This window comes from Bos javanicus, chromosome 1 (genome assembly GCF_032452875.1).
Source record: "Bos javanicus breed banteng chromosome 1, ARS-OSU_banteng_1.0, whole genome shotgun sequence".
Taxonomy (NCBI): domain Eukaryota; kingdom Metazoa; phylum Chordata; class Mammalia; order Artiodactyla; family Bovidae; genus Bos; species Bos javanicus.
Window position 1 is genome coordinate 81,924,161 of NC_083868.1, and position 242,779 is coordinate 82,166,939.

Below are 242,779 nucleotides of genomic sequence, written 5' to 3' on the forward strand. Positions count from 1 at the left end.
GAGTTTCATGTGATAGTGATCAGGTGAAATGAAGGCAGTGACAGGCGTGACCACTCTCAGAATCTTTCTTCCCAAGCCCCTGGAACTCTGTCTCCAGTTATCCTTGCCTCTCTTCCTTCTCTTTGTCAGTGTATTCATCTGAATCCCCAGAAAAGATGCAGTTAAACTGTAGCCTACCCTGTCCCCTCTTCTATTCACCTGTGTCTCCTCCTACTTAGCATCCTGACCTTCACTGGATGGTTATTTCCTCAGGGGAGTGTCCCCGGCCCTCATTTTTCCATAGAGTGTGCTGGACCCCCCCCTTCTATAGCCATTTATATATATATATATATTTAAACACGTATGTGTATGATTATTTGATTAATGTCTGTCTTCTCCACTAAACTGATCTGCCAGGCACAGGCTGTGTGCCTAGTGTGATGCCTACAATGTAGTCTGCGCTCAGGAAATATTAAATGAACACTGTCCATTATCTTGTAAGCCCTACGGAGTCATGCTCAGTTGTGAGGAAGGAGCAGCCCTCCACCCCCAGCTGCAGCCCATTTCCCTGGGGGCGCCCACCCTTCTCTGCCTTGGACCTCTCTCCCAGGCACCTTTCTTACTCTTATCTCCTTCGTCTCTGTTGGTCCACTGCCCACTTCGCGGGCTTCCTGGGCGAGAGAGTTTGGCTCTTGTTTTCACCCCTCATCACAACTTTCAGGTGGTCCTGATACCATCCTGCAGCAAGCTCACCTATCCTGAAGACAAGGAGATTTTGCCCTCGCCCACTCCCCTGTTTCTGCACCTCAGCTAAAGCCCTCCAGGATCCTCAGGCACTTCTAGGGGACTCTGAGCCACGCTTGCTCTTCCACGGCTCTCTTCTCCCACCCACTCTGCCACCAACATTGTATGTGCTTCTGGCGCTGCTGGTATTCAGCCATATTGTAATATATTTCCATGTTGGCATCTCTTCCAAGGCTGTGAGCACCACGGGAGCAGTTGCTGCTTATTTGTCTTTGCTACCCCAGCACCCACCACAATGCCAGGCATAAAGCAGGAGCCCGACCGATGTCTGTTGAGCAAAATGGAGTGGATTTGTCCTCAGGGACTTGAGGGAGCCACCTCCATTCTGGTTTAGACATCAAGATGCTGCTGCTGCTGCTGCTGCTAAGTCACTTCAGTCGTGTCTGACTCTGTGCGACCCCATAGACGACAGCCCACCAGGCTCCCCCGTCCCTGGGATTCTCCAAGCAAGAACACTGGAGTGGGTTGCCATTTCCTTCTCCAATGCATGAAAGTGAAAAGTGGAAGTGAAGTCGCTCAGTCGTGTCTGACTCTTAGCGACCCCATGGACTGCAGCCCACCAGACTCCTCCATCCATGGGATTTTCCAGGCAAGAGTACTGGAGTGGGGTGCCATCGCCTTCTCTGAGACATCAAGATACTTATTTCCAAAACTTCCCACCCTCTCCTGTGTTCTCCTTCCTGACCTGGGATGCTAGCAGCAGAAATCCACTCATATTAGCCTGGATTTTATTAGAGAGAGGACTTGTGGAACCCGAGAGAGAGCTGAACCATCAGACATCAGGAAGATCAGGGATGGTGGCCACCCTGGAGCCTTCAGCAACAAGAGTCCATGGGACTTTATTAACCCTGTGCTCTGCCATGTCTCTCTCTGCATCAGCTCCACCCACTCCACAGGGCAGCTGTGGGTCACTGGGGTCCTTGGGATCATTGGGACCACTCACTAGGTGGTCCAATTCCAAAGTCCAGGGAGAGGACTTGGCCCTTGGGTCTTCCTCTTGGGGCAGGTGTCCATCCTGTTCTTGGAGCAGGAATGCGGATGCAAAGCCATGTGGTCTGATCAGAGCTAAGCCAGAAGAGGAGGGTGAGCCCTAAGACAAAGAGCCACAGGGAGTGACGGGCTAATTCATTCTCACTGGAGCCTCTTGGCTTTTCTTCCTTCCCACCCCTGAACCATTACCCCGACCTGCTTCCCAGTCCAACATGTGTCCCTGGTGGTGGGTTGCTGCTGTGCTTTACAGGCTGCCTGGCGTGTGCTGTAACTGAGTGGCCTCACTGGAAGCTGTGCAGGCTGCAGCTGGCTCTGCAGATGCTTGGCTGGGGGCCAGAAGGGAGACCATGATCATTTTGGAGGTGGGCTAGTAGTGGGGAACAGAGTCCAGGGTTTCTTCCCCAAAGCAGATGGGTTGAGCAGGATAAATCAGGAAAGGAGGCAAGGGGGATAGGTCAGGGGCAACAAGCAGGGGCTTGGGCAGTGAGCCTATAGGAAATTAGGTTTGTGTCTTCCAAATGAGCTGTCAAAAGTCCCTTTCCACCTGGTGGTGGCTGAGTCCCACAGTCCTTCAGGTCTCCCTGCTGGGTTTTTCCATGGACTCTGACACAGCACTGGTTCCTTTCTAACAGTCTTTCTGGGGCCCTTAGTACACTCTTCCCCACCACCCTCTCTCTCATCCAACATCCCTGAATGAGCTATCTTGTTCTCTTTCACTGCCTCTACTGTTTCCTTAGCAGGCTTCTGATCTCAGTCTTTTCTGCAAAAGGCAATATAGGGTAAGCAGGTAGACTCTGTTGTCTGCTGGGATGTGACCTCCGTCTACTGAATTCTCTTTGCCTAAGTTTTCCTTCTCTGGACTGTAAAGTGGGGGATTTTAAGAGCCCCTGCCTCATGATATGATAAATAAATACATTCATGTGTGTAAAAGGTTTCCTGTGGGGTCAGCTGTGCCTAGACTCAATGAATGTCAGCTGTTATTACTTTCCCTCTTATGGTCTCCCTAAGAGACCTCCCCCTGTCCCGTTTCAACAGTCTCCTCTAGACAGAACGTATGAATGTTTAGCCCAAGCTCTGGATTTTCACCTGTGCGTTGAGAGGTGGTGTCAGTGCCAGGCGGAGCAAGGAGCATGGGCTTGTAAGGGACCGATGTTTAATGCAATCCTGCTCGACACTCACAGCTCTGGACTTCATCAACCCTTAAAGTGACTCCATGTGAACACCTGCTCAGCCATCATCTATAAAAGGGATGATGATACTTGCTTTTCTGGAAGCTTGGCCACATCATTTCCTCTGTAGCAATATCATGCTCTGTAACTCTCCATACTCTCCCCCAACCAAAGGCAAAGCGAAGCCCTTGAGAACAGGAGCTTTTCTTCCTGTTCTCTGCTGTGCACATTGCTGGCACAGGCTCAGTGTCATTATTCATTCAGTTTCTCTCCTCCTATATTCCTTTGACTTCTCAAAATCAACATGGTCCAAACCAAACAACCAGTCATTTCCTCCCTAGGCTTGTCCGTTGATTTAACCAACTATTAGTAAGTGTGTAATGTTTAGCACTCTGGACTTTGAATCCAGCGATCTGAGTTCAAATCTCGGTAGGACCTTCTTTAGTTTGGGCTTCCGTGGTGGCTCAGACGGTAAAGAGCATGCCTGCAGTGCAGAAGACCTGGGTTCGATTCCTGGGTAGAGAAGATTCCCTGGAGAAGGAAATGGCAACCCATTCCAGTATTCTTGCCTGGAAAATCCCATTGACAGTGGAGCCTGGCAGGCTACCGTCCATGGGGTCACAAAGAGTCAGACATGACTGAGAGACTTCACTTTCTTTCTTTCTATTAAGTGCCAATGAAAAGCCAGGCACAGGGTTAAGGGCTGGGACAGACACAGGATGGTGAGACCTTGTCTCATTTACAGAAGTGTTCACTGTCTCCTGGAGAGATGGGTGATGACACTGGAGCACAGTATATGCAACCGCAGGAATCAAGACACTTCACAGGCGGCCCTAAGCACAGAGAAGGAACAGCCTTTTGGACTGCAGGAGCTGGAGAAGGCTTCTCAGAAGAGGTGACAATTGCCCTGTGTATTGATGAAAGAGTAGGAGTTTTCAGGCAGAAAAGTTTGCCAGTGAAGAGTGTAGTCACAGGCACAAACTAACACCATGTGTATTCAGCTGGAATGTGAAGGGAGGAAAAGAATGGAGGGCTGAGAACAGTCCCACACATGTTTTAAAATGGAAAACTTTGCACATTCATAGAAACAGGGAAAATGGTAAAATCCACCTCCCTGCACTCATCACCCAGCTTCAGTAATTATCAACTCAATGGCCAATACTGTTTTGTTTATATCCTTACTAGCCATTATTTTCAGATTCAGGTCAAGAAGGTGAAGTTTAAAATCTGTATTGTCTTCAACAACTTCAGCAAGATAAAGATGCTAATAAAGCCTTCTTCTGAAAGAAGTGGAGTTAAAAAGTCATTGTTTCTCCCTTCTTCCCATTATTTTGATGCAAATCCCAGACATTGAGTCATTTCATTTCCTTCATGCAAATCCCAGAATTTTGAAAATATAAAATATATCTTTTTTCTTCTTCCTACAAATGAATCATAATATAGTCTAACACTGCAACTTGTTTGATTTTTATCCTACCCATCTCTCTGGCTACTGTACTGTATCTGGATACACAGAGCTGCTTCCCTTTTTCAATAAGCTGCTTAGTATTTGTTCCATTTGTGAATATACCATAATTAACCTCGATAGTCCCCAAATGATAGGCATTTGGGTTGTTCCCAATACCCTCATATCAAAACAAAGCCGACAGAATACCCTTGAACATAACATCTTTGTCTGCCTAAGGGCCTATCTATGGGTTAAATTGCCGGACGTGGGCTTGTTAGGACCTTGTACACTTTGAATTCTGACAGGTGCTCTTTATGTAGCCCAAGAGGAGCTTTGAATGATATGACAAGGATGTTTCTGTTGTCCAGGCTTGTGACATTTTGGAGTCATCTCTGTCATTCTCCATTTAATTAGCCATGTCCTACCAACTCAACTCTTCCCAGTCTGTCCATCTTCCTCCCCACTACTGTGGTCCTGGCTCAGGCCTGCATCCTTTCTCATCAGCTACCAACTCAGAATGCAGTCTAATCATCTGCCAGGGAAAACACTCTAAAGTGGGAACTAAATCATTCTCTTGCTTCAACACCTCTGTTGGTGTCTCCTCATGTACAATATTAAAAAAAAAAAAATCCAACTACTTAGCTGCTCTTCCATGCTTTCCAGTTTGTTTCCACCTTCTCATTTCTCACCCCTTTAGGCTTCACAGAAACTAGATGCTGGCCCCTTACTGGGGCCCTCAGTTCACCTTCTCTTTCGTGTCTCTGTTGTGGAAATCTTGCTCATCCTTTACGGTAAACTCAAACCCCACCTCTTCCATGAATCCACGCGGTACCGAACCAGTAGTTTTGGACCTAGGGTGAGTTGGATTCTAATTGTGGCTCTCTTGGGGGATGCCATTTAATCTGAGACTCGGATTTTTCATCTGTTAAATAAAGACAAAAAACCAATCTTGCAGAACTGTTGTGAGGATTAGGGATAATGGGCACATAGTAGGAGTTCAATAAAAGGAAATTTCGCTTTGATTATCCCACCGCACTGGACTGGAGCCTCTGGTTCAGCTGGTGGTCAACAAGTCTTATCTTGACCACTAGACTGCAAGCTTGCTGTGGTCAGGGTTCCTGATTCACCCCGGACGTACTAACGCCTGGCAGGGACCCAGCAAATAAGTGGAGAAAGAGACAAACTATAAAAAATATATACAGATGGAACGAGGACAAAAGCAAGAGTAGAAGGAAGGTTTCTGCCGGATTCTAGACTCAGGGGCCCGCGGAGTCCTGGCCGGGGGTGGGGCCTGGTAATGGAGGCGGGGCCTGGAGCAGACCCCGCCCTTGTCCGTCTGCTAACTCGCTCCCCTGGCGCAGCCGGCAGGCAGCGAGGTTCCTGGCGCTACTTCCAGGACGCTCCTTGGCCCCGCGAGTCCGAGTGCGGGGGCCGCGATGCACTCCCTACTCGGCCTCCTCCTGGTCTTCGCCGGCAGCACCTTCGCCCTGTACTTGCTGTCCACGCGACTGCCTCGCGCGTCGACACTGGTCTCAGCCGAGGAGTCTGGAGATAGGTGCGTGGCGGCGGTGACTGGGTCCTAGGTTCGGGTCAGAGAAAGGTAGCCAGGTCCGAGGATGAGGTCTGGGAACCGGAGATTCGGGTTCCCGGATCGGCGGCGTCGGAGGCCGGGATTTGGGGTTCAGTCCTGGGACTGGAGATCGGGCCGCGTCTACACGGTCTTGGGCAGGCCGGTTGAACTGGAACCGGGCCCTGGCCCTGGCTGGGATCTGCATGCTGCCGGCCGCGCGGGAGTGCTGTTTGGTGCCTTCTGGTTTTTTTTTTTTTTTTTTTTTAGTTGCGGAGGGAAACGCGGCGCCTTACTTTGGGCTGATCCTGCTGGAGCACCTCTGCTCCCCCCATTGGATCGCCATTGGGCGATGTTCCCGTCGCCTTCCCAGGCCCAGGCCTGACCCCTATTTGCATCCCACCTTCGCCCCGATGTGGACCCCGCAGCCGGTTCGTAAAGACTGCTCTCAGCCTCCCTCCTTCATCCTCCCCAATTCACTTCTGGTCAGATCTGCCCTTGGGACTTGAAGGCCTATCGGGCTTGAGGAAAAACGTTGATGGACAACTTTAAATTATTCACTAGTTATCGACGATCTCTTCTTGGTTGTCTCAGCTTTTCCTTTTACTTACCCACAGTGTTAGGCAGGAGGTGGTACAAATACCTGGAGAAGGCAATGGCACCCCACTCCAGTACTCTTGCCTGCAGAATCCCATGGGCGGAGGAGCCTGGTGGGCTGCAGTCCATGGGGTCCATAGGAGTCAGACACGACTGAGCGACTTCACTTTCACTTTTCACTTTCATGCATTGGAGAAGGAAATGGCAACCCACTCCAGTGTTCTTACGTCTATGGGGTCGCACAGAGTCGGACACGACTGAAGTGACTTAGCAGCAGCAGCAGCAGGTACAAATACCTACCGGGCCGGTTTGTCGGGAAACTATTTGTAAAGATAATGAAGATGTATGTTACTTATGTTTGAATATTAGGACGGCTGTTTTCAGTGACTGTTGTTTTGCTCTAGCTGGGAAGGCTGTGCTGTGGGTGTCAGAGTAAGAGAAACATTCTAATGAGAACCAGGAGGGTTTGCATGTAATTGATCATTGATGGATTCCGGAGTTGTTCAGATGGCAGAGGCAAGGTAGCCTTTGTACAGGGTAACCCTTGTAGAGGAATCAGAGTACACTGAGGACCATATAGACAGCAGGGTGAAAAGCAGGCTGGTTGAAAGGGTTGGTTTCAAGCCTGACATATTATCAAGAAGATTATGTTTATGCTGTGGGACAAATACACTTTCCTAGGGAACCTTTAATTGGCTTCTTTGTGATTGATAAAGCAGTTGTTTTACCTAGTAACTTAGAAGTGTGAAGTTTGAATTGTCCTTGGCCTAAAGCTTAGGGGGGAGGATTTACCCCTGGAAAGGAAGGCAATTCAGGGCGTTCAGTACTTGACTAGAAATTAATCCATTTGCCTCTTAGGAATAGTTCATAAGGACCACAACTTCTTTATCTATTTATCTGTCAATGGACTTCTAGGCTGCTTCCATATCCTAGCAAATGTAGATAGTGCTGCAATGAACATTGAGGGTACATGTGTCTTTTTCAGTTATGGTTTCCTCAGGGTATATTCGTAGTAGTGAGATTGCTGGGTCATATGGTAGTTTTATTTCTAGCTTTTTAAGGAATCTCCGTACTGTTCTTTATAGTGGCTGTATCAATTTACATTCCGACCAACAGTGTCAGAGGGTTTCTTTTTCTCCACATTCTCTCCAGCATTTATTGTTTGTAGATAAAGAAGCTGTGGATTCTGTAATAATACAGAATATTCTGTAATAATTACAGCTGTGGAAGCTGTAATAATACAATGGAATATTACTCAGCCATAAAAAGGAACACAATTGAGTCAGTTCTAGTGAGGTGGGTGAACCGGGAGCCTGTTATACTGAATGAAGGAAGTCAGAAAGAGTAAAACAACTATCATGTATTAATGCATATATATGGAATCTAGGAAAATGGTACAGATGAACCTATTTGCAGAGCAGGAATAGAGACGCAGACATAGAGAACAGATTTGTGGACACAGCGAGGGAAGGAGAGGGTAGACAAATTGAGAGAGTAGCATTGAAACATATACATTACTAGAAGGCCTGGCGTGCTGCGATTCATGGGGTCGCAAAGAGTCGGACACGACTGAGCAACTGATCTAATCTGATCTGATATGTAAAATAGATTGCTAATGGGAAGTTGTTGTATAACACAGGGAGTTCAACCCCGTACTCTGTGACAGCCTAGACAGGTGGGATAGGGTGGGGAGTGGGAGGGAAGTCCAAGGGGGGTGCATATGTATACTTATGGCTGATTCAAGTTGTTGTATGGCAGAAACCAACAGAATATTGTAAAGCAATTAGCCTCCAATTAAAAATTTTAAAAAAGACTAGTCCATAAAATCTGAGAGCTAAGAGGGAACTTAGTGATTATCCACCATTAACCTCTCATTTTTCCAATAAGGAAACTAAGGCTCAAGGACTAGCCTGAGATCATACCATTGGATAGTAGCAGAGTTCAGATGCTATGCCAGGTCCCTTGCTTCCAAACCGAGGCTCTTGCTTCCGCTGTGTTATAAATATTAGGTCATCCATCATCCTAGCCTCCCACATCTCTGCTGGTTTCCAGCAGACCAGATGATGGGCACATTTAAAAATCTGTTTTGGAAAGAAGACACAGCAAGTAACTTTATTAGGTATGAGGCTGTTTTCAACTCTTGTTTCCATCTGCTTTTCTAAATCTCCAGGTCACTATGGTTTCCCTCGGACCTGGCTGAGCTGCGGGAACTCTCCGAGGTCCTTCGAGAATACCGAAAGGAACACCAGGTCTACGTGTTCCTGCTCTTCTGTAGTGCCTACCTGTACAAACAGAGCTTTGCCATCCCTGGGTCCAGCTTCCTGGTCAGTATCCTGCCCCCATCCTGTGCCTGCCTCCCAGGAAGCCACGTTCTTCTTTGCAGAGGGGCCATTAGGCTGCAGAGCCTACAGTCCAGAGGACAGGCCAAAGTGGCTGTTGTTTGTTGACAGCTTTCCCTGTGTCAGGCACTGTCCTAGTGGCTCTACCCGCTCGACCTTATTTAATTCTCCCAAGAGCCAGTAACGGGCATTTTACAGACGAGGAAATGAATGGTGAGAAGTTAAGTAACTGTCCCTGATGATGAGGGCTGGGGTCTGAACCCTCGCCCCACCCCCACCCCCAGCTCCAGAGCCTGCCTTTCCTCTCAAGTTTGCTGCTTTTGTTTCTAAGGATTTGACAGCTGTGGAGCACTGTCCTTGAGACCTCTCCCCTTCCACATGTTGGTTTTCTTTTAAAATCTGTTTTTTCCACTAGTTTGTGAGTTCCTTGAGGGCTGGGCCTGTTCCTTGTTCACAGCCTGTGTGTTTGCCTGGCACAGGGAAGTGCCTTTGTAAGTGTCTGATGAACAGATGCAGGTTGTTCCTGCTGCTGTTAGGCTGGAGAGGGTCGGGGAACCTCCCTGGTGTGGTGGGGATGAGTCACTCTGGTTTTCCAGGCGGCCCCCTGTCTCTCGGGAGCTGCAGTGTTAGATCCAGGCTTGCGCATGGGCTCTTAGATGCTTCTAACCAGCTTCCACCTCAGGTGATACAGGAGAATTTGTGCTGTCCTCCCAGCAGCATTGTAAGCTGGTTGGTATAAATGTATATGTATATTATGGCTTTGGGTAGGTTAGATCCCAGCTGTGTAACAGTGAGCCAACCATTTAACCTTTCCAACCCTGCCTCCTCATCTGTAGAACAGAGACTCTCCTACATAACCCCCTGGGATTGTTACGTGGGAGGATTAAATGACCTAGTGGGTGCAGAAGGGCTGACACAGTGATGGTGCGCCTGGCACACAGCGGCTTCGGCAATGATCAGGCAGCCTTGAAAGCTTCCTTCTGTCCTGCTTCTCCCTCCTGCCCCAACATTCAACTCAGGCCGGATCTGCCTCAGCAGTGTCTTTGTTAGCAACTGGAAGAAAAGCAAACATAGCCACGCCAAGAGAGATGGGAACATGTGTGGTGCCGGAGGTCAGAGGCCATCTGTCTCCTGGGGTTGCCCCCATATCTCTTTCTCTCTTGAGCTGATCCCTCTGCAGTGCAAAGAGCCAGCTGCTCCCTGGGGGTGCATCTTATCTCTTCTTCATGTGGCCTTGGGCACCATACTTAACCTCGCACTGGTAGAATAGGGTGAGGCTGGCATACCGCACAGGGTCATGTTGGGGATTAAATTGGATGTGTTGTCAAGTCCTTAACACACTGGAGGTGCTGAGGAGATCCCTGCCTTCTTGCTTCCAGGTCCTCCTTTTATTTTCTCTCTTGGATTCCATGTTTGGCAGGATGATGTCTACCAGCCAGACTGCATTTAGGAAGTATTGGTTCACCTTTCCCTTTTGGTTCATTGTAGGCTTTGTTGAGTGTCAGCTGGAAATCTGGTCAACACAAAACTGCCATGGTTAGCATACCACAGAGATGTAATTCCTGCAGAAAGGAAAGAAACAAGACATCTGTAAAGCTCATGTGGTCTAACTAAGGGGAAATCCATGGTTTGTGTCCATTTAGAATAGCAAAAAATAACTTGTGAGCTTTCTTTCTGCCTCCCTAGAGCCTCAGGGTCTGCAGGACCTATCACAGCACATGTGGAAGGCTGGGTGTTAGACATAGATTTTCCCATTCAATTCTGTCTTGTCCTCTGAGGTTTTAATCCTCTTCCCAGTTTTAAGGGTGAGAAGACTGAAGCCAGGGTTGTAGTTCCCAGCTCTTTCATCACCTTTCATTCATCTCTTTACAATGGGAATAGGGTTTTTGTCCAGGAAAATCACTGAAGGAAGAGGGAACCTAGGCCTCCCAGGCTCCAAGACGAGATGGCTGGCAGTTGGCGGATGTCCTCATGCAGAGCGTTTGTTTCCTTTGCAGAACGTTTTAGCCGGCGCTTTGTTTGGGCCCTGGCTGGGGCTTCTGCTGTGCTGCGTGCTGACCTCAGTGGGTGCCACAGGCTGCTACCTGCTCTCCAGTGTTTTTGGCAAACAGCTGGTGGTCTTCTACTTTCCTGACAAAGTGGCCCTGCTGCAGAAGAAGGTAAGGCTAGAGGGTACCTCTGAGTGCTGGGTCCTTAGAAAGTCATGGCATGGCCCTGAGGGGAGTGTGGTGCAGGGGTTTCCCACGGTGCTCCCCTGCCCTGCTGCAGGAGGCTCCAGAGGGTCTATTGATGTCTCCTAGAGATGAAGACCTGAGCTCAGCCTCCAGCTCCATCACTGCTAGCTCTGCGTCTTAAGGCAGGTTCCTGACTTCTGAGCCTCAGGCACCTCCATTCTGGGGGAGGTGGGGGCTCCACTAGGTCTTCGTTGTGGTCCCTGGGCTCTCTAGTTGTGCAACTCTGGCTTAGTTGTTCCTCAGCACGTGAGATCTTAGTTCACCAGCCAGGGATCAAACCTGCATCCCCTGCATTGGAAAGGAGATTCTTAACCATTGGACCACCAGGGAAGTCCCAGGCACTTCCATTTTAAAAATGAGGAAAACAGTCTCTGCCCTGGAATTTACAGAATATGAGAAGTATCTAGAACAGTGCCTGGCACCAACAGATTTTTCACCAGCTGGAGACTCTTCTGCTTCTTAATGGCCTTGTCTTCTCTGGCTTCAGGTGGAGGAGAACAGAAACAGCCTGTTTTTCTTCTTACTGTTTCTGAGACTTTTCCCTATGACGCCAAACTGGTTCTTGAACCTCTCGGCCCCGATTCTGAACATCCCCATCGTGCAGTTCTTCTTCTCTGTTCTTATCGGTAAGACGCGGCGTGTAAGTCTGAGTCTCATAGTTGTCACCGGCACGTGCCTGCCTCTGTGAGCCAGGCTTACGGAGAGCATCATCCAGCCTTGTCTAATGTAATTGTTCCTGATAGCAGGTCTACTTGGGCTTGAACATGAGAACCCATAAAAATACTTCAGGAAAAAATAGGGATTGTTCATTCTATACCTGTATTTAATGCCTATTGTGTGTTTGCACTGTAGCTAGACCCTGGGATTGGAAGAGTAATCTGTGTAACACACGACTTGGCCCATAGTAAGGGCTCAGTGAAAGCAGAGTTCAGGTTTGAGGGTGGAATAGAAGGTGGAGGCAGGGGAAGGTCAGAGCAAGGGCTTCCTGTTTGATTTTGGCCCCTATTTCCATTAAAATCTGCCTTAGGAAGAGCTAGTTCCTTCTTGCTGTTTGACAATTGTATGACCTTCAGCAAGCTCGCTACCCTCAAAGAGCCACTTGGCCAAATGTGAGGCTAGGATGACAGCAGTGTTTCTCGAAGTATGAGCTTTGGACCACTTTCATCAGAATGGGAAAATGGCTAACATCCTGTGAAATCAGTGACTATTGTTTTCTCCACACTGGAAGTAAACCACCCCACCCTCTCCAAGCCTAAGGCAAGGATTGTCTCTCTTAAACCTTCTTTAGAAATGGAGGGAAAGACTACTCAGGGCTCTGGGTCAAATATGACAGATCTGTGGTTGAGCAGTTGCTATTAATAGGGAATTCCTGAGAGAAGCTGAGATCTTAAATCGAAGCGGAATCAACCACAGCTAATTCTGTCAGACCGGCTTTTAGATGAGAGTGCCTCCGTATCTCTATTAGCAGCCTGTAATTAACCAGGTGCACGGGGCTTGGAAGGACTCCAGAAACCAGGGTTCTAGTTCCGTCTCTGACAGGTTGTATGACCTTGATGAGTCTCATCTTGAGGCATCATCCACTAGAGAAGAGGAGTGGATCATCAGGGGGCCCCAAACCAATCAGAGTCTTGGGAGTGGGAGTCGGGAGAGGCTGTTAGAATGCAGGTTCCTGGGCTCTACCCCCAGACCCAGGGGACCAGAGTCCCTGGGGCACAGCCCGAGGGTGTGTTTTTAACAGCTTCACGGGGGATTGTGATACAGTCAGCCTCTTGGGCCACCAGTCACTTTTGGGATCCAGTGGATTCGATGACCTCTTACAGACAGTACAGAGTATGAAATAGTACTACTACTTCTAAGAAACTTGTTTTTATCTTGGGCATACTGCACAACTCATAATGCTGATGCTTCTCTTTGCTTGGGCTGTTGGGTACTCGGAACCAAATCTGGGGACACTCCTAGCAAATGAGTGAACTTTATGCATTTTTGCCTTAATTTTGTTTATTCTTCATTTTGTTTTATTGTTTTGTTTCCCCCTATTTAAAAAAAAATGTTTAAATCTTATGTGTGCTTGTGTGTGTGTGTGTGTATGTGTGTGTGTGAGTGTATATATATAGCAAACCATCTCAAGTCCTTTTGTTTAATGAGGCAAATGTATGTGGGAATCAAGGAAAGGAGAGGAAGGAGTGGAAGAGAAGAAGGGAAAGAGGAAATATGTTTAGGGGTCAGAACTGCGCAAAAGTCACGCATGAAACTGGAGTCACTGTTGTGATTTACTGGTGACCTTTCTGAAGCACTACTGGTCTTCGTTGTCCTGTCCCAGGGTAACAGGATTTCCCTTTTCTTCCTCCAGGTTTGATCCCATATAATTTCATCTGTGTGCAGACGGGCTCCATCCTGTCCACCCTCACCTCTCTGGATGCTCTTTTCTCCTGGGAAACTGCCTTTAAACTGCTGGCCATTGCCCTGGTGGCCTTAGTTCCTGGAACCCTCATTAAAAAATTTAGTCAGAAAGACCTACGTTTGAAAGAAACAAGCAACACTCACTCTCTGAATAGTAGGAAGGTCACGTGATCTGGGTCTCTTGGGTGCTATTTCCCTGGACTCTCTTGCTTAAGTATGTAATGGATGTGGTCCTCTGAAGCCCCTCATTGTTTTTAAATTATTCTCAATAGGTGATCTGGACACTGTTCTTCTGTGTGCTCTGTCCTGTCACGAAGGACACTGCTCTGGAAGGTGAATCCTATCAGATTCTCAAACCAACCAAGATTTAGCAAGACACTGCAAAATGGATGGCCTCTCAGGAAATCCTGTTTGTGTTTTATTGAATAACAAGGAACTCAGGGTAGTGTGTCAGACTTGCCTCTTGCCAAGCCCATCCCTCAGGAGAGGATGCTAACGGCCCTTGTTGGGCGTGCCTCTTCCATGCAGGGATCAGTTGTCGTGACAGGTTTTATCCTTTTAGGTCCCTTGTGGACATGCTAAGTGTAGATTAATGACGTGAACCTACATCACTGACACAGTTTCTGTTAGTCTCCTGAAGAGTGTTTCTTCAGTACTTGTTTTGTTTTGTTTTGTTTTGCTGATGACCTACCTCTTGCATTAATCAAGGGAAACAAGCTGACAAACTCCATATAATTTCCATGTATAGCTCAAAAGCACAGTGATTGCTGCGAAGCTCTTTGTGTTCAGACGCACTGATGTTACCACATATGTCACATCTCCTCTTGGTTGCATGTCCAGACAATTCAGCTGATTGCAATCAGGCTATTAAATATCAGCAGAGCTCACTCTATGTTATGAATATGTTCTGGAGAAGTGCTTACCTATCTGTGCAGAGCCCTCGACTCACCTGAACCAAATGACCATCAGTACCTTTTTTCTAGCCTGTCCTTTCTGTGTGAGAATGCCTCCTCTGTCTTGCTGGGAGAATGGACTCAGCACACAGTACCAGCTGGTATGCAGGTACCAGCCTGTATACCCTCCAAATGCTTTTTTTCATTTCCTGAGAATAACTGAGGGATAATTCTGTTTTATCTTTCAATTCAGGGGAATTCAAGGAGAAAACTTGGCTTTGGATTACTTTGTTGTGTTTTAACGAATCTGTAGCTGTCTGCTTTCTATAGCTGTAGTGTTGTAACTGGCACAGATCAATTCAGTTCCAAGGACAAAAGGACCTTGGCACCTAAAATGACCAGCTGTGGGATCCTGTGCCCCACAGGAGTAACTCATCATTTCTTATCAGAACTCTTGCCCTTGGGCACCATCTGCTGGCTTTTGATTTGACTTGGCCAAGAATCTTGCCAAGGCTTAATGCAGATCAGTTGTTCTACACGAATTCTTGGGAATACTTGTTCCCTATAAAGAATGAATTCCCAAGCAGTGTTTTTTGGACACAGTATAATCCAAAAAAATATAACAAGGACTTCATTTTTAAGCATGTGTTGCTTTAAAAGAAGCTTGAGAACAAGAATGGGCATGAGGACACCAGCTGGACTTGGAAATCCATGGCTCTTTGTGAAGCTCTGTGGTAGAAGGGAGGGGAGACACTGGAAGCTCTCCGCACTGCTGGAAGCCTGTACCCTTTGCCCTTTACCTGGATCCTTGGGTTTGTCTCTCTCCTTCCTCCCCCTTGACTTCGCAACAATGTGCCTTAGCAGTTGTGACTTTACAGGCAAAGCAGTTTCCCAAATAAATGATATATGTATTCTGTGTGCTGTGTGTGCGTGTTGCTAACTTTGCCAGTGGGATTCGGGATTGGCTGAAATCAGACAGTCCAATGTGTTGTCTTAGCTTTCTACTCTTAGATTTCTCACTAGTCGTATGCATTGGAAGATTTTCATTTTTGCCTTTTCCCTCTTAATCACATTTGAGAGTCGGGTTCTCATACCAGAGAAGTAGCTGCAAGGTGGGCAGCAGGAAAGCTGAGGGGAAGGAGCAGAGCGCCTGTCTCAGATGTGACAGAATAATCATGAAGAGACAATCACACAATGATGGTCGTCTCTTCTTTCTGTGGATGTGTCTGATGAAAACGCCACAGAAACCAGCTTTTCTCACCACCTATTTTTCTGGACTGCAGGAAACCCAGTCATGTAAAGTTTTCCTTTCCCAGACAAATTCTAAAACTTGTGAAGGTAGCTCTCAGGACACAAGCAGTCCCTAAGGAAAAGACAGGACAGAAAACAGTGAAGTACACTTTTTGTTTAATTCCATGCATTTGTTTGCTTTGATAGTCGCTCTTGTTCCCATCACTGTACAGTTGGTCGATAGAAAAGGAGAGCCGGCATGAGAACCTGCACAAGGAGCAGGAGAACTAAGACCACAGAGGACGCAGATAAGGGAGTTCATTTTGAGACTTGACTACAAAAAAGGAAGTTAATCTGCTTCAAATTGAACTCACATTTTATTGCAATCAAGAATCCAAGTGGGTTGTCACACTCCAGAGTCTGAGAATTGGGCACTGGAGGGAGCGAGCTCCTCAGGTGACACGGTCAATAAAGGGCACCTTCCTATTAGCCTGCACCTTTTGGTGGGGGTTCCCTCTGACCTGCAACCCCTGGAGGACCCCATCCGCCTGGTCCCAGGCAACAGCCTAGGGCCAGGAGCCAGCATTCCCCTGAGTGCTGTGAAGTGGCTCTGGAGAGCAGGCCTGGGACTTGGCTGAAGTCTTACAGTACCTTTTCTGGTGGCTCAGATGGTAAAGAATTTGCCTGCAATGCAGGAGACTTGGGTTCAATCCCTGGGTCGGGAAGATCCCCTGGAGAAGGAGATGACAACCCCCTCCAGTACTCTTGCCTGGAGAATTTCACGGACAGTCCATGAGGTCACACAGAGTCGGGCATGACTGAACGACCAGTACTAGCACTTCCCTTGCAGTGGCCTTGCTGTCTGCCAGGGGACCTGGCTCTGTGTGAAATTCCACCAGTGTGCTCTAGTCACGTGACAGGGAAGCCACCACCCAACTCCTTTTGGGTAACCCGATTTCTCAGAACAGTGAGCTCCCCTCTTCTGCCACCTGTCCCTAAGAAGTGTTCCAGTTTCTACAAAGGTCCTCCACTTGGCAGTCTAGTCCGTTTCAGTTTGAACAGGTGCTGCAGTATTGGCTGTAACGTGCAAACAGGCAGACCAATGTGATTTCTTCTGTGCTAGTCTGTGTATGTTGGTAACACTGGTGGTGCGAGTATATTAGGGCATTTTTTCTATGAAATCAGCAATGAAGAAGATTCTTGCTGCCTAGAAAGGTACTAAATTCATACTGACAGTACAAGTCAAAAGTCTTAAAAAGGATGTCACATCATTTTGGTACCTCAGTCTCACAGAATCTAAGGAAGAAGCAAGTAACTGGGACTTCTTAATTAACCCTCTGTTTATAGAAGGTGGTGAGGAACAGGTTCATTTAACACAATGAAATGATGTAATGAAGAGACATGTTGGAATTCAATTGCAATCATACACCAAAGGGGCAGTGGGTGGAGGCACGGAGCCTTTTTCCTGCCTTTCATGCTGCCCCTTGGCCACAGGGTGGGACCTGGAAGCAGCATACTGGTACATCCCATCATTCTCCCATGTGGGCTAACTCAAGATCTCAGACCACCTTAGGAAATTATGAGGTTAAGGTTGGGACAGCAGATAGATCTCCCCTTGCACACCAATTCCAATCAAGTGGTAATTATTGCTCCAAGTGCTGTATTGTGAGAGGTTCGGAGGGTGTGTCCAGGCTCAGCAGGAAAGGATATGGTGATTAATAAATAACACAGTTTGGGATAGCGTGAAGACGGTAGATGGTGGTATGTGGTGGTATTCTGGTTTCTGGCTTGGTAGAAAAATGAAACACAATAGAGCAAACTCTACTAGGAGCAGAGCAGGGCAGGAATTCCTTGGAATTTATAGAATTCAGTTGCAGGAAGTTCAAGTAGAAACATTTTAAGAAAAGGGGTGGAGAGAGAGACATAAGGGCATGGAAGAAAAAGGTAAATCTTTTGATCAATAAGGATACATTCACATTGAAAAAAACATCAGTGCTCCACAGTGGGAGAGGGCTTTTAAAATTAGGTTGTACCAAGAAAACCCCAAACCATCAAGTCTATTATTACTTGGATAAGAGGCAAATTCAGTACAATGAGGCCCTGAAATGGAACTCCAGTGTACTAATTAAATACAACTAAAAATATCTTCAATTCTAGAAGGATAGATTTGTTGATACCAACGTTTTTAAATATCTGAACTTCAAGTAGGTCATACCAAACCATCTGACAGCACAGCTAGCTCTTCACCTCCCTGGGAAGGTGCTCCCCACAATCTAGCCAACAGGTCTAAACTTTAGCAGTGGTAAAGTCTATTTTAACTTCAAAGGAGATGCAGGCTTTAGCAGTAGTAAGGTCTATTATAACTTCAAAGGGGATGCAGGCTTCTGAGTCCCTCTGCTAAGCAATTTTAAGAGGAATTGTTGTTCAGAGGACAGGATCTAGAAATAGATGCGAATCAGAATCAAATGCTCATCTGCAACACAAATTAAAACTCATTATCTTCCAGTCAGTTAAAACCAGATGCTAAAGGAATGTGGAATTCATCCCAAGGGGATTAAACTTTTGATCGACAACGAAGCTTGAAATCATAGTCCTGGGAGTTTCCTTAAAGTGCTGTCGCCCAGTTGTCAGACTGAAGAATTAGCTCTTGAATTCCCTGAGCTCTTCATTCCACACTCTTCAGATGACTGTGGAGTTGTTCTCAAAGAAACACACACCAATTCAAAATTGTCCTGGTTACTTCAAAGCAGGCAGTGAAGGGTAGCCTGGGATAGAGAAGGCATTTCTCTAAAGACACTGTTCTTCTCTGAAGCCTCTAGTCACTTCTACTAAAGAAAATAAGCAAATGTTCAATGTAGAACTTTATTCAGCTCTTGACCATATAGTGAATGACTTGAAGATTCAACACTGTCTGCGGCCCTAACATGCTCTTAACAGTCAATCCAGTTAGATATATGGCATTATCATGACAGTCCAGATGGGAATTCAAAAGGTATCAAAATGATGAGGTATTGGAGTGGATTTTCCAGAAAGATCATCACTGAAAGGGATAAGACACGTTCACCTTCATGTTTCTCTTTGGCCACTATAGGTGGGCAAGGCCTGGATAAGCTAAAGGGTCAGTGTTTTATGTTGGACAGAAAGAGGATACAGAATTATAGCCTCTCTGTTCTCAGAAGTAATGAGCCAGAGAGATTCATAGTACAGTGTGGTCTGAAGTCAGAGGATAAAACATGGGCTTTAAAAGGTGCTTTTCCAGCTCTGTGACTGACAGATTAGGCCTCAGGCTAGAACTTTCCTAATCATCACCACAGCTAGGCATTTTTTTTTTTTTTTTGTCATGCCATCTATTTCCTCTTTTTAGTCTCCTAATTAGGAGGAAAGAAGGTTGGTTTTAAGGGATTTAGCAGGAAGGAGCTTACAAACCATGTTGCCAGTTCTTGAAACTATCCCACAGGCCCCAGGTAGGTTCCCTGTAGGCCTGTTTCTCTCTGGGCATTAAATAATTCTCTTGTGCTTCTAATGGATCGCATGATTTTATTTCTTAAGAAACTTGAGAAAGTGTACAGCTTTGGAACTTTGTCCACCACTCAGTCATCTGCCCACCTAGGAGCTTTTGTGATCAAGTCAAAATCACAGCGTTAACCACTGGGCCTCAGGGCAGTACCCGCATCCTCAGATGATTGTTGTTGTACACAGAAAATGAGGGAATACAGCTAAGACGAATACCAGGGAGCTCCCACATGGCAGTTCCATTTTCATTCCTTCATAAAAATCCATAATAACTCATGGTTAGCAATCAACACAATCACTGTGCTACACCATAAACCACACATTCTGATCGACAGAAAATAAGAAGGATAATAATTATTATAAAATAAAATAACAATGATAATAATGCCATAACTTAAGATCTTTCATGTAGTCCAGCTACAGAATTCATACAAAATGGAATAATTTAATGAAACAATACTGCTCTCTGTATAAGTTAAACATTTTCCTTCATCCTACCTAAGAGCTATAAATTATAGACACTAAATTTTAAATCAATGTCTCAACATAAAGTGTAAACAAATGGAGGGATCAAGCAAGCAAAAGGAACTGCTCTAAATTCCCTCCTGCTTTTGCTTTTTGGCTGATGCAATCAGTGACACTTGGAGGAGGGCGATGCTTTCACCTCTATTGGAAATGGTTTAATACCTGGTGTATAAGTCTTGCCTGATGTCCAATCTGATGCAGCGTCAAAGAGTTCAAACCATCCTCTCTAGGTCTTGAGCCCAGAAAGGGTGTTTGGCAGTGACTAATCCTGGAGACAGAAACTAGGCCAACATCTGTTTTTATATCAAATTCTAGATTAAAATTTCCTTAAAGCTGAGGCACCATGAGATACCTTGGTTTGTTTCTCAGAGCCCATGATCCTGGAGACAGAAAGGACTCAGGTCTTGGACAATATAAAATCTTTCCAATCTCTGCTTGGCATCAGTTGTTCTTTCTATGAATTTCCAAATCCAATTATTCAAATTTGCATGGAGCCAAATACATTTTACAAGTAGCATTTAACAGAAAAGCTATTATGGTGGGGGAGGGGCTGCCTTTTGCAAATTGCCTGTTTTGCCTTTTTTCTGACCGTGGCAGCCACTCACGAAAGCTTCTGGGGTTAGAATGAGTTAATACAAACATAGGGTATGGTCTGACATAGGGTATGGTCTGGGACTGGACATTGGGCAGACTCATACACCTCCTAGCTGCCTTCAAAGACTGTTCCATTTAAGTCAATAAAACTCTAGAAGACAAACAACCTGGTCCCAGGGAGCGGTGCTTCCCATCTTCTCCACGTAGTTAAACTGAGACATTCTGTGAATGTCCTTTCACAAATTGCACATTTGCTTTTCCAACACTGTTGTCTTATCCTCCTCTCTTCCTCAGGCTCTCCCTCCCCTGCCCCGTTTTTCTCTAAAAGACATAGTCAACAGGTGGGAAGGAAGTAGGATACAGGGAAATGACACTCAAGTCTGAAAAATCAACACACTGGTCAAGGTAACACACTTGCCAAGGTCATGACACTGACAGCATTAAAAAGTGGAATATTTGTCAAGGACAAGGTTGGACACTACCTGTAAGTCTCACTACCAAATGCTGTTTAAAACTTTAAAAATGACATCAGCTTCCACAAACACAGTTTTGAATACATGCCCTCAAAGACCTTGGATACAAGTAGCTGGTCACCAAACTTTTCTAGGTCTTTGCATCACCCATCTGGACAAGCTGGCTGAATTTAGTGTGGTCTGTTTACAAGTTACCTGGAATTGCTTTTCTTCTGCTGCTCTTTGTTTTCTAAAATGCTCAGTATGTCTTGCTTTGGCTCTTCTTCAGTCACTTACAGCCAAAAGAACTGGTCCCCTGTTCAAGTAGCAATAATACTTCCTGGTCCCACAAACTCCCAAGGATGTTGCTCCCAAATTTCACTTTTTTCCTTTCCTCCTTTTGCTGTCTTTTTTTTTTTGCAAGAAATTATTGTCTTTTTCTCTATCATATATAATTCACTCTTTACAGTACAAAGTGTTAAAATGTCAAACAAAAATAAATATCAATGTTACAGTAGCTAGAATATTCAATAAAATAGATCCCTGCCATTCTTGATTGAAATGTTCAGTGAGACTTAATTTCATTTGGATATTTTTCTCCAGAGATTTGCGAAGTCTCATGTTCCTGTTATTGCAGCTCATTTCTAGGGGTAAGAAAGATGGGGCAGCTCTCCTCCCAGACACAAAAGCAGGAGGAGAGTGGGAAGAGTCTGGGGGTGGTGAATTTGAAATGCCAGTATAGTCATGAGATCTTCAGGGTGGGTGTTCTTTCATTACCAGGTAGCAGAGCTGTAGTGTTTATTGGTCCTGACTGTGGCATCAGAACACTCCCCATCTGAAGAGTCACAGTCCGATTCTTCAAACTGCATAGGATTCTGCAAAGTCAAGACAACATAAGACCTTAATTCCTTTCTCCAATTACTCAGTAAATGTATTTTGAACACCTCAGTAAATGTATTTTGAACAGGTCCTGTGCTGGGTTACTGGCTAACATAGATGAGACCAGACCCTGTCCTTGTGGGACTTATGGAGAAAGAAGACTTAGAAAGATGATGATGACAATGAAGAAGACGACAGTGAAAATAGTGTCCCACAGTCCCACATATATTGTTCACTATGTTCCAGACACTGCTGTGACTGCTTTAACATCTATTAATCCATTTCATCCTCTGTGAAATAGAGGCTGTTATCATGCCTGTATATGGGATACGGGAGCTGACCTACAGAGAGGTTAAGTGGCTCGCCCCCTATCACACAGTGAGTGAGTGGAAAGGCTAAGGTCGACATCTGGGCAGTCAGACTCCAGGGTCTACGCTTCCAATCATGATGTGACCCATCCTCTGAGAAGGCAGTACTGTATGTTAACTGAAGTGGTACATGTGCTCTGACAGCACGTAGGGGCTGGTGTGGACCTGGGGGAGGGAGGCAGATACCCTCAACTAGGTTGGGAGACAGGGTCAGAAGTGATGCTTGAGTTGAATCTCGGGGTGAAGGGTTCCTGAGCAGTTTTATGCTTGTGCTTCATTTGGGAGAACTACCCCATTTCGGGAAGCTCTATTATCTCTGTAGTAAGTCTCCTACATACGAATGAGTTCTGTTCTCAGAGCACATTTGTAAGTCCAATTTGTTCATTAAGCCCAACTAAAACAATCAGCTATACAGTACTGTACTGTAATAGGTTTATAATACTTTTCACACAGATAATATATAAAAAACACACAAGTAAACCTTTTTAATCTTATAGTACCGTACCCTGCAAAATACAGTAATACCAGCTACATCACTGCTGTTTTTATGCTTGCTTCCAGATATCCTGGGCTTGACATATCGATACTGTCCTACTGTACACTATATAGTGCTGTACAGTAAAATTACACAAAAGCACAACCACGAGGAGAAGGATGCACACACGTGACAATGTACACCAGACACACGAGGTAACTTGAGTGATGGACATGCAAACGTGAAAGCTGGCAACTTAAAGGTCCGTATATAGGAGACTTATTATACTTCTACTTCCTTCATAGAGGAAGTTATTCTATCCTATATGTGTGTGTGTTAGTCACTCAGTTGTGTCTGACTCTTTGCGACCCCATGGACTGTAGCCTGCCAGGCTCCTCTGTCCATGGGATTCTCCAGGCAAGAATACTGGAGTGGGTTGCCATGCCCTTTTGCATAATTGTAAAGGCCCTAGGGACTTGAGCATGTTCTAACACAAAGACCTCCAGGAAAGGGGACAGTGATGAGAGGAGAAGAGAGGAGAAGACCCCACCTCATAGCCACGTTCCTCCGCACATAGCTTGCCCAGAGACATCTGTGTTTTCACGCGACGCACAGCACACTCCTTGTCAGAGAGCCCGTCCGAATGTGAGGATATCTCAATGGGGATCTCCGGCGTCTGGGACAGCAGGTCATCAAGCTTCTCTGCCAGGCGATCTTCGAGTTTATCTGCTAACTCATCAGGGCTGTTTGAGTGGTCACTGGTATTTCCTTCCTCGCCATCAGACACAGAGAAATTCTCAGAGCTAAAGGTGGAATATGACTGGCAGCTGCTGATACAGCGATGGGGCCTAGAACCACAAAGAACCAGAGGAACTTAGTCCTGGGAACGGCTGTTTTTCTTGTCTGTTGGTCGCAGTCTTGGTGGGAGGTGATCTAGTTTTCTGCTTGCCCCGGAGGGAGAGCCAAATCCAGAAAGGAAGAAACTATTTAAAGCAACAGAAAGGGAAATCTGCGTTCCCCCTTTCGTTTGGTTTTCTATGCTTATGTGGCTCTACACAACGCTGCAAAGCTGATGGCTACCGCTGGTCTTTGGCAGGGACTGCACTTCTCACTGGGTACGGGGGCCTCGGAAGGCTGAGTGCTGTTAGGATCGACCCCTAACAGAAAGGAGCTTGGCAGGAACGTTGACTCTGTAGCTGTGGGCACTGTCCAGCAGTAGGTGCTCACTCCAGGTAAAGTCGGGGTTTAGCTCTCATGAGACAAAGCTTCTGGGGAGCAGGGAGGGGATTTATAAACCTTCCTCATTTCTCTCCCATTGTTTACAAAGGAGCCTAGTAAATAAGAATGCTGTTAACTTACACTGTCTTCAAATAACAAAACAAATAATAAAAATGAGGACTGCCTCTCCCTCTGTCATTGCCTGACCTTCCTGTATTTCTTAGTACAAAGCGATTCCGATGGCCTGTGATCTGAGGTTGGCTAATGACCAGGCCAGGTGATGGGCTGGAGTGATGGCATCAAGAGTCCAGATGCAGGAAGCCCAGGTTGGAAAGGGAAGTTAAGGTAGGACTCACACAACTTCTCAAGGCTGGTAACCCAGAAGGGAGACAAGGGGAAGAATGTTATAATAGAAAAAGTAAAATCATGAGGTTTAAAACAAAATTTGTATCATAGCAAGAAAGAAAGGTGGGGAGCCATCAGGTGGGCTGAGTTAATGGTGACCATAGGAACCAATGCTGGAAGTAATTGTGATGCCCATAAAATGGGGTCAGAGGATGAAAAGACAGTTATCCAGGGTCAATCTCACTGCAGAGGAGAAAACATAGTGCCCAAGGAAACAAGGTAGCAATGGCAGTGTGGTAGAATAACTCAGGGGTGAGAACAGACTTCAATTTTGTGCATGGCATATGGGCCCAGAATACAATCTGCCAAAGTATGGGGAGTCCCTTGGTCTCAGGAAATTCCTGGCTCTGGGCAGGTACACAAACCTTCTTGGGGTATTCTTACAGTCTTCCTCTTCAGGAACAGAATGCCTATCAGCAGAAAAGGCCTCCTGGGAGGAAAACTCCTTTCAATACTTCTACATGAGAGCAGCTGTTAATTCTAGGGGTAGGGTTGTATGGTCCTTCTTTGGTCCTACAAGCAAAGTTCTTATTGCTGGCTAGGCAGGAAGCTGTTTCTAAGGATGGGCTGAAGGAGGATCAACTTATTTAACTATACTTAACCTGCTGCTGCTAAGTCACTTCAGTCATGTGTGACTCTGTGCAACCCCATAGACGGCAGCCCACCCAGGCTCTGCCATCCCTGGGATTCTCCAGGCAAGAGTACTGGAGTGGGGTGCCATTGCCTTCTCCAATGCATGAAAGTGAAAGTGAAGTTGCTCAGTTGTGTCTGACTCTTGGCGACCCCATGGACTGCAGCCCCCCAGGCTCCTCCGTCCATGGGTTTTCCAGGCAAGAGTACTGGAGTGGGGTGCCATTGCCTTCTCCATACTTAACCTGGTAAGGTATAAAATCCAACGCATGGGAAGTGCTTTGGATTGAATTCTATCCTCTCCAAATTTATATGTTGAAGCCTTATCTACAGTGTGACTGAATTTGGAGATGGGGTCTTTAGGAGGTGTGTGTATGTGCTCAGTCACTTCATTAAGGTTAAATGAGGTCATATAGGTGGGGCCCTAATCTGATAGGACTGTGGCCTTATAAGAAGATGAAGATCTCTTATGCTCTTTCTCTCTCCCCTACCGTGTGAGGACATAGCAGGAAGGCTGCTGTCTGCAAGCCAGGAAGAGAGTTTTCACCAGGAATCTTGGACTTCCCGGCTCCAGAACTGGGAGAAATAAATTTCTTCTGTTTAAGCCACCTAGTCTGTGGTATTTTGTTACAGCAGCCTGAGCAGACTAATACAAGGAGGTACACTAGAAACCAATAAAATTACCCATAAAACAGCACAGCCATCTCTCATAAACTGCCCACTATATTCTCCATTATAACCTTGAGTCATATTTATTTTCCCCATCTTTCAGTTATTGTTTAGTGAATTTGGATAAACTAGGATCTGCAGTGCATAGCCAGCTACCAAAATGGCCAACAGGAAAGCATGAACACAGTGGGTCCAAACTTCCCTATAAGGGGCTGTTAGAAAGTGGCCTGCGATGGAACTGAAGGTGTGGCAAACTCGGGGTTCTCCCTGCTTACACTGAAAGCAATCACATAGGTTTATTGGTTTTACCTCTGTCTTCGTGGAAATTCAACTTCACTATCTACTTCCCCTTCTTCCTCTTCAGAGGAGTCATCTCCACTCTGAGAAGAACAAGGAGAAAAGAGTCTCATTTCTCTTTCTTACATTCACACACACACACATGCACACACACATATGTACACAGAGACCCTGTAAAAGATTTAATTATCATCAGAGGCACTGAGAGGTAGCTTGCTGAGTGTAATTTTGAAAAGCATACCTCTTCACTCATTCATATAGCAACTTTCCCTGGGTGTCCATCCAGGCCTGCACGATGCTGGAGGATGCATAGAACTGGGTAAGGCTGGGTTATCTTTGCCCTCAGGGAGGTGAAGCTTCCATGAGAATGTCCACAGGTGAGTACTCAGGAGGGGAAACCAGAGACGAGGCCTTAGATTTGGGGGTGGTCTCTTGTAACCACTGTCACCAGTGGTTCTAGGCTCTGACACACAGACTTCAACAAGAGGTGGTCTTTCGGTTCTTCAAAGCCCAACAACTACTTCCCCTCTTTATGTACCAATCACTTTTTCTCTAGTATTACAGCTGTTATGCTTACATCATCTCTACTGCTAAGACATCCATCATTTAAGGTCAGATCCCATCTTGTTCTGTTTTATTCCTCCTCCACCATTAACACAACACTGCATACAATGTAGATGCTTAACATACGACTGAGTCAGCACGTAGGCATGGGTAAGAGAGTTCTGGCTGGGACATCTGAGGCCCCGTCACTGCTTGGGCTCTGTGGTTGATCTGGAAGGGTGTGTAAGTGTCTCATCTGAGAACACAATCTTCCCTTGAGGGAAGATTCCATTTCCCTTCAAGGGCACAGGAACAGCCCCACTTATGATTAACCATCATTAACCACAGCACCATGATGCACAGGATTACAACAATCCCTTGGGAGGTGAGTAAAGTGGGTCCAAATAACTGTACCAAAAATTGAGCATAATTTGCTACACAATTGCTTCTGTTGTTTATGTTTCGGTTTTTTGGCCACGAGGCATGTGGGATCATAACTCCCTGACCAGAGATAAAACCTGCACCGCCTGTGCTGGAAGGCTGAGTTTTAACCACTGGAATGTCAGGGAAGTTGGAAGGATAATTTATTTTTAAAGTCAGTTCTAATAATCTATCGCTTTTACCCATTTGTCTTCTGATACGCGTTTTGAATAGGAAAGACAGGGATGGAGCTATTCTGCCTGTGGAGACAAGCACGTCCCCCTAAAGCACTCCTGGGAGTGGATCTCAGTAGAGAGATGTTGAGCCGCCCTGTGGGAGCGTAGTTCTAGGGAGGCCAAGTGTGTGAGGAGTGTGTTGCGTGGCCTGCAGACCCACAGATGCCTCAAAATGGCACCAGGATAGTTCAAAGATACATGTTACTTGGGAGTGGACTGGGGAGTGGGCTGATGGGTTTCTTCTGGGGGTGATGAAAAGATTCTAAAATCAGTTGTGCTGATAGCTGCACAACTCTGAATAGAAAAAACTGCGTTGTACACTTTAAACGAGAGAACTGTATGGTAAGTGAATTATATCTCAATAAAGATGCGACCAAAATATCTGACCCCATGGGGGTCAGAGCCGCAGAGAATGAACTAGCCCAAATCCACTGCACTACCAGAAACACGATGTATCCCCGGGAATGCTCAGTAAGTAGCAGCACTGTATGTGGGGGAGCAAGCACAGCTCTGAGACAGCGGCCCTCAGCTTCAGCTTCTTTCCTAGGAAATGTCTAGTTGACCAAAACATGCTCGTTTGCATTTCAGACACTTTCCTTTCTTCAGTGGAACTCCCGATGAACTAAGATGACGTGAAACGATGGTTAGAACTGAGTGGGTGTTTTCTGTGTGCTAAACACTTTTCATATATAGTGTTATTTTTCATTAGCAAGATGAGCTCATATTTTTGGAATGTTGCTGTATGCCAGGTTCTATTCTAAATTCTTTACATATTAACTCATTTAATCTTCACATCAATCAGTGAGGCAGGGTCCACTATTAGCCCCATTTTATAGATTAGAAACCGATGCTCACAAAGGTACTAAGTGGAAGAGCCTGGTTTTGAACTCAGGTCTGTCTGACTACCAAGCTTGTGCTCTGACATAAGGTAGGAGACTTAGCCGGACTTCCAGCTAATAAACCACAGGCAGCCAGTGGGTGAGGAGGAGAGGAATAGGTTTTGGTGACTGAGAACTGGCTGGGTCTTGATGGTTAATGGTGGTGTTTTTCTAAAATATACTGGGAAGAAAGTGAGTTCCATGGGGGATTAATAAGTGTTATTTTTAAAAGGCAGTATGTCAAATAGGTGAGGCAAAAGATGGCTTAAAGGAGGTTACTGCATGCTTTCTCAAAGCCTGCTACTGCTGCTGCTAAGTCACTTCAGTCGTGTCCAACTCTGTGCGACCCATAGACGACAGCCCACCAGGCTTCCCCATTCCTGGGATTCTCCAGGCAAGAACACTGCAAAGCCTAGGATTTGTTAAATGTGTACTTAGGAATCTCCGAGAGGGAATGTTTCCAAAATCTGTTTTATAATGGGATTCTTCCTTCTTGTAACATCCTTAGGACCAGGCTAGGATAGTGGATTCCAACCTATTTTGATAACATAGCCCTAAGATACAGCTGTTTTTCTACTTATAAATTATATATACTTGAATCAGTGCCCTGATTCAGGAGTTGTATTCTTTAGTCTATCACCTAAGCAGTGTGGAAAGTATTAAAAGCAAAAATACTGCTATTTGTGCTTTTGTTATCTCATCCTTCTACAAAATGCATATTTCTATATATATTCTATAATGCATAGCATATGATAGGCTTCGACATTCCTCAAAGGCAGTGACGCACTGCTGTTGTCGTTACACCTTACCTTCTGAAGTGGCCTTGTTTTGCGAGGTAGCACTGGGGGAGTGATGTGATGAGAGGCGCCAAGGGATGATGCAGACCGATAACCGCTGAATTCATTTTCTTCCATTTTCTCAGAACCCTGGGCATTTTCCAAGAGGGGATTGTGTGCTGGTGGCTTGAAAAGGCTGGGGCTCCTCCCTACCGGCTTGGCCGAGGGGACGTCTAGGGACCCATGCTGTTCTGGCCTGCACTGGAGGCAGGGGTCATAGGGGTCAGCCTGACAACAGCCCCAGGGGCCAGCCTGGCCCTTGTCAGGCTCAGAACTTCTCCAACAATCTGCCGCCATGGCCGTGGAGATGAGGTCAGGGCTAGAGCCAGGCATCTGTCTTTGAGAGTGGTTGCTGAGTGGGCTCCGCAGGGCTGCTGCAGGACCAAAGTACCTCAGGTTGTTGGCGCAGGTGGCAATGTCCTGTCCGTGCATATTGAGTCTGGGATGGTGACTCTGCGACATGGCAGGTGGGGGTTGCTGGTATTGCTGCTGCAGAAGATTATGGTGCTGGGGAGATGGGTACTGGGGCTCAGCTTGGTGGAGGGAAGTGGGATGGGGCGAATCCTCCTGGGCTGGCTGGTTTTTCAAGATGGCCGCAAAGTCACCGTGGCTGCCTCGGCTGTTCCCGCGTCGGTGGCGTGGTTTGCTCCGATATCGGCTCTTGCTGCTGGAGGAGGACAGTTTGGGACTTCCGGATAAAGGGGATGCTGTGGGAGCCACTTCCACACTGGGGATACCTTCAGATCTCAACAGATCTGGCCTGCAAGGAAAGAACAGGTTTGGTTTTAAACATATGAAAACTCTTTCAAGTTTGAGGAAAACTTGGTCTGGTGGTTGCCAGAGGTGGGGTGATGGGACTAGGGGTGGGTGATATGGGTGAAGGGGATCAAAAAGTACCAACTTCCAATTATGATACAAGTAAGTCATGGGATTAACGGCGTTGTAACTGGGGTTGACAATACTCTATTATGTATTTGAAAGTTGCTAGGAGAGTAAATGGGGCTTCCCAGGTGGTGCTGGTGGTAAAGAACCTGCCTGCCATGCAGGAGATGTGGGTTTGATTCCTGGGTAGGGAAAATGCCCTGGAGGAAGGCATGGCAACCCACTGCAGTATTCTTGCCTGAAGAATCCCATGGACAGAGGATCTCCTGGCGGGCTACAGTCCACAGGGTCACAAAGAGTTGGATACAACTGAAGCAATTTAGCATGCATGCATGCATGCACAGGAGAGTAAATCTTAAAAGTTCTCATCACAAGAAAAAAAATTGTAACTATGTATGGTGATGGATGTTAACTTATTGTGGGGATCATTTTGCAGTATACACATATGTTGAATCATTATACCATACACCTGAAATTAATAAAATGGTATATGTCAATTTCCATTATTTAACCCAAATTTCAAATTTGGGTTAAAAAACCCAAACCCAGAACAGCTGAAGAGAGGTAGGAAAGCAGAAGCCCCTGCCACCCCCAACAAGGCTCTGGCTCCTCATCCTCTCTCCCCTCATAGTGGTCTCAAAGACACCTCTATTCAGGCCCCAGGGGGTTTCAGACCTTGCAGGGAAACTGCAGGTGCAGTCCTGCCTTCATCCTATGTGATAAGGAACCCAAAACCCCAACCATATTGGCTTCTGGTCTCACAGCTCATTACTGGTAGAATCTAGATGAACAGTCTCTCCTAATTGCCAGTCTGGCTTGTTGGACAGTCAGAGTACAGCCTGAAGGTATGTACAGATCACCTGGGAGCTTGTTAAAATGACTGCATAGGTGTGGGATGGGACCTCAGAGCCTGCCTTTCTAACATGCTTTCAGATGATCTCAACTGAGGACCACATTCTGAAAAGCCAGGCCTCACAGCAAATCAGTAGGCATCAGGCAGCAGGAGATGGTTTTTTTCTTCTCTTCCAGGAGAATTTCAGTTAAAGACTTGTCTTAGTACAGAAGTTCCAGCTATCACCAGTATATGATGAGGTGGATAGGGTACTGTGGGATTATCAGCATCTTCCTGTCTCAGATTCACAGCACTGTGGTCAGTTGGCCAACCTGTGCCACAGACAGCATCTGGGGAGGTCCTGGGGCTCTCTACTGAGGAAAGAGAGCCCTCCAAGGCCCAGTGAGGGCATCTATCAATATTTACGCAGTAACTGGCTATGGCAGGATCTAAAAGAGAACTTAGGTGAAAGTGTCCTAAGATAGGTGAAGGCTGCTCAACCTGGCAGTGCCAAATCATAGAATAACACTGATACAGCACACCCAAGTTTACACAGCACTTCACAATACACAAAATACCACCTTCCTACTATTACAATACCCATTTTACAGATGAGAGCACTGAGGGATCAGAGAGGTTAGTTGGCTTGTGTCCATCACAAAGCTAGGAAATGGCAGAACTCACAGCTTGAAGCCAAGTCTTTGGACACCAAGGAACAGTTCTCCCCATTCCAAGCTTCTCCATGTTATAAGGCATTTAAACTATCTTATTAGACTATACTCAATTTGTGATGGGCTTGGTGGATCCATCATGGTTCATCTTTTTCTGTCCCTAACTAAACACAAACTGAGGCTAAAAGATAGTGGATGGTTTCTCCTCTCTGATCACCTGAGGCCACTGGCCTGCTGACTTGATAATCACTGGACTGTCCAAATAATCTGAAACATAAATCCTTCAAAAGGCGATCAACAGAACTCTCTGCAGCTCTAGTACCCACTCTGAGTTGCCTTTCTAGACAAGTTCAGCTCATCGACTAAGCATCTACTGGTGCTATCAAACTTTCAAACACGTTTCTCACAGCTGAAATAAAAGTAAACACGAGCTCATACTGTGAACAATGAAACAGTACTATTTTCTCCCAAAGTGCTTGGTGTTTTAGCTGTTGGCAGACTGCAGAGAGGAGCCAGCAGGTGAAAGCTGTGCCCAGTTCACATACCAAAAGAAGGGAGTGGTGGGATTCCTGGAAGGGTTTGCCAGGTGCCAACTAAAAACAATTTCTCTAGAGCTTGACCAGAAGATGGTGAGGCGTGGTAAGTAAAAGCAAACCTGGGATTAATCCATGTAGTTATCCCTCAGTGGTTTAGATTTACATTAGTCAGGCTGTGCTGGGATGGTCACTGTTCTGAAAGTCTTAAAATACATGCTTGGTTTGCATTTTCTCACTACCTTTATTCTTACTGCATTTAAGGCACAGTCTTTCTTTTGCATTAATTTAGGATTGGGTCAACACTCCATTGATTGGGAGGAATTCCTCTAGCAGAGAGTTTGATTTAAAAAAACTGACTGGAAGAGCATTCTAACATTAAACTAGCAAGGGAAATGTGTTGTAATTAGGGGAAAGGGCATCTTTAAAAATTTTTTTTAACTTTTTTTTTTTTTTGAGCAACTGTGATTTCCTAGGTGATTTCACATGCCGTCTTATTTAAACCTCACAAAAGTTCCACACAGGAGTGGGATGAGGGGAACCAGATGATTAGATATAGGTAATTATCAAAGTGCCTGCTTTTGTTTTGGTGGTGGATTTACAGGCACTTATTACATTATTAAAAAGAACTAAATGAATAAATAAAAGTGAGACATACATAGACCCATGATGCATATTATACAGAACTCAATTCTGTTCACTAGGGGGTCAAGAAAAGAAAAAGAAAGTACACCATTTTACCGATGGCATTGAGAGAGATCAACCGACATATTCCAAATCACACAGCTTCTAATAGGATTTGAATCCAGGCCTGTCCGGCCCCCACTTCATTTCTCTTCACTGTTCCATGCTAAGATAATAAATATTGATGCCTTAGACAGTGATAACTGTATTCCCAGAGTCCAGGACACACTCTCTCCCACTTCCCTACTCTGTATCCAGAAGCAGTACCATGTGGCCACACTCACCATCATCTGATAATGTATTTTAGGGGCATATTTCCCCACTTATCTGGATAGTGTCAGTATAGATGCTCACCGCTTGGCCTGCATCCCAGGTCTGTGTGGCATGCCTTTCCTCTTCATGAGCTTCTCCATGGCATTGGGGTGGATTATTGGACGGACAGGATGTCGTTTGTAGGTCCCAGGATACTTCTTCTCCACGGCCTGCTCACGCCTGAAGAATGAAAGAAAAGGCCATGTGTCAGTCTTGCCTGGAGAATCCTATGGACAGAGAAGCCTGGCAGGCTACAGTCCATGGGGTCACAAGAGTTGGACACGACTTGGTGACTAAACCACCAGTCACCCCAGAGAGAAAAGGTGGGCAGAATGTTTTCACAGGTTTACTCCACCCACAGAGTCTGGCCACACTTAACAGATATAGGCTATCTGAATAACAAGGCTACTCTTCAGGTTAAAAAGGAAGAAAAAACAAAACTAAATTCAAACTAACCTGACTTCATTTTTTTTTTTTCTTCAGCTTGCAGATGGGACTCGGAGGCCAACCTTCCCTTCCCCTGACACGACTCATGAGATACCAAGCAAAGGTTGAAGTCCTACTTATTTTCAGGAGCTGCTATTAGTCAGGACCCCAGAGTTTCTTGCCATTCTCAGGAGAACACTGAACCGCTTGCAGCAGTTGCTTTTCTTCCCTAGGGGGCGGTAAGCTCCCACTCATCCACACCAAGCTCCTCCTGAAATGAAGACCCCCCCCCCCCTTCCCTGAGCCACTAGGCAGGTTGAAACTGCAAAGTGCACGGTCCCCTAGAACCAGCTCTGTGGCGAGTCCACTCAAATGTGAGCCCCACCGGGGCAGGGACCTGTGCCTGGAACATCTCCCAAGCAGTGTTGGGTGGATGAGTAAAACAGCCACCAGTTTTGAGTCGCAGTAACCTGGACGAGTGTTACATCTTGGCCAACTGACAGACCCAAATCAATCAGGACAAACAGTGGTCTGGGCACGTACTTGATGAGCTCCTTCTCCCGCATCTCTAGCTGCAGCATGATGGCACTCAGTTCCATGTACAAATTATTAGCCCGCTCAAGTTTCCGCTCATAGTGCTCACGAATATCCAAAGCATGCCTATCAAAGAAAACACAGGAGCAGCGAAGCTGATGAATGTGGGGGAGAGCCAGGGGTCAGCTCTAATGAAGTAAGAACAGGATGGTTTATCTCAAAAGCACTTGCCCAAGGGCCCTCTAAATTTAAGGCTCGCTTGTCTGATGTAGTGACTCAGACAAGGTGGAGTGGGAGATGAGAAGTCCAAGTTTTCCACTTATTTGATTGTTAAGGGCCATATCCACTCATACAGAATAGGTAAAATCTGAGTGCAATTTATGTATAATTTGTAGCCTTTGTCCGTACACTATTTGGCAATATCTTAATAAGAATATGCTACCTGTTAAGGGAAATATGCAGTTAAAGCTAACACGATAATCCCTCATTTATACTTATCCATAGTATGGATCTTGTTTGGGCTCCAAAATCACTGCAGATGATGACTGCAGCCATGAAATTAAAAGACGCTTACTCCTTGGAAGGAAAGTTATGACCAACCTAGATAGCATATTCAAAAGCAGAGACATTACTTTGCCAACAAAGGTCCGTCTAGTCAAGGCTATGGTTTTTCCAGTGGTCATGTATGGATGTGAAAGTTGGACTGTGAAGAAAGCTGAGTGCCAAAGAATTGATGCTTTTGAAATGTGGTGTTGGAGAAGACTCTTGAGAGTCCCTTGGACTGCAAGGAGATCCAACCAGTCCATCCTAAAGGAGATCAGTCCTGGGTGTTCATTGGAAAGAATGATGCTGAAGCTGAAACTCCAGTACTTTGGCCACCTCATATGAAGAGTTGACTCATTGGAAAAGACCCTGATGCTGGGAGGGATTGGGGGCAGGAGGAGAAGGGGACGACAGAGGATGAGATGGCTGGATGGTATCACCGACTCGATGGACATGAGTTTGAGTGAACTCCAGGTGTTGGTGATGGACAGGGAGGCCTGGCGTGCTGCGATTCATGGGGTTGCAAAGAGTCAGACACGACTGAGCAACTGAACTGAACTGAGTCTAGTGGTTATCTGTGTTCTACCCCTTAATAGATTATAAGCATCTTGGGGTCATGGACTACCTCTTATAAATTTCTGATCTTTCATGTTACCTAGGGCAGCAACTGAATAAACAAATAGCATTGCTCCAGGGATCTTTGTTGCAGAGATACGATAAAGGAAGATAACAAAGGTGCAGGGAGACAGTAAGAAAGTGATACAAAGGAGGACCGACTTTCAGGGCAACTTTTAAAGAAAATAACAATAACCAGCAGAGGTGACAGGTGTGTAGAAGATGAAATGATTCACAGAAAGGGTTCCTATTAAATATCTGAAGACTTGGGAATAAGAAGGGAAGTAGGAGAGGTCGGCTGACCTGAGCTCTTCTCTGCGCCTTCGAATAAGTTCTTCATCTAATCGGTGGATACAGGTTCCTTCACTCTTGATCTTCTCAAAGTGCTTTTTCACTTCTTCTCTCCATTCAGCCTAGGTGAGGACAAATTAAGTTTTGTTAACTCCAGGAGTTTTAATCCTTGATATAACCATAGGACCCTGTACGAGACTTCCCCCCACCCACCCCATATGATTATACTGAAGAGCCTTATAGAATAGATGTTCAATAGTAAAATATCTCACATTAACGTATCTGCACGCCCTACCCAACTCTTCACCCCATTTTCTGTGTTTAGTCTAATACTCGATGCTGTCTTGGCCCCAAGAAACATTATAGCTGGCATGCTAGCCATCATCTCTGGAATAAAGCAGTTCAGTTTTAAGTCAAGATTGTGGTGGAGAGAGCCTGGCTAGAAAGAACAGCTCTGATAACCATATGGTACAAGCATGTGTCAGTCAGAATATGACCATTTTTACATTCGACCAGAATCTCTCCTGGGCTTTGTTTACAAAAATATCTCGAGAAAATATTTAGTATAGAAGATCCAAGAGGCATGAACAACAGGAGAAGGGGATAAAAATACAGGAACTTATACAGGAATCTGTGGGCTTCTCAGGTGGCGCTAGTGGTAAAGAACCCGCCTGCTAATGTAGGAGGTGTTAAGAGATGTGGGTTTGATCCCTGGGTTGGGAAAATCTCCTGGAGGAGGGCATTGCAACTCACTCCAGTATTCTTGCCTGGAGAATCCCACAGACAGAAGAGTCCATGGGGCTGCAAAGAATTGGACATGACTTAAGTGACTGAGCATGCATGCATGCATGCATATAGAAATTTGGGAGTGAGAAAGAAAAGAGGGAAGGAGAAGGAGGAGAAAGAGCATGGTCAAAGAATTTAGTTGTCTGGAAAAAAATTTAGGAGAGGGATGGGTATCTAATATGTGATTTAAGTTTTTCAAAACGTAAGCCTCTTCCAATTTCCTAAGTCTTTAGTAAAGCCCCTGACATTCACCTTGACTTTGGATGAGTGTATTTATTTGGTTTTGCTTTTTTTTTTAAAAAAAAAAATAAAGACAGGTACTGAACTGCATCTTTGGGTCAATGACAGGACAAAGATAAAGGAACAACCAAAAGACGGCAGGGATGGGGGTCTAAAAAGCAGAGCCAAAGTGTCCATGTAATTCTAAATCTCCTGGAAGTTCACAAAAGTATTAAAAAGGACACTGGACTTTTCCATAAGGCGTGGTGTTTCAGACTAATTTCATCTAAATTTCAGGAGGCAGGAAAATCTCTGCAGGAATATAGTCTATAGACCATTTCTAGAAAAACAGCTAAAGGAGAACCTTCCTCAAATTATGTATGCACTAGTATCCCAAGAAGCTAATGAGATAATCTAAAATAATTTCCAGTGAAGGCTAAATATGTAACTAAATGTTTCTAACTGTATTGTCTTCCACAGCTCTTCTATCCTTTTAAGATTCATAAAAATGATCTCTCTAGACCCTGGAAGTTATAGTTAAGTAATTGTGAAATTAGAGAAGCTTTCTCCCCAGATTTGCTGTTTCTCATTTATTTTTATAGAAGAAATTATATTACAATTATTTAGAAAGTGTTCATTCTGCCTATCTGTTTATAATATGTTAGATCTTCATATATATATATATATATATATATATATATACACATGTTGACTGACCATTGGGAAGAGATTTCTGTCAGTTGATTTTCTGGCATCAAATCTGCCAAGCAATGTCATCAAAAAGCCAAGATCTAGAATGTGAAGCCCATTGTTTGGCAACAGTGTTTGACAATGGTGATGGCGGTGGTTTGGTTGCTAAGTCGTGGTGGCATCTAAGCAGTGAACACAGGTTTGGTTGAGCCCAGGTAATTCTGTTCTCTTAGCCACCAGATTAAAGTCACAGTAAGAGTATTTGAGTTTTAAGACTGACAATCAGGGTGGTTGGACCTAAAACGGATAAGGGAGGGGGCCAAGGGTGGGTCTTAAAGCATCCTCTATTCTGAAAATCATGTCAGTGGATCCTGACACTTTAACAGGGAACAAGAATATCTCCCTCTAGTGGTGAGGGATCAGATATTGCAGATCCGATTTTTTAAATTCTACAGGAAATAAACCTCCTGACACCTGGCTCATGGAATGTGAAACTTAAAAAACAACCCTCTCAAGATTGAAACTTATTAAAGTAGATTTCCTCAAAAGAAATTCCCTTTGTGTGAAAACACCAAGTACTGATTAATAATAATGTGTTTTCCTCAAAGGTACTACTGTGTTACAGGTAGATGTTAATTTTGGAGTTCCATCACATATACTTAGAATCTTTATGTAATAGGAGTTCCAATTTGCACTTAATCTGCAATTTAGAGATGTCTGGGCATATCTAAGAAATGGAGGTGGGCAGGCTGAAGTCAGTTTGTACAGAGATTAAGGACTCTCTGAGAGAAAACACAAGGGAGAGAGGAGTCCTGGTGATTCTGACCTATAACAGTCATTAACATAGGAGTGGAGAGGCACTTCCTACTGTTCCACTAAAATACCAAGAAAACCTTGGGCCATAACTAGCACTATTATGTGATCTGTAACAAAATGTAACTTAACAGGGAAAGGACCATTTCATTGCATAAGCACAAGAATGTGCAAATTTGGAATCTGGAGAAGCCCACAGCTTTAGTTACTGCAAAAAAATAGCAGATCTTGGAGGGCGATGGCAGTTCCTTAAGGATAAGGCGGCATCCCATAGATGCCAGCTGGGGACTACAGTCTCTCAGCAGAAAACAGTACTAACCAATAAAGTAACACTCAGCAGATGCTAGGTGGAAGATTGCTGTTCTAGCCAGAGTCAGAGGAAAGGACGTGTGTGTTAGTTGCTCAGTCATGTCTGACTCTTTGTGATCCCATGGACTGTAGCCCACCAGGCTCCTTTGTCGATGGGATTCTCCAGGTAAGAACACTGGAGTGGGTTTCCATTTCCTCCTCCAGAGAATCTTCCCGACCCAGGGGTTGAACCCAGGTCTCCTGCATAGCAGGCGGATTCTTTACAGTCTGAGCCTCCAGGAAAGCCACAAGGAAAGGAGGGCAGACATTAATACGAGGTTATCTGAGATCCCTACTCTTTACTGGGGATTTCCCCAAATCACATGTAGAGTGGAGGAAAGGAGTAGGGAGTGTTTCACAAGGTACCTAAGTCCAGTAAGCAGGTAAGGGAAAAATACAGTGAAATCTGGGTTATTATTGTGAATGGAATCCTCTTCATAGCACAGGTAAGGCCTGGGAAAGGCTGTAACATTTAGCACGTTTTTGTCTTCTGAGATATGTAACTAGTTTACTGAAGCTCTTGCACCCATACCTTGCTCCTCCTATCTCTCATAACAGAGGTGTCAAAATGAAGCTGAATTAATATATGAATGGATGAATAAGACAGATGATATTCATACAATAGAATACTATTCAGTCATAAAAGGAATGAATTTGTGACATGCTACATCATTAAAGCTCAACATTCAGAAAACGAAGATCATGGCATCTGGTCCCATCATTTCATGGGAAATAGATGGGGAAACAGTGTCAGACTTTATTTTCTGGGCTCCAAAATCACTGCAGATGGTGATTCCAGCCATGAAATTAAAAGACGCTTACTCCTTGGAAGGAAAGTTATGACCAACCTAGATAGCATATTCAAAAGCAGAGACATTACTTGGCCAACAAAGGTCTGTCTAGTTAAGGCTATGGTTTTCCCAGTGGTCATGTATGGATGTGAGAGTTGGACTGTGAAGAAGGCTGAGAGCCGAAGAATTGATGCTTTTGAACTGTGGTGTTGGAGAAGACTCTTGAGAGTCCCTTGGACTGCAAGGAGATCCAACCAGTCCATCCTAAAGGAGACCATTCCTGGGTGTTCATTGGAAGGACTGATGCTGAGGCTGAAACTCCAATACTTTGGCCGCCTCATGTGAAGAGTTGACTCATTGGAAAAGACTCTGATGCTGGGAGGGATTGGGGGCAGGAGGAGAAGGGGACGACAGAGGATGAGATGGCTGGATGGCATCACTGACTCAATGGACGTGAGTCTGGCTGAACTCTGGAGTTGGTGATGGACAGGGAGGCCTGGCATGTTGCAATTCACGGGGTCGCAAAGAGTCGGACACTGACTGAGTGACTGAACTGAACTGAACAACATAGATGAGCCTTGAAGACACGCTAAATGAAACAAACCAGACAAAGAAAGACAACTATTGTATGATTCTACTTCAGTGAAATATCTAGAGTAGGCAAATTCATAGAGATAGAAAGCAGAACAGAGTTTTCTGTGGGGAATAGAGAATGAGAAGTTAGTGCTTAATGAAGTAATGAGAAATTTTGAAAATTGATAATGGTGATAGTTTTATAACACTGGAATGTGATTTCTGCCACTGAATTGTACATTTAAAAATTTTTAAATAGCAAATTTTATAATATCTTTTACCATGATTTTTATAAAGTAAAGAAAAAAAGAAGCTTAGCTATGAGAAATGAAGAAGCAGGATGTTGAGGGGCTATGCTGCTGCTGCTACTAAGTCGCTTCAGTCGTGTCCGACTCTGTGCGACCCCATAGACGGCAGCCCACCAGGCTCCCCCATCCCTGGGATTCTCCAGGCAAGAACACTGGAGTGGATTGCCATTTCCTTCTCCAATGCATGAAAGTGAAAAGTGAAAGTGAAGTTGCTCAGTCGTGTCCGACTCTTGGCGACCCCATGGACTGCAGTCCACCAGGCTCCTCTGTCCATGGGATCTTCCAGGCAAGAGTACTGGAGTGGGGTGCCATTGCCTTCTCCGTTGAGGGGCTATAAGTAGTAGGAAATCTTAGATTCTGAGTCAGAAAGGTCTTAACTCTTGATTAGTGCATGAGTCCTCCTTACTGCCTCCCCCAGTGAGCACCAGCCTGTTTCTAGGACCTACTTGCTCATGATTAAATTACTCTTAAGGCAAAACAGTCTATCCCTCTAATGAGCTATCTGTCTCTGCAACTCCCAGCCCCGGAGTTTCTGGGTGGTCACAGTGGCACTGGGTAGTCAAGAAATTACACTTGCTCCTTGGAAGAAAAACTATGACAAACCTAGGCAGCGTATTAAAAAGCAGAGACATCACTTTGGCAACAAAGGTCCATATAGTCAAAGCTATGGTTTCTTCAGTAGTCATGTATGGATGTGAGAGTTAGATCATAAAGGAGGCTGAGTGCTGAAGAACTGATGCCTTCGAATTGTGGAGCTGGGAAGACTCTTGAGAGTCCCTTGGGTAGCAAGGAGATCAAACCACTCAAGCCTAAAGAAAATCAACCCTGAATATTCATTGGAAGGACTGATGTTGAAGCTCCAATACTCTGGCCACCTGATGTGAAAAGTCAACCTATTAGAAAAGACCCTGCTGGGAAAGAAGGCAAAGAAGGTGGCAGAGGATGAAATGGTTAGATAGCATCACTGGACATAAATTTGAGCAAACTCTGGGAGACAGTGAAGGACAGAGAAGCCTGGTGCGCTGCAGTCTATAGGGTCACAAAGAGTCGGACACGACTTAGTGACTGAACAACGACAACGGTGGCACTCAAAATGGTGCGAAGACGAGGGTTGTAGAAGAGCTCAGAAGCAGGGCACAAGAGGCACCTAGCAGCTGGGACCTGGGGCCAGGCTAAAATGTTTCTAAAGACTTCTATCAAATGTAATTGAACACCAGGAGCAATAATTGTCTACTTGGAGAGATGGTTTATTGTCCAGGAATGAAGCAATAGCTTTGGCAGAATCTAATATTGTCCTGAAATTGGTTGCTTTGTTCATCTGTTCTATATATGCTGCTTCTTTATACAAGTGCTGTTGATGAGAAACAGATGAAGCATGTTCTCTCAGGAAGACATCAGCTGGGTTCTTGGCAGCACCCTTGACTGACAGTTTGGGGGGAAGGTGGTGACCGGCAGCTAAACAACTACTGGTTGATGACTGATGCGGGGAGAATTCTGGCAGCAGGCAGGAGGCAAGGCCTCAGGTACAAGAGGGCTATCAGTAAGCAAAACTATGTGCTAAAAAACTAGTTCTTGCCCATCATGGGAGGATAATTTGTCAAAACACAATTAATAAGAGCTCCCTAGCTGCCATTCTTATCCATCTCAGGAGTTCATCAGAAAAAGCACCCAGAACATACAACCTCAAAGAAGGCTTAATCTTTATAGCTTTGTGGGAGATGAATAATAACATCTTGCAATCAAACAGCTCTCTACAGTTTCCAGGGCACTTGCATGTTTATTATCTTATCTGATCCTCATCAAAACTCCACAAGGAAGGGAAAACATGGTTATCTTCAGTGTTTAGATGAGTTAGCTGAGGTTTATGGAAGTGTAATGATAATCCAAGGTCACAGGACAGGGATTTATGCTCAAAATCTGTTACTTTTCTCAGTACCTCCCTCATTAGTTCACAAATACTTCATTATCATTAGCCAGAGATGGTCTGAATTTCAGACCCAAACAAATCAGCTTGTAAATAACTGAAGAATTCTAGAAACTAGCAAGGGTATTTTGGACTATTTAAGGAGAGGTAAAATTTTACACTGGGAGAAAAAGGTGGTAGAATTTATGAATATTAACACATGTCCTATGCACTGTTTTTCCTTTCCATTCCTTCTCCCCTTCCTCTCTCTTCAAATTCTTGCTCTAACAGAACCTTCTCTAAGTTCAATTTTATGCTGCATAGGTTAATAAAAGTGAGTTTATACAAGTAAGGATACTGACTGTAGGTACTAAGTATTATACATACGTTGGGCACTCAGAGTGTGGCCCTGGCTTCAGAAGTGATATTCTGGGAGCACACAAGTAAAGTTTGTTTAGAATTTGATGTTTTCCCAGTATGTACAGTCATACTGTCAATGACTTGTGAGTTAGTACTCTCATGAAAATTGCTTTTCAAAATTATGGTGCATAGAGTTTTTTTGTAAAGGAAGCAAAGCTATGATTGATACTGTATCCTAAAGTCTGAAAAATTTTCTAGAGACTACTCATTATTATGGGCTTCCCTGGTGGCTCAGATGGTAAAGAATCATTCTGCCATGTGGGAGACCTGGGTTCAATCCCTGGGTTGGGAAGATACCCTGGAGAAGGGAATGGCTACCCACTCCAGTATTCTTGCTTGGAGAATTCGATGGACAGAGGAGCCTGGTGGGCTACAGTCCACGGGGTCACAAAGAGTCAGACACAACTGAGCGACTAACATAACTCACACTCATTATTACTCTCTTTCATTTCACAAAGGGCTTAAATCTTTTTCTTAATGTAAGGAAATATTTGAACGATATCTAATCCAGTAACCAATACATACATGTATTTGTATAGGTAGGTAATGGTTTTAATAGTTCTAAGGGAATTTACCTGAATGAGCATCAAAGAACATAGGAAATGTCATGAAGTTATCCTCTCATTTTCTGTAAAATCAAATACTTTACTTACATAATAATTCCTCAGAAACACTAAAAAACTATAGGGACAAGCCAGACTATTCAAAGACATGGTGTGGGGAGAGCTAAGTTTGTGGTCACAGAGAATATGTTAGAACTTTGGGAAACAGAGGAAAAGTCTCTGATTTATTATTCCTTAGAAAACCTTGAGCCTTAAGTAAGATATTCCCAATATCTGATGGGTGAACTATCTCTCTGCTTCTCAGACACCAGAGAAGCACATGCCCCAAGCCTCTGGTTAAGCCAGTTAATAAAGCATATTTGGGGCCTTTTTTAACCTCCAGTGATGATGCCCCTCCCAGTCCAGTTTGCTTTCAAAGCACACTTTCCTGGTAGGTAAATGCATCACCCAGTGGAGTTGGGGGCTATCAGGAGTAGACAGAGACACTAATTGGTAACAAAATGTCTTCCCTGAGAATGAATCTTTTGAAATGATACTGGAAGTCAATGTAGAAATGGAATTCATTTAGCAAAAATTCATTTTAGAAAGTGAGACAAAGCTATTTGAGAAAAAATTGGACAATACTATAGTTAAATTCTATAAGCATAAAGCTATAATTTAAGATCATCACATTTATTTCAGAAGCCATAGTTTCCTCCTGTTTTCATCCTATTTTACTCCTATTGCCATAGCCTGGGTCTGGGAGGGGTAAGTAAGGACCTCACATTTAAAGATGCCCCCACAACTCCCTATCCAAATGGATAGTGGTAGACCACTGGCCCTTATGCCATTTATAGTATTTTTATTTAATGGTCACACACTTATCACTAATACAACTATCAGGAGGCGAAGTCTATTTCTCAATCTGGGTTAGCCTGTGATTTGCATTGGCCAATGAGACCCTGGCAACTACAATGCACCCAGGCTAGAAAATCACCTGTGCACTGGGGCTTGCTCTCCTGCTGCATTTTTTACCTTGAGAAGACCATGTGAACAAGCCCAAGTTTGCCTGTTGAAGGATGAAGGGCCACGTGGAGGAAAACTGAGGTGCTTGAGCTAACAGCCAGCCAAGGTGGGACTAGTGAATGAGGCCATTTGGAACCAGCCAGCCTCCCAGCAGACCTGGCAACTGACGGTAGACACGTGAGTGAGCCTAGGCAAGGCCATGTGAGGGACCACCCAGCACAAACAACCAACCCATGGAACCATGAGCTCAACAACAGTGTACTGTGTTAAGCCATATGTTTTATAGTAAAGGCTAACAGATACATTAAATTACATTTTATTTTGTGCTGCTGCTGCTACTGCTAAGTTGCTTCAGTCATGTCCGACTCTGTGCGACCCCAGAGACAGCAGCCCACCAGGCTCCCCTGTCCCTGGGACTCTCCAGGCAAGAACACTGGAGCGGGTTGCCATTTCCTTCTCCAATGCATGAAAGTGAAAAGTGAAAGTGAAGTCGCTCAGTTGTGTCCGACTCTTAGCGACCCCATGGACTGCAGCCCACCAGGCTCCTCAGTCCATGGGATTCTCCACGCAAGAGTACTGGAGTGGGGTGCCATTGCCTTCTCTGTATTTGGTGCTACTAGGTGAAAAGGTTAGAGATAAGGTTCTCCTGGGCCTAATTCTGTCACAGGCTCTCTCTGGCCTTTAACTTTCCTCCACTTTACTTCAGCTTTTCTAAGTTTAAGGAAAGCAATACTATCATGAAGGTTAGCAATAATTTTAATTCAAATGTATGTACACTACAGTTTTCATATCTTCTTTTCCTCTTTTTTCTCCAACAATTTTACCAGAACCCACTATGAAGATGATATTTTACTACAAGGTATTTTCAAATAAGATAATTCATATATGTTAAGTGCTTAAAAAACCCTCCAAAACTCCAAAGTGTTCAAAAAAAATGCCAAAGTTGTACGTGTGGCATTTATAATAATCATCATTATTGTTTCACAATGAGTCGAGTTATGTAATTGTTCTAAGAATCAGAATGCCCTCTTCTAGGAGCTGCTACTCCTCCTCATTGAGAGTTCCCTGTCTGTTTAGCAGGACCTGGAAGAGTTTCCAGACTTACCTGAGACTTGAAATAGGTTTCTTGTGGGGTGGCAAGTACATCTGCAGATGCAATGTCCAAATGCATGAGCGTCTGCCGAAAAGAAGGTCGGTTTCGAGGTTTACTCTGCCTAAAAGTTAAAAAAAAAAAAAATAGCTTGTGCATTTCAGAAGTTGTATCTAGGAGGATAAAGATTCTATTCTACTTAACCAAAAAAAACAAAAATCAAAAAACAACATTTCTGACTCCATGTGTGGCTGTATCTCAGGTAGTTTTGATGTATTGAAGAACAAAAGGAAAATGCAACTATGAGATGCCTCTGATGATGAACTAGAAATCTCTAGAATCTGCTTGATAATATTGATCCCTGAGAACTGGCAAAGTGGTGATAGCTATCATTTACTAAGGCCTACTGCTTCAAGATATCAGACCAAATTCTTTATTTATAATTTTTAATTTATCATACTATCCCCATTTCACAAATGAGAAAACTGCTACTTAGATGACATGCTCCAAATTACACAGATAGAAAAGGGTAGAACTAGTATGTGAATCCAAAGTTCTCAAATTCCAAGGCTCCTAGACTTTACACAAAGTAAGGTTATTCATTCCAAATACACGTTAGAGACGTCCCTCCTGTTTTAAATATGGTTTAGAGAAGTTTTAAATATGGGGTTTTTTTTTTTTTTTGGCTTTATTTATTTATTTATTTATTTTTACTTAAATATGGTTTTGAGGAAGAAGGTAGAAGAGAATATTGGGAGAAACAAATTTCTTACCATGTCTGCTTCATAAGGATTTTGAATCCATCAGGGCAAGTGGAAGGAACTGGAAGGTGTAGGCTATTGCTTCCAACCCCCCAAATAATGGCTGAAGAGTCCACATCTTTGTATGGAATCTCCCCTGTGAGCAGCTCCCAAAGCACCACTCCAAAAGACCTATAGTAGCCCCAGGAACAAGCACAGAAGATATTTCAGAAAGACTGATTTGTATTTTAGTCATTTAGTAATTTTCAGTCAAACACATAAAACTCTAATATTTCTATAGAAAAAATAGAAACAGCCAGGAAAACTCTGAAAAAGAAAATTAATGAGGGGTAACAAATATTATCAGATATTAAAATATACTACAAAGCTTCAGAAATTAACAGTGGTGATGAATAATCAGCTAGGCTAATGGAAAGGAACAGAAATCTAGAAATAGACCAAATACATATAGGAATTGAGTATATGATGGAAGTTACATCTTAAACCAGTACGGAAAAATTGGTTATTCAATAAATACTGTTGGGACAACTGGGGAAAAAATTAAATCTATACTTTATCTTACACTAAGATAAATTCCAAATGCATCAAAGATTTAAATGTGAGAAATGAAATCCTCAAGATTCTCAAAGAACATACGGAAAAAAAAAAATCTTAAGAGTAGTGAAAGCTTTTCTAATTAAGAAATCCATAAGTCATAACAGGATAGACTGACCAACTGCTTAAAAGAAAATCTTGACATGGAAAAACCCTCTAACATAAGCAAAACAACAAAAGTGAAAAGTATCTGTAATTCATATACACAGAAGGATAATTTCCTTAATATATAAAATACTCTTATAAGTTGATAAGAATAAAATATCAGAAAACTTAGTAAAGGATTAGCGTGTAAATAAGAAATTACAAATGGGTGTGTAAATATATGAAAAAAGTACAACCTTATTTATGAGAAGAGATATGCAAATTAAAACTGCACCTAAGACACCATTTTTTTTAACCTATATGGTTGGCAGAAGATCCCAAAGTGGAACACATTTTGTTGGTGAGCCTGTAAAAACTATTATACATTTATGTTGGGAACATAAATTGATGTAATCCCTAATGAGGACACTTTGGTAATAATTACCCAAATTACAAATGAGCTCAAATTTCTACTTTATCTTATTTACTTTAAAATTATAGCCAGTTTTAATATAGGCTATTATTTTGGTTTAAGTCTAAAAGTTACTAGTTGCCAATTTTAAGAATGGAAGAAAAGCAACTACAGGAAAATATACTGTTAATAGCAGAGATTTGGAACCTCAGAAGAAAAGAAAAGAAAGATGAACACCTCTCCCTGCCCCCCCCAAAAAGCATAGTCTATCAGGACTGTTTAACAAAAGGGCAAATAGCCCTGTATACATCAAAGCATATAACTGTATCACAGCAAAGTACATCACTAATACACCTGATGATGGTCTGAGAATAAGTAAACTTCGTTTACCATGTTTTATTCAAGAAGGAAAGAATTATGTAATATATTCCAGAAAGACTTTTATACTAAATGGCTATTGGAAGTAAACTTTTAGTTTTCCAGAAAGTTCAGCATATTCTTTTGATGGACCCCCAAAACTGATGATTTACTGAGTGGATACTCACCCCAATTCCTCCTCTCCCAATCCTTCTTACCAAGTGTCATCACACTGGGTAGTACCTCGGGTTACATGAGACTGAAATCAACTAAAACTGAGTAATACTAAAGAGTATTTTGGGTGAGTAGAAGTGTTGAAATAGGAAGCGCTAATAGGGTGAAAGTGGGATCAGGCTTTTTGGTCGGGACAGATGGCACCACTCACCATATATCAACTTTTTCAGAGACAGGTTCATTCCGTATCACTTCTGGTGCCATCCAGGCGACGGTGCCAGCGAAGGACATCTTGGTACTCTTATCACTGAGTTCCTTAGATGTACCAAAATCTGAAATTTTTACTGCATCTGTGTGAGTCACTAAAACACTTTAAAAAGAAATAAAGAAAGCATTCAGATTGTTAGTACTAATGAAAATCATGACTAACTGGCAACTGAAGATTTTGTTTGCTGACTCCTACGTTGCAGAACTCAGCTCTCTAGTTCCAGTACTACTGGGGCCTTAGCTACCCACCAGGAGCAGCCTTATTTATACTTGTGAGCAGCACAGCATACTGGGCTTGCTACACCTGGTTTTATCCTGCCTCCACCACTTGCTAACTGTGTGACCTTTGCCAATTACTTAATTCTTCTAAGCCAGTTTTCTCATCTGTAAGATGGAGACAATTCAGGTTACAGTATCTTATTCACAATTCAAACATCTCTGAAAATGGTTTATAAATATTTTCTCATATGTATAAAACAAACTCAATTTACTTATCCCACTTTGTGCGACTATCAAAGGCTTTGCCATGGATTTATGAATGTGTATGATTATAGGGTGTTGCCCTAGACTTTGCTGGGGGTGTAATGTAATGCCCTATGCTACCTTCTGAAATCATCTGACTTCAGGAGTTTTGGATAAGGCATTATGAGTCTGTAATTAATGGTCTCATAAAATTTTCACTTGAATTAAATGAGAGAAGCTATGTAAAGCACCCATCTCCATAAACATTGATTCTCATCCTTGCCAGTCTCAGGCAATCCAATGGGAAAATCACTTCTTTTAAAGCACTGTTTAAATAATGGCCAATTAAAATCATGCATGGAACCATGACACACAGGATTCATTAATATAAAAGGCAAGTAAGTATGCTGGGACTCTGTTAATGTTGCTAAGGAAAAGCAGGAATAAATTTAAGAATTTAAGCTCAGATTCTACATAAGTCATGTGTAAAATATTTTACTTGTTATAATTTGTTATTTATATAATTTGTTACATATTTTACTTGTTATAATAGTGATCTGGGATGTGACCTGGGGCAAGCTGCTTTTGCTAGCCTCAGAGTATAACCTAGTACCAGGCAAATCCAGAGTCCTAGCACCCTCACACACTGCCTGAATTCACTTGAAATAACCTGTTTAGAACATTAGAATGTTAAGGAGTTAGGGGTTCAGAGGCTTAATGATATAGAGAAATAATTTGAACAGTAAGTCTTTTTTTGGGAGGTGGGCAGCAATCCACACAGCTTGAACCTGGGCCACAGCAGTGAAAGTGCTGAGTCCTAACCACTGAAGAGCCAGAGAATTCCCTAAAATAATTCTTAAGGAGAACAAGCTGATTATGAAAGAGGTCTTCGGCAAGGTATCTTGTGTGCTTTATATGTATGCAGTGGATGACAGAAACAACAGATTGTGTTAAAAATGTGAACAGAAGGAATGAACACTATAATAAAATTTTTGTGTAAGGAAAGCAAAGAGAAGGTTTTTAGTGAGCTAAGGACGGTAATAAACATTGTTGAGAATAACAGTGATAAATTAGAGCTGCTTTGCAGTTGATAATCAAGGACAGATTTGTATCTCTCACGGAAGAGGGGCAGGACTCACTGTGGATCCCTCATCTTATCAGGACGAGGAAGGATCTCAGTTCTGCGTTCAAGCACTACCTCCATGACTTTGGGCTCTGAGCTCTAGATTATCTTACATAAAATAAGAATAATGATACTTATTACATCTCTTCCACACATTTTTTTTTTTGCCAAAATTAAAGCAGATATGATTAAGTATTTTTAAATGTTGTAAATCATGAAAGCACTATGCAAAAATGTTTGGGGAAAAGATTCTTTTCTGCTTATCTAAACAAAAATGTGATGGACAATAATGAAAATAATGTATAAAAATAGGAGCCACATTGAAATGTACTTAATCAGTTTCTTTCTTCATGCACTTTGGGAAACTTGAATAAGCATTCCTCTTAAAGTGGGTTATTGGGAACCAAAGAATCATTCTGAAAACAAAGGTTACTAGAAACAGCTCTGCTTCTCTTAAATAACAAATTTATGTTGTTTAATGGACACTGTGTAACTTTACCTGTTTACTTCTTTGCTTAGATTCTAGGAAGCTCAAAGCCAAATTCGTAGTCCACTTGTAGTGACAGTACAGAAACTTACGGCATACATTTTGTGGACAAGCTTTAGTTAATGTTTTCACTTTCTCTTTGCCTCTGGTTTATTTTTTAATCCATTTTTATTCTCTTGTATATATTTCTGAAACTCAGTTTTGGAAAATTGGTTTTCTAGGGGAAGCACACTAGGAAAACAAGTCTTCCAGTGGGAAAGTCTGGCATTCATTATCTGAGATGATGGAAAGTGAATTCTTCGGTTAATAATGTATTTTGTTTCATAGTTGTACAATTACAAAGCAACAAAAAGGGAAAACCATGCAGGTGCCTGGACATATCCGCCATATAGGTAAGTAAGGAGGTTAATAACTATCTCCAAAATATGCAAATAGAGATATCCACTCTGCTTATTTAAACTGAACTGCAAATAGTCTAAAAGCTTCATTATGATTGACAAAATTCCATATTTCAAAACAATAAAATAAAATGACTGAAAAGTTAGCTCTAGAACTCACTTAGGTGATTTGAGATCCCGATGAATAATTTTATGAAGGTGCAAATAATTCATTCCACTTGCAATTCCCGTGGACCAGTCTACTAGCAATCGAGGTGTGATTTTCCTGCCAGCTCGCAAAACCTCATAGAGTTGTCCATGGGCACAGTATTCCATGATGATACAGTAACATGGGGCCTGAGTACAAACACCCCTTTCAAGAAAACACAGACATATACATGAACACACAGATCACATAAACGTACATGTATACATATTCATACTTTAAAAATATTTAATAGATTTAATAAAGACAGGTTTTCTATCCAAATTATTTATAAAATGCATATATATCCCGATTCTTAAATTACCATTTAAGTCCCCGTTGTCTACATGTTTCTTTGTTAGCACATAGATAATTTTAGTTTGTTTTGTTCACTTCAGATATCTATTGTTGTTTAGTTGCTAAGTTGTGTCCAACTCTTTTGCAACCCCATGGGCTGAAGCCTGCCAGGCTCCTCTGTCCATGGGATTTCCCAGGCAAGGACACTGGAGTGGGTTGCCATTTCCTTCTCCAGGGGATATTCCCAATTCAGGGACTGAACCTGTGTCTCCTGCTTTACAGGTGGATTCTTTACTGCCGTGCCACCTGGGAAGCCCTCAGGTATCTATATGCTATGCTGTATCGGTGCTTTTTCTGTGGGACCTTGTCATTCTAAAACAAAGAGCATCTTTCTCTGAGCCTTGTGTAGCCTGGACGCTGTTCTTTTAGATTAAGAATAATTTAAGTATCTTCTCTTAAAAATCAAATGGAAGTTTTATATACAATGTACAGAGAGAATTCAAGTAAAATATTTCTATTTTTACCATTAAATTTGTTGAATTTTAAATTACTCAAATTTAAGATAATTAGACTGAATATCAAAAGAATCAATTTTCTGTATTATAAATATCTGAAAAACATTTCTGTTTAGAATAAAAATAATGTCACACATTCTATTATACACCTATGCAGCCTCTATTTTCATTAATTCCTACATCTTCTATGAAGACTTCCCTGATTATTCCAGTCTAAAAAAATCTTTCTCTTCTCTAATTTCCTATGCTGCAATTATTTTTTTATATACTATTTTTCTCTCCCTCTACAGATTATCAGCTCCTCGAAGGAAAAAGTCTTCAAGTTCTTTTCTTCCTATCGCATGGCTTAGAAGTTCACAGCAAGTTCTTGACAAAAATTTCTTAACTTCACCTGAACGTTCTTTGCTGATAAAGCCTTTGCACAAACAGATGCAGAAGCAAGGGGTAGGAGGAGGCATAACAACACAAAAGAACACCTTCTATGAGTCAGGTATGCCTACGTGTTAGTTAACTGCCTTATTTAATCTGCCCCAAATCACTGTACGATAGATACTATCTTTTCCACTTCTACAGGCTAAGGCTTAGAGAGGAAAACCGACTAGATCATACAGCTAAACACGACAGAGCTCGGGTTTGAATCCAGGCTGTCTAACTTCAAAGGCCATGTGCTTTCCACGCACTACACTACACGGCCTCCTTTCTTAAAGTTTGTTAAAATCTGTATAGACAAGCATACTGGGGATTCTTGTATTAATACTGTTATCTTATAAAAGTGGGAAAATCATATTAACTTTACTTCACAGTTTTGCTCTGAAAATAAGAAAATATAAAAAAAATTACCATGAGCAATTCTCTGTTGTCTTATCTCTTAATGATACGTATGCCCTCCTCCAAAAGAATATCATTATTCTACCTACAAGACTCCCAGCTAAAGTCCTCAACCAGCTACCAATTCATGTCCTATCTCTTAGGCTGCCATAAGTGGTAAAAGAATTTAGAAGCAGTGGCTTGTGAAAGTCTTAAAACAATGGCAGGTTATGAAGAAGTATAATTAGTTTTCATTTTCCCTGCCTTGATGTGCCTGTCAAATGCCACAAAGCTATTTCTATTACTTTCCTATCATTTTCTAAGCGCCCCCAGAATTCTTATCTTGATTAAAAAAATTATTTTTTTTGGCTGCACTGGATCTTCGTTGCTGCATTTGGGCTTTCTCTAGCTGCTGTGAGCGGGCGCGTCCTTGCAGTGCGGCTTCTCATTGCAGAGAGCGCAGGCGCAGTAGTTGTGGTGCACAGGCTTAGCTGCCCCATGACATGTGGGATCTTCCCTGACCAGAGACTGAACCCGTGTTCCCTGCATTGGCAGTCGGATTCTTAACCACTGGCCCACCAAAGAAGACGTTCATCTTGATTTTTGAAGAAAAAATTTTTTTCAAGTTTCTGTTACTTGACTTTCAGGAAACCTCAGTGGAGCACAAGTATACAGCAACTACCAATAGACAATTGAGTTTTTACTACAGAGAAATGATGAGTAAGGGCAGACGTAATGTAATGCACTTAAGAACAACAAAGCAAATATTTGTTTGAGACTACTCAGCATCCTATTCAACTATGTTTAGCTTGTCAGACAAACATTGTCTAACAGTGGTATTCTATATACTTTTCATCTCTCTTGACTGACAAATGAGAAATAATCATTCCATCAGCCCTGTACTATGACAAGGCTTCTTAGTAGCTATAAATAACAGCTTTATAATCACTTCTAATTGCTACCTTTTCTTCCCTTTGGCACCCAATTCCATTAGGAACAGGCAGGTTGGGTTTTCTTAAAAGATTCCTTAAAAAATTAGAAGAAAAAGAGAATATCGTATTCTTTTCTTGCACTTCCCTTCTGTGCATGGTTTCTACTAACTTCAAAAGAAGCTGAAAGTACAGAAATCAGTATCCAGAGAGATGTACTAACATCTAATCATGCTTTAATATCTTCCAGACGCTCCTGAGTGATTCACTGGCCAGGCAACACAAGGGCACAGATGGCTGCAAACACAACACTGCACCATGCCTCAGGAGCCTGGTGTAATGGGCCAGGGACACAGTCTCACTATTGTTTCCCATGTAGAGGTAAAGACCTTTCAAGCATCTTCAGCCTAAAGAGTTGGACACCAATAAAGCAATCCTTATCCACAATGCTGAAAACTCTACATGCAGGTAGGAGGGTCAGAGGGTAAGGTGGGGAAAAGACTCTGAGTAAAAAGGAAGAAACAAAAGAAAAGAGGAAAAAATCTGGCTTCTCACACTCGCCTTCTGAGGACACATTTCTACCTTCAGTTATCCACGACATCCTGCTAGAAAGCCCTCAGGCCTGAGATTCACAGCCTAGTTTACTTCGGGAGGCCAAAAAGCCATGCTCATCCATAGAATATTCTATGTCTCAAACCCAGTGATTTAAGCTTAAAATTTAGTTAAGTAAAAGGCTCTTCCTTCCACTTATGAGGGTATATCATGCTATAATGACGATCCTCTCAGTGAAGTAAAATGAAGGAAAGGAGGGAGTTTCTCCACCCATTGTCTTGTCAAACTTATCATCTCGGGAAGGATTATGATTGGTCTCTATAGTATTTTGTTTTAGTCTCACATCCTCCTGGCCCTCCTAGGGCAACCAATAATAGAATCACTACAGCAACTGAAGTCTCTCCATGTCCTCTGCAGGGATGTTCCTTCTATAAGGAAATGAATCCAAAGACTCCATTTAGTATCCCAGTAGATAAAGCTTCTTTTCTTTTCACACTTCTTTCCCTTTCCATAAGGGGTGTTGTTTGGGAATCAAAATTCAACCTTCAGTTCAGTTCAGTTCAGTCGCTCAGTCATGTCCGACTCCTTGCGACCCCATGAATCGCAGCACGCCAGGCCTCCCTGTCCATCACCAACTCCTGGAGTTCACCCAGACTCACGTCCATCAAGTCAGTGATGCCATCCAGCCATCTCATCCTCTGTCGTCCCCTTCTCCTCCTGCCCCTAATCCCTCCCAGCATCAGAGTCTTTTCCAATGAGTCAACTCTTTGCATGAGGTGGCCAGAGTACTGGAGTTTCAGCTTTAGCATCATTCCTTCCAAAGAAATCCCAGGGCTGATCTCCTTCAGAATGGACTGGTTGGATCTCCTTGCAGTCCAAGGGACTCTCAAGAGTCTTCTCCAACACCACAGTTCAAAAGTATCAATTCTTCGGCACTCAGCCTTCTTCACAGTCCAACTCTCACATCCATACATGACCACAGGAAAAACCATAGCCTTGACTAGACGAACCTTTGTTGGCAAAGTAATATCTCTGCTTTTGAATATGCTATCTAGGTTGGTCATAACAACCTGTACCCAAGATTTTTATTCCTTGCTTTGGGGATACGATTCCAATTAGAAATTGTTGCATGACATGTTTAACTTTATAAGGAGAGTTTTCTTAAGGAAAGGATCCTTCTGGGGGGCTGGAAGAAGTCCCTCCTAGGTTAGGGAAGGGGAATTTGTAAATTAGTCCGCTTTTTAGCTATAGCCTCATTGGTCATATTATTTTCCTATATATGAACTCAATATATATTATATAAAAATATACCAAGAGGCTCCAATTTCTAATCTTTCATCCTTCCTAAAGATTTTCTTTCCCGTTCTTCACCTTTCTTCCTCTTAAGCCACACATCATTCATTTGTTCAAGCCTAGGACAAAATTTTCAACGCTGGTAAGAGAAGGAGCTCAAAGGAAAGGTACAGGCAGAAGAGAGTACACATATCCTCTTGAAAGGGAAGGGAAGTGAAGTGAAAGTCGCTCAAGCGTGTCCGACTCTTTGCGACCCCAAGGATTATACAGTCCATGGAATTCTTCAGGCCAGAATATGGAGTGGGTAGCCTTTCCCTTCTCCAGGGGATCTTCCCAACCCAGGGATCGAACCCAGGTCTCCTGCATTGCAGGCGAATTCTTTATCAGCTGAGCCACAGGGGAAGCCGATAAAGCACATATTCTTTTGGCACTACCAAATCTGGTGCCTTCCAGAAATTTACCTCTGAGGATCCCTGTCAACATTACGAAAATGAGGGTCTAAACTAGAAAGATATGTTCACACTCTCTTTGAAAACAACCACTTTGTGAAATAAATGTATCATTTGACTTACTATAATCACGAATTCTATTATTAGACTTAGAAAGCCAGTTTTGGACTTCCTTGAAAAGGATCTGGCAAAACCTGAGGCAGGGAGAAATATTCTGAAGGTGCCTGTTACTACAAGCTAATATTTCAGAAGAGACACTTATAGAAACTAATAAGAAAATACACCTCTATTTACAAGGAACTAATTGTTCTCTGATCACTTCAGATGCTAGCTTTGTTTTCTTAATTGAACTTGAAGGTGTTCAGGTTATCTTGAAGAGGCCTCTGTTATGCTATTGATAAATTACATTGATTCAGCAGATCTGACTGCATGGAAGGAGTTCACCTTCTCCCTCTCTGTCCCATGTATTTCCCTCCCTTCCAAGCACTGTGTGCTCTGGCAAAAAGAGCTATTAGATTATCAAATTCTCAAAAACGTGATTCTAATATAATAGTTCCTTGGTATCCTCCCAAAGCACCTAGCACATTGCTAAGTCTGTAGAGTATTCTTAACATGTCTTATAAGTCAGGAACTTACATGTATGTACTGAGGGAAAGAAAATCTATTTCTTAAAAAAAAAAAAAAAAAAGCCTTGACCTACTTGAAAGCGATGATGTTAGGGTGCTTCAACTTCCTCAAATGCTTGATATCCGTCTCATTCTGTTCTCTCACTTTCTTGATGGCCACCTCCTCCGCTCGGAACTTGCCCAAGAAGACAGCTCCCTGGGCTCCACTACCCAGCCACTGCAGCTCTGAGATCTCCTCAAATGGCACTTCCCAAGTATCTAGGCACACAAGTGAGAAACAAGCATAAAGAGAGCCTGGAATCTGCTCAGGGGCCATTCTACAAGGCCACTCTGCAGGGACCAATTTCACCATCACCCAGAATGACCTCAACTTTTGTCTCTCACCTGGTAACTTGCTAAAAGATGGAACTTTTCTATGGGTCTTGATATCATAGAGATATTCACATGTATTAGTTTGTATAGATTTTAACCGGTGAAATCCTGCAGATGGGAAATCTCCAATATAATCGCCTCCAAACAAAACATATCCTGACACTCCCACAGCCCCACCTCCTCACTTGAAGCTTGCATGTTCAGTCAGTTCACCTATCTGTCTCTACGTCATTATCCCTACCTTATCACCCATTACAAGTGTTGCTTTATTCCTTTCTGAATTTCTAGTGCAGGTGCTCAATTAATCCTTGTTGAATGCATTTTCAGTGATACTCTCCTGAGGACCTAATGATGTATAACAATTAAATTAGTATTTACCTTTTATTTAGTACTTACTATATGCCAGACACTAGCAGAGTGTTTTAGGTCTGTCGTATGTTTAATTCTTAGAACAATCATACAAGTCTGGCCATATTATGGTTACTTAAATATGAGAAAACTAAGGCAAAGGGTAACCAGGCCTTAAACAACTGAAAGTCAAAATTGGTAAGTGGAAGAACAGGGCCAAGGACCTTGGAACTGGCTTGAGTCCAGGGACAGTGTTTTTTTTTGCTATACCACGTTCCTTCCCATGAAGTAATTGAAAGAGAGGGTCATTTATTAGTCTTGATAAATTTACACATATAGATGCACTACTTGCCAGTTTCTCTTAAAGTTTAATTTCTGTTTGCACCAAAAATGTAACAGGGGTCATTTCTAAGTGGTGGCACTATTGATTCATGTTATGTCATTTATCCTTTTCTGTATTAAAAAATTTAAACTATAAGCCTATATTACTTTTATTTTATCGAAGTATAGTGGATTTACAATACTGTAACTTTCAGCATATATTACTTTTATAGTGAATAAAATACTATTTAAAATAGATCAAAAATTCAATCAATATGTGCTTTAATTTCATGAAACTTGAAGAGAAGACTATAATCCATTGATTATCCTTTCTGCCAGTGCATTATCGCTGCACTGGACAGAAATGAACATCAAAGAGCTAGGAGCCCCGTGAAGTGAGGAGAAGATGATGACAATGCTAAAGGTTATGAGAGATTCTTGTCAGATCACCAATCACTTAAAGGCTACAGTTTGCAGAACACTGAATTAAGTAGTGTTGAATCAGCTTTGAAGATATTCTGGTCTTGAAAGCAAATCAACTCACTACCTATGTTGATGAAGCAAAAGCAGAAAGAATGGAAGGGAACTACATTTCTCTCTTTTCTAGTTTTCTCTACTTCGAGAGAAAAGAGATTCCATAGATTCTTAATAAAATGTGTTTTCTTGTTACAATGGTTAAAACATGACCTCCCAAATATAATAATACATAGTGCATAAAAAACTACAGTGAGGGAGATTAATAGCATGGGCATTTGTCCCATTCTTCTGGTATGACCAGCATTAAAGGTTTCTGCTCTACTGAAACTGAATAGATGCTCTACAAAAACAAACCTCTCTAAAACACAAATAGCTCACAAATATGAAATCACCAAAGGAACAAACAATACCAAGTAAAATTTGGGTGGGAACAGTAAGTTACAGTCTTGACTGCTTTGAGTTACCTCTATGGCATCTAAGAGTTTTCATCCTCAGGCTTACTTGTGTGGCACACATGGGACCCAGGTATACTGAAAAGAGCTACTCATTAGTGGTCCAGCGAAGAACTGAACACAGAGCCATTCTGACCATCCTGGGGGCTCAGTACTAGCACTGGATTTTGAGCAAGAGCATAACTGGGCAATATTTTTCCAAATAACTCCATACAAATTCAGGTTACTCTAATTTTTAATACATAATTACTAAAATTAGACAATCTTTAGCTGTTTTTCTCTATTTACTCAATCTTTATTTACTGTTGAGTACTAGAAAACATTAGAAAATTCTAGAAAGAAACAGAAAAGCATATATTTTATCTGAAATTCCAACCCATATTCTGTTTTCATCTTATTTTAGTCTTTGTTTATATGCATATTAGAGAAGGAAATGGCAACCCACTCCAGTACTCTTGCCTGGAAAATCCAATGGACAGAGGAGCCCTGTAGGCTACAGTCCATGGGGTCGCAGAGAGTCAGACACGTCTGAGTGACTTCCATTCCGTTCTGTATATGCATATAGCTATGAAAGAGTGTATGTGATGTACAGTTTTTTCTGTTTTTTCATGTATTATGTATTCCCCATATATTTACAGTTTTTATTTATAAGATTAACAGCTGTTTACTGTATCCTCTTATCTTTGATACTACTTAAGTATCTCTATTTTTTTGTTTGCTAATTTAAATTTGATACTTCTCTTTATTATTATTCCTCAAATTCAATCCTTAAAGAGTGTAATTTCCTGGTTCTTGGTGTACATTCCAAATTGCTATCCAAAAGGTTTTTGCTGACATTAGTAAAGCATGAGTCTCTTTTACTACAACTTTGCCAGCAATGACTGTTGCCAATTATTTTTTGGTGCTAATTTAATTAGGTATAAAATAGTGTTTTATAAGTGTGCATTATTTTAATTGCCAGTGAGTAGAATGTTTTTTCCACATTTAATACATCTTCTTTGTATGAATTATCAAATTTACCCCTTGCCCATTTATTTACTTGGGTTTGCAGTTCTCATAAACTTGAAGGAGCTTTCTATTTGATACATATGAAGAGACTTCTTACAAAAGCATTTTTCTTTTAATTTCATGTTTTAAACAAAATACTTTTATAGTTGTCTGTAATTTGCTTTGTGATTTCTTCCACTGTCTAATCTATCTTCTAAGAGTGATCTATAGTTGATTTTTTAAGCTTAACCTTTGCATCTGAAGCTTAATTTGTTGCAGGATGTGAGAACTAATGCAAACTAATTTTTTAATATTGTTATTTAGTGATTTAAAAAATTTGTTAAATAATCCTTTCTTTTCACATCATTTTATAATGTTTATATTGTAACTTACTATATATTTTTATAAATAATTCCTATTATTTGATATTTTTATAAAATAAGAAATAAATGAATTATTAAAATACAAATGATAAGAGGGAGGAGCAGGATATGGGTAGGGGATTAAGTGGCACAAACTACTATGTATAAAGTAAATAAGCTACAAGGATATATTGTACAGCACAAGGAATATAGCCAATATTTTATAACAACTTTAAATAGAATAAATATATAAAAATATTGAATCACTATGTTGTACACCTGAAACTAATATAATATTGTAAACTAACTATACTTCAATTATAAAATAAAAGAAATATAAATGATAAAAATACCTGGCACTCAAATATCAAAGGTTGAATTTATAATAAATACTAAAAATTTTCTTGACCAACAGTAGCTCATACCTGTGTTAATTCATCTATGCTCAACCAAATCTTAATTATCCATGGAAAAATAAAGGGGACAGCACTGGTAATTCAGGAACACAGAGTGTAAAGTAATACTTCAACCACCTTTCTGTCAGTTGTTTCTACTAGAGCTGACTCCCAGAAGGAAAACTGATTCATGGCATTTTGTTCTCTCTGTCCAATTCCAATGTCCTGATCAATACCTAGTAGGGAGCCAAGGAATAGGAAAATGGCGGCAAAAAGAATGTCAGCAACAAGATTGTACAAACTGGGGGTCTGCATCACCAAGAAGCAAGATAGCTAACCTCGTTATGCTGGAAACTGGCTGGGCTCCCTCCAGGGCCAGTCCCAGACTTTCCACTGCTTTTATATCTGTCCCATTGGTACTCTTCCCCAGCTTTTATCTTCTCTCTGATTCATCACTATGACTACAATCTTAATTCCAATACCCATCATGATCCCTAGGGCTGAGAAAAAGCCACGAGCCCACTCACTTTAACATATAAGTTCTCCTTTGTTTATCTAGACAAGTCTATAACAATACTTGTTCTGAGACTGGGAACTATTTGGCATTAAAAGATTTCAATTCTACATACTACCTTACTTGCACTTAACCACCAATCTACTAAATGGGAGACGAAGATATCATTAAAACTTTTTTAATCGAGTGAAATTTCCTCATAATACCAAATGCAGGGACACATCTGTTATATGTACTACTAGCCTTTGGTTGACTGTAATCCAGGATTAAAGATTAGCTCCCTGATCCTGGAGCTGATAAGAAAAAAAATACACTTAGGCTGGTGAATCTTTGTACAACCCACAGCAACACCTGCTCACAGTAGGATATCCTGTCATCTGCTGAAGAACTGGGCAGCTGCTGCAACCTTATAAGTTTAAACTGACCAAGCATGTTTCTTATTTGTTCCTGAAATAAGCCTTTCTGAAGGTCACACAATCAATTAGAAGAAAAATTAAATACTAGGTTATATGCTGCTGCTGCTGCTAAGTCGCTTCAGTCATGTCCGAGTCTGTGCAACCCCATAGACGGCAGCCGACCAGGCTCCTCCGTCCCTGGGATTCTCCAGGCAAGAACACTGGAGTGGGTTGCCATTTCCTTCTCCAATGCATGACGTGTTGGAATTCTTTGTGACCCCATGGACTGTAGCTTACCAGGCTCCTCCATCTATGGGATTTTCCAGGAAAGAACACTGGAGTGGGTTGCCATTTCCTTCTCCCTACAAGGTTATATAACAATAAAAAAATTTTAAAGGCTTCTTTAAAAGACATAGGATGTGTCTGTTAGCCTTCTTTATGAGTCTGAACTTCAATGTTGCGTTTGGATCCTGAGATCTCCACATTTCCACCAAAATAATTATTAGACTGGACAAATTATGACCTTAAAAATCAAATGAGTTTATCATATAAGCAGATATCAGTAGGTTTTGTGTCTAAGCAGAGAAGAAGGAACTTCTGAAAAATAATAAATTAAGGGTGGTTATGTCTGGGCTGTGGGATGATAAGTGACTTTTATTTTCCTCTTTGGGTTTGTCTTTATTCCCAATTTTGGCAACACACTCCAGTATTCTTGCCTGGAGAATTCCATGGATAGAAGAGCCTGGTGGGCTACTGTCCATAGGGTCACAGAGAGTCGGATACAACTGAGCAACTAATACTTGTATGTATTTGTATTATTCCCAATTTTTAAAACAATAATACTGTTTTACATAGGAATCCCCAATCTCCATGTGACAAGGAATAGCTTTCTAATTTCCTTGAAACCTTAAGATCATAGAGGTAACAAGAGGGTAGAATGCATAAGGCAAGGAGCATGTATGAAAGACAGAGAAAGACAGACACCATCTATGGACTGAGAAAGAATGCTATGGTTGACAAATCCTGGAATGCATATCAGGAATTGACAGATTTACAGGTAAACCCCAATCTACCTATGGAGAAGGGGTATAGATGAGGAGGCTGGTATCAATTTAAGAGAAAGCATTTCAGAGTCAATTTTTTAAAAATGTAGAGTTGATTTATAATGTTAATTCCTGCTGTATAGCAAAATGATTCAGTTTTATATGTGTGTGTGTGTATATATATATGGGACCCTAACCCTATATATATATACACACAATCTTTTTCATATTCTTTCCCATTATAGTTTATCCCAGGAAATTGAATACAGTTCCCTGTGCTATACAGTAGAACCTTGTTGCCATCCATTCTATTAATATATGTCATAGTTTACATCTACTAACCCCACATTTCCAGTTCATCCCTTCCTACAACCCCCTCCTTGGCAACCACAGTCTGTTCTCTGTGTCTGTGAGTCAGTTTCTGTTTTGCAGATACGTTCATTTATGCCATATTTTAGATTCCACATAAAGGTGATATCGTATGGTATTTGTCTTTCTCTTTCTGACTTACTTCACTTAGCATGATAATCTCTACTTGCATCCATGCTGCTGCAAATGGCGTTTTGTTCTTTTTTATGACTGAGGAATACTGCATTGGCATTATTTCATTTTTGTAATGAGTGAGTAGTATTCCACGGTATATATGTGCCACAGCTTTACCCATTATTCTGTTGATGGACACTTAGGTTGTTTCCGTGTCTTGGCTATTGTGAAAAGTGCTGCTATGAACACAGGGGTGCATGTATGTTTTTGAATTATAGTTTTGCCCAGGAGTAGAACTGCTGGGTTATACGGTAATTCTGTTTTTAGTTTCTTGAGGAATCTCCATACTGTTTTCCATAGTGGCTGTACCAATTTATATTCCCACCAACTGTGTAGGAGAGTTCCCTTTTCTCCACACCCTCTCTAGCATTTGTTATTTGTAGACTTAATTTTTTTTTCATTTTTAATTGGAGGATAATTGCTTTATAATACTGTGTTGGTTTCTGCCATATATCAGCATGAATCAGCCACAAGTATACATATGTCCCCTCCCTCTTGGATCTCCCTCCCATCTCCCACCTCCCACCTCATCTCACCCATTTACGTTGTCACAGAGCACCAGATTTGAACTCCCTGTATCATACAGTAAATTTCAACTGGTTATCTAATTTTACATATGGTGATGTTTATGTTTCAATGCTATATTCATTGCAGCCTGGCTTATAACCACTGAAAATAGTAAACAAACTGTCAAATGAGAAGATTGCAGTGGAATTTACCAATGAATTTGGAAAAGTTTCAGGATACAAAATTAATATACAGAAATATGTTACATTTCTATACACTAACAATCAACAATCAGAGAAGGAAATAAAGAAAACAATTTGATGCAATTACAACTGCATCAAAACAAATAAAATATTAAGAATACATCTGAGGAGGTAAAAGACGTGTACTCTGAAAACAATAAGACATTGATGAAAGAAATTGAAGACAACACACACAGAGGGAAAGATATACCATGCTCACGAATTGGAAGAATTAATAATGTTAAAATGACCATACTACCCAAGGAAGTCTAGAGATTCAGTGCAATTCCTGTCAAAATATCCATGGATTCTTCATAGAACTAGAACAAATAATCCTAAAATTTGTAAGGAAACACAAAATATACCCAATATCCAAAACAATTTTGAGAAAGAAGAGCAAAGCTGGAGGTATCATGCTCCCTGATTTCTAACTGTAAGACAAAGCTATAGTAATCAAAGCAGTATAGTACTGGCACAGATATCAATGGGACAGCACAGAGAGCCCAGAAATGAAACGATACTTGTATGAGCAATTAGTCTACAAGAAAGGAGGCAAGAATATACAATGGAGGAAGAGACAGCCTCTTCAATAAACGGTGTTGGGAAAATTGGACAGCTACATGGATGAAAGACCTAAATGTAAGATCTATGAAACCATAAAAGTTCTGGAAGAAAACATTGGCAGTACATTCTTTCACATCAATCTTAGCAATATTTTTTTGAATATGTCTTCTCAGGCAAGAGCAACAAAAGCAAAAATAAGCAAATGGGACTGTATCAGACTAAAAAGCTTTTACACAGTGAAGGAAACAATAAAATGAAATGGCAGCCTGCTGAATGGGAGATCATATTTGTAAACACTATTCTGATAAGGGGTTAATATCCAAAATGTATAAAGAACTCAAAACAACATAAAAAAGAAAACCTGATTAAAAAATGGACAGAGGATAAATAGATAGCTGAATAGATATTTATCCAAAGAAGACATATAAATGGCCAACAGGCACATGAAAAGATGCTCAACATCACTAATCATCAAGGGTTGGCCAGGAGTAGAGAAAAGGGAGCCTTTGTGTACTGTCGATGGGAATGCAAATTGGTGTAGCCATTATGGAAAACAGTATGGAGATACCTCAAAAAACTAAAAATAGAACTATATATAGAATTACCATATGACCCAACAACTCTACTCCTGGATATTTATCTAAAGAAAACAAAAACACTCTTTAGAGACCTAAATGTAAGGCCAGAGACTATAAAATTCCTAGAGGAATGCAATCCCACGCAGAACACTCTTTGGCATAAACTGCAGCAATATTTTTTTTTTGGACCCTAAAGGAAATAAAAGCAAAAATAAACAAGTGGGACCTAATTAAACCTACAAGCTTTCACAGAGCAAAGCCAAACCATTGACAAAACAAAAAGACAACCTACTGAATGGGAGAAAATATTTGCAAATATGCCTGTTAAAGGATTAACATCCATCATATACAAATAGTCCATACAACTTGACATATATATACATACGCACACACACATACATATACGACACAATGGAATACTACTCAGCCATAAAAAGAACAGAATTATGCCATATGCAGCAACATGGATGGACATGGAGGATGTTATGCTAAAGTGAAATATGTCAGATAGAGTAAGACAAATACTATATGACACACATATATTTTGGATTTTAAAAAATACAAAAAACAAATGAATATAACTAAAAAGAGGCAGACTCACAGATACAGTGAACAAACCAGGGGCTACCGATGGAGAGAGAGGGAGGGGCGCTATAGGGGTGCAAGAGTAGGAGGTACGAACTTCTGGGTGTGAGACAGGCTCAAGGGTGTAATGTACAATATGGTGAATATGACCAACATTCTGTAATAACTGTAAATGGAAAGCATCCTTTAAAAATTGTATAAAAAATTAAAAAACAAACCCCTCAAATACCCCACTCTTTAGAAAAGATACATGCACCCTTACATTAACTGCAACATTATTTACAATATCCAAGATTTGGAAGCAATCAAAGTGTCCATGAGTAGATGAACTGATGAAAAAAGATGCGGTGTATATATATAAACACACACACACACACACACAACAGAATATTACTCAGCCATAAAAAAGAATGAAATCTTGCCATCTGTGACAACATTGATAGACCTAGAAGGCCCCATGCCAAGTGAAATAAGTCAGATGGAGAAAGACAAATACTCTATGATTTCACTTAAATGTGTGATCTAAAAAGCGAAACAAATGAACAAACACAGCAAAATAGAAACAGAGCCATGGATACAGAGAACAAACAGGTGGTTGTCACAGGGAAGGAAGAAGGGGGAGGGGAGTAATAGGTGAGGGAGATTAAGAGCTACGAACTTTTAGGGCAAAATAAATGAGTCATAGGCGTGAAATGTACAGTGTGGGGAATACAGTCAACAATCATGCAATCTCTCTGTGTGGTGACAGACAGTAGCTAGACCTGTCACGGTGATCATTCTGAAACACACGGTGCACGTGTGCTCAGCTATGTCTGACTCTTCGAGCCTGACTCTTCGACTCTGGACTGTAGCCAGCCAGATGCCTCTGTACATGGAATTTTCCAGGCAAGAACACTGAAGTGGGTTGCCATGTGTCAAATCACTATGATGTGTAGCAGGAACTAATATAGTGCTCTAGGTCAGTTATACTTCAAAAAGAAACAAACTCACAGAAAGAGAGATCAGTTCTGTGGTTACCAGAGGTGGAGAGTGGGAGAGGGGGAATTGGATGAAGGCAGTCAAAAGGTTCAAACTTCCAGTTATAAGATCAAGGGGATGTAATGTACAACTTGATAAATATAATTAACAATGCTTATGTTACATTTGAACGTTGTTAAAAGAGTAAACCCTGAGTTCTCATCCAAAGGGAAAAACACAGAGGATAACTTAATTACAAGTACTAAATTGTACATGTTCACACAATTTAATATTAGGCAGACATTAAAAATGATGCTGAAAAGTATATTTCATGGTATGGGAAGGATTCACAATATGAAATAAAAAGGAGTTACAGAACAGTATGACTTTTTAAAAGCATACTTACACACAGATATATAGGCTAACATAATATATGTGCCAAAACACTTAGATTGGTTACTTCAGATTGGGGAATCATCGATTATTTTAACTTTTTTGGGTGAACTTACTTGCAGGTTCAAAATTTTCTATATATATCTTACTTTTATTCTCAGGAAAAACTGTTTCAAGAATATAAATAAAGTTACAAGAATATAAATAAAGAACACTAGGGCCATGTGTTCTCTTTACTTCAAAAAGAGTAAGGCTTGAATTGGAATATATGAATATACATGTTATACAATGATGGGAGTTAAAATTTTACTTTTTAAAAAGCTGTGGGACCTAGAAATAATAATGTTTCTCAAGGATGGTTAGATATTTTGTTCTTTTCTCAAAACGTGAGTTTTCTGAGCTTGACTATAAAATTTAAAATATTCATTTTTGCTATTAAGTAAGGCAGTCCTGCAATCTTTGGAGGCAATACCATGCCATTTCTGTCTGGTTTTGAATTAGTCCAGTGACCATCAAATTTTTGACTGTAAAAAACTGTTAATAAAAAATTTGGAATATGTGCCTACTATGTGATTTATTTACAAATTATATATCTGTGCAACTTTATTAAAATACTAAATATACATGTGAAAACATACATGAGAATAGAAATTTAAAATGCTGAGTTAAAAGGAACAGGAGCTCTAACATTTTCTTCCTCACAATGTCATGGATTGTCTTATATGTACTCTACTCCGGACATCACTGGATAACCACAAAAGATGGGCTTCAACCAAAAAAGACCAACTGTATGTCACTCTACTCCATTCAGAAGGTCTACAGGAGACTGACCTAGTGTATTCTTCTGGCTCTAGGTCTTTAGTTTATCAAAGTTACTCAGTTAATGGTGGTGGGGTGTTTACACAGGAAGTATCTTTCTTACCTTGCTGCTGCAATTTGTAATCAGTGGAATATGCCTTTCCAATGATATTCCATACAGGCCTTAAGCATCCAAATAGTCCTTCAAGAAACCCACCACTGCCGCTGCCCGACCTGCTGAACTGAATCTTGATGTCTTCAGTTCCACTTGTGCCCTCTCCATCCACAGTGTTGCTGTTCCCATGAGACATGGCCATCTCTGATTCATCTTGTTCCCTTAGCTGAAGAACGCTGTTCTCAAACTGGTCCCTGGAATCCTCACTTATGCTTGTCAACACTGTTGTGGTGATGGGGCTGTTCGTGCCTTCAGCTAGCTCAGTTTGCACCATGCCCTTTTCCTGCTGGTCCTTAAGAAGCTTGGGGGAAGCGTGGCTCCCCATAGGTGCGAGGTCATCTTGTAGTCCACTGAAGGTTTTGTGTTCACTCAAAGGCAAACGTGGAGAAGAGGAGCAGCTCAGGTGCTCCTGAGGGTTGGCCATCGTGCCATGAGTGTGCCCGAGGTCCTGAGATGACACTCAGAGGATCATTACAGTAGAGTTCTGATGTAAGAGGGGGCTTCAGAACCTGGGGAGAACAGGAGGAGGACGTGAGATCACCCTGTCTTTAGTCAGTCACACTACTACACTTCTGATTATAACAGTAAAAACGCTGAAGCAAAGGGGATTGGTTAAATAGTGGTGTTGATCCACGTAATGGAATACTGTGCAGCAGTTAAAAATCATGTTGTAGAAGAGTACTTACTAACATGAGAAAATGTTCATGACATAGTAATATAAAAAATAGGTTAGAACAATATATACAACATAAGCCATTTAAAATTTTTATTATTTAAAAAGATACACAAACACATGTATAAGAAAAAAAGACTGGAAGGATACATCCAAAGAATTAATAGCTGTTAATTCTAGGTGGTTAGATTTGGGAGGGATTTATGTTGTGTTTTTCAAGATATTCTAAGCATTCTGTATCAATACACTTCTATAGGGTGAATGTCTTCCCCTCACTCCACTTACATGGTAAAACTCATTTGTGATGCTGCTTGGCTGGGGGGCCTTTGGGAGGTGATTAGGTCCTGACAGTGGAGCCTTTGTGAATGGGGTTACTGCCCTGTGAAAAAGACCCTAGAGAACTCCCTTGCTTCTGCTGCCACGAGAGAACATAGTGAGAAGACGGCCGTTTATGAAGCAGGAAGTGGGCCCTCACCAGACTATGGAACATGCAAGTGCCTCAGTCTTGGTTGTCTCAGCCCCCAAAACTGTCAGAAGTAAATGTCTGTTGTCTGAGCCATCTACTCTCCAGAATAAAAAACCAGTAATCCGATAAGTAGTATTTGCTAATTTCCCTGGTATAAATACTCCCACCAAGTCAGGTTTCAGGCTCGTAACAATAGCTTAACAACCTGCCTGCAGTTACTAAATATTTGACAACTGGCTCTTACAAACTGGTATACAAGCCAGCACCAGCAACATTATCTTTGTGATGGTGTCATTTTCATTTTAGAGAAGTAAGAAACTTCTAAGGCTACATACTAAGTAAGTGGTAGAGCAAGAATTACAATCTAAGAATTCAGATTCTCAGATTTCCTTCAATTCTTTATAACAAGGCACCTGTTATGATAACCCTTCATTCTGTTAGAGTACTTTACAGGTTAAAAAATGCTATTTCCTGTGACCTTGACCTAAACATCTGATTGCCTGTGTAAGGAAGCCAGAGCATGGAATCGTTACTCCTGTCTTTCCCAGAAGAACACTGAGGCTTAGAGAGAGGTATATGCTAAAGGTCAAAGAGCCAGGACCTAATCCCAAACTCTCTACTGTACCATGTGGTCTCTGTAAGACATAGTTTCTTTCTTTCAAAGCTTATACACTACTTAAATTCAAAAGTTCAAAGTGTTAGTCACTCAGTCATGTCTGACTCTTTGTGACCCCATGGACTGTAGCCCGCCAGGCTCTTCTGTCCAGGCAAGAATACTGAAGTGCGTTGCCATTCCCTTTTCCAGGGGATCTTCCCAACCCAAGGATTGAATCTGGGTGTCCTGCATTGCAGGCAAATATTTTACCATCTGAACCACCAGGGAAGCCCCAACACAGTTAACTTAAATCCTACTGAGTCATGCATGTGTGCTAAGTTGCTTCAGTTGTATCTGACTCTTTGCGAACCCATGGACTGTAGACTCCAAGGGTCCTCAGTCCATGGGAGTCTCCAGGCAAGAACACTGGAGTGGGTTGCCATGCTCTCCTCCAAGGGATCTTCTGACCCAGGGATCAAACCCACATCTCTTAAGCCCCCTGCATTGGCAGGCAGGTTCTTTACCACTAGCACCACCTGGTAAGATGGCTTTCCTGGTGGCTCAGATGGTAAAGAATCTGCTTGCAATGCAGGAGACCTGGGTTTGATCCCTGTGTTGGGAAGATCCCCTGGAGAAGGGAATGGCTACCGACTCTAGTATTCTTGCCTGGAGAATTCCACGGATAGAGGAGCCTGGTGGGCTGTATATAGCTCATGGAATAACAAAGAGTTGGACTCAGCTAAGCGACTAATGCTACTTAAGGAGTTAATAATTACACCGAGGGAATTACCTCCTGCCCACTCTCACCCCCACGACATTCATGCCACATTCTGGTCTACAGGGAGTAAGAATGGGGACATGAGAAGGTAAGGAAGATGTGTTTGACACTGACAGAGGAAAGGAAGTTAAGAAAGAATAAGAGTGTGAGCAAAGGCAGAGAAAAAGCGACCAGGGCATGTGTGGGAGAGCTGGTCAGCCAGAAATAATGAAAAAGTCAGCTGATGTTGGACAGCGGTGTGCAATAAAAGCAACTCCTTCACATACGGCTCTGAAAGCTCATGAAATAATACAGACAATTCTTCCCTTTAAAGAAATCAGAGAGAGAACTTTAACAGGACAAAGTTAGGTTAAGTGAGACAACTTCCAGGGCGTGGAGAAATTTAAGGGCTGGGAAGCTACCTGGGAATATAAGGTTGGGGAAAAGAAAGAAAGAAAAAGAAAAGCTGGAGCCCTTCATTATAGAAACAGCTGTTTGCTGAGTTGACCCCCAGCCCCATGCTCCCCATTTCCTTCCTTTTGTGTTCCTCTCTAGGCTCTGACATTACTGATCCCTTCATTTTGCATTCTTGCTGATCTTCTGCCATGACCTTCAGCTGTCTTTTGCCTTTGGCCTCTCTGACCTTGCTCTGCTTGATATCTTTCAGGATCTCTGACTTCATGCTATCTGACCTGGCCACTGTCTGAGCAGTTGCTTCCAATCTGTCTTTGCCATTGGGATTCATGGTTATCCTTTACAGCATAGGGCATACATTATGCTGTTGGCTCACATCAGTTGATAACGCAAATACCCAAATGTATATGTGAATTTCAGCCAAACACCTATTTGTGCAAAGTGTTCTTTGAACTCAACTGTAGAATTTTATATTAACTCCTGGTAAATTTCCATTTTGTCCACTTCTATTCTGAGTTTCTTCTCCTTGATGACATCACACTGAAATTAGCTCATATACAAAAAGTTAGAAAGACATGAGTTTGTTTTGAATTGTAACCTCTTCTCAGTTCTTCTTTTTTTTTTTTTTGGCCACAACTTGCACCTTGTGGGATCTCAATTCTCCAACCAGGACTGAACCTGGGCCACAGCACTGGAAGTGCCAAATCCCAACCACTAGACCACCACAGAACTCCCATCTCTTCTGATTTCTAAGAGGTTAGTAGTGCACGTGAAGTGGACCTGCTCACACAGGCACTAGGAATGAGTCTAAAGAAGAGAACTTTAGCATGGTCATCACATACAGTTTGATATTTAGGAGGTCAAGAATAACAGGACCCTTAAGGAATATAGTCCAATCTACCTGTCTCACATACAAAATAAAATCCCAGAGAGACTGTTGACTTGCTCAATACAACTAATTAGTGGCAGAGCTGGAATGAATCCTCTTTCCTTATCCTATGGTCTTCCCCTAGTCTGGTTATTTATTCAGACAAACAGAAACAAATAGTCATGATAGCATGATCACTGATGACAAAAGATGATAATGCAATGCTATTCTAGATGCACTAAAGCTACATCCGAAAAAGTACAAACATCCATTTAGAGGGGTGACCCTGCATGTGTCAACAGAGCAGTGAAGGGCACCCAGCTTTTGGTGATCCAGCTGCTCTGGGAGCAGGCAGAGACGATGGAAACCTCAAAATGTGTATAAAGACGTGCAGTCAGACAGGCTTTCCTCTGTTCACCAAGAAATCACATCCAATCGCAAGCAACAAAGGCAGAGAAACTGAGGAGCACAGAACAAAAGGAAAGAAATCATCACCATGACTATATTCAAATACGATCAGAGCTGACTCTACATGTAAGAGTGTAGGAGGATGAAAATATCTAAATTTTACCTGTGTTTGTATGTACACCCACACACTGCCACTGCACAGTGAAGGAGCTGGTGAGTGGAACCTAAGGGAGCAGAAGCAGCTCCACCATCTCTGCCTCTCTCTTTGTCCTCTCAGTTCCTCTCTCTCTGTCCAGACTGGGCTCGTGTACTCTCTTGGGAACTGACTGGATCTTTCAGTTCACGAGAAGTCAAAGCTAGAATTTATTAGAAGGGGATAGACACGAAACGAGGCAAGAATTTTAAACACTGAGAGTCAAGTGGAAAAAGATAAGGAAGAGCAGAGGTGCAAGACGGCAAGGTCAGCCTGTGCCCGTATCAGGACAAAGATCTACGGGCAAGGCTGCAGGGGGAGGTGGTGCTGCCTCTGCCCTTATACAAGGGCTCCTGAATCTGCAGCAGTACAAGGCAGCGCCTCCCTCTCTGCCCTTCAGGCACACTTCCTTGCCCTGTGAGCTTCTCAGCCTCAAAAGGAGGAAGTGGTTTGTGTAAAAATTAGTAGGCAAGGGTTGGCGACAGGGGCAGCTGTGCATTTGCCAGGGCACTGCCAGTTTCTGGAAATTACCTTGACTTCATGCCAAGATGAATTTGGCACCGAGAAAAAGAGGAAAGGAAGAGGTCAGGTGGCCAAATGGTCCTCGAGTTCTTGTGTTTTTATTATATGATACAATTGTCTCCATGTTGCTAAAGAGGATAATTTTATAATAGATCCGATTTTGAGCTTTATAGCATAAATATGAGCAAATCAAAGATTTTGGAAAATTTTGCCCCACAAATGAATAAAATTCAACTGAATTCAACGAACTGACTAAAATTGAATAAAATTTGAAAGTAGGCATGATTGCTAAGATTTTTTGATTGAGCTTTTCCCAGGCTGTCTTCTCTTCAGTTGGCATTGTTTTGCCTTAAAATGAACACAATACTGCTATCCCAACTTTCTGGTTACTTTTCAAAAATGATTACTTGACATAGCAGTATTTAGAGCATAAGTGAAGTTTATGCTATTAAGGCAATCATTCCCATTTAAAAACTGGGATTAAGTTACTTGCTCATCAGATCAGATCAGTCATTCAGTTGTGTCCGACTCTTTGCGACCTCATGAGTCGCAGCACGCCCGGCCTCCCTGTCCATTACCAACTCCCGGAGTTCACTCAGACTCACGTCCATCGAGTCAGTGACGCCATCCAGCCATACCATCCTCTGTCGTCCCCTTCTCCTCTTGCCCCCAGTCCCTCCCAGCATCAGAGTCTTTTCCAATGAGTCAACTCTTCGCATGACGTGGCCAAAGTACTGGAGTTTCAGCTTTAGCATCATTCCCTCCAAAGAAATCCCAGGGCTGATCTCCTTCAGAATGGACTGGTTGGATCTCCTTGCAGTCCAAGGGACTCTCAAAAGTCTTCTCCAACACCACAGTTCAAAAGCATCAATTCTTCGGCGCTCAGCCTTCTTCACAGTCCAACTCTCACATCCATACATGACCACAGGAAAAACCATAGCCTTGACTAGACGAACCTTTGTTGGCAAAGTAATGTCTCTGCTTTTGAATATGCTATCTAGGTTGGTCAACAACTTTCCTTCCAAGGAGTAAGTGTCTTTTAATTTCATGGCTGCAGTCACCATCTGTAGTGATTTTGGAGCCCAGAAAAATAAAGTCTGACACTGTTTCCACTGTTTCCCCATCTATTTGCCATGAAGTGATGGGACTGGATGCCATGATCCTAGTTTTCTGAATGTTGAGCTTTAAGCCAACTTTTTCACTCTCCACTTTCACTTTCATCCAGAGGCTTTTTAGTTCCTCTTCACTTTCTGCCATAAGGGTGGTATCATCTGCATATCTGAGGTTATTGATATTTCTCCTGGCAATCTTGATTCCAGCTTGTGTTCTTCCAGTCCAGCGTTTCTCATGATGTACTCTGCATATAAGTTAAATAACCAGGGTGACAATATACAGCCTTGACAAATTCCTTTTCCTATTTGGAACCAGTCTGTTGTTCCATGTCCAGTTCTAACTGTTGCTTCCTGATCTGCATACAAATTTCTCAAGAGGCAGATCAGGTGATCTGGTATTCCCATGATGGAGAAGCTCTATACAGTCAGCAAAAACAAGACCAGGAGCTGACTGTGGCTCATACCATGAACTCCTTATTGCCAAATTCAGACTTAAATTGAAGAAAGTAGGGAAAACCACTAGACCATTCAGGTATGACCTAAATCAAATCCCTTATGATTATACAGTGGAAGTGAGAAATAGATTTAAGGGCCTAGATCTGATAGATAGAGTGCCTGATGAACTATGGAATGAGGTTTGTGACATTGTACAGGAGACAGGGATCAAGACCATCCCCATGGAAAAGAAATGCAAAAAAGCAAAATGGCTGTCTGGGGAGGCCTTACAAATAGCTGTGAAAAGAAAAGCGAAAAGCAAAGGAGAAAAGGAAAGATATAAACATCTGAATGCAGAGTTCCAAAGAATAGCAAGAAGAGATAAGCAAGAAGATTGCTGCATTTTTCAGCGATCAATGCAAAGAAATAGAGGAAAACAACAGAATGGGAAAGACTAGGGATCTCTTCAAGAAAATCAGAGATACCAAAGGAACATTTCATGCAGAGATGGGCTCGATAAAGGACAGAAATGGTATGGACCTAACAGAAGCAGAAGATATTAAGAAGAGATGGCAAGAATACACAGAAGAACTGTACAAAAAAGATCTTCACGACACAGATAATCACGATGGTGTGATCACTCACCTAAAGCCAGACATCCTGGAATGTGAAGTCAAGTGGGCCTTAGAAAGCATCACTATGAACAAAGCTAGTGGAAGTGATGGAATTCCAGTTGAGCTATTCCAAATCCTGAAAGATGATGCTGTGAAAGTGCTGCACTCAATAGGCCAGCAAATTTGGAAAACTCAGCAGTGGCCACAGGACTGGAAAAGGTCAGTTTTCATTCCAATCCCAAAGAAAGGCAATGCCAAAGAATGCTCAAACTACCACACAATTGCACTCATCTCACACGCTAGTAAAGTAATGCTCAAAATTCTCCAAGCCAGGCTTCAGCAATATGTGAACCGTGAACTTCCTCATGTTCAAGCTGGTTTTAGAAAAGGCAGAGGAACCAGAGACCAAATTGCCAACATCTGCTGGATCATGGAAAAAGCAAGAGAGTTCCAGAAAAGCATCTACTTGCTCATAGCAATAACTAAAAAAAATCTGTCTGGGATAGATGTTTATCATGGTGATCTTGATTTGAACTTAAAAAAAATTATCTGTGTTTTCTAACAGAACTGCAAAATTTTAAGTATAAGATTATTTAAAAATCAGATAAGAAGAGTGACCTACAATTGTGTCTTCACCCCTAACTTGCTCTCTTAACTGTGAGCCGTCTACTGAAATTCCTATCTGAAAGGACAATAATAGCCTCACATTGACCAAATGCACTGACCTACCTTGTCCCATCTTCTTTATAACATTTCATCCAATAATCATGCATTAAAAAATATTGATTCAGTGTGTACCATACACCTTATATTTTTGGTTAAGATTATGAATGTTTAATAATATTAAACAATGCTAGAGTCAGCAAAAAATAAAAATTACAAAAAGGTAACCTCCATGTTGACAGATTACTTAATGAATATGGCCTTCCCCTGACAGCTCAGTTGGTAAAGAATCTATCTGCCTGGAATGTAGGAGACTCTGGTTCAATTTCTGGGTTGAAAGATCCGCTGGAGAAGGGATAGGCTACTCACTCCAGTATTCTTGGGCTTCCCTTGTGGCTAAGCTGGTAAAGAATCCACTTGCAATGCAGGAGACCTGGGTTCGATTCCCTGGGTTAGGAAGATCCCCTGGAGAAGGGAAAGGCTACCCACTCCAGTATTCTGGCCTGGAGAATTCCATGGACTGCATAGTCCATGGGGTTGCAAAGAGTCAGACACAACTGAGCGACTTTCACTTTCACCTTCACCTATAAACACAACCATGATTAAAGTTAAAATAAGCTTATAATGTAAGTTTTTAAATGAATAAACATGCTTCATTACAGAGCTTCCCAGATGGTTCAGTGATAAAGAATCCACCTGTCAGTGCAGGTGACAGAGGTTCGATCCCTGATCCAGGAAGATCCCACATGCCACAGAGCAACTAAGCCCATGCGCCACAACTCTTGAGCCTGGGAGCTGCAACTACTGAAGCCCTCCAACTCGTGCTCTGCAACCAGAGAAGGCAATGGCACCCCACTCCAGTACTCTTGCCTGGAAAATTCCATGGACAGAGGAGCCTGGTGGGCTGCAGTCCATGGGGTCGCAGAGAGTTGGACACGACTGAGCGTCTTCACTTTCACTTTTCACTTTCATGCACTGGAGAAGGAAATGGCAACCCACTCCAGTGTTCTTGCCTGGAGAATCCCAGGGATGGGGAGCCTGGTGGGCTGCCATCTATGGGGTCGCACAGAGTCGGACATGACTGAAGTGACTTAGCAGCAGCAGCAGCAACAGGAGAAGCTACCACAGCGAAAAGTCTGTGCACCACAGCTAGACAGTAGCCCTGGCTCGTTACAACCAGAGAAAAGCCCAAGCAGCAATGAAGACTCAGTAGAGGCAAAAATGAATAAATAAATAAGTGAATTATAAATTTTTTTAAAACATGCTTTATTACATAGTTACAAACTATAATCTTAATTTAAAAACCAGCAACTTGTGAGGCTTCAAATACACCTAAAATCAAACACTAAACAAACTTCTTGACCAAAGGAAAGATTTCTCTACAACCTCCATAAATCTATGATAAACAATATACTAAGTGTTACTATTCCAGAATAGAATCAACATTTTCTGACTGAAATCTGACTTGCCATATGAAGAAGAAAATTAATAACAAAATAAATCCATTTAAAATATCTTAAAAATAAGATACAGATACATATGCCCTTAAATATTTAATACTAATGAATATAAAAATAATTATATAAGCATTTCAAGAAAGTAGGAAAGCAGGTTTAAAAGATTAACAGTGGTTTTCACTGCTCTTTTTAAATTTTTTCTATGTTTTCCTAAATTTCTAGTCTTAGCAAGAATCAATTGTTTATTCAGAAATTTTCAATCCAAATCTTTGCTTTTTAAAAATGTTTTCTGCTTATTTATTGGCCGAGCCACGCACACAACTTCTGGGTTCCTAGTTCCCTGACAAGGGCTCGAACCCACGCCCTCTGCAGTGGAAGGGTAGAGTTTTAATCATTGGACAGCCAGAGAAGTGCCTCTATATTCTACTTGCCCTTGAATATCTTGCTCACAATTTCTAATGATAATTCCGTATGGAAGGTTGTCTTTGTGACCCTAAATGCAAGTTTTTTTTTTTTCCCTAAATGCAAGAGTTTTAGTGCATTAGTGTGTAAGCCATCTGACCTTAGAACTTGGAAATCATCAAGATTTAATTAGATATGCCTTTGTCTCTTTATCTGTCTTAAGTTTCAGTTCTCTTATCTAGATTATTCTGCTTTTTCCAGCTTGATATGATTCTTCCTAGTAGAAATGGTAAAAACAAAATAGGAGTCCATCAACTTTTGTTTCCTCATTGCATTAATATTCTTATAGTATTAATATTCTCCCAATCAACCAATTCAGAACATTTAATGTACTTTATCATATAGAGAATAATACTGTGAAGGGTTAAGAGGGAAAGCACTGGAGGAAGATAGACCTAGATTCAAATATTAACCATTAACTTGACCTCACTCTCTCTTTAAGCCCCAAATTTCATTTTAAGTGGCGATAACAACAGAATTCATCTCATAGAATGTATTAGATGTTATATGAGATAATGCATATATAATACATTTAACCAGCACACAGTGAATCCTCAAGACCTCTTAGTGATTCAAACCTTTAACTAGAAAAACTAGAAAGAAAAGATATATGTCAATATGCTCAATACATATGTGAGATCAAGGCACGTGAAAAGAAGGACAAAAGAAAGACAAGAAAGCTTTCTTAAGTGAAAAAAATGACAAAAGGGGGATAAGGAAGGGATAGCTCAATTTACACAGAAATTGAGGCACATTTATTTGAAATTATAAATGAAAGTACAAAGAACCCAAAACAAACGCAGGTTAAAAGGGCAAAAGTAAGCTGGAAAACAGAAGAGGAAAATCCCAAACATGCAATTTTTTTTTCATATTTAGTTTCCTTTGTCTTTGATTTAACTGCAGCAGCTACTTTTTACACTCCAGGTTTTAATTAGGTTGAAAGAAAATGAGAAGGTTCTACGTAGCTATAATAATTGGGAGAATATTAATACTATGTAGTTCTAATATTTGGGGAAAAAAGTACATAACTCCCATTATTTTAACATTACTATATTAAATTCAGAGATAATTTTATTGATTCAAGAAAATATCTCTAGAAAAAGACTGCTTATGTTTTAAACAGCAATTACAACATAGGAGAACCACGACAGAACTGTGTTCCCAAGGGAGATTATAGAATTTTCTTCCCTAGCGATCGACATGTTTCTATGTCATATTGTGTACATATGAAGACATGCTCTCTTTTAGGGAATGCCTAGTTCTACTCTTGTTTCACCCATCTTCCTGGAAATGTTACTGTCTTCAGGCAGCTTGCCTTTACTTTCTTCATGAAGGCCCCATCCCTAGGGCAAAATCTAAAAAAGTTTTTTATGGCTCTAGGCTTACAGAACTTTGTACAATAGTAGCTTCCCACAAATGTAGAAAAATCATAAAAAATAATCCTTAAGTGATAAACAATATTGTAGTAAAATGTATGCTCGAGATTCAATCTGCCTGGTTTGAATACTGACTCTGTCCATGGGGAGGTTCCTCATCCTTGTGTGTCTCAGTTTCTGCAGTCAAAAACTTGAGTACCGACCTCACAGGGTGGTAATGAGGGCTAAATGAAATAATACTTGCTTTATGTTAAATTAATAAACATTATTCTAAAGTAAGAGAATATATTCATTATTAATAATAATATTGTTGTTTTCAGTCACTAAGTTGTGTCTGACTCTTTGCAACCCCAGGAACTGCAGCACACTAGGCTTCCCCGTCCTTCACTATCTCTAGGAGCTTGCTCAAACTCATATCCATTGAATCAGTGATGCCATCCAGCCATCTTATCCTCTGTCATCCTCTTCTCCTTTTGCCTTCAATCTTTCCCAGCGTCAGGGTCTTTTCAAATGAGTCTTTGCATCAGGTGGCCAAGGTATTTAAGCTTCAGCTTTAGCATCAGTTCTTCCAGCGAATATTCAGGGTTTATTTTCTTTAGGATTGACTGGTATGATGTCCTTGCTATCTAAGGGACTCTCAAGAGTCTTCTCTAGCACCACAGTTCAAAAGCATCAATTCTTTGGCATTCAGCCTTCTTTATGGTCCAACTCTCACATCAGTATATGACTACTGGAAAAACCATAGCTTTGACTATATGGACCACATGGTTAAAGATCAAATGAGCACATATCTTTACAACAGTTTTGTCCTTGGTCATTCCAGGGATAATCATAGAAAATGAGAAACTTAAAGTTATCCCAAAGGATGGCTATTTTTTTATAAAAAGAATCATTCATTTCCAAAGATATAAATAGAGCAGCTTAGCCCAGAAATTAGCAATGGCCCAGCCTGTATGATTTGACATCACTATTTATAGACTCCGGGTTCGAAGACCACTTTGACCCACTCTCAAAATTCTCCATGCTTTGTCTAGTTTGCAAAAAGAAAATCTTTTGGATGTAATTTTAACAGTTATAGATATTGAAAGATTAATATTCACCTAACTAGGAGAAAGTACAAGTAGCACAAGTTATTAATTTGATGCTGAGAATAAAAACATATTTAATAGGGATTTCTCTGGTGGTCCCTATGCTTATACTATGTAACATGAAAATGAAATTATTCATTGCCAGCTTAGTATAATAGGGTTATTGAAGAGCTTCCGTAAGACTTCCAGTGATGTACATGGAATTTCCAGTAAGGCTGTAGATCCTACAAATGGTTTCTGGGCAAGTCTTGATTGTAACTGGCAGGCAAGAAGTTGTCAAAGGTCCTTTTGCCATCTTTGCATTGCTTTTTTAAGTCTTGCTTAGGGATGGTAGAATTATAGATTGTTAGAATTGGAGGGAGCAGTCAGTGGGTGATGACTTCTATTTTTAAAGAGAAATAATTCTTCCTAATTAGTTTGTAAATTTGGTGGGGTAGAATCCAAGTATTATTTATCTCTGTACCTTGTCCCTCTTCATTTGCTCCCTATCTATAGTTTTACACCTAGTATAGGACCTGATATAAGATGATGCAGTTTACTTTTTGGAGGAGAGAACTTCACATGCACACATACACACACACAAACACACACACACACACTGAGTAACTTGATAAACAATGCATTAATAACAACAGCTAATATTTACTGAGTGTGGTGACCCAAGGACCACAGAGCAGATAAAACCAAGGAGGGTCTTGGAATGCAGGAACAGAAAAACCAGACCCTTATCATCCTTCCCTCTCCCGTGTTGTAACTATTAGCGGATTTCAGGTCCTCCTGAGCAGTATAACCTGTCTCTCCTCCTCTCCCACACAGGGAGAAGGTATTTGCCTTACTCTTTCCCCACCCAGCATATGTGCTCACACAATCAGCAAATACCTGCAAGACCCCTATCTCACTCCTTGTACCCTGGGTATAAAAGTGGACTAAGAACCCTGTTCAACATCAGTTCTCCCTTGAGCTGGCCCACTGTTCTAACAGCACCTTCCACTCTAATAAACTTTATTTCCCTCTCATTCTGTCTCATGTCCGGAAATTCTTTTCCAACTCGCACCCGGACCATGACACTGAGATTACTGTCAAACACTGCTCAAAACACTTTTCCTATATTAACTTCTCTAATCCTCACATCAACCCTTGTGAAAGGTACTATTATCACTCCTAAAGCTGACAAAGCAATTGGGGCACAGAGGGCCTAAAAAACTCACCAACAGCTGCTAAGTGGTAAAGACAGTAGTTGAACCCAGTTTTATTCCAATTCCAGAGCGTGAGCCTAAGTCTGAGCTGAGTCCAAACCCATGCTTGTTTAGTCTCAACACTCTACTGTCAATATTATAATGGGCTTATATTTAATTAAGAAAGGCCTAAAAAAATATGGATTAGACTCACATCTTACCTCGAGGTTAACTTCTACATTTATGATAAAGGGTAAAAATTTCTAGCAACAAGTAAAGACAAGTGGAAAATTTTAAAATATGTCCACTCTCTATAGAATTTCCTCCATTCTGTTTTAATATTAAACTTCTATACTTGCACCATCCAAACAGTAGCTTCTAGGCATATGAGGCTATTTAATGTACAATTAATTAAAATTAAATGAAATAAAAAATTCCACTCCTCAGGTACATTAATCCATTTCAAGTGGTTGGTAGCCACATGTGACTAATTACAACCATACTGGATAGTACAAATAGAACATATTCATCACCACAGAATGTTCAGTTGGACAGCAGTTCTCCGTATGATTCATTCATATTAACACATTTGTTTGTTGTGAGAATTAATAAAGATTACGTTTTCCTTTTGTACATAGGAATTTGCTAAATGCAGAGAATTCCATTATCTCCTTTAAAATAACATGTGTGCTACCAAATTTTAGTAATGCCCGTGAATGAAATGATTTAACTACAGCTCATTCTAATCATGGTTCGTCAGGATCAAATTAAAGAGATTATTTAAAAACAATTTTTCAAAGGACCATAGTCATTTGTCTAAAATCTTCAGAAGAGCCAAATGATTCATTTTCAAATACTTAAAATAGTTTCAACAGGCTTTTGTGAAGAATTTTAAAATTGAAATTGCGATTACTGCTATTATTCTCATAATCACCATTCCTTAAAGTTCCTAATCACAGGACTACTGTAGGTGAAGGCGGAAAACTACAGGGAGGGCTAACCGAGGGCAGGCTGAACAGGACCAGAAGTTTCTACTGAATCACCAACAACTCTCACCACTTCTCAGAGAAGACTGTACAGATAACCAGGATAAAGATTCCAGAGAGCACAAGAACTCCAGACTCTGGAGCCAATGTTCAATTTTAATAGCAAAGTAATTAAACCTGTACTAGTGAAAGATCCTACTGCTTTAGACATTTGAAAGTGAAAATCACTCAGTTGTGCCCAACTCTTTGTGACCCCATGGACTATACAGTCCATGGAATTCTCCAGGCCAGAATACCAGAGTGAGTAGCCTTTCCCTTCCATAGGGGATCTTCCCAACCCAGGGATCGAACCCAGGTCTCCCGCATTGCAGGTGGATTCTTTACCAGCTGAACCACAAGGGAAGCCCAAGAATACTGGAGTGGGTAGCCTGTCCCTTCTCCAGGGGATCTTCCCAACTCAGGAATTGAACCAGGGTCTCCTGCATTGCAGGCAGATGGATTCTTTACCAACTGAGACATGAAATTTAATTTCTCCTTATTATTGTTTTTGCTCACAGAAACAGTCCTGAGCTTTATTTTTTTTTTTTTTAAGTCTAACAGGAATTTATTAGAATTCTTTGAAGACTTTTAGGTGAAATTTTAAAGTACTGAAATTTTGAGAGCTCTTACAACAATGCAAAGAAGATATCCACAAGATTTGAAATGGAATGAAATTCAGATTTCACATTGACAAAGAAGAACATTATTTTCATATGAAGTTTTATATAAAGTACCTAATGAGAAAGATAATTTTAAAGTTTTATGGTAGTCGAAGATACTGATAAAACGTATAGACAGACATATTGAATTATACACAAATCATGAAGCCACTTAAAAAGTTTCCTGTGTGATCGATATGTTACAGAGTCAGAGGAAACATGAAAATGACATTGCATCAATTTACATTTTAATTAAACTCAGAGTGATACAAAAGCAATTTGTATGAAAAGCTAAATCTTAGAAAAAGTACCACAGAATCATCAGCTTTTAGATATAATAAATAATTTTTCAGAAGTATATCTCAGTGTTGTTGCAGCCCACCATATTCTTAAGAGTCCTAGTAAGAATTGAATTTTTCTAATGATTTTCAAAATTATTTGTGATATTGCATTTACCAGGAGTGATTGACACTGATTTCAGTTATATCAATTGAAAATAAAATTTCTAAAAGCAAATTTCTGATGACCAAGTAAATGAACTGGTAAAAAAAGTGTCGAGTTTTAATTCTTTAAAGTAATGATTCAATCAAGATGATGCTCTAGAAAATATGTAATAGGACATTTTGAGCTTTACCAGGAATATAAATTTGAAATTGGCAGAGATCAATCATTTTTCACCTGTCTCACATCACTGTTTCGGAATGTGAATTTAATGTGCTAGAGAATAATCCAAATCCATCATTTAATTATTCATTGGTGTAGTTTCCATTTCTACCCCCAATATATAGCTAAAATTTACAAACTACTAAAGGATCCTATGGTTTTTCCAGTGGCCATGTATGGATGCAAGAGTTGGACTGTGAAGAAAGCTGAGCACTGAAGAACTGATGCTTTGGAACTGTGGTGTTGGAGAAGACTCTTGAGAGTCCCTTGGACTGCAAGGAGATCCAACCAGTCCATTCTAAAGGAGACCAGTCCTGGGTGTTCTTTGGAAGGACTGATGCTAAAGCTGAAACTCCAATACTTTGGCCACCTCATGTGAAGAGTTGACTCATTGGAAAAGACTCTGATGCTGGGAGGGATTGGAGGCAGGAGGAAAAGGGGACGACAGAGGATGAGATGGCTGGATGGCATCACCGACTCGATGGGCATGAGTTTTAGTAAACTCTGGGAGATGGTGATGGACAGGGAGGCCTGGCGTGCTGCAATTCATGGGGTTGCAAAGAGTCAGACACGACTGAGCGACTGAAATGAACTGAACTGAAAGGATCCTTGGTAAGTCCCATCTGTCCAAGATGAGGATGACAAGGAAGGATATCAATAAATATTAAATATTTACTCTAAGTGTTAAAATAATAAATGTACAAGACAGTTTTAATGGAAAGAAAAACAAATGCAGAATGATAAAATACTTGTGATAGTAAACAGTCAGTACGTAGTACTTCAATACAAAGATTAATATTACTGGATGGAATTTAAAGACATATTTAGTTGCTTCCCTTCAGAAATGATAATTCAATAACTCATTACAAGTGTGCATTTTCAATCATGTGTTCCTAAAAGTTGTATATGAGTTCATTTATATGAAATCCATTTATAGAAAAGACATAACCATAAAGAAAACAGAAAAAATGGCTAACAGGGAAGGGATGGGGGAGAGGGGACATAGTTGGCCTTTTCTTCTCCTTAATTCCAGTACTGAGATCCACAAAAAGCATTCCTAAAGGCAAAGATCCAAGCTGTCCTGAATAATGGCAGAATCACCAGAACACATCAATAACCTTTCAACAGGCTCCTTGGCGACTATCAGTGTTCTAAGGACACTGATACTTTTCCTGACACTTTTGCTAGAAGGCCTCGGATAAAGACACAGTCCAGCTAGTTGTGCAAGACATGGCAAGCTTTGTTAAAATGCAATCACACCGCGTTAGAGTTACAACTTTCCATTTATGCATATATTAGGATTAATTTTACATTAGAATCCTTTAACAACCTTTAAGATAGAGATACCTCTGGGTGTTCCCAAATGAAAGTTAATAAGCATCAGTCCATAGAATTAAATAAGTTAAGAGTTTAACACAGTCAAAGTTACATGTCTTTAGAATCTAAAAGCCATTCCTAGAGTTTTCCAAAGCCCCAGAATCAGTGCTGATTGAAGGCAGAGGTAAAGATCTAGGGTCAGGTGGCAGAAAACGGTTGAGGAAGGAGATATCCTAAGGGTTCACAAACACATAATAAACTCCTGTATCCTTTTCCTCACTTACTGAGGCAAATCAAAGGGCCCTTCCCATTAAATCTTTAGGGTTTCTATTGTCCTTTTTTAATTTTCTTTCCATTCTAGGCATGTAATCAATATTAATTTTTAAACATTATTTTACTGGATAAAAATTTTGTGGGAATATACCCCACATCTCCTCAGGGAAGATCCCACTCCACTCTATAGTTTGACTTCCATTTGAAGAATTTTTCCACAGAGTCCCAAAAAAACAAGCAGTTTCTTTAGCAAGAATGGATTTTGCAATGGGGCATCAATTCAACCTCACTAGACTGAAATAAATTGAGCACCAAAATTTAAAATATGAAAATAAATACCTATGAGGAACCAGTCCTTTTGCCTAGTGAACAAAACAGCCTTCTTCTCATAACCACTAAAGTGACAGCAGGGTGAGGATGGTCCACCAATTGTATCAGTACCTTGGAAATTCACCCGGTTACAACGCCTCGGACAATCCAGGTTTTTGGAGTAATGATACATTCTGTTAGCCTACACGTTTCATCCCACAGTACAAAACTAAAGGCATGACTGGCTGTGGTCACAGGGAAACTCAAAGAAAAGTCTGACTATTTTTTAACCCCAGTAGATTCAGGCTCTGATTCTGATTTATTCTCTCTTTCTCGCTCGCCTTACTTAGAACCTAGGCAGAATCAAGAGAAAAGACTAAAATCTCACAATTGCTAGGATTTGGCCTGAGAGTCAAAGGGTAAAATAAAAATGTATTTGGGGAGAGGAAGGATAAATTAGGAGTACAGGATTAACAGATACATACCAATATATATAAAACAGATAAATAACAAGGATTTACTATATAGCACAGGAAACTATACTCAGTACCTTATAATACTCTATAATGGGAAAGTTTCTGGAAAAAAAAAAAAAACTGAATCACTTTGATGTACACCTGAAACTAACAAATGCTGTAAATCAACTGTAAGCAATACAAAATAATTAAAAAAGAATATATCCTGAAAAATCACCCTACAGCAGCTCAAACACATTGTCTTTATTCTTTTGTACATGTTTCAATTAAAATAAATATGATCACTGCTTTATTTGGGCTTCAAAAAATGTATTTAGCATACTCCTAAATAGGCCTGCCATTTTACTGGCTTTATTTAAAGTCTTTTCTCGACACGGCAGTATAATTTAATTAAGGGAAGGCGCTACAAAAAGAAAAGTTGAAAACTAAATTGCAGGCTAGGGATGGCTAAATTGAGAGTCAAGTGGTACCCTAGGCTTCCTGTTTTTCTGACTTCAAAATGTTTTAGGTAATTTTTCCTGACTACTGTGGGGCCCTCTAGTCTCTTTTAACTTTTCCACCATTGGACTCTCACTACTTTCCACCTAGGGTAGCTACATCATACAGTTGTAAGGGGCTAAATTCCCAATGACAGCCCTGTTTTTATTCTTTCTTCTCACAAATGATTCTCAAAGTAGAAACTATTTTTAACAAGGTCAATGGATTCTTTCACTTTAGGGAATTACAACCAAGTGCTTTAAACATACGAGATAATATTGTAAAGGAACTAGAGTTATCCTTCCAATTAACTCAATGCTATGGTCCAAATATGTCCCCCCTAAAATTCATATGCTGAAATCCTAACCCCCAAATGTGATGCTATTAGTAAGTGGAGCCTCTGGGAGGTGCTCAGGTCATGAAGTTGGAGTCCTCATGAATGAGATCAGTGCCCTTAAAACATAGGCTCCAGAGAGCTCCTTAGCCCCTTCCACCATGTGAGAATAAAATGAGAAGTCTGCCACCCAGAAGAGGGCCCTCATCCAACCATGCTGGCACCTGACCTCAGATTTCCAGACTCCCGAATTGTGAGAAATAAATTTCTGTTGTTAAAAGGCACCCAGTCTGCAGCATTTTGTTACAGCAGCTGGTAAAGATTAAGACACTCACTCAGGAAACATACACTGAGCATGTGCCAGACACTGTGTTACCATGCCATGGATGATGGAATAGAGACAATTTAGAAAGTCCTGCCTTCAAGGAATATACAACCTAATGTGTCAGATAGGCAAGTGAACAAGTAACTAGAAAGTGAGGCAGAATTCAGAAAGGGTTTAAGAGCAGTATGAGCCATGACACAACAGTGGGTACGATAGCTAACTCTGATGGAGAATATCAGAGGAGAGCGTCACAGAGGAAGAGACACCATCCAACAAAGTGCAGTCTTGAAAGAAAAGCAAGAGTCATACCAGTGGGAAAAGGGTGGGGGATGAGGGAGGCAGAAGTGCTACTTAGAAGAAGGCATACAGCCTTATCAAAGAGAATTTCATAAAGAAAATAACGGAAGGTAAGAATATAAATGACATTTTACAGTTTAGAGTAATTGGAGCAAAAGGTACATGGAGGGCAGTAATCAGCACAGCTATAACAATGTTCTTGATTCTTCACGACCCCATGGACTGTAACATGCCAGGCTCCTCTGTCCTCCACTATGTCCTGGAGTTGGCTCCAATTCATGTCCACTGAGTTGGTGATACTATCTAACCATCTTATGCTCTGCCATCTCCTTCTCCTTTTCCCTTTAATCTTTTCCAGCATCAGGGTCTTTTCCAACGAGTCAGCTCTTCACATCAAGTGGCCAAAGTATTGGAGCTTTAGCAACAGTCCTTCCAATGAAAATTCAGGGTTGATTTCCTTTAGGATTGACAGGTTTGATCTTCTTGTAGTCCAAGGGACTCTCAAGAGTCTTCTCTAGCAACACAGTTCCAAAGCATCAATTCTTCCACACTCAGCCTTCTGTATGGTCCAACTCTCACATGGGTACATGATTACTGGAAAAACCATAGCTTTGATTATAAGGAACTTTGTCAGCAAAGTCATGTCTTTGCTTTTATTTTAATATAGCTATAACTATAGGGTAGTGTAAAACGATGAAAGGTTTTGAATGCTGGACTAACAAGTATCTTTTCTCTCATCAGAATAATTTAGCTTCTTAAAAAATTACTAATTACTTGTCAATGATAAGAAAACTTCCTATGCAAAAACCATGAGAATTAAAATGAGAAAAATATATAGCTTTTGAAGTCATGCTATCACATTAAATAGTGGAGGTGATGGAATTCCAGTTGAGCTATTTCAAATCCTGGAAGATGATGCTGTGAAAGTGCTGCACTCAATATGCCAGCAAATTAGGAAAACTCAGCAGTGGCCACAGGACTGGAAAAAGTCAGTTTTCATTCTAATCCCAAAGAAAGGCAATGCCAAAGAATGCTCAAACTACCACACAATTGCACTCTTCTCACACGCTAGTAAAGTAATGCTCAAAATTCTCCAAGCCAGGCTTCAGCAACACGTGAACCGTGAACTTCCAGATGTTCAAGCTGGTTTTAGAAAAGGCAGAGGAACCAGAGACCAAATTGCCAACATCCGCTGGATCATCGAAAAAGCAAGAGAGTTCCAGAAAAACATCTATTTCTGCTTTATTGACTATGCCAAAGCCTTTGACTGTGTGGATCACAATAAACTGTGGAAAATTCTTCAAGTGATGGGAATACCAGACCACCTGACCTGCCTCTTGAGAAACTTATATGCAGGTCAGGAAGCAACAGTTAGAACTGGACATGGAACAACAGACTGGTTCCAAATAGGAAAAGGAGTATGTCAAGGCTGTATATTGTCACCCTGCTTATTTAACTTTTATGCAGAGTACATCATGAGAAAAGCTGGGCTGGAAGAAGCACAAGCTGGGATCAAGATTGCCGGGAGAAATATCAATAACCTCAGATATGCAGATGACACCACCCTTATGGCAGAAAGTGAAGAGGAACTAAAAAGCCTCTTGATGAAAGTGAAAGAGGAGAGCGAAAAAGTTGGCTTAAAGCTCAACATTCAGAAAACGAAGATCATGGCATCTGGTCCCATCACTTCATGGCAAATGGATGGGGAAACAGTGGAAACAGTGTCAGCCTTTATTTTTGGGGGCTCCAAAATCACTGCAGATGGTGACTGCAGCCATGAAATTAAAAGACGCTTACTCCTTGGAAGGAAAGTTATAACCAATCTAGATAGCATATTCAAAAACAGAGACATTACTTTGCCAACAAGGGTCCATCTAGTCAAGGCTATGGTTTTTCCAGTAGTCATGTATGGATGTGAGAGTTGGACTGTGAAGAAAGCTGAGAGCCAAAGAATTGATGCTTTTGAACTGTGGTGTTGGAGAAGACTCTTGAGAGTCCCTTCGACTGCAAGGAGATCCAACCAGTCCATTCTGAAGGAGATCAGTCCTGGGTGTTCTTTGGGAGGACTGATCCTAAAGCTGAAACTCCAATACTTGGGCCACCTCATGCGAAGAGATGACACATTTGAAAAGACTCATGCTGGGAGGGATTGGGGGGCAGGAGGAGAAGGGGACGACAGAGGATGAGATGGCTGGATGGCATCACTGACTCGATGGACATGAGTTTGGGTGAACTCCGGGAGTTGGTGATGGACAGGGAGGCCTGGCGTGCTGCAATTCATGGGGTTGCAAAGAGTCGGACATGACTGAGAGACTGAACTGATATATCTTATTAGCAAAAGAACATTCTCTGGGGGCATAAAATTGAGGCAGAGTTTTCCTTAAGTCATTCATTGCAACAAACACATTTTTCAGAGCCACTTCTAGAAATCTGACAGTAGATAGAAATAAACATGCTGGCCTTTTAGCAAAAAGGGGCATACCACAGGAAATCAACATACTGAAATGTACTGAGAACATCATATAATGGCTTATGATAATTTCATACATTGCTATTTATAATAAAACCAACTACAAAATTTTCAGAGCTAGTGCAAAATGAAAACGTAAGACCTCTGTCCAAGAACTAGTAAGAATTTCAAGATAGAGACAGTAGAGCATAAAACCAAAAGCAGGGACCCAGGCCAAGTGCCCCATGAAGCTGGCCTGACTGCCAATTCTAACTTTTAATGATAATCCAATATGATAATCCAATTAGTTTCCACAGCCTGATATGTGTATCATAGCTCTCATATTCAAGTGTGAACTTTCAGCACCAATTTACCCCCCAGAATTTATCCCATCCCCACCAATCTGCTTTCCTCTCCACCTTCCCTAGCAATGGTGACTACAAGAGAGCTCTTCTCATAGACGTGATAACTTCTTCACCTGGTTTTATAATGCTCTTCTGCTCACTGAAAACTCAGGCTTTCTCTTCATAACCTTTTATGATGAAAATTTACCTTCTTCATAAAGTCTTCTACCATAAAGGAGGTGAGGTAGTAACTTCTCAACCACATCTAGCACTGTATTGTTTAGGCTACTATTTACGCAGAATATTAAGTATAGCTGCCACTGCTGCTGCTAATACTGATGATGTGGTTGACTGCATGTGTATGCTGCTGGGCACTTTAAGTTCTGAAAATTAATCAGTGGATGATCTTGTTGCTATCTGATTTTCTTGTTTTTTTAAATTTTACTCCTATTCCTGAGCCTATTAACACCTCCTCCAAGATAAAAACAAAGGGAGAAAGGGGCAAAAATCACCCAGGTCAGACAATTTTGCTATTTGTCAATAGGGCTGGAAAGAAAACATTGTTAATGACTTAAAAAAAAAAGATTTAAAACAATCACTTAATTACAGCTCCCATATTATCTGTGCATTTTGCTTATTCTCCCTGACATTCAATGGATAAATTGACCATTAGGTTTATCTATAATCAATAAATCAGTTATCTTAGGCAATAAAATCAGAGAAGACAGCATTTTTTTTTAAATTGCATTCGTACAATACACATAGACTTAGCTGTCAATAGGAAAAACTGAAACATCATTTACTGTAGCTGTGAATTCTATTCAACAGGCTGACGTGTATATTATGCTGAGCCTTGTGCTCCGTGCATGTTTTCATAGAGCTTCAGACAAGACCCTCCTGTGGCTCTGAACCTGAATTTGGCTCAGCATCGTCTGAGTGGGGTTAATTTGTTTAGACTTCACCAATTTTAGAACTGCAGCAGACCTAAAGTCAGATACTCTGAACTGATTTGAAATAAACTCTTTGGATTAGATTATTCCTATTTGCTTTAGCTAAAATGGAATTATTTCAGTTTACTAACAGTTTCCAAAGCTCTGTATATGGAGCTGAAGTTTGGGACATGGTTTATCTTTTTCTCCCTTTTTGCCTTTTTATCTTTGATTTGTGGAGACCATATACCTTCATTCGGTACATATGAGAAGGAAGAAGGTCTTTCTTTTTACACGCAGAACATCTATTTAGTACCTCAGGACATTCTGCCTCCTGAGCCACAGCTTAACAGCATTAGCAAAAGCAGTTCAGCCAGAGGGGAATTGAACAGCAGCTGAGTCAGTCTAATAATTTACACTGGGGAAAGCCCTTGGAATTCAGAGGCACATTGCCCAGCTGGAGAGACAAATCTAATCTCTGCTAATGATGTTCCTCCCTCTCTTTCCTATCAGGGCTGGGCTTTTTACACATGCGCACGTAATTACATATGCACATTCGGAGTCTAGTGAAGCCAAACAACACAGCACCCGGGATTAAATTACACAGTAAGACTTCCAGGCATCATCTGGCCTCTACAACCTGTCTAATAAATGCTGTCCATGGTTCACACACTGTGGAGCTGTTAAAGGGTGTAAGAGTTCAAAAACATATACAGCTACATCTTAAGATTCAAAAGTGATAATATTATGGTGATATTATAAAAAGTGATAATATATTACAATATCATTTGAGATAACATAGTAAGCTTGACTTCTTAAATAGACTTAAACAAATACATATTAGGAAACAGGCACATGGATTTTGTTCTAAAAAGGACTATTTGACAAAATAGGCTATTGTCAAAATATTTTGTCAATATTTTGTTAAAACAGGCTATTGACAAAAATGCATGCAGTACAATAGCTAAACAGGTGAAGGAAAAACAGTATACAATGTCAAAAAGAAAACCCCACCAAGGTGAAAAATAGGCAAAAATAATTTGTATAGTAACAACCTAAGATGGTTCACAAATTGGGACCAGAGCTTTCTGTGGATCAAAGTAAGGAGAGAGACACAATTATTTATAAAAGAAAAACATGCCAATTGTTTAGGATAAGCAGTTATTACACTACTAAGACCTGTGGGAGTTTTTCTTCCACAGATTTGTACAAAACAATAAAACAGTCTCAACATCTTGAAAGTAACGACAGCAGCATTTCTTAGACAATTTTTAGAGCACCTCTCCATTCAAGGTAAGATTGTTAAGAATTCAAAAAAGCAATACTTACAGTAAGAGATTCCAAGGAAACAGTTGAAATTTTGATTTAATGGAGAAGGGGATGGACTACAACTCCTTCAGGAAATCTTCCCCTGATCACTACTGATCATAGACTTTTCAAAACACTGAACAGCTAAGAATTACGGGTTCTATTTTTTGGCAAAAACCTGGAATGAGAACATTCTGAGTTTTCACATGAGGTGTAAACCCATAAGCTTTAAGAATCAACCAAGAAGGAGAAAATTCAGGAATCTGGTCAGAATTGTGCCTCAAAACCTCATTTCCACATGGAGGTGGGCCAAGAAAAATAAACTTGACCATGTGGTGATTTATTTTTTATTATAATGCACAATGTCCTTCCCATTCTGATGAAATTGTACTTTTTGCAATATTTTTAATAACTCTTTTTTATATAGAACCCTTTGCAAATAGCATCAGTTATTTTAAATAAAGAGGGAAGCAATTTAATAGTTAATACCTCTCCTGCTTTACTGAAGTAAGTGGGGAGCAGTGGGGTTGTGAATCACCATCTGGGGCTATAAATTATAAGCCTGCTGCATGGTAATGGTCAGAGGGCTGATCTGTGAAGCTCCCCTAGGAGAAGCTATCTATCAGCATGGCCATCCAGACGAGGGGCTGAGGATGGGGCTGAGGGACAGGGCGGCTTCCAGCCCAGACAAGGGCTACAGCGGAAGGGTACAGCATGGTCAGATTTTCAAAGGCAACCCTCAGACACCCCCACCCCCAAACCAAATTTCTGAAATAAGAAAATTATAGAGAAATTTCTCACACTGTAAACACTGGCCATTAGAGGGGGAATTTAGGATTCAAGAAGCTCAGGGGGAAAATGTCCTCAAGTGAGAGAGAACAAACGAGATGTTCAGAGCTGCTTCATCTATTTTTAATGAACTTACAAATATGTCTCCAAAAGAAAGAGGTGACACTATTTACCACAGAATGAAAACTGAGATACTAACCCAGCAAGCAGCAGCTACGGGACTGTGCAAGCATGTGCCTGTACAGACTCGCTCGGCCCCCAAGCCTGGCACCCTGGTGGCTGAGGAGCCTCTTCTGCCTCGTACTGCAAACTAAGGGCTTAGCTGCTTTGGACGATTTCCTCCCAATCATTTCAAAGATGATATAAGCAGGTGAAAAGAAGACGGAAGACAGGAATGATCCTAATAAGAAGGAAAACAGTGTAGAAAGTCAAGTTTATAAAAATAATCAGAAAATTACAAGTCCAAAGAAAAATGTACAGTTAGGATACTTTCTGAGGCCTTACATTAAGCCTTAAAGGGCTCCTGAGCTCATTCTTACTGAATTCAAGTTACAAGTGCTAAAGCCACTGGGTTTTTTGGTAAGGTGCTTTAACACCTAAAGCTTAGACCTGTTACATCTTCTAAGATATTCAAGGACTTTTATAGATATTCTCACATCAGTACTCACCACAGGGATCTGAGAAAGGCACTCATTAGATTTGCCACCGAAATCACAAAACTAACCCCCAAAACTCCCATATCTGTAAGGAAGGGGTCACTTAGATATTTTCTACTCAGCTCCTTCACTGAGTCAACAAATGCTTTAATCACTCTGGGAGCTGGGTCTGTGTTAAGCAGTAAGGACAATGCAAAGATGAACTGGGGGCTTCCCTGGTGGTTCACCGGTAAAGAATCTGCCTGCCAGTGTAGGAGACAAGGGTTCTATCCCTGGTCTGGGAAGATCCCACCTGCAACTGAGATCGAGTGCCACAACTGCTAAGCCAACGCGCCTAGAGCCCCATGCTCCACAATGAGAAGCCACTGCAATGAGAAGCCCATGCCTGGCAACTAGAGAGTAGGTCCCCCACCCCGAACCCTTCAACTAGAGAAAAAGCCTAAGCAGCAGCAAAGACCCAGTACAGCCAAAAATAAAAATAAATAAATAAATAAATGGAAGAAAAAAATTTTTTTAATAAAATGATGAACTACAACACTAGATTCTTGCTCTGGAGGAACTTAACAGTTTAACAGAGGAGAAACATAGGAATAACTGACTAATATGTAATATGAGAAGTTCTCTGAAGGAGATGGATACAAATTTTTGAAATACAAAGAAGGGAAAACTGCTGTCCAGGAAGAATAAAGAAGAGGTGTGTGAGTCAGAGGAACAAGCATGCATACAGGTATGGAGGCATGAAAGAAATCAGGCTATTATTTGGGGAGAGGGGGAAATGTCAGCCACGTTGGTGGGAAGTGATGAGAGATGTAGAAGATAGGGCTGGAAAAAACAGATTAGAGAATTTGTTTCCCCCCTATGAGCAAAGAAGTAGGAGAAGTGAAGGGAAGTGACATGATTAGATTTGAAAGATGATTCTGTTTAAGGGTGGAAGATGGAAGGACAGAGGATGGGATAAAGCTGCTGTAGAGAGGATGGAAAGCATCTGAGAGATATTTAGAAGACAGAATTGATAGGATATAGTGACTGCTGGATGTGATGGGGAAAGGGTTTTCCAGTGGGGCAGACAAGACTCTGTCACTGATCAGGTAGAAAAGTGCCAGTCAGGGACCTGCAGTGAGGAGGGAACAAGCTAGGGTTTATATTTTACAGACTCTACTGGGCAAGGCAGTTGGAAAAGAAATAAGGAAGTGGCTAAACTGAAACTGGGACAAAGGGCTACAAATACTGTTGGAGAGACAAATATGATAGAAAAGTTTCATAGAATTATTACAGTCAGCTCAGGAGTTATAAAGTTCATGGACTCAACTTTATCCTTAGCCCTTTGACGAGTATTAGCTCTTTCTCCAGGGTTATTTTATCATTGTTGTTTGTCTCTTTCATGTGCCTCTTGAATCTGCCGCCTAGCTCCTTACCTTCCCCCACACCACACACCCATACACACATGAATAATCTCCTCTTGTCTATCCCTCAACCTAAGCATGTTCCTTTCTTCAAAACCCTCTGTCTTCCACAAGCCACTTTTGAGACCTCCTCAAAAGATCAGTGGTGGCTAAAGGATGTAACAGTGAACACAGATAACAAGCTACTTGTTTCATTTACGGCTAAATCCATTTCCTCATTAGCTATTTATACCTTTATTGTTTCATTCATTTATTTAAACTCTAAGTCATCTGAATAGGACATGACTTCTGAATTTTAATCATCATCAAAAATTAGGGCTGCCTAATGTGGGCAACACTGTTTCAAGGCTTTTTAGAGAAGCTACTATTTTCATGAATATCACAGTATATTTTGCATTGACCCGGAAAACGTAGGTGCCCAGAGAAAATTATTCTGATTCCGCATAATCTGGAAGAATCAGAAATGATGACCGCACAATATAAGGACGTTACTACTGCAATTCTACAAAACTTTCCTGAGTGCCAGGTGCATGCCGGGCGCTGTACTGTGCTTCTTAGCAGCCACATGTGGATATAAAGGTATAAAGAGGGCATCCTCTTTATCTTTTGGCTTGCCTTACATATTTCATGGTAAGATGGTCTCTTCTCTTCAGAACTCAAGTCCGATAGGGGAGACAGCCATAAACACATATGAAAGCAGGCCATGATACACGCCTATAATAGAGGTATAAAGTACCGCAAGATAATAAATTAATCTGCTTTTGAGGAACAAGAGTCTGGTCATCTATCTTTAAAAGGATATGAGACCAAAAGTTTGAAAACTGGAAAGATGTCTTCTCACTGATGTATCTGAAAAGCCTTAAAGAAATATTTTTGAATCCATACCTGGAAAGAGATTAAGAATAGCCCATGGGATCACAGGCCCAAGGCTGCTGCCAGGCCCTCTTTCTAAGGCTGCTGGTTATTTTTCAGAATAGATAGCATTGCTGGTCAAGGCGTTACATCACACCACTTCCAATGCTCCTTGTCTTCCAGTCTGTCCACCTTGTACTTCAAAACCCTCTCGGAATCTATCAGCTTCTCATCATAGCCTATTGGCGTTCAGTCCTCCTCTTCATCACCACCCCCTTCTCCCACATAAGGCATACATTTTCACAGAACAAAAGGTTGTAGATTCCCTTTAAGTGCAGTCCTTCCAGAAGGCAGGGAGAGGCCAGGCAATCTTTCAAAGTCCCCTGGCATATGGGCAGGCTCTACTCCCATCTCATCCACATCGCCACTGACAGGCCTGGGACCAAAGCCTGACAGGAATATAAAAAAGCCCCTGGCTCCAGTCCACTCCACAGCCCTCATGTCAGGCAGAAAAATGTGTTTTTGTGTCTTTTTGGTCACATGACTTCTTAGATATAAGAACCAGATTGATGACTTCGTTTTCCTTCCTCTAAAAACGAAAGCAAAAAAACACAAAACTCCTATTTAAAGCAGGGAATTTCTCATGAAGCTTTAAGAAAAGATTTAGATTTTCTCCACCAAAATCAAAATAAGTTTATCTATAGTAGAATATAAACATTTGCTATGCTAAAATATGCTGTGTCTAAAGCATTTATACACTGCATAATAGCATTTAATGCTATTCAGCACTTATGACTTAAGTAATTTTGCAGTTTAATGATTTGGAAAGAAGTTACCAGGAGTCAGGAGTCCCAGCTGTGTCTTAAATTAATTGTCTGGCCGTGGGCAAGTCACCTAGCCTCTCTAGGTCTCAATTTCCTTATCTGCAAACTGAAGAAATTGGACTAGAATGGTCTATAAGGTCCCTCTGAGCAACTGAAAAAGTATTCTGTGAATACAAGGACTCAGAACAATCCAACAATGGAAAAGCCTTATCTCAAAACTGATTCACTCTTCCCATCACTGGAAATGCTGAATGCATCAGAGAAATTATAATATTCCTGCTTTGGTACAGGATTGAACCAAATGACCTCTCTTATGTCTTTCAATTAGAAGAGTCTGTCATTTTACAAATTAGTTCTAGAGACCATAAGACAACCAGAGAATGAAATTAATTCCACAGGAAAGAAGGGGGAGGGGAACACCATCTTCTGGGTACAGTAAATGTTTGCTGTTATATTAACAGAGCAATGACAGGGATAGCAAGTCACTGTGCAGCTTCTGGGTACTGTTTGTCTTGGGCCAGGTTGCTAGGTGGTGTAAATAACTCTGCAAACACAACATCTAGCAATGAAAAGGTCTAAATGCCTTCAGTCACTCCAAAGTGAGCATACAGGGTTTTGTCATATAAAATCTTCTCACTGCCAGTCAGAAAAACTAAGGGAGGAAGGGAGGAGGATCAGAAAGGGCTCTCCTTTGTTTGGGGGCAGACAGACACTTCGTACACTGGTGTGCTCCACTGGTCCACCTTCTGTTTTTTTTTTTTTTTAAACGTTTAAAAAAAGTTTATTAATTGATTAATTTGACTGCTTGGGTCTTAGTTGCAGCGGATGGAATCTTTGTTGGGTCATGCAGGGTTTCTAGTTATGGCACGTGGGCTTAGTTGCTCCTCAGCATGTGGGATCTTAGTTCTCTGACCAGGGATTGAACCCATGTCCCTTGCATCACAAGGCGGATTCTTAACCACTGGATCGCCAGGAAAATCCGTGACCCACATTCTTAGGGATGAATAATAAGAGAGCGGCAAATAATAACAACCACCACTAAGTTATCTTACACTTATATGTTGAGGTGAGTTTCCAAGTAATTCCATCTATTTAAACCTCCTTTGAGCCTCATAATGGCCCTGTGAAGTGCGCAGAACAGGTATTATTAACCCCTCTAAGGAAAAGTGAAGCTTACAGGAGCTTAGTAACAGTCCTTTTCCTCAAAAATGAGAAACTGATCAAATCCTTATTATATCATTTTCAACACCCTTTAATGCTTTTGTCATAAGAGGTCTGCCAGGACCTGTCGATCTATTTGTGATTTCAATATATTTGCATATATTCAGGAAATGGCAGAAGAAAATAGTATTGTTATAGAATTTCAGGAAATGTCTTTTAAAAAGGAAACCAACAATAATAATCCTGAATTATAATGATATTTTAAAAAGCTGAATCAGAAATATATGTTGAGTTAGAAATGCTTGCTATATCTGAGAAATAATAAAGGGACCCCCCCCCCACCAAAAAAAAAACCTGTAACAAACCAGATCCAATTTAAGTTGGAATCTAGCAACATGATTCTGGAAACACGTAGTGGTCAAGTTTAGTAAACTGGGAAGAAAGAGAAAGATCAGTATACTGAGATGAAAGAGAGAAAAGCAAAGAATCCAAAACAGGTGACAAGCATTATGAAGAAATTTAGATCTTTCTAAGATTGTACTGAGGAACCTATTTGCTGGGCAGCAATGGAGATGTAGACACAGGGAACAGACAGCAGGGGAAGGAGAGGGTGGGATGAATTGACAGACTAGCATTGAAACACACACATTACCATACGTAAAATTAGACAGCCAGTGCAAATTTGCTGTATGATACAGGGAGCTCAAATCAGGTGCTCTGTGACAACCTAGATGGGGGAGATGGGGTGGAAGGTGGGAGGGAGGTTCATACGCCTACCTATGACTGATTTATGTCAATGTACGGCAAAAACCAACACAACGTTGTTAAGCAATGATCCTCCAATTAAAAATAAATACATTTAAATAAACAACGACACAAACATCTTTGTAAAGAAATTATACTGAAAAAACTAAATTTAATTTGATCAAGAATTAGCCCTTTGTTCAAATAAAGGCAGATTTGAATATAGACTAAGCCTGCAAAAGCTTTAGAAGAAAAAAATGCCAGAACCTGTCAAGGGTACCTATACATTTTTTATTCACTTTATCTCATTTAATCTTCAGGTCTTCTTAGAGTCAATATTATCTTCATTTTATAGATGAGAAAAATGAGGGTCAGAAAGGTTTAGTAACCTGCCCAAGGTTACACAGTTAGTAGATGGCCTGTTAGGTCCATCTGATTTCAAATTCAGTCTTTCCAGAAAGTTACTTCTCCTCAGAAAAAGTATATCTAAAATTTATAGTTATGCTTTATTTCTGGAAACATGAGAAATTAAAAAATAAAAAAATACCTTTCATCTTCCCTAATAATTGGTAGGCTGAAAATTCCATGAGAAGTTATAATTTAAATCATTCATCCTAGTGGCATGAATTTTAGAGTCAGAAGAATTGGGCTTGAATCCTAGAATCCTTACCTAAGCAGTTACATGAACTGGGGTAAACCCTTGAGCTCTTTAGGCCACAATCTATATATTTCATTCTATATATTCATGAAAAATATTTGTGAGAAATAAGATTTAAGGGACTAGATCTGATAGATAGAGTGCCTGATGAACTATGGACTGAGGTTCGTGACATTGTACAGGAGACAGGGATCAAGACCATCCCTATGGAAAAGAAATGCAAAAAAGCAAAATGGCTGTCTGGGGAGGCCTTACAAATAGCTGTGAAAAGAAGAGAAGCGAAAAGCAAAGGAGAAAAGGAAAGATATAAGCATCTGAATGCAGAGTTCCAAAGAATAGCAAGGAGAAATAAGAAAGCCTTCCTCAGCCATCAGTGTAAAGAAATAGAAGAAAACAACAGAATGGGAAAGACTAGAGATCTCTTCAAGAAAATTAGAGATACCAAGGGAACATTTCATGCAAAGATGGGCTCGATAAAGGACAGAAATGGTATGGACCTAACAGAAGCAGAAGATATTAAGAAGAGGTGGCAAGAATACACAGAAGAACTGTACAAAAAAGATCTTCACAACCCAGATAATCACGATGGTGTGATCACTCACCTAGAGCCAGACATCCTGAAATGTGAAGTCAAATGGGCCTTAGAAAGCATCACTACAAACAAAACTAGTGGAGGTGATGGAATTCCAGTTCAGCTATTTCAAATCCTGGAAGATGATGCTGTGAAAGTGCTGCACTCAATATGCCAGCAAATTTGGAAAACTCAGCAGTGGCCACAGGACTGGAAAAGGTCAGTTTTTATTCCAATCCCAAAGAAAGGCAATGCCAAAGAATGCTCAAACTACCACACAATTGCACTCTTCTCACACGCTAGTAAAGTAATGCTCAAAATTCTCCAAGCCAGGCTTCAGCAATATGTGAACCGTGAACTTCCAGATGTTCAAGCTGGTTTTAGAAAAGGCAGAGGAACCAGAGGCCAAATTGCCAACATCCGCTGGATCATCAAAAAAGCAAGAGAGTTCCAGAAAAACATCTATTTCTGCTTTATTGACTATGCCAAAGCCTTTGACTGTGTGGATCACAATAAACTGTGGAAAATCCTGAAAGAGATGGGAATACCAGACCACCTGACCTGCCTCTTGAGAAATTTGTATGCAGGTCAGGAAGCAACAGTTAGAACTGGACATGGAACAACAGACTGGTTCCAAATAGGAAAAGGAGTGTGTCAAGGCTGTATATTGTCACCCTGCTTATTTAACTTTTATGCAGAGTACATCATGAGAAATGCTGGGCTGGAAGAAGCACAAGCTGGAATCAAGATTGCCGGGAGAAATATCAATAACCTCAGATATGCAGATGACACCACCCTTATGGCAGAAAGTGAAAAGGAACTAAAAAGCCTCTTGATGAAGGTGAAAGAGAAGAGTGAAAAGGCTGGCTTAAAACTCAACATTCAGAAAACAAAGATCATGGCATCCGGTCCCATCACTTCATGGGAAACAGATTGGGAAACAGTGGAAACAGTGTCAGCCTTTATTTTTTTGGGCTCCAAAATCACTGCAAATGGTGACTGCAGCCATGAAATTAAAAGACGCTTACTCCTTGGAAGGAAAGTTATGACCAACCTAGATGGCATATTCGAAAGCAGAGACATTACTTTGCCAACAAAGGTCCATCTAGTCAAGGCCATGGTTTTTCCTGTGGTCATGTATGGATGTAAGAGTTGGACTGTGAAGAAAGCTGAGCACTGAAGAATTGATGCTTTTGAACTGTGGTGTTGGAGAAGACTCTTGAGAGTCCCTTGGACTGAAAGGAGATCCAACCAGTCCATTCTGAAGATCAGCCCTGGGATTTCTTTGGAAGGAATGATGCTAAAGCTGAAACTCCAGTACTTTGGCCACCTCATGAGAAGAGTTGACTCATTGGAAAAGACTCTGATGCTGGGAGGGATTGGGGGCAGGAGGAGAGGGGGATGACAGAGGATGAGATGGCTGGATGGCATCACCGACTCTATGGACATGAGTCTGAGTGAACTCCGGGAGTTGGTGATGGACAGGGAGGCCTGGTGTGCTGCGATTCATGGGGTCACAAAGAGTCGGACATGACTGAGCGACTGAACTGAACTGAATTGATGCTAGATGGACTTCCCTGGTGGCTCAGACAGTAAAGAATCCTGCAATGTGGGAGACCTGGATTCGAAGATTCCCTGGAGGAGGGCATGGTAACCCACTCCAGTATTCTTGGCTGGAGAATACCCCATGGACAGAGGAGCCTGGCGGCCTACAGTCCATGGGGTTTTAAAGAGTCAGGCATCACTGGGTGACTAAGCACAGGCTAGGCAGCCCAGAGATAGGAAGATACACAAGACATGGTTCTCTGTCTTCAGCGTTTATTTTTACTAAATCAAAATCACCATTAACATTTTCAATTTTCGTCGTTCTTTTAGGTTTCTACTCGAGGTAAGCAGGTACACGGGGACAAGTGCCCAGAGGGATGAGGGATAAATGAAGGGTTCCAACACTGACACTGCTAGATCACAGGATAACTTGGAATAATTCTTCAAACTTTGCAGTCAGCCAGCCCCGTCTCTCATCACATTCCTGTTCTCCTCTGTTACAGCCCAAGATAAAACTATCTCTGGCTTATAGTCTCAATCCTGTATTTTTCTTTGCATCCTCTTCCCTGACCCCATCTCCCACCATCCTCTCTTTCTGAAACGTTCGCACTGCAGCTTCCTGTTCCATCTTCAGCATTCAATGAATGATTACAGTTGACTCATCCCTCTGTTTTCCTCCCTGCTTATCCTCAGTATGTTCAACTAATCACCAAAATCCTGGGGATATTTTCTTCTCAGGAGGAGTTGTCCAAGACTTGGAAATGGGCAAAAAGACACCTGGGTATCCTTGCCTAGGGCACCATCCCCAGTTTACGTGAGATTTTCCTTGTTTTTCATATATTCGCAACAGTAAAAATTGTAGCACACACCTAGGAATGTAGCTGACTGTTCTCCATAGAAATGCAAGTGAATTGTATCTGGTGGAATGCAATTAATTATTAATGTCCTGTGCACATTGACTAGTTTTGCCCCTAACTGCACAGCCATTTCAGCACTTCACCACTCCTAATTGCCTACAGTAAGTGTGGTCTTTGAATGTTCTTCATAATGTCCTACTAGTTCCCTCATTAACTAATGAGTTAAATAACATCTTTGACATATATTCATTTCACAGTGTATGAAATTAAATTAAAACCTTTAAAAAAGGATTTTAATATTCTGAATATCTCTGATTTTGTGCACTTCTCTCCATTGCAATAACCCTTTCCAGTACACGTCATTATCATTTTTGCCTAATTATAACAATCTTCTATAATTTACCCTTGTCTCTAGTCTCTCCATCCTATTCCATTTTCTCCATACTCACAGTGCTTTTTTTAGCATGTAATTGTGAACTTATTTCTCAACTTTGTAAAGTCTCTGGCTCCTAGGATAAACTTCAATCCTCCTGAAATGATTTGCTTTTCTACCCTCATGTTTGGTCAAGCCCTACAACTGACCAGCCAGACTCAATTCAGTTCTCAGAATTCACTGCCTTCTCTCTCTCTTCTGGAATCTAGCACTTGCAGTCTGCTTTGCATGCAACACATTCTGTACACCTGCCTCCACTCTGCTGCTGCTGCTGTTAAGTCGTTTCAGTCATGTCCGACTCTGTGTGACCCCATAGATGGCAGCCCACCAGGCTCCTCTGTTCCTGGGATTCTCCAGGCAAGAACACTGGAGTGGGTTGCCATTTCCTTCTCCAATGCATGAAAGTGAAAAGTGAAAGTGAAGTCGGTCAGTCGCGTCTGACCCTTAGAGACCCCATGGACTGTAGCCTACCAGGCTCCTCCGTCCATGGGATTCTCCAGCCAAGAATACTGGAGTGGGGTGCCATTGCCTTCTCCATGCCTCCACTCAACTCTTGCTTGTTCTTTAGGGTTCATGTTATCACTTCCTCCCTGGATCCCTCAAGTCTGTGTCGATTCTCCACTTATGTCCTCCACAAGCAGCTGGTATCCTTCACCTCTCTACCCTTCCCCTAATAGCACATGCCACTGTATTATAATTGCTTTTTATCTATCTCCTCTACTAGTGTGTAAATTCTGAGACGGCAGGTGCCATGACTTGGTTGTTCACAACTACATTCCAAGGGCGTGGCACAGCAACCAGCATACAGTATTCATTCAAGAACGTATTCTGAAAGCTGAGTTCTCTATATGGTCCCAGGATAATAACAAACTTTTCTGTAAAAGCCTTCTCAAGGACCATGACTCCCTGCCAGCCCTGAACCCCCAATAAAAAAAGAATTTGTTATGCTTAAACAGAATGTACTTCGGCTTATTAATATTTAGGCTTTTATTTTATGAAGTCTGAGTAAAATGTTTAACCCATCAGCTTTTAAAATTGTGAACAGTTCCATAAAATGGCCATTCCTAGAGGAGGTGAAAGAGGGTTTTACTTCCTCTATTACAGAAAAAAGGGAATGGGGATAGAAAAAAAGCACGAGAAAGAGAAAAGACCAGAATCATGAGAAATGGCTGCAGTATACATGAGGGGTCCTAGCTATCGTCCAGCCTTTTTTTTTTAATCTCCTACTGAATTCTATAGAATAAATGTTGAAAACAGTAACTTTGTAATAAGGCATAGAAGCAGTATAATATAACTTTATGGACTTCCCTTAAGTCCTGTAGTATTTTACATTCTGTTTTTTCCTTAGCTGATATTTCTTTAGGTCCTGCATTTGATTTATTCTTAAAATCCTAAGTTTATTATTCCACCTCAAAAAGAAAGAAATTTGAACATATGCTACAATATGGATAAACTTTGCAGACATTATGTTAAGTGAAATAAGCCAGTCACAAAAAGACAAATATCGTATGATTTCACTTATATGAGGTAACTAGAGCAGTCAAACTCATAGAAGACAGAGAGTAGAATGGTGGTTGCCAGAGACTGGGGAGAAAGGAGTGTGGGGAGTTATTCTTTAATGGGCACAGCAGTTCAGTTTGGGAACATGAAAAATTTCTGGAGGCAGAGGGCAATGATGGTGGCATAACAATATGAATATACTTAATGTTGCTGAATTGCACATTTTAAAATGGTTAAAACTGTAAATTTATCTCAACAAAAAATAAAGAATGGGGGAAAAATCCTGTCTTTAGTAACTGGCAGCTACTCAGAACCCTGAATAGACTAGGGCGGGCAGGAGAGCACTGGTGATGCAGTTGTGAGAGAGGAAAAAGGTCTAAGTGTAAAGTGATTTAGAAGAAACTTATTAGTTAAAGCTGAAGGCTAAAAACCCTCTCAAAAATAAAATCCTACTCTGTATTTATTAATACTGTACCATTCTCTTAAGATTGTCTATAAGAACCCCCAGTCCTCTATATCCTTTAAGAAAAATGTTGTCTTCTCTACGAAATCTTACTAGAGAAGCAGTACGGTGGCACAGAAAAGACTTTGGACACTGAAGCCACTATCTAAAACTGAATACTGGCTCCACTTTGAGGACTTTAACATCTTTGTGCTTCAGTTTCATCTGCAAATTACGGACTGTAATAAGAGCTGTTGTGAGGTTTAACGATGGAAAGCGCAGTGTCTGGAACCAGGGGAGCACAATAGTGATGTTCGCTATGGCTCTCGCTCCACTGTCACACTCACATCCTGTGTGCACTGGCGCTCAGTGTGCCCTGGGGCCTCTGAGGATCCCTGAGACCTGAGAGGGTCTATGGAGTCAGAACTATTTTCATAATAATGAGACATTATACTTTCCTTTTTGACTCACACTCTCTCACAAGTCCACTAATCCTTACAGTGGAATCTCCCAGTGGCTACTATATGCCACTTGATATTGTGACAGACTGAAAGCAGAAGCCAATTGAGAATCCAACTACCATCTACTAAGTCAGACATTAAAAGACTTACAGAAGTCTCTTCTCGTAATGCCATTTTCCTCACAAAAAATGTTGGAGGTATGGAAACTAGTTACTTTTCACAAAAAGTTACATGAATGTGTACTTGTTTTTAAAAAAAATTAGTATTAAATTTTTTCCTGTTTTAATTTCTATTTCTGCTTTATTGACTATGCCAAAGCCTTTGACTGTGTGGATCACAATAAACTGTGGAAAATTCTTAAAGAGATGGGAATACCAGACCACCTGACCTGCCTCTTGAGAAACCTATATGCAGGTCAGGAAGCAACAGTTAGAACTGGACATGGAACAACAGACTGGTTCCAAATAGGAAAAGGAGTACGTCAAGCCTGTATATTGTCACCCTGCTTCTTTAACTTCTATGCAGAGTACATCATGAGAAATGCTGGGCTGGAAGAAGCACAAGCTGGAATCAAGATTGCCGGGAGAAATATCAATAACCTCAGATATGCAGATGACACCACCCTTATGGCAGAAAGTGAAGAGGAACTAAAAAGCCTCTTGATGAAAGTGAAAGAGGAGAGCGAAAAAGCTGGCTTAAAGCTCAACATTCAGAAAATGAAGATCATGGCATCTGGTCCCATCTCTTCATGGGAAATAGACGGGGAAACAGTGGAAATGGTGTCAGACTTTATTTTTCTGGGCTCCAAAATCACTGCAGATGGTGACTGCAGCCATGAAATTAAAAGACACTTACTCCTTGGAAGGAAAGTTATGACCAACCTAGATAGCATATTCAAAAGCAGAGACGTTACTTTGCCAACAAAGGTCCTTCTAGTCAAGGCTATGGTTTTTCCAGTGGCCATGTATGGATGTGAGAGTTGGACTGTGAAGAAAGCTGAGAGCCGAAGAATTGATGCTTTTGAACTGTGGTGCTGGAGAAGACTCTTGAGAGTCCCTTGGACTGCAAGGAGATCCAACCGGTCCATTCTAGAGGAGATCAGCCCTGGGTGTTCTTTGGAAGGAATGATGCTAAAACTGAAACTCCAGTACTTTGGCCACCTCATGTGAAGAGTTGACTCACTGGAAAAGACTCTGATGGTGGGAGGGATTGGGGGCAGGAGGAGAAGAGAACGACAGAGGATGAGATGGCTGGATGGTATCACCGACTCGATGGATGTGAGTTTGAGTGAACTCTGGGAGTTGGTGATGGACAGGGAGGCCTGGTGTGCTGCAATTCATGGGCTTGCAGAGTTGGACACAATTGAGTGACTGAACTGAACTGAATTTCTATTATGGTAAAATTAGAAGACACGACTCATATAAACAAAAACTCTTTGGGAATTTCAAAAATTTTTTTGGTCCTGAGACCAAAAGTTTGAGAACCACTGCTCTATTATAGGGTACATGTCAGTTTCTTTAAGTGGACTGTGAGTGGATAGGAATATAATTGTTCATATTTTTCTTTTTCTCTTCTTTCTTTTTCTTTTAAAAAAACTTTCCCCAGGTATTGACAGTCTTTTTTTTTTTTTTTCTAATATGGCAGACCATCAGTGAAGGGAATAAAACTAACATATAGCAAATACCATTTATTCAGGGCTTAGTGTATCTTATGTGCTATGCTCAGCTTTTCATTTAACACTCATTAGGTTCTAGAATTACCCTTACTGCATATATGGGGGAAACTTAGAGACATTAAATAACTTACAGGCATAGGTAGCTAATAAATGGAACTGCCAGGACTCAACTCTTTGACTTTAGAAGCCAAGGTCTTTACTTATGTCAAAAGAGTAGAAAAATGCAGAGAAATTAGAAAAGCTGTGGTTAGGCAAGACAAATTATTTACAAAGCATGGTTCCAGTAGTATCTATCAGATAGCTAGTTAACCTTTGCAAGGGGTTTGTAATTTCGGATTTCTCTTGGATATTCTCATTATGATTTAGAGCAGTTTTATTTGGCTTAACAAAGATAGCATACTCTCTTATACCAAACTTAATAAGATCTTTCCTAAGAAGGTCAACCCCACAGCCAGAATGTATTTGACTCTGGCTCTCAAGGAGGTGTATAGGTGGTGCCTCTCAATATTAATATCTTATGTCTCTGAAAAAACTAGTAAGACACAGATTTTAAAGTGTAACATTATAAACCTAAGATAACGATATTACAAAAATTTGAGAAATAATGAAAAATCACTCTTTCACCCTAACTCAAAAAATTTTGGTTGTACTTCCTTCAATTTTTCACTTGAAAAATTTTAAACATAACTCAAACTGTGCTGTACCTGAAACTGTCTCCTGTTTTTCTCTTACTACTACATCATATATATTTTTCATATTGATTGAAGAGATTTCATCACCACCATTTTAAAAAGACATCATAAATTCTATCAATTGATTACTAAGTAGTTATTCTTATTATTTGAGATAGTTATGTTTTTATAAAGTCATCATGAACAATGAATTAGTGAATACTGAACCAATACTTCAAGGAGAAATACAGGGTTAGGTTTCTGTGTGCCCCTGGACACAACATTTTCCTCAATTGATTGATACACAAACTTGTTTTATGTGTATCTCTGTTTAAAGACACTCTACTTAATATATGCTGTTGATTCATTAACACTGAAGTCACAGCCAACAGCACAATAATTCTTGCCTAAACATAGCTGACTTTCTTAGCATATCATAGCCTTCATAGGAACTCCAGGCAGCACTTCAATGCTATGCTTTGGGCCCTTTTAAATAGTGAAATCACCAACAAAAAGTGTGTGGGGGTGCTCAGTTGTGTCCAACTCTTTGCGACCCCATGGACTATAGCCTGCCAGGCTCCTCTGTCCAGCGTATTCTTCAGGCAAGAATACTGGAGTGGGTTGCCATGCCCTCCTCCAGGGGATCTTCCTGACCCAGGGATCAAACCCGTGTCACCTGCATCTCCTGCATTGCAGGTGGATTGTTTATCTACTGAGCCATCTGGGAAGTCCAGTTCTTGGAGTAGCCCCCTGGCAATTCTTCAACACAAAGTATTGTCCCAGGGCCAGCAGCATCAGCATTGGTGGTAGTTTAGTTGCTAAGTTGTGTCCGACTCTTGTGACCCCATGTACTATAGCCCGCCAGGCTCCTCTGTCTGCGGCACCTCCCAGGCAAGATTACTGGAGGGGGTTGCCATTTCCTTCTCCAGGGGATCTTCCAAACTCAGGGATAGAACCCAGGTCTCTTTCACTGCAGGCGGATGGGAGCTAATTAGACATGATGAAAAAAAGGTCACCCAACTAAGTGAATCAGAATCTGGTTTTTAACAAAGTCCTCAAGTGATTCCTATCCATATTAAAATTCTGAGACGTTATCCTATAAATCAAGGATTCTTAAACTTTACTATGCAGTGGCATCACCTAGCCAGCTTGTTAAAACAGAGATGCCTGACCCCACCCCCTGCATTTCAGATTCAGAACATCTGGGGAGTGGCCTGAAACTGTGCACTTCTGATATGTTTCCAGGTGATGCTGATGCTCCTGGTTCTAGGACCATACTCTGAGAACCACTGTATTAGCTAGCTCATGTGTAGATCTTTTGCAAGATTAATGTTTTTAAATTGCTAACACATCTTAATTTTGTAGAAGAGAGGGAAAATATAATCAATGTATAGCTTATAAATACTTCTCACTGTATAGAACCAGGTTTTGTGGAGGCAGGTAAGCCAGCTGGGATGGTTAGACCTAGTCATGGTTAGTGGGCAGAGGCTGATGTGGATGGGTCAACTGAGAAACAGAAATAGAAGTTTTTTATCTTATTATTTAGGTACCCCCTATAAAAGAAACTACAATTTAAGTACCTGGGAAAAAATTCTTATTGAATAATTTTTCTAAACTATATTTTATTAATTATATTTCAAATAAGAGAATTTGCTTGGTAAAAAGTATCAAAGAAAAATAATTTTTTTAACTTCCAGTTTCCTCTGGTGAAAAATAAATATGTACAGCAATGAAAGGATAGGTCCCAAAACCAAGCCCCAAAGCTTTAGTGTTTTAGTCTTAGGCAACTCTTTGGTTATAATGACTCAGGAATAAACTGGAGATTTCTTTTAGAAGAATACTTGAGACTACAGTTTCCTCACCCTGAATCTTCAAGTTCAGCCCACTCAATTCAAACATAAAACTATTTTCGAGTATAAAGACATTTTTGGGTACAAGCCATATGCATTTCAGTTAAATCACAATACAATTACTGCTTCATATTGCTCATGAGCTTGGCGAGGCTGTAAGACAGTACAGCCTCCTGGACAGGTACTTCCTAGGACAGCCTTCCTTCTCCTTAACCTGGCGGCCTCTGCCCTGCCTTAATAGTGAGGTTCTCTTGGTCATTCCTTTTTACTTTCCAGCCTTGGTCCAGGGTATTAGAACATGAGTGGCTAGCTGCTCTTTGTTTTTAAAGCCATTCCAAGGCCTTTTAAATAGTTAGCAGGAAAAAGACAATCTGTAGCAAATACTTTGGCCACCTCATGCGAAGAGTTGACTCATTGGAAAAGACTCTGATGCTGGGAGGGATTGTGGGCAGGAGGAGAAAGGGACGACAGAGGATGAGATGGCTGGATGGCATCGCCGACTCGATGGACATGAGTCTGAGTGAACTCCGGGAGTTGGTGATGGACAGGGAGGCCTGGCGTGCTGCAATTCATGGGGTCGCAAAGAGTGGGACACGACTGAGCGACTGAACTGAACTGAACTGACTGAACAAAAGCCAATATCAAAGATGTAAGATTCAGTTTAAAGAAATCCTTATCAGTGCAGATAAACTTTTGATCAAAGCGGAGCAGGTGATGGGGAGTCGGTGCTGTTTCAATGTATTACTGCAGAAGCCCTGATTGGAGAAAAGATTATATAAAGGATTAAGAAAATATAAAGGATTATGTGATTGATTTTCCTTCTTCAAGAAATCTACTCTGGTCTCCAGGTCTTGGAGAACACATTAGGATTAGATTAGGGCCTAGCTTTGATCATTAACACAAGCAGTATAAAGCAAATGTTCAGTTATTTTTGATTTGACAAACAGATGGAAGGGGTTCTGTTCAAAAATGGCCAGAAATAGGAGGGGGAGGATGATGAGGGAGGAGGGAGAACCAGGCAAAGTAGTAAAATTTCTTTTCAGCCTGGCTCTTGAGCCCTAGCAGCTGCAATATCAGGTGGATATTTCCCAGGAGCTTTTGTGCTCAGCAAAAATTTAAAATGAGTCCATAATTTAGGTCTAGTATTTCCTGGAAATATCCAAAGGTATGTTGCATCTGCTTCTTCGCATGCATCTGTATTTGAATTTGTTATGTGAGAGGAAATAGTTGGTAACTAATTAGTAAAATACTTAATCTCACTTTAATCAAAAGATTATTTTGTCTGGAAAAAGCAATCATGGTTTTGTGTTTTGGTGGGCTTGATCTCACTAATCTTAATTTATCCACAGTTATCTATGCCTGCAGATAGCCTAATGTGTCCCATTAAAGGCAGGAGGGACAGCTACTAGAAACTCAGGCACAGTGCCTCAGGGGTAATAAGAAGCCTCAGAGGGCTTATTTGGCAAATTGAGTCCTCTTTAGTAATAGCAACTGTGACAGCCCTCTTTAGGACTCTAAGAGTCTGTTCAGTCTGGTTCTCAGATGCATTTCTTTTGGTTTATGGTGGAAACTGCTGGCCCAGCCGCCACCTGCCTAGGCAGGTGGGCCACAGCTCAGCCAGTCTCCCTGGGCTCTCCACCACCTTTCTCCAATCCTTTGTCTTTGGCTATTTCCTAAGCCATTTCATTGCAGCACTTGGGCTCTTAGATATTCACTGTGGCATGTGAAATCTTTAGTTGTGGCATGTGGGATCTAGTTCCCCGACCAGGAGTCAAACCCAGGATGCCCGCACTGAGAGCGTGGAGTCTTAGCCACTGGACCACCAGGGGAGTCCCAGCGATTCACTTGAAAATTTATTTATTTATTTTTGGCCACGCTGGGCTCTAGATATGATAAGCGGGGGCGACTCTGTTGTGATGTGTGGGCTTGTCACTGCAGTGGCTTCTCTTGTTGCGGACCATGGTTTCTAGGGCCCCTAGGCCTTCAGTAGTTGCAGCACGTGGGCTTAATAGTTGCTGTTCCCGGGCTATAGAGCACAGGCTCAGTAGTTGTGGCCCACAGGCTTGGTTGTTTCACAGCATAAGGGATCTTTCTGGAGCATAGACTGAACCTGTGTCTCCTGCATTGGCAGGTAGATTTTTTAATCACTGAGCCACCGGGAAGCCTCCAGCCATTCACTTTTAATCAACTCATTTTTTTTACTTCTTTGACCTTTTTCTTTTTTGTAATCCAGAATTTCACAAAACCGTCCTTCTAGTACTGCTGAATTCAGCTATTACCCCTGCCCAGGAATTCACAATATAAATTAGCACACAGAAGACAATTACTATCTGTCAGTGGAAGGTCCTATATTGTCTTTCCTTAAATTTTTAAATAATTAAAATTGCAGTTACTACACATTCTCTTAGGGTTTATGTGCAATACTAATTGCTTTTTGTAAGATGTTTTTAGCCACACTGCTACACATATGTGTTGTTACCAAATGGAACCTCTACATGAAATTATTAAAGATGTTAAGACTAGACATTAGACCTCTCTGCTTGACTATTACACAGATAAAAAGGATATAAGAAAAATTTTAGACTGGAGGAAATGAGCACAAAAATTAAAAGGGGGTTTTCTGTTTTAGAATTTTAAAAATTTATTTTTTCTTCAATAAAATCTGCAAACTCAGAACACTAACCCAGCAACAAAAGTGTTATCTGGAGAATGTGAAAATAATTTTCAAAGGCTAGCAACTCTCATACAAAATAACAAAATCTTATTTCTTCAAAGCCTGGTTATACCATTTATGGATTTAGTGGGTCTTCATTTTCTTATTTACCGAGTCTCATCATCAACACTTTGGCCTGAATTAGAGAATCATAGGCAGTAGAGAGAGATGGATAGAAAGAACCTAACTGAGTTTGCGTCTTCAGAGCACTAATAAAAGTCAGATTAAGGAAAAGGCTACAAAACACAGCCAAACTGAGGTTATTAGATTATCTGTTGCCATATGCCCTATTAGCCCAGACCATCAAATCACTAGTCAAATGGAAACTCTCTCTTAACTATGAAGAACAATAGAAAAGACAAATAACACATAAAATGAGCCTATCTTAAGATGGCATAGTCAGAGCTCACTAGCACTCATTTTCTCTGTATGAGGAAATCTCCAGGCAAACCTGAAAGTGATTCCACCCAGCTATCTTTACCTCAAACACTTCTGACACTTTGTTCTCCTCCACTGTAGCAGCAGCCCATGGGAGTTAAACTTCTACAAAAGTATTATGAAAAATTGGAATAAGGTAGATTTTAACAAGATTGTCTTACAAATTGTCACTTGCCTACTTGATGTAGGTAATAAACAAATTTTAAGAATCCTAACAATGTTAGAGTTAGAAAGGACATTTGAGATCACTAAGAACAATTTCTCCATCTCATATATTAAGACCAAAGTTGAGGGAAAATTTTAAAAAGCTGAGATAATTGGAATCTTGCCAAGGATGATCTTAGACTGCTACACAGGCTCTTAATAGTCTCAAGTCCAATTCTTCAACCCACTCCAGTATTCTTGCCTGGAAAATCCCATGAACAGAGGGTCCTGGTGGGCTACAGTTTATGTGGTTGCAAAGAGTTGGACACAACTGAGCGACTAAACAACAAACAAGTGCATCACTGTGTCTTACAGCAGGTAAACAGAAGACATGCTGATTTTATCCATTTTAATATAAGTAATCTTTTAGATAAAGAAGGCAGGTAAATGACTGCATAATAGAACCTCATTATTGAAAACTATTATCTTAAAAAAGCTTCACTATACACCAAGGGTTCAATTTGCCCTGTGTTCAAGGCGGTGCGTGTGAATCTTCTGCTAAAGTGTAAAAAGCATAAGAAATGTAAGAGTCTCCAGTATTCCTTACACTGATGATCTTGGCGCAATTCATCTGAACACTAAAATACATCCTCCTTGTTAACCATCCCTCAGTATGCAATGATTCTGAGTTGGGACATTTATGGAAGGATACCCCTACCCTCATCCATATGTATACATGCATACTTAGAAGGATCTATCCTAAAAGGGCAGCAAGTAAAGTTTGAAAAAATTCCCAAGCATCATCTCTGCCCTGCCCTCCAACCAGTGGAAAAATTACTAATCCAAAAAAATTGTACTCATCCAATAAACAAATGTTTCTGAAGTGTTTGCTCTGTACCAGGTACAGGATATATATAAGGTGCTGAACAAAATGTTAATGCTAACTACTCACTCTGAGTTTTAGTACTTAGAAGTTGCTTTCTTTATAAACCCAAAGTGCCTGGCATGGTCCGCCACTGCACCCTCAGCGTGATGGTTCCTTCATCTCCCTGAGGAATATACATCTGCCCGCAAACCAAGTGATGACATGGTTCCTTTTGATTTCACCTCATCCCTACCCTCTATGCCCCTCCGACCTTTATTTTCCTCCTTAACATTTATTACAGTCTAAACATAACTTACTTATTCACTTTTTGTCCTCCCCAATAAAATAAGCTCCCCAAGAGAGCAAAAATTTTTGTCTCATTTTTTTCTCTTTCTGGGTCCCCAGTACCTTGAATATACAGTAAATGCTCAATAAATATTTGTTGATGAAATGAATGCCAACATTTCTATACCTGCCAAGTATATTTGATACATTCTCGTTTCTACCCTGGTCTCCTCATCAATCCCTTCAATCGTTCTCCTGTGGCCCTCTGTCCTCTTAGGATTCTTCCTGTCACCTACACCCGAGACGAGTACAGTCAGCCTGGGCTCCATGATTAGCTAACACATGATAATTTTCATTCACCTCACCCTCTTATCTTCCACTGCACCTACAGCACCAACACTTTACCCCCACTGTCCAGCTTATCTTACTGTTTGTCCAGTCCAGACCATTGCTAGAGAAGATTTAGATTCATGCTGGACTAGACCAATATTGATTGATGGTAGAACTCAATGCTCAAAATTCATGGTATACAGAGACAGAGAATGGGATTAAGAATTAATGTGTGCTAAGTTGCTTCAGTCGTGTCTGACTCTTTGCGACCTTATGGACTATAGCCCACCAGGCTTCTCTCTCCATGGGATTCTCCAGGCAAGAATACTGGAGTGGGTTGCCATGCCTTTCTCCAGGAGATCTTTTCAACCCAGGGATTGAACCCGGGTCACCCACATTGCAGGCAGGTTCTTTACCATCTGAGCTACCAGTTCTGTTCAGTTGCTCAGTCGTGTCAGACTCTTTGTGACCCCATGAACTACAGCATGCCAGGCTTCCCTGTCCATCACCAACTCCTAGAGCTTGCTCACACTTATGTTCATCAAGTTGGTGATGCCATCCAACCATCTCATCCTCTGTCATCCCTGTCTCCTCCTGCCTTCAATCTTTCCCAGCATCAGGGTCTTTTCCAATGAGTCAATTCTCTGCATCAGGTGGCCAAAGTATTGGAACTTCAACATCAGTCCTTCCAATGAATATTCAGGACTGATTTTCTTTAGGATTGACAGGTTTGATCTCCTTGCAGTCCAAGGGACACTCAAGAGTCTTCTCCAACACCACAGCCAGGGAAGCCCCAAGAATTAGAGTTGGGTTTAAAAATTGGGCCCAATGTGCACTACATGGTGTCTTTGGCTAGGTCGACAATCTTTCTGAGCCTGTTTTCTCATCTATGAAATGGGAGTAGTAATAATACTCACTTCCTAGTATGAGGATTATACTTGAAGTGAAATACTGTATGCGAAAGCTCCCAACAGACTTACAGGCATGTAGAGGTTGCTTAATAAGCTCCTTCTCTTCCTTTAATTTAACATATTTCACTAACCTCCAATGATGTCCTCATTCTTTGAAAATGACTAACACGTACTTAGCAAGAAATCCCATGCTTCCGGTATGAATCTTAATTTTTCTCTCTTCTCTTCATTCCATACCAGAATTCTATGTCTTCACTCATCCTGTCTCCTGTTTCAGAAATGGTGTCCCTCTTCTGTGAGCCTAACCCTCTATCTATACAAATAGTTTTCTTCCCTGGCTGCACATTAGAATCATCTCTGGAGCTTTTTAAAAATGCAGATGTTTGGCCCCCACCAGAGATCAGCTAAATATGAATTTCTGGAGGCAGGAACATGGCATCAGTATTTTTTTAAGTCCCCTGGTAGTGTGCCAAGACAATTCAGTGGGGGAAAAGAATAGTCTTTTCAACAAATGTTGGAAGTGGATAACCTCATTCAAAAGAATCAAGTCAAACCATTCCTTATACCATTGACAAAAATTAACTCAAAATGGATCACAGACCCAAATGTAATAACTAAAATTTTAAAACTTTTAGAAGAAAACATACAGTAAATCTTCATAACCTTGAGTTAGGCAAAGCCTTCTTAGGTATGACACCAAAAGCACAAGCAATAATGACAAAAATAGAAATTAAAACATTTGGTACTATAAATAATATCATGAAGAAAATGAAAGGACAACCCACAGAACAAAAAAGAAGTCACAAACCACATACCTGATAAAGAACTTATAACAAAGGTACATAAAGGACTCTTAAACTCAATAATAAAAAGATAAATAACCTAGTTTTTTAAATGAACAAGGGATCTGAATAGACATTTCTCCAAAAAAGAAATACAGAGGACCAATAAGCAAAAGAAAAGATGCTGAACATCATTACCCATCAGGGAAATGTAAACCAAAATCACAATGAGCTACCACTTCAAACTTCCTAAGATTGCTCTTATCAGAAAGATGGATAATAATAATTTGCTGATGAATGTTGCAATCCTTATACATTGCTAGTGGAAATGCAAAATGGTGTTGCTGTTTTGGAAAACTGTTTGTGGAAAAAGTGTGGAAATAGTAAACATACAGTTATCATATGACCTAGCAGTTCTACTCCTTGGTATATACCCAAAAGAAATGAAAACATGTTTACACAAAAATTGCACACAAATGTACACAGCATTTGTACATTTGGCAGCCATAGCAGCCAAAAAGTGTAAAGAACACAAGTGTCCATCAACTGATAAATGGGTAAGTAACGTGGTATAGCTATTCAATGAAATATTATTCAGTGATAAAAAGGAATGAACCACTGATATATGCTACAAACATGGATAAACTTTGAAAATCTTATACTAAGAGAACAAAGCTACAGATGACCCCTAAACCACATGGGTCTAAACTGCACAGCTCCACTTATACTTGTAGTTTTTTAGCTGTGAATACCAACCACACTACTATACAGTCCATGGTTGGTTGAAACCAAGGATGCAGAATTGTGGATACAGAGGGATGAGTACAAATTATACTCAGATTAACTCCCTTCACACATTGTTCAAAGGTCAACTGATGTCACATTAGACCATATACTGTGTAATTTCATTTATAAGAAATGATCAGAATAGGCAAGTATATGTATAGAGAACGTAGATTAGTGGTTGCCTAAGGCTGAGAGTCGAAGGGAAATGAGGAGTGACTGATAATGGGTAAAGAGTTTCTTTTTGCATGATGAAAATGTTCTAAAATTGACTGTGGTGATGGTTGAACAACTCTGTGAACATACTAAAAACCATTGGATTGGAAAGATAGAAAGTTCCCCCAGGTAATTCTAATCTTAATGTCTGTTTACAGAAACCAATTTTTGAAACACAACACTCAAAATATATGGCATCTTACCTTCTAGACTCCTTAGGGGTAAAGATGGCATCTTCTAATTCTTTCTTTCCCCCACATCCTTAAGAAATAATAACTGACACAGAGCAGGAGTGTGATATCATGTAAATGCCTTTTTTTTTTTTTAAAGTAAAAGAGTGTTCTTGGTGAATGTTTTTTATTTTAATCGAAATTGTAAGAGTCAGGCTGCCACCTGGCAGAATTGGTCATCTTGACTATCATGATTCATTTAAAATCACCAAGCAATTAATTCAGTTGTAGCATATAGAGAGGAGATAGGTAGCCAGTGCAAACCAAACTGACCGGTTCTGCCATTCAAAGTATGGTTGTTCCACCACGTAACAGTGAATGTGGCTGCTGGCCCTTAGGAACCTTTCTTCTGACAGCTCCCCAGGACATGGCTCTGGTTTGACTGACTTTGTTTACTAAATAAATTAATTCCTACTTCTGGAGTAGCTTCAATTTTTAAACAGAAAGCCATCTATTGACAGTCACTGATACACAGGATTTTATTGTTTGATATTAAACAATTAAGAATTATTGTTTTTTCCCCTACAAGTACACTATATATGAAAATAAATATCATTTAGAATACAGCCACTAGGAGTGGAGAGAGAGGGAGACTCTATATCCACTCTGTGCCTTAAAGGGATAGCTTTACTTTAATAAAACCAAAGGGCAGACTGGATTTCTTTCATGGAAATAAAGCTCTCTGGCAAAATGTATATGGAAATCTGATGAACATTTCCTAAGATGAGTCTGATTAACACACTTTTTTTCTTTTTTCTTTTTATTATTGCTTTTAGCCATACCACACAGCATGTAGGATCTTAGTTCCCCAACCAGGGATTAAACCCGTGGCCCCTGTAATGGAAGCCTGGAGTCTTAACCAATGGACCAGCAGTGAACGTGTCCCTGTAAACACATCTTTTTAAAAAATCCTAAGGAGTCTTTTGATCTAGTAGTGACTTAAAAATCTTTAATAATTTAACATAACTTTGAAATTGCTACTTTCAACAACGTATCTGAAGGTACATACTCAAAAAATGCTGAAATAAGTCAAGGTGTTTACAAATGTTGGGAATTTTGTTATTTATTCAACCTGCAGATAAAAAATAGCAAAGCATGACACCATAGTTTTCTTAGCATAGGACAAAAATCTTGTTTAAAAGCAGGCAGAAGTTTTCCCTTCTATAATTCTAGTGAGTTCAAATGTACTCAGGAAAAACAAATTGAGTGAGGACAATACCAAAGATGAGAAATAAAAGAAAATTCTAAATCCTCGGGTAATTTTGAAATAAGTTCACAGTTGAAAGATTCATTAATAAGAATAATTCAAAAGATATTGTTAGAGCCATAATTTAGAAGCCTTGTTTCCTGAGCAGATTATAATATGAAAACTTCAAATGTAAGTATTGATTATACAAGGTAAAGAAGACAAGGCTGAATGATTAAAAAAAAAAAAAAAAGACATCTTGTGTCCTCTCTCATTGGAAAGAACAACCAGGTACATGCTGCTGACTAGACTATAAACTGCTCTAAGTGAGGCAGTTGGAAAATGCTATTAGATTATGCGTATTGAGGAGCTGCCCCAGGGGCAGAACATGTCACAATGGCACATCCCTCTTCTTTACTAACACAACTTTCACCAGAATCAACCAAAGCCTTGGAAAACAAATTCAGACACTTTTTGTTAAAACTCCAAGCAAACTATCGAACCAACTTAACACCTGGAATGTATTAGAAGTTTTCCACGTTTCCCAGACTCAGTGGAATAAACAAATTTCAGTTGGAAGTTTATCTTAGAAAAATGCTCATGTGCATTTCCATGCATATAATTACAGGTTATATTAAGAAACCGCTTCTTAGTTTTCACTAGGGAATATTAAACAAGTCAGTATTTAAAGATAATTGCCTTTCTGCCTCTGGTGAAGGTTTTAGGTTTTTAAAAACGTAAATAAAACGTGCAGAGTGACATAAAGAGCTGCAAACAAGTATAAATATACCACTATAGCTCCCATAATAAAAGCTTGTGTGTGGGGGGGGGAGGTTGAACTGGTATTCATCTTCCTCAAACTACAATCCCAAGATGTTGACTGTTACACAATTGTGAAACAAAGGCAAGGTGAAGGGTGAGAAACAACAGAAAGGACAGCGGAAAGGAAGACGAGGGCTCAGCAGCTGGAACCTGCTCGGTCTAGCTGGCCCGGCTTTCCCCAGCACCTTTCTGGTCCCAGTTCTTTGCTTCTCTAATACAATTCACATCATCTCTCAGAGAGATGGAGCTCTCTTTAAGGAAAGCCAAGCCCACATCGAGAGGTAACGTGCAGAACCGTAAATGAAAAATGTCCACGTCTAGCAGCATGCAGACGAGCAAAAGAAAACCAGCTGTCAGTTTCAGAGACTCCTAGCTGTAACGGGGTTTCAGGTTTCTCTTTGCCTCAGTCTCTGTCTGTCTCTCTCACTGTGTCTCCCTCAATAATATCAGTTTTCTAATCACCTCAAATCAAAAACACATTCTCCATCTGTCCTTGTGAAATAAATGCTGATGAAACAGAAAGATAGAGTGCGATACTCACAACAATGAAGAATTCCTACACATGCCGGTCCAGTTTCTTGCTTTAAAAAAGATGGAAGGTTCATTTAAAAAGCCTTGCAGAATTAGAAAAATAAGGAGGAGGGGGATTCCACCCACACAATCTTCCAGCCCACCGCAGAGAAGCCTGAAGGCTTGCTGACGTCACAGATTCATGAATGGATGTAAATTGGGCTGGTTTAGGATTCCGCACAGACTTCGCTATGGTGTGTGCTGAGAAAAAGAAAGGGAGGGTCCAGAGCAGTCCTGGCCAATAGGCTTCAGGCAGTCATGGCCTGCCTTCTTTCAGAAGGAATCTGCTCACAGAATAAACAGAGCCCACCAATCAGGCGTCTGCCACTGCCTTAGGACAGACTGGCAGCGTGAGGAGGTGGGTAGGGGGTGGTAGTGGTGTGTGTGTGTGTCTGTGTGTGCCTGTGTGCGTGTTTCAAGCTGTGATAGTCATGAAAACATTATTATTGCTATTGAATGAGGGAATCAAAATAGAATTTTGGTGGCATCGGTGCTACCAAAAACGCATATAGAAGATACCACAATCTTTTATTCCTGTTATTTTCTTTAACCTTTTTCTTGCTGTTCAATACTGTGCCTCACCTGATGTGATAAAAAACAAATCAGAGAGTTTCTAAAACTGATGCCCAGTACATGTACACCAAGACTTGTAAAAGCAAAATAGTAGAGAAATAATAATGGGAATAATAACCTAGTAATTAAGGAAATAGGTAAGAAAATACAACAAATGTAATTGTTTCACAGAACAGTATCACCTTACGGACATTTGTGATGAATCAAAAGTGAGTGTGAAAGCATAATTTACTGCTACATTTTAAATAAGGTAGGACATTTCCTCGTTGGTTTATTAAACTTCTGACATTCAATTAAGACACAGATCCAAAGAGCTTATAATGTTCTTTGAGCAGATTTTGGTTTTAGTAAAATGTCTTATTACTAATAACAAAAATAGCTGTAATTAAATTCACCCAAAGAGCTCATGACATTTTTTCTTATTTAAAAATTTTTAACAGCTTTATTGAGGTGCAACTGCTATACAAAGAACTACATATAATTAATGTGTATAACTGATAAGTTTGGAACTATGCAAATACCCATGATACCATAATCACAGTCAAGGTAGTAGACATATCTGACATTTCCAAGTTTCATGTGTTCCTTTGGGTTTTTTGTTATAGCTGCTGTAGGTTTTTGTGGCAAAAACACTTAACATGAGAGCTACTCTCAACAAATTTTGAACTGCACAATAAAATACCATATTGTTAACTACAGGCATGTTGTACTACAGATCTTTAAAACCTATTCATCTAGTATAACTAGAATTCTATATCCGTTGAATAACAACTACCCATTTCCCTCTCCTCTCAGGCTCTGGAAACCACTATTGTATTCTCTGCTTTCATGAGTTTGACTATTTTGGATAACTCATATAAATATAATCAAGCAACATTTGTCTTTTTCTGTGACTTGCTTATTTCATTCAGTGTTATGTCCTCCAGGTTCATCAATGTTGTTGCAAATGGTGGAATTTCCCTTTTAAAAGCTGAATAATATTCCATTGTAGGCACATACATTTTCTTTATCCATTCATCTGTTGATGGACATGTGGGTTGTTTTCATATGTTGGCTATTACAAAGAGTGCTGTAATAAATATGGGAGTGTAGATATCTCTTTGAGATCCTGATTTCATTTCTTTTGAATATATACCCAGAAGTGAGATTGCTGGATCCTATGGTGGTTTCATTTTTAATTTTATGAGAAATCTCCATACTGTTTTTCATAACTGCTGCACTGTTTTACGTTGCCATCAAGAATGTGTAAGGGTTACAATTTTGCTACAACACTTGTTATCTTTTTTAAAAATAATAAGCCATTCTAAGTGGTGTGAGGTAATATCTCATTGTGGTTTTGATTTGCATTTCCCTGATAATTAGTGATGATAGACAACTTTTCACATATTAATACCTATTGGCCCCTTGTATGTCTTCTTTGGAGAGCTGTCTGTTCAAGTCCTTTATCCATTCTTGACATCAGTCTTGGCAATAATTTCTTGAAATGACACCAAAAGCACAGGCAACAAAATAAAAAATAGACAAGTGGGACTGTATCAAACTAAAAAGCTTCAATCAACAGAATGACAGGGCAATCTACAGAGTGGGAAAAAATATCTGTAAACCAGATATATTATCTGATAAAGGGTTAATTTCTGAAAAGTACAAGAAACTCATACAACTTAGTACAAGAAAAAACAAACAAACAAAAAAAACCTGTGATTTTTTTTTACTCTTTTTGGGGGGCTTAATATCATCAATGAAATTTTTAAAATTTTTATTGGAGTATAGTTGATTTACAATGTTATGTTATATTCTGCTACATAGCAAAGTGAATCAGTTATAATATACATATATCCACTCTTTTTTAGATTCTTTTCCCATATAGGTCATTACAGAGTATTGAGAAGAGTTCATTTTTCACTCTTTACTTTAAAATTTTTCAGAGTTACACAGAAGTGGAGATTAATATAATTTATTGCCTTTGAATAGCATCATTTCACTTCACAATTACCAATACTTTACTAATACTGATCATAGCTTTTTTGAACTTGGGAAATGATCTTAAATCCTTGAAACTAGAACAACAGTGGTTAATATAAGGCCTTGGTTATAGGTGTCCAGTGACCAAGAACATTCTGAACAGATATCTGCTCTCTCAATCAGATTATTTGTACAGCTGACAGGAGAGTGGTTGCTTGTTTCTATGTGATTATAAAGGGTTCAAACCTGACACTAATAAGTACTGCTCACTGCTTACTTCATTTGGGGAGAAAAGAAACCCAACTTCCCAGGACGATTTTATACACAAGAAAGACATACTGTTCTTTATACTCAAGCAACAGCATCTCATTAGCAAACAATACATTCAACAAATTTCTTCAAAGAAGCTTCTTGTGGAATATCACAATGGAAAAGACAGACCAAAGACATTTATCCAAGTGACATGGGTGTGCTCAAGACCAATGTAGTACTGGCACCTTCCTAGTAGGCCTGAGTGCCCCATACTGATCTATATCAATCAATTATGTCCATATACTAAGATTGTTTTAGAATCCACAAATGAAAAGAAGATAAAGAATATGCATCTCTGTTTCCTTCAATGGCAATCAAAGTCAACCAGGCTATACCAGAAGAATTGGATTTATATATTAAAAAAAAAAAACAACTTCCAAATAATACAGACTAATAGAAAGAGGTAACCCCTTTATGAAAAAATATGCCAATGAAATGTTAAATCTGTTAGAGAAGCTAACACATTGGCTGTTAAGTTTCATAGAAACATCATTACTCAATCAAAGACCAGGGTACGTCTCTGAAGCAATCCAACAAAACAGAATGCATAATGGTTCTAATAACAGTCATCTAACATGTTGGTTTAATATGTAATCTGGCAAATAAAAATTAGCTAGCTCTACCGACTTGCCGTTTTAGTAAGATGAACCTAGTCTGGATTAGCATGCCTCCCTAGAGCACAGAAATAACCTTGTCAACAAAAATTTCTCTATGTCAAACATGACAGGAAATCTGTTGGGAAGATAAGTTGTATCCCCAAATCTCAGAAACTGCACTAGTTATTCTTCAAGGAGAACAATGTTGTTTTGGACACAGAAGAAAAAGGGCCATGAAAAATGTATATCTGAAAGCAACGCTTGTTGAGAACTTTCTGTGATGACAGAAGTGTTCTATAATTTGCACTGTCTCATATATTAGCATGTGGAATGTGGCCACTATGATTGAGAAACTGAATTTTAAGTTTTATTCAATTTTAATTAATATAAATTGAAAAATAGTCACATGTGGCTAGTGGCTACTGAATGGGACATCGCAACTCTAGGAATATTAAGCCAAGTCCCATAGTCACAAGTAATTCTTTATTTCAGCATGTAGGCACATTGAGTATGGAGCACTACAAAGCCAGTTATCAAGGTGAGTAAATTCTTTTAAGAACCAAATAGACCTTTTCAAATTTCATTAATGACTATAAGATAATCTGGTCTCCTTTCCCAAGAAGCTATTCAAAACTCACTATTAGGAAAAAATGTAAGAACACAAGTTAAGGCACAATTATTCTGGCATAAAACATGATCTAGTCTATGGGAAATCCCTGGTGGCCCAATGGTTAGGACTCCATGCTTTCACTGCCGAGGACCTTGGTTCCATCCCTGGTCTGGGAACTAAGATTCCACAAGCTTTGAGGTGTGGCCAAGGAAAAAAAAAAGAGCTATTCTAAAGCTGGTTTTTTTCTTGAGACTAAAAAATGTGTTTTCAAAGGAAAATGACTAAATCAGAGTCTAAGAGAAGTTTAAAGTACTATGACCTAGGGGCAATTTTTGTCATAAATACCAAGAAAAAGGAAGAGTATGATGACCTCAGTGCTAATAATGCATGATGATTCAGATTTCTTTTACAGGCACCAGTGTAGCTAGAAGTTAGTAAAGAGATCTGGGTTCAAATTCTGACTCTGTTGGTTATTATCATTAGTTATGTAAGTTTAGGTAAACCAAGCTATTGGTTTTTCATTTTTAGAGTAAGATGTACAGTGTGGGGAAAATAGTCATTAATAAATAACATCTTTGGTGACAAAGGTAGTCAAAAGGTACAAACCTCCAGTTATATGATAAATAGGTACTAAGGATATAATTAATGTACAATGTGATTAATATAATCAACACTGCTGTATGTTATACATGAAAGTTGTTAAGAGACAAAATCCTAAGAGATCTCATCACAAGGAAAAATTATTTTTTTATTTTGTATGTATATAAGATGATAGATTTTTTTTTTAAGATGATAGATTTTAACTAAACTTACTGTGGCAATCATTTCATGATATAAGTCAAATCACTACGCTGAATGTCTTAAATTCATACAGTATTGTATGTCAATTACATCTCAATAAAACTGGAAGAGGAAAAATAAAGTGGGGATAATAATAGGCTATATGCCTATTATGTAAAAGTTAAATAAAATAAAACATGTGAAGACTTTAGCACAATACCTGCATATAGAAGATACTCAGAAAATGATTCTGGTAACTGTTTTTGTTTTACTGCTGTTAATATAAACAAAATAAAGATTTTTTATTTGCTCAATGGATGTGAACTTGGGCAAGCTTTGGGAGATGATGAAGGACAGGGAGGCCTGGTGCACTGCAGTCCATAGGGTTGGACATGACCGGGCGACTGAACAACAACAAACCTAGAACAGATCTTTTCAGGAAATTTAGAAATACACATTAGTGACACATCTTCCAAAGAAGAGCTCATCCTAATTATTTCCCTTTGGGAAGTTGAGGAATACTCTCTGAGGTTCTGAAGGTGAGTAGGGAAAAACCCTGAGGAAGTTAAGAGAGGTGACCAAAAATTCTCTTTATCAAAAAAAAAAAAAAGTTAAAATTTTTCTACATAAAGATGTAGTTTATATGAACTGATGTAAAAAACAATCTTTCTAAAAGGTGAGAACGCTAATTAGAATCCACCACTTCCATATCAGAACATTAACCCTAACTTACCCTGTTTTCAAAGTACATGATTCCTCAAATAATTTTTTTTTTTTTTTCACTTAAACTACAGTAGATTGAGATTAGGGCTCTGAGCAAGTCCTTCTAATCCAGAGAGTTCCAGATCACATCTTCTACCTTCTCATTCTTTTTATTAAAAAAATTTTTTTAAATTTATTTTTTATTCAGACAGTTTCAACATTCAAAGACCTCAGCAGACTATTACTCGAACTTTGTTGTTGCTGCTGTCTAGCTCTCAGGAAATCTTTATCTGAGAAAGTGATTTTTAAGAACCATCTAAGGAAAAATATTCTTATGAATATTACTAAAATCTGTCCTTGCAGCAAAGGAGATAGAGAGTTCATCAGAAAGCTACATGCTACCCAAATATCATCAGCACAGAACTACCTAGCAGAGTCACTATCATCAAGTCACATTCTATGTTATAGTTTTCCTTTTATTATAGGGAACAGCCATATTGCTTTTACACGGTCCACTGTCTTGCATGATGTCTCACACCTAATAAATTCACAAGAGGAGTTTGTTGTTAGAACTCAGTATCAGGGAAACCCTTTTCTGTTCTTGAAGAATTATTAGCATTCCCTTTTAGATGGTTACAATGTAATCCACTGAATTGCCCTTTTTTTTTTTGTCCCTGCAGGGAAGCCCAGAGCCAACTTTATGCTCAAATCAATCAATCTATATCTCTATATAATTTATTTTAGTTTTTTGTGGTTATCATTTTTGCTTTATCTTCCTTGTTTTAGGTTTGATTTTCCCTTTGTTAACCTTGTTATGTAGATATATGTCATAAGCACATCCTTTTAGAAAAAGTAGACTACAAATAGAAACTTGTAGTAATACACCTATTAACTTTTAAAAAGATGAAAGTCTCATGATGGTAAATTCCACAATCATTTTTATGATAGAAAAAAATCCTAAAGGTTCATATTACAGCAAATTTTGAAGAATATTGTGAGTTAAGTGGATTTGAAGTCTAGCATTTTTATCAAAGGATAATAAAACATCTAGACAACTGGAAAAAAGCAATTGTTTAGAGATTTTTATGCTATTTAGAATAAAGTTGAACAGCTTAATGAAGTTTTAATGTATTATCTGTGTCAAAAGTATGATCATGAACAAGGGATATAATTCTCTGATCAATAATGAAAATGCATTAAAGCAAATCAAAAGAAAATGGATTTCTCAATAAATAAAACATTTAACCTGAAATACACCACTCCATAAAACACAAAATCTGCCAAGTTACCATAAACCAAACCTTTGTGGGACTAAAAATAATATTTTGGATTTATAAAGGCACTTTACATATTGAAAGGGTAAAAAGCCAAACAAACAAAAAATAACTTTATATTTTACCCATCTATATAGAGTTTGTACTCTTTCTGAGAGGTCATATAAAAAAACAACCATTTAACTTTTATACTTCTAATCCTGTTTTCATTTCCCTGCTTCTTTAGTGGAAGTTGGCATTTCCACTTTAGCTTTACAAAGCATGTAGCATAACTGAAGATCAAAACGTCGAAATAGTGAACAACTGCCCCCTTTTAAAGTCTGCCCTACATCCTCTCCGTTTGAGGAAACTGTCTCTCCCCCACTCTCAGTTCAAGAGGTTCAGGCAAAGCCAACCCCACCTGAAGTTAGGACTCCAAGAGTGAACATGTGACACAAGGCAGGGCAATTCACCTACTTGGTTATAATATTAGTGAAAAGACAGGCACACGACCCAAGTCCACTGGGACTCATGACCCAGTGAGAATCAACCATGTCATCCCCAGGATGTTGGCTACAACTATTGTTTAATTGGGATATGAACTCCTAAGTATAATGTGAGTAGAGAGGTTTGGATATCTAATTTCTAAAAATAATAATTGGGTACAAATCCGGCCCTAGACATTCTTTGTAAACAATCTTCTCCTTCACTTTAAAATTTACAAAATATCTTAAAGTAGATTTTCATCTCACTTTATATGTGAGAAAATTAAGTTTCAAGAAGATTGGCTCATCAATCCAGCTTTGTCTAAACTCTGTAACCTAGTGACTTATACTTTTTAAATTCTATCCATTACTTCTTTCCCCTCTCCTATTAAAGACCTGTCTGTGGTCACTCAATGACTAAAATTTAAAGTGAATTTAAAAAGTGACAATGCAAAGATGAAAAGGCCAGTTTGTAGTATTAGGTTGCTTTGGTAAGATGAATAACAACACAAATGGTGAAAGTGCTGAGGTAGGCAGGAGTGCTTTACTTGAGGCTGGAGAACAATACCAGAAGGAAGTTAACTGACTTTTGTGGGTGGGAATATTCTTCCATGCGTGGGACTTTCCTACATAAGGCAAAATGTTTAGCAACCCCTCCTCGCTCCACCCCCCATGCCTGTAACAGACCCAGTCTTTGCCATAGCTAAAAAAAGTCCCTGGGGTTGACTGTCTCTGTAGGCTCTATGAGACTGGGCCTCACCCAATTTGAGAACTACTAGTTAGGCTGTTGGAGAAGGAAATGGCAACCCATTCCAGTATTCTTGCCTGGAAAATCCTGTGGACAGAGGAGCCTGGTGGGCTGCTGTCCATGGGGTCACACGGAGTCAGACACAACTGAAGTGACTTAGCATGCATGCATGCGTTGGAGAAGGAAACGGCAACCCACTAGAGTATTCTTGCCTGGAGAATCCCAGGGACAGAGGAGCCTGGTGGGCTGCCATCTACGGGGTCGCATAGAGTTGGACAAGACTGAAGCAACTTAGCAGCAGCTGCAGCAGTTAGGCTACACAATGGTGCTCTCTGTTGCCCTCTGTTGACATAGAAAGGTAAGATCAAGCCCTTCGCTGAAAAAACAAAACAAAAAAACATGTCCTGTCCCTTAGAGAAAAACGTTCAAAGAACAGCCTGGTGTTGAGGCTCACTGAAAGCTCTGAAATGTGGGTGAGGCCGAATAAAAGCTCAGAGCCACACTTCCTGGTGCAGACTATAGCCAGTATTTGCCACGTGCTTGTCTTTGGCAAGTTGGCGTGTTTGTAAAGGGAATACAGGCTTGTCTTATGCAAACAAACCCTGTCCTTATGCTGCAGTTTGCCCAGGGTTTGAACCAAACCTTCCTCACTTACTGATAGAATGATCATTTTGGGTTGGGTGGTTACAGTCAGTTATAAAAGGAGGTAAACCTGAAGGGGGAAGATTTGGGAAAACTGGATATAAGAGACCAGGTCAATTCTTCCAAGGCAGTTCTTACCAAATGTAAAATTGGTAAGGCACATACCAGCACTTTCCCTTCCCATACTGGATTACAGTATACAACTGCAGCAGAAAAAAAAAAAAAAGGAAGTCAGAGTGGAAAAGATGTTAACACAGAGTCAGTAAAAGTGTGGCTTGCTTTTAAAATCAGTTTTATACATCTATCCATATACAAGCTCACTCTGTGTAAACCCACACTCAGCACTGCAGTGAGCTCTTCATTATTAACATCAAATGAACGGGCTTCCCTGGTGGCTCAGATGGTAAAGAATCTGCCTGCAAGGTGGGAGACCTGGGTTCAATCCCTGGGTTTGGAAAATCCCCTGGAGGAGGGCAACCCACTCCAGTATTCTTGCCTGGAGAATCCCCACGGACAGAGGAGCCTGGCGGGCTACAGTCCATGGGGTCGCAAAGAGTTGGACATCACTGAGCAACTAAGAACACCAATGAAGAGAACAGAGATGACAGAACCTCAAAATATTTGAGAGAAAGATCTGTTTTAAAGTATTTCATAAATATAATCATATGTGATGTCCAAGGAATACACTTAAAATCAAATGTTGAAGCCACTCTGTAAAGCTCTTGGTTTTCCATTTCACATAATCACACTACCTGAAAAAGACAGTAATTGCTACTAGCAGCAACCTGCCCCCAATCAATTTATCTATAACATATATTTAAAAATTTTACTACTTTTTAAGTCCTGATATAGTCTCCTGAACTAGGTTGAGAATTGAAGTTTTACATGTAACATTCACTACACAAGCAATAAGTAGATGGAGCAGCGTAATGGAAGGGAAGATTATTGGACTTAGTGTTTACTTAAAAGCTCTGAAAAATCAATATACAAATAAAATATACATATTTTTATTGAATGTCATCTATGTTCAAAAGACCTTACACGTGCTGTGAGGTACACATATAGGGATAAATCATAGATCCTGATCTCAGTCTATTTCATTAGAAAAGACAGGAAAACAATAAACAGTAAAATAAGATTATCAGAATGATTTAAAACTGTAACAGAAGGCACAGTGCTAGAGACTGTCCCCTAAAATATCATCTCCTCTCTTTCTTGTTAGTTATAGAACCCTTATGCCCAACCCCACTCCTAAAATTGTAGATGAATACAAGCCACGCTGCTAAAGACTTCTCTGTTCTCCTGGTTGTAGATGTGAGCACATGACTGAGTTCTAGCCAGTGGGGTTTGAGTGGAAGTATGTTTTTAACTTGCAGGTCTTACCTGCTTGTGCTGGACTTTCTTAAGTCCCATGCTGAGTCAGCTTCTACTATGCAGATGATGGTCCAGGCAATGGCAGAGCAAGGAAGCAAAAGGAGCCTTGGGTTTGATTTTTTGATGAATCAGAACCATCCATCTGTTCTGGGGTACCTGCCTACTTTAGGACTGTTAATGAAGACAGAAATAACATTCCATCTTTTGGAACCACCAAAAATTTTGAGACTCTCTGTTACTGCTACTTAGTCTGTATTCCTACTAATACTGTTAGCAGGTGGTGTGAGGTTATTTCCTGAATGAGATAAATAAGCAATTACTGCTCTAGACATTTTAAGAAGAATACTGACTCAGACAATCAAGGATCTGAGAGAAACCTTACAACTCAAATCTACTCTGTCCTCTTCTTTGTTACATATGACAAGACTGAGGTTCAAAGATTTGTCCATAGTCTTGGAATTTATGGCATTGAGTCAGGAGTTGATCTTAGATTTCCTGAATGTTCTCTGTATTTTTTTGGTGGGATAAGAGTGACCACTAACGCTACCTCTTTTTCTTGGACAGTCAGTTACAGTTCACTTGGTATTCCTGGAACAGGATACTGTTCTTAGTTCTAAAAAAAAGCCAACAAAAATGTAAAAAAATCACATTTATTTATTTATTGTCTCAAAGGTATCTGCAATCTAACAGAAAAGAAAATACTAGCTTACCTCTATGATACTACTAAAACCAGATGAACAAGAATCAGTTTCTCTCCTGATAACTAGAGCTTTGGAAATACAGAAAATATGATTCAAGAATTTCTGATCAATTTTTAAGAACTCTGTTGGACCCTAATTAAACATGCAAGGGGCTTGAAATATATTTTTAATTCTCATGAAATTCTTCTTTTTCCTTAGCCTGCAAAATTTTAATGCTGTAATCTTTTTAAAAACCACCTCTAAAGCCTAGAGATCTCTTCTGTGTTGGCTAGCTAACAACAGCTGTACTTCACCAGAAACCTTTTCTAAGCTGTACTCTTGCTAAGGAGGAAGCGTTAATGACCAGAGCAGCAAGTGGACCTTTTCCCCCCTCAACTCACAGCCACTAGGTCTATCTTACAGCCACCCCTCTTGTCCTAGGGGACAGAATATCCACCTGTCATTGTAGTTTGGAAACTAAAGCCAGTGTGTCCCCAGATCCTCTGTAGTGGTGTTGCTTGCCCCTCTCATGAATGGGCTATGCATGTGTGCTAAGTCACTTAAGTCATGTTCAACTCTGTGCAACCCCTGACTCTGTAGCCTCGCCAGGCTCCTCTGTCCATGAGATTCTCCAGGGCGTTGCCATGCCCTCCTCAGGGGATCTTCCTGACCCAGGGATTGAACCCACATCTCTATGTCTCCTGCATTGGCAGCAGGGTTCTTTACCACTACTGCCACCTGGGAAACCCGAATGGACTACAGATGATGCTAAACCAACTTGGGGGGAACTGTTATGATCTAAAGAAAATTATTACAAATACTCTTGAGACATGTATGGACCCTGAATTTTAAAATTAGCACAATGAAGCTCTAAGACCACTCAAAATGGAAGCAGTGGCCTAAAAAGGCCACATATTCTTAGCATGGATTTTTAGTCTGTTAAATTACTCAAGGCTCTGTATTAAAGGGTCATCGTTGAAAAGGCCACTCCTCTAGAAAAGAGACTGGTTGTCTTGAGTGGCTTTCACTGTAAATATAAAAAGAGGAGATGGTGGGGAATAAGATTCCCCAAAATAATAAAACATGCTAAGTAAACCCTGCAACACTGAAAAATAAAATGCAATTTCCCCAAAAGAGTATTTGTTGGAGCTTACTTCCAAAATGGGCTATGGAATACTCACCAATTTCACACTAAATTTACATTTCTGGAGTAGCCTCTATCATAAAGCTCTTCATATTTAGGGTGAGTTTATTTATATTGTCCCCTATGAATGCCTGATTACATTTTGAACCAAATGAAAGAATGCTTTCTGTTGCTGCCACCTACTGCAAACTTGAAGAATGTTTGAAAAACTTAAAAGAGAAAATCCAATACAATAATATTACTGAGGAAAAATTTACAAGTCAGACAAGTAGACTGAGACCAAGGTCATTATGCTTTACTTTATTAAATGACTAATTATTCCAAAACCTTGAATGATGATCCTAATACTGCATAAAGAAAGTCAATAATTACACAGAACCGTATTAAGTGGCTTTGTTAAGCTATGCTTGAAAGACATACACACAAACACATATCTGTATATATACCTATGTATACATGTATGCCATACATACGTATGTCATTTTTCTCTAGTCTATCTTACATGGGAAAATCAGGGATTTCCCTGGTGGTCCAGTGGCTAAGAATTCACCTTGCAAAGCAAGGATGTGGGGTCAATTCCTGGTCAGGGAAATAAGAACCCACAAGCCACAGAACAACTGAGCCGTGCGCCACAACTAGAGAGTCCGCCGGACGTCCCAAGGCACAAGGCCACTAAATAAATTAATTAATTAAAAAAGAAAAACCAGTTTGTCCTTTGTGTTAAAGGAAAGCTACCATTCATAGCTACCAGAAAACACAAAATATACTATTACTAATTTGAACAACTGTGAGTTCGAAAAATAATAAAGTAGATAAACATACAAATAAGATGAAGGGAAGAAGAAAAAGTCCATGAACAGACAAGTTACAAAAAAACATATACAATGGATAATAAGGGAAAAGTGTGACTTCACTATCAAAAAATGAAAATTAAATCAAAATGAAATACCGGTTTCTCCTTGCAAAGTGCCTTGGAAAAGATATGGGAAAACAAATACTCTTACACACTGCTGATGGTTAAATACTTCTTACAACCTTTTTGAAGTACAGTTACTTGATAGCAGGTATCAGTGGGCTTAAATGTAAATATTCTTTGATCTAAAATTAAACTTCAAGGAATTATTCTAAACAAATAATCAAGAATTTGCAAAAAGGGCCTAGCTATACAGATTTCATCATGTAATTATTTAAAATATAAATCATTGGGAAAATAAAATACCCGTAAAGGGAAGTTTTATTAAATGAGTAAAATTTAAAATATTTAAAAGCTTTACAAGTTATATATTACAGTATTGATATATAAAAATAGATTAAAGTATTCATAACAAAATATGGATAAGGAAGGTAACATGATAATTGGACCATGGAATCTAACACATATATATGACTAGAAGAATAAATATAATGTTAACCATAGTTATTTGGATGCAGGGATAGCGATAATTTTATTTTCTTCTCTTTTAATCTAAATTTCTAAATTTTCTATGAAGTACAAGTGTATTACTTTGGGAACAAAATTAAGTTTTAAGACTTGCTGATTTAATAAATACACTCTATTATTTTAACATTCAAGTTACTTGAACTTTAAAAAACTTTTTTCCCCCTCTAATTTTAAGGGAGATGTCAAACATCAAGGCACAGATGGCTTGGCAATGATTCTGTAATATATTCTGCTATACAGGGTGGTATGTCTTTTCATTACCGTGAGGGATGCTCGTGGCTGGGAATACGCTTTGAGGAGGTAGGAGGGTTTACGACTGAAACTTTGACCACAAGGTAGGTAGGGATAACTGTGGTATCTACATATTTTGTTGTGCAAAAAAAAAAAGGCAAGTGAAGGTGGCAATAAAAGATTATGGGATGAGTAGAAAGGAAGTTGGGAGACCCTATCACAGGAAGCACTGTCAACTGAGAAGGATAATAGAGATAGGATAGTAAGTTACAGAAGAGGTTTGGGACACTCAAACAGATATGGATTCAAGGCCACCAATCAGCAGTGTGGACCCAACTGAGGAGGCAAAACTATCAACACAGCAGCAGAAAACACAATTTGGGGAGTACTCTGGCTTGGCACAGTCAAAGGAAGAAGGGCCAAAGTTGACAAGGGGTGGAGGAGGTAAGCCTGGAAGGAAGTGATTATTGACATGGCTAATGCTGCTTCTAAGCTGGAAGGCACAAAGGCAAAGGGGTCAGGGATACATTTAGTTTGGTTAGTACGGTATCTACTGTCCTGTATGCCACACAGTAGAGTGGTATAATACATATTTAAAGAAACGTCATGAGACGCTGTGTAAGGAGAGGTATGAGACAACTAACGTAACTGAGCGCCTACTACCTAACAGACTCTTGGCACAGATTAATGTATCACCTCAGTCTCTTCTTATTGGCTGCGCTTTCTCCTTTGCCTATAAACATGTTCATGTCGCTCCTTTTCAGAATTTCCCTCTAACTTATCTACTCACTTTCCTGTCCTCTACCACCAAACTTCTTGAAAGAACACTATATGCCAAGAGCTGGCAGAAACTAGGCACCTGTGATCCCTACCTGCTAATGCTTTTCCTTGGCTCAGAGACTTGCTTCTAACCAAGAGAACACCGTAAAGGTGCTGGAATGTACTGATCACACGCACATAATGATGTGATGATATTATAGAAAACCATACTGCATGTCTTGCCGGAGTTTCTCCCTTTGTTAACTGAGAAGAAGCAAATGGATGGCAAGGAAGTGTGGGTGCTCTCTGTTAGCTGAGGGATACCTCTAGACAACAGGCAATAATAACTCAAAAAAAAAAAAAAACAACCCAAAAACCCAAAACAAAAAGCTGAGGCTTTCATTTCTACAACCCCAAGATATTGAATGCTGTCAACAGCCACACGAGTCCCCCAGGCAAGTTTCATATGAAAATCCAACCCTGGCCAACACCTTGATTAAAGCCTTGTAAGACCCTAAGTGGAAGGCCTAACTAGGCTACATTCAGAGTCCTGACCCACTGAAATTGAGATAATAAATGGGTGTTGTTTTAAGCCACTAAAATAATATTGTGATGCATCAGTAGAAAACTAATATACCCACAGAACTCAGCACCGTCCTGACTAGAGACAACCTGGTTAATATTTAAGAAAAGCAACTATGCAACCAATAAATATTATGATGGCATACTCAAATACCCCTTTTCATATAAATAATAGTAACACGATAGAGCAAACATTCTGCCTAATAACTCAAATAAACATGCTTTACAAGCCTAACACTTTGTTAGTCACAGTCAAGTTCAGCAGCAGTAATCAATCACACATGGAGTGACAGACTGGTTCCAAATTGGGAAAGGAGTACGTCAAGGCTGTATATCGTCACCCTGCTTATTTAATTTATATGCATAGTACATCATGCGAAATGCCGGGCTGGATGAAGCACAAGCCGGAATCAAGACTGCCGTGAGAAGTATCAATAACCTCAGATACTCAGATGACACTACCCTTATGGCAGAAAGTGAAGAGGAACTAAAAAGCCTCTTGAAGAAAGTGAAAGAGTAGAGTGAAAAAGCTGGCTTAAAACTCAACATTCAGAAAACTAAGATCATGGCATCTTGTCCCATCACTTCATGGGAAATAGACAGGGACACAATGTAAACAGTGAGAGACTGTATTTTGGGGGCTTCAAAATCACTGCAGATGGTGACTGCAGCTATGAAATTAAAAGATGTTTGCTCATGGGAAGGAAAGTTATGACCAACCTAGACAGTATATTAAAAAGCAGAGACATTACTTGGCCGACAAAGGTCTATCTAGTTAAAGCTATGGTTTTTCCAGTGGTCATGTATGGATGTGAGAGTTGGACTATAAAGAAAGCTGAGCACTTAAGAATTGATGCTTTTGAACTGTGGTGTTGGAAAAGACTCTTGAGAGTCCCTTGGACTGCAAGGAGATCAAACCTGTCAATCCTAAAGGAAATCAGTCCTGAGTATTTATTGGAAGGACTGATGCTGAAGCTCAAACTCCAATACTTTGGTCACCTGATACAAAGAACTGACTCACTGGAAAAACCCTTATGCTGGGAAAGATTGAAGGCAGGAGGAGAAGGGAACGACACAGGGTGGGATGGTTGGATGACATCACCAACTCGATGGACATGAGTTTAAGCAAGCTCTGGGAGTTGGTGATGGACAGGGAAGCCTGGCATGCTGCAGTCCATGGGGTCACAAAGAGTCAGACATGACTGAGCGACAGAACTGAACTGAATCACTCATAGTGCTGTATTAGTTAGTAAGGAGAATTATTAAAAATATAAAATAGAGTCCTTGTCTTCCAATATCTTTTGTTTCCTAAATCTCATCCATGTCATCTGGGGGTTTCTTTATATAAAGGTCTTATTTCCTAGTGTTTCTAAAACAGCAAAGCCAGAGGCATAAATAAGACATGCAGAGCAGCTCACAGGCAGCATGGAAAACTGCAGAAGGGGAGCATGAATGAATTGGTTACGTATTGCAGCATAACACATGGCCCCAAACGGAGCGGCTTAAAACAACAAACCTTTATTATCTCACTTAGTTTCGGAAGGTCAGGAATCTGGGAGCAGCTTAGGTGGGTGGTTCCGGCTCAGGGTTTCTCAGGAAGTTTCGGTTAAATTGTTGACCGGGATGCAGTCATCTGAAAGCTTGCCTGGGGCTTGAGGAACTTAAGTTGACTCTTGAACGGTATGGGTTTGAACTGTGTGGGTCCACTTACGTGTGGCTTTTTAAAAACTACGCGTGGCTTTAAAAAATATTACAGTAATACGCAATCGGAGGTTGGTTGGATCTCTAGGCGTGAAACTGTAGCTATAACTACAGAGGGCTGCCTGTAAGTTACAGGTGAATTTTTGAACCACCCTCTTTCCCACATTGTTGGAGGGTCAACTGTGTTTCCAAGAGTGTTTATAGATGTTTGTAAGAGGCCTCAGTTCCTTAACAACAGGAATTTGAGAGTTTTCGTGACAAGGCAGATGGCTTCCCCCAAAGCGAGTTATTAAGAGCAAGCAAAAAGCTGCAGTGCTTTTTATGACCTAGCTCAGGGATTAACAAACTTTCTGAAAGGGCTAAATAATAACTATTTTAGGCTTACATGCCATAAGGTTTGTGACTGCTTACCTCAGTTGTTTCAGTGCAAAGATAGGTACATACAATGTAAACAAATGGGGATACTTGTTCCAATACAACTTGATTCATAAAAATAGGTGGCCGGCCCACCTCTATAGTTTGCTAACCTCTGACCTGGTCTCCAAATCTGCATGCCCTCATTTTCCCTTTATTCATTCATTAGAAGCAAGTCATCAGGATCCAACCTACACTCAGGGGGAGAGGAATTGGGCTCTATCTCTTAAAAGGAAGGATAAAAGAATTTCTGAACATATCTTAAAACCAAAACAATGGGCTTAATGCACAGTAAGCAGAATATGGGTTAAATATTGCATTTGTTTCTTAGGTCTGCTGTAACAAATTATACAAACTGGGAGGCACAAAGCAACAGAAATTTACTCCCTCACAGTTCCTGAGACTAGATGTTCAAAATCAAGGTGTCAGCAGGGCCGCGGTCCCTCTGAAGGCTCTAAGGAAGAACGCTGCCTCTTGCAACTTTCGGTGGCTCCTAGCAATCCCCGGTGTCCGTCGGCTGGTAGTTGTTTTAGTCCAGTCTCTACTGCTGTCATCACACGGCCTCCTCTCTGTGTGTACCTCGTGTGTCCTCTCCTCTTCTTATAAGGATACTGCTCATTGCGTTTAGACCAATGACCTCTTATCCAGGATGACCTCGTATTAATGCCAATATTATAACTACAGTCTATTTCCAAATAAGGTCATATTCTGAGGTTCCAGGTGAATATGAATTCCAGGGGAACACTATTCAACCCACCACAACACACAAGCGTGTCCCCTACTGAGTTCTCTGCCCTCAGTTCCTGCCACTCTGAGCTCTAGGTTCTAGTCAGAGTGAATGGCTTGTTCTCTTACTAGGCTACATGATCTTGCTATCGCTCTCCCTAGAGTACCCTTTCACCTCTTCCTCATTTCTACTTGTCCTTTAAGATTTCTAGAATATCCCTTCAGAAGTCCTTGTTTTGTATCCACAGATTTTACATTTTATAAGAAATGATACAACATTAATATGTAGAATGTGATCATTTAAAATATTAAAATAGCTAAAGGGAGTGCTAAAAAATATTAAAAAGATACAGCTAAACAGTCATAAGATGAAATAGAATACTAGAAAACATTTGATTAAACTAAAATCAGTCAATGGAAGAATATGAGGAAACAAAAAATAAATTTATTAATTAAAATTAAATAAATTTACATTAAAAATAAAAAATAAAATCAATTAATCAGTCAATGGAAGAATATGAGGAAACAAAAAGCCTAGATGGGATAAACAGAAAACTAAACACAGAGTACACCTAAGTGCAACCATGTCAGAAACCACACTAAATGCAGATGAAATAGAAGGTAGAGACCAAGGCTGGATTTACAAAAAGGAAGATTCAATTGTATGTTATTTCTAAGAAATACAGCTCAAACATTAAAAGACAGACAATTTAAAAGTAAAAGGAGGGAATGATATACCATTCAAATACTAAGCATAAAAAAGCTGATGCAACTATTATCAGATAAAGTAGACTTCAAGACAAGGAGCATTAGCAGAGATAAAGAGGGAGAGTTAATAATATTAAGAGGGCCACTTCATCAAGAAGACATAATAATCCTAAATGTGGACACACTCAACATCAGAGCTGCAAGGCATGGAATGACAGAACTAACGAAATAGGTAAATCCACAATCAGAGATTTTAACACTCCTTTCTCAGTAATGGATATTTATAGAAGTAGACAAAAGAAACCTATCAGCAGATAGATTTAAATAGTACTATCAACCATCTTGCCCTAACCATCTTGCCTAACCTCATGGAACACTGCACTTAGCAACTGCAGAAAACGTGAAGTGAAAAGATAGCTACACTAACAAAGACCTTATTCTGAAACTTAAAGTGTTTCTTAATATTATTTCCAGACTGAAATCTTAAAAGAGTATGTTCACTGCCCATATACAAATTAAATCAGAGACATCAATAAAAGAAGTACTTTTATATATCAATAAAATACTTTTTAAAAATTCCTGTTCACTTCATACCTGTCAGAATCATCAAAACAACCACAAATAACAAATGTTGGTGAGGATACACAGAAAAGAGAATCTCTGTACACTGTTGGTAGCCACTCTGGAAAACAGTATGGAGGCTCCTCAAAAAACTAAAAATAGGACTGTCAAAAGATCCAGCATTTCCACTAGGTAGGTATATGAAAAAAACAAAAACACTAATTTGAAAAGATACATATACCCCAACGTTGATAGCAGCATTATTAACCAAGATATGGATGTAATCTGCCTTCTTCAACAGATGAATGGATAAAGATGTGGTATACATATATACACACACACAATGGAATATTAGTCATAAGAAAGAAGGAAATTCTGCCATTTGCAACAATACAAATGGACCTAGAGAGCATTATGCTTTGTGAAATTGGAGAAAGACAATTATTGTATGTTATCATTTATATATGGAATCTTAAAAAAAGAAATTTTATCACAGAGATGGAAAGTATAAAAGAACAGTAAGAAGGAAATTCTAGAAATAAAACATAATTCATTAGATGGGCATAAAGGTCTTTCTATTGAGGGAAGGTAACTTCTCTACCAGTATGTAAGGTTTTCTGTATGTATGTAATGTTTTCTGTTCTTTATTCCATGAACCAGAACTATTAATATCCACTTATGGGTTGGTCATTTCCCATTTGCACTTATTGCTGTTAACATGTATCTCATGTGATTTCTTTAGAGTATTATGTGAAAACTTTATCCTTGAAACTTTCAACTGGAAAAAGTTCTGGCAAAATTATTTTTTCCTTCACAGTTGCCCAAAGCAGCCATATAAACCACTTTGCTTTTCATGTTTGTTCCTATGGACCTTATTGTCTAATCATTTTCCAGATAAGTGATTATAAGGCAGCCTTTTTCAGTTTTTCAATTAGTAACTTTTTATGGTCTTTCTTTGATGGGTTCGTTTCCTGGTTTATGATCCCCTAGACATTTTAGGGTTAGAGTCAGACACGACTGAGCGACTTCACTTTCACTTTCCACTGTCATGCCTTGGCGAAGGAAATGACAACCCACTCCAGTGTTCTTGCCTGGAGAATCCCATGGACGGAGAAGCCTGGTAGGCTGCAGTCCATGGGGTCGCACAGAGTCGGGCACGACTGAAGCGACTTAGCAGCAGCAGCAGACATTTTAGGGAACTTTAAAGAGGAAAACTTACAGTTTCCTAGACGCTTGGCAGGCACTGTGGCCCCTACCTCCATTATCTTATTAAACTATGAAAGTTTTTCAGGTCAATCGAAAGACAGTCTAGAGGTAGGGTTCAGTAGCTTTTAAAATAAAATAAAATTAGAAAAAAAAAAAAAAAACTTCCATTCTGATTATAATAAAGGATCAGGCTGCTAGAAAGAGATCAAGTTTCTTTCAGCTCCCAGGTCCAGGTTAATAAGCAGTAGAGTTATATAAACATCGTTCCGTTTAACTCCCCATGATCCCTAGGTGCCTTCTGAGGTAAGGCTTACCTTTTTGTTTATACTGTTATTACACAGACTAAAAACTGGTTTTCAATTTCTAATGTAAAATTCTTCTGTCATCTATGATGTTATCCTATGTCCAAGCATTTGCCCAAGTATATATCTCCCTTGCCAGTTTTTTGATGAGGTGTGTCATAATGTACTGCAAAGGGTGTGTTTACTTTGTGTTGTATTTATTGAGAAGCATAAAAAAGGTTGCTCTATACTTTGCAGGTGTTCCATCATTTCTTTGATGTCTGTGGAACAAGCTGTGCAAATTGTTGCTGCCAAGTTTGTATTGCAAATGTATTTTGAAATGAATTTTACCAGGATCCATCACACCATTTTACTATGGAAACACTGGTAAACATCTCACAACATGGCATTCAAGATTTAGTCCTTAAATTCTTGAGTAATGCTTAAAGTAGTATATTTTATTATCTCGTTATGATTATATTTGGTATTCTGTGAAGAAGGCAGAGTGAGATATTATCACCTCACTTCTAGATGAGGAAGTTGAGACATGAACAGAGCTGATTAAATGAGATAGCACACAAGAAAAGTATCTGTGACAGTCTGGTATGTGTGTATACATGTGTGTGTACATATACGTGAATGTATACACACAAATATATATTTTATGTGTATATTTTTTTTTCCTGCAAAATGAGGGTCAGGGCAATAATTTCTTTCTTTACAAGAATATATTTATTTACTACCAAAAAACAATTTAATGTCATATCTAAAATTAAAGCTTCTTAATATCTAGTCACAGCTTCCATGGTGGCTCAGATGGTAAAGAATCCACCTGCAAAGCAGGAGGCCCATGTTTGATCCCTGCATTGGGAAGATTCCCTGGAAAAGGAAATGGCAACTCACTTCAGTATTCTTGCCTGGGAAATCCCATGGACAGAGGAGCCTGGTGGGCTACATGCAGTCCATGGGGGTCTCAAAGAGTCGGAAATGACTGAACAACTAACACTTCAATGTCCAGTCATATACAGTCCTTCCACAGATAGAGCTCTGTTCTGATGTCATAGATAACATTTCCATATCTGGCTATGAGTTTTCTGCATTTAGGATAAATTTTAGATAATATATACTATAATAGTCAATTTTTAAAATATAATTTTAAAATATAATTCAAAGACATTATAGGGCTACTTCTTTAAACTTTCATATATATATTTCTACTGACATCACAACATTATTTGACTTCTTCCTAAGATCTCTTTCCCTGAATAGCCTTTAGGTAAATTATGGTTTAATTAAAACTTGAGGTTGATTTCCTTCTACTTTCTTTTTTGGTTCTTCTCCTACTTCTTAGGTGATAATCCACATTCCATAAAAATCAGTTCATGGGCAGAAACAACAGGAAGAGGAATGTGATTAGGACAGTGAACTATGAGTCAGAGACTAGGAATTCCATAGACAGGAGGGAAAAAACCTTCAAGCTGGGAACTGGGATTACTATAGGAGTTTACCAACTCCTAAGCCTCTGAGAGAAGCAAGGGCTTAACAACTTGGAGTTTGCCAGGCAATGAGTTAGCAGGGCAAAGCAGGCCAAACAATCATATGGGATGAGTAGCAGGCAGAATGCAAAATGCTTAGTACTCTTAGTCACTCTTTATTCGTCTTACTATAGTGAATTTCAGTCTAATGTGATACTAGCCCAAAATCCTACCAGTTGTAACAACTGTAAAAGTTGGCTGGCTGAACAGTCGTTATGGGATGAGAAGTGATCACAGCTCTTTTGGCAGAAGGGTTTTCTTTACTATGTTGAAATGGATGAAATTACAGTGATTCACATCAAAGAGGGAGAAAGTGATCATTAACTTATTACAATTCTCAAAAATAGTATGTTTTGAGGAGAGGACCAAAGCAATCCTTCTTCAAGTCTATCCTATGCCATACTCACTACTGTATTTTAATGTTCTAGATGAAAAAGGCTTCTGTGGTCAAACATGCTGAGAAATGCTGCATGACCTTCTTACTAGAAATGTTAATAAAATCCTGAGAAGTCTTGCAGTAAGAATATAAGCTCTTTTAATTTTATTCAATGTACTTTTATGATTAATGCTTTTAGTGTCCCACTAAAGAAACCTTTGCATACTCCAAGGCTGCAAATACACTTTTCTTTGTTTTTCCTAGTTTTTGGTTCTGAGTTTTGTATTTAGATTTATGGTCCATATCTATCTAATTTTTATGTATAAAGTGAGAAAGATGTGGAGGATGTGAAGATGTGAATCAAATCCACTTCAACCAGCAACATGTTTAGAAAGACTATCTTTTTCCCATTTAATTTACTTGCCACTTTGATAAAAAATCGTATACATGTGACCTATTTCTGGATTGCCTGTTCTCTTCCACTGATATTATTCATCTATTCTTAGAGTAATACTTGATTAACTGTAACTTTTAAGTCTTGAATCACATATTATAAATCTCTCACCTTGTTGTTTTTTTTTCCCAAGATTGTTTTAGCTCTTCTATATCCATTGCATTTCCAAATATATTTTAGAATCGGCTTGACAATGCCTGCTAGAATTCTGACAGAGATTTCATTGACTCTATAGATCAATTTCAGGAGGATTGGCATTTCAACAGTTCTGAGTTCTATAATCCATGATCATGGTATGGTTTACCCTTGAACAACACAGGTTTGAACTGAGTGGATCCATTTATACTTGAGTTTTTTTTTTCAGTAGTAAATGCAATAGTACTACATGATCTGAGGTTGGTTGAATCTGCAGATTTGGAACTCAGAGGGATGAACTGTGTATGTGGAGGATTGACTATACATTACATGTAGATGTTCAACTGCACAAGGGTCATCAGCACTACTAATGCCTACATTGTTCAAGGGTTAACTGTATATATATATATATATATACAGACCTATGTATATATAGGACTTTTAATTTTGATCTTCAGTTTTTCTCAGAAATGTTTTGTAGTTCTCAGTATAGATGTCTTGTGTTCTTTTAAATATTTATTTCTATGTGTTTGGTAATTTAATGGTGATATTTGCTTTTATTTTTTCATTGTTTTAGCTGTTCTAATTATTTCAAATACAATTTTTATATTGATTATAACCTGTGGCCTAATTAAATTCTTTAATTAGTTGAAATCATTTTTTATAGCTTCTATAAGACTTTCTATGTATACAATCTTTCTGCGTGTGAATCATGATAGTTTTGCCTCCTTTCTGAAATTTGGCCTTTTATTTCTTTTCCTTGCCTTATCACAGTGGCCTTATACTAAGCATGTAATATACATCATCTCATTTAATCTTCATAACAACTCAATTTTACTCCTATTTTACAGATAAGAAAACCAAGGCCCAGAAATGTTCAGTAATTTGCCCAATCAATATTGCACACCTATCAACTGATCTTCAAGAAGGTAATGGCAACCCACTCCAGTATGCTTACCTGGAGAATTCCATGGACAGAGGAACCTGGCAGGCTATGGTCCATGGGTTGCAAAGAGTCAGACACGACAGAGAATAACACGCACACACAAACACACATCAACAGACCTAGAGTTCAAACCTAGGCACTCTTACTCCAAACCTGTATTTATGACTACTTCTACCTACTTATGAGTAGCTTCTAAATTCGGAAAACTCAGAGGCACAAAAGCAAAAAATATTTTCAAATTAATAATAGAAAAACTCCTACTAAGGACAAATATATAAATAGTTCACACACACACAAAAGGCAGTTTCTTTTGAACATGAAGATACTCAACACTACTCAAAATGAGAGAAATGAAAATTAAAACAATGCTAAAATGGTATAGCCACTATGAAAACAGTATGGTGGTTTCTCAGAAAATAGAATTGCCATATGATCCAGTAATCCCACTTTTGGGTTTATCTATAGATGGATAAACAAAATGTGATATCTACAACACAATGGAACGTTTGAACGTTATTCAGCCTTAAAAAGGAAGGAAATCTTGTCATTTGCTACAACATGGATGAACTTTGAACACTTTATGTTAAGTGAAACAAGCCTCACAAAAAAACAAAAAGTGTTACTATCTGTAAAACAGACAGTCAGAATTTGCTGTATGAGGCAGGGAACCCAAAGCTGATGCTCTGTGACAACCTAGAGGGGTGAGATGGGGAGGGAGGTGGGAGCAAGGTTCAGGAGAGAGGGGACATATGTATACCTTTGGCTGATTCATGTTGATCTATGGCAGAAACCATCACAACATTGCAATTACCCTCCAACTAAAAATTAAATTGAGAAAGACAAAAAACTGTATGATTCCACTTATATGAAGTATCTATGCTAGTCAGATTCACAGAAAGTAGAATGGTGGTTGTTAGGAAATGGGGGAGAGGAAAATGGAGAGTTGCCATTTAATAGGTAAAGAGTTTTGGTTTTACAAGATGAAAAAGTTCTAGAGATTTGTTTCATAACAATGTTAAAGTACTTAAAACTAATGATTTGTACACTTAAAAATGGTTACGATGATAAATGTTACATTTTTTAAAATCACAATTTAAAATTTTTAAATTGTTTTGAAAACTTTAACACAAATTTTATTATGAATTCTTAAAAAAAAAAACTATGCTGAAACCAGTTTTTAAGTTATCAGATTGGCAAAAATCTGAAAGTCTGATAACTCTCTTATATGTTTGTTGCTGGGGGAATACAAATAGAAACAATCCCTATGGAGTGCAATTAGGCAATAGCCACGGCATCTTTTGATCTAGCGTTTCTACTCTGGTGAATTTAATCATTCAGATAAACTGTAAGAATATATGGGATGATACAGTCACAAGATTGTGAATTTCAGCATTGTTTACAAAAGAAAAATATTGGAAATAACCAAAATGCCCGTTACTGGATGATTGGTTTTTCGTTGTTGTTTACTCATTAAGTCGTGTCTGACTCTTTGTGACTCTGTGGACCGTAGCCTGCCAGGCTCCTCTGTCCATGGGATTTTCTGGGCAAGAATATTGGTGTGCGCTGCCATTTCCTTTTCCAGGGGATCTTCCCAACCCAGGGATGGAACCCACATCTTCTGCATTGGCAGGCAGGTTCTTTACCACTGAGCCAGCAGACATCTATACAATGGAATACTATGCAGCTATTTTAAAATGAGAATGCTTGTCATGTACTGATATGGAAAGAGGTTCAACATATAAGTGATAAAATTAACTGTATATATAATAGTATATGTAAAAAGGAGGAAAGTAGGAATCTATTTATAATTTTATAATTCCTTGATATATAAAGAAACTTTAGATATAGGAAAAGGATAATAATAAAATATAGTAATAGTAATAAAAATTATAATAGTGATTTGGGGGTCCTGAATGAGAACTGAATGGATAGGGGACTGGGGTGGGAAGATTTCAAAATAACTTTTTAATATGTTTTGGTCTTGGAACCATGTGAATATATCACCTATTCAAAAAACTCAATGAAAATTCCTGTGTGTGTGTGTGTGTGTGTGCTTAGTTCCTCAGTCATGTCTGACTTGGCCACTCCATGGACTGTAGCCCTCCAGGCTCCTCTGTCCATGGGATTCTCCAGCAAGAATACTGGAGTGGAGTTCTATGCTTAAAAATAAATTTTAGTGGTACCAACTGATATTAAATTATTCATAAAACAAATGTTTACCAAGTATACACTGTATGTCCAGTGGGCACTATTTGGGGCACTGGCAATATAGCACTGAACAAGATGTAGTTCTTGCCCCTCATAGAACTTCTATTCTAGTGGGAAAGACTATATATTTTACTGATAAATTATTTAAGAAAAGTAAATCAGGATGAAGGAAAAAGCAGCAATGTAGCAGAAGTGAGGTGGTGGTGCCTCTGAGGAGGAGGTATCTGAGTAGAGACCTGAATGCAAAGAAGGCAGAAATTCTGCAGGGGAAAGTTTTCCTGGCAGGGCAGCACACGCCCTGGGGCAGGAACATGCTTGATGTGTTCTAGAAATAGCAAGACATTTATGTAGCTGGAGCAAACTTTGTGAAGTGAATGAAGTAGGCCATGATGTTCAACAGGGGTCAGAAAGCAGATCATACAGGCTTCATGGGGTATGTGCAATGGTCTGGGTGTGAAAGACAGCTACCGGAGGTTTTTAAAAAAAACCTGACAGTATCTTGGTTAAGATTAAGCCCGGGCACACCTGTGTGTTCTTCCAGGTGGTTAAAGGACCGAAATACTTCAAATACGGTTAGTAAACAGCTGCTTCCCTGGTAATAGTGTCACCTGCCATACTGGCTTCTCTTCCAGGACACCCAACCCCCGCCCCTCCTCCATGAACTGATTACTAAATAAGTAAACCGGCCCAGCAACAGCTACTGAGTTGGCAAAGTTTTAATCAGCTCAGGAACCTAGAATCATTGCAGTTCAGCCGTCTACAGGATGAACCAACGTCTCAGTTTATTACAGTCCTAGAACCTGCCTAGGACAGGGTCTTGGGCTTCTATTCCACCAAGGGCCAGCTGGGGCCCAGTACTGCCACGTGGGCTGTCACTCAAGTCCAGCAGGAATAAGAGGCAGACTAGAAAAATAAACTGAACGTCCCTGAGGTCTGAGGCAAAGCCAGAGCAAAGGGGAAACCCAGAGTACTTCCGTATAAACAATCAGTACTTCCTGAATGATCTGAAAGGCTACTGGCCCACAGCCAGCCTTTATAACTTTTATATATTAACCGCATCAAAATTTGTTTCTCTGTTCAAAGTTATACCATTTTCCAGTACCAAGATTTTTTTTTCCAGATATATCATGGCAAAAGGGAAATAGAAAATAACAACCTCTCTAGCACCAAATGCAACCTTAACACTCTCGTAGCTGCACTCAATAGAGTCAATGTTTGTATAACAATGCGTACTTCCTGGAATCCCAGTACCAAAGCAGAACTACAACAGCTGAACTGCAACAATTTTAACTTCAAATATGAAATTTATTTTACATAGGACAGTATGGGGAATTTAGTCTGGAAAATTAGTACATATGTCAAAGTCTTAAAAAACATATTTCTCCAAAGTTGCAAGAAATTTCTAAGGCTGCTTGCCATTTCCATCCATTTCACAAAGTTCCTCCTCTTTGAAAATACACTCTGTTGCTCTTAAATTTAGGATCCCAATATCTGATTAAATCATGTTAGTTCTACTTAGTTCTCATTCATTTGATTTCTTTGAACATCAAAAGCTCCAGTTTAATTACCTGAGAGACTACTAAATATTTGCTAACATAATCTTGTAACAAGAGCCTAAACTAAAGAGACAGCAACCATTAAGAACATCAGGGAGAAATTTCAGCACTACTTGGAAATAATCAATCTTTGGGCACCAGATATATATTCCATCACTTTTACTTTCTGACCGTAAGCACCTTTACTCAATCAAAGACAAGACATTAAAAGTCATCTCATGCAAGCAGGAGGACCTGTGTTAGCAGAATACTTGCTGAAAGACTTTAGGACTTTCCTTTTCTTAAAAAAAAAAATAAAAAATAAAACTATTGTGAAATGCTGAAACTTTCTTGCAAGTAGGTCTAGTATACAAGATTTAGTACCTTAATTTAATCTTAGAAATTGTTTCCACCATGCTTTCATATTCAAATATGAAAATATTAAAAAAAAAAGTACTTACACTGCAGCAACCTGAAGTCGGATCAGACAGCATGAAACTACCAGCAGCTGCCTGCTTCCTCACAGACTAAACTTTGTTCCCTTCCTGGCTGGTTCTGGATCAGGTTCACTGATACACATTTACCATGGCCTTGGAAGCTACCACCCAACAAGGTGGGAGGGTTTGTTCATTAAACTTCTGCTTGATAACCACCTATCAGCAACTTCTCAGAGGTTTACCTGGACATGTTTAAAGAGGCAAATTTATGGAAGATTACAGAGAAAGCCTGAAGAGTCTCCTAATCTCTGATGGCTGGGTTTTGGTTTCAGAGGGAATTTCCCTATGTTCCTAGAAAAACCAAACCAACCAACCAACACAATAATCCTCTGGGATTCAAAAATCTTGCTTCATAAAAGTTCTCCCACCTCCTCAGAGTGCATACATGGTATAATCATGGCAGAAAGAGGCCAGAAAGTTGCTTTTCTATTATAGTTCCCCGTCACCTCCATTCGCCCCAGCTCTTTCACTAGTTGGGAAACAATGCAGAGTTCTTATTAAACGTAGTGCTTTCTGACATTGAAACCACTTGCTGATCTAATGTAAAGTGAGAACTTAAGACCCCCCCGTCCCTGCCAAATTCTGCTCTTCACAAGATAAAATATTATGCTGCATCATCCCTTTCCACATCCCTAAGCTTCTTTCCCTCTGAGCTACTATATTTCTATAATTTGTAGCATTAGCCTTTGGAGCAAAAACCATTTACTATGTATTTAACTACACTAATCACTTTATAAACATTATCTTATTCTCTCCTAAGCAATATATTTGGAATCATCTTCAATTCTTCTTAGTCTGATTCTTGTTCCTAATTTGGCCCCTTCACTATCTTGGTGATCCTCTGCAATAAGCACTGTGGCAGGCAGAATAATGACCTCCTCCACAGATGTTCATTCCCTAATCACTGGAATCTGTTACCTTACACAGCCAAGGGACTCTGTAGATGCAGTTAAGGTTAAGAGACAGGGAGATTATCTGGATATGTCCAATTTTTCCCAGCTTTGGTAAGAGAGAGGCAATGTGAGGGCTTGACTTGCTCTTGCTGGCTTAAGAAGGAGGAAGGGGGCTGATAGAAGCTGGAAATGGCCAGAGGAAACACATTCCTCCCTAGAGCCTCTGGAAAGGGACATGGCCTGAAAAAACTTTGGTTTTAGCCTCACGAGACCCACATTGGATTTTTGACTTACAGAACTGTTAGATAATAAATTTGTGTTGTTTTAAACCACTAAGCTTGTGACCACTTTTTATGGCAGCAATAGAAATATAGGTAATTTAATTTCAAAATGTCTTTTTGAAAACATAAACCCCAAACTGATAGAATATGCCAAATGAAGTCTGATGAAGAAAAAAAAATACTTAAAACTTTGTTTTTAAAAATCTGACAAACTTGGTAGCTTGCTTTTTTTTTCTTTATAACTTTTTATTTTGTATTGAGGTATAGCCAATTAACAATGTTGTGATAGCTTCAGGTGAACAGTGAAGGGACTCAGCCATACATATACATGTGTCCATTCTCCCCCAAACTCCCCTTCCATCCAGGCTGCCATATAACACTGAGCAGAGTTCCATGTGCTATACAATAAGTCTTTGTTGGTTATCCATTTTAAATATAGCAGTGTGTACAGGTCCATCCCAAACTCCATAAGTATCCATTCACCCCATCCTTCCCCCCTTAGCCCATCCTTCTAATATTAAGGTAATTTTGAATCATGCCTCTGTACTCTGTCATCAGAAATATCTTTTTAACCCTAACTGCACTGGCTTCATCTCCATGTATTTACCAAGTTATCAATAAATAAACACTGAGTAATCAAGATCAAGAACAGAATTCTGAAACAGAGAACAGAGTCCTGTTATTAGAGATCTTCAATTTGACCTTGGTCCATAAATCAATACTCTCTGGGTACACAAGTCTGATCAGCTATAAAAACACTTACTTTCATGTAGCCTATACTGTTTTTAACTTCTCAAGCATATCAGAAGGATAAAATCAATGCCTTAATAAATAAAGGTGTGTCTACAGCATACCAATCCACTAGAACGCTTCTGGAAATGGAGATGCGGTTAGTTTGATGTCAGCAGTTATTCTGTTTTTCAGTGCTGTCTCAGTGATTATCATTTTCTTTTATAAGAGTTTACAAACTATCAATTAATTATTCTTTCCAGAAGTCTACTTGAAATTAAAAGGAAGTTTTCCCAGTTGTAGGAAGTGAAAACAATCTCTGTCTCGAAGACATAGTGGAGGGAGGAGATGGGGGCCACTATGAAAGAAGGCTGGGGTGAGGACTGTGTGCCCTTGTAAGAGTATAAAACCCAGACTCGTCAGAGCAGTAGTGATTGTTGGAAGGTAGTGTGAAACTAGGGTTGAGACATATGATGTAAAGTCTTGAAAAGGGAACTAGGATTTACACTTAATATATTAGAAAATAGGTAAAACTGAAATATTTTAAAGAAGGAAAATAAAATTATGAGTACATTAATAATCAAATTGAAAAATGAGCAAAGTTATATGAACAGTTCACAAAAGAAGAAATATAAATGGCTCTTAAATATATAGAAAGACTCTCTACCTCATTCATTAAAAGAGAAACACAGTTCAAAATACAACGACATCTTAACCTATCAAACTGGCAAAATTCAAAGTCACATAAGGCACAGTGTTGGTGAAGTTATGGGTAAATAATGGAGGATAAATTGGTAAAACCACTGAAAAGCAAATTGGCAATCAAATTATGAATACATATCCCCTCTGACCGAACAATAACTAAAAAAATACATATATAAAATGATAACGTGTCCATAAATATTCACTGCAGCACTGTTTGCAAAAGTTAAAGATGTTAATGAGAAGGGAACTGGTAAATTATAGTGCAGATACCCAGTAGAATAAGAAAACAAGGCATATTTATGTTGCTGATAAAGAATGATCAAGCTGTATTAAGTTTAAAAAGGTACAGTACAGAGCACTATATGTAGGATGCAACTATTTGCGTGTGTATGTTTGACAGAGAGAGACAAACAGAATACACTGAAAATCTCTGTGGAAGAACATCCAAGAATCCAGAAACAGTGGGTTCTCTCTAGGGAAGGGGCTGGTAGCTATGGTTCAAAGGTGGGAAGGAGACTTATGCATCCTTTTGTCCTTTCTGAATTTTTACCCAAGCCGATGTTACCTACTTAAAAATATAGATATGCTAAGTGGCAATATGGCATCCTGGAAAAGAAAAAGTAGAGTGGTAAAAAATCTGGCAAAAAACAAATAAAGTCTGGATTCTAGTTATAGTCACGTACCCCTGTTAATTTCTTAATTTTGACAAATGAGCCATGGTTACATAAGATGTTACCATCTGAGAAACTAGGTGAAGGTACTATTTTTCCAACTTTTCTGTAAATCTAAAACTACTCCCTAAATAAAAAGTTTATTAAAACAAGAAACATTTAACAAGTTAATAGGGCAGCTATGGTAGAAATGGCTTGGAGAGAGGACAGATTAGAAGCAAAGAGGCTAGATGCGAAACTGTGGGAGTAATCCTGGCATGAGGTGATGAAGGCCTGCCTGAGGGTAAAAGTAATGAAAACACAATGAAAAGAACTAACATAGATATAATATATTTCAGAAGAAAAAAAATCAAATATTTGCAGTAGTGGAGAGAGAGAAGAATAATGAAACTAGGGACAAAAGATGAAAATTGGAAGAGGAAGCTGGTTTGAAGGGGAATGAGATGCATGTAATTAATTCATTCAGCAAATATTTGTTGGTACTTACTACGCCAGGCACTATGCAAGGCACTGGGGATGTGAGAGTGACCCTAAATGTTTTAGTTCGATTGTCCAAAAGGCCTCTGAATATCAGAGGATGAGAGTTCAGGGGAGAGGACAGACTGGGATAGCTGAGAGAGGTGATAGAGTGAGGAAGGAGAGGCCAAAGGTGAGCCGCAGAACAGAAACACAATTGGGGAAAGAGCATAGAAGCAAAGAAGACAGGGAAGGAACAGACAGAGGCTTTTGAGAACAAGCATGGTGAGGTAACTTCTGGGAAACGAAGATAAAAGATCAAAGAAGTATTCCATCAAATGTACTGTACAAGAAATGAGGATATACAAAAGACTACAACACGACAGGTTAAAGAGAGAGAACTGATGGCAAAGGAGGTCACTCAGGAGACCTTTTCACTTTCAGAGAAGCCTAAATGGAACCCAGATCACAGAAATCAAAGTTTTCTTAGAAGAGAGCAATTCTGAGTCAAAGGCCTTCAAGAAATGGGATTCCATTTATTATCATGCTTCTCAAACTGGGTATACGAAGCTACGGCATAGATTGTTTTGTAGAATCAGCTTCATTGGAGGAAAATATACAAACAGGAGAGAAGAATGCAAAATTTGCATATGTTTCTAAAATTCAAACAGTTCCTAAAATTTCAAGCATGGGAGTCACCTTCTTCTTTTAGGGCTACAAATACACTCACCCCTTCCATAAAGGGGTACTTGGGCAGAAATTTGAGAAGCACCTATATAATGGTCAGCTATCCTGAAATGTGGTCTTGCTACTAAAACTCAAGATAACCATAATTTTAAAAATAACTCAGTGAACTATGGCCCCACATGGCAAATTACAATAAACATTTCACATTCAAAGAAGAAAAATAATGAACAAAATATTGGATTTATTATATTTGCCATTATTTGATATTTCTATTCATGTAACATATATTATTTATCTTTTATGTTTATAGGTAAGCTTGGCTACATTCTGAGAAGGAAGTCACATTGTCAACTATACTTAGATGCTTTATCAATGCTATTTGAGAATGATGAATATATACTAAGTACCAACAAATACCATATACATATATATGTGTGTAAATATATACAGACATATATACATAGGGTAAATATGTATGTGTGTGTGGTATGTGTGCATATACACATGCATAAATGTATATATATAAGCATACACATACAAACATATACTGTAAACATGATGTTAATGCAAGAATTGGTGACTATGCTTCAAATTCTAATTTATAACAAAACAGCTGAAATCTTGGCTGATGTGTAGTGTATGGTCTATTGGTAAAATGCAAGTGTAGTTTTCATATGTAATTTGCTGCCAAGTAAATTAACATACTACTTTGGCATTGAAGGGAAGTGAAGTCGCTAAGTTGTGTCCGACTCTTTGCGACCCATGGACTGTAGCCTACCGGACTCCTCCATCCATGGGATTTTCCAGGCAAGAGTACTGGAGTGGGTTGCCATTTCCTTCTCCAGAGGATCTTCCCGACCCAGGGATTGAACCCGGGTCACTTGCATTGTAGGCAGACGCTTTAAACATATATTTGAAAGCTTTGCTCTGATATTTTCCATCTAATTTTAAACAGTCTTGGTCCACAAACCACAAGGCAATGCTTCCACCAAGTAAAGATTTCTTTTAAATCTTTTGTGTGAGAAAACCATTAGAGCAGTAACAGTGTAGGTGATATACAGGCGCTTCTTGAAAATGTCATGGCAAACTATGTACAATTAGTAATTAAAAAAAAAAAAATCAACTATCTAGTCTAATGTCATCTGAAGGAAGAAATTAATATCAACATTTACTACCCTACTGTAATTCTGATACTTAGGGATTTTTTACGATTTGAAAGAAAATCAATTTTAAGAATAGTTAAACCAGCTTCTTTTCTAAATGGTTGAATCTCTAAACTATAGGGTTAGCCAAAAAGTTCGTTTGGGTTTTTGTAAGATGGTATTGAAAAGCCTGAACAAACTTTTTGGCCAACCCAATACCAGTTACCAACAGAGCAAATAGCTTTCACTACTCCACCTTGTATACCTTGTCTGAAAGTACCTCTTGAGGCTAAGAAACAAAAAGTTAATGTAGCACTGAATCTGAAAGACAAAATTATAGCTTTCACACGTATTTCATTCAGCCTGGACTGTTAGAGGCATGTTGTCACTTCTTAACATCATCTACTTCCTATAACTCTCTGCTGTCACTTCTTAAAAAAAATGCTGACATTCTCATGTTCTGAGAAAGGAAATCTGAAATGATATCCTACGGAATAATACATTATTTTGTTTTCCTACTTGACCTTAATTATCATGAAAATGGTAGAATTCTCAGTGATTCCCTTTCTGTCCTAAATATATATTCAAGGAATGAGAATTGATACAAGCACTTTGGATATCAGTTAAATGGAATTACTAGTGTCACCAAGCAATTTGTTATGATCTAGAAAAGATGAAGAAGCATGTTCCTACAACCAGCAATTTAACTCCCAGGTACACACCTTAACCCAGCTTCCTAACTGCTGTTCCATGGCACCCTGGTGGGCAACAAATGGAGGGTGCCCAGGGGTGGATCTCACAGGGGTGCCCAGATATGGATCTCCTCAACCCTTCAGCCAAGAAGAAGCCCCCAGGCCAGAGACACAGCTTCATTCCTGTAATGGAAAGCTTTGTACAAATATTATCTATAATTTTCCATGTGTGCTATGGCATGAAAAGGGTTGGGAAACACTGAGAAGTTCTTACATGTATGTGGCAGATGTATAGTCAGGAATATGTACACATATAGGAGCAATATTCATAATAACTAAAAATGGGACTATCTCACATGTTCATCAATCAACTCCTCTGCCAATAAATTCTGGAATACTCATATGATGCAAAGTTATACAGCAGTGAAAACTAATGAGCAACAACTATACGCATTGACGTGGATAGATCTAAGACTGTAACACTGAACAGAAAAAAAGTTAAGTCCCAGAAAAATACATACAATATAATTCTATTTTTATAAAACTCAAGAACAAGTAAAACTAATAAACAGTTTAATGATACACAGATATGTGATAAAACCATTGAAAAAGGACAAGAAAATTATTAACACAAAATTCTCTGGAAGGACACTGTGCTTCTATTGCAGGGGCACAGTTTCCACCTCTGGTTGGGGAACTGAGATTCCACAAGTTGCAGATTACAGCCAAAAAAAAAATCAGAACGTTGGTTACCTCAGAGGGAGGATGAAAAGCTTGGGATCACAGAGGACTGCACAGGAGATATTAGAGAATAATGGTCATACTGCTTTTATAAAACCGGGAGGTAGGGACACATATGTTCCGTATATAGTTATTCAATAAGCGTTACAGATATAAGAATATAAAAGCCCTACTGTGTCCAGCAGTAGATAGCAGATCATCTGTGATCTCTGCAACAGTATGAGGTGCATGGAACAGGAGGGACAGAAAGCATCAAACTAGACAGAACACCACAGGTCAGACACTGAACCTTTCCCTACAAACGCACACACAGTTTGCAACAGGAAAAATTTGTAAGCTATACAATAACAAAAAGTTAAGACTAAATTCAATATGCTATCATTATGCAAATGTTAACATTAAATAAAACACAGATTTAAAGAATCAGGACTGAATAAACTGCCAGCCTATGGATGAATAACTCTTCTTGCTATTTTCTAAACAGTCCACATTTCATTGTGTATTTAGGCCACACAAAAGACATTTATGGACTGACAATACTTTAATTCATCATGTACATCCAGCCATGTTTGCTTAGTCAAATGCCTGTTTCTCAGTGTCACTTAAGGGCAGGTTATTAAGCCTCAAGAGCAAGAACTAGATCTGTTTCATCTGATAATAACTATCAAAGAAAACGTAATGAAAACAGTTTAAGAATTCCTGCCTCTACTCTGCCTTTTTGTGTTTTAAGAGCTAGACACTGGGAAGCTATTTTCCTAAGCACTGGATATTTTGCCAATGCAGAAGAGCTATCATAGACCACAGAGATATAAACTTAACTTCCAAGTTAACTAAATTTATTATTTTTGATTTGGAATATAAAGGAAACCCAGTTTGAGCTCTCCTTTCAATATTTAAAAAAGAAAAGAGAGAGCTACTTAAAAGCAAATAGGTTAATGTTTACACGAAGGCTTTTTTTTTCTCCTTTGCTGTTTTTCTTTCTTTAAAATCTGAGTAGGTGACTGACCTTGCTGGAATTCCCCTGTCAGTTCTGGAGTATCTATCTGGAAATTGCAAACAGAAACTACTTTCACATGACACATTATCATGGCATGCCAAGGGGTGTCTGTCTCTGTACCTTGAACTCAGACGTTTATTGCTGATGAATCAATAAACTTTACACAAAATGAAATGCTTTTTTCCCTTGGACCTTTTAAGAAAAGATCAAATTTAACTGTATTTGACAGTATATATTTATACGGTCAATTAGACACAGAAAAACTGCACATATTCACCCAGTGCAAGAAATTCACCCTGTATAGCTCCAAGCTATCAAAGCCCAATTTCTAAGTATGTCAATATATAATGCTGAAGTGAGAATCTTAGTCCACACATTTAATTCCTGTTACATTAGCATAACTACCTGCATAATAATAAAGCACGTATTCTTTCTGCTTTATTGCAGATTTTCTAAAATACCTATTTTCACCGAGAGGAAGTTATTTCAGATTTACTGTTTAAAGGCTTATGGCAAAACCTGTCCTTTCAAGTGTGAGGCAGTCCGGAAACCAACCCTGAGCCACAGAAAATCAATACAGAGTATAAGCAATAGAGGGAATTATGTGGAATGGAAACGAAATATCTCCCCAGTTTAGGCCACACCCCTAGTTTCACCCTGGGCACTTCTCTCCCTAATTTTCAGAGGGTGAAAGCACGATAAGTATGCTCTGGAATTTGAGCCCAGTCATCTACCTTGCTCTCAAGTGCTGTTTACAGCACAGGAAAAAAAAAATCAAACATTTCATAATCTCAGTTTCGACAGAATATATTCGTATTTCAGACGTTGAGTTGAATTGGTACACAAGAGTGAATGGGGAAAGAGTATCAGGGCAAGTTCAGCAAAGGGAGGGCTGCTCCTTGATATTTTTCCTAGAATATCTCAGCACTATTTTATAATAGTGGCTGGAATGGCTTCAGTACTATCTAAAGAATATAAAATATTTTTTAAAGAAAAATTTTAAACCATTAGCATGACATCACAATAATTACAGCTCACTATGTTCCCAGTCCCTACAGCCTCCAATTTAGGAAGGCACAGTAAATGGGATAATAATTTCATGTACAACTGCAACCTGATTTTTGAAATGAAGCTGGAATAAAAGTGTACAGGCTGGTGGCAGGGAGGAAGGAAAAACTAGATAATCAAATTGCTTTCTTCCAAGCACTTCTCTCTTCTGTTTCTACCTCATAATCCTCATCTAGTTAGTAAAAAGGAAAAAAAAAAAAAAACTTTTGACGATATTATTTGTATATATCTACTCTTAAGATTCTTCTCCCACATAGGCCATTACAGTGTAATAAATAAATTCCCAAACAGTAAACTCTCAAATGCAAAGTCAAGAGGTCTTTTGGCTTCTAAGGTACAATTTCATTTTCATGTGTAAAGGAAAAATATCTTGTGCCTTTTTTGTTCAGGGTTTTCTCTTAGTAGGGCTTCCCTAGGGGTTCAGATGGTAAAGAATCTGCCTGTAATGTGGGAGACCCAGGTTCAATCCCTGAGTCAGGAAGACCCCCTGAAGAAGGGAATGGCAACCCACTCCAGTATTCTTCCTCTTTCCATGAACAGAGGAACCTGGTGGGCTACAGTCCATGGGGTTGTAAAGAGCTGGACACAACTGAATGACTAACATTTTCTCTTACTGACTTCTTATATCCTATTGACTCTTATACTGATATCTTCTGCTCAGACCTCTCTCTTTCTCTTTTCTTCTCTATGGTTAGTTTTGCAACTTATTAACCAAAAATATAAGAATAGCTAATATGTATTAAGTCAGACGTTGTTCTGAAAACTTAATCTTCACAATAACCCTGTGAGATATTTCCAATTTAAAAATATACTGTTATCCCCACTTTATAAAGTAGGACCTGGAAGCAATGGAGGTTAATAGTCCACTTGCAATACAGCACGGTAGCAAAATTTGTTTGTTATAATAATTTGCTTTTGCTCTTTTTTTTTTTCAATTTCTTTAGGAGGCATTTCCAAAAGGAGTGATACTTAGAGGAAAGAGATATGTGATTTTGCTGTTTTCATTGTGCATCTCCATATTCTTTTCCCAGGATTTTTCTAATGCAATGATTCTCAACTTACGGTCTCTGGACCAGCAGCATCAGTACCACCTGAGTACTTGTTAGAAATGTAAATTCTCAGGCCCCACCCAGACCTACTGAATTAGACACTCGAGGTTAGGGCCTAGCAGTCTGTGTTTTTGTTAAAATGCGTGCATGCATATACACACACAATCTGTTTTTTGTTAAATTACTCCTCCAGGATGATTCTAATGTTTAAGAATCGTTTACTGTGTAACATATACATTAGTTATGAAAAAAGATCCCATTTGGCTACATATTTCATCAAGTTAACTTTAAAACTCACCCCTTTCCCACCACTATCTCATCTTTCCAGAATTCTGTCAGATAATTTCCAAAATAGACAAATTTTCAACACTCTTGGTACTCTTGCAAATTCACATACTTCTCTCTAACACTTAAATCACTCTTCTGAATATAGTGTTCATCATCCCCCCAAAAGTACAGTGGGCCCTTGAACAACACAGGTTTGAACTGTGTGGGTCCACTCACACATGGATTTTTTCAATAAATATACTGGAAAAATAATTGGAAATTTGTGACAATTTGAAAAAACTCAGATGAACCAGATAGCCTAGAAATATTGAAAAACTTAAGAAAAAGTTATGTCATGAATGCATAAAAGTACACATAGATACTAGTCTATCCTAACATGGGCATAAGGTAAGTGATATTAATATAAAAATAATGTGTTCATTTTCTGTTTTATAACTGCTTTCAGAGAATTACATTACCATACACTATGCCTCTCTAAATGGAGAAATAGCTTATTATCATAGATAAGGCTTTTTTTTAAGTGTTTCTAATATTGCATTATGAATAATATAGTAATATCTATGCCATGAAAATTTTATAATGATTCACTCACTAGTGTATAGGCTGAGCTAACATGAAGCAATCATACTGATACATTCAGCTTCCATAAAGCAGTCATACTGCTACTTCTTCATTATCAATGTTATATCTGTATAAATCTGTATCAATTGTTATATCTGTATAAATATGAATTTCTTTTTCACATTATCTCATTATTTTTTCATTTTTGATGTCCAGTGTTAGTAACATGGATAACATCTACCATGTTTTGTATCACATAACACAATATTGATGTAGGTACTGACAGATGGCTCATCTTGTAAACAGATGTAAACATATGGTATTGATAAATATGGTACAGTACTGTACCTATTGGGCTTCCCTGGTGGCTCAGATAGAAAAGAATCCGCCTGCAATGCAGGAGACCTGGGTTTGAGACCTGGGTTGGGAGGATCCCCTTGAGGAGGGCATGGCAATCCACTCCAGTATTCTTGCCTGGAGAATCCCCACAGACAGAGGAGCCTGGTGGGCTACAGTCCACGGGGTCGCAAAGAGTCGGACATGACTGAGCCACTAAGCACACAGCACTGTACCTGCTAGAGAAAGAAATGACAACCCACTCTAGTATTCTTGTCTGGGAAATCCCATGTACAGAAAGAGCCTGGTGGGCTACAGTTCGTGGGATTGCAAAGAGTTGCATATGACTTAGCGACTAAACAACTGTATCTATAGTTTCTCTTCCTTATGATTTCCTTAATACTATTTTCTTTTCTCTAGCTTATTTTACTATAAGAATAACCCATGGCTGATTTGTATTGATGTATGGTGAAAGCCACTATAGTATTGTAAAGTAATTAACCTCCAATTAAAAAAAAAAAGAATACAACATATAATACATATAACATGCAAAATACATATAAATTGACTGTTTATGTTATAGGTGAGGCTTCCTGTCAACAATAAGCTATTAGTAGTTAAATTTCAGAGGTGTCAAAAGTTATATGTGGATTTTTGACTGTGTAAGGGTCAGTGTTCTTAGTCCTCATGTTATTTAAGAGGTCGACTGTACTATTTTTCATCTTTATGAAAATTCGTAAGATCCTTCCAAAACTTATTTTAGGCAACTTTTTTTGAGACTGATCCATGTTGATAAATGCTCTATAATGCACTGATGAAATTTATTACAATGAATGAACTGAAGTTCATTCATCCATTTTCTTAATAGAACTTCAGACTGTTCTTTTTCTTTTAAAACAGTGATGCAATTAATATTTTAATAAACTATTTCAGCAAATACATAGAACCACCATATTTTTAAAAAATGTATCTGACTCTCTCCCCCCCATCCTTTCTTCTTTCTCTTAATTTCAACCAAAAAAGCACAGAAATTCTTTGAAAACAGCTGAATGAGAAGGAAAGGAGAGTCAAACAATAACTAAAGAGAATGTGAAGTCTTGAAGACCTTCCTGGGCTGACAAGAAAATGAGCAAAGATGTCTCAGGGAATGACAGCAGATGCATGGGACTGCAAGACTGACATTCTCAAAGAATGGAAGCAACAAGGAGTACTACTAGGAATATTCCCCAGAAAAGTCATTCTAAAGTAGGAGAAAGTCCTAAGGTACTACTCAGATCAAAATTCCACTCTTTTGAGTTCTTTAGAGACATAGTTTTGAGACACAAAATTGGTTAACTCGAAACACCTCTGACTCAACTCCTAGGAAGTCAAGTCCCACTGACAACAGAAGAGAGCTCGCAGACTGGTTCTAGAACCAGAAAACCAGCAATACTATAGATCAACACCAGAGGGAGCAAAAGACTACAAACGCCTGAAAAATAAACTAATTGGGAAGGAGATCAGCCCTCGGATTTCTTTGGAAGGAATGATGCTAAAGCTGAAACTCCAGTACTTTGGCCACCTCATGGAAAGAGTTGACTCATTGGAAAAGACTCTGATGGTGGGAGGGATTGGGGGCAGGAGGAGAAGGGGACGACAGAGGATGAGATGGCTGGATGGCATCACCGACTCAATGGATGTGAGTCTGAGTGAACTGCAGGAGTTGGTGATGGACAGGGAGGCCTGGCGTGCTGCGATTCATGGGGTCGCAAAGAGTCGTACACGACTGAGCAACTGAACTGAACTGATACTTGTTTGGTCAAAGTTCATTTGGGTTTTTCCGTAAGATCTTACAATACAATTCATACAAGCTCAGAGAAGATGCATTTTCACACAAGGCTTGAGAGGCTCCCAGAATTTTCAGTAGAGCTGACTGGTGACGGTCTTCCCCTTATGAAGCCAGTCCCTAGAACTGGGAGAGGTAGCAGTTTTTTTTTTAAATGTGCGAATTCCAGCAGAAAACAAGAAGGCATAGTAAGAAAGGAGGAAACATGGCTCAACCAAAGGAACAAAATAAATCTCCAGAAACTGACCCTAAAGAAATGGAGGTTCATGAATTACCTGACAAAGAATGAAAACAATCATCTTGAAGATGCTCAACGTGCTACAAAGAACACAGACAACTAAAGAAAATCAGGGAAATGATGCATGAACAAAACAAGACTATCAGCAAAGATAAAGTATAAAAAAAAGAACAACTTCAGGAGCCGAAGAACACAAATGGGAAAATGCACAAATATGTGGAAATTAAACACATTATGAACTGCCAACACATCAAGGAAGAAAACACATAGGAAATTAGGAAATATCTTGAGACAAATGAAATGAGAACAGAACGTGGCAAAACTTATATGCTGTACAGTGTGCATAAAGGTAACACTACTGTACACTTAAATGGTTAAGACGTTGGGAAGGCGCAACAGAGACACAGACACACACACATCAAGAAGGCAATCACGTGAAGATGAAGGCAGAGATTAGAGCTATGCTGTCACAAAGCAAGCAATACTGAGAACTGTCAGCAAATGCCAGAAGTTAGGAGAAATGCAGGGAGATAAACTATACTCCAACATAAAACAAAAATGAAAAATAATAAAAACTATCCAATATCAATTTTTAAAAGGAGAGAGAGAGAAAGGCATGGAGTAGATTCTTTCCTACAATCTTCCGAGAGACAGACAGCACAGCCAACTCCTCGATTTTGGACTTCTTGCATCCAGAACTATGATAGAATTGCTGGTGTTTTAGCTTATTCTGGTTTGTGACACTTGTGTTTTGGCAGCCCTAGGAAATTAACACAGGTATCTGTAGAGAAGAGCTTGAGTGAGTGCAGACTGCCTTGTGTCTGGGGCTCCCAGTTATTCTAGACTGTTATTCTAGCCCCATATTCAGACATCAAGAATTCGTTAAAATTTTAACTTTTTCTTTAGCAACCACCCTTTTATGCTGGTCACTGCTTCCTCCCATGCTCTGCCAAAGGTAAAAAACAGTTCCGTGCCCCATCTCTTCTCAGAAGGGCTTGTCTTTGGAATTTCAGTTTACCTGACTGCCTTGTGAACCCAACTCTCTCATGGACTCAAGAAAAGTCATGTCTTTGTGGATTATCAGGTTTTTCTAATGTTCGGAGTGAGAGAAATGTTCTCTTTGCAACTTTCTACATCTTAAACAGAAGCAAAATTCTCCTCCCATAGTTTAATATGAACTTTAGATTTAAAAGATTTTTATTTAATTTCCACATGTAATTGCAAATGATTTTTTAAAATATCTAAAACCATGTCCAGAAAGCACTTTGTTTTATTTGCTCTGTTTATTAATACTTTTAATTTTGGCATACGTTATGTATACTAAGAAAATGTTATCACTTTAATAGTCCATGCTTATTAAACAATCTCTAAACAACTTGATTTCACAAATCTTTATCTTGGTATTTGTTTCCATCTTTGTCTTCATTCTATATATGCATGTGGTGTACATATACTAGTGCTTTTTCTTCTGAATTGGATCCATGCTAATTTCTGATTCACAGGTTAGGTTTTTGTTTTTCAAAATAATCCTCTTAATGCTGATGTGCCTAATTTTGGTTTTCAGTCTTGCTCCTTATATTCTGACCTATCTGTACTAATACCACATGGTTTCAAGGGCAACTACATTGTAGCACATAAAATTTTGGAAGTCAATCTTTTCTTCTTGAGCTTTCTTCGGTGATTTTTTATTTATATGTTCACTCTTATTTTCTCCCAGTAAATTAGCTACCATTTTATATACATCTATTTTTACATGCTATGGCAGGTTTAGGAAAAAAATACTACTACTTATTGACTATATTTACGTTACCCATTCAAGAGTAACTTACTTAGTTCTAACCTATTGATGGCAAAGAGATGGGGAAACAATGAAAACAGTGACAGACTTTATTTTCTTGGGCTCCAAAATCACTGCAGATGGTGACTGCATCCATGAAATTAAAAGATGCTTGCTCCTTGGAAGAAAAGCTATGACCAAACTAGACAGCATATTAAAAAGCAGAGACATTACCGTGCCGACAAAGGTCCGTATAGTCAAAGCTATGGTTTTTCCAGTAGCCATGAATGGATGTGAGAGTTGGACCACAAAGAAGGCTGAGTGCTGAAGAACTGATGCTTCTGAACTGTGGTGTTGAAGAAGACTCTTGAGAGTCCTTTGAATTGCAAAGAGATCAAACCAGTCAATTCTAAAGGAAATCAATCCTGAATATTCATTGAAAGGACTGATGCTGAAGCTGAGGCTCCAATGCTTTGACCACCAGATGCGAAGAGCTGACTCACTGGAAAAGACCCTGATGCTGGGAAAGATAGAAGGTGGGAGGAGAAGGGGACGACAGAGAATGAGATGGTTGGATGGCATCACCGACTCAATGGACATGAGTTTGAGCAAGCTCCAGGAGATGGTGAAGGACAAGGAAGACTGACACGCTGCAGTCCATGGGGTCTCAGAGTTGGACATGATGACTGAGCGACTGAACAACAACAAACCTATTGAAAGCACTACTTAATTGCATCCTGACAGCATACCTGAAAATATCCAGGGTTTGATAAGCAGTAACCGAATGAGTATAAACATACACTGACATTTTGAGAAAGTCTCAGCTTAAATGGGATTTTTCCCATTATGTCAAAAATACTTTGATTTCAGTAAACAAAAAGCCTTTAATTATTTTATATTCAGCCACATTAAGGCAATTAAGCAATACTATATTCAACCACTTGAGCAATTTCATACATGATTCATTCATTCACTCAACAAATATTTATTTAGTTCTCACTATGAGTTAAACCCTGTTCTAGGCACTAGGGTTACAGCAGAGAATAAAAAAGACAAAGCAAATCACTCTCCTCACATGCAGCTTATATTTGGAGCTGGGATAAAGAAGTAGACAAGACAAATAAGGAAAATACATGGAATAGTATATAGTGAGAAGGAGAAAAAGAAAGCAAGAAAAGGGATTAAGAAGTATAAGCATGTGTGTGGTGGCTGGGAGGAAGAGTCGGGAGTGTAGCTAGTGTGACCTCCGAGTCAGATCCTGAAGGAGGTGAGGGAAAGTGCCACATGGTTTCTAGATCATTCCAAGCACAGGGCACAGCACCAGCAAAATCCTTAAAACAGAGAGAAGGCTGAAACAGGTGACCTGGTGAAGAGTAGGAGCAGATCACGTCAAAGGGTTTTTATTAGTCAGACAGGAAGCTACTGGAGTTTTGAGCAGAGTGACTTGATGTTACTTCTGTTTAACAGGATCACTTTGGCTGCTGTGTTGATAGAAAGGGGCAAGGGTAGAAGAAAGAAGGTTAAGGTAGGAGGTAGAAGTGACCGGACTCTGCCTGTACGTTTAGGGCAGAGCCAACAGGACTTTCTCAAGGATCAGATGGTTGGCATGAGAGAAAGAGGGGCATCGAGGATAACTCCAAGGCTGAGAAACAATAATGATAGAATTGTCTGTTACCGAGATTAGGAAAATTAAAAAGAAGTTTGATGAGAGGGATGATCAGCTGTTCAGTTTTGAAAATGCTAAATTTGAGATGAATGGTAGACATATACATGGAGATGTTAAGCTGGTATGTTTATACATCTGGAGCTCAGAGGAGAGGTCTAAGCTGGAGATTAAAAATGTTCTGGTATTTAAGGTATTAAAACTTGGAGAGTAGATAAGAGAAATGAGTCTAGGTAGAAAAGAGATAAGGTCCTAGGATTGATCTCTAGGGCACTCCAGTGTTCAGAAGTCAAAAAACTGAAGAGAAACAGAGTAGACTACAAGGAATAGTCAGAGAAGTAGGAGGAAAGTCTGAAGGGTGCGATGAACTGGAAGACAAGTAAAGAGAATGTGTCCAGGAAAAGATAAGTGATTATCTATGTCAGTGCTATACTATTATTTAATGACGATTCAATTTAGTATGTGTGTGCAAATTTTGAAATAATCTTAATATTCTAACCTCTATATTCATTAAAGATAATGAATAAAAATTTCATTGACAATCAGGATTTATTAACTTCAGAAGATATAAAATATTATGCTATAATAGAATATATTAACATACATGTGTATATGTATGAATATATATTTCAAATTTATTTTTCAATCTAGAACAGCATTTCTATGAATTTCAATTTTAGCATTTCAATCTTGAATAGCATTTCATTCTATGCATGAAACCTTGTTCCAAGGGTTATTAAAAAGAGTTCTAGCCACACATACATGAAAGTTGCTCAGTGGTGTCGGACTCTTTGCTAGCCACATATAGGTTTGGAAAATGCTAATTTGCATTATAAATTTCTAAAAAAGAATGTGACATTTTCCAAACTTAAGTCATTATAGAACCGTTTTGGTTTACGAAGTATCTTTTAGCTGTATCAGCCTTTCTGAGTAACACAGTTCAGGAAATATTGAGTTAAAACCTGGGACAATTTTTTTTATCCTCACTGTAGCAAAATTTGTGTCAGCAAAGTTGTTGGGGATATTTTCTTTCTGCCATTTCAACACTTTTACTGAAAACAAGATCCTTCTGCTCCTATACCACTTATGCCAGAAAATATGATGACCTTTGCTTTATTTTTACACTGATAGTTCTGTCTGTTCTCAAGTTTTTACTGTTACTCATCAAATGCCAAAATGAAGAGACATTTGATTTCCTTAAAAAATGAACATAAAGCTCCATCAAATAAAATATGTAAAGCAAAATGAGTACATTTTAAACTAGCATAAAGTATACTTATATACTGTTAGAATAATGTATACTTAAGAGATTAAATATAACCCAATATGATCATTTAATTAGCAACATGTTATAAAGCTTTTGTTGAAATTACCTTCCCTTTATGCAAATTGTTCACCTTAATGTTTCTGTGGTGTTGGAGAAGACTCTTGAGAGTCCCTTGGACTGCAAGGAGATCCAACCAGTCCATTCTAAAGGAAATCAGTCCTGAATATTCACTGGAAGGACGGATGCTGAAGCTGAAACTCCAATACTTTGGCCACCTGATGCGAAGAACTGACTCCTTGGAAAAGACCCTGATGCTGGGAAAGATTGAGGGCAGGAAGAGAAGGGGACGACAGAGGATGAGATGGTTGGATGGCATCACCGACTTAATGGACGTGGGTTTGAGTGAACTTTGGGAGTTGGTGATGGACAGGGAGGCCTAGCGTGCTGCGGTTCATGGGGTCACAAAGAGTCAGACATGACTGAGCGACTGAACTGAACTGAATGTTTCTGTAGTGTCTTGCTACTACTGCTAAGTCGCTTCAGTTGTGTCCAACTCTGTGTGACCCCATAGACGGCAGGCCACCAGGCTCCCCCATCCCTGGGATTCTCCAGGCAAGAACACTGGAGTGGGTTGCCATGTCTTTCTCCGATGCATGAAAGTGAAAAGTCAAAGAGAAGCCGCTCAGTCGTGTCCGACTCTTCGCGACCCCATGGACTGCAGCCCACCAGGCTCCCCCGTCCCTGGGATTCTCCAGGCAAGAACACTGGAGTGGGATGTCTCCCCATATTCTGACTTTGAAATATGTGGAACATAAATTCTTTTTTTAAAGTCATGTTTTCATTATTTCCCTAAAAGTCTGATGTTCATTTACTTCCCTTCTATCTGAAAAATAGGACAGGATAGACGTTGCCTTCCAAAAGTACTGCTTATCTCCAGGTCAAAGACAGAAAGGAGAAAGGTAAAAAAATAAGAAAAAGTCAAATAAAAGGATGTTTTGCCACTGGAACACCACTTAGATAAATATTGTCCTCTTTTGTCTCAAAATGCCATCTCTGTTTAATGAAACACTGCAGAGTTTACTGTCTACCCCTCTTGCAGCCCTCACTTTATCTCTGGCCTACAGGCATTTCCAGAATTCTCAGTTTTGTTTAGTGTTCATTTATTTATTTTAAATGACAAGAAAAAGACAACACAGAATTTGGAACATATACATCTCATGAACAGAAAGACATATATTACTGCACAACGTCCCATTTAATTTCACATGTACACAGAATAGCTGATTTTGGTTACTCTATCAGTGACAGGGTTCTTGAAGTCTAATTCACCTATTTAACTCCCAATTCTCCACCCCAATTCAGTGGTTGATTGTATAAAAACCTTTCCCCCTAGTTTTATGGAGATATAATTGACATACAACCTTACATTAGTCTAAGGTATGCAATACAATAATTTGATATATGAGTAACTTGATATATGTGTATATCGCACAATGAAAAATCTATTTCTAAGCTCCGATTATGTATCTTAAAAGGGAGTCACAACCACTGGAATCTCACACTACCCTACAAGTAGGAGAAGTCAGAGTAATTGAGGTCCTGGTTGGTATCTTTGACAGCAAACCTTTGAATCAACCTTGGAAATGTCCTAACACAACAGAAGCAGAGGCTGACAGCTATGACGGTCAGCATCAAATTTATACCAATAGGAAATTTCCTAATATAGAAAGCAAGTATTTTTATAAGAGTAATCTCACAAGTTCTTATAGTTAAACCAAATAGGTTTTCTGGGTTCCTAGGTAAGATTCAAATGTCTGTGACCTGTGCCACAGAACAGAGTTCATGATTCGAGTCCAATTATCATTTCTGAGCAATTCTTTAACGAGTCAAATTTACAATCTGCCCTTAGTCACTATGGAGAACCTTCTTACATTAACTTTACCCCAGTTTAATGTTACTATTATCAATTCACTCACTTTGTTTTGTTCTTTTTATATGTCTTCATCCCACTGTACTATATGCCTTTTTAGAAGCTGCTTCAAATATTAAGAACAAAGTAAGCTATAAATAAATTTAATTAATTCATCCTTTTAAAAGTCATTAAAAAATACTAGATCCCCATAATTCGGTTTATTGTCCCAAACACATACCTCTGTGAATACCAGTTAAATTCATTCACTTAATAAATATCTTCTAAACACCTACTGTGCATCTGGCACTGTTCTGGTGCTGGGGAGAGCACTGGTGAACAGGACATCAGCTTTTTAGAAGTTACCTTTTTAGAAGTTGCTTCACATATTAAGAACAAAGCAAGCTATAAATAAATTTAATTAATTCATTCTTTTAAAAGTCATTAAAAAATACTAGGTCCCCATAATTCGGTTTATTGTCCCAAACACATACCTCTGTGAATACCAGTTAAATTCATTCACTTAATAAATAACTTCTAAACACCTACTGTGCATCTGGCACTGTTCTGGTGCTGGGGAGAGCACTGGTGAACAGGACATCAGGCAGAGATAAGTATCAGGGAGAAAAGTAAAGCAGAGAGGGGAATAGGGGTGCCTTGGGGGTGGTGGTGAGGTTACTATTTTAAATAAGTTGTTATAGCCTTAATGAGAAGGTAACATATGACTTGAAGGATCTGAAGATGAGGGATTAAACCACATAGATATCTGCTGTTGTATAACTGCTAAATTGTGTCCAGCTCTTTTTGCAAGCCCATGAACTATAGCCCACCAGGCTCCTCTGTCCATGGGATTTCCCAGGCAAGAATACTGGAGTGGGTTGTCATTTCCTTCTTCATGGAATCTTCCTAACCCAGAGACTGAACCCACGTCTCTTGTGTCTCCTGCACTGGGAGTCAAATTATTTACTACCTCACCAGGAAGCCCAGTTGAGAGACTAAGAATCATTAAATTTTAGGTTGAGGGTTCTTTTCTCTAAAACACATAGGTTCTGAGAGCATAATCTGACCTCACATATTTTTACCACTTCGTCCTCATCTTCTTAGTGTTGACTCAGGTTTTTATAGGATACAACAAAAGACCTGATTCTAAGCTTATCATGCTAAATTTACACTTCTCTATCAGTGAAAACTTATGGCCCTGGACACACATTCTTTTGGAAAGCACAGATTCCTTGGCTGTAGTCTAAAGGAACATAAGCAACATGAAAGACACTAAAGGCCAAGGAAATTGAAGAGAAATCAGAGAAAAGGATATAAAAGGCAAGGTACTAATGGACTTGAGTCATTTAAGCTTTTATTTTTGTGAGAGGGTTCAAAGGAGAGCTTTAATACAGGTGAGACTTGAGGCTTTTGAAGAGGATCTAAGTCTTGATGAAGTAATTCAAACTCAAATCTTGAACACATAATTATGGTAGGCCCCAGGGTCTTCAAAAATTTGTACTTGATACTTTAAAACAAAACACATAAAGATACTACTAGCAAGTCTAATAAAAGTTCTTGAGGGATTCGAAAAACTGTAATTCTTTGAACAGTAATTAATCAGATTGCTAGATACAATGCTGAAAGAGCAAAAGAAGAAAACAAAAAGGAATTAAGAAGAAAAGGAAAGAGATTTTAAAGAGCTATAGTGTACTGAAAGAATAAATACGTTCATGGGTTTATCACTTTGATTAACATTCTTCACATCAAATTGCAACTGAATTTAAAGTTCTTACAGAACCACCATGGGCTGTAGTCAGATAAACTGATTTAATGATAATTTCCTGGGCTTTTGATTTTTGAAAGCATGGCCAAAATATTTGTTGGATGAGACGACATAAAATGAAATTGATTTTGTGGGGTAAATAAAGAAGCTAAATTGGGAATATCATGATTTGAGAAGATTTAAACGGGTAGAAAAATTAACAAAGCCTTCGAATGGAAAATTTCAGACCACTTTGCAAGTTCAAAAGATAAACATGTAGTATATCTCACTGACTACTCTTGTGCTCATTCTAACTTATTTCTTTAATCTGCTCCAGTAAACATGCTTTTTTTTTCCCCCAAGAAAGAATTAAGCTTTTAAAAATTAATAAGAGCAATTTGTGTTTACTGAGTCTATACTTTGTGCCAGGACTACTCTAAGCACTTTGAGTAATTCCTCAAAATGATCTCATAAATTAAGTATTACTATTATCCCCAATTTACCTGTGAAGAAACAGGTCCAGAGAAGTTAAGAAATTTCAGGTAGCTTCCGGAGCTAGTAAAGGGTGGAGTCAGAATTCAAACTCAGGCCAACCAGCCCCACAGCACCAACGTACACCCACTCCTCTAACAAAACTGTTTTCATTACACAAAGCTTTCTAGAACTAGGGCTTTCTTTAAATCAACATTGTGTCATGTCACAATCTTTCACTGCATATTCAGAATAGCAAGCTGCTGCTGCTGCTAAGTCGCTTCAGTCGTGTCCGACTCTGTGCGACCCCATAGACGGCAGCCCACCAGGCTCCCCCGTCCCTGGGATTCTCCAGGCAAGAACACTGGAGTGGGTCGCCATTTCCTTCTCCAATGCATGAAAGTGAAAAGTGAAAGTGAAGTCGCTCAGTTGTGTCGGACTCTAAGCGACCCCATAGACTGTAGCCTACCAGCCTCCTCTGTCCATGGGATTTTCCAGGCAAGAGTACTGGCGTAGGTTGCCATTTCCTTCTCCACAGAATAGCAAGTGTAGTGACTAATTTACGTTTTCCAATAGTAGTAAGGTAGAATCAGTTTCAGACGTCAATACTCAGAAGTGACATCCTATAGGGACGTGAAAGCACTTTAAAGCACGCGGCTTCCCTGGTGGCTTTGTGTGTGTGTGTCTGTGTGTGTGTTAGTCACTCACTCATGTCTGACTTTGTGACTCCATGGACTGTAGCCTGCCAGGCTCCTCTGTCCATGGAAATCTCCAGGCAAGAATACTGGAGTGGCTAGCCATTCCCTTCTCCAGAGGATCTTCCTGACCCAGGAACTGAACCTGCGTCTTCTGCATTGGCAGGCAGATTCTTCTAGATGGTAAAGAACCTGCTTGCCAATGCAGGAGATGTGGGTTTGACCCCTGGAGCCTCTGCACCACAACTACCAGGACTGTGCTCTAGAGTCCCGAGAGCTGCAACTACTGAGCCCGTGCTCTGCAATAAGAGAAGTCACCACAGTGAGAAGCCCACACGCCACAACTTCGAAGTAGCCCCGGCCTACCAACAACTAGAGAAAAAGCCCGTGCAGCAACGAAGACCCAGCACAGCCCAAAGTAATAATAATAAAGCACGTCACTTAAATATTAACAGTGGTAGAGGATTATAGATGACTTTACTCTTTTTGGGAGGGATATACGTATCTTTTTTTTCTACATCCTATTTTTTATAAAGTGGACATGGGTTATTTACATGATTTTTAAAAAAGGTTTTTTAAGCATGTCATCATCTTTGTTAGCATTAATATATATAAACTTACAATAAAATTATCAGGTTAAGTTTGTTCCTACTCTATTTGAAGAGAAAGAAATTCGAGGTAGAGTAGGCTTTATAGTAATAATGAAATAATAATAGCTATTATTTACTTAACACCTAATATAAGCAAAGCTTTTACATACACTTACTTTTCAGTAACTTCTTATTTTCTAGAAGAGATTGAGGCTTAGACTGAATAATAAACTTAATTAATAGAACAGCAAGTAGATACTAGAGCCCAGATCCAAATCTATGTTTACTGCTCTAGAGGCCTAACTCTTTATACCGTACAATGCACGTACCCTCTCCAGATGCCAAATATCTGTCTTACAAAACAAACTAAAGAAATCTTTCTAAAATTTAGGTATTCTTAAATAGAAAATGCTGAACACAAATTATTTAAGTTCAGTCAGGGTTATCATTTTGAATATCCATGAACACAGAAGAGTTTTCATCTCACCAAAAAGCCTGGGTTGCTACCAATTTCAAATTAATTGGTCAATTTTCTGACTTTGTTGCTGTCCACACTTGTCAATGTGCCTGCCTCTATTTGATGGGCTTCCCTTGTGGCTCAGTTGGTAAAGAATCCTCCTGCAATGCAGGGAGACCTGGGTTCGATCCCTGGGTTGGGAAGATCCCCTGGAGAAGGGAAAGGCTACCCACCCCAGTATTCTGGCCTAGAGAATTCCTTGGACTGTATAGTCCATGGGGTTGCAAAGGGCTGGACACAACCGAGTAACTTCCTTTTTGGCCCACTCAGAATCTGTTGCTTCTAATACACTGGAGTTAGATCCAGTTAATTAAGCATGTTAAACTGTGTCTAAATGTAAATGAACTGAGTAAAGACCTGAGAAAAGCATATAGATTTTGTGTCTTATAATTTGGAAGCTCAGGTAATTTTATTTCCTGGTTATATGTTAACTGAAGTTAGTAGCTGAATGAGCAGCAGTTAAGTTAGCTCTCAGAATTTAAATACAGGGATAACAGAACATATACACATACCATAATAAAACACTTTACTGCAGTATAATTTTTTTCAGATTTAAAAGATACCTTATTAATAATTTGGTACAATCTTCCAAACAATGAGAAGTACCCTCTACAACATTGCCAACATTCAAAATTTGCTTAAGAGACCCTAACGACTTGGCGTTCACTGCCTCTGGACACAATCTGCTCCACTGTTGACTAGTTCTATCTATACCTTCTCTCATTTAGAACTAATTTTGGCTTCAAATAACAGAGAACAAGTGCACTTCCTATGGCATTTCTCCAACTGTTCCCAAGTCTTCTTTTTTCTAAACAAAGTAGTCTCAGTGCTCTCAACTTGGATCATCACAGTCGTCCTTTTATATAATCATAAGATTGATTAAAAACAATTCTCTCCTTCTTCCAGGTTTATCTAATAATTAATATACAAAAACTAATTGCTTTGTAGGTAATGGGTCCAATTAACCCATTTTGGTCATATACAATTGGCACACTAGGAAAAGCTTATGAATCTAGCTGAATTCAAATTGAACAGCAATATATTTTTCAGTTCTTCTTTTCCCCCCTACTCAAAACAATGGCACAAAACAGAATCTTAAAAGATACCCTTAACCATAATGTTACGTGTTACTAAATTTTAACTTTCTCATCCTCAGGCTTTTGTCTATCTTTACATCACTTGGGCCCTGTGAATGATCTTTTAACACTGCCAAAATTCTTCAAGCTGTTCTCACAATTATGAATTAACCGCTAACAGTCCAGCTCTGAGGCCTTAAAATTCTGATTTTTTTTTTTCTCTTGTATTAACTGGATACCTTCCTATGCAGAATTTGTAGTTTTCACACACAAAAATATATAAAATATATTTATGTGTGAAATAATAATATATATACATTTTAAATATATAATGTATTATATATGTACCTGCACACACACACACACATGTATCTGCCCAATTCTATGTTCTCTACATATAATTTACTTTCATTTCTTTTCTTTCTATAAGTCACCTTTACTACATTCATCTTGACTCAGGAAAACACAGTCTACCCTTGGATTCAATTCATTGCTATCCATTCTCTTAGCAAGAATAAGGACTCCTACTTTAGGCATTCTGCCCAGTGATTCCCCCTCCTCCCAACCTTCTGTGGCCAGTACTGATTAGTCTCACAGATCTCAAGAAGCAAAGCATTATTTAATAGAAATGATTTATATGCAAAACAGTCAGCCCATGTGGTATTGATCTGAAACACCTGGCATACCATAATCTGTTCTATTCTATTAATCATGACTCAGCCCCTAGATTAGTGGCCTTCATTTTGCTTCTAACAAGACACACAATGATATATTTTATATGACAGTAGTGTTACATAGGTATGTATCTTACATAGCCTATTCTCCAGCAAGTTTCAAATAAAATCCCTCCACTAACAAAATGGTACTATTACATCTTCAAATTTCTTGTATAACTCACTGTACTGATACACTACTCTTAATCCAAATTTCATCCAATGAAAGTGTAGAGAGACAAAGATGGCTAGAGAAGTAAGTCATCAGAAATTTTTGCTGAGTCCAAGGCAGAGAAACAGGCAATTCAAAGGGATATTCTCAATGCAGAATGAAATTATCCAAATATATCTAAGTGATCTTTCTGGCTTCCTGGTTTTATAACAGAGAGAACAAGCCATTCTTTGAAATGCCTTAAGCCAGTTCCAGACTTCAAGAACAAAGTAAAATAATAACAGTAAGGTCTGTTTAAAGAGTAGAGTTGCTAAACAGTAATTCAATGCAAACAAGTCCATCCATTCAGCAGTAAAGAGAGGTTCAGAAGAACCGTGGCAATCCAACCCAAGCATAGCTTGCAAACCAAGGTAACAACACCCGCATCACATAGGGAGGTCAGGCACAAGCTATGAAGTGTGTATGGGCATTGAACTCGGCAACACTAAGCACCTAATTTATTAACAAATTCTTATTACGAATAATAATCTAATGCCAAGATTACAAACATATTAAAACATCACCAAACCTTTCATGCAGCTCTGAAATAAACAACTCACTTGTGCAACCTCATTCCTCCTGAATAGTGCAAATAATCCTAAGGACAATAGACATAAGGAATAGTAATGAGTTCACATAATTAACCTAAAGCCTTGCTGTTTGTTTCTTAGCATTAAAAATAAATGTTCAGAGTAAAAAACAACAACAATCCACCAGAAAGAGAATACAGAAAAAACATGAGACTCCTTCCTTCTCTAGACTTCTAGTCTCATTCCCTGGGAGTACCTGTTCCTTAAGTGCCCTAAGTTCCTTATGTGGATCTGAAGAAATTTTACAGGTATGTATAGAAATATATGCTTTCAAAAACACAAATGAAAATATACTATACATACAGTTCTATATTGTTTATGTTAGTTAACAATGTATCTTAGAGATTTTTCCTTATCCCCACCTATGGATCTAACTCATTCTAAGAGCAACAAATACTACATTCTATAAAAGCGTTCATTTAACCAGACTCTGCTGAGGATGTTCAGGTTATTTCTAGTTGTTGTTGTTGTTTTCTTACTTTCAAATAATATGGTGATGAATATGTTTATAAACAAATTTTTATGTGCAAGTGCAAATATATCTGAAAGATGGAATCCTAGAAGTAAAACCTATTTTTAGAAAGCATTCCAAACAAGAAGCCAGTTTGTCTACAGAGACCAGGAAAAACTACAAGTTTAATAATTAGTGATTAAAAGGTGCCTAATATTATTGCAAAGTTAGAAGTTAAAAGTTTTTAAAATTAAAAATTCTTCAACCAGGAAAAACAGAAATTTTAAAAAGAGAACCTTTGCCCCTAGGACAGAAAGATTAAAGGCCTGGAGAATGAATCATCTAAGATATTTTTTAAAATGGAGAAAAAGGAAAATAGCATACGTAAGACAGGATTTTTTTTTTTAAGACACCTAGGGGCTTCTTTTCTTGCTTTAACCTAAAGCATAAAATAAAATTGGCTAGATTTGGGACACATTCTATTACAGAGCCAAATTTGGATGTGCGATGATTTAATGACTGTTTGCAACCCCATACTTACAGGTTCTAAAATGTTGAAGGAAGATTCAACAGAAAGAAAACAGAGCAATAATGTTCCAAGAATAACATATCTTGTCAATCTCTCTAATTTCTGATCAGTTTTACAGAGAAATAGTAACATTCCCTCATACATAATGAACAAAACTCAAACTTCTTTGGAAGATCCGGATTAAAATATAATTCAAAGAGATTCAGCCTATATTTTTCAATCAAAATCCTATAATTTTCTAGACCAATCCAGAGCTATTCTATCAATATTTTTCACCTAAAATAAAACAGTTAACAACTTACCTTTCCCAAAGTGCTAGGATTTGAATGCCAAAATACAAACTGATTCATGTTTTTGTCCTTTACTGGTCCGTGGATTTCTTTAAATGAAGTCCATATTAGCGTCCACAGATATCAGAGTTCTGCAAAACTGAAAACCTCAAGAACATCAATGCACATATGTAAGTCACCACTTGGATTCCAATTTATTATGAATAACAGTTACCGTACATATTACAAATATAGTCATTTAGATGTGCAGAATTAATGGACATGACATTGAACAGCACACTGAGGTAGCAAAATTAGACTTTATGACATTAATATTAACATCAATCTAGAGGATCTCAAAACATTACTTTGTACCAAATTTACATGTATCCTAAAGGACATACCATAGTAAGAGCACAGAAAGGTGAAAATCATTTGGTTGCCAGCAATTTCCAGAAATTGGGAAAACAAGGTTTAAAGGCAGGCAAACTTTAAAAACTGTATGACTTCAATAAGGTATTCGAATCTCTACTTTTAGTTTTTTCCAACCTATTTTCAATAACATCTTAAGATCGTTAAACCTAAAAATGGTTACTCGTTTCTTCCTTGTAAAACAAACAAAAAGCTAGAAATTCAGGTTTCCCTACTCCATTACATCCAAACCAACAACAACATTCTAGAACCATTTAGGAGCTACTATCTCATTTGATGGAGAAGGCAATGGCAACACACTCCAGTACTCTTGCCTGGAAAATCCCATGGACCGAGGAGCCTGGTGGGCTGCAGTCCATGGGGTCGCTAAGAGTTGGACACGACTGAGTGACTTCACTTTCACTTTTCACTTTCATGCATTGGAGGAGGAAATGGCAACCCACTCCAGTGTTCTTGCCTGGAGAATCCCAGGGACGGAGGGGCCTGGTGGGCTGCCGTCTATGGGGTCACACAGAGTCGGACACAACTGAAGCGACTTTGCAGCAGCAGCATCTCATTTGATAGTATGAAACCCCTACACACAATCACCTCCCTAGATCTAAATCAATCAATGCATCTAGATAGGGATTCATGCCCAGATCTTACTACAAGCCTGATGTGTCATCTGCACTTTTTTTCCATTTGACAACCAAAAAGAATCAGGTTATTTAGGTCTATGCCCACTCTTTGAGCTTCCCAGGTGGCGCTAGCAGTAAGCCTGCCAGTGCAGGAGACAGAAAAGATGCAGGTTTGATCCCTGGGTCAGGAAGGTACCCTGGAGGAAGAAATGGCAACCCACTCCAGTATTCTTGCCTGGAGAATCCCATGGACAGAGGAGCCTGGTGGGCTGTATAGTACATAGGGTTGCAAAGGGTGGGACACCACTGAAGGGACTTAGCACATGCCCACTCTCTATTCCATTCAAGACACCTAAACAAATACTTCACTATGGAAACAATTTAACCTACAGAGATTCATTCTTTTGGAAGCCTCCTACAACTATTTAGAAGGACTTAACCCTTTATGTGGACTTCCCAGGTGGCTCAGTGGTAAAGAATCCATTTGCCAATGCAGGGGACACAGGAGACACGGGGTAACAGTTCTATCCCTGGGACAGGAAGATCTCCTGGAGTAGAAAACGGCAACCCACTCCAGTAATCTTGTCCAGAAAATTTCAGGGACAGAGGAGCCTAGTGGGCTGCAGTCCACGGGGTTTCCGAGGCACAATGCACAAAACTGTGTACCCACCAGACGAAATCTCTGACTGGACTTTTGTATATAACTATTTTAATCTTTGTTATGAAATACTTCTCATTTACATTTCAAATGTAAAAAGCACCCCAGTTTAAGAAAGAAAACATTATGAAAAAGAAAAATAAGTTCATATTACAGAAAAGAAGCACTTAAAACACTAATTGGGCTTCCCCGGTGGCTAAGTGGTAAAGAATCCGTCTGCAGTGCATGATCCGCAGGAGTTATGAAGATTCCCTGGAGCAGGACCTGGCCACCCATTCCAGTGTTCTTGCCTGGAGAATCCCAGGACAGAGGAGCCTGGCCGGCTACAGTCCCTAGGGTCGCAGAGTCGGGTAAGACTGAAGCGACTGAGCACGCAGGAACACCAACACTAATTAGAAGCTCATTGCTACAACTGCAATTTATTTGATGGCCAACTCCTGGCCGGTATCATTCACCTTGAAGTTATTCCCAGAAAAGTGAAGAAACCTGAAAAAAGTCAAACCGATCGCCTTTCCTCTCCACCTACCCCAGGGAAAAATATTAAGACACATTTCTAAGTTTCAGTAACCACAAAACAATAACAACGTCCCGAACCTCTACTGCACTGACATTCTCAAAGCCACTAGTTAGCAAACTAAGCTGGCATCACTTCTACATTTAGAAGTAGGAACATTTAAGTTTAGAAGCTCCCCCAGGTGAGCCAGAATTGGGTTCGTGCGTTCATTAATTCATTTTTTTGACAGCATCTAATGATGCCTAATAGTGACAAGGCACTGTCCTAGATTAAGAAATGAAAAGACGATGTCGCTGTTCCCTACTAGCAGAATAGGATGGGGGACCGGGTAGGAGGGAAATGAACTCTACATCAGCTCATCTCAGTGTCCAGGTTCTGTGTCTTCCCCTCCGAGCGCCAACAGTCATGAGCCTGTGACCATCACCTCCCCCACCTCAACCCCCCCACCCAAGCCATGACCGATTCCTAGAAGACTCAGCCTATCTGTTATTTCCTCCATGACCTCGGCCCTCACGACCCCGTTCCTATAAAGTTCTTCGTATCCCTATCTCTCCAGGGAGCCGTATGCCAAGGAGCCTTTCCTCCAGCCCCGATAGCAAGCGAGAGCCACGTTTCCCTGCCCGAGTTTGGAGTTTTGAGCAAACTGAGCCCCCAAGCCCAACTTCCACCCGTGTCCGGTCCGGGTTCGGCACGCAAGTTACCTGCCTGGAATCCACGGTTCCAGGACGACCACGGACGCTCCGCCCCGCCCATCGCGACGCCCTCCACAACTGAGTACCGCCTCCAGGGCGTAACTTCCGGGTGTCGCGTCCGGCCCGAATGCCTCCCGGGCCCGCAGTCCCGCTAAGTCCCCAACGCAGTTAGTTGACGCTACTTCCGGCCTGTTCCCCGGTTATCTCGAGATTCAGGCGTTCTCCAGATCTTGTTGATCAGGTTTTTTTTACCGCCTGTTTGCCTGAACTCCGGCTTTATAGTCCAGCCTGGAGAAGTGCGGATTTTTTTTTGTTTGTTTTCAAACTTTTTTGCCGGCTTCTGTAGCCTTCTATGATGGCTTGCGCCTGCCACTTCTCTACCTTGAACTCATCACTGTTCTCCAGACTCGTCAAGTCCCTCGGACAGTCACAATGCTTTCTCAATTTTGCTCAAGTGATGCTACCTCTCACTTGTAACCATATTACCTAGGCAGACTACTTAACTTCTCTGTGCCATTTTCCCCAAGATTGAAACAGATGATACTAGTACCTAGAATATAAGGTTGGCGTGAGTATATTGTTTGAGGAAATACATGGAAAGCGCTGACACAGTGAAAGCATTCAAAGAGTGCTAACTATAACCAGTTACATAACTCTGGTTGGAACATATAAGTGGTAAAGGAGGTTGGAGCCGGTTTTCCTGTTATCCTCAGCTTTTAGTTAAGTGATTGATTAATGATGCTTGGTACTTTCCCATCTGAACTGTGAGCTTCTCCAGACAAAGAGGGAATTTTGTGTAAGAATCAATTTCAACGCTACTTGAAATCACCCGCTTGGGTACTGTGCTACCCAACTTGGGGGAGATGAATAAAACCCAAGCCTTGACTTCAAAAAGGTGGAGATGCTTAAAGGTTATTATGGGAGAAAGAAAGTCAACCCAGGAAAAAAAGATGGGACCAGCTGAGCCGAGGGTTTATCATTAGAACAAAAAATGTACAGAATGTTATATGCAGGTCAGGAAGCAACAGTTAGAACTGGACATGGAACAACAGACTGGTTCCAAATAGGAAAAGGAGTACGTCAAGGCCGTATATTGTCACCCTGCTTATTTAACTTATATGCAGAGTACATCATGAGAAATGCTGGGCTGGAAGAAGCACAAGCTGGAATCAAGATTGCTGGGAGAAATATCAATAACCTCAGATATGCAGATAACACCACCCTTGTGGCAGAAAGTGAAGAGGAACTAAAAAGCCTCTTGATGAAAGTTAAACAGGAGAGTGAAAAAGTTGGCTAAAAGCTCAACATTCAGAAAACGAAGATCATGGCATCTGGTCCCATCACTTCATGGGAAATAGATGGGGAAATAGTGGAAACAGTGGCTGATTTTATTTTTTTGGACTCCAAAATCACTGCAGATGGTGATTGCAGCCATGAAATTAAAAGACACTTACTCCTTGGAAGGAAAGTTATGATCAACCTAGATAGCATATTCAAAAGCAGAGACACTACTTTGCCAACAAAGGTCCATGTAGTCAAGGCTATGGTTTTTCCAGTGGTCATGTATGGATGTGAGAGTTGGACTGTGAAGAAAGCTGAGTGCCGAAGAATTGATGCTTTTGAACTGTGGTGTTGGAGAAGACTCTTGAGAGTCCCTTGGACTGCAAGGAGATCCAACCAGTCCATCCTAAAGGAGATCAGTCCTGGGTGTTCATTGGAAGGACTGATGCTGAAGCTGAAACTCCAATACTTTGGCCACCTCATGTGAAGAGTTGACTCATTGGAAAAGACCCTGATGCTGGGAGGTTTGGGGGCAGGAGAAGAAGGGGATGACAGAGGATGAGATGGCTGGATGGCATCACCGACTTGATGGATATGAGTTTGACTAAACTCCGGGAGTTGGTGATGGACAGGGAGGCCTGGCGTGCTATGATTCATGGGGTCGCAAAGAGTCGGACATGACTGAGCGACTGAACTGAACTGAGAACTGAAAAGAATTTTGGAGATAATTATTTAGTCAACCTCTTGATGTTACAAATAAGGAAAATTGGATCCAGAGAAGTAACTGACCATAAGTCACACAATTAGTGGTAGGGCTAGGATCAGAAGTGGAGTCTAAAAACACTAGCTACCTTCCTCCATTTCCAAAATATGCCTCAGGTGTTAATAAGGTAAAAGCAGATTCACTTGCAAGACCTTCACTCTCAGTGGAAAAAATTAGGAAAATTCCCCCAGTCCAAGATAGAGGAGCAGTTGAACCCAGCAGTTCCCACAGGATTCTGATGATCATTTGAATATTCTGATCTGGCCACTGCTGGGTTCATTTCACACTCCATAGCCCCCTTTCTCTGGCAAACTTCTTAATCTTACCCAGAACCCAGGAGTTAATTATCAACTCCTCTGAAACTCCAGTACTTTGGCCACCTCGTGCGAAGAGTTGACTCATTGGAAAAGACTCTGATGCTGGGAGGGATTGGGGACAGGAGGAGAAGGGGACGACAGAGGATGAGATGGCTGGATGGCATCACTGACTCGATGGACATGAGTCTCAGTGAACTCCGGGAGTTGGTGATGGACAGGGAGGCCTGGCGTGCTGTGATTCACGGGGTCGCAAAGAGTCGGACACGACTGAGCGACTGAACTGAACTGAATTGACTGATGAGCTCTACCTTCAGTTTTAACTGGCCAAACAGGAATAAATAATGGATTCAAGCAGTTCCCGAGAGTAAACATAAATACACTTGGTACACTGCTAATAACATGGCACAACTTTATTTAGACTTCTCTATTGGAAGAAATTTGTCTTAAATATTCAAATTCCGTTTTAGGACTATGACAAAGCTACCATAGTTATTATTGTTGAAATGTTGGTTATAAATCTGTGTTACAAATAAACAGGTAATCCCATAGACCCATAGAATAATATAATTGGGATAGATGAAATTTAAGGTTTCTTCCAACTCTAGCAGTAAAAAAGATCAATGATACTTTTAATGAATCTATGAACTATTGAAATTAATTTACTGAAAATCAGAAAATTAGACAATGGTAGTCAGTTCTAAAGTTTAAGCCTCCTAATTCTATTTATTCATTCAGGAGAGACACCAGCTCAGGAATTAGGGACACAAAGATGAATAAAATAACCCCTTGCTTTTGAAGAACTTTCTATGTCATAAGAGAGGCAGACCTTTTAATGAAAAAATAATTCCATATTAATGTTACCATAGATCCATCTAATGCCTTCATTCCAACAATGTGCTTTTTCCTTTTGACTACCAACATACTATAACTTGAAACAAGTATAAAATATATTTCAATCAAATTTTAAATCAATCATTTGAACCATATATATATATATATGTATATATACATGCATGTTGTTTAATTGCTAAGTCGTGTCTGACTCTTTTTGTGACCCCATGCACTATAGCCCACCAGGCTCCTCTGTCCATGGGATTTCCCAGGCAAGAATACTAGAGTGGGTTGCCACTTCCTTCTTCAGTGGATCTTCCCAACCCAGGGATCGAACTTATATTTCCTGCTTTGGCAGGTGGATTCTTTACCACTGAACCACCAGGGAAATCCTCAACAAATACATGATTGGTCAAATATTTGTTCATAAAACATAGTTTCAAGTAACCCACATCATATCCACAAGGACTTCATTGTCTAACCATGTTAAATTACTGTAGGAGTCTCAATACAACATTTTTCTTATCTTCCAATGTATTAATCCACTCAAAGACTGAAATGGAATTAATTTGGTGTATCTTGTTCTTAATGAACACAATATATCTTTGATGATCACAAATTCCCTTTTCCAAACCATCTCCTTAATGAATTATTCTGAAATTTCGTTAGGTGTTGATTTTTAAACTCAACAGTCAACAACATCTTTTACCATCTTTTTGCCTATTCAAAAATCAAAACATTTGCACATTCCTAGTCTACTGGCCTCTTTTCTTTTCATTGGAATTTCTCTGTGCTATAACCACATCAGTACAATTTCCAGGCTTAAAATCAAGGCACTTTGATCGAAAAACCTGGAAATAAATACTAGTTGCTGGAAATTTTGATGTTTATATTAATGGAGGTATGAGTTGTGCCAACCTACTTCATTTTCATCTTAATAGTACATGATGTATTAATTTGAATCCTGTTTGCTATTCAAAGCAGATGGAAATATAATCCTAGAATAAAAACACAATTCAATTTGACTAATCTCAGAGAACATAATACTAATGATGTCTAATAACATGACTATTTTTACTGAGTGCTTTTCATCAGCCAGTCAGATTCTAAATTTGTATTCACTCAAAAAGGGAGAAAACTACACTTAGTGACAAAGAAAGATACAAGTCACATTTATGAACAACTTTTTTGGGCTCCAAAATCACTGCAGATGGTGATTGCAACCATGAAATTAAAAGACACTTACTCCTTGGAAGGAAAGTTATGACCAACCTAGATAGCATTCAAAAGCAGAGACACTACTTTGCCAACAAAGGTCTGTCTAGTCAAGGCTATGGTTTTTCCAGTGGTCATGTATGGATGTGAGAGTTGGACTGTGTGAAAGAAAGCTGAGTGCCGAAGAATTGATGCTTTTGAATTGTGGTGTTGGAGAAGATTCTTGAGAGTCCCTTGGACTGCAAGGATATCCAACCAGTCCATCCTAAAGGAGATCAGTCCTGGGTGTTCATTGGAAGGGCTTCTGATTTCATGGCCGCAGTCACCGTCTGCAGTGATTTTGGAGCCCAAGAAGAGGAAATCTGTCACTGCTTCCACCTTTTCCCCTTCTACTTGCCATGCAATAATGGGGCTGGATGCCATGATCTTAGTTTTTTAATATTTAGTTTTAGGGTGGCTCTTTCACTCTCCTCTTTCACCGTCATCAAGAGGCTCTTTAGTTCCTCTTTGCTTTCTGCCATTAGAGTGGTATCATCCACTTATCTGAGGTTGTTGATGCTTCTCCTGCCTATCTTGATTCTGGCTTGTAACTCATTCAGCCTGGTATTTCTCATGATGTGCTCAGCATATAGTTAAACAAACAGGGTGACAGCAGAGAGCCCAGTCATACTCCTTTCTCGATCTTGAACCAATAAGTTGTTCCATACATTGTTCTAACTGTTTCTTCTTGACCTGCATACAGGTTTCTCAGGAGACAGGTAAGAAGGTCTGGTATTCCCATCTAAGAGTTTTTTACAGTTTGTCATGATCCACAGTCAAAGGCTTTAGTGTAGTCGATGGAACAGAGATAGATGTTTTCCTGAAATTCTCTTGCTTTTTTTTTTTTTTTATAATCCAGCGAATGTTGGCAATTTGATCTCTAGTTCCTGTTCCTTTTCTAAACCCAGCTTGAATATCAGGAATTTCTTGTTTCACATAATGATGAAGTCTAGCATGCAAGATTTCAGTCTCCTGCATTGCAGGCGAATTCTTTGCCACTGAGCCACTAGGAAAGCCCCCGCTTATAGGTTATTACAAGATATTCAATATACTTCTTTTTAAAAATTCTTTCTATTATGGTTTATTACTGGGTATTAAATATAGTTCCCTGTGCTATATAGTAGGAATGTCTGTTTATCCATTCTATATATAATAATTATATATAGTTAGCCCCAAACTCCCAATCCAGCCCCCCACCCCCACAACCACAAGTCTGTTCTCTGAGTCTGTTTCTGTTTCATAGATAAATTCATTTATGTCATATTTTAGATTCCACATAAAAGTGATATCATATGGTATTTGTCTTTATCTTGCCGACTGACTTCATTTAGTATAATAATCTCTAGGTCCATCCATGTAGCTGCAAATGGTATTATTTCATTTTTTTAATGGCTAAGTAATAGTCCATTGTATATGTGTAACACGTCTTCTGTATCCATTCATCTGTGAGTGGACATTTAGGTTGTTTCCATGTCTTAACTATTGTAAATAGTGCTTCTATGAACATAGGAGTGTATCTACCTTTTTTAATCATAGTTTTCTCCAGGTATATGCCCAGGAGTGGGATTGATGGATCATATGGCAATTCTCTTTTTAGTTTTTTTAGGAACCTCCATACTGTTCTCCACAGTGGCTGCACCAGCTTACATTCCCTCCAAAAGTATAGGAGGGTTCCCTTTCTCCACATTTTCTCCAGTATTTGTTATTTGTAGATTTTTTAATGATGACTATTAAATATATTTCTGATCAACTGATCTATTTGTGAATTGCAACACCATGACAATAATGAAAATGACATATTTAACAAGCAAAATTAGTAACATGCAAATGATCTGGAAATACATTAGTCAAGAGGAATGGCGTCTTGTTAAGTGGCACTTGTTGAGACAAACAAGACAACTTGAGAATGTAACAGTTCATCCAGTGATCAAGAGATGGTCAAGGAGGTCAAGTGGACTGTAAACAGTATCATGGTGGCACATTGCTAAATTGGCTTGCCACACTGCCATAGATTGGGCCCATAAGGAATACAAATAGATTGAGACACTTTATCATCTACATAGAGAGCAAAAGGAAGATCAGCCTGGTGTCAGCTCCCTGGGGCCCTAGCCCCACAGTACGACACTAAACAGGAGGGGCTGGATGACAGATTACAGAAAGTGTGGGGATCGCTCTGTTGTTCAGGAGCAGGACAGGGGCAGCAATTACATGAACCAGAGGGTGAGTGCCCTCTTCAGTTTTGCCCACTGGGGCCCTTTTTTGCTTGCCCTAGCACTGCCCTGCTGAGGAGCCAACTCTAAACTACTGCCAGGCAATTTTATGGATTTACACAGATGTTTGCAGCTGTATGTATCTAAGGGAAAGAAAGTACAAGGCAGAAAGTTCTGTGTTTAACTAAAACTGGGGCAATAGGTAGAGCTTCCCAAGTGGCGCTAGTGGTAAAGAACCCACCTGCCAATGCAGGAGGCATAAGAGATGCAAGTTCAACCCCTGGATTGGGAAGATCCCCTGGAGAAGGTCACAGCAACCCACTCCAGTATTCTTGCCTGGAGAATCCCTTGGACAGAGAAGCCTGGTGGGTCCATAGGGTTGCAAAGAGTCAGACACCACTGAAGTGACTTAGCATGCACACAGGGATATACATGAGAAATGACCTGTGACTGACTCCGAGATATAGAAGAGAAAATGCCTCAGAATGGCTGCACACTGTGCTTATCTCCACTTGCTCCAGGAGCAGTTTCAGAACTGTTAAGCCTTGCCTACATGGCCTCTGTGGAGACGTTGAAAGTTGTTAGGATGGACGGCAAAATTGTCCCCCTGGAAAACAATACTGAATCTCTTGCTTCCTACAGTCAGGGAATGCTGTGCTGGTTATACAAGGTCTCTCCAAGCAGAGCAAACTGTTAATCTTACATTGAGATTTTGGGCAAGGTGGAGTTGAGAGACTGGCGAATTTTAGAGGCAGTAGAGATTGATACCACTAATAAGAAGCTGGTTGATATTGAATGTTAGCACTCAGAGGCTTGCCCAGGGCTATTCATGATTGGCTGGCTATCAAAAGTGAGGGGCTGTCCTTGATGGATTAGATGGTTCTGATTGCTACTTGTACCCAGTTTCTTAGGAGTAGGAACCTGGTTTTATTTTCAATGTGCTGTGCTTGGTCACTCAGTTGTGTCCAACTCTGTGACCCCATGGACTGTAGCCCACCAGGCTCCTCTGTCTGTGGGGATTTTCCAGGCAAGAATACTGGAGTGGGTTTCCATGCCCTCCTCCAGGGGATCTTCCCAACCCAGGGATTGAACCCATGTCTCCCCCATTGCAGGGGGATTCTTTACTGTCAGAGCCACCATGTAAGCCCTCATTTTCAATAGGTAAAAGAATATCACATCTACTTCTGCTTTATTGATTATGCCAAAGCCTTTGTGTGGATCACAACAAACTGTGGAAAATTCTTCAAGAGATGGGAATGCCAGACCACCTGACCTGCCTCCTGAGAAATCTGTATACAGTTCAAGAAGCAACAGTTAGAACTGGACATGGAACAACAGACTGGTTCCCAACTGGGAAAGGAGTATGTCAAGGCTGTATATTGTCACCCTGCTTATTTAACTTATATGCAGAGTACATCATGCGAAATGCCAGACTGGATGAAGCACAAGCTGGAATCAAGATTGCCAGGAGAAATATCAATAACCTCAGATACGGAGATGACACCACCCTTATGGCAGACAGTGAAGAGGAACTGAAGAGCCTCTTGATGAAAGTAAAAGAGGAGAGTGAAAAAGCTGGCTTAAAACTCAACATTCAAAAAACAAAGATCATGGCATCTGGTCCCATTACTTCATAGCAAATAGATGGGAAGTAATGGAAATAGTGACAGACTTTATTTTCTCGGGCTCCAAAATCACTGCAGATGGTGACTGCAGCCATGAAATTAAAAGATGGTTGCTCCTTGAAAGAAAAGCTATGACCAACCTAGACAGCAAAGGTCTGTCTGGTCAAAGCTATGGTTTTTTCGGTAGTCACATATGGATGTGAGAGTTGGACTATAAAGAAAGCTGAGTGCCGAAGAATTGATGCTTTTGAACTGTGGTGTTGGAGAAGACTCTTGAGAGTCCCTTAGAATGCAAGGAAATCACACCAGTCAATCCTAAACGAAATCAGTCCTGAATATTCATTGGAAAGACTGATGCTGAAGCTGAAACTCCAATACTTTAACCGCCTGATGTGAAGAACTGACTCCTTGGAAAAGACCCTGATGGTGGGAAAGATTGAAGGCAGGAGGAGAAGGGGACAACAGAGAATGAGATGGTTGGATGGCATCACTGACTCAATGGACATGAATTTGAGCAAGCTCAAAAAGTTGGTGATGAACAGGGAGTCCTGGCGTGCTCCAGTCCATGGGGCCGCAAGGAGTCGGACATGACTGTGCAACTGAACCGAACTGAAAAGTATATCTGTGAAAATAATCCTTAATCATCACTAAAATTTGTGAAACATCAGTGAATAAAACCACTCCATTGTTTTGTTTTTCCTCTGAAACTTCCAGACTGCCTTCTGGCCAGGTGATGGGCTGTGGAGACCACCTGAGGCCAACTGCATCTTCAAAAACTTTGTCCCAGTCTGAACCCAGCCTCATTTATCTTTAGTCTTTGGCCTGCTGCCTAGGACGTAATAGGTGCTTGATTCATAGTTGAAGTATTAATATTAGAAATAATCCTTAGGAATGGCAGAAGAAGGAAAAAAAGAAAAATGGAAGGATTGGACAGACAAGAAAGTGGTAGGTTCCACAAGGTTGCTGCATGACAGTTCTGTACATGTTTGGTTGATATTAGTACCGTACTCATTTAGATGAAATGCATGAAGTGTTTTATGTGTTCCAGGTATGTATCATATCACATAATTGTCAGGATCCTACATATCTGTCTTTGTTAAGAAGGATAATGAAGATGAAGACTGTGATGAAACTCCACCAACGTAGTGAATCTAGAACTTGTCCAGGGAAGGCAGCCCCTCTGGGCCAGGTGTTTGCAAATCTGGACTTGCTGGCAGTTTCACGCATCTTTCATCGTCCTGCCTGACCTACTTTTTGATGGAAGCAGGACAGGCGCCAGCAAAGAGGAAGAGATGGCAAGGGTGTGCTGAGCACGGGGCTGCGGTCAGGGAAGGAGGAGGACTGAGGTGAAGAATGGGCATCAGAGCCCGGGAGCTGCCCGGGGCGGAAAGCGGTGCCGTGGCGGGAGGCGGTGCCGGGTTCACATTGGCCCAGCAGACGCCCCTCCCCTCCCCAGGACGCGCCCAGCGAAAGTGATCTTGCCTCGCAGCTGAGGGATGAGGCGACTTCGGGGCAACTGAGCAAACATGGCTGAGTTCACGCGGCTGCAGAACTGCCTGGCACTGATCCGTTTACGAAACCCGCCAGTCAATGCGATCAGGTAACGGGCTCTCGGCGATCAGTCCGGGGACGGCGAGCAGGATCGTACCTGCCTGCCTGCAGTGGAGGCTTTGACTTGCCTCTGCTGGTTTAAATAGAGAAAGACACGGACACGGATAGAATCAGGGCATATGTCAGGACTTTTTACATTGGTAGCCTCGGTACCTGTTTGCAGAGAACTCTCATCTCCGTTTCGTTGATAAAGAAATCGAGGCTGAGAGGTAGACAGACGGCTAGAAGTTGGGGAGCTGCCCCTGCACCGGTCTGTCCGTACCAACTTCGTGCTGAACTCTTACTTGCAACTTTGACTTCTCACATGTACTTTCTAGTCCAGAGGTCTTAGTGCCTCTGTTCGTGCCAACTTCGTGCTGAACTCTTCTGCTTACTTGCAACTTTGACTTCTCAGATGCACTTTCTAGTCCAGAGGTCTTAGTGCTGTGTTGCCTGGACCCTGATCCCTCCCTTCCCAACCTGGAGTCCAGGCCACCCTTACAATGTGTGACTAAAAGCTTTGGGAGTCCAAAAATAAGGTGGTTTCACACTGTTAAAAATAAAGATCCCCATTAATGCCAATATAGTGAGTAAAAGAGAATTATGTCCTGGCCCAGAAACACAAAGATGTATCTCTTGGTTTGTTCTAAACCTCAAGGTCTTAGTGCTTCGGTGAAGATCCATGTTAGAATAAGCTCATGTCAGAATTAGCCTATTAAATAGCATTTCCTGAAAAACTGCCATGCTGTTTATGTTCTTTTATCGTGGAGTACTTGTTAAACTAGTAAAAGCATTACTTTAAAAAGTGAGATTAATGCTGCTGTTTTAAAAATTAATGATATATAGGTTTGTGCTAAGTCGCTTTAGCCGTGTCTGAATCTGTGTGCCCGTATGGACTGTGTGCTCCTAGGCTCCTCTGTCCCTGGGATTCTCCAGGCAAGAATACTGGAGTGAGTTGCCATGCCCTCCTCCAGGGGATCTTTACCACCCAGGGATTGAACTCTTATGCCTCTTGCATTGGCAGGGAGGTTTTCACCACTAGCACCACCTAGTTCTTTTATATCTCTGAAAAAAGTATAGTGATCAACCTGGGGAAATAACCACTCATCCACAGGGAGTAGGGTTAGAAATGATCATTTACAGAGAACATATAAAGCATAAAGAGAACGACTTTTGGTCAGAATCCTTACTGCATGCTGCTGGAGCAAAAAGAGACTGAAATGAGAAGACATGCTAATTTTAACTGAATTTTTGTTCTACTGTTATCAGATTTGGTTTTATCATTAGCATTAATACTATAACTTTTATTTTAATATAAAATTTTGCATTTAATAATATTAAAATTTTCAGAAATAAAATCACACAAAGAATAAGTCCACTTACTTGCCACTCGGAATCAAGCAAAATATTGTTATTTTGGTTTTGATGAAGAAAAACATGAATACTACAATTACATATCAATTTTGAACTTTGTATTTCAATTAAAATTACTAAGTATTAGGACTCTGCCTTAATTTCTTCTCATAATGGATAACTGTGCCCATCTCTAACTTTGGGGGAAATAGTTCCACAGTTTAGTACCTATAACTAGGAATATTTTCCCATAACTACTTAAAATGTGTCTGGTATTTAACCTGTCCCCTTTCCCCCTTGCAGGAGAAATTTTAGTACTTACCTCGTTAAGTTGTGAGGTTTAAATGTGTTGCAGATTAGAAACTGACACTCAGAAGTTGTGTGTGTGTGTGTGTGTGTGCGCTTAGTTGTATCTGACTTTTCAACCCCATGTACTGCAGACTACCAGGCTCTTCTGTCCATGGGATTTTCCAGGCAAGAATACTGGAGTGGGTTGCCGTTTTCTACTCCAGGGGATCTTTCCAACTCAGCCGCATCTTTTGCATCTCTTTCACTGGCAGGCGAATTCTTTACCACTGCACCACCAGCTATCATTATTTTTATTATGCAAAAGGCCTGTTACAAGCCCCTACCAACAGGCCCTGCTGCTCAGGATTCATTGCAGCTGCATCAGGATTTTCTCCACTTGGCAATAAACACCTTTTGGCTCTTTCCTCTTGAACTTGTACTTAAGTGAAGGTATGTGTGCTAGCATGCTCATCCAGTTTAACAGGTTCCCTTTTTTTTTTTCTCTTTTTTGCTTTACACTTTTCATCTCCCCTTCCTATTTCTAATTTTATTTGGGAAATTATTTCTTCCTAGATAAGTGAGAGAGTCTTATTTGAATATTTTTTGGCCCAAACAGTTCAAATCTCTTTGTTCCTTTAGCTAAGCCAGATTTCTTTCTATTTGGATAAATGCCAACCCTCTTTATAAAGGTAGAAGATGCCTAATTACTAGATTTGTCTCCCAGAACAATGGCTTTTGTATTTTTTTTATTATATTCCACACAGTAATCCATGTTTTACATAGCAACCTAGGACACACACACACAAACACACATACAAATATGTACCTGAAAACAAAGATTAGTGAAACAAAATTTTCTTTTTATTTGATGTATTCTATTTTCACTCTGTTTATTTGAAAAATGCTGGTCACAAGCCATGACTTTATTTGATGACTCCTGGTTTTAAAAAATGGTCACAAAAAAGACTTCTAAAGTGACAGAAGGTAAAGTTCTTTGGTCATCACTCATGAAATGTTACCTTTAGACTCCATTTCTCCGTACCTGACAGTATTAAGGGGAGAAAATAATTTCTTAACCCCTGTGACTTTGATATAGCTATGAAGGTGTGGTCCCTTTTCATTCAGCTAGAATCTAGTAAAGCTGTATATATAACAGCCATTTTCATTCTTCTTTTTTTTTCTTGTTTGATTTTTGCAAAATTGTGTGTCTGTGTGTGTGTGTCCTCAGTCACTCAGTTGTGTCTGACTATTTGCGACCCCATGGACTGTAGGCCCTGCATTGGCAGGTGGAAGCTTCCCAGGCGGCTCCCGAGTATTAGGATTCTGCCTATCTCTGCTCATAATGGAAAACTGTGCCCATCTCAGACTTGTGGGATAAATAGTTCCACAGTTTGCTACCCACAACTAGGAATATTTTCCCATAACTACTTAAAATGTGTCTTATATTTAAACTGTCCCCTTTCCCCCTTTCAGGAGAACTTTTAATACCTATCTCATTAAGTCGTTGTGAGGTTTAAATGTGTTAGAGAGCTGACACTTAGCAAATGTTGTTTGTGTGTGCGCGCGCGCGCGTGTGTGTGTGTGTGTGTGTGCTTAGTTGTGTCCGATTCTGTGACCCCATGCACTGTAGCCTACCAGGCTCTTCTGTCCAAGGGATTTTCCAGGCAAGAATATTGGAGTGGGTTGCCGTTGCCTATTCCAGGGGATCTAGAGTGGCTCAGTGGCAGAATCTGCCTGCCAATGCAGGAGACGTGGGTTCAGTCCCTGGGTTGGGAAGATCCCCTGGAGAAGGAAATGGCAACCTACTCTGGTAGTCTTGCCTGGAAAATTCCATGGACAGAGGAACCTGGAGGGCTACAGTCCATGGGGTCGCAGAAGAGTCAGACACAACTTAGCAACTAAACAACAACAACAAATGATGCAAAATTAACAAGAAGATAAGATATAAAAGAGTAGGGGTTGATTGAAATGGGAAAAGCCAGACTTGTCTCCTCAGTGGCACAGATTGAGCTCATTTTGGATAATTTTGCAGCCATTGTTTATCCAGAAAGCAGTATGTGACTTTTGGACTTCTCAGTATGCTGGATGGTTCAAATTCCATTTTTCTTTAGCAGACTTGGTTTCTAATTAAATCAACTGAAGGCAAGAGGTTTTGTTTGATTTCATCTGGGTTAAATGGTGAAAAGTAACTAGGTGAAAGGGAATTACTATATACAAGAGCCAGTATCTCCTTTATTCCCTGAGGTTTTTAATTAATTAATTTATTTTTTAATACCAAAAACATTTTGTATTGGGATATAATCAATTAGCAATGTTAGTTGCTGGTTTGAACAATCTGGCTTTAGTTGCTTTTTGCTTTTTTTCTCCCTGTATAAAAATTCCCCCATATTACTTACAATTCTAAGGCAAAATTCACTGGACTCTGGTTTTATAAGTTTTTCTTTAAGCAATTCTTCACTACTCTTCCTAGAGCTCCTCCTTCGCCATCCCTTGGCGCTTATTGATCCTCTCAGTTCAGTTCAGTCGCTCAGTCGTGTCCGACTCTTTGCGACCCCATGAATCGCAGCACGCCAGGCCTCCCTGTCCATCACCAACTCCCAGAGTTCACTCAGACTCACATCCATCGAGTCGGTGATGCCATCCAGCCATCTCATCCTCTGTCGTCCCCTTCTCCTCCTGCCCCCAAACCCTCCCAGCATCAGAGTCTTTTCCAATGAGTCAACTCTTCGCATGAGGTGGCCAAAGTGCTGGAGTTTCAGCTTTAGCATCATTCCTTCCAAAGAAATCCCAGGGCTGATCTCCTTCAGAATGGACTGGTTGGATCTCCTTGCAGTCCAAGGGGCTCTCAAGAGTCTTCTCCAACACCACAGTTCAAAAGCATCAATTCTTCAGTGCTCAGCTTTCTTTACAGTCCAACTCTCACATCCATACATGGCCACTGGAAAAACCATAGCCTTGACTAGACAGACCTTTGTTGGCAAAGTAATGTCTCTGGTTTTCAATATGCTATCTAGGTTGGTCATAACTTTTCTTCCAAGGAGTAAGTGTCTTTTAATTTCATGGCTGCAGTCACCATCTGCAGTGATTTTGGAGCCCCCAAAAAGTCTGACACTGTTTCCACTGTTTCCCCATCTATTTCCCATGAAGTGATGGGACCAGATGCCATTATCTTCATTTTCTGAATGTTGAGCTTTAAGCCAACTTTTTCACTCTCCACTTTCACTTTCATCAAGAGGCTTTTTAGTTCCTCTTCACTTTCTGCCAGAAGGGTGGTGTCATCTGCATATCTGAGGTTATTGATATTTCTCCCAGCAATCTTGATTCCAGCTTGTGCTTCTTCCAGCCCAGCATTTCTCATGATGTACTCTGCATAGAAGTTAAATAAGCAGGGTGACAATATACAGCCTTGACATACTCCTTTTCCTATTTGGAACCAGTCTGTTGTTCCATGTCCAGTTCTAACTGTTGCTTCCTGACCTACATATAGGTTTCTCAAGAGGCAGGTCAGGTGGTCTGGTATTCCCACCTCTTGAGGAATTTTCCACAGTTTATTGTGATCCGCACAGTCAAAGGCTTTGGCATAGTCAATACAGCAGAAATAGATGTTTTTCTGGAATTCTCTTGCTTTTTCGATGATCCAGCGGATGTTGGCAATTTGATCTCTGGTTCCTCTGCCTTGTCTAAAACCAGCTTGAACATCTGGAAGTTCATGGTTCACGTATTGCTGAAGCCTGCTTGGAGAATTTTGAGCATTACTTTACTAGCGTGTGAGATGAGTGCAATTGTGCGGAAGGTTGAGTATTCTTTGGCATTGCCTTTCTTTGGGATTGGAATGAAAACTGACCTTTTCCAGTCCTGTGGCCACTGCTGAGTTTTCCAAATTTGCTGGCATATTGAGTGCAGCACTTTCACAGCATCATCTTTCAGGATTTGAAATAGCTCAACTGGAATTCCATCACCTCCACTAGCTTTGTTTGTAGTGATGCTTTCTAAGGCCCACTTGACTTCCCATTCCAGGATGTCTGGCTCTAGGTCAGTGATCACACCATCGTGATTATCTTGGTCTTGAAGATCTTTTTTGAACAGTTCTTCTGTGTATTCTTGCCGTCTCTTCTTAATATCTTCTGCTTCTGTTAGGTCCATACCATTTCTGTCCTTTATCGAGCCCATCTTTGCATGAAATGTTCCCTTGGTATCTCTAATTTTCTTGAAGAGATCTCTAGTCTTTCCCTTTCTGTTGTTTTCCTCTATTTCTTTGCATTGATTGCTGAGGAAGGCTTTCTTATCTCTCCTTGCTATTCTTTGGAACTCTGCATTCAGATGCTTATATCTTTCCTTTTCTCCTTTGCTTTTCGCTTCTCTTCTTTTCACAGCTATTTGTAAGGCCTCCCCAGACAGCTATTTTGCTTTTTTGCATTTCTTTTCCATGGGGATGGTATTGATCCCTGTCTCCTGTACAATGTCACGACCCTCCATCCATAGTTCATCAGGCACTCTATCTATCAGATCTAGTCCCTTAAATCTATTTCTCACTTTCACTGTATAATCATAAGGAATTTGATTTAGGTCATACCTGAATGGTCTAGTGGTTTTCCCTACTTTCTTCAATTTAAGTCTGAATTTGGCCATAAGGAGTTCATGATCTGAGCCACAGTCAGCTCCTGGTCTTGTTTTTGTTGACTGTATAGAGCTTCTGCATCTTTGGCTGCAAAGAATATAATCAATCTGATTTCGGTGTTGACCATCTGGTGATGTCCATGTGTAGAGTCTTCTCTTGTGTTGTTGGAAGAGGGTGTTTGCTATGACCAGTGCATTTTCTTGGCAAAACTCTATTAGATCCTCTGCTTCTTGGCAAATTCTCCTGTCTTGGTCTCGTTGGACTCCTTGGTACTGAATAACTCAGCTGAGCCTCTCCTGCCTCTTAAATATCTAGAGGATCTACTCTCAACTCTTTTTTTTTTTTTTTCCCTTTGGCAAACTCATTCAGTTTTGGTTTTAACTATCTCCTCTGGGGATGACTCCCTCATCTACTGAAACTTGACAAAAATTTACCAAATGCCCTTCCTTTCCCAGACCTTGTCATTACCTTTCAAATGAGTTAGGCTTGGCTACTAGTTACAGAAAACTCAATGTAATAGTGGATTAAACAAGAAAAAGTTCATGTCTGTCACAGCAGTGTCCTGGAATGACTGGTATGGCTACTCCACGATCATCGGGATCTCAGTTCTACCTGTCTTTTGCTCTGCCATCCTTAATTAGTAGCTTCCACCTCTTGATTCATAATGGCTGCTCCCAATCTAGACATCATATCTGGATTCCTGCCAGGAGTAGTGAGTTGTAAGAGAGAAAAGCATACCCAGTCCTTTAAGGACTGTTCCCTAAGGTTGCAGATACTAAGTCCATTTCCATTCCATTGGCCAGAACTTAATGCCTTGAGCTGAACTTGCTGCTGTGAAATATAGTCTTTATTTTAGGCAGCCATGTATCCAGCTAAAAACCGATTAATACTTTGAAGAAGGTCAAAGTATTAGTATTAGTTTAAAGTATTAAGTATTAGTTTGTGGGTAACTTGCATCCCCTGCCACATGACTTAGACTGTTATTTTTAGACAATTTCAGTTTTCTTTTATTAGGCCAATATGACAAATCAAAAGCACTTTCTTTCAGAATTTCCACATCATTTTCTCTGTACCTTTATTATAGCAGTCATCTCAGTATGATATTGCGTTGTGTACACTGTTGTCTCTAGGATGTTTTAAACTCCTTTCACTATACATAGAAGATGTGTGTAATATTTTTAAATTGATAGTGTTGATTCTAAGTGGTCAAAGTTACAGCAAAATGCAGGAAAACACTTTGATTTTCTGAAGTTTATGTGTTTAATCACCTCAGGGCTTACTTTACAGTAGACATATATTATATCTTAAATTAGTGAAAATTTAACAATAAGTATCTAGGATTTTTCTACATCATGTATATGTTTAATTTTTAATTGTTAGGAAAGAAAAAAATAAACTGAGATGGTAGAAATTTGATTGTGACTAATGCTTCATGTAATTTTTTCCCCCTTTTAGTACAACTGTTGCCCGTGGAATAAAAGAGAGTCTGCAGAAAGCTATAACAGATGATACAGTTAAAGCCATTGTGATTTGTGGAGCAGATGGCATCTTCTGTGCAGGTAATGTGTCTAACCCTTTCCCACTCTCTCTGACATCTCACACAGACTGAGCTCAGTGCTGCATTACCTGTACTCATGGGCAGTCCTATAGTATAGGTAATGAATATGGGAGGAAGAAGAAACATTATGGAGAAGGAGACAAAGAGTCACAGGAGAGACCCAGAGAAGATGCTGACCTTACTCTCTTTTATATTGGATTGGTCCTTTGGAGGACATTTAGTTCCAGACTTGATAGCTATTATACCTGCTAGTATACACCAACCAGTCCATCCTAAAGGAGATCAGTCCTGGGTGTTCATTGGAGGGACTGATGTTGAAACTGAAACTCCAATACTTTGGCCACCTGATGTGAAGAGCTGACTTATTGGAAAAGACCCTGATGCTGGGAAAGATTAAGGGCAGGAGGAGAAGGGGACAACAGAGGATGAGATGGTTGGATGGCATCACTGACTCAGTGGACAGGGGATTGGGTGGACTCTGGGAGTTGGTGATGGACAGGGGGGCCTGGCGTGCTGCAATTCATGGGGTCGCAAAGAGTCGGACACAACTGAGCAACTGAACTGATACACCTAGGGCTACCCTCATAGCTCAGTTGTTAAGAATCTGCCTGCAATGCAGGAAACCCCGATTCGATTCCTCAGTCAGAACCATCCGCTGGAGAAGGGATAGGCTACTCACTCCAGTATTCTTGGGCTTCCTTTGTGGCTCAGCTGGTAAAGAATCTGCCTGCAATGTGGGAGACCTGAGTTCAATCCCTAGATTGGGAAGATCCCCTGGAGAAGGGAAAGGCTACCTACTCCAGTATTCTGGCCTGGAGAATTCCATGCAGTCCGTGGGGTCACAAAAAGTTGAAAACAGCTGAGCGACTTTCACTTTCACTTTTCACTTCAATATACACCTACTGGTACATACCTGCTCTGCATATGTCTCTACCCTATGTGAGGTTGGGCAAGTTCCTTAAATCTCCTGAAATCCAATTTCTTTGTTTATAAAATGGATACCATAATATGTATACCTTAACAGAGTTTTGTGAGGTTAAAAGAGATAACACATCTGAAAGCCCCTAGAGCAGTACCTGGATGAAGAAGATGTTCAATAAATGTTATTTTTTATATCACACAGTCTTGAAATGGAGTTTATTTTTTTTCTGTCACCCATTTCAGTGACCATGCACTCTTAATTATCCTGTGAAGGGGTGGGATGGAGGACAGAGAAATGACGATGAAGTTTCTAGGACAGGCCATCGGCCTCCTGTAATTTAATTTTGTGTGCTTCGCAGTGTCTTGGTGAATACAAGGATCAAACCAAAAAGTTTGCCCTAAATGATGATGTTTAAAATTTGACTATCAGCATTCAACTGAAATACAGTTCACTTATCCTACAATTTACGTAGAAATTACCACTGATTTTCAACAGAGATCAAGCCCTGAGCCTTTGGAGTGGGAGTACTGACTCCAAGACCCTAGACTACCAGAGAACTAACCCTCAGTTCAGTTCAGTTCAGTTCAGTCTCTCAGTCGTGTCTGACTCTTTGAGACCCCATGAATTGCAGCACGCCAGGCCCCCCTGTCCATCACCAACTCCCAGAGTTCACTCGAACTCACGTCCATCGAGTCAGTGATGCCATCCAGCCATCTCATCCTCTGTCATCCCCTTCTCCTCCTGCCCCCAATCCCTCCCACCATCAGAGTCTTTTCCACTGAGTCAACTCTTTTCATCAGGTAGCCAAAGTACTGGAGTTTCAGCTTTAGCATCATTCCTTCCAAAGAACACCCAGGACTGATCTCCTTTAGAATGGACTGGCTGGATCTCCTTGCAGTCCAAGGGATTCTTAAGAGTCTTCTCCAACACCACATTTCAAGAGCATCAATTCTTCGGCACTCAGCTTTCTTCACAGTCCAACTCTCACATCCATACATGACTACTGGAAAAACCATATAGCCTTGACTAGACAGACCTTTGTTGGCAAAGTAATGTCCCTGCTTTTGAATATGCTATCTATGTTGGTCATAACTTTCCTTCCAAGAAGTAAGCGTCTTTTAATTTCATGGCTGCAATCACCATCTGCAGTGATTAGGGAGTATCAAATAGTGAGAACTCACACAAAGGAAACCACTTGAAACCACCAGTAGCGCCCTGTGCAGGATGCCACATCTAAACAACGAACAAAACAAAAGTACAAGCCAAATCATCAGCAGACAGGATTACCACCTCACTCAGCCTTGCTCATCAAAGGAAAAACAAACAAAGAAACAAAAACTCAGCACAAATCTCACCCTATATGAAGCTTACACAAGCCACTGGACAACCTTAGGAGGGTAGAAACCAAAAGAGGAAAGAATTCAAACTTGAAGCCTTGGAAAAGGAGACCTAAAACACAATAAGTTAAAATAAAAACAATGAAAAGGCAGAGAAATACTACACAAATGAAGGAACCAACTGGAAACACAGAAGTCCAAATAAATGAAGAGGAAATAGGCAAACTACCTGAAAAGAATTCTGAAAAGAATTCAGAATAATGATAGTAAAGATGATAAAAAAATCTTGAAAACAAAATGGAGAAATGAAAAAGAATCAATTAATAAAGACCTAAAAGAATGAAGAATAAACATGCAGAGACAAAAAACACAATTGCTGAAATTAAAAATACTCTGCTAAGTCGCTTCAGTCGTGTCCGACTCTGTGAGACCCCATAGACAGCAGCCCAACAGGCTCCCCCGTCCCTGGGATTCTCCAGGCAAGAACACTGGAGTGGGTTGCCATTTCCTTCTCCAATGCATGAAAGTGAAAGTGAAGTTGTTCAGTTGTGTCCGAATCTTAGCGACCCCATGCATTGCAGCCTACCAAGCTCCTCTGTCCATGGGATTTTCCAGGCAAGAGTACTGGAGTGGGTTGCCATTGCCTTCTCCATTATTAGAGAAATGCAAGTCAACACCACAATGAAATATCACCTCACACCAGTCAGAATGGCCATCATCAAAAAATCTACAAACAATAAATGCTGGAGAGGGTGTGGAGAAAAGGGAATGCTCTTGCACTGTTGGTGGGAATGTAAATTGGTACAACCACTATGGAAGATGATATGGTGATTCCTTAAAAAAACTAGGAATAAAACCACCATATGACCCAGCAATCCCACTCCTAGGCATATACCCTGAGGAAACCAAAATTGAGAAAGACACATGTATCCCATTGTTCATTGCAGCACTATTTACAATAGCTTAGAAGATGGAAGCAACCTAGATGTCTGTTGACAGATGAATGGATAAAGAAGTTGTGGTATATATACACAATGGAATATTACTCAGCCACAAAAAGGAACACATTTGAATCAGTTCTGTTGAGGTGGATAAACCTAGAGCCTATTACACAGAGTGAAATGAGTCAGAGAGAGAAAGATAAATATCATATTCTAATGCACATTCTAATGCACTGGAGAAGGGAATGACAAACCACTTCAGTATTTTTGCCTTGAGAACCCCATGAACAGTATGTAATGGCAAAATGATGGGATTTTTTGCCAGGTCGGTAGGTGCCCAATATGCTACTGGAGATCAGTGGAGAAATAACTCCAGAAACAATGAAAGGATGAAGCCAAAGCAAAAACAATACCCTGTTGTGGATGTGACTGGTGATAGAAGCAAGGTCCAATGCTGTAAAGAGCAATATTACATAGGAACCTGGAATGTCAGGTCCATGAATCAAGGCAAATTGGAAGTGGTCAAACAGGAGATGGCAAGAGTGAACGTCAACATACTAGGAATCAGCGAACTAAAATGGACCACAATGGGTGAATTTAAATCAGATGACCATTATATCTACTAGTGTGGGCAGGAATCCCTTAGAAGAAATGGAGTAGCCATCATGGTCAACAAAAGAGTCCAAGATGCAGTACTTGGATGCAATCTCAAAAATGACAGAATGATCTCTGTTTGTTTCCAGGGCAAACCATTCAATATCACAGTAATCCAAGCCTATACCCCAACCAGTAATGCTGAAGAAGCTGAAGTTGAACAGTTCTATGAAGACCTACAAGACCTTTTAGAACTAACACCCAAAAAAGATGTCCTTTTCATTATAGGGGACTGGAATGCAAGAGTAGGAAGTCAAGAAACACCTGGAGTAACAGGCAGATTTGGCCTTGGAATATGGAATGAAGCAGGGCAAAGGCTAATAGAATTTTGCCAAAAGAACGCACTGGTCATAGCAAACACCTTCTTCCAACAACACAAGAGAAGACTCTACACGTGGACATCACCAGATGGTCAACACTGAAATCAGACTGATTATGTTCTTTGCAGCCAAAGATGGAGAAACTCTATACAGTCAGCAAAAACAAGTCACAGTCTGAGCTGACTGTGGCTCAGATCATGAACTCCTTACTGCCAAATTCAGACTTAAATTGAAGAAAGTAGGGAAAACCACTAGACCATTCAGGTATGACCTAAATCAAATTCCTTATGATTATACAGTAGATCTGATAGAGTGCCTGATGAACTATGGATGGAGGTTTGTGACATTGTACAGGAGACAGGGATCAATACCATCCCCATGGAAAAGAAATGCAAAAAAGCAAAATAGCTGTCTGGGGAGGCCTTACAAATAGCTGTGAAAAGAAGAGAAGCGAAAAGCAAAGGAGAAAAGGAAAGATATAAGCATCTGAATGCAGAGTTCCAAAGAATAGCAAGGAGAGATAAGAAAGCCTCCTCAGTAAGCAATGCAAAGAAATAGAGGAAAACAACAGAAAGGGAAAGACTAGAGATCTCTTCAAGAAAATTAGAGATACCAAGGGAACATTTCATGCAAAGATGGGCTCGATAAAGGACAGAAATGGCATGGACCTAACAGAAGCAGAAGATATTAAGAAGAGGTGGCAGGAATACACAGAAGAACTGTACAAAAAAGATCTTCAAGACCAAGATAATCATGATAGTGTGAAAACTGACCTAAAGCCAGAAATCCTGGAATGTGAAGTCAAGTGGGCCTTAGAAAGATTCACTGTGAACAAAGCTAGTGGAGGTGATGGAATTCCAGTTGAGCTATTTCAAATCTTGAAAGATGATGCTGTGAAAGTACTTCACTCAATATGCTAGCAAATTTGAAAAACTCAGCAGTGGCCACAGGACTGGAAAAGGTAAGTTTTCATTCCAATTCCAAAGAAAGGCAATGCCAAAGAATGCTCAACCTTCCGCACAACTGCACTCATCTCACACGCTAGTAAAATAATGCTTAAAATTCTCCAAGCCAGGCTTCAGCAATACGTGAACCATGAACTTCCAGATGTTCAAGCTGGTTTTAGACAAGGCAGAGGAACCAGAGATCAAATTGCCAACATCCGCTGGATCATCGAAAAAGCAAGAGAATTCCAGAAAAACATCTATTTCTGCTGTATTGACTATGCCAAAGCCTTTGACTGTGCGGATCACAATAAACTGTGGAAAATTCTTCAAGAGGTGGGAATACCAGACTACCTGACCTGCCTCTTGAGAAACCTATATGCAGGTCAGGAAGCAACAGTTAGAACTGGACATGGAACAACAGACTGGTTCCAAATAGGAAAAGGAGTATGTCAAGACCGTATATTGTCACCCTGCTTATTTAACTTCTGTGCAGTGTACATCATGAGAAATGCTGGGCTGGAAGAAACACAAGATGGAATCAAGATTGCTGGGAGAAATATCAATAACCTCAGATACGCAGATGACACCACCCTTCTGGCAGAAAGTGAAGAGGAACTAGAAAGCCTCTTGATGAAGGTGAAAGAGGAGAGTGAAAAAGTTGGCTTAAAGATCAACATTCAGAAAATAAAGATCATGGCATCTGGTCCCATCACTTCATGGGAAATAGATGGGAAAACAGTGGAAACAGCGTCAGACTTTATTTTGGGGGAGGGCTCCAAAATCACTGCAGATGGTGACTGCAGCCATGAAATTAAAAGACACTTACTCCTTGGAAGGAAAGTTATGATCAACCTAGATAGCATATTCAAAAGCAGAGACATTACTTTGCCAACAAAGGTCCATCTAGTCAAGGCTATGGTTTTTCCAGTGGTCATGTATGGATGTGAGAGTTGGACTGTGAAGAAAGCTGAGTGCCGAAGAATTGATGCTTTTGAACTGTGGTGTTGAGAAGACTCTTAAGAATCCCTTGGACTGCAAGGAGATCTGACCAGTCCATTCTGAAGGAGATCAGCCCTGGGATTTCTTTGGAAGGAATGATGCTAAAACTGAAACTCCAGTACTTTGGCCACCTCATGCGAAGAGTTGACTCATTGGAAAAGACTCTGATGCTGGGAGGGATTGGGGGCAGGAGGAGAAGGGGACGACAGAGGATGAGATGGCTGGATGGCATCACTGACTCGATGGATGTGAGTCTGAGTGAACTCTGGGAGTTGGTGATGAACAGGGAGGCCTGGCGTGCTGTGATTCATGGGGTCGCAAAGAGTCGGACACGACTGAGCGACTGAACTGAACTGAACTGTTTGAAGGCAAGCTTCTATTCATTGGCGTGAAACCAGAACTCCCTGAACTTTAAACAAATGGTGAAGTAAAGTAGAGAAATGATGGGGCTTTCCAGCCATTTGACCCATGTCTTAGTACTTACGAACCTCAATAGGCCCTGACCTCAATAAGCCTGGAGTGACAACATCCGAAATGCCACGTATACCAGAGTCCCTGTTCTGGACGCCACTTGTTGGGGTCCTTTAATGGACTGGTGTTCCGGAGTTGGCGATAAGAAAGTAAAAGAGAGAAAGAGGCTGATATTCCCTGGTTTATGCAGAGAACCAATAAAGCCCTTGACACAGGGCTTGCATCACCTATGAAGGCACCTGGCCCTCTCGAGGGGGTGAAGGCACAGAGCACCTTCTCAAGAGGGTCTTAGAAGCCCAGGCAGGAGAGTGAGCACGACGGATTTCTATGCTCCAGAGAATTAGCCGGAGAGAGAGAGACAGAGAAAGAGAGAGAGAGAGAGAAAGAAAGAAAGGAAGACACAGGGACCCAAGCTCTGATGGAGCAAAGGTGCTTTAATGATCTTTCTTGAGTATATATAGGCTGTTGTACAAGAAATTTCTTTCGACAGTGATAAAGATCAGAAAACCAAATGTACAGCAACCATTACCAAGGGAACAAGGGAATAATGGTCACAAGGTCAGGAGACAACCCATATCTCAAGAAAGGGGATGGAGACTAAGGAGTTTTGTCGCAAAGAGAATGTTTACTAAAGGAGATTCAAGCCTGTCTCACACAATGACCTCAGTTCCTGGGAGCAGCGTGCTGTTCCATTTTGATAAGGAACAAAGGACTTAGAAACAGAATGTAGGAATCCTCCTGTTAAACACTCCCTGACAGTTGCTCAGTTGTGGTCCAATTCTTTGCAACTCCATGGACTTCAGCCAGCTAGGCTCCTTCTGTCCATGGGATTTCCCAGGCAAGAATACTGGAGTGGGTTGCCATTACCTTCTCCAAGGGATCTTCCTAATCCAGGGATCCAACCTGCATCTCCTGTGTCTCCTGCATTGCAGGCAGAATTTTTACCTGTTGAGTCATGGGGGAAGTCGCTTTATAATGAGTATTATTTTTGTAACTAAGAAAACGAGTAAATGTTACTTTCATTGATTGCAAAAGAGTCTATCAGAAAAATGTAATTCTAAGCTGGTTGATCAACATATAACTCACAAATATATCTGCATTTTATGAGGTTTTTTATTGTAATAAATGATGCCCTTAAAAAAGATACAAGTCTAAATGGCTGTGAAGAGAGTTGGTGAGCAATATCATGCCAAAAATGAGGAGGGGCTAACTCAATCTCAGAATCTTTGCTTCCTTTCTCTGAACTTTCAAATTTTTCTGAAGGTAGAGTTATTACTATCATATGGAAAAACAGATTTTAGATTACAGGACTTCTAATAAATATTTGATGACTTTCATATCATTCTACATTTTTCAGGCTACTTGTTGTTTTACTGCGTCTGCAGCCAAAGAATAAAGTGTTTCAGGGATCCAAAGAGCTCTGAGATTCCTTAAGTGCTATCTGATAGTTTATTGTTAAATAGCAAAGCCTCAGCCTTCCTCAGCTCTCTTTTTTCCTTTTCTCTGTGTTCTTAGGTGCCGATATTAGAGAATTCAAAGTTCATAAGACCTTTGACATACAACTGGGAGATATAGTAGATGAAATACAGAGAAACAAGAAGCCTGTGGTGGCAGCTATCCAAAAGTTGGCTTTAGGAGGGGGACTGGAGCTGGCCCTGGGCTGTCACTATAGAATTGCCCATGCAGAGGTAAGAGAGGGGATCCATACAGGAATTTATGTAGGGAGCTTTTCTTTAAAGCAAGCATTAATGTTGTCATAAGCGTAAGAGGTGATCACTGTAAATGGCTAGCTTACTGGTTGATAACGCTCAGGTATTTCTGGCACTGGGGTTCAGCTGTTATATACCAGTATAGGGGCACTGGTTGTTGAAATGTTGAATTATGTCCATTCTAGCTGATAAATAGCTGCTACCCTGAGCCTGTAACTGACCCTTCACTAGCCCTCGGCCCTCCCTGTGAACCACTAGCTAAAGGGGAACTCCTGTACAGTGCTATTGCCCACATCAAATTTCACTAAGCCACGCTTATACAGATGAACTATTAAATATTTGGACATAACTTCTGAGTATGCATGTTTATTTAAATTTTCATTTCCTATCTCAAACATTTCAGTTTTGTGGTCTCATAATTATTAGTACTTAAGAAGACAAGTTCCTATTGAAAACAGCACACAACTAGTAAATCCATTTATTTCTGAAAATAGATTTAATTTAGGTTATTAGACATATAGATTGAAGTTTGTGATGCCTGCCTTACAATAGTAATATTTTTATAAGTGATATATTTTCTGATAATAAAGGTAATATTCATCACTGTAATAGACTATAAAATATAATAAAGTCATCTTTATATTAAAGTCACCATAAACTCACAGTTCAGAAATAACTGCTATTAACATTTTATCTTTTTTCATTCTGATTCTTTTCCTGTGTAACATTTTTTCTTACATTTATTTTTCTTTGCAACCTTTCTTTAAAAAAAAATCTATGGAATTTTACTGTACTTGTATTCTATTTTCTACTAATACCATATTTAAATTACTATTATATATTTTTTATCCATTCTACCATTGTCTACTATTTATTTACATTTAACATAATTACGGATGAGGAAGGACTTTGGCCACCTTTCTATTTGTTTTCTACATCTTATATTTCTTTTAATTCTTCAATTTCTCCATTAATACTTTTCTTTGTGTTAAATGGATAAGTTCTGGTAATGGATAAATGGATAAATTCTCTTATCGTTTCTTTTACTGTATATATTTTAGTTATTTTCTTAGTGGTGGTTGCCCTAGGGATTATAATTAACATCTTAATTTGCAATAAACTAGTTCAGATTCATACCAACTTAGGTTCAATAGTATGCAAAAAATTTGCTCCCTTACAGTTCTGTTACACACTTGCTTTATATTGTTATTGTCACAAATTATATCATTATACATTGCATGCCCATAAACATAAATATATTATTATTGCTTAATGTAATGGTCTTTTAGATCAGATGAGAAAAAAGAGGAATTACAAGCAAAAAATTAATTACATTAGTACTGTCTTTTAGATTTACCCATATAATTACCCTTTAACAGTATTCTTTATTCTTTCACATGGATTTAAGTTACCATCTAGTGTCTTTTCATTTTATGCTGAAGGATTTCTTGTATGGCAGATCTGCTAGCAACAATTTCAGTTTTTATTTATCTGAAAAATGTCTTAATTTGGCTTCATTTTTAAAGACTAATTTTGTTGGAAGTAGAATTATTGGTTGATAGTATTTTTCTTTCAGTACTTCAGACATGTCATCCCACTACCTTCTGGCCTCCATAGTTTCTGATGAGAAATTTACTGTTAATCTTATTGAAACTATTTCTTAAAAATATCATTTTAAATGGTTATATGATTTCCCCTCTTATACTAATAGATTCATAATTTATTTAACCTTTTCCCTTTGTTTTAATTTTTTTAATGCAACTTATAAATAAAGATGAGCTTCCCTGGTGGCTCAGAGGTAAAAGAATCTGCCTGCAATGCAGGAGCCTCAGGAGACTCTGGTTCAATCCCTGGGTCAGGAAGATCCCTTGGAGGAGGGGATGGCAACCCACTCTAGTATTCTTGCCTAGAGAATCTCATGGACAGAGGAGCCTGGCAGGCTATAGTCCATGGGGTCAAAAAGAGTCAGCTACGACTGAAGTAACTTAGTGTGCACACATGCATAAATAAAGACACATAACTTGTGTTCCTTTTTCTGTGTTCCTTATATCATGACCTTCTGAACACTGAATGCAGATCTAAGTTACAAGTACTAATAAGTCAGGGAATGGGGATGACTAGTGGTGGGGAAAATGGTGATTAACAGCTAGGAAAGCCTCATGTGAGAGAGACTCAAACATTCCAGGTATATTGGAGCTGTTGGCATCACAGCTTGGATAAATGGCGGTCTGTATTTCAGTACCCTCCTCCTCCCACCCTTATACCTGGGAAATGACTAACAGAGCTTTGGCCACTTTTAAGACTAGGCAAGTCATGTGATTAAGGTCTCAAGCTCACCCTCTCATCTGAATTGAGTTGCTGCCTGACTTTCTTTCTTCCTACCTTTCTTCTTTCCTTCCTTCCTACCTTCCTTTCTATACTTCACTTACATATAATTCATATACCATATAATTCATATACCATACAATAGCTTCACTTACATATAATTCATATACCATATAATTCACTCATTTAAAATGTACAGTACAATAGTATATTAGTATATTCACAGAGTTATGCAGTGTATACCACAATTGACTTTAGAATATTTCATTGCTCTCCAAAGAAACTTCACACTGTTTAGGAGTAACCCACCGTTTCCCTCTCCCCCAGTCCCAGCAACCACTAATCTATTTTCTGTCTATATGGATTTGCCTATTCTAGACATTTCATGAAAATGGAACCATAAAATATATTGTGTCTGTTTTTTTCCACTCAGCATTATTTTTTTCATTGTAGCATGTCATTAGTATTTCATTCCTTCCCATGACTGAATATTTCTTTTTATGGATATACCATATTTTCTTTATCCATTTATTACTTGATGGGCATTTGGATGGTTTCTCCTTTCTTGGATTTATAAACAATGATGCTATGAAAATTTTCGCACAAGTGTTTTTTTGTGGGCATGTTTTCATTTCTTTGGGTTATGTATATAGGAGTGGAATAGCTGGGTTGTTGTTGTTCAGTTGCTAAGTCATATCTGACTCTTTGTGACCCCGTGGATTGCAGCACACCAGGCTTCTCTGTCCTTCACTATCTCCCAGAGTTTGCTCAAACTCATGTCCATTGAATCGGTGGTGTCATCCAGGCTTCTCATCCTCTGTCACCCACTTCTCCCCCTGCCCTCAATCTTTCCCTGTATCAGGGTCTTTTCCAATAAATTGGCTCTTCATATCAGTTGGCCAAAGTACTGAAGCCTCAACTTCAGCATCAGTCCTTCTAATGAATATTTAGGGTTGATTTCCTTTAGGATTGACTGGTTTGATCTCCTTGCTGTCCAAGAGACTCTCAAGAGTCTTCTCCAGCACCACAATTTGAAAGCATTAGTTCTTCAGAGCTCATCCTTCTTTATGGTCCAACTCTCACATCTGTACATGACTACTGAAAAAACCACATCTTTGACTAGATGAATCTTTGTAGGCAAAGTGATGTCTCTGCTTTTTAATACACAATCTAGGTTTGTCATAGCTTTTCTTCCAAGGAGCAAGTGTCTTTTAATTTCATGGCTGAAGTCATCATCTGCAGTTATTTTGGAGCCCAAGAGAATAAAATCCACCACTGTTTCTACTTTTCCCCTATCAGCCTTGAAGGGATGGGATCAGCTGGGTCATATGGAAACTCTATGGTTAATCTTTGAGAAACTGCCAAATTGTTTTCCAAAGTGACTGTGGCATTTTACATTCCCACCAGCAATGTATGAGAGTTTTGTATTCTCCACATCCTCTCTAAAACTTGTTATTGTCTGTCTTTTTTTTTTTATTCCAGCCATCCTAGTGGTTATGAAGTGGTGTCTTGTAGTTTTGATTTGTATTTCCCTGATGGCTAATGATATCACACATCTTTTCACGTGCTTATTAGCCATTTGTATCTTTTTGGAGAAATGTCTCTTCAGATGCTTTGCCCATTTTAATTGGATCATTTATGTTTTTATTATTGAGTTTTAAAAGTTCTTTATATATTCCAGACATATGATTAGAAAATATTCTCTCCCAATTTTTGGATTGTATTTGTAATTTCTTGGCTGCTTGGCTCTTTCAGGGCTCCATAGAGCTGTTTCTGGAGATTATTATTTGGGTTGGCTGAGACAGGTCATAATAGAGTCAGAGAAAAAAATGTATAAGGAGCTAGGGATGTGTTTCAACATGAAGACTTAGTGATGGCACAGTTCTGTTTATGCTGTTAATTAAAGGAGAGGGTATACACTGATTTCCTCTGTAGAAACTTTCACTGAATTCTGTGCAACAATGTTTTTGAGGGTGTGAGAAACCCAAGGGAATGCTTGCCTTGACTCTGAATGTGTCATCTCATTCTAATGACCTTTATGCCTTCAATCTTTGATAGGCTCAAGTTGGCTTCCCAGAAGTCACACTAGGAATCCTTCCTGGTGCAAGAGGAACCCAGCTTCTCCCCAGACTTGTTGGAGTGCCTGCTGCACTTGACTTGATTATCTCAGGTGAGTACTAACTCTGCCAATGGCAGCCTGGATCAATGTGAGGAAATAGACAAGGATTTAGAAACATTCTGGCTTGATAGTCTTCTACCCATGTAATGTTAAGAGGATACTTTAACTTCTTTGATGTCAGTTTTCTCATCTGTAAAATGGAAAGAATATCTTTCCTGAGAGCTTCTCAAAAGTTACCATTATTAGAGAAATGCAAATCAAAATCACAATGAGGTACCATTTCACGCCAGTCAGAATGGCTGCAATCCAAAAGTCTACAAGCAATAAATGCTGGAGAGGATGTGGAGAAAAGGGAACCCTCTTACACTGTTGGTGGGAATGCAAACTAGTACAGCCACTATGGAGAACAGTGTGGAGATTCCTTAAAAAATTGGAAATAGAACTGCCATACGATCTAGCAATCCCACTGCTGGGCATACACACTGAGGAAACCAGAATTGAAAGAGACACGTGTACCCCAATGTTCATTGCAGCATTGTTTATAATAGCCAGGACATGGAACCAACCTAGATGTTCATCAGCAGATGAATGAATAAGAAACCTGTGGTACATATACACAATGGAGTATTACTCAGCCATTAAAAAGAATACATTTGGATCAGTTCTAATGAAGTGGATGAAACTGGAGCCTATTATACAGGGTGAAGTAAGCCAGAAAGAAAAACACCAATACAGTATACTAATGCATATATATGGAATTTAGAAAGATGGTAATGATAACCTTGTATGCGAGATAGCAAAAGAGACACAGATGTATAGAACAGTCTTTTGGACTCTGTGGGAGAGGGAGGGGGAGATGATTTGGGAGAATGGCATTGAAACATGTATAATATCATATAAGAAACGAATTGCCAGTCCAGGTTCGATGCAGGATACAGGAAGCTTGGGGCTGGTGCACTGGGATGACCCAGAGGGATGGTATGGGGAGGGAGGTGGGAGGGGGGTTCAGGATTTACCAGCTGAGCCACTAAAGAAGCCCTTAGAGACCCTGCATTTACCAAATATTAAAAGACATAAAAGATATTTCCAGTTGAAGTAAGGTTGGAAGATAGTGCATGCATCACTGTTTACTCCAAACAGAAATAATGTGAGACCTTGAGTCAATTACTTTACCTCTCTGTGCCTTAGTTTCCTCATAAATGTATATAACAGCAGTGCTTACCATATGGTGATATGATGAAGATCAGATGCATTAATGAATACAGTGTTCTTAGAACAGTCCTAGACATGGTAATACATGTTAGCTATATATTATTATTCCTACATCTGACTTTCTAGTAAAAGAGGAGGATTGAGTAAAAATAAGATGAACATCTTGATAACAGACTGTATCCCACGGAATAGGCAATAAAAAAAGCACAAGCTTTAGAATTAAAGACCTGAGCTTGAATCCCAGCTGTGCTGCATATGAACATGTATGCTTTGTACAAGTTCAGTTTTATTTACTCATGCAATAGCTGTTTAATTTTTTTCTCATGTGTTGGGCCCTGTTGCAGGCAGTGGACCTATAGCAGCAAATCAGACCTACCAAAACTCCTGCCCTTATAGAGATTATGTATAGAAAACAACAACAATAAGAATACTTATCATTATTGTATTTCATCTGTTCAAAAATGCACAGTGGTATCCACATCTTTGAACTCAAGATGCCTCTTACATTCACTGGAGTCATGGTTTGATTGGCAGTGTTTTTTCTCCCCTTGTTTCTGTGGGTCAGTAATTTTGGAACAGCTTAGTTGAGTTCTAGCTCCAGGGTTCTCTTGAGATTGTAGCCGAGACACTGAGTGGGGCCACAGTCATCTGAAAAGTTGAATGGGGCTGGAGGATCTACTTCTGGGATGGCTCAGTCACGTGGATGGCTGGTTCCTGTTGACTGTGGAAGAAGGCTTCATTTTCTTTCCACGTGGGCCTCTCCCTAGAGTTTCCTGTATCTCCTCACAACATGGAACCTGGCTTCCTCTAGAGTAACTGGTCCAAGAGGGGGCAAGGCAAAGACTGCAGTGTCTTCTATGACCTAGTGTTGGAGTTCCATGCCATCTTTTCTGAATTATCCTATTGATTATATGAGTCTTTCCTATTCAGCCTGTGAGGGGAGCTTAAATACCCAGAGGTCAAACCATGGCAGGTCACTTTGGTGACCAGCTACCATGCTGTGTACTTTTACTAAACGCCATGGCTACCTACTATGTAAGTAGTATATCTGGTTGATTAGATGGAGACAAGTGCTGAGGAGAAAACATAAAGCAGAAAAGGGAAATGTGAAATGATAGGCTGGGGGTGGGTAAAATTGTACAGGTAGGATAGCTAGGAAAGGCTTTCCTACAAAATGAATGTGAGTGAAGACCTGAGGGATGGAAGAAGCTTGTTTTGCCAATATCTAGTGGAAGATATTTCACATGGAGAAAATAGCAAATACCAAGCCCTGAGGTAAGCCTTACTCGGAAATTTCAAAGAATAGCAAGAAGGTCAATGAAGCTAGAGTGAGGTGAGTAAGGGAAAGAGTAGTTGAGGGTGAAGTCACATCTTATTGGGCCTTGAAGATTACAGAGAGAACTTTGACTTTTCTGCCGAATGAGGTAGAAAAGCGTTGGAGTATTTTGAGCAGAAGGGTAACATGCTGTCACTAATGTGTTTTACAAGATCACTCTGGCTATTGAAAATATACTGATGGGAGGTTAGGGCAAAAATAGGAAGACTGGTTAGAAGGCTGCTTTAATAATCCAAGGGAGCCATGATGGAAATGTAGACCTGAGTGGTAACAATGTAAATGGTGAGACACGGTCAAATTCTGGATATATTTTGAGCCAACCAGGATTTTGTGACATATCAAATGTAGAGGTGAGAGAAAGGGGAGAGAAGAATGATTTAAATGGCCTGAGCGGCTGGAAGGATGGTGCCATTACCAAGACGGGGATTTCTGTTGTAGAACAGGTTGTAGGGAAGAATTGCAAGAGCTTAGTTTGGATGTGTGAAGTTTGACATCCAAGTGGAGTTGTCAAGTAGACAGTTGGATAGACTGGCCTGGAATTTAGAAGCAAGATTGTCTGAACTTGTCTTGGTCTTCATTTTTTCATCAGTAAAACAACCACACAGTTGTTCTAAGTAATAATGAAATTACATGACATGCTTCTGGTAGAGTACCTGTCACCTAGGAGATATTTTATAAATGGTAACTATGGTAGGCATAACAATGCCCCTCTCCAAGATGTTCACATCCTAATACCTAGAACTTGTGAATATATTACCTTATGTTCAAAAGGGACCTTGCAAATGTGATTAAATTAAGAATCTTAAGATGTGAGATTATTCTGGATTTTCTAGGTGGGCCCAGCTTATCTCAAGGGTCCTCAGAAGTGGAAGGAGAGAGGTCAGAGAGGAAAGAAGATGGTACAAATTGGCTTTGAAGATGGAGGAAGAGAAGAATAAATGTGGGCAGCCTTCAGAGACTAGAAAAGCCACGGAAATGGATTCTCTCTCCTGGCCTCTGGAAGGAGCACAGTTTGCTGACCTATTTTAGATTCCTGATGTCTTGCTTCTGGAAAACATTCTTCTGAGAAAGGATGCTAAAAAAAAAAGTTGTTACTGGAAGTTGAAGATTCCCTACTGATGTTAATGGGGAAAAACACCAGCTTTGTAGGCACTGCCCTGTAGGAAATTAATATGTAAATAAATTTAGATTAAATTAATGAGTAAATAGCTAACCTATTCTGTTCTTCTGAAAACCATGAGAGAGGTAATTCTGGAAAAGTGGATCAATTACAACAACTGCTGCTTCTCCACGATTTCCCTAAAATGCCATCTGAAAACAACTGAATCTTTAGCAGTAACCACAAAAGACGTGCTTGGGCACATTGCAGTTCATCCCTGATGTTTCCCATCCATTCAGATGTGGAGAACTACAAGTGCCTTGCCCTTCCTTCTGCTGCTGTTTTCTAGGTCCAGTCTCCCTTGGTCACTGAAGCGCACCCAGGGTACTGGGGAAGAAACTGCAAGTGACATCTTTATCCTGCCAGCCTTTCAGATTTAATTAGGTCCAGGTGGGTTTTCTCTGTATTCAAACAAGATGTTAAGGGCAAGTTTTAGTACCCAGGGCTCCCAGTCACCAGAAATACATATGAGCAAACATTATTTCATGACTAAGACAAACTAACAGACAAAACCTTTAAAATTCAACCTAAAATCTATGAAAATATTCTATGACATTAGAAAAATGAAACATAAATGTGAGTCTGTTGAAACAGATTAAAGAAAAGAAAAAGGTTAGCAAACTCACAATATTCTGAATTAGAAAAGAAAATATATTATTTATTAAATAAAAAACCTGTTTAAAATCAATATGTTAGCCAAAATAATTTTTGAAGCATTAAAAAAAGGATGCAATAGAACAGACTACTGAATCAGCAACATGGAGGATAGAGACCCACTTATAGAATTCAGAAGAATTTTTTTAAAAGATACATGAAATGTAAATGAAGGCAGCAGACATGGAAGGTCTCTAATAGAGGTCTCTGCTACGAATAATAAATGCTTCCAGAGCACAAGCAAAAATGGGAGAAGCAATAATCAAAGGGAAAAAGGGAAGAAACTCTTCAGATACATAAAAGAATCAGAGATTGTATTTTAGCAGGCACACCATTTTCCTGGAAAATCTGATGAAATTCAATGCCTTGTGTTTTGATAAAGATTTTAAACTTTCAGTAAATAGAATCCTGCAAGCTTCCAAAGGATAAAAACAAAATACAACAAAAGGTTACTCTCAAAGTAGCTAAAATCACACCAGCCACAAATAAATTCTAAATGTATGGATTCATATACTAAGATGATACATGGTCTTTAAATATGGTCCAAATCAGGAGTTGTTAAAGTGTGACCCACAGACTCCTAGGTGTACCTAAGACCATTGTGTTGGGTACAGGGGGCTGCAGGGGAGGCAGTCCTTGAAGTCAGAACTGGTTTCATAATAATAAGAGGTTATTTTATGCCATGTGGTATCAAAACAGATTGAATGAAGAAGCAGAAATGAAAACCCAGCTATCTTCTATTAAACCAGAAATTAAAGAAATTAAAAAAAATGTAAAACAATGACACTCTTCTCACTAAATTCTTAAAGTAGGATTATGTGCATAAAATTATTTATGTTTATATGTAATAGGTCTATCATGATTATTTTAAAGTGATTTAATAAAGGCACATTTAAAAATTCTCAGTTATAACTTCTAATATAGTAAATATTGATAGAAATAACCCACATAAACAAAAGCTCTTTAGATTATTCCATAATTTTTAAGAGTACAAAGGGGTCCTAAGACTGAAAATTTTGAGAACTGCTAATCAAAACACTTGTGCTTTGACACAGAAACCACAATACAGAACTGTGCACACATGGTCCAAATTAGAAAATAATGTGAGTCTATATTATTACTAATATATCATTCAGTTCAGTTCAGTTCAGTCGCTCAGTTGTCTCCGACTCTTTGCAACCCCATGAATCGCAGCACGCCAGGCCTCCCTGTCCATTACCAACTCCCGGAGTTCACTCAAACTCAAGTCCATCGAGCTGGTGATGCCATCCAGCCATCTCATCCTCTGTCGTCCCCTTCTCCTCCTGTCCCCAATCCCTCCCAGCATCAGAGTCTTTTCCAATGAGTCAACTCTTCACATGAGGTGGCCAAAGTACTGGAGTCTCAGCTTTAGCATCATTCCTTCCAAAGAAATCCCAGGGCTGATCTCTTTCAGAATGGACTGGTTGGATCTCCTTGCAGTCCAAGGGACTCTCAAGAGTCTTCTCAACACCACAGTTCAAAAGCATCAATTCTTCCACACTCAGTTTTCTTTACAGTTCAACTCTCACATCCATACATGACTACTGGAAAAACCATAGCCTTGACTAGATGGACCTTTGTTGGCAAAGTAATGTCTCTGCTTTTGAATATGCTATCCAGGTTGGTCATAACTTTCCTTCCAAGGAGTAAGCATCTTTTAATTTCATGGCTGCAATCACCATCTGCAGTGATTTTGGAGCCCCGCAAAATAAAGTCTGATACTGTTTCCACTGTTTCCCCATCTATTTCCCATGAAGTAATGGGACCAGATGCCATGATCTTAGTTTTCTGAATGTTGAGCTTCACTCTCCTTTTTCACTTTCATCAAGAGGCTTTTTAGTTCCTCTTCACTTTCTGCCATAAGGGTGGTGTCATCTGCATATCTGAGGTCATTGATATTTCTCCTGGAAATCTAACATATAATTTATATAGTTACTAATATATAATTTAGACCAAAGTCTAAAATGGCTTTTTTTTTGCCTTTAAATAAGGAGGTGTTATAAATTCTGTAGAGCTTGAAAGGGGAGTTAGGAAAACTAAATTTCTTGTCTTCAGTAAAATAGATTAGAAATCACTTTAATTTACAATGTAGGGTAACTGCAATTTTAAGAATGTGAACTGTTCTAAGTCCCTAATGCAGAATTCACAAGAGAATGCTTACAGTCAACCCAACATACTACAGAAATTCAAAGCACACAAGAGGGTTCATTCTGCAAAGGGCAAGATAGAAAGGAAGCAGAGAAGCATAAAATATGGTGGGAATTCATAACAGTGTGAAATGAGTCTGTGAATTCTAAGGTTTATGTTGACAGAAATTAAAGCATTTGGAGGAATACTGAGGAATTGTGTGTTCCTGCTTTCAGTATTAAGCCTGAAATGCAAGGATATCTTGAAGGAAATCAGGAAGGAACCTGGCTTCTTTGACAAAAAGCAAAAAAGTGATCTAGGATTCACTTTTTTCAAAACACTGCTGCTTATAGAAATATCACTATTTTTAACATGATGAAGAGAAGAGGTAAAAGCAGTAAGAATATGATGGATTTTGATTTGCACAGAAAAGGTCACAATGAATGAGAAGAATGCTAATATTAGAATCATCCTGTGTTTTTAAGTAGTCTGTATAATTTTAGGGGGACTTTAAAATGGCATCTGGCAAGGGTTCTGTGTAGAAATTTTTTTCTGAACGTTGGAAAAGAAGCCACAAAGGAAACTGGAAAAAAAAAATGAGATTACCTGGCTTGGAGAAGTCTCAACTTCAAGTTGCCCCAGTCTCTTTGTAGTAGATCAAGGCTTGGCTCTCATTAGATTGAACAGTGGTTATTGTCTACACTCAGAGCAGCATAAGAAAGAACAAGTTCAAATCTCAGCATGAGCATTCGGGTTGGATATACAGAGCTGTCTCTTCAGATCCTTGAAACAGAATAAAAGTACCTGAAATCTCATTGACTCCATACAAACAGTAGCAGTACTCCCAACTTTTGTGAAATCCAGGTCAGAAGAAATCATTACAGCTGAAGGAATTTTCAGTCCATCCTGTGGGTATCTCTTGTCTCTGCTGTTCAGTTGCCCCAAAGATCCTTTTAGTAGCTGCATTTTCATATTCCATTCTATGTCTCTTTGGGCCCCTTAATGTGGGGAGTCTGATTTGCTCATCCCTCACTTAAGTGGTTTTATACCTGGGAGACTTCACCCTTGAAGCCACTTACCCACTCCTCCCTGTCCTCCTCACCCCAGGAGGAGATCTGGAGGCCTGCCTTCAGAGGCATTTCCAGCAGACTGCCCAAATATTGCTGTTACAGAGTGACCCCTGCCCAAAATCATTGAATTGTCTATCTGATCAAGAAAACCCATTGGTAGCTCGCTGAAGCACTAATAAGAACCAGGAATGAAGGGTTTGCTTTGGAGATGGCATCCACCAACACTCTGAAAGAGCAGCAAAGACTGTGGAGGAGTTGTGCCTGCAAGACTGATTTGGTGCTTGCTCTTCAGAAGCCCAAGGTGGTGCTAGTGGTAAAGAACCCACCTGCCAATGCAGGAGACACAAGAGATGCAGGTTCGATTCCTGGGTTGGGAAGATCCTCTAGAGAAGAACGTGGCAACCCACTCCAGTATTCTTGCCTGGAGAATCCCATGGACAGACGAGCCTGGCCTACAACCTACAGTCCAGGGGGTCGCAAAGAGTTGGATACAGCTGAAGCAAGTAAGCTCGCACAAACACTTCAGAAGCACAGATGATGCTGGCAAGCGAGCTGTGTGTCACTGTCTCTCCTTCTGCCCTTGTGTTGAGGAATGCTTATATTCCTTAACGTCCTACTTCAGAGTATGCAGATCAAATTACATATTTATACCCGTTGAGGAACTTGAGAGTGATGATAACCCTCATCAAATTCCTGTAAGCCCCGAGAGCTTCCAATCTATTATTATACCAGAGGCTGCCAGTGCCACCTCTGGACAGGAGGTCCTCCTGGCACCACCATCTCCACCAGCTGTTGTTTACTTCAGCTGAAAACCATCAATTAAGCCCTCCATTTGTTCAGTTTGGGATTATGGGCCACATCCTGATGCCAGGTCTGAAGAAACAATTGTCTGATCATCTCTACTTCTTTTTTACATTCCTTTTTGGTTCCAAAGCTCACACATTAGCAATTTCACAAACTAAGGAAGGAGTTGAGATGCTGGGTAGCCAAAATACGCAAAGGTCCATCCTATTTTCCTGTGATATTTTGATTATATCTTATACAATATCAACTTAATAATGCTTTCCCACAGTCAATCCAACTATATTTACGTTTGAGGACTCTTCATAATCAATGGCAACACTTGGTATATGTTAGTATAAGAACAGATAGTACTACAACTGCTCTTTTCTTACTACCTTTATTATTTTTTAACTGTATTATTATAAAGACTCAATCCTCTTATATGTTGTATAGAGATTTAAAATTTATAAAGTGCTTCTATGGAGATTTAAAGAATAAAAGGAAAATGTTTTATTTTCACTTAATATTCATAATTACTCAGGTAAGCATAATTATTGTCATTTACCAATGAAGAAATTATGGTTCTAGTATAGCTCACACAAATAGTATAGGTAGAGTTGGAAATTGAATCCAAGTTTTCCGATTACCTCTGCAGTAATTTTCCCTGTAACAATCAGTGTAGTGCTTATTTATTTTGTAATAGATGTTTATCTAGGACAAATGAACTTCCTACTAGAGAGAATGGTGCTTTTGCTTTAATCTCACATTGTTCTGTTTTATTTTGTTTTCTTTTAGGAAGACATATTTCAGCAAATGAAGCACTTAAGCTGGGTATTATAGATAAAATTGTGAACTCAGACCCAATTGAAGAATCGATCAAATTTGCCCAGAGAATTTCAGGTAAGAAGATAATAATAAAACTAGCACAAGTTTGGAAATAAGTTAAATATCCATCTTAATATGGTACTCCTTAAATATTTTATGGCATGTGCAAACAGAATATGATACAGATTTAAAATGAATGAGAAGGCCTCCCTGGTGGTTAAGTGGTAAAGAATCTGCCTGCCAATGCAGGAGACATGGGTTCAATCCTGGTCCAGGAAGATCCCACATGCCGTGCCGCAGGGCAACTAAGCCTATATACCAAAAAAAAAAAAAAAAAAAATGGCTCTCTGAGGAGACGATACAAACAGCTGTAAAAAGAAGAGAAGCCAAAAGCAAAGGAGAAAAGGAAAGATATAAGCATCTGAATGCAGAGTTCCAAAGAATATCAAGGAGAGATAAGAAGGCCTTCCTCAGTGATGGGTGCAAAGAAATAGAGGAAAATAGAGTGGGAAAGACTAGAGATATCTTCAAGAAAATTAGAGATACCAAGGGAATATTTCATGCAAAGATGGGCTCAACAAAGGACAGAAATGGTATGGACCTAACAGAAGCGGAAGATATTAAGAAGAGGTGGCAAGAATACACAGAAGAACTGTACAAAAAAGATCTTCATGACCAAGATAATCACGATGGTGTGATCACTCACCTACAGCCAGACATCCTGGAATGTGAAGTCAAGTGGACCTTAGGAAGCATCACTATGAACACAGCTAGTGTCGGTGATGGAATTCCAGTTGAGCTATTTCAAATCCTGAAAGATGATGCTGTGAAAGTGCTGCACTCAATATGCCAGTAAATTTGGAAAACTCAGCAGTGGCCACAGGACTGGAAAAGGTCAGTTTTCATTCCAATCCCAAAGAAAGGCAATGCCAAAGAATGCTCAAACTACCACACAATTGCACTCATCTCACACGCTAGCAAAGCAATGCTCAAAATTCTCCAAGCCAGGCTTCAACAGTATGTGAACTGTGAACTTCCAGATGTTCAAGCTGGTTTTAGAAAAGGCAGAGGAACCAGAGATCAAATTGCCAACATCCGCTGGATCATCAAAAAAGCAAGAGAGTTCCAGAAAAACATCTATTTCTGCTTTATTGACTATGCCAAAGCCTTTGACTGTGTGGATCACAATAAACTGGAAAATTCTTCAAGAGATGGGAATACCAGACCACCTGAACTGCCTCTTGAGAAACCTATATGCATGTCAGGAAGCAACAGTTACAACTGTACATGGAAAAACAGACTGGTTCCAAACTGGGAAAGGAGTATGTCAAGGCTGTATATTGTCACCCTGCTTCTTTAACTTACATGCGGGTACATAATGAGAAATACTGGGCTGGATGAAGCACAAGCTGGGCTGGATGAAGCACAAGCTGGAATCAAGATTGCTGGGAGAAATATTAATAACCTCAGATATGCAGATGCTGCTGCTGCTGCTGCTAAGTCACTTCAGTCGTGTCCGACTCTGTGTGACCCCATAGACAGCAGCCCACAAGGCTCCCCTGTCCCTGGGATTCTCCAGGCAAGAGTACTGGAGTGGGTTGCCATTGACACGACCCTTATGGCAGAAAGTGAAGAGGAACTAAAGAGCCTCTTAGTTGAGGCTCCTCTTGAAAGTGAAAGAGGAGAGTGGAAAAAGTTGGTTTAAAGCTCAACATTCAGAAAACTAAAATCATGGCATCTGGTCCCATCACTTCATGGCAAATAGATGGAGAAACAGTGGAAACAGTGGCAGACTTTATTTTGGGGGGCTCCAAATCACTGCAGATGGTGACTGCAGCCATGAAATACAAAGACACTTACTCCTTGCAAGAAAAATTATGACCAACCTAGACAGGATGTTAAAAAGCAGAGACATTACTTTGCCAACAAAGATCCATCTAGTCAAGGCTATGGTTTTTCCAGTGGTCATGTATGGATGTGAGAGTTGGACTATAAAGAAAACTGAGCGCTGAAGAATTGATGTTTTTGAACTGTGGTGTTGGAGAAGACTCTTGAGAGTCCCTTGGACTGCAAGGAGATCCAACCAGTTCATCCTAAAGGAAATCAGTCCTGAATGTTCATTGGAAGGACTGATGTTGAAGCTGAAACTCCAATACTTTGGCTACCTGATGTGAAGAACTGACTCACTGGAAAAGACCCTGATGCTGGGAAAGATTGAAGGCAGGAGGAGAAGGGGACGACAGAGGGTGAGATGGTTGGATGGCATCACCGACTCAATGAACATGAGTTTAAGTAAACTCCAGGAGTTGATGATGGACAGGGAGGCCTGATGTGCTGCAGTCCATGGGGCCGCAAAGAGTCGGACTCAACTGAGCAACTGAACTGAACTGAGCTGATATGTATATACTTCCCTGGTGGCTCAGATGGTAAAGCCTCTGCCTACAATGTGGGAAACTTGGATTAGATCCTTGGGTTGGGAAGATCCTCTGGAGAAGGAAATGGCAATCCAACGAAAAGGAAATGGCAATCCACTCCAGTACTCTTGTCTGGAAAATCCCGTGGACAGAGGAGCCTGGTAGGCTATAGTCCATGGGGTTGCAAAGAGTCAGACACGACTGAGCGACTAAACTTAAACCTATGTATATAAAAATAAAAAATAAAATGAATGAGAAACTCTATGTATTGACATGGTATGATTGCCACAGTATATATTGTATTGTTAAATGAAAAAAGAATCATGTGTACTTGCACAAAGACAGAAACATAGATCAATGGAACAAAATAGAAAGCCCAGAGATAAATCAATGCACCTATGGATGTCTTATCTTTGACAAAGGAGGCAGGAATATACTATGGAGAAAAGATAATCTCTTTAATAAGTGGTGCTGGGAAAACTGGTCAACCACTTGTAAAAGAATGAAACTAGAATGCTCTCTAACACCATACACAAAAATAAACTCAAAATGGATTAAAGATCTAAATGTAAGACCAGAAACTGTAAAACTCCTAGAGGAAAACATAGGCAAAACACTCTCTGACGTAAATCATAGCAGGATCCTTTATGACCCACCTTCCAGAGTAATGGAAATAAAAGCAAAAATAAACAAATGGGACCTAATTAAACTTAAAAGCTTTTGCATAACAAAGGAACCTATAAGCAAGGTGAAAAGACAGCCTTCAGAATGGGAGAAAATAATAGCAAATGAGGCAACTGACAAAGAATTAATCTCAAAAATATACAAGCAACTCTGCAGCTCAATTCCAGAAAAATAAGTGACCCAATCAAAAAATGGGTCAAAGAACTAAACAGACATTTCTCCAAAGAAGACATACAGATGGCTAACAAACACAAGAAAAGATGTTCAACATTACTCATTATCAGAGAAATGCAAATCAAAACCACAATGAGGTACCATCTCACTCCAGTCAGAATGGCCTGTATCAAAAAGTCTACAAACAATAAATGCTGGAGAGGGTGTGGAGGAAAAGGAACCCTCTTAGACTGTTCTTGGGAGTGCAAACTAGTACAGCCACTATGGAGAACAGTGTGGAGATTCCTTTAAAAACTGGAAATAGAACTGCCATATGACCCAGCAATCCCACTGCTGGGCATACACACTGAGGAAACCAGAATCGAAAGAGACACATGTACCCCAATGTTCATCACAGCACTGTTTACAATAGCCAGGACGTGGAAGCAACCTAGACGTCCATCGGCAGATGAATGGATAAGAAAGCTGTGGTACATATACACAATGGAATATTACTTAGCTATTAAAACGAATGCATTTGAATCAGTTCTAATGAGGTGGATGAAACTGGAGTCTATTATACAGAGCCAAATAAGTCAGAAAGAAAAACACCAATACAGTATATTAATGCATATACATGGAATTTAGAAAGATGATAACGATGACCCTGTATGCAAGACAGCAAAAGAGACACAGATGTAAAGAACAGACTTTTGGACTCTGTGGGAGAAGGCGAGGGTGGGATTATTTGAGAGAATAGCATTGAAACCTGTATATTATCATATGTGAAATAGATTGCCAGTCCAGGTTTAATGCATGAGACAGGGTGCTCAGGGCTGGTGCCCTGGGATGACCCAGAGGGATGGGATGGGGAGGGAGGCGGGAGGGGGTTTCAGGATGGGGAACACATGTACACCCATGGCTGATTTATGTCAATGTATGGCAAAAACTACTACAATATTGTAAAGTAATTAGCCTCCAATTAGAATAAAATAAAAAAAAGAATCATGTGTCCAGTTGTTCAACATTTGTGTAACAAAAAAGGGGGGATTGAATGTCTATACAGAGAGAAGGTGTGTTTGTAACTGTTTATGTATAGGATACTTCTGTAAGGATTCACAAGAAAAGATTGACGGTTGCCTCTGAGAATGGGGCTAGCTAGCCAGCAGAAGCAGTCAGAGAAGATGTCTCTTTTTATTCTTCTGTATCTTTTGAATTTTTATTGAATGAGTATATGTTCTATTAATAAGTACAATTAAAATTTAAGAAGAACAAGCAGGACTTCCCTTGGTGGTCCAGTGGTTAAGACTCCGTTTGCAATGCAGGTTCTCATCGGAGAGAGTCGGGGAACCAAGATCCCCCATGCCTTGTGGTATGGCCAAAGCATTTAAAAAAGAAGAAAAAAAGAATAAGAAAAGCCATGCAAACAAACATTTCAGCAATTAGAAGGCAGGCTGCATAATTTGCCACAATAAAGCCATGGTTCTGACTCTTGGTTTTCTCTCTCACTAGTTTCTCACGTCATGGTCTTATGACATTCCTAGATGCTTTTTTTTCTTTCTTTAAAAAAATGTTCCTTTTCAATTTATGGAGGTTGCCAGCAAGGTGGAGAGGGTTAAAGAGAGTCAGAAAAAATAATTGGAAGGAATGCTGGGCCACAGGCAGAGCAGCGTGTTCATCTCCCCAGCTGGTGGCAGGTAATGGCTCAGTGTCACTCAAAGCCTTCTTTGAAAAAGTCCTTCTTTTGTCCACCCTGGCAGGGACCAAACACTTCCCTGAAATAATCTTTCTTTTTGTGACTCTAACCACTTACTGTTTCATTTCAATAGTGAAAGCTTAAACTGGAGAGGCCAGGGACTGTGAGGAGAAAATACTGGTGACTCTAAAGAGAGTTATCGAGGCTTTGCCCAAAGGGGAATGAGTTTCCTGCCGTCTTTCTCTTCTTTCCAGATAATCTTCACCACAGTTTCATCTGGTGTTGTTGTGCCTCCTGAGAGCACTTATTGTTTTGTTAGAAGTCAATTGGCCTACAGGAAAGGCTGTTTGCATTTGTGGGGTCCCTAAATGGTTTTTGGTTTGGGGTTTATGATAGACCCATGTCTATCATTTCTCACCTGTGGTTTTCGTTTGTTAAGGACATGATTTCAACAGGAAGTTCTTTTCTTTAACTTCTGGAAATTCAGATTTGAGAGTTAAGTTACTTCAAGAGATAGATGGGGATCATGGTCTGGTACATTTATATAATAATCTTATAATTAATAAAATCATTTATTTTAAAATGAATAAAATCATAATCATTTATATCTTATAATTAATAAAAAATTTTAAATTAATTTTAAATAAAAATTTTAACATTAAAGTATTATTTTCTTAATGTATAAAATGGCCTACTCAATCTCCGTAATATTACACAGTTTGTCCACTTGGTGGCATCCAAATATTGAAGAGGAATCATTTGCTTTAAAATTTGGTAATTTACCTGTTAACAGTAGGGGAATGGTTATGAGCTTTGGACAATTGTGTATCTTAAATTATAATCATCAAAATTTGGTAGAAATGTGAAATTGTGATATAAAGTGTCTAAATACAAAATTACATATGTGCTGTGCTGTCACTCAGTCGTGTCCGACTCTTTGCGACCCCATGGACTGTAGCCAGCGCCAGGCTCCTCTGTCCATGGGGATTCTCCAGGCAAGAATACTGGAGTGGGTTGCCATCCCTCCTCCAGGGGATCTTCCCGATTCTATACTTAGAGCTACATAGTGTGTTATGAATGCTGACAAAAATGTAAAGAAAATACACAAAAATGAAAATAACTTGTTTCCCCCCAAAAATTTCAAAAATGATTTTTGCTTTTGTTTTGATTTTTCCAGCTTGAGGTGTAATCTACACACAGTAAAAGTCACCCAGTTTAAACGTAGCAATTTGATGAATTTTTGTAGTAATGTACAGTTGTGTGGCCCTGCTACAATCAAGATATGGTTCAGTCACTCTAAAAAGTATGCTCCTGCCTCTTTTAGGTAGATTCCTTCCCCTGCCCTTGGCCATAGATGACCACTGGCCTGTTTTCTGTTACTATAGTCTTGTTTTTTAGAATTTCATATAGCATGTGATCTTTTGTGTCTGGTTTCTCTCACTGAGCATGATGTTTTTGAGGTTCCTGATGTTCTTTAAGTTAAAAATTAGTAAAGCAGTCTGAAAGGCATGGTTGAAAAACATACATGTGTGGTTGCATACCTTGTGATTATACTAAAAACTCCTGAATTATAAACTTTGAAATGGTGACTTTCATTGTATGTGAACTAAATGTCAATTTTAAAAAGTACATGTAAAATTTTTGAGTTCTCTTTCTCCATTTGTAAAAATATTTCATTAATTCAACCTATTCTCACCCCCATCATTACCCTCACCCCGCACTGCTGAAATGTTGACCTACAAAAAGAACAAAAGGAAAGGATTAAGAACACTTACTTATATATGATTCATGTTGATGTATGGCAGAAACCAACACAATATTGTAAAGCAATTATCTTCCAATTAAAAAAAATTTTTTTAAGCTATAGTAATAAAGTATGAGTCTGCAAAAAAAAAAAGAGAGAGAGAGAGAATACTTATTTAGTTTCCACATGCAATAGGCAAGTTGAGAAGGAAGGAAATTTCCAGTGGTCAGTGTTGTAGTTGGAGCCAGTTTTGAAAAAAAATTGCAGTTTTGGAGCCAGTTTGTAGGAGGTTAACATATGTATCTAAAAATATGACTTGGGCAGTAGCTTCAAGTTTCTCTGTAAACTTAACACACATCCTGGAGAGCTGACTGTGGAAGTTAATTAGCTTCATGCATCTTAATACTCTTGTTACACGAAGCCTCCCTGATGACTGCAGTGCAATGGATTTAGCAGAGCAATTCAGTTGCTTGGCCAATCCGGATTGCTTTGGCTAAACTGGGGAGGGGAGGGTCCTGTCAAATGCAGTTTATTTGCATTTGGCCAGCAGCCTGCTAGTTCCCAAATGGAGTAAGAACCCCTTGTTCCCACGAGTGTGATTCTGGCCTGAAGCTGAAAGTGTGTGCTGTTAGCTGAAGATGAGCACAGGGGACATCCAAGTGGGAGCCTCAGCTCAGGAACCCAGTGCTCTGTTTTTGCCCCTCCAGCAAACCCTGGTCCTATTACTGTCACTGCCCTGGGCTATGGTAGGCATTTTTAGCGATTCTTATTCTGCTCAAACACCTTGATCTGTATGTTCATTTGGATTTTGTAACTTAAAAAAAATCTTAATGGTTTCATCTTTCTCTTCCATTTTATCTTTTGCTGTTTGTAATTTATTTTTACTCTCTGTGAACATTTGTATAAACATGTTTCACAGAAGCAGAGTGACACTGCCTTACCTAGGAAGCCTAAGCATATATCTAAATCGGGCTTCTTTTTTTATGTACCCCAGTTGTTTGGGGACCCCAAGGCAATGGCACGCCACTCCAGTACTCTTGCCTGGAAAATCCCATGGACGGAGGAGCCTGGAAGGCTGCAGTTCATGGGGTCGCTAAGAGTCGGACACGACTGAGCGACTTCACTCTCACTTTTCACTTTCATGTATTGGAGAGGGAAATGGCAACCCACTCCAGTGTTCTTGCCTAGAGAATCCCAGGGACTGGGGAGCCTGGTGGGCTGCCGTCTATGGGGTCGCAAAGAGTCGGACACGACTGAAGCGACTTAGCAGCAGCAGCAGCAAGCCCAGAAAAAGTTCAGTTGTTCTGTCTGTTCTTTGCAGAGCTTCTATGAGAAAGAGTCTGTTTATCAGATCTAGAGAGAGTCCTGTATGTCTTAGGAAACCATTTTTGTAAACTGCACACTGTACATTGCCTCTCTTTATCCTAGAGAGAGAAAATCTCTTCTTGTCAGCTTACTAGAAAGGAAAAGGGGAAAATAATTATCTCCTTTTCCTCCTTGAGGCATATGATTCACTTATTTTTTAAATGAAAACTTCTGCCTTAGAAAACTTCAAAGAATTAAGAAAAAAATATGAATGGGTCAGGGAAAGAATTCAATTATAAGCATACTTGAATCATTAATTAGCTCCTCTCTTTCCCATTTTCTGGCGGAGCTAGTGCTGGTTCTGACCTGCTCACACTTGCCTCTCTTATTATGTAGGTACAGCTGAGTGACTTTAGAACTAGCATATATATAAGAAATACACTTTGAAAACACCATACCTGTAGACCCAAAGGGGAAATTCTGAATAATTTTGTAGGAATAAAATGAAGTTGTAAAATAATGCTGCTACTGCTACTGCTAAGTCGCTTCAGTCATGTCCGACTCTGTGCGACCCCATAGACGGCAGCCTACCAGGCTCCTCCGCCCATGGGATTTTCCAGGCAAGAGTACCAGAGTGGGGTGCCATTGCCTTCTCCGTTCATCCTTCAATTACAGCCACAGAACAAAAAGGATAGGAAATTGAGCAGGGAAAAACCTCACAACGGTTGTGCCCTCTCCAATAGATATGCTTAGTTTGGTCTGGACAAGTGCTGTGGGGTATCCCAAAATGCCTGTCTGCAGTCTCAGAGGTTCTGAGTATCCCTGGGATACTAGGAGTGTGCCAATTGGCTAAAATTACTGCACACCATTAAGCGTTTTTCTTCTTCCTTTTTTTTCATTCTCTTCTTGCTTCAATCTCTGCCAGGTCAAAGTAGCCAGGAGCTGCAGATGACTTCTGATATGGTGGCTGATAAATCCTCTGCTCTTGGACCTCCAAAAGGCTATACCTCAAAAGCAACTATTGAATTTTTTTTTTATTTGACTGTACCAGGTCTTTGTTGTGGCATGTAGGATCTTCAGTTGTGGCATGTGGGATCTAGTTCCCCAACCAGGGATCAAACCTGGGCCCCCTCTAAGCACAGAGTCTCAGCCATTGGACCACCAGGGAAGTCCCAAAATCACCTACTGAATTTTTAAAAAATACTCATGTCCAGGCCCCACCCTTAAAGAATCTTAACTGAGTTCACAGCGGAGCATGGTCATCTTTAAAAGTCCTAAAATAACTCTGATGTGCACTATGATGTTGAGAATCAGCCCCTGTGATGGTGGGCTGGTGGCAGCATCACAAGGACAGAGATCCAGCTCTAAGATACCCATCTAAGCTCTGTCCCCATAAAGACTGTACTAGCCACCTGTTGTCAGGTGCCACAAAACTAACAGCTCTGATCTCTTTCCTCATCCACTCGATACTCTCCCCCTACTTCCCTCTCCCCACTATCTGTTCTCATCTATCTTATGGGCCACTAGGAAATTAAATCAGCTGTAGGCCCTGGAAAGGACTTCTTCTTTCTCTGCTGAGCTTGAAAAAAAGTAAGAGTGTTGGTCACTCAGTCCTGTCCTATTCTTTGCAACTCCATGGACTATAACCTGCCAGCCTCCTCTGTCCATGGAATTCTCCAGGTAAGAGTACTGGAGTGGGTAGGCTTTCCCTTTGCCAGGGATCTTCCTGACCCAGGAATCATACCTGGGTCTCCCTGCATTGCAGGCAGATTTTTTACTGTCTGAACCACCAGGGGAGCCCATAAACTTAAGATTGGCTAACTCACAGGATAACTGAACAATTGTGGCTCAGATGATTAATAATTTGTCTGCAGTGCAGGGAACCCGGATTCTGTCCCTGGGTTGGGAAGATCCCTTGGAGAAGGGAGTGGCAGCCCCATTCCAGTATTCTTGCCTGGACAATCCCATGGACAGAGGAGCCTGGTGGACAATAGTCCATGGGCTGCAAAGGGTTGGACATGACTGAGTGACTAACACACACACACATATGCTCTTTGGTGAAATACACACTCAAGTTTTCACCCATTTTTAAAACTGAGTTCTTTGCCTTATTATTATTGAGTCATAAGAGATCTTTATATACTCTGGATACTTCATTAGATATTTGATATGCAAGTTGTATTCATTGTCTGTTGCTTGATATAACAAGCTCAGCAAGCTCAACAGTTTAAACAATACAAATGTATTATCTTATCTATCTACAGGTCTGAAGTCTGGTAGGGGTCTCACTGGACTGAACCCAAGTGTCAACAGTTGCACTTCTTTCTGAAAGTTCTTGGGAAGGATCTGTTTATTGCTCACTTGAGTTGTGGGCAGAATTCAGTACTTGTGTTGTAGGACCAAGGTCTCCATGTTTTTGCTGGTTGTAAACTAATGGCCATTCCTAGCCTAGAGGAGTGGCTCTTGGTCCCCTTCCTCCATCTTCAAAGCCACATTGTCATCAACAGAACTTTCTGTGTGGCATCTCTCTGACTCTTCCTCTCTCACTACAGCTGAGAGAGGCTCTCCTCTTTTAAGGGTTCATAAAATTAGATTGGGCCTACCTGGATAATACAGGGTAAACATCACATCTCAAGGTCTTTAACCTTAATTATATCTGTAGAGTCTCTTTGCCATGTAAGATAATATATTCTTAGGTTCTGGGGATTAGGAAGTAGATGTTTGGGGAGGGTGTTATTTCGCCTACCATGCAAGTATTTTCTCCTAGTTTATCATTTCATTTTCTTAATGATGTTCTTTGAAGTACAAAAGTCTTTAATTTTGATGAAGTCTAACTTAATGAATTTTTTTCTTTTGTGAATTGTGCCAAGAATACTTTGCCTAACCAAATGTTATAAAGATTTTTCTTATTTTTTTAAGAAAGTCGTAGAGTTTTAACTCTTCAGTTTAGATTTATGGCCCATATTTGAGTTAATTTTTATATATGGTGCTAGGTAAGGACCTGTTTACTTGTTTTATGTGGATATTCAGTTGTCCTCAGCTTCGTTTGTTTAAAAAAACTCTCCTTTCTCTCATTAAATTGTTTTGGCACCCGTGTTGGAAATCACTTGGTGATGATTATAAGGGTTTATTTCTTAACTCAGTTTTTTCCACTGATTTGTATGTCTTTGTGCCAGTATTATACTGTCTCCTTTCCTAGGTATTTTAAAGTTTTTGTTACTGTTAAGAATGGAGTTAAAATGATTTTGAACCTAAAATATTATTAACTCAGAACTATTTTCCTTAAGCTCACTGGCAGATTAATATGACTGATCCATCGTAATGTTATCTTGGCCTTGAAATAAAAGGAAGATGTAACTTTTATGCCTCAATTAGGTAACTTGAAATTGCTTTGAATCTATTAAATTCTGTGTTATGGGCCTAAGTTGCAAAGATGTCAGAGATTTTGTTATTAGTGTTACATTAAATATCTTGACAACTGAGTCAGTTGTAGTGAGGTGGATGAACCTAGAGCCTATTATAAGGAGTGAAGTAAGTCAGAGAGAAAAACAAATACCATATGTTAATGCATATGTATGGAATCTAGAAAAATGGTACTGATGAACCTATTTTCAAGGAGGGCATAGAGACATAGACATAGTGAATGGACTTGTGGACACAACAGCGGAAGGAATGGGCGGGATGAATTGAGAAAGTAGCATTGACGTGCATACACGATCGTGTGTGAAATAGCTAGCGGAAAGCTGCTATATGACATAGGGAGCCCAGCCTGGCACTCTGTAATGGCTGAGGGGAATAGAGGCCAGGAGGGAAGTTTAGAGGGGAGGGGAGGGAGGCCTAAGAGGGATATATATATATTTATATATATGTATGTATAATTATGACGGATTCTTGATATTGTATGGTAGAAACCAACACAACATTGTAAAGCAATTTTCCTCCAATTAAAAAGATTTTTAAAAAGAAACACATTAATTAATCATTGAATGGAAAAAATATCTTAAATAGTATTTATTATTATATATGCACAATCCTTTGATATAGATAACAGTTCCAAATTTTCTTTCTTATTTCTTTTAGATCAATCTCCAGAATCCCGTAGAATCTGCAACATGCCAGTCCCGAGCTTGCCCAACATGGATGCCATTTTCAGTGAAGCCCTTCTGCAGGTGCGGAAGCGGTACCCTGGGTGGCTGTCTCCAGAGGCCTGTGTCCAAGCAGTCCAGGCTGCTGTCCAATATCCATATGACATGGGCAGCAAGAAGGAAAAGGAGTTGGGCCTGTACCTTAATACCTCAGGGCAGGCCAAGGCCCTGCAATATGTTTTCTTTGCTGAGAGGATGGCAAATAAGTGGTCCACTCCCTCTGGAGCTTCCTGGAAAACAGCGTTGGGACGGCCCATCTCCTCTGTTGGCGTTCTCGGTAAGAACATGAGCAATGTCACTCCCCAAATTGGCATTTGTCAAGTGCTACCATTTGCTTTGGGCCACCATGTTCCGGGCTCTTTGCTGAACATGTCACTTTTTTAGTCAACTTAATTTTTACCCCAGCCCATGAACTATCTTTGCATGTGAGGCTTAGAAACACTAGGCCTTCTCAACAGTGAGCTACTTAAACCCAAGTCCTCTAACGCTACATCAGTGTGATTCCGGACTCTGGGCATTTTTAAACTCATTTCTGCCTCTTACATGTCTCTCATCCCTGGGTTTCCCAGCAAGATTATCATGAGTACCACATTTCAAGGTGTGGCCTGTCACTCCTATAGCTAGGGATTGGGAATGAAGGCTGTGTCTTTCTGGTCCTTGCATCCATTCACTTCTGATTCAAAGCCACTATCCCCAAATTCATCTGAACCTGAAACGTGGGCTTCCTTACTTTTTCCCCTTGAAAATTTCTCAAACAATTTGAGAAAGGTCTTCTTTCCTCAGAAGCTAGCTCTCCGAATGGCTTCTTTGGGCCACTATCCTAAACTTCACTTAGTCTTGGCCCAAGAATGGTCTTGGGTGGATTCCAAATCCCCTGAAATAGTAAGTGGAATGTTGTATGTATTAGCCTGTATACAGTCTTCTGGGAGAGGAGGTCCAAAGTTTACTAAAAGCACCAACGTTCTTAATCTTCACCAAGCTCTCTAGCACCAGTGCAGTGTGGAATGAAAGAGCCTTCTCTACATCTTAGTCTGTAGTTGTCTTAGTGAAATTTGGAATAAAGTAGTATGTCTTCAATACAAACATACTGTGCTCCTTGTAGCACTGACTCTGTTCACTTGTGATTTTTTAAGGAGATTGATAAATAGTATGGTAAAGAACTGAGTGTACCTTTTTATATTCCTTCAGCAACACCAATATTTGTTTCTACTTATGTACTTACCTGTTTCTTCTTTCCTGTTTTCCTTCAAGCCAAGAATAATTAATGCAGAATAATAGTAAAACTCTTAAGTTTATCAGTATCGTGTTTGTCCACCATCATTTGAAAATTTCCCTGTTTCCTTATCATGAGCTTTTTAAAAAGACTTCCTGCTTGTGTCTGGCATGGAATGTTTATAAGTTCGAGTTTTTTTTTAAGTATACACCACATTGTTCTGAAAAATATTTGCAAAAGCTTTTAAACTACGTAGAAGACAATGTGGATAAAAATAAAGTGAGAGAGCTGGTCATTTCCCGCTTCATCATGTTTATCCGCTTTCTGCTCTGCCCACCTTGGTCTTGGTGATGCAGCCTCCCTCTGTACCCCATGTCCTCTGGAATGCGCCCACAGCCTCATCTGGTTCACCAGTGGCTCTCGCTCTGTCTCCTGCCTAAAACTTGACTTACCCCGGGCACTTGCTTCTCCTGCAGCCCTCTCAAGAATGCTGTTGCTTCTTCCCACATTCCCTGGACTGTACTGTCACTTCCCACTTCCCCTCTCAGACCGTGACCCCTTTCTGGACACTCTTCCTCTGTTTTGCTGCCATCTCCCTGCCTGCTCTATCCCTCCTCATTTTAGTACCTGGCTCACGGTTATCCACTTTGGCCCAAATCCTACTGCTGTCCTTGTTGTCCTCATCCCCTGTGTGGAGAATCCATCCAGCTTCTGGGTTCCTTCACCTCCTCAGATCCAGTGACATTCGCCTCACTTCACTTCCGTGACCCACACTTCGGGCTTCACCCTGAACATTTCTCCACCACTGAAATGTGAACTCGTACTTTTTCACTAACACCTTGTGTTTCTGCACATCCCTTTCTCAGTTATTCCAACTGCATCCGTTACTTGATAAGCTCTTTTAATCTTTACTTTCTTCTCTATTCAGTTTTCATTTCCAATCATCACTTCAGCTACTCTCTTGCCAACATCCTCAAAAGCTGTGACTCACTGTCCTTTCATTGGGCCCCCTGGAAAACCCCAGCCCTGATGAGCCCAGGTTTGCACTTCAATGAGCTGTGCCCTCAGATTGGGTTGGCACCACTGCAAGTCCACTTTCTTTCACCTCGCCTGGGCTCTCAGGGCTGTCAGAAGGGGAGAAGACTGCTGTTGACTAGACACTGAAGAACCAGCAGTCAAAGCATCCCTTATCCTTTATTTACTTCACTGAGTGGGAGGGGTTCTTGATGAGATTTAATTCCAGGGTAGTTAAAAGCGGTGACTTGGTCCAGGAACAGGACTCCTGGTCCCTGTCTGTGTGTATTTAGTGAGGAAAATTTAGGAAACTAAATTCAATATACATACAGTATTGACCTATGAAAACATAATTACCAACAGTGAAAATCTTGGTCTTTCAGCCCTACTTTCTTGAGAACTTTGAGACCACAAGGTTGTGAGAAGTTAGTGAAGAACTTTTGGAAGGAAACAGTTACTGGTTTCATGTATATTTTTAGTGATTAAATGAAAAAAATATCAGTTTATAGAACTGAAGATCTAAAATAATAGCTGATACTTCTTTTTTTCCCCCCAACAAGACATTGTTTATTAATCAGAAGAGCAGCAAGGATAATTCTGCTTTAGATTAAAAGCTGCATTTCAAGGGCCCAAGTTCAGGCTTCCCTGGTGGTTCAGTGGTAAAGAATCCACTTGCCAATGCAGGGAATGTAGGTTCGATCCCTGGTCTGGGAAGATCCCATGTGCCACGGAGCAGCTAAGCCCCTGCACCACAACTACTGAGCCTGTGCTCTAGATTCTAGGAACTGCAGCTACTGAGCCCATGCTCTAGAGCCTGTGCTCCACGGCAAGGGATGCCACCACAGTGAGAAGCCTGTGCACCGCAACTAGAGAATAGCCCTCACTCACTGCAACTAGAGAAAAGCCCACACAAAGCAATGAAAACCCAGCATAGCCATAAATAAACAAATATGTATATATATAAAAGGTCCAAGTTCTGTTTCCAGGTTCTCTAATAGGAGTGATGAGGCTAGTACCTATTGCCATCTACTTTGTAGAAGTCGCAACTTCTACAGAGAGCTGTTACATGCTTTGTCTGATTTGATCTTCACCCAAACTCATAAGATCAGAGCTTCCAGCAATCACATTCCCAATTTGAAGAATTTGGAAACTAGGACTCTGAGTATAGTGACTCCAAGTCACATGCTAAAGGCGTGCGTAGGACTATAACTCAACCGACTGCTCTTAAAAATCCTTCCCATCCTTCTATTTCTACTTGAGAAACCATATATTCTGTATGTTAAGGATGCAGACTCTTCACATGACTTGGGTTGAGACCCCAGCACACCTACTTGCTAGGTATCAGATCTCAGGGAAGTTACTTACATCTTCAGTTTGCTCATTTGTAAAGTGGATTAAATGATAGGACTTAACTCATAGGGTTGTGGTGAGGATTAAGAGTTAATACATGCAAAATGCTTTAATGCATTTCTAATGTGTTCCTTATGAACACTCAATAAGCTTTATTTTTTTTTAAGCTTTACTATTAATAGTATAAGGCAATTTAACATGGAAGCTTTCATGCTTACAAGGAAGTGAGTAAAATTATAGCTAAGACACTTCTAGAAAGCATTAGTCTGGCCCACTCTGTGGTTAGGACTATGAGTTGCTTGGAGCCCCGAAGGTCCTTCAGCAGCCCTGCTCTTCGAGGTAAGTGCAAGGAGCTGTGCTCTGCACTCACAAGTGGCTTTCCTTCTCTGCTGTGTTCAGTTCCATCATCTGTATCACGTTGTACTTTACAAAGCACTTTCACATAAACTTCTCATGAGTCCTTATTGTTCCTGTGAGATTGTACTCTCTGCTGCTGCTAAGTCGCTGCAATTGTGTCCGACTCTGTGTGACCCCACAGACGACAGCCCACCAGGATTGGTAGGAATTTTATATGAAGTTTGGGACTGAAAGCCAGGGGGCCAGGGTTTTGAACCCCCACCTCTACCTCCTGTTCACTCAGGCTGAAGTTTAGGATACAAGCTGCTTCAGCAGTGAGAGCTATCCAGCCTTATTGTTACTGAGTGAAACACAGATGTTTAGTAAATTTGCAAAACTGTTTTAAATAATTCAAAATATGTATTAAATAATTTAATATGATTTAAAAATTAAATATATTCCAGAGGAACTAAATCAATAATTTCTAATGATTGATAACATAATATATTCAAAACCAATCCTCACAAGGGATTAAGAGGTATAAATTATTATACATGTAATAAATAAGTTACAAGGATATACTGTACAGCACAGAGAATATAACCAATATTTTATAATAACTTTAAATGGAATATAATCTATAAAAATCTGAAACACTATGTTATATACCTAACACTAATATAATATTGTAAATCAGCTATATTCAATTTTTTTAAAAAGACCTAAAGCTAGTCAATGTGAAGTGCAGAAGAGTAATATGTACATAGCTTTCACTGAACTGTTTCATCCACAGCAGGTTGGTCAGGTAACAGATAAGCTGCTGCTGTAACAGATAACAGTCTCAACAGCTTAACATGATAAAGATGTATTTCCTCCTCACTCTCAAGATAATTCTAAAACAAGGTTCTTTCCAACTAGTGGCTCTACCATTCTCCTGGACAAGGGTCAGCAAACTTTTTCTGTAAAATGCTAAACAGTAAATGTTTTAGGCTTTGGGGGCCTTACGTTCTCTACTGCAACTACTTAACTCTGCTGTTGAGGACGAGTATAGCCACAGACCATATAAAAACAAATCACTGTGATTGATTCCAGTAACACTTTATTTATGGACACTGAAATTTGAATTTGATATCATTTTCAGGTGTCACAAAATATTCTTACTCTTTAATTTTCGACTATTTAAAACGTAAAACCATTCTTAGCTCACAGGCAGTACAAAAGCAGGCAGTGGGCTGGATGTGACCTGCAGGCCAACACCTGCTCTAGGGTCTCCTCCGAGTCCTCAGAGTTGATCTCTGCATCCTCTGTACCCAGGTGGTGATGAAGGATCTTGTAGGAGATTTTAGGGGCCAGTTGTGCTCCCACACCACCCTTCCCCCATTTCCTTGACCAGAATTAGTTACAGGCCCTACTGGGATATAAGAGGTCTAGAAAGTACAGCCTCCTATATGCCCAAGAAGAAAATGACATGGTGTGGGGAAGAAACGGCAACATATTTGCCATCAAATAATTTTTCTATATTTTCCATTCTTCTTGCCTTTCTTTAAAATATTTCTCACTTTCCTTTTCCCTTCCCCAGCCAGGTGGTTCATCATTTCATACTGTTTCAGTATGACCTTTCTTTAAATATTTCTTCAAGTATTTCTTCTTTATCTTGAAGCTTTTCTTGACTCATCTAACCAAAAATAATATCTTTCCTTTGAAGCACCAAAGAACTTCTCTTATCATTTACCTTACCTTACATGGTGAATACTTGTGAACTTTTCTTCTTCCCATCGCTAGGTTATAAGATCCTTGAGGGTTGTGTTAGTGTTAGTCGCTCAGTTGTGTCCAACTCTTTGCGACCCCATGGACTGCAGGCCACTAGGCTCCTCTGTCCATGGAATTCTCTAGGCAAGAATACTGGAATGGGTGACCATATCCTTCTCCAAGGGATCTTCCCAACCCAGGGATTGAACCCTGGTCTCCTGCATTGCAGGCAGATTCTTTAACATCTGAACCATCACGGAAGCCCTGAGGGTTGGTACTACACCGATTTTGAATTACAGTTTTCTTGAAATGAAACTCATATGTGATGAAATTGACCCATTTAAAGAGTACAATTCAACATAAAATGGTGCAGCTGCTATGAAAAACAGTATGGCAGTTCCTTCAAAAATTAAAAATAAAATTATCATACAATCCAACAATTCCACTTCTGGGCATATCCAAAAGCACTGAAAGCAAGAACTCAAACAGATATTTGTCCACTCGTGTACATAGCAGAATTATTCCCAATAGTGGCATAATGGCAACCCAAATGTCCATTGACAGATGAATGGACAAACAAAATGTGCTACATATATATATATATATATTCAAAGGGGTAATATTCAGCCTTAAAAGGTGGGGAATTCTGACACATACTACATGAATAAACCTGAGGCTCCTCTGCTAAGTGAAATGAGCTAGTCACAAAAGGACAAATACTATTTGATTCCACTTATATGAGGTATCTAGAGTACTCACAATTATAGAGTATAGAATGATGATTGCCAGGGAGAGAAATGGGGACTTCTGGTTTAATGAGCACAGTTTCAGTTACAGGATGGGAAGAGTTCTAGAGATAGATGGTGCGAGATGGTGCTGGTTACACAGCTTTGTGAATGTGCTTAATGCCACTGAACTGTACACATAAAAATGGTTATGATGTTAAGTTTTATGGTATATGTATCTTATCATAAAACGTTTTTAAGATACATAGTAACAATGTCACCAAAAAAGGAGCACACTTAAGTTGTTTTTAGATATTTGTAAAGTTGTCCAACCATTGCCACAATTTTATTTTACTTTTTTAGACTTAAAAAAAATTTTTTTTTTAGTTTTTTGGCTGTGCCCCATGGCCTGTGGGATCTTAGTTCCCCAACCAGGGATTGAACCCATGCCCCCTGCATTGGAAGTGTGCAGTCTTAACCACTGGATTGCCACGGAAGTATGCCACAAACAATTTTAGAACCTTTTCATCACCCTAAAAAGAAAACCTGTACCCAGTTTGTAGCAGTCATTCCTCATTGCCCTTCCTCCCAGCTCCTGGCAACTACTAATCAATTTTCTGTCTCTATTGATTTCCCTATTGTGAACATTTCATACAAATAGAATCATATAACATGTAACTTTTTGTGTCCAACTTTAACTTAGCATATGTTTTTTAAGGCCCATCCACACTATCGGATGTATTATTTACTTTTACAGCTGAGTGATTTTTCCGAAGGAGAGATATATTGTCCATGCATGCTCAGTCGTATCCAATTTTTTTGGACCCTATGGACTGTAGCCCTCCAGGCTCCTCTGTCCATGGGATTCTCCAGGCAAGAATACTGCAGTGGGTTGTCATGCCCTTCTCCATGGGCGTCTTCCTGACGTAGGGGTCCAACCTGTGTCTCCTGCCTTTGCAGGTGGATTCTTTACCACTGAAACCACCTGAGTAGCCCAGAAAGAGATGCTGCTGCTGCTAAGTCGCTTCAGTCGTGTCCGACTCTGTGCGACCCCATAGACAGCAGCCCACCAGGCTCCCCCGTCCCTGGGATTCTCCAGGCAAGAACACTGGAGTGAGTTGCCATTTCCTTCTCCAATGCATGAAAGTGAAAAGTGAAAGTGAAGTCGCTCAATCGTGTCCGACTCTCAGCGACCCCATGGACTGCAGCCTACCAGGCTCCTCCGTCCATGGGATTTTCCAGGCAAGAGTACTGGAGTGGGGTGCCATTGCCTTCCCCGGAAAGAGATACTACCTTTTGTTTATTCGTGTTGATGGACATTTGGCTTGCTTCTTCTTTTTAATTTAATGTTACTTATTTGGCTGCGCCTGGTCTTAGTTGCAGCACGCAGGATCTTCTAACTTTGTTGAGGTATGTGAGGATGTGAACTCTTAATTGCAGCATGTGGGATCTGAGAAGGGTTCAAACCCAGGCCCCCTGCACTGGGAGCATGGAGTCTTAGTCACTGGACCACCAGGGGAGTCCCTGGCTTATTTCTTTTTTCTGGCTATTTTGAATAATGCTACTATGAACATTTGTCTATAAGTTTTGTGTGGACGTATGTCTCCATTTCTCTTGAATTATGTATATAACCACCTACTTACCTACTCATATGGTAACTCCATGTTAAACATTTTGAGGAACCTCCAACTTGTCTTCTACAGCAACAGCACCATTTTACAATTTGCCATAGTGAATCAATTTCTCCATATTCTCACCAGAACTTGTTATTATCTGTCTTTTTAATTATGGCTATCCTAGTGGGTATGAAGTGGTAGTTCACTGGAATTTTTGTCTATATTTCCAAAATGACTGGTGGTGTTAGGCATCTCTGTATATGCTTATTGGCCATTTGTATATCTTCTTTGGAGAAATGTTTATTAGATCCTTTGCCTAATTTTAAATTCAGTTGTCTTTTTACTGTTGAGTTCAAGTTCTTTATATATTCTGATACAAGTACCTTGTCTGATATATGATTTGAAGACATTTTTTTCCCATCCTGTGGGGTTTTTTTCACTTTCTTTTTTGTGTCCTTTGAAACACAGAAGTTTTTAATTTTAACGATGTTCAATTTATCCGTTTTTTTCCCTTTGACTGCTTGTGTTATTGATGTCATTTCTAAGAAATCATTGCCTAATCCAAGGTCATGAAGATTTCCTCATAAGAGTTTTATAGTTTTAGCTCTTGCTTTGGTGTTTGATCATTTTAAGTTAATTTTTATGTATGGTGTGAAGTAGAAGTTCAACATCGTTCTTTTATGTGTGAATATCCAGTTGTCCCAGCACCGTTTGTTGAAAAAGTCTATTCTTTCCCCATTGGATTATATTGGCACCCTTGTTAAAAATTGATTTTCCATACATGTGTGAATTTATTTCCAGACTCAGTTCTATCTCGTTGATCTATGTGTCTGTCCTTTATGCCACTATCACACTGTCTTGAATACTGTAGATTTGTCAAAAGTTTTGAAATTGGGAAGAATGAATCTTAAAACTTTGTTCTTTCTTTTTCTATACTGTTTTGGCTATTCTGCATTTCTTGTATTTCTATATGAGTTTTAGAATCAGCTTGTTAATTTCTGCACAATACCAGTTGGACTTTTGATAGTTATTGCACTGAATCTGCAGATTTACTTGGGTAGTATTGCCATCTTAACAATATTGTCTTCTGATCCACGAACATGGATCTTTCAATTTATTTAGGTTTTCTTTAATTTCTTTCAGTAATGTTCTTTGGTTTCTCATGTGCAAGTCTTAAAGTTCTTCCTCAAATTTATTCTGAAGTATTTTATTCTTTTTAATGCTATTAAAAGTGGAATTGTTTTCTTAATTTCATACTTAGATTGTTTATTATAGAAATACAATTGATTTTTATATATTGATCTTGCACCCTACAATCTTGCTGAACTTGTTTACTATTTCGAATAGTGTGTGTGTGTGGATGCTTTTTATTGTTTTACCCCCTGGAGCACTTACTACAGTTCCTAACATTAACTAGTATTCAATCCACCTGTAGTCCTTGAGTTGCTATCCCTGAATGCACGTTTCCACAGAAACCTTCCATTCACTGAATAATTTCCCATTTTCCAATACCATCGACTCATTCTTCTTCTCTTTCACTCTTATCTGCAGGCTTAGGAACAATGGGCCGAGGCATTGTCATTTCTTTTGCAAAGGCCCAGATCCCCGTGATTGCCGTAGAATCAGACAAGAAACAGCTAGAGATTGCAAGCAAGATGATAACCTCCATCTTGGAAAAGGAAGCATCCAAAATACAGCAGAGTGGACGCCCTTGGTCAGGACCAAAACCCAGGTTAACTACATCTATGAAAGAGCTCAGTGGTGTAGATTTAGTCATTGAAGCAGTTTATGAGGACATGAACCTGAAGAAGCGTGTCTTTGCTGAACTATCAGCTGTATGCAAGCCAGAAGCACTTTTATGCACCAACACTTCAGCCCTGGACATTGATGAGATTGCTTCTTCCAGTGACCGTCCTCACTTGGTCATTGGCACCCACTTCTTCTCACCAGCTCATGTCATGAAGTTGTTAGAGGTTATTCCCAGCCGATTCTCTTCCCCCACCACCATTGCCACGGTTATGAATTTATCAAAAAAGATTAAGAAGATTGGAGTAGTTGTAGGTAATTGTTTTGGATTTGTTGGGAATCGAATGCTGAGGTCTTATTATGATCAGACATACTTCTTATTAGAAGAAGGCAGTAAACCAGAGGAGATAGATGAGGTGCTGGAAGAGTTTGGTTTCAAAATGGGACCTTTTAGAGTGTCTGATCTTGCTGGGTTGGATATAGGTTGGAAATCCCACAAAGGGCAAGGTCTTACTGGACCTACATTGCCTCCAGGAAGTTCTGCCCGGAAGCGAGGCGGCCAGAGATATTGCCCAATTCCTGATATGCTGTGTGAGTTAGGACGATTTGGTCAGAAGACAGGTAAGGGTTGGTACCTTTATGATAAACCCCTGGGGAGGATTCACAAACCTGATCCCTGGCTTTCCCAATTTCTGACACAGTACAGGGAAACGTATCACATCAAACCACGTATCATTAGCCGGGATGAGATCCTCGAGCGCTGCCTATATTCACTCATCAATGAGGCATTTCGCATCTTGGGAGAAGGGATGGCGGCTATCCCAGAGCACATTGATGTTATCTATTTACACGGGTTTGGATGGCCAAGGCACAGGGGTGGGCCCATGTTCTATGCTTCCACAGTTGGGTTGCCCACAGTGCTAGAGAAGTTGCAGAAATACCACAGGCAGAATCCTGATATTCCCCAACTAGAGCCTTGTGACTATCTTAAAAAACTGGCTTCCCAGGGAAACCTTCCTCTGGAAGAGTGGCAAAGCTTGGCAGGACCCCCCAGCAGTAAACTGTGATTCAGCCTTTCAGGTTTTGCCTTACCTGCTGGCATCAGGTAACACTCACTGAAATTCATAGAAACTAATCCAAAGAGATCCAAAGTAAGAGTGCTCTGAAATACAAAATGAAAGGAATAATCAGTTGGCTAAAACCCCTCTTTGGATCTTCTGTCTGATGATTCTAATGGGTCAAATCTTCAGGAATGTGCTTCTTATGCCAGGGATCTGTTGGTATCAGATAAATGATTTCAGTTGCAGTGAATAAACTTGTGTTAACATTGTAATAGCTAAGGAGAGAGGCTCAGGAATAAGTTGAGGTTCCCAGTTCCTTGATCATGTGAGAAATATGTCATCAATTATTAATTGATAAATGCATAAATTCATGTTGAGTCTTTCATCCTCACACACGTGGCAGTGATAGGAAATCTTATGGACCCTTCATTCAACAGATCCTCATTGTTCATCCCTAAGCATCTTGCACAACACTTAACAGGCCTAAAACCTGGAAGGGCAAGGAAGCCTGTGATAAAGCTTTCAGTTCGGAGTCTCAGAGGTAGAGCGGAGATGGTTGGCAGGGTAGGGTCCGCAGTAGGGGTCTCTATGCGTGAGCTTGGAAAGCTGCCCAGGGGGAGGCCAGGGGCAAAGTTTCAATGGCAGAAGGGTGTTGAAATTCAGACAAAACACAGTTGGGAGTTAGTGAGGAAACCACATACTTCAGACCAGAATGGGGAGTGAAAGGAGCTTAGAAAGTCACACTCAATATTAGCATTTCTGTCCAAGGCCCATATGTACAGTTGTCCTTGCTGCTTGCAAGAGGCTCAGTAATGTCTGATGATGATTTCCTCAAGACCACTAGATGTCTTTATTTACTCTTCTATTCAAGCAGCAGTAATGGAAAGTAAAGTCTGGGAGACTGTGAAGGACAGGGAAGCTTGGAGTGCTGCAGTCCTTGAGGTCGCAGAATAGGACACAACTGAGTGACTGAACAACAACAGCAAATTGTTAACTTAGTGTAAGGTGGGAATCTCAGGGATCTAACCTCCTCTAATTCTGTGATAAAGTAATAATACCAGTTTCCTGGTCATGGGAAGCCTTTGTGATGTTGAGTATGAAATGGTTGAATCCTGACAAGTCTAAAATTATTGAAAAACAAATTTTGTGTAATTTTGGTATAAGAATTCTTCTCTTTTTACTTTTTGCCTTGTTTGGTTAAAAGTTGAGGGACTAGTCAACACAATAACTTGTACACAAATGTTTAGAGCAGAACTATTCATAACAGCCCCAAATTGGAAACAATCCAAGTGTCCATCAACTGATGAATGCATAAATAAAATGTAAACTGGCCATACAGTAGGATATTATTTAGTCATAAAAAGAAGAGAAGTGCTAATACATGCTACAGCATGATGAATCTTGAAAATATTATGCTAAGTGAAAAAATAGGCAAATCTATTGAGATAGAAAGCAGATTACAGTTTGCCAAAGGCTGAATGATTGGGGATAGGGAACAGGGTGTGGCTGCTGATGGGTACAGAGTTTCTTTCTGGGTTAATGAAAATGTTCTGAAATTATTGTTTTGATGGTTGCATAACTCTGTAAATCTACTTAAAACCATTGCGTTGTATACCCTAAATGTGTGAACTGTATTGCATGTGAATTATATCTTAATCAAGTTAATAAACAAGTAAGCAACTTGTTTACTTACTTAGGAAGTCTTGTGGACCCTTCATTCAACAGACACTCTGTGCACCCGTGAACATCTTGCACAGCACTTGGCAGATCAAGAGTCTGGAGGGGCATTAATCCAGCAATCCCTTGTCATATAAGGAAACAAATAGGCTTAGGTTATTGTCCTTCAGGGTGATGTGAATGAGTTGGTTTTTACAATATTTTCGCCAATGAACCCAAACAAAATTACCAAAAGTTCTAACAGAGAAATCTTGAATGAATATAGTACAAGTTTTCATTGTAAAAAGTAAACCAAAAACAAATAAAAAAACTTTTAGAATGTGCTTTGAATTGTAGTTCAATTTAGAATAATTTTTGAGATATATATTGTTGGAGTTTATATAATTAAAGAGATAAATAGAAAAAATTCCTGAAAATAGTAACTCTGCAAAGTAACTTAGTTTCAAGTTAATGTAAATTTGTTTCAAATTAATAAACACATAACTTTTTCTTCTTTAGACCTTGCATAGATTTCAATCTTGAGCTCTTTTTTTTTTTTTTTTTTTGAGTTCTTAAAACTTATTTTCCTCCTACATTCTCCTCTAGATCGGGGTTTTGACACTAGAGTGTCTATCAATAGATTTTTATGAGTCCATAATCCCTGAAACTTTGTGCTAATATTTGTGTGTATGTATCTGACTGCATTTCTTAGAAAAGGTACCATATCTTATCTTATATCATATTCTCTGAAGTGTCTGTGACTCAATAAATATTAAGGACCAACATTTTATATGTATCATGGGAAGAAGAAATATGAGTTCATTTATCCTTATTTTGTATCAAAAGAGGCAAAACTGATTCAAGCTTTTGGGTTCTGCAAACAGCAGTGGTTAATATGAAGAAACCTTTCCAGGATATACTATCCAATTATTGAAAATGCACTTGCTTAAAGGCTTATTTTGTTGTTATTTAAAAAATTTTAACTATCTTTCAAAAAAATCACCTTCTGAATGACATTTTAAAAATGTGTTCTAATAGTAATTGACTCTGACAAGAACTACATATTACAAGCACCCTTGAAGCTTTGCCATAATACTCCAGCTTTGAAGATGAGACTAATGATGTTCCTTAAATCAGAAAAGCCACTGTGCAGCTGCAATTGCTATCTGCTTATTCATTTCCCACAGAAATAGGTGTGCTTGCAAGAAAGAGTGAGAGGTCCTAACTCCCTTGATTAATGATGTTACAGAAATGTGCCTGCAAATCATACTCCACAGCACTGTTGTTCAGTCTCTTTGCAACTCTTTGCGACCCTATGGCCTGTAATACACCAGGCTTCTCTGTCCTCCACCATCCCCTGGTGAGTTTGCTCAAGTTCACGTCCATTGAGTTGGTGATGCCATCCAACCATCTCATTCTCTGCCACCCCCTTCTCCTGCCCTCGATCTTTCCCAGCATCAGGGTCTTTTCCAATGAGTTGGCTCTTTGCATCAGGTGGCTGAAGTATTGGAGCTTCAGCAACAGTCCTTCCAATGAATATTCAGGGTTGATTCTTTTAGGATTGACTGGTTTGATCTCCTTGCAGTCCAAGGGACTCTCGAGAGTCTTCTCTAGTGCCACAGTT

The 242,779-nt window shown here is 40.0% G+C and overlaps 3 protein-coding genes across 7 annotated transcripts; 2 read left to right on the forward strand and 1 right to left on the reverse strand.

The window, feature by feature from the left end:
• The first annotated feature begins 5,722 nt into the window (after positions 1-5,722).
• On the forward strand, positions 5,723-15,335 carry TMEM41A (transmembrane protein 41A). The gene is made up of 5 exons (XM_061413690.1): positions 5,723-5,944; positions 8,724-8,877; positions 10,890-11,051; positions 11,614-11,752; positions 13,477-15,335. Exons 1-5 carry the CDS (start codon positions 5,826-5,828, stop codon positions 13,695-13,697), a joined length of 795 nt encoding a protein of 264 aa, XP_061269674.1. The 5' UTR covers positions 5,723-5,825; the 3' UTR covers positions 13,698-15,335.
• Positions 15,336-16,007: 672 nt separating this feature from the next.
• MAP3K13 (mitogen-activated protein kinase kinase kinase 13) lies at positions 16,008-177,109 on the reverse strand. Of its 5 annotated transcripts, XM_061413623.1 has the most exons (16): positions 176,939-177,109; positions 174,050-174,176; positions 66,148-66,707; positions 55,265-55,448; positions 49,699-49,890; positions 47,013-47,171; positions 45,193-45,351; positions 44,435-44,543; positions 34,923-35,032; positions 33,471-33,587; positions 32,544-32,681; positions 28,561-29,347; positions 25,687-25,757; positions 23,006-23,303; positions 21,511-21,608; positions 16,008-19,413 (listed from the first exon to the last, which is right to left on the reverse strand). In XM_061413623.1, exons 3-16 carry the CDS (start codon positions 66,620-66,622, stop codon positions 19,305-19,307), a joined length of 3,006 nt encoding a protein of 1,001 aa, XP_061269607.1. In that variant the 5' UTR covers positions 66,623-66,707; positions 174,050-174,176; positions 176,939-177,109; the 3' UTR covers positions 16,008-19,304. The 5 variants fall into 5 exon arrangements, with proteins under 5 accessions (XP_061269607.1, XP_061269616.1, XP_061269632.1 ...); XM_061413632.1 differs by having other exon boundaries at positions 16,008-21,608; positions 176,943-177,107; XM_061413648.1 differs by having other exon boundaries at positions 16,008-21,608; positions 176,939-177,107.
• A 9,513-nt stretch (positions 177,110-186,622) lies between these two features.
• Positions 186,623-241,191, forward strand: EHHADH (enoyl-CoA hydratase and 3-hydroxyacyl CoA dehydrogenase). Its single transcript, XM_061413711.1, has 7 exons — positions 186,623-186,810; positions 194,515-194,618; positions 202,724-202,896; positions 207,301-207,412; positions 216,519-216,623; positions 228,625-228,966; positions 238,244-241,191. Exons 1-7 carry the CDS (start codon positions 186,737-186,739, stop codon positions 239,503-239,505), a joined length of 2,172 nt encoding a protein of 723 aa, XP_061269695.1. The 5' UTR covers positions 186,623-186,736; the 3' UTR covers positions 239,506-241,191.
• Positions 241,192-242,779: the final 1,588 nt, after the last annotated feature.

Excerpts from the sequence above, each read along its gene's own strand:
- TMEM41A (XM_061413690.1), top strand. The coding sequence starts at position 5,826 with ATGCACTCCCTACTCGGCCTCCTCCTGGTCTTCGCCGGCAGCACCTTC. Across the intron at positions 11,052-11,613 it reads TGGCCCTGCTGCAGAAGAAG|GTGGAGGAGAACAGAAACAG; the intron begins GTAAGGCTAGAG and ends CTCTGGCTTCAG. Across the intron at positions 11,753-13,476 it reads CTTCTTCTCTGTTCTTATCG|GTTTGATCCCATATAATTTC; the intron begins GTAAGACGCGGC and ends TTCTTCCTCCAG.
- EHHADH (XM_061413711.1), top strand. The coding sequence starts at position 186,737 with ATGGCTGAGTTCACGCGGCTGCAGAACTGCCTGGCACTGATCCGTTTA. Across the intron at positions 207,413-216,518 it reads ACTTGACTTGATTATCTCAG|GAAGACATATTTCAGCAAAT; the intron begins GTGAGTACTAAC and ends GTTTTCTTTTAG. Across the intron at positions 216,624-228,624 it reads ATTTGCCCAGAGAATTTCAG|ATCAATCTCCAGAATCCCGT; the intron begins GTAAGAAGATAA and ends TATTTCTTTTAG.
- MAP3K13 (XM_061413623.1), bottom strand. The coding sequence starts at position 66,622 with ATGGCCAACCCTCAGGAGCACCTGAGCTGCTCCTCTTCTCCACGTTTG. Across the intron at positions 49,891-55,264 it reads CCTAACATCATCGCTTTCAA|GGGTGTTTGTACTCAGGCCC; the intron begins GTAGGTCAAGGC and ends TTTTCTTGAAAG. Across the intron at positions 35,033-44,434 it reads AAACCTATTTCAAGTCTCAG|GCTGAATGGAGAGAAGAAGT; the intron begins GTAAGTCTGGAA and ends GTCCTCACCTAG.